Here is a 243,793-nt window from a genome sequence, read left to right as displayed (position 1 = left end):
TGTGAAAGAACTGGTCTTCAACGCTGTCCATCCATAGCATTAAAAAATATCAGGATCCATGGCCTTAAAATTACTACATAGTTTTTTACTTGACTTTTCATTTTTGAGCCCTTGAGTCATGTATGCTTCATGCCACAATTCTCAAGCTTTCACCAGAAGCCTAATAAGGGTTTTTAAAGGAAAGCTAAGATTTTCACTTTCTTTATAATCATAGTAATTATGGCACTAATAAAAATCCAAATATGAACATGAAATCACAAGATCTGGCAACACTCAGTTTCTCTACATTTTTCTGCATTGCCTGTAGAGTTTAATATTGTTTTTAAAACTGAGCCTGCTCCTTCTTTTATTTGGATCTTTATTAACTGCAACAACATCAAGGTCAGGACACACAGAATGGATTGCACCTGTCTTTCTTTTCAAGCATTTGTTGAGAAGAGAGGAAAAGCCATCCATGTTTTCTCACCTATACATAAAACTACAGCATTCCTCAATGTCTACCCTTTTTGTAGCAGTTTCCCTAAGGGAAGAGAATATGTGGAAGGAAAAACAGGTGGTAAAAGTGCAAAAGAAAGACACAGCTTTTCTCTCTTGGCTACTGAAATGTTGTGCTTAGTCATGGACAAGTGGCCACTGATTGCAATGTAACAAGAATCAGAAGCTGGCCAAGGGCACGTTTGTATGTTCATAGAGCATGGTCAAGAGCTCTGGCGATGAGGAGCTGCCTCTGAAACCAAAAACAACTTCGCTAACTCAACATTCTTCTGTTGCCATGCCAATTAGTCCTGCTGAAAGGACTAATTAACCTGGAAGAAGATTAAAAACAGTAACAACTGTGCTGTCTTCACCCAACCAATGTTTTATACAAAGTTAAGAGCATCCAGAAGCTCACAGGTGACAACTCTCTGCCTACAACTCTTTGGTACCAGTGCAATTTCCCTTCATTACTGCCCCATGTGACAAGCCTGGCTACACACGTTTGAACCCAGCGGAGTTTTTCCTGGCAAGGCGTGTCCATCTCGCTCAGTGCTGTTGGCACCTCAGGGAGCCTCAGGCCCAGCACCTGTGCACGCACACCACATCCCTGGCTGTGGCAGGGACAGCTTCAGGCCCTTGCAGGGCAAGGCAGGGCTCCCAAGCCAGCTCCTTCTCCTTGCCCCAGCGGCTCACCCCGGGCATCGCTCCCAGGATGTGCCACAGGGCAGGTGGGCACAGTCCCCTAAAGCAGAGCGGCAGGCCGAGGGGCAGGGCAGGGCAGGGGCACGGCGTCGGGCGGCCCCCTGTCATTCGGCTCCAGGGGAGACCCTGCAAGCTGCCCTGGCCCCGCAGTCCCGCTCCCACCCCGGGAGATGGAGCCGGCTGCGGGGAGCCCCGCGGGATGGCTGCCGGCGGGCACCTCCACCTCCGGGCGAGTGCCGCGGGCAGGTGCCGCGCAGGGCTCGGGCGTGCCCCGAGGCGTGCCCGGGGAGCCACCGCCCCTCGCCGCCGGCCCCGGCCCCGCCAGCCCCGTCTGCCGGCGCCCCACCTCGGGCTCTCCGCCCGGAGGGACGGCGGCGCCCTCCCTCCGTCCCCTCCCCTCCCGGCTGGCGGGAAGGCGGCAGGGCGGGCGGCGGCGGGCGGAGGGCAGCTTCCTCCGGGGCTCGGCGGAGTCCGGCCGCGGGGCGGGCGCAGCCGGGTGCGCGGGCGGCTCCCGCGGGCCGGGCCGTGGTGCTGGGGCAGGGGGTGGGGGGATTGTTTTTTGGGGGGGAGGGCGAGGTGGGGGGAGAACGGGGACTGTCGCCTCCGCCTCTTCCTCAGCGGCAGCCGGGGCAGCCGGATCGCGGCGGCGGCTGCTGCTGCTGCTGCGCGAAGGGAGCGCGGAGCGGAGGGATGTGGGGCTTTGGGGGAGGCAGGATCTTCGGGATCTTCTCTGCTCCCGTCCTGGTGGCCGTGGTCTGCTGCGCCCAGAGGTAGGAGCCAGCGTGCCCCGGCGGCGGCGCGGGATGCGTTTCTCCAGGGGAACAAGCTGATGCGCTCCCCCCGCCCTCCCCCTCCCGCCCCGCTCCTGCTGTCGCCCCTGGCCCCCTGCACCCCGGCTTCTGCCTCTCACGCCCGACACCCCCGTCTCTCTCTCCCCACAGTGTGAACGATCCCGGCAACATGTCCTTCGTGAAAGAAACTGTGGATAAATTGTTGAAGGGCTACGACATCCGCCTCCGGCCGGATTTCGGAGGTGAGTCGCCCTGCTCGGGCTTGCCGCCCGGAGATTGCCCCCCGCCCCCCGCAGCTGTCCCCGGCGCTGCCGCCGCTCCCGCACGGCGCTCCGGCCAGCGCGCCCCGCTGCCGCCGGGTAAAGCTCTGCTCTGCTCTGCTCTGCTCTGCTCGCAGGTCCGCCCGTCTGCGTGGGGATGAACATCGACATCGCCAGCATTGATATGGTTTCCGAAGTCAACATGGTGAGTAGCGGGGGAGCGGGGCTGTCGGCCGGGTCACTGCCGCCCGTTCCCCGTCCCTCCTTCCTCACCAAGTCGCTGCTGCCTCGGCTGGCGGCGGCGGGGCTGCGCGGGGCGCCGAGCGCTGCCCACTTCGCTTGAAAACTTTATTTCCCTGGAGACGCACTTTCCTCCTTCCCCCCTTTTCCCCCCTCACTGCCGGCGGCCGTCTCCACGAGTGCGCCGGGCCGCCGGCGTGCGCCAAGCCTCCTTCTCCTCCCCCTGGCGCCCCGGGCTCGCTGGGGCTGCGCCGGCATCTGCCGCGGCCTCGCAGCCGGTGGGATGCGGGGCTGGCGGCCGGCGGGCATCCCGGGGCCGGTGATGGAGGGCCGCGGCTGGCGGCATCTCCCTGCTTCTTGTAGGGTTCGGGGGGAAAAACCCGAGCAGCCCTGCTTGTCGGTGGGTAAACTCTGACATGTGCGAGTGCTTTAAGGCTTGTTGAGCACCCAGAGCCGGCGCGGTTGTGAATGAACTTGGGAGGAATTGTAGACTTGCTTCGGAAAGTGATGCTGTGCTGGGCTGTCGGGTTCACCGATGGACGGGGAGGTGTTTAGTGCCTTTCTGGGTTTTGGTCCTCTCGTTTGATGATTCGGGGTTAGAAGCTACACTTTCTGTTTCTTGTCCTAATCTTAAATCTGAGGGGGATTTTTCATGTTCCTGAGCAAGTTACTCCTCTCTCTGTGTTTCAGTTTTTTTTTCTGGTATTCTTCCTTTTGCAAACCTCGTGTAGAAAGACCAGCTCACTCTGCAATCCTGTAGTTACATTTGTGGCGTTAAAAATAGTATTTACATGTTTGGAAGCTGAGCTCTCTTACAGTACATGACACTAATACTGCACTACACCTCCTTGAATGCACTGTTGCAGTGTTACAAGCTGGCGTAGCTTGGCTTGATATATGATCCCTGTATTTTCGTTAATCCTGCCACTACTTTCATCCCCTCTACCTGAAATTCTGAGAGAGAAACTTTGGCTCTACTTCTTACCTTTTAAGAAATGTTTTTGACAGAGATAGTTACCTGTTTACAGTTAAAAGTGTCACCAAGGCCAGCCTTTCTACTCATTCAGGAGGGGAAAAAAATGAGATAGTTCTTACTTAGAAGAGTTTGTTTTAGGCTTTATGCAGATTCAGGCAACTGCAGAGACACCTCATGTATTTGACAGACTTTTCTGTACATGTAGGATTGCTTCTCAAGTAAAGAAATGGGAGCTGAATGAAAGCTTCTCTTTGAAGAGTAATTGAAAATTCTGACTTCACTATCCCCGCTGCCACCTTCCCCACCTTTGGATATTGTCCAGTCTTAGGGATGCATTACATGACTCATTAAATTAATATATAACACTGTATATGTGAAGTGCCAGAGAGGCAATAAATATCAGAGAAAGGCATACTGAGATTGGGAAGAGAATGAGGGGATGTATGCTGCTTTTTGTGATTTTTCTTTTTTTTCCCCAGCTGCAGTGAAGCCTGTTAGGTTTAAATAACAGCCCATGCAACTCACTGTAGCAAGGGTAGAAGGAAAAGTAAGTAATTGCACTGCTTGTTATGCTAGGCTGGGTAGTCAGATTCTCAATGATACAGGAGCTCCTCAAGAAGATGGGTGCCATCCCCTTCCCCCCAGAAGTGTGTCAGTGTACCAATTGCTTAAGTTTCTAGCTGCCCCAGGACTCGATGCCCACTCCTTGTCCATTAGTTGCCAGAGCAGCTGTAGAGAAGTGAAGATGTTTTTTCTGTGCCCTCTGATGGGGAAATGCAGTCTGAAAAATACCAATACAGATCTTGCAACTGAAACAATTGTGTTTCTGAAGTTGCTAAGGTACTATAGTTATAGTACTATACTGTACTATAGTTTATAGTTATAAAAACTGTACTGTTTACTTCAGGAAAAATGAGCAGGAAGGGCTTCTGGTTGATGAACACCTTGCTACAACCAGAGTTTCAGCTGAGCTTGTCTTACCTCCCTGTAAAAAAGTCACCTTTGACTAAGCTCAGCTACATTCACGTACTGCCTGAGTTGATTATTTCTACTTGTTTTAAGTAACTTTATGTTGGTCTGCAAGGATTCTTGAGTACATATCAATGAACGGTGAATAAGGATGAGCAGAAGGAGCTTTTCAAGATTACTCAAGTATTTATTCTAACCAGTAATTTGGAGTTAGTTTGAAGTTAGTTTGAAGACCTGAGGCATAGTTGTGGAACTTCATGCTTATTGCCAACTAAACTTTTAAACTTTGACATATTCTTTCATTTAATCCAAAGCAGATATTGTGAGTGCTGACCTTTAGCCTCATCAACTATTGAAATGCTTTACAAGATATTCTCTATGTGTGAACTGTGGTAGTATGGACATTAATTCCTTTGATTTAAATCTAGATACCGGTGTAACCTTTTATAAATTAGCTTGTTAAAATTCATCTCTGTATTAAAAATAAAATAACCAGAGATTTAACATTCTTCAATTTTATGGACATAAATAAAATGTTATTACAGCAAGTTTTATTATGCTACCTTCTAGGCAGCCTTTAATGTGGCTTTCAATGACATGATGACAATTCTTTGCAACAGGAATTACAGCTTCTATCATGCTCTGTTCTATTTATAATCAAACTGTAGGTTTATATATATTTGTCTATGAATCTTCATTTACTAGCTATTTATTAAGTTTTCCAGCATTTAAAAAACTTATTTGTGTAGTTTTAGTCTTTCTGTTGAAGATCACTAGAAGTCCTTTGCCATATACACCCAGGCTACCTGTAGCTATTTTTTAGAATAGATTTACTGCACAGCCATGCACATCTTCCTTGGATTACGTGGAACAATTAACATTTTTCTTCATTTTTGGTGCTGAAATGCTAAGCTGGGTCAGGAGGACAGATGCAAGTATCAGGACTCCAGAGCATCAAATTGTTTTACTGAAAAGTTGTAAATAAGCAGTTTTTGTTTGATTTCATACCATCTTGAAAATATTGAGTAACATTAGTGAAATTGTAAATGTGTATGATATAAAAATCACATGCTTTGATATTTATACTTCTAGTTATGTGTGTTTGGTAGCAAGAGAGAATTAATGAAGTTGAATATAAGAAGTGCATTGCTCTAGGAAGGGCTGCAATCTGTTAATGACCTGCACATATATCTACGTCTGTATCTATAGCTCAGTGTGCTTTACTCCCCTGCATAACCTGTACATCCTTTCCCGTGATTACTTGACTATTTCACTAATTATATGTTTAACTGGATACTTAAGCACCTATTTTTGTGCCTACCTCAAATAATTGCATTTAAAACTGCTGTAAATGGTACAGAAATATAAATCTCCAAACAAAATACTAATCAACAATAACAACAGGTGTAATGCTGAGAAAATATTGTAAACCACCTTACAAATAAAGAGTATGGAAGATTACTGTTGTCAGATTTCAATAATGTAGCTGTAAATTTTATCATTTTTCATTATTCAGGTTGATTGTGTTATTTTCTTGCTGTGTTTTTAGGTGTTTTGCTTAGATGACGTGAATTGAAAAAGAAATAGTTCTCATGCTTTTACTAGTCTGTCAGCCTGTTTCCAATCAGACAGTGTCCACAATTTGCAATTTTTTTTTTAGTCTGATTCTTCTTCAGAGTTTGGTCTGTGAATCAAATGTGTTAGTTCCAGGCATTCAATTTTCAACTACCCAAATACTTCTGTATCTTAGGAAGTTAAATAATCAATGCATTGAAACTCCAAATAACCCCCCCTTTAAATTCATTATTATAGCTGGAAGACTAAAGTACTGTGCTTTCATTTTACTGTAATTTTAGAATGTGTTTTGTAGTTTATGGGAAGTAATTCTATAAAGTAGATGGAGAAAACAAGGGGTTCAGTGCAAAAATGAACCTTTCTTCTTAGAGATAATGTTTCTAGAGAATATGAAATGTGTGCTACTGTGCTCTGAAGTGCTGTCTGCATTCTCTTTGTTTATAGAGAGGACTTCAGAGTTGTTCATCTAGGGTTTCTCAAGGGCTCTAATTTTGATAAAATTAAACCAGCAAAACCCAGGAGGCATCATTTGCTATATAGTTGTCCTGCTGTTTTGAGAATACTGTAGTCAGAAAATTAGTTTGACATAAAGTCAGGCCTTAAAACTGATGAGTTGTTGTTCCTGAAAAAGATGTAATCTATTCTATGCTGTCACTCTGAAAAAGATGTAATCTGTTCTATGCTAACACCGTAATTTTTATTTTTACGTATGTGCCTTTATAAAACTGCAAGTATGCATATGGACTTCAATGGGGTCCTGCTGATTTTCCAAGCAATTTTGACATCTTTCTGACAAGCTGTGTTTTAGTTGCTGCCCTAAGGTTGACTGAAGTTACTACTCACTGAGACTAAATAGTGCCTATTTTCCTTGATAGTGATGCACATGTAATTATTTTAGGTGAATTAATTAAAACTTCACCTGAAGTACTGAGGGTGCAGAGCATCATGCTTCTGTTAATGAATCTGTCGCATCTTACTTTAGATGTTAAAAAATTTGGTGGATTTGGTTTATGTAAATTGAGATTTATAGCATTAGAGGTCTAAGTGAGAGCTGGATTGCCAAACTCTACAGGTGCAGTTAATGAAGATGTAGAACAGAATGTGGATACTTGGGCAAAGGTGTCTGCTGTCATTTTTGTTTCACAATATCAGCATCCCCAGTGCCATCCAGGCACTAGTTTCCAGTCCAGGTTGGTGCAGATCTCCTGCAAGTCCTGTGCCATGTCACTGTGCCCACATTTTAGACACGACACCAGCTCCTGAAATTTAAACAACTGAGTCTTATTCTTGTCAATACAGGTGGTGGAGTCAAGAATGCTTAAAATAAAGAAGAGACGTTAAAATAAAGAAGACTATGTATTAGTGCTCCTTAGATATTTTAGGGTATCTTATTTGGACTCCAGCTGCCTCTCTAGAACTTTATGGAACCGGAATAGATCCTTTGCTGTACCTGCCAGCCCTATGCTGGGGTCCTGCATAATCCAGGCACCCAAACTGGCACCACATACCTTTGCTTAGGTAAGTGAATTGTTCCTTAGATGTACAGCCAAGGCTTATCTTCCAGCTTGCCTCTGGAATCAGAAGAAGGAGACAGTCACTAATTTGTAACAGGTATCTTAGATGTCTGTGTGGCTGTTATTTTTAAAATGGAAGGATTAATCTTTCTGGGAGGTGTCCTTGTTTCCTGAATGGCTGTGGAGAGAGCCAAGGCAACTTTTAGTTTTTGGGTAGGCACACTGAAATGTAACCCATGTTTCCTATGGTAAATGCAGCTTATATTTCCTGCCATAAACAGATAATTTCTAAATACTTTGTGAACAGAATCTTGATGTTACCTCATGCAGGAAATCATAACTGGCTTGTGACACACTTGGCTTTGAAGATTCAGATAGAGAAATTAAAGGAGTTGTACTAATAAAATGGTTACATAATCATATTGCAAACACAAGTTTTCTAGCTGGAAGAAGATTCATGTGTGCAGTGCTTATTACTAGTTCACAAATCACAGGAGTATAAAATAGAATATGTAACTTTATATTCGGATTTGCTTTTATAATTTTATAATTTAATATATTTAAGGTGAATCATGGATCATACTATGGTAGAAAGACCACATACATAATTTTGCATGTATGTGTGTATGTACATTCATGTATGTGTTTGATAGATATTATAGGGGGGAAAAAAAGGAAGAAGAAAGAAATGGTGTCCAAGCAGGGAAGCATCTCCTGAGGCCAGCATAGCCCTGCAAAGGGTGCTGTTGTTGTGCTGGTATTGAGCCAGCATCCATCTACCATGAGATGGGCACAGCAACCAGCAGTGATCCTGGAGGATAGTCTGTCTCACAGGTTACCTGCTCTCTCGTTGCCAGCTGGCCACAAAATCATCCATCCTCTGCCTTGTTTCCATCCGTCACTCTTCCTCAGGACAGTACCCATGAATTCCCCCAGCCTGCCTCACTCGCTCTCTCTTTCTGTCTCTGTCATGTTTCATAGTTCTTACTGATGGAGAGAGAGGAGTGCTTGTAGCAAATGGCGCAATAGGAAAATGACTCCTGCTTGTCCGAGGGAATTGATGACAGGCTTCTGCTTATCCGCGATGGAAAGCAGCTACTCTAAAGGGGAAGGAATACCTGCTTGTGCAGAGACAGGGAGGTAGTTAATGCTGCTGGGAGGTGCCAGCAGACTATTAAAAGCCAACTGCAGCTGCCAACATTGAATCATCCAGACTTGGATGATGAAATAGATACGATCTGTGATGACATCAATATGGAATAATTGCAACTATTCCATGGGCAAAAAGGGATTCAAAATTATGTTTACAAATTAGAGGAATGGCCATATATAAAGAAAGAGCAAGCACAAAGTGTTGTATTATATCAGGAACAAAGAATCCATTATTTAAAATGATAAAGATTAGGTCAAGCAGCAGGACACTAAAAAAGGTCTTACTGGACCAAAATCTAAAGCAAGTGAAAAAGTCACAGGTGCAGTATAATTGAAAAAAGATGCATCTTACCTTGGGCTGCATAAATAAAAGTGTCATTCACAAGACACAGGGTTTTCTGTGTCATTAGTTAAGCTTGAGCAAGAGTGCTGTGTCCAGTGTTTCCTCATTGGCTTTCAGGGAGATGGAAAGGAACAGGAGGTGTAAGGAATGGAAAAAAGTGTTTCTAATTAAAATAATTACAAAACAGAACATGCAGTGATGTTGAAGTAAATGGGTTTGTTTAGCACGGAAAAATAGGATGGGGAGAGGAAATAAAGTTCCCAATATGTAGAATGCTGGTGGTGGGAGAATGATGATCAGTTGTGCTTTAGAACCGATTGAATTAAGACCTGAAGAAATTAAGAAATTGATTTCAAATTGTTTTTCATTTAGCTACATTATTTGTAGCATCTCCTTTGTTGCAGGTTTTCCAGAAGAGATTAAATAAATAGCTCTTCCAGTAGTGTTGCTCTTGCCTTTGGAGAGTCTGGGCCAGCTGATGCTTCCAGATCTTCTCCAGCACTCTATTTCTGTGAATCTCTGCTTTGATTTACTTTTTGTTTCTGTCAGTGCTCACAAATGTGTCTTGGTGTGGTTTCAGATGCTCCTGCTGGTATCATGCTGATGCCACAGAAGATGAGAAGTTTCCCATTTGGTCATTTGTAATAAATGCCAGTGCCATAAGTATATGCCTTGCCATCTGAGATGTCATTAGTCACCAACGCTGTGTATAAATCTTCAATGTGTTCTTGGTACCTTTGCATGGATTGCACCAGGTGTTACATGTATATCCTTTCAAATATACATAGTAGTCATAGAAAACAGTTGTGGAGCTACAAGGTCAGGAATTCTGTGCCTGTAACCATTATATATTTTTACTTCTGCTGAAAGATTTTTATCAGGCCCAGGTAATGAAGAAGTACCGTAATTTAAGTTAACAGGAGTGGAAAATGGACAGAAACATTATGGATTTATACTTACTCTATACCTTGAATTTTTTTTCCATTCCCTTGAAGACAGGAAAAAAAGATAAAGGAAAGAGGGATATTTATATGAAGATCTTTATTAGTGCACTGAATTCTTATTCAGATAATTTAATGTCTGGAGTCATACAGAAAGCTTAGCAATTTAATAAAGGCACGGCAGGCAATGTCACACTTGGCAGAAGACAACATACAAACATAAAAACTTCCGTGACACATCTGACACAGAGGTCCACAGAGCCAAATGTCCTGACTCTGCTACTGGCTGGTAGTGGATGCTTAGAGAGGAAACCAATAAATACGTTACTACTTCTCTAAGGTACTTTTACAATCTCCAGTGATTTAAAACTTGAGGAGAGTACTTTTTGTTTAGGTGTTACCAGAGCATTGGGATGATTTAGTAGCAATGCACTTTTCCCCACAGTTTTCCTTTTAATAAAGATATGATTATATAAAGAATTTAAACTTGGGCAGTATCAAGTGCAATCCATCAATACTGAAGGATAATAAAAACTTTCAGTGGAAGAGGTTGAGTAGTGTTGAGCTACCATTAGGGGTTTTAGCTTATCCAGGACAAACTTAATTTTTTTCTCCCCTGTGACACAGAGTCATAAAAAAATAGCTGGCAGAAGAATAATTTCAAAGTGACAGTTTATTTAATATTTGCAATTGAATGTCACACTTCCTCATAACTACAGATATTGCAAGGAAAAAATCCCCAAGTCTGGGCATGTCTAATTCATTATTCACTATTACGGATTTGAACAGATAATTTTGGCGAAATAGTTTGTTCTCTCAGCAGTTAGGAGCTGGATACAGGTCGCTGTGGTAATGTAATCTGCAATATGAATGTAATATTGCATGCAGCAGAGAGGGAAGGTAAAACAGCTGTGCTGGGAGGTCTGCAGTTACACTGGATAATTGGCAGTTCAATAGCAGTTAATGACTTTTCTCTTTATACTGATATGAAAGTTGAATTTTCATTAGTTCATGGGTATGTCTCCATGGCACAATACAGCACTCTGCAGAGGTGCCTCTGGTGCAGCTAGCAGAATTTCTGGATGCTGTGAAGTTATGTCAACACAGAGCTCTGCACAGGATGGTTGTACTAGTGGGAGTTAGGTGCTTGAATAAGACTTGTCTCACAAGCTTTAAATAGGTTATCTGGTGTATGACCAGCATCCAGCTAGAGCTGATCATCAGAGTGCCCTTCAACAGAGAGAAGGTCTTCTGGAAAAGAGTATTTTTTGTTCTAAAACAGGTATTTAAGGCAGCAAGGATGACTGGCCCTCCTGAAGTACCTGTCTGGAGGTATTAATAGGGTAATGGGAGAAGACAATGAGAGGAGTTGACTGACTTAGGATAGATGCTTAGTTTTCAGTTAATGTTGGAATGAATTCCACCTGTTGCTCCTTCTTAACCTGCCTTTTCAAAGGTAATTAGAAGATAGCCCTGAGCTGGCACACAGTTGAGCTTTAGTTGACTAAGTAGTATTGGAGAGCAGGTGAATGCACTGCCTGTAAATTCTGTATTCAGAATTAAAAAAATTGCAGAGAGTTTTTCACGTAGAATTTGTGAGTCCTGAATCAAAATACATGTAGGACAGAGAAGATAGGTTTTAAAAGCAAGCTCAAATCCATGTGATTAAAAATAGGTCATCCCTTGTTCTTTTAACTGAGATACAAGATAGCCCCACTGTCTTACTCTGCTGGCCTGTTAACCCTAAAGTTACTTGAAAGGAAGAGCTTCATTCCCATAATTGTTCTGTTCACAATGAGGATTTAAAGTTTCCCATTCTGGTTTTTACTGACCCATCATAGCTTTAGCATGGGAGCTCATTGCTTAGTTGCAGTGTCAGTTGATGAGCTGTAAAATCTGTAATCCAATTCAGGTGCCACCTGAGCTCAGCTGTGCAGAGCCCCTCATGCTTTTGTGCTGAGCTGAAGCACAATCACAAAGCTGAGGGCTTTGCCTTCCAGGAGCTGCACTTGGCTCTGCAGGGAAGCTGAGCTCCTGTCATGTTTTTCAGTGGGGAAATAAGTCAGGAAGAGTAAGAAATTAAATCTTCTAGATTTAGAAGGCTAAAATGTAAACTAATTTTTTCCTACTTAATCAAATATTAGTTTGTAAGCAGATGCCCATTTTTCTTGGTGTTTTCTGATGACCGTTTTCCTGGTGGTTTCCTATGCTACTTTGCCTTTTAGAATACACTGATAATTTGAAGTTGAAAGTAACAGATGATACAAAATTGCATTTAAATTCTCAATGTTACTGGGTAATGAATGCAGTAAGTCTTGTTAGTTGCTAAAGACACAAAAGATTAATTTCAGCCTTGTTTTCATAATATAACACATTGATACCTCTTTTTTTCTTTGCATCAGCAATGATTTGCTTTAGCTTCTGACCTTCTAGGCTATGCAGATAGAAATCCTAGGCTATTCACTTGGACTTTTCCAATCATGTAAAACAGGATTCTATTTGGCTAACAAAAATATCTCCCAAACCAACTGGAACTTTACATGGGAAGATGTCTTCAGGACTTGTAGGACAATATATATGACCCTCAATTTTGTTTTTGCGCCATAAACTATGGCTCTGCTAAATTTTAGAGTTGTGGTGCTCCTGATAACCTGTAGAATGTCAAGACTTTGTGCTTGAGTGCAGCAGCTGTGCTCAGGCATACACTTGTCCTGTGTCAGTCATAAGCATGGATTTTTCCCAGCATTTTCCCGGATTTGATACTCCCTGGTTAGCACATGCCAGTTCCATTGCCAGTAGGCAGCTTGGATGCAGCTACTTGTGCTGTGAAAGAAGCTAATCTAGATAGAAACAAATTGTTCTGTGCACCCACACCTGTCCTTCAGACAAGAAAATTCGCTTCATTTGCTAGGTTAGATCTATCCAGAAAGTGCAGCTCACTGAATTCATGTGAGGTTACGTAGCCATTGTTTCTAGTGGGAGAGCTGTGATTCTCCAGAGGGCGATGCAGCTGATCTGCTGGCAGATCTGTATTAGAACAGAGCTCATTGTGGTGCTCAGTGAGTTGTAGATAGTTCATTGAAGCTTGTTTCTTTCCATTGTCTGTACAGTGAGCGTGGCTTGAGCCCATCTGTTACCTTTCTGGCAGTAAGTGAAGTGAATGCCACCTACATGACCTGTGACTCTACCCAGCTGTCAGAGCTCTCTTTTTTGCTCTTTGAGAAAATAGGTGAGCAGATATTCCCTGCATGTTGGGAATCTGCTGTTGCAGACTTGCTTCTGCGGGCTGAACTCTGTCTCTTGGTCTTGCTTGGCTTCATGCCCTTTGACATCAGTTCCACAGAGTTCAAATGCTGTGTGTTTGACCTGCATCACAGCAGAAAGCTGTGGTAGGTGAGTGACAGCCACCGATGAAGAGAAAAAGGAGCTTGAGGTGGAACACAGGACAGCTACACTGGGCAGTTTACATGCGCTTTAATTCAGATATGTTCACTTCAGTTTAGATAGATACGGGTCTCTAGGTGAAGGATTTCCAGAGTACTTACTTTATGAAAACAAACTAAATAAAGTACCAGAGTCCCATAAGCAGCCCTTGTCAGGTACTAGAATGTAGGTGCAAATTAATTGCCTAGATGAGGCAGACTAGACATTTACCTTGTGTGACAGAGAAAGCAGGTTGTCCTTGGCAGTAAGGGCTTATGGAACATGTCGAGAAGCAGTTAGCAGTACCTGTGTGTGTTTGTGTGATGAGCAAGAGCTGATTAAGAGAAATCAATTTTAAGAAGGAAATATCTCATTTCCTTTTAATCAAAAATGGTGTCTCCTTTAGCATTTCGTCCTTTTTTTTCTCCCAGAAAAATGGTTGAGCTAGCTTGGGAATAACTTAGCTATTTTAAAAATGCTGATTATCTGCCTACAGTTCTTTTTATAAACCATCCCCCTTAAATGGACAGGGAAAAAAATGAGGAATAAAAAGATGGGCAGTGAATTAGCAAATGCATTTAAGGTAGTTGATCAGCTTATCTTTCCAGTAGACCACTTTAGTCACATGCTCATATATTATTAACCTGACTGCATCAAGGCTGATAGGGTATGTCTTTCCTGGCATACCCATTTATGTGGCATTGGGTGCCTTTGGAACTGGATGCTGGTGCTGTAATTTGGAAAGGGAAGCCGGAAGTTTATGTAATGTCATCTTGTTTTCCATTACTATAATAGTCTTTATTGGTTTTATAAATATCTGTTTAATATCATCATAAGTTTTCTGGAAGATGGGATAACTTCCAGCCTGATGTTCTGTGATCTCATGCTCTTTACATTAAAAAGAAAAGCTTCTAACCTCCAAAGAAGATCCCTTTTGCTTAGCCTTCCTCAGGAAGTAATCTAACCCTAACCCTTGTGGTGTTATACTTTTCTTTCATTAGTCACATCTATAAGGATCTAATTTGCAATGTTGCATTATATTTCCTCTAAATTACTTAGAGAGACACATGGAGAGTGTCATTTAGTAACCTGCTGGCACAAAGGTATCTATATATGCAAGGTGGTTTAACTGAAAAAAGAATTATTCTACTGAGATGTAAGTCTATCCATTAATTTGACTGCTGGTGCTCTCTGAGCAGCTGTGTTGAAGACAGAAGTCACAGTCATTTACTGCTATTTTTCCCTTAAAGTCCCTGAATGATTTTTGTTAATAGCTCAAGCAAGTGACCAAATCTCATGAGACTCCTGTATGAATCTTTTGCAATTTTTCTTCCTTATCCCTCTTGACTCTTGATTATTCACATCTTTTGTGCTGTAAAGCAGGAGGCTGTATTTTTCTGATTGTTATTTTTATAGTCTTTTTCCTAAGATATGTGGTTTACAAAAAAAAAAAAAGAAAGAAAAAAGAAAAAAAGAAGAACTCTGTTGTGGGAAAACCAGATCCATCCCTCTCCCTGAAAACACTGGTGAATTAAGCTAAGGTAAATAAAAACATAGCTTGCTATTCTCTGGCACATAATTAGCTAGCCCTTCTGAGCTTGACTGTAGCTGAGCTTGATACTGCAGAATATGGTCAGAAATGAGTCCTAAAATTCTTTGCACCTGTATATGCTGTTTGTTTTTAACTTTACAGAGCAATATTGAATGCCATCTGTACCCCACTATGTGTGGCATTGTTGAATCCTACATCTCTTTATATATTCTTGTTATTGTGGCACCCTTTATGATCATAAAACAAAAGCAAACCTGAAATAAAATGTTATGGTGAATCTATATTTAATGGCAGATCACTTTGGAGGAATTCGATTAAAACATGGCAATAATGCAGTAACAGTGCTAAAAATTCAGAAGATGGATTTAGTTAATTGGTTCTAGAGGACACAAAATTAAATAATACCTTTCAAAAATGAGTGATAAATCTCCAGATACATGAAAATGATGGGTGTGAAGAATTGACTAGATGTAATGTTGATGAAGGCAATCAAAGGATGAAAGTGTCAGGGTTACTCTTCAATCTGTCATTGAATTGTGGTCATCTATCACTGCAACTAGATTTTGTCCTAGCTCCTACTGTGGCAGCTAGTATATTTCCATCTTCTTCTCCCTCTTGTCCCTTGCCAAGTCTTCATGTCTGTTACTCTCTGGTCATCTTTTGTTGTCAGAAGTGTGATATTTTTTCATCAGTTCATGCAGCAGAACCAACCCCCTGCCACTTAGGCTGTTTGGTATTCTTCAAGATGCCCTTGCCTACACAGTCAGCACCCTGGCCTGAGTACTCAATGCTCAGCTTCAAGTCCTTTGCCATGTTGCCTCTTCTGCTGGTGTGGCAGAGCTGTCAGTAATTTTTCTAATGGCATGTTTATTTCTTTGGAAACAGAAAGTGCTTATTTTTAATTATACTGTTAAGCAATAATTATTTTGACTTGAATAGCAGATATCTGTGCTGTATAAATAAATGGAAGAAGGGTTAAATTTTTAAAAAGCTTGAGATATCAGACCTTTGCAAAAAAATCCTCCAGTTTACTCCTACCTGTGCTTTTGCTGTATTGAGCCATACCATAACTGTGACTGCTTCTAATGGATGTAGAGAATGCAAGGAAGGAAGGCAGGAGGGAATTGTTCAATTTTTAGATTACTGTATGATCATGGTGGAGTGAAAGTTCGATTTTATTTGGTTCTCATTGCTCAGCGGGGACAGGGTATGCTGATTGTTTTTCACAAAACCAGAAGGAGCTGTAGTCTCCATGACATCAAAATCATGTGTTCAATATTCCTCCAAGACAGTTATTTTATTGATTGACTGAAAAAAGTCCAGAGGAGATTATTTTAGCATATTATGTCATATCAGACTTCTGAGGAACACGCTGTCCTTTCCTTTTCAGGGAAAATACAGTGTCAAATTTGGCTGTTACATGCAGTGGTGCAATTTCAGTGGTCAAAGAGAAGAGGTTTTGGCCCATCTTCTGTTGGTTGTCATAGAGAATGGCAGAAGCAAATCAATCCAGTGCTAATGCTGATATCCTGACCATCAGTTATCCCATTGTGTCATCATAGGATGGAAAAAAGCTACAGACTTGCAGATCTTCACTCCAAGAGTGGAATTTTTAAGTAGTTAGGTATCATCACCTGAATTTTTTACGTGTTTTCAAGGGCAAAAAATGGCCCTATTTTCCATTCTGTGTATATTCGCTGAAAAGCTAGGGCTCCAGCATTGTGAGGATTGGAGTGTCTGTTAAAAGCAACAGCAGAATTGTATGTAATTACAAAACTGAATTCCAAAAATACTTCAAATCTTTATTTCTTTGAAAAACTTTTTTCAGGCATTACCCATATTGATTGTCCCTTGATATGTACAAATTTTATGTCTCATTCTGCCCACTCCTTTTTTAAAAAAAACCTGCAAAATACATATCAGAACTGGGGCTGGTGTTCAGTTCTACATCTTCATACAGATGTGAACAGTTTCACCTAATCCTCAGGTCTGCAAGAATATTGGCTGGAGCTCTCAAATGCAGATGTGTTTCTAAAACCTGCCCTTTTGCATTAATTACTCTCCAGCTTATCTTCAGTGTTGTTAATGGAGGGTTCTCTTTAGTGTCCCACAACAATAATGCAGTTGGCATTTCTGCTGATACACTGTCTAGTGCTGCTGTGTTCTATGTATGAAAAGGGACCTTTTGAATCTAGAGGTCTAGAAAATAGCCAGGTCCTCTTCTGGAAGTCTAGATATTGGTTGTTGTCTCAGTGCAAGAGATTACATAAGAAACTGAGGATTCTTTGGGCATACTGTTGAAAATGCCTCCCTGGAGCTAATACTCTCTTTCTGTCTGGGTGAGATACAGAGAAGAGCTTGTCAGGCTGAGCAGAGTACAGCATTTGTGTGCAGTGGGCTCTGTTTGATACTTAGATTACTTGTCTGTATCTTACTTTTGTAGACCTTACTATGCTGCAGTTCATGCTGAGAGCTGGCTCAGTCTGGCTCATTTGGGATCAGAGAAAGAAGAAGGGGTTTTGAGACAACTTTTCCCATTTTTCCCTTCAGCTGTTCTATTCTATCTGATGGAGATCAAAATGTTTTCTTAACTCTTCTCAAGCAAAACTCCCAGTGAAAAATGTGAAAACTGAATACAAAGTTTTGTTATATCAACCAACAGGTCCAATGCCACTTTTTTCCCTCTGTTTTCCCTTCATGGGAACAGAGAATTAAACAATAATAAAAGGGGAGACAAAAAATATTTTTTTAATTATTCAATAATCTTCAGAGGCATGGTGCCATTTAGAATTAGTGTACTAGAGTATTATCGTTTACTAACATGTAGAGTTAGTTAGTAAAGAAATTATTAAAGACTTTACGGTTCAACAGTTACTGCTGGATCATGAAGAAATATCCCCAAGAACTGGATTTGCCTGACTTGCTTTTATATTTGTGTGTGTCTGTGTTTCTTCTGCTGCCCCACCGTGACTCTCAACATCCAGAACAAGATAGTGTGGGGGGACGTGTGCAGACACTGCTGCCATTAGGTTACTTCAAAACAGTTTTTGGAAAACATTCCTGAGTGCTGTAAGTCCAACCCTACCAATAAATTCTTGGAATGTTTATATGTGGTTTTGGCCCCTGCCAGCTGTTGCTGTCTTTCCAGGCATTCCAGGCACTGGTCAGTAATCTGCAAGGGCCAGAGTTGCTTCTGCTACTCAGCTATCATATGGATAACCCATTTTGGAGGGTGAGATAGTCTAATAGTGAGAACTTGAGATGCTCTTGCCAGGTGGCCTCAGTGCCAGAGTATGTGTTTAATATTCTACTCATGTTTAATCCACTAGTAGAGAGATAGCTATAGAGTCTCTTTGAGAAATTTATCTACTGATCTGCAGGTCTAATAAATTCAGCTTTTTTTTGGTACCAGAAGTACTGGCTGTACTGCATTTAACCTTATTAAGCATCCTCACTAAGCGATACGTGTTGAACTTTTAAATGGAGGTGAATTCTCAGCAGGAATTCAGAGCTGGTGAAAATTCCCCACAGTTTTCTGTCACAAAAGACTCCAGTGATGTTTGCACTTTAGCTTTTCCCAAAGAATTTCTTTCTGGGCAAAGTGCATGGCTCCAGACTTAACAAGCCTCAGACCTATAGCTGATGCTGCTCTGGCAGGTTGTCTCTGTTGGGTGCCACAGGCAGCTGCATGATGCCATCACCTTCTGCTTTTCCCCCCTGGCACCATTAGAGCCTTTTGGTGATGCAAACTTGGTTTCCACTTTCCTTTATGGCACTCCGAAGAAATATTGCAAGTTCAGCGTGTATAAGAGATGAGGGGAAAATGGTCAATAAAGTCACAAGGATAAAAATTTGTTTGATGAATACTGATCAAATTAGGTTTTGGTTGTTTTTTTTTTTTAATGCCATGTAGAATTATTGTGTGGGCTTTATGTTAACAAGTGGGAAATTGTCTATTTTGGAACCCAGTCAGTGGAAAATGAAGCCAACTGACATTGCCATTCATAGCATCAGTCTGTAAGATTTCCATTAAAAATGCCTTCTCAGCACTGAGCTACCTGGATGCTCTGCAGGAGGACCTCACAGGGTCCAGAGAGTCTGTTTCTGCTCAAATGTGTCTTGGCCCTAGTGAGGAGTCTGACAAGTGAGGTGTGGGTGAGGAATAGGTGGTTTATAAATCCAAGGTACAACACAGTATGTCTGTAAGGGGATGGATTATCAGAATATTATGTTAACCATGTATTTGAAATAATGGAAATCACTTTTCATTGATAGTCATCTAAAGTTCCATCTAAAGGAGGTTAAATAGACTTGTGCTGGAGTACCACAGACAAGAGAGGAAGCATGTCCTACATCCTTCAGCTGATCAGTGACAGAGCCTATCTTCCTGAGCTCTGGTCCAATTTTTGGTGACAAAGGCTGGTACTATTCAGCCCAGTAGATGCAGATCTGTGGAATGCAGCTGGGTGGCCAAGGCCCATATTAAATGCTGAGAGTTTCCTTTGTAGAAATACTTCTGGTTTAGTTCAGTGGGTATAATTCATATGTGGAGCTCTAGGTGTGCTTATGGAGAGCACCTCTGGCTTGGGCCCATCCAAGTTGTACAGAAAAGTTACAGATCCCCCATCCCTGAAAGTGTTGAAGCTCATGTTAGATGGGGCTTTGGGCAGCCTGGTCTAGTGAAAGGTGTCCCTGCCCATGGCAGTGGGGTTGGAAATAGCTGATCTTTAAGGTCCCTTCCAACCCAGAACATTTTATTATTCTATGATTCTGTGACATGCTCCAAAACATGTTTGCAGCATGAACCAAGGTACAGAAAGAGAGACCAGCTGGCAGATGCACTTCTAAAGCATATTCCCAATTCGAACTGCAGTGCTAATACAGATAACTCACAGCCATACTGATTCTCATTTTTAGAATGAATTGTCATTTCATTTTGGGACACTGAAGTACGTCTCCATCTGATGTGTTATTTATTCATGACTTAATTAGCAACTAGTTGTGAAGTGATACTTTCCTCTTTATTTTCATTCTTTGACTGTTTGTGAGTGGCAGTAGTAAACAGGTGCAAGAATTGCTGTATCAGCTAATGGCAAATTCGCCTTAGCCCAATATAATATCTCTGACTGGGGCTAGTGTCAGATGTTTAATAAATAGCACTCCAGAAAAAGTGGTATTTCCCTGGAAAAATCTCCCAGTCTCCATGATTTTCACTTCAGGAATATCTGTGGTTGCAACCGGTTTCTTAAGGCTTAAGCTAAAGGATATTAAATTGTGCTTATTTAGCCTATGTGCTCCTACATAAAGGACATATCTATATATAGGTTTTGACCACATTTTTTTTGTACATCGTACTTTTCTACAACATATTGTTGTAATGCACATCATCATCGTTGTTAGCTGCACTTGTTAAATCCCCAGAGCTTCCCAGTGTTAATCACTGACATTGCCATGAGATCTGCCTCTGTGCACATGTGCAGATTTTGGAAGTTGCTTGCTTTCACCAATTGTTTCCTCTGAATGCCACAAAACCTCCAGGTGCAAGCAGTATAAAGCAGTGTGTGTCCATCTGCAGCTGTAAAGGGGAAAAGCTGTAAACTGTCCCTTAAATTTCTGGACTTCCGAGTCCAGAATTTTTAAAGCAGCAGCTCTTTTGCTTTAAATTGCACTAGTCCTCAAAAATCTCTCTGAAGTAATGTTTGAATTATGCTACTGGAGATTCAAGAAGAGAAAATCCAAATGCCTTTGGATATTCAGTCATGGATTAATGGAGACTACTTTTCCTCAATCTCCTTTTGCTTACAATACTGAGTTCCACGCTATAAGGTAGTGTGTAATCCCTGAGATGAGAGTTTTTGATGACTTCAATGAACTTTAAAAAAAGAAACTGTAATACATTCTGAAAGAAGTTAAAATCTGTATTTTTTTAATGCAGAACAGGAGTTGGGAGCAGATGAGGTATTCTTTCCAGAACTCGTGATTCCTCCCTTTCTAAAAAGATAAAGCTTCAGAACTAAGTCATTGTGAAATCTGGGACAGAAAATCTGATAGAGCTCAGGTTTAAGTATTGCTTCTCTGGTAATGGACAATATAATTTGTATTTGCTTCATAAAAAAGTGAAAAACAGGATTATTTTCCTGTGGTGAGGTCATGTTTGAGGTATGGCACCGGAAGACAAACACCCTTAATCAGGGGTTGGTGTGAGTCTCCCGGTGTCTCAGATTAGACATAATTTGTGGTTCCCACTACACACACAGAGACCTTCCACTGACACAGCCTTAATTTTTCAGTGTGTTCTTTCTCAGGTTCTTCACCTCAGCATCTTCTTTGCTGTTATCTACCCTGGAACAGGTATAGAGTTTTTCAGATAAATCAGTCACTGTAGCCTCAAGTGTGCTGAAGAGCAGGAGGAGAACAGAAAGGGCAAAGGGAGAAGCTAAGCCTTGCTGCATGCAGACTGCTCAAATTTTTCCTCCAGTGATTTATTTCAAGTGGTTTATTTCAGTTCAAAGACTTCTTTGGCCAAATGACCAGATGGTGCAAGAGAATTCACAAGTGCCTATACATTCTTCACCCCTTCTTAACGACAGCTATGAGCTGTTAGACTCCAGTGTGGATTCCTGCTGCAATCAGAGGCAGACAGACTCAAGGTGCCTTTTGAGGAATTAAAGCTCTTAGTTTGGCAGGGTATGAAGAAACCCCATAGAAGCCTTCTGAAAGAAGTCTGGAGAGTAGTGGAGGAGGACACCAAGTAGTAGACTTACTATTATTATCATAATGCTGATTTTTTTTCCTGTGTACTGCTAATTTAATATGAAACTGAATACAAAATAATATAATACTGAAACATTTACAGAGATGTTGCAACAAAACATTGATTTACTTCAATGACTTTTTCTAAATTACGTTTTCTCAAAATCAATATATTTTGGCAGACAAAGTATAATTTTGATGCCACTTTATGTGGAAACAACTACACTGCTTTTGGAAGCTACTCATTATGGTGCTAAGCACTCCTAGCAAAGTAAAAGTGTGTGTGTGTGTAACAACTGCTGTCTCTGTGCCTGCTAAATCTACCACAAGTGGGGAAGTAAAGATGTAAAATGGCCTTTATTTATTTACTATCATGTGAGAGCAATGGCACAGCTAACTCCAGGAGTGCAGACGTGTGTTAAAGCCCAAGCTTTAAAGTTCTTTTTTCACTGTTATTTTACACAGCACAGGTAACACCAGTATTCTAGCATGTGATGACCACTCCTGTGTTTTGTAACTATATTACATATCCTGTTCTAGGAAATCTCTGCTGGAAATCAGGCTATTGCATAGATATGATTGGCCATTTGTTTGGCGGGGGGGTTTTCTGTTTGTTTTTTTTTCAGAAAAGCTTCCCTGAAATAATTAATCCTTCACAGTGGGATCCAGTTGCATTAGATACTTTCAGAGAAATAAACCTCACATACTTATTAAATATTTTTCTGAGAGTTTGTAGTTGCATTCAATTCTGACTAACTAGTCTCAAAAGTAGCTTGTGAATACAGCCTTATCAGGCAGATCTTCATGAGCCATTGTGAAGTTAGGTGCATTGAGCAAAGGTCTCCTGCTCTTATTGTTTGCTCTATGCAGTTTGCTGAATGACTGTATGAAGAGTATGGCTGTCACTGTGGACAGGGCAGTGTGAAGGGATGTTAAGCTGTTTTATGTGATGAAGCCTAGGATGAAAGGTGTAGCATTAGGACTGGTTGTACCAGCCAGCAGAGTGTGTACAGATAAAACAGCATATCCTTTGACACTCTGAAAGCAGATTGAACTGAAGCAGACCCTGACTGTGTTCTTCTGCACCAGGACTGTAAAAGTCATTAACTGATGCATGCTTTGATTAGACTTTTAATTCCTTGGTAAAACCACAGGTATCACAAAAATCACAGAAAGCTGGGGCCATACTGGGATAATTATGTGCTCCTTAAGATCCTGCTGTTCTGCTTACAGTCCAAGCTCAGCAAAGTAGGTCCAGGTGTGTGCAGCAATGTGGCATTTTAAAAGCCGTGTCATTGAATTAGAGTGATTGTTACCGGAGCAGCAAGACAGCTTTATAAATTACTTTAAAATAGAGACTGAATCTCCTTGAACCTTATGCTTGATGCATAATTTGCCCATTTATTTCCACAATAGCATTATTTAATTTTTTTTTCACTTTAACCACCACAGAAAGTACAACTTTTATATCCTCAATAACATATATAGTTATGTATATATTAGTGAATTATAGTGAAGAGGAAAGGAAATCTCCAGATGATATTGAAAAGCCTTTCTTGAAGTTGCAGTATTTTCAGGGGTGTCTTCCAGTGAGACTGCTAGTAGCAAGCAACAAGCTGCCTTCTTGTCAGAGCCCTCTGAATTGCTGCAGAAAGCTTTTTTCCTGTTTTTGGTGCTGACACATGATGTGCATGTCTGATGGTGACCTGTGACCACTGTCACACACCCGGTACAGATGACAAACCTGTTTCTTCGCAGAAATCATCCCATGGCTCAAGATGTGTGCCAGTACTGCAATATCTCACTTCTGAAATTGGTGCAGAAAACTGTGACGTTTTGTATCAATTGGGAATGTTTTTTTGTTAAAGGTGCTTTACATCATCTCCCGTATAAAAACAAGATGGTATTCAACTATGCTACATTTCAGTAGTTTCGTTTAGATTCAGTGCACTAGAATAAAGTTATGGATATAACTGATCACGCTCTGTAAAATGCCCAGGTTTTGCTCAGGTTATTTTTTAGGGAGAAATGTTACATTTCCTTCCTTTGCGTGCAAAATAATTTAGTGTGAGGGTGGCATCACTTAACCTTTATTAGTGATATCTATGCATAAAACAATCTGTTCAAATTGATTTGAATGACAATTGCAAAACACATCTAATATTTTAGAAACATGCTGATTTTGGAAACATTTCACAGAGGAATACAATAAAATAGGCAGGCAAAAATCCCATCTTCAAAAATATCTCTGTACTGGGTACTAAGAATACATTAATATAAAAAAATATTTCTTACAATTTTGGGTATATCTTACTGATGCATTAGACTTCTAGTACTATGTGCATGTAAAGATAGTAATAAATGTAAAAAATATTCATTTAATAGTCCATAGACAAGCATGTAATTACCTTGTTGATTGCTTAATAGAACATTACTCATCTGAATTTTCATTTTATTTTCCTTTAAGATACCTCATAATATTAGAAATGAACACAGGCCAACTTTGAATATTTTACATAAATGTGTCCTGGCCTGTTGTCATTTAATTTTTAAAAATGACATTTTACATTTTGTACAGATCATGTTTCTGCTTGAACAGTTCATATGCATTTTTGTAGTGTCTGAACTGCTTCTCCTCGTAAGGTAGGCATTTGCCTCCAAGGTACAGTCCTGTGTTACACTCAGTCTTCTGTAAATCCAGTTAATGTTTTAGAAAGGTAAAATCATGGATAATTCTATATTCTCAAAGAGGAGGAAGTAGGATGAGACAACACTAAATGCTATACTGTTTCACTCAACATGTTTTTTGTTCCCTGTGCATTAAAAAAATAGTGCTTTAAAAGTATCCTTCTTTCAGACCTATACTGTTAGCAAAAATAATTCCTGTTTCATTACCACCTTTAACATTTTTTCCCTAGTACTTACTTGGATAAAATTAGAGCATAAAAAATATTGTTTATTTTGAAATTTATTTTCTTTTGCTAGAGTTGCTGAGTATTTTTTAATAATAAATTGGAGGACTGCAAGCAAAATATAGAAAAACCATACAAAAAATGGCTTCTTCTTTTCTTTCTGCAATTTCATTATTATATTAAAAATTTTCTAAACCAGCTGTAGACCTATACTTACTGACATGTTACTGTTAAAACTCTAAGGTACACTTTTTCATTGTTTTTACTGCAGGGCTTGATAAAGCAGTAGCAATTCTAACATTCTCCCTTTTGGCAGTTCTTTTAAATGGTCTTTTATACTTGGAGAGCTCATCATAAATTTCTAATGCTAGTGCCAATGAAGTTTGTTACAAGTTCTTGTACTGCAGTGACACATAGTGCATTTCATAATGCAGCAGAGTGGCCACTGGAGGAAAACCCTCTGAATAAGCTGAAAGTGACTTCCAAACTCCCAGAGCAACCCAAAAAGTCTCTGGAGGCTCTGGGTAGGTTTTCTGCTATGTTAATTAAAACCAATTTCTTTAATGTAGAGAACCTGCCTTGATTATAGTCATAAATTTCTAATCCCTTTTTTGTCATCTGTTAGAAGCGTGGATGATTTCTGACAAGAATTATTAATTTTGGCTTAAATGTTTTTATCGTGTTCTTGAGTGGAAATGTGAGCAAATGCAGCTTCACCTTTTGGGAATAGAAGCTGTTTTAAAAGATAAAGATGTCTTGCTATTTTTATTATTTTCTATGTCACAAAGAAGCAGAGAAATGAAGAATCAGGGATAAAAAATAAATTATTCTTCCCTCAGTCCTCAATCTACTGCTCCAGCAGAAATCAGATAGAACTTGAAATACTTACTGTCCCCTCAGAGCCACAAGATTTAGTCAAATTGAGAATATGTAATTCTCACGCGTTTGAGCAATCTCAGAAGGAGCTGGTCGTTCCAGTGGTGTGAGTGGCAGTGATGTGGGGCAGTGAGGAGCTGCTCCCTTCTGGGAACCTTCCCTGAGGAATCCCCATGGGGAGACCAGTGCTGCTCACCCCAGGCCATGGAATGTTGCAGCAGCTGTGGTCTTTTAATTCTTCTTCCCTCTTGCTGACAGCACAAACCTCTGTACTCGCTTCAAAGAGAGACTGCCAACTGCAAAGGGAAGGAAAAAATAAACCTCATGTATGCTTTGGGTCAGCTTTGTCAGTGTTCTGTGCTGTGCTGAAACACACTCAGCCTCTGAAGGAGTGCAGCCCCAAGGCCCACAGTTTGTAATCTGGCTGCAGGAATTTCCTTTCGGTTCATCTGTTCAAAACCACCTTGGAAGTGACAGCATTCTGGCCATTCCAGTCAGGCTTCCTCTGCAGTCCTTTCTACTTGGCTTATAATGGCATTGTGGCAGAGTAATGCAGAAAGGATAGAGAACAGGGGGGAAGCCTTGCCAGGGCTGTTCAAACTGGCAATGATGTTTTAAGGCCTGGCTTCAGCATCACTGTGAGGCATACTCTGGTCAGAGTGTGAGTTACAGGCACTCCTGACGTGAAAGGTTTTGCTAAATAAAAGTGAATAAAGGTGCTTTTCTGACTCGGTGTTGTAACTGGGGAAAAATGCTTTTTAAATGATTTTTTTTGGAAAATTTTAGATTATACAGTTTCAAGATTTATGGCCCATTTAAAAATTCAATTTGATAAATGACCTGATACTTCAAGAGTGAAATACTTTATGAGTAAAGGCTTATTTTCCCTTAGATTGCTCTCATACTTGGCTAGTTCAAGTGCAACATCATGTATAGTATTAACTGGCACTTTGTTTTATGCCACATAATCTTTTTTGCATTTCAAATTTTAAAACCAGAATGCACATTCTGTAGGAAGATCAGGAGAGAAAGTCCAAATAATTGTTAACAGTTAGAAGTTGTTTACATCTCAGTGAAGGAATGGCAAATTGGCTTAAGATCTAAGTGGCATCAGATCAAACACAAGAATAGTTGTTCTAACCACCTGATACACTCTAAATTAACACCCTAATCCTGAGATAATCTCTTCTTATAGTGCACAGATATTGAAAAGATTAAGAGCAATCCAGAGTCATTAGAGGAAGCATAACATACACCTACCCATGAATAATCTGTGTGGTGGTGGTTTAGAACAACTGTGAGGAAGAGGTGTTCACTGGGATTTCTTGGGCTGTGGAGGAGATTTACAGTTAACTAGTGGAAATCTCCATCTATAAACTGCAAACCTACATACTTAGGAAGAAGCAATTTCAAATAATTAAGTGACAGGATGACTCACTCATAAAATTTGGATAATATAGTTTTGAGTGTATGTACCTCATTTGTAAAATGTATTTCTTCAATACCACTGTGATCCTTCGCAAGACAAATGATTGAGAATGTAGAAGTGTTAGCCCTCTAATATTTGCCTATGAAGAACTCATTGAACACTTTTTGCCTTCAGTAGATTTTTGAATTGAAGTCTGATTCATATACATGTCATGATCTTAACCTCCAAGAATGAGTGCGGAACTGGAGCAGTGTGAAATCTATATTCCCTGTTAAGTGAGAGAGCCAGCGCTGGAGCGGAGGGATGGGCTGGGATCATCGGGCAGAAGGAAGGCACAGTGCTGAGCAGGAAGGTGGCAGTGCTCTGTTTTATGGCCAGATGTCAGATGTGAAGTCTAATGACGTCTGTCGCATCTTGAAACTGATTACGAAGTGAAATTATATTAGTGCTTCTCAGATATAAAACCAGTTTGTAAGGGGTTTTTTTGTTTTCTGGGTTTTCATCAGTGAGAATTCACTTTTTAAAGGTTTTTTTATGCAACTCCAAGGGCTAGAAACCTCTAAAAAACATGAAGCTACATGTTCTACATGTCTCTAGAACCAGAGCTGGTTTCCTGTGCGTTTCTTTTTTTATGCTGAGCTCCTTTGTAAAGGAGCTATATGCTCATAAAGGACCATATGCCCGTAAGCATATAGATGGGGTCAGAAATCAGAGGGAGGTAGTCAGGATTTGGAAGCAAAATTGAAGGGGGGATCTTGGAAGAGTGCGTCCTGCATCAAAAAAGAAAAAAAGGAAAAAAAAGCATGGGAATTTGGTAGGAATTATTTTTCCTTCTATTTTTAGTGAAGCACACATAATTTTTGATTCTTCTCTCATGAAGTTGGTCCTCCAAAAAGTCTTTATGCAGGGCCCTATGCAGTTCTCCTCGATGTGAATTTGGAGTACTGTGAGTAAATCACAAGTGATTGAAAGAAGCATGTTACATTACAGACTTCGTAAAATAGAGAGTAGCTAAGTTTCTTCAGTCTTCCATTAGGCTTCTGTATGTAATGGAAAGTTGTTTGTTCACTTCTGAAAGGAGGTGGAAAGATTTGATTATAGAAGTGGCTAGCCCTTAATTTTGTAGCTTTTTTACTTGCCAGCTCTGTGCCCAGAGTTCTCAGATGTATTTCTAGTTGTATATATACAATAAGTGTATCTGAAAATGTTGGAGAAGGAAAGAATCCAAATTATCTGAAAGACACCATAATTCATTATTCCTCCTCCAAGTGAGACTTCTCTGGCTTGACAGCTCTGAACCTCAGCCATTTTATTTAAACTTTCAGGTACTTCATAGAGAACGTCAAAAAGACAGGTTTTATTGAAATCCCTTGACCCATATATTATTGAGAAAACACAATAAATAATTCTTCCACTGTTTTAGTATTTTTATAGGGAGTTGTAATGTTTACATGTATCAAGAGCATAGACAGCATAATTTAGTGTTATTATTCCCTGAAATCTGGCTACAACATGGCATACTTCAGTTTTGTTATAATTGAGAATTTTATTTGGGTACGTGCAATGGGCTGCCCTTTTTTTCAGACAATGAAACCAGATTAAGAATTGATAAATGCCTATGTTATGCATAGTTAAGAGTCAGAGTTTAACTTCAGTGTTTGTCCACTGAGTGAACTGCTAGTCATTTAATTAACTAAATATTTATTTATTGAACAGATTTGAAATGATACAGTATGCAGTGAAAGTGGGTTGCAGTCCTGCTATATTTGTTTATCACCAAATTCACTCAATTTATGTTATTTGGATAAGAGCTAAGGCATAATTAAATTGGATCAGGTTTTCAAGGAAAGGATGTATAGGAAAAAATTTACTCTCTAATGAAAATCTTAAGAGGAGGAAGAACTAATTTGGCCTGGGTTGTTTGCAACTTTGAGCTTGTGTATAATTTTACCAGGACTATTTCAAACCATTTATTTGATGTCCATCCCCATTTCTTTGAAAAATAAGGGACGAAATGAAAAAAGCTGTTGGAAATTTGGAAAAGATTGTGCTATGTGTTTGCAGAGCTTTCAGTCTATATGGAAAGCTACTGCCAAATCACTTCACAAGCCTGATAGATCTTAGTGTATTTAATTAAATTAATTGGTTGTATTTGGGACAAATTGTTTGATCTGGAGAATGTAGAAAATTCTATCTTAAACTTCATGAGGTTCTACATATTAAATGGATCAAACTTCTGAAGTTTCTCTCATTAATTGGAGTACAGGACTAAGGCTGCTTGTGCAGTTTAGGGAAGGGAATTTGATCACAGATCTCAACCACAGATGCTCCATTTCTAAAGTCAAATGTGCTACTGCATGCTTGCAAGGGCTGGGTCACAAATCCCACTTCAGGTTTTTACATGCCAAAGTGAACAAACCCACTTAGCAAACATCAGCCTGAATTATTTGTGCTTACAACCATGAAACACTGATGTTCTGTAACACCAGTATCTTGAGGAGAAGCTGCTGGTAAACAAACACATGTAAGTCAACATTTAATACAAAAATATACTGGAAATACAAAGGAAATTGTTTATTTTGGTGATAGTGTATATTTCAGGTGAAGGAAGAAAAATAATGTCCATGCATACAGAGATCAAGAACAGTTAATACAGATAAAAATACTATTTTATTGCTATGAATTCCCTAATGATAATACCTGTCACAAATTATTATTTCAAAAATTTGTAGTTGGACTAAATGTGGCAGATATTTCACCTGGATCTTAAATACAGAACTTCTTCTGCCCTCAACTATCCTGCTAGGGTGTGTAGTAGGCTTTTAGTGAATAGCTGCATGGAAATCACCCTTTGACTTACTCTGTTTATGCAAGGCTGGAATTTTGATTAGTTGGGATGAAAATGTCTTCTTTGCCTACTTTGCCTTTTTAATAGATTATGTAGAATAAAGATTGAGTGCTTTCAGATGTAGAGGTGATTAGATAATGTTTGTACTCCTTTTAGTAATGTTGGGATATGGTGCCACCATTTTGTGTCTTTATAAAATATAATTAGGTATTGAATGTTTGCCTTCAAAAATGTTCAGCCTGAGCTGGTTTTTTTCGAGCTGTGTGGCAGTAGACCGTGAAGTGGAGCATACTCATTTCTCCTGATGCATCACATCCCACAGTATTTTCTTCATGAAATGTTTAGTAATGTTTTAATGTTTATTTAACAGATCTTATTTACTTTGCTGAAAACTGCATCTGAGGGGCAACAAACCACCTATCTGTGTGCTTAAAAATATGTTTAAATGCCTAGCTCTCTTTAGTTTAGGAAGATGTTGGCTGAAGTGATATGCTTGCTGAAATAAAGTAAATATTGTGATAAAACTTGGAAGTACTTTGCTGTCCATAATAAGTGCAAACAACTACCTACCAGTACTAGAAATCTCAGTTTTAAACTTTATTTATAAAAAGGTCCAGTAATTTCCTCTATAGCTGAAATACAGCTACCTAGGTCTATAGAATCTTGTTTCTCATTTTGCACTTGTAATAGCTTTTGCCTTAGTGGACACCCCAAACGAACAATGCAGTAGTAATCTAGATATGAAAGATAAATTTCACAAGAAATCACCTCTATTTCTGGTGCAATGAACAAAAACTGGGTTTAAAAAATGATCCTAGGGCCCCTTGCCCATTTTCTTCATCTTTGTCTTCATCTTTGTCTTCATCTTTGTCTTCATCTCCTTTGCCACCTCTGCCTTGTATCATCCACATTCTTTCACTGGAATATTTGTCTGACATTACTGGCATGCAGTACTTCTAATTTTTTGTTGTTTCTTCAGTTCCCTCTCTAATGGGGGAATATCAGTGTGGTTTTTTGCCTGAATTTTTCAGACTTCATTGTTCTGACTGTCAGTCAGATTACTTTTGTAAGCAGACTTACTCCAGCATCGCTGATAATTTCAATATATAGGAATGCAGTACTTTGCATATAGACACCAAAATACCTAATCAAGCAGATATTGATTTGCTAGATTTTATCTGTCAGCTTTCACTGTTTGTCCACCTGGATGTTAAAGACACAGCCCTGGCACACAATCAGGAGATGAACCTGGGATCATTTTAGTCCTGAAGCTGATCAGGAGCTGCCTACCCAAAATATGTCAAAAGAGTTTGCTTTGTGTCCAAGACCTTTTGGTGTCCACTCCACTCCAACTGGAGTTTTGTTCATTGGCAGCCTCACAGGCTGGTCATTCCATCCCTTGGTAAAAAAATATCAGAAGTGAGGTTCTTGGGATTTTGGAGATACTGTTCACTGTGCTGCACCGTTTACCTGAGCAGGCATTGCTTATGTTTATACTCCTGCTGTGTGTGACTTCTGCAAGCACTGAAGCAATCTAAGTTTTGCTCGTAGAAATGCTCTGGGCATAAGAACATTAAGCTTGCAAACTGGAAGTCACACCTTTTCCATAACAATTAGTAATATGGTAGGAAAAACAAAGTCCACCAGTCTTCATCTCATCAACCTTAATTTAAGAGTCTGCCTCTGCCCTTCTAAGGCTACTGTTTTGTAACTTACTCCTAGTTCTCATAGTGGGTGGAATTCTGACTCCATCAATTCCTGCCATTGCAAGGGAAAACATTCAGTAATTTTGATGGTACTTTCCCGTTCTCTGTTCCTTCCTGTGCTTGGAAATCTGTAGTGGATTTATTTAAATATAAACTTAGAACTCCAAAATGCTGAAAATATCTTCATAGCAAAATGTCAGCAGGCTACATCAGCCTGGACAGACAGTCCAGTAACTGCAGATATAGCCTTGAAGTAATCTTGTAATAACCAGGCTAGGGTTTCTTTAGAGATTATCTGTATATTGTTTATCCTCACACATTATGTTGTGCTACGTAGGGAAACCCCAGGTTTTTAAGGCATTTATCTTATACAAATAATCATTTTCCTTTCCAGAAATATTTCTAAGTTTATTTGGCTTATCAGGCTGATCTGTACAGCTTGGAAAACAAATCTTTAGTAGCAAATACTTCCCGTGAGTTGTTCTTGGCTGATCTACAGATGGAGGAATACTGGGTGAACTGTAAACAATGATGTTTGTGTAGTAATTACTAACATGAGAGGATCCATGTGGCAGTAAATGAGTCAAGCTGATGAGATGCACAGACTCTTTTACATGTTTCTCTGTCATAAACAGTTTTTTCAGAACATTTCATAGGGCATGAGCTGCTGCATCCTTTACTTTGCACATTGTTCCTGCTCAAAAATGTGCTTTTAGCTGGGGAACTTCTCTGGTTACCCAGCAAATAGGTTAAATCTGTAAATCATACTCTTCTGTGATTCAGATATCCCATCCATTCCAGCTGGAGTGATGAGGTTAATGCCAGCTCAGCAGTTGTACAAATGAAGATGGATTTTCAATTTAGAAACACAAGTTTTGACAAGAGTACCTTTCTTTGAGGGTGCTGGAATTTGTGTCAGGTATTTTGCTGATTAGTACTTGGGATGTTAAAGGACTTCTCTAACTCATTTTTTTGTTATTTCTTTTACCTCAGCATTATCACTTTGTAGTTCTGACATTTATAGTGGCTCAAGTTCTAGAGGGCCTTCTGATGTACATGTCAGGTAGCAAAACTTTTGTATCAGAGATCTTGCTTCTCTCAAGCTTCAGTATGCTGTGGAAATCCCAGCTCTCTTATGTCATCTGGTGCATGTTTAAAGCAGCCCAGGAGTGTGGTTAGATACACATTTGCTGTCACCTTCACTCTGCCCTGGCTGGAGTATCTATTACAACTTTTCTGTCTTTTCTTATTTCCCTGTCCCTGACCCTGCCTGCCATTATTATAATGGTCTAATCTGTGTTCTAATATCAACCATCTACTGTAGCTCTCTTCACAACCAAACCTGCACTTGTTAGCAATCAAGAAATCAGACTAGTAGTGACTGAATTATAATGTAGGGTTTCTCTCTGGGCTTCTTTCTCTATTACTTAACAGGACATTTTCAAAAAAAATGGAAAACAAAAAACAAACAAAAACCCCAAAGAAACAAACAAAAAACCAAAACCAAGAAAAAAAAAACCCGAAAAAACGCCACCAAAAAACCCTGAAGAAAAACACTGAAGAGAATTGCTAGTTAACACCTAAACAATTGCAAATAGCTTGAGGATGTGTTTTTCATAAACCAAATTTCCTGGGCATTCCTTATATTTTGTTCTATTATTTTTTTCAATTCAAAGCTATGTTTTAGTAAAACCATCAGATTTCACTTTGAAAAAAGAGAGAGTAGGGTCTGATTCTGATAGTCCTACTCTTATTGCTCAGTTCTGTTAGATTGGGGGTTCGAGTGCCTTGTGATAGGCTTACTGCTGCAGAATGAAGATGAGTCCAGCCTTCTATGCAGTTTTCTTATGTAATATTAGCAAGTTTGTGCCAAATAATATAATCCTTATGTGATACAATTTGCATTGAAAGACTCCCTTCACCCATTTCCACTCACACACGTTCTTTTGCTTGCTTTTCCTGTTCAGAATATAAGGGGTGCTCTGACTGTCATTCTCTGTGAAGAGTTTTTCCAAATTCCATTAGGAAAATCTGTTTTATATAAAATCAAGATAACTTTTGCCCCTATACTTTCATTCCTGCTAAAGAAAACTTCTTTTTCTTTTGGATATTTACCTAAAACTACTGTTTGATAATTATTATTGAAGTGCTGCTTTCTTTATATTCAGTTCTTAATGATCCAGAAAGTACCAATCACTGAAACAGTTATTAAAATTCTTAGTAAGTAGATGTAATTTAAGAGATCCAGACTGTCCAGAGGGCAGTAGACATAGATCTCTATTAAAAATGCAAGACGTGTAAACTAATTTTTGCCAGCAGTTAATCAATAGCGTGAAAAGTAGAAAACTTCTGACACAGTAATATGTTTAATTATTTTTCAGTTCACTCTGGTAGACAAAAGTTTTTATAACTCTGTGCTGAAAACATAAGAGTTTCACATGATGCTGTGAGATTTTTGGGCCTGTCAGAACATGGGTGATCAGATTTTTTGGTTCTGGGCTTTTCCCCACTTTCAGAACTAGAATGTCCTCTCTGTATATGATGCTGTTTAATGCTATAAATCCACTGTGTCCGATTTTCCTTTTGAACATCCTTTTGGTTGCTTAATACATGGAATAGTATATATTATATACTTTAGGAAACATTCTGCAATATTAATGACTTTTTCTTCTATTTCTTGTAACATTCATAGAGTCATGGAATCATAGAATCATTTAGGTTGGAAAATACCTCTAAGATCGAGTCCAGCAGTTAACTGTATCCCCAAGTGCCACATTTACGTGTCTTTTAAATACCTCCAGGGATAGTGACTCAACCACTTCCTCGGGTAGCTGTTTCCAATGCTTGACAGCCCTCTCAGTGAAGAATTTTTTCCTCCCCTGAAGCATCTTGAGGCCATTTCCTCTTGTTATACCACCAAAACCAAGCATGTGCGTGCATTTGACTAACAATTTTTCTTTTTTTTTTTTTTTTTTAATAAAGGATGGATGGGGATTAGCTACATGTGTGAACAAGGGAATTAAGTGGATTGTAAGAACATCCTTTTGGATTTGGCTACAATACTTAACCATCTTGTTGAATTAAGGATTGTAAGGAAGCCAATAGGTTTCCTGTATCCCCACCCTTTAAAATGGGAGGCAAGGAGGCAACATTGACTCTAGAAGATTTGACAGCAAAAATTACTGCTGTCATGATTACTGTGATATGGGAGTGTGTATGTGCTTTAACTTTTCTCAATATTGAACAGAAATATGTAGTCCAGCTAGGTAGTTACACAGAGATTAACTTGCTTCATGACTGAAGTAGGGAATCCAAAACAGAGCAGAATAGCAACTGGCAAAGTTTTTGCATCACAACGGACTAGCAATGTTCTAGAACATACAAATCTTGAAAACCAGGGAGGAAAACAAGCACAAAGCCCCACAGTCTGCCTTTATAGAATCACAGAATATCTTGAGTTGGAAGAGACCCACAAGGATGTAGTTTGCGAAGAAAAAAATACTAGAAAATCCTTCATGATGATCTTTCTGTGACAGCTAAAGACTGACTTCGAGCTTCAAAACACATCTCAGGTAATTGCAGTTTCTGCTGCATACAGATTTGTTTCTTATTTTGTGCTGCTTCAGCAATTTTCAGAATAAAAACATGGTACCTTAAGTGAACATATGTAATACAAGAGATTTAGTTGATGAATTGCTCCAAAATCTTCCTCGTGTATATTCACTGGAATTGTGCCACAGGTGAAATGGGTTCTTTTTTTTTTCCCCTCTACCACTGAATTATACTCTGAGTTATTTTGCATCAAAAGGCAAATCTAATAATAGCAATCATCTTGCTTAGTCCAACATCCTAAGTGTGTAAGTGGCATAATGATTTCAGCTATTGTGCTTTATCAGCAATATGCTTGGGTCTGTGCCAGCTGAAGAGTATATAGTATAAAGTAACACCACTGTCATACTAACATTAAGAATTTTTATTATTCCTTATAAGTACAATGTTTTAAAAACCATTATACATAAAATTGTTCTCATTCAGTCTCTGACTTGCTTTATTAACACTAGCTGTAAGATTTGCTTGGAGAAATTGGCAATAAATAGATTTGCTTTCTCACTGCTGCACTAATCTAAGATTCTACAAATGGCTTAAATTATACGTGATGGAAAAGAGAAGAGAAGAGGATTTAATTAAATTAAATGACCAAGTTGTCTCAGTCCAAACACATTTGGTCAAAAATTGTGCCAGAAATTGCTGTAACAGTGTTCAGGCTGACCCCAGCTGAAATACAGCTGTAATGTACTGTTTGAATTTTTAAAAGAATTAAACAGAAACCCCTGAAATAAAGACCTGGTGTGTAATATTAGCAAACAAGAAAGAATTTACAGCTACTAACTGGATTTTTGTTTGGGTAAGTCACAAGGACACCCACTTCTTGATGGTGTGTCTTGCTCTGAATTCTGCAAAGGACTTGGAGGAAAAGATCCACAAAGATGCATCCTATTTTTCCAGCTTCCTTAATGACCAGCACATTTTCCGTCTACTAGTTCCCCCACTACACATTCAGGCACGCACAGGGCTTGTCTGAATGCTCCATTGCACATAAAAACTGGTTTCCCTATACATGCACGAAATGGTTATTCAGAATTCTCTGGCTCTTGCTGTCTCAGGTGTCTCAGTCAAACTCTTCTGTGTTCCAGAGCTATGTAGCCCTTGTCAAGCTCATCCTTCATCCCAGGTTGATGCCTAAAAATAAGACACTGGCAGCATTACATTTCAGATGTGATAATATATGTGTTTTACGTATTTCATCTGTATCTTATATATTCTTCTAAACACTATTTTGTACAAGGAAAAAAAAAATCCACCAAAACCAACTGCCAACACCTTAGGTTTATTCTTCTCTGTTTATGCATAAATAGACTTATGTTTTTATTCATTCCTGGATTCTTACTTTCTCTTCAAAGTCTTAAAATATCTAAGATATTTTGTTATGTTGTTATTATGCAAGGCAATGTGATGCTTTGGTGCATCATTGACACCAAATTCCTTTGGTAGGAATTTTTATTATGAAACAATGTAATGATAAAAAAAAAACATCTTTCACTCTGTGTTTGATATCAACACCATTGAAAATAATATTATCTTAGTAATCCATTCTATAGAAGACAAAGCCTGATTGCTTAACTTAGACTGCCCTTCTGAGTTTAGGGTTAGTGAAACAATACCAGAATTCACAAAAGATTTAAAAATTAATGACAGAGTATTGACATCTTTCAGGGAAAGGAGGACTCACTGCTACAGGAACTGAGGATGCCAGAGGTTCTCCACTGGCAAATGTAGCTTTGTTGCTTTCTCCTTCATGTGGCCCCAAGTGCTTCTTTTGCCTTTGCCACAGCTGTGCCATGCTGATGCTCATGCCAGTGCAGTGCTTGGTCCACCTGTGTCATTTATTTTTTCAATTAATGTGCTTCACAAAAAAGCTCTATTACTGTGGCATTGGCACAATTGAGAAACTGCATGCAATGATACAGAAATTTGAAACAAGTTTTTATAGGTGTATGGCTTCAGTTACCATTTTTGACACATTTTCAGCTGTCCTTTCTGGAATAGTAACTACCTTGGTTTATGTTTTCCCTCAGATTTTCCTTTAAAGGTATTGCTGTGTTTAAATCCCTTTCTAATTACAGTGTTATGAGAGCAATAGATATAATTTGTTTGTTCATAACTGTCTTGTCCTTGTTTGAGGGAGTTTTCCTTTGTTAGATAAATATGCCTTGGGCATATGTCAGCTGGCTAGCCAGCACTGGTTTTGAGTTTGGGCTGTAAACAAAGTATTTACACTAAATAACCGTTCCTTTTCCCAGGAAATGAGACTGGTAGTGCTGAATTGCATTATTACCTCCAAATGTATGTGAACTAAGTCCATGATTTTCCCAACATACACATGCAGAACTGATCATCATGAAGAAAACATAAATCTGAACAATCATGCTGGCCATCACTATCTCTTGGTACAGGCAAACACAAGTGTGCATGAACAAGCCTGTGATGATTGTGCCCTCAGCTCTGACAACCAACAACTGCTCTCACTGAGGACACAGAGCTGCTCACACTGAGTGAGAAGCTGGATGGTACCTCAGCATCAAGTGACTGTACTCACAGTCCTGCATTCCTGTTCATGAAGTGAACTTCCCTGGTTAGTGTCACTGGCCTGGTGGTCAAGGTGGTTTTACTTCACTAGCAGCTTGGGCTGAGGGCAATCACTTTTGAGCTGCAGAGTTACAGCTGGAATTATGGGACTTTAGTCACCCGTGATCATTTGTCCATCCACCAATTCTCTGCCTAAACTTTTCATATGTAATTTTTTTTCTACTGTTCCCTCTTCTGTTGAGCTCCCTTCCCACTTCTTTTATCATGTTGCCTGTATTTATATGTAGAAAGCACGGCACTCTCTCTCTGTGACACTAACATGACTTCTTTCTGTCTTTCTCTCCTCTCTGCCTTTTTATTCTTCAATGTTTCTTGGTATAGTGATTACTTTGTTTTAGGTACTAGCTCAGAGACTTCTGGTATGGAATCCTGTTTAATTAATCCAGTAGTGCAGTTTCAATACAAAGCAGTGACATAATTAACAGCATCTTCTGAATTCTCATTGTGATGAGCATTATGTATAAGTACCATACATCCAGCAGAAAGAATTTTTAAAAGGGCAAAGAGTAAACTGGGGGGAAAAGTCTTTTATACTATTGTACAGTACTGTTGTAAGAAATTGGTTTACAAGGAAATTACATCAGTGTCTTTAAAAATTACGACTAATATCATGGAAACATCATTGACTTCTATTAAGAGAACATAACAGTGGAGATGGCTTCAAGAAAAACCTTGTATTTAATAATTTTACTAAACAGAAGCTACTTGAATAGAATATTCTACTAAATAATATGTATGTTAAGAGAACTTCACATTTAGGAGATGTATCAGGTAAAGTATCAAATCTGTGCAAAACATGTAAATAGATGATACACACTATGGGACTGATGAGAAGTAATTTTTGAGTATAATAAAAATGATTCTTTCATCTGAAGAAGTCATTTTTCTTGAAAACTAAAAATAGCTTCTTATTCAGATAGATTATCAGGCTATGTTGCATGGAAACCATTTTTCTCTATTACTGTACTTATGTAACACTGGCTTCAGGCTGAAAAGCACAATTGTATTTTTGTTATATTAACAGTTTAAGGTCAGGTTCTTTCTCCCTCTTCTGCTTTATATATATATGTGCAAGTCTTATTTAATGTAACCTCTGTGTCTTTTTGTGACATACTGAACTCCTGTAGCATAATGTAAGCATTCACAGTAAAACATTGTGGAAGGTGGACTTGTGTCTTTTGCCTTTAGTCAAGCTGAGGAGAATTATGCACTAAGTTACAGTTTCTGTCTTGAGCTGTCTGTTGATCCCAGAGGATGGTATTAGTATAAAAATTTAAAAGTTGAATTTAAATAATTCTGTTTTGCTGTATTTCTGATAAAAATTAAGCCCTTTTTTGTTTGTTTGTTTCCTGGTGAAAAAGGGTATCTGAGTTACTGGGGTTTTGTTGTTGTTGTTGTTGGTTTTTGCATTGAATAGCTTTTGGACAGACCCAAGGGTATTTGGATAACACATTTTTCAGTGCTTTTGAATTTTTCTGTTTTAGTTGTATTTAACACTCAATTTCCTCCTCTTTTAATGATTATTTCACTACAGGTGAAATACTTTTGTATTACTGTTCGTTATTAAAGTATGTTCTGAACTATAATTTTAGCTTAATACAGACTTTGTCCTCTAGAAATATATTTTCTGTATATTGTCTCTGCAAGACACGGGGACAAAATATTTGAAGAGGAGTTTTCATGGCTCTGTGGGCTCTCTATTCGACTTCATGATTTTTCCATTTTGCCTGCCTCTCCTCCAGCCTTTGGAAAGCTGTGTCTGTCCACCTTGGCAGTTACTCAGTATTCCTGCCGTCTGCACATATTGATTTCTGCTTTCCCTCCTTGCAAACCTTCAGAGATACAAAGCTGTAACAAATAAGGCTGTGGTCCTCGGTGTTTATTGACGCAGTATCTGTATCTGTAACTGCTGTGATATGCCTTTATTATAGATGAAGAGATACTTCAGACTCAGGGCTTGAGTTGGTAGGAGCATCTGCCCTCTTAGGAAAGGAAAAATGAAATCTTTGTGATAGCCACTCGGAAGTGAACCATTTGACTGAGACAGAGAGTCACATGAAATGGTGCTTCTACCTATGAAACTCCTCTGGGCTGGAGGGTAAGAAGGAGGCAATTGTATAGAGAAACGCCTGCACAGAGACTCTCAAAGAGCCTGGGTTTGTTCAGAGATCATAAATAGGTTCCAATCCTTTATTTTAAGGGGAATTCTAATATGCAGATTTTGAGATTGTATATTTCTATTAGCTGTGGTTTGAAATGCTTTTTTCTGTAAATGCCTGGTTCCATCATTCCTATAAATATACATTAGAAAGGTGTCTGCTACTGATTGTATTTTCCCAAAAAGAAAAAACCCTCACAGGTGCTGTGAGCTCAGTTAAATGTGCCAGTTGTCAGCCATTTCTTTCCACCTACAGCTGACCCTCATCACAGCCTGAGCACAGAAGCACTGCAGTACTTCATCCTCATAGAGAAGACTCCAGCATGTCTTAAACACTGGACCTCAGTGTCCTGTTCAGGGGCCTGGCTGATAAACACTGCAACTGTTTTCTGGTTTTCGTAGCATCCCATGGAGAAGCTCTGGGGTCCATTTCTTTAGACATAAGATGCAAAGGGCCGGATGTGCAATACCCCGAGTGCCATAGTGTGTAAGCCTCAACATGGTAAATCTTCCAGTTTAGTGGGATTATGGTTTTCCACTCCAAATCTGAAGAGAGCTTCTGTAATTCAGGCACTAAAGTCATCCTGAAAATCTCATCTTAATGCACTGCTGGATGTAAAACTTCTTGCTTGTTGCTGTGAAAAATGATTGTCACTTAACAACGTGGTAGACAGCTCAGTTCCACCATTTTATCAATTTCATTATTCTTTGTTTCCTCAAAAATTGTGTTTGCCTGTAGTTAAGCATAATGATTAGGACTCCAAATTGTATTTAGTCATTTTCCATTCTTTAAAAATCTTCAAAGCTCCTAGGATTCTTCTTGTTGTGATTACCAAGAAATAATGTCCCAGAATGCCTTCATGCCTCTTCTAATGACTCTTTTCAGCTACATCTCACTTCAGATGAGCTTTATTTGAAATTTTCAAAACAGACAATTTTTGGAAATGCCACATGTCAAAAAGTGCTAAGGGACTCTTCAAAATATAATTAGCACCTATTTATCTTGAGTATCATATCTTACAAGTGGCTTTACCTAAGCACTGTCAAATTGAGCCAATGGCTAATGAGAAATGTCTGCAATATCTGAAAAATAAATGAGCATTTTCTTGTGTTAGGAGTTTCTTTTGGTTTTGTATTTCAGGGTTGTGGGTTTGGGTTTTTTGCTTTTGGTTGGTGTTTTTTTATGTTGTGGTTTGGTTTTTTTTGTTTGCTTGGCTGTTAGAGTGGGTTTTTTTTCAAGGATCTAAAGACTGGAGGTGGAGTTGCGATTCCTGGAAGCAAAGCAGAGAGCCAAATGCTGAGTGATTAGATCTTCCTCTCAATTTTTCATGTTTTTCATCTATAAGACAACAGGATCTAAGAAATTGAAAATCACTTTATTTCTAATTCTTGGAAGGAATGTGGTATAAGATCAAGAGAACAAATCTGACTGAAATGTTTTCCCTGTAATTAGAAGAAAATCTCAAATGCATGGCTTCTCTCCCCTAAAAAAACAGATTACAAATACCAAATCAGAAAAGCATCTTAATTGTGCAATTTCCTTCAGCTACTGAGCTTTTAGTCCCACTGCATTTTCCATTCACCTATAGGGAGGCAGCCTGACAAGACTGCTGTGCACAGCTATTAGGTTTAATTGCCATGGCTTTACTTTGCTTTTCTTTACCCAGAGCATGTTTGTGGCTAAAAATAGAGCCATTCTTTTCTGATGTAGATATAACATCTCTAGGAGCTTAACGGGTTGCATACTGTTTACCAGCAGAATAGTGATTTATAAAATACTTACAAGGGAGCAGCTCTGTTTGTAGAAAGCTGACATTTCTCAGCTGAGGAATTGTTTCAAATGGTCAAGCCATATTTGTGTTCCTTTAATATTTAATCTGTAGTCCTCCTTCTCTTCAGCCCTCGTTTTCTGTTTCTGTTTTCCATTTAAGATTTTTTTTTTCAAATTACACATTTTGATGTACAGGATAGATCAATATGGACCTCATTGCACATAAATGCTCAGATAAAATTAGAGGATTATTGTTCAGTATTTTATATGCCCTGTGTGCATCATAGAGTAGAGGCAAAGATAACTATGAACAGCCAGCATGATTTTAGGAAGGGCTGGTCCTGCCTGATCAACCTGATCTCCTTTTATGACCAGGTGAGCTGCCTGGTGGATGAGGCCAAGGCCATGGATGTTGTGTACCTGTTGTGTACCTGTCAAAGCAAAACCTTTGACACCATCTCCCATGGCATACTCCTGGAAAAGCTGGCAGCTCATGGCTTGGACAGGTGCCCCCTTCACTGGGTTTAGAACTGCTTGGATGGCTGGGCCTAGAGAGTGGTGATGAATGATTTTGCATCCAGTTTATGTCCAGTCACCAGTGGTGTCCCCCAGGCATCAGGGCTGGGGCCAGTCCTGTTTAATATCTTTATTGATGATCGGGATGAGGAGATTGAGTCCACCATTAGTAGATTTGCAGATAACTTCATGTTGGGTGCTTGGATCTAGGAGGGTCTTCAAAGGGATCTTGACAGGCTGGATGGATGAGCTGGGACCACTGGCATGAAGTTCAACAAGACTGACAAAGTACACTTTGGGCACAGTGCAATGCTACAGGCTGGGGACAGAGTGGCTGGGAAGCTGCCCAGTGGAAAAGGACCTGGGAGAGCTTGTCTACAGCAGCTGAATATGAGCCAGAGTGTGCCCAGGTGGCCAAGAAGGCCAATGGCATCCTGGCCTGGATCAGCAATGGTGTGGCCAGGAAGACTAAGGAAGTCATTCTTCCCCTGTACTGAGCACTGGTGAGGTCAGACCTTGAATCCTGTGTTCAGGTCTGGGTCCCTCAATTCAGGCACTGAGTTTCTGTCCAGAGAAAGCCAACAGAGCTGGTGAAGGGTCTGGAGCACAGGTCCTGTGATGAGCAGCTGAGGGAGCTGGGGGTGCTCAGCCTGGAGAAAAGGAGGGTCAGGGGTGATCTTAATGCTCTCTACAACCACCTGAAAGGAGGCTCTGTAGCCAGCTGGGGGATGGCCTCTTCTCCCAGGAAACCAGTGACAGGACGCGAGGACACAGTCTTAAGATGCACCAAGAGAGTTTTAGGCTGGACATTAGGAAGAAATTCTTCCCAGAAAGGGCAATTAGATACTGGAATTGGCTGCCCAGAGAGGTGGTGGAGTCACAGTCCCTGGAGGTGTTCAAGGAAAGACTGGATGTGACACTTAGTGCTGTGTGTCAAACATGGCGGTGTTTGGTCACAGGTTGCACTCGAGAATCCCAGGGGTCTTTCCAACCTAGTTGATTCTGTGATTCTGTGAATGGTGGTTCCTGTGCTCCCAAACGGATGACAGGCCTTGTCCACTCACCACTTCGAAATGGTGTACTCTAGACCAGCTCCCTAGAGCCAGCTACATCTATTGCAGTTGACAGGCTGTTTCTCCACTGATTTTGGCAAAGTGAACTCAGGGTTACTATGCCGTGAACATGCTCTTACTGAAAGTAAACTGAAATTTGCTAGCAGCTATGCTAAGTCAATCACCACCTGCCAAATGTTTTTTCTTTTTTATTTGTTATGGTAAATTAATTATAATTTCAAACAGCTCGACTTTTTTTTTTTCCTCTGAATTCTTGTTCACATAATGTGCTTGATCTCCTTTTGCAAGCTGGAGTACACTACGAAAAGAATGACTTTTGTTTTCTACTGGAATATAAGTCCAGTAGTATAGTGTGCAGAAAATAATGTGGAAACTCCTTGGGGGACCTCTATAGCCTGGTTCTCAAAGATAATAGAAATATTAATATTTTCATCTTAGATATCAAAGATGTGGGCTGACTTATAGGCTACTCTTCAGTAGCATAAAAAGTGTCTTTTTCTTTGGATATATTGGTGTGTAATTATATAGTTTTAAAATACAATTTTGATTGCTGGTGAAGGGAGCAGAACTAGACTGGTAGCCTTGAGGACTCTGCAGTCTCCTGTTGATACACAGGACAGGTGACAGCAGTTAGTCCTGTGCCAGGACAAGGAGGCAGCTGAAGGAGCTCTGCTCATAGGCACAGAAACAGTTGTTTGTTGATCACCCTATCTTTTGAGTAGGTACACCACAGCAAACAGATTGAAAACAGTGTTCAGAAGAGTGACACTCCTGTCTCAAGGCACAACTCAATAATTTCTTCCTCAGAATTATATCTTTAGCTCTTATGTACTTAGCTGAATAGTATGTGCTTTCCAAAGGTCTTATTAACAGAGGTTATCCTGCTCTTCCAAGAGTTTTTATCCTCCTACATTATTCAAATGCCAGAAAACAGCCCTTCAAATCCAGAATAAAATTCACATTCGGGATTTCATCTGTGGATTTTCAGGTTTTAATTTGAGTCTATGATGCTAGCATCCTGAAAAGCAGCATGATTACACAGGGGGTGGAAAGACAGGCTGAGATCTTCTCAGGAGCTCATTTCAGAAGCCCAGGTCCCCTGGAGTGCTAGCAGGAGTATTGGAGGGGGTTGCGGTATTATTGCTCTCCCTAGTCTGGGTAGGAAATCACACCTGTCTTGTCACCAATTCAAAATTCTCGCCAGCGCCTAAGGAGAATATAATTCTGTTTGTGTCTATAGGAAGAAATATCTGAGGGCAAAATGGTAATTTGTCTATGACTTTGGCCTCCCAGCTGAGCTTCCTCACAAAGGTGTAATTTAGGTCTTACTCAGCAGCTCACTCTGGTGTATCTTCAGCCTGGAGCATGTATGTTTTGCCCCTTGGTTCTGTGTGACATCTGCCCAGATATAAAATTAGGAATGTTCTGGACAATGTGAATTTATTTAGTCAAGCTTAAAAAAAATAAATTCTTAATCAGCTCTCAGCATTTGTGTCTTAACTGTGTTTTTTATATGTTCTTTAAGACTTCATTAAGGGGAATGAAATATTTGATATGAGTTGTAAAGCACACTTGGTATGGAGCTGAATGTCTAGCTCTTGTAACCCATGCTGGGTTTAGCCTCAATAGAGGTGCTCAAGAACTGTGTGGACACAATCCTGTGCAATGTGCTCTAGGATGACGCTACTCGAGCAGGGAGGTTGGACCGCATGACCCCACTGGTGCTCCCTTCCAGCCTTATCCATTCTGTGATGCTGTGGTTCTGGGACTTTTCATGCTCTTTCTAAACTAAACACATTTAAAAGTCTTTGGAAGGGAGCTCTTCAGCCAGTAAGCACATTATATCAACAAGAATGGTAACTATTACTGGTTACTTCATGTGTTCTAGGTTGTGCCTACAGATTTTCATTTTGCAGCTATTACAATTACACTAATTATACAGATAAATACACCCTACACTAGTGTACAGATTTCTTTTTGTTTGAAGAATGCTCATACTAATGGGATCTTTTCAATACAAATTAAGCCATTTTGAACTATTCAAGTTAATTTACATAATAGACCTTGCCTATGAAGCTTAGCATTTTGGTCTTGATTAAACAAGGATAAACAAGGATATCTGAGAGTGCCCTAATTACTCCTCTGAAGCCTCCCTACTGTGCAGTGGAATTTTGTTTGTTTGGATTTTTTTTTTAAGTTTGCAATTAGATTTAAGCCAAAACAAAATATCTGTAGACATATTTGGGTAGAAATGCTCTTCAGATCCCCTTTCTTCTTCTCTCAGATATTAAAGACAGTGAAGAGCAAGTATTTCTAAAGTTTGTTGCACTGATACCCTTGTCTACAAACGGCTAAAGAGAATGGGCACAAGTCACAAGTCCAGGTGACTTCCTCCCTCTCCTCTGCCTTTCAGAAACAGGGGAGCATACCCCACATTGCAAGTAGAGAGGTCAGCTGAGCATGGGGACAAAAAGGACTTCAAAGTGGTCTCCTCTTGCTTCCTTTTATGCTTGGCCTTCAAAATGTCCACCTCTCTGTCCAGAATGGGAGGAGGACACACGTTACAACAGGGAACAGCAAAAGGAGCATGCAAAGATCACAGGGAGGGACTAGACTGAGGCTACAAAGAAGGATGAGCAGATGATTAACAGTCGGCTCTAATTCCAGCAGCTGGTCATCTGAAACAGACTGGCATTTCTCTCCACAGAGCCATGCATTGAATAATTAATAATTATGTTACAGACACAGCAGTTAAAAACACTGAACCACAAACAAAAACAAACATCCCCCTCTCCAAGTTCTAAATGTACTAAATGTGATTAGAAAGGTTTCTTCAGCACTGGCTGTATTAAGACAAGCTACCATGCTTGAATTTCTTTCTTTTTCTAATTGTTACCAAAGAATTTCCTTTGTACATATGTGGTAGTTAAACCCTCTCATGAGTTCTCTAGCCTTGGACTGAGTAAGAGCTAACTATTTTCAATATATTTTTATTTGATCATATTTCCATTTGGATCCAAAATTTTTGGTTTCCTTGATCAAGGTTCAACAATACATGGATAAATAAGTAGCCCCAGGCTTGCCTTTCCATTCATATTCTATGTTTGTTTAAGGCCACAACTAATTTTATCTTTTCCCTTTCTGCTTGTAACTGCTAGTGCATATCTACAGTAATTTTCTAAAATGTGTCCTGGTGTGATCCAAGCTTATTCCATGTCCTTTAGTGACACTGCCTTTCTTTTTCTATTTTATCTTACATACTTCTCCTTTTTCCTTTTTCTTAAGCACAGACACTCAAGCAGGGGTTTTTTGCCAGTAGTCTTGGATTCAGAACTCTCACACTGGGAATCCCTCCACTGCCTCATGTTCTTCCATCACATTCACTTTGTGCTTTTTATCTCCTGGAAGCCACTATATCTTTCCTGTCTGGTTCATTTTTGTATTTTATCAAATTGCTTTATACTCCTCTGCAAAGGGAGCTATCCTCATCTTCCCCACCCTTTTTTAAATGCAGTTCTCCATCATAGGTAAGGTTTCAGGCTGCCCATGACCTGTTTCTGCTGGAATGCCAGAGATAAAAGTCTAAATTTTAGTGCTTTCCAGTACATTGAGAGGATGATGTGATATGAACAACAGATGATTTTAATATGCAAAGAGGTCAGTATATCAGTAGAACTGATCATATTTCTTCCCAAACATCCTTTTACATCTCAATATCTTTGAGAGCATAAACTGTAGAGAATGAAGACTGTATTCATGTCTGTTCTCTGCAGTAGCTACCAAATATAGTCCAATCTAAACCTGTACATTCAAGTGCTGTGTTAGTTTAATAATAAAAGGAAACTTTTTATAACATTAAATACAGTTTCAATTCATCATTACTCATTGCAGTTGTTTTGCCTCCCTGGGTTTTTTTGCCTGTTGCCATTTAAAACAAGGAACACACAGACTGTAGGGATGGATGTTAAAACGCACATTCAAAGGGAAAGTTACTTGCTCTGTTTAACATTATGAATTAATGCTTTAAAAATTATCTGCTTCAGTGCTAATTTTACCTTGTGATGAAAGTTAGGCTTTAAATATGTAAAATGCAATGAGAGGGCAGCAGATACTATCAGCAGCCTGGAAAAGTTGTCATGTTTTCTGCAGAATAATTTCATGACCTGCCTCTCGAAGCCAGATCTGTTTAATTACCAAACAACTTAGAAACACGAGAAAGTGCTTTACAGGCTGTCCAGTGGTTGAACTGAGGAGGAGTTGCAGGAACTCCTGAAGCTAGGAGCGAGCTTAAAGGAAAGGTAGTGACCTTTTAGTTCACAAGTGTTTTTAGGGGTGTAGACATCTAGGAGGAGAGAAACTAGTGTTCCAAGGTTCTGCTGAAATAAGACAGCTGAGTCCAAAAGACTTAGACGACAAAATTGCTATCTGGTGAATAATGTGAGACATAACAGGGAACAATCTGTGGAGGGTTTTACAAGGTATGTGACAACAATAGTAACATTTTTCATGGCCTCCACTATGTATTAATCAATTCATGTTCTATATTGATTAATAATAAAAACACAACTTCTAAATTCTTTAGAGCTGGGTCAGCAGAATATTGACTTGCAGAAAGCCAAACAGGCCCTTCATCCTTCTCACCCTCCACTAATGTTAATGCATAATTGTTCCCTTTAAACAGTCCAAATTTCTTGATTTGGAGAATGAAGCCTCTGTGGACTGTTCCACTGCTGCAAGATAGAGTGTTCAGCATCTATTGAGATAAAGCTGTGGACTTCAGCAAAAAGGCCCTTACTTGAGTCAAAAATAGCAATTGTAGCCCATGCTAATTATATTATGTACACTCCAACAACTGATAGCCATTGACCTGTATGGAACATTTCCAGTTACAAACTGATTAAAACTGCTTCAGGCAATTGTTCTGCTTTACGGGGAAGCACTGATGCCTGCTGTAATGACCTGACCAATGCAAAGCAAACGCAAAGCCCTCTAAGCAGAGTGGTACAAATATAGACAGCCAAAAGGCCATGTACTGTGTGCTTATCGTCTGTGAATGCTGAGAGCAGGTTTCACAGCCATGAAAAATCCTCAGCCAGCTAGTCATCCTCAGCACATTCCCATGGAGCTGAATGTTTAGCAGCTAATTTATTTCTGGGCTAAACTAGATGTGTTTACAAAAATATCTTGATTTCCTCAGTAGTGCAAGAAGTTACATTTAGGTCTTGTGTGAATTTGGTAAGTGGGTGAAAAACATCAGTGAAAACTCATTCTTTGCTCATGCCTGTTCAAGCACTTCACCTCTTCCTCCAGCTCTGTGCTAGTTGTAGGTTAAGAAGAGCTGAAACATTGGGGACCCCACTTCCTGGTGGATGTTTGTGTATACAAAAGGTGTGTCCCCTTGCCTGCCAGTAGTCCTTGAGGAGTTTTATGTAAAATGTAGGTATTTACATAATTAGGATACACATTTAAGGGCCACTAAACATGAGAATGTAACTATGTTTGACGTACTGTAGAGCCCTGAAGGCTTTAGAAACTTAGATTTGCTGTATCTGAATAATGTAGTTGTCATAAATTGATGTTACCCTTCCTGTATCTACATTTGACAATATAAACCAAAAACTACAATATGCTACATGCCATGCACCAAGATGTGAACATTTGTCCAGGTTGCTTTGGTTCTTTATAATCAGTCTTCTATACTGCATCAGGGTGATGTGTGACTTTGCTGTCACCCATGCTCACATGAATGGTTAGAATTAAAGCATTTTTGAAACACCGTTTTAATTCTCTCTGTTGTTTTCAAGATGATGAATATACTAAAATTCAGATTTTTCAGTGCATTTTTCCTGTGAGGCATTGCAAAATAAAATTTCCCCCTATTTTCTTTAAAAAAATAGTAAGGATAACACATCTGGATAGTTTTAGTATTCAAAATAGACCTATAATGATGAATTATCCCTTATTAGTGTTTTATATCAGTAAAATGAAAAATTTTTGCTTGAAATTTCCAGACCCTAACTCTTATTCTTGAGAAAGAGAAAATTGTTAGGAATGGTCAGGTTTTGATGAGTTTTTCAAAACCCAGCAAAGGTAAGTGAGGAGGAGGCAGACAAGCATAGCAGTAAACAATGATGAAGAGCCTGACATTGTTTGCAGTTCAGTAGTTTCTGTGCTTCCAAGTTCAATCCAAGCCAGGTCAACTCCCTCACCTCACTAATCCTTTCAAACCACTTACATTACAAGTTGTTGCTGTTGGTGATCACAAAAGCAGGACAGTGAGGTGAAGGCATGACTGGCAGGAGAGGAAAAGTTAAGGAATTTCAGAGCTTTTATGAAACAGTGTAGTGGGTTGACCTTGGCTGGGTGTTAGGTGCTCACCAGGCAGCTCTATCACTCCTTTTCCCAGCAGAACAGGGGAGAGAGAAAGGTGGAAAACAACTAGTAGGTTGAGATAAGGCAGTTTACTAAAGTGAAAAAAAAAGCAAAATTTGGCGCATGAATAAACAAAAGGAAAAAAGAATTAATCTCTACTTCCCATCGGCAAGCAACGTTCAGCCACTTTGCAGGAAGCAGGGCTTCAGCATGGGTAGTGATTGCTCTGGAAGGGAAACATTGTGAAATAACAAATGCTCCCCTTTCCTCCCCTGACTCTGATCTTTTATATCTGAGCTTACGTCCTACAATATGGACTATGCCTTTGGTTAATTTGGGTCAGCTGGCTTGGCTGTGTCCCCTCCTAGGATCTTGCCCAACCCCACCCTACTGGTTGGGTGCAGAATGTTGAGGACACAGCCTTGTTCTTTGATGCTTTGCCAGTGCTGCTCAGCAGCAGCCAAAACACTGGGGTGTTATCAGCACCTTTCCAGCTACCAGTGCAAAGCACAGCACTGTGAGGCTGCTAAAGGGAAATGAACTCCAGCTCAGCCAGACCCAATACAGACAGGAAAAAAGTTACTTTCTTTATCTATCTTTTATAATATTCTCATATGTTTTCCTCTACTTGGCCAGACCAGCTGGGGTTTTATTTAGGTTAAAGGGGAGATGTGCTTGTTTGATTGTAGAGTCTAATGGATCATAAAGTCCCAAGTGAAAAAAATGGAGAAATTCAAGCCTATACAAAGGTATCAGAATGGGGCAGTGTCCATTCCCCATGCCTGTTCAGTCAAAAGAGATGCACAGTGACCTGTATATGTCACATAAACTCTTTCTTTTTTTTTTTTTTATCCTTCTTTTTTTCTCCCCAGGAGGGTTCTGGCCTGTTGCTATAACAACTCTGTAGCATCATCAAGGTACCAAGCATAAACAACAAACTCAGACTATGAAGCCTTATTTCATCCCTTTTCCCTGTGCCCTGTGTATTCTTTCAGCACTCCTTTTACATAACATGCACTAAGCATTCATTTTACATAACATGCACCAAGCATTCACCAACTGGGTGGTGGGGACCTCCATGCAAATTAAAGTTTCCACCAGAGAGTACTCAGCATAACTGTACACCCTTCACATCTTTTCTGTGTTGCTAATTGATGGTTATTAGAGGAAGGTGTTTGGCATATGTTTTTAAACAAATGAAATAAACAGCATACATTTGCAGTGGAAAATATAATTACTTTATTGAGTAAATAGTTGTACATATTTTTCTCCTGTATCTAAAGTTATCTGGGCCATACCTTATCCGTCTCTAATTAAATGCACAAATAAGGGAGAATGAGCTACAGGATTATGCAAGACTCATGCTTAGGATTTACTATGACTGTCATTGGAAAACAACAAATAAAATACCATTTCCATAGCTGGCATGAAAGTGGTACATGTTTTTCCTTGGAGAATCTATTTCAGATTCCATAAGTACTATATTTTACTGCAGCAGCTGGGAGATGAAGGGGACTTAGCTTTTCAGAATTACAGAAAATGATGTAGCAGTCCCTTTTTGTTTTCCTTCTTTCTTGTACTGAGTAGTTCAAAGTCTGTCTTTCTGCTTTTGTTACTGTGGCTGTATTTAAAGTGTTTGCCATCGATTGAAATATTGACTGTTGTCTCATTAGCATCCTTTCTAATGGTCGGTGTACAGCTGATTTGATTAATCCCGGCTGGAACTTGAAAAGGTGTAACTTGTTGGTGTAGATGCTACCATAGGCTGTCTCCCATATATTTGGGTACTGGAGCAGAGAAAGAGGCAGAGCAAGACCTGTGTGGCTCTTGCTCTCCCACACAAGTATGAGTGGGGAAGAGATTGTGGATGAAGTTCAGTTCCAGCCTTCCCAGGCTTTGTGCTCACAGAGCACAGCAAGAAGCAGCTGTCTGCAATAGATCCCTTGCTGCTGCAGCTCACTGTTCTCCTCACTTGGAGGGGATATGCAGGGATGTTTCCTGACACTGAAACAACTACCTTGGACGTAGACCATGGAAAAAGGCAAAGCGTGGCTCTGAAGTACCATCTTGGCATTTCCAAAATGTTGGTATTTCTTTGTTCTGTTGCAATAAAAATGATAAATTCTGCTGTTGTCTTTTCTTTTTTTCACAAGTGATCCACATCTTCTTACTTTATCTGAACTAAGACATACTGTGTTATGCACTGTGTTATGAAGAAAAAGGAAATAGGAAGAAAGGGCAAAACTATCGCCCATTTAGCATGGCTAATCCAAGCAGAAAAATGTTCATTTAGAATTGTACAGTTCAGTTTTCTTATCATGTCTACAAAGCATTTCTGTGTAAACAAATTTAAGTTTTTACTTAAAAGCATATTGTTTCTGATCATATGCTTTGCAAACTTCTGTCAAAATTGTTCTAAGTCCTGCTTAGCTGTACTAATTTTGCCTTATGTCTCTGCTGGAGTAGCTGACCACAAAGGAATTACAACATTACACTTCTCAGTTAATGCCTAAAACATAGAATGTTCTGCCTCCAGGTTTGTTTGCATTTGCTTATTTGGTTGGTTTGGTTTTCTCTGATACTGTTTATGAGTGGGTCATGGACACTGACATGTATTTGTCTCCGATTTGCCTGAAGACCTCAGTTTGATCTACAGATGCTTGAAAAATTCCATCTGGCATCAGTACAGCAAGCCTACTGATGTTAACCTCTTTTTCCAGGGAGGTAAAATTGCATCCTCAGTCCTAATTTATCTGCTGGTATTAAGGCTAGTCTTGGTTTTCCTTGTGTGTTTGAAAGCAAAGGTGTAATTTAGATTTAGTCTCTCCGGTCACTGTCGCTGTCCATAGATGAGCTGATGCAACCCATGCAAGTGTGTGTTTTACAGCAATTTTCCAGGTTTGTGTTTGTCTGCCAGCCCTTTCTGTGGTCTGCAGACAGCCTGGGAACCCTGTGCAAAGGGAGCAGTTGGGCAGATGTATGGCTTATGTTTGGGGGCTCTTTGAGGACTGCCCTGTACTCTGACACACACATCCAATGTTTAACCATTCATAGTTCCTTTTCAGATGAAACAACTTGCTCTAAGCCCTTGGTGTCTCCGGGGAACCAGTAAAAGCTGCCCTTACCTGTGCCAAACAGAGGTAGTGTTGTCCCAGCAGCAGCTCCACTGTGGCTGCACCAAACTGGGCAGCATTATTTTCAGCTTGTCACCCAAATCAGCCTACATCCATAGGACTTGAACTACTTGCAGCCTTTTAAGCCTTCCCACTGGAATTTCTGATTTCTTTGGCTACAATGGCTTGAATCATACTGAAAGCTCCTGCCTTCCCTCTCTCCTTCCCTCCTTGTGTCTCTCAACCTCTTGTCAGCCCTCAGCAGAAGTCAACTCATTGCCGAACGTGTTCCAAGCCAAAGTCTCTTGGAAGGTCTGTACTGCAGCTTTGCCTGGGGCCTCTTTCATGTTTGTCTACCTCTACACAGAGGTATCTTTCCAGTACATTTATCCTAAGCAAATTTCCCCAGAAAATATACTCGGGAATGGCAGGAATGTCATCTCCTAGTTTCTAAGGGACACTCCCATAGGATGGGCTTATTTTCATTTCTCCCCACTAGATTTCTTCAAGAGAATGCACACAAATGATACAGAATTGGTCCTACTTTGTTCCAGAACTAAATCATATTGCCTTTTTGAAATCCCAAAAGTTTGTTCAGCAGCTCTTAAATAATTATTGTAAACAATTTTAACATACGTAGAATTGCCTTGGTTGAACAATTTGCCTTTGTTTAAAGGCTTGTGTCTTACAGCTCTTCTACTCTTCATCCAAAATTTCTTACCTTGAGTTTTAATGATTGTAAAACAAGTGATGTCTGACAGATACATTTCTGCTATTAATTTGCTTAACTAGTTTGATGTAGAATTAATGAGAATGACTGAATCTTTTTCTGCTTTTCTTGTTGACTCTGCTTTATGAGTTTTCAAAGATTACTTCTGTACACAGGAGTATAAACACTTCTATATTCTCCAGATATACATCTACTTGAATACTCGGACTTATACCTTTTATTGTTTTAGGTCATAAAATAGGTTGGAAGTGTAATATTAGTGTAATTAAGTTATATTTTTATTCTTCTTTGAACATGGAAAAAACTGGAGTGCTTTAACCAGAAGCACAGATGCCAGGCATGTAATTCTGAAGTACAAATTCTATACCAACAAGACTAATTCCTTGAAGATACTACTTCTATATGGTTATTTCCTTACATATAGAGATATTAAGATCTTATTCAAGATAAAAGTCTTGCTCTCTTCTAAGACTTTGGCAATGAGCTATTCAGGAAAGTGAGTGTTTACACGATCAGTGCATATATTGTCAAACATCATTTACCTGGAGATTTTTGCAGCTTTGAGAGTTGAAATTCCCATTCAGGTAACCTACTCTGAGGATGTCTGGGTGGAAAAGTTGGAAATGAACATCACAGACAGGGGCTGAAAAGGAGTTGAATCAGTTAAGTATTTCTCGTCATCTTTTATCTCCTTTCATTTTTGACTCATTTATAAAGAAAAAATGAAACAGCATGGGGCTTCTTCTATGAGTAAGTTAGCAAAATAGAACAGAAAGTGGGAGAATTTACACAGGAGACATAAAACTTGTCAAGCATCAGAATATGTGGGCCATACTTTTGCCTGCTACTTCTATCTTGGTCAGCTATTTCAGTCCAATATCTTTGGAACTATTTTCTTTTTCCTTTTTTTTTTTTTTTTTTTAACCTGTGTTAATTTTGTAGTAGGGAGTTTTAGAGTCCTTGGCTCAATCACAGGTAAGCAGTGTCCCTTGTGTGTTGCAATTATTCCATCTGGCATCCAGGTACAGGAAGAGAGTGGCTCATCTGCAAGTCATGTGTCCCATCTGCAGCCCTGTGCAGAAATTGTAGTTATCCAAGAGGAATGGGTTTGTATGCCTTGGTAACCAAACCCTGCTCACCCAAGGGTACCAAAGGATCATGTGAGTCAGTTTCCAGGCCCACCAAAGGCATTACTACAGGGTGCTGTGGAGCACAGAGCTAAAGAACACAAAGAGCTGCTAGAGCAAAGTGCAGAAATGCAGTAGGCTCCAGGAGGGTGAATTTCAGTGTCAGAGATCCATTCACCTCTCTGTATTTGCACCTATTGTAATAAATTGCTTTGCAGACAGGTTTTTTACCCATGTCATGCTTCTAATATGGAAATACTTGCTTGGGTTTGTGATTAATAAGCCCTCCAGGCCAAGATTTAGTTTCTCCGTGGAAATAAGAATAAGGGTAGATTAGGCTTAGGGTCTGATTATGAGTCAAAATTTGTTTTGTACTGTTAATTATTTTATACCTGGAAAATGGCCCAGTGGAAAAGGACCTGGGAGTGCTGGTCAACAGCAGCTGAACATGTGCCAGAATGTGTCCAGATGGCCAAGAAGACCAATGGCATTCTGGCCTGGATTAGCAATGGTGTTGCCAGCAGGACCAGGGCAGGGATTGTCCCCCTGTACTGAGCACTGGTGAGGCCTCATCTCAAATCCTGTGTCCAGTTCTGGGCCCCTCAATTAAAGAAGGATATTGAGGTGCTGGAAATGTGTCCAGAGAAGGGCAATGGAGTTGGTGAGAGGTCTAGGGGTCTACAGGGTAACTCCTGTGAGGAGTGGCTGAGGGAGCTGTGGGTGTTTAGCCTGGAGAAAAGGGGGCTCAGGGGGGACCTTATCACTTCTACAACTCCTTGAAAGGAGGGTGTAGCCAGTGGGGGCTGGGCTCTTCTTCTAGGCAGGGTGAGATGACAACCTCAGGCTGCAGCAGGGGAGATTCAGATTAGAGGTCAGGAAGAATTTCTTTATGGAAAGAGTGGTCAGGCATTGGACTGGGGTGCCCAAGAGGTGAAGTTGGTATCTCTGGAGGTGTTCAAGAGGTAGCCAGGTAGACTGCTTAGTGCCACGGTCTAGTTAACAAGGTGGTGATTGGTCAAAGGTTGAACTCAACGATCTTGGAGGTCTTTACCAGCCTAAATGATTCTGGGATCCTTCTTTGTTCACTTACCCACTTTTTCCTGTCACTAAATGAAACAAGCAAACAAACAAAAACGCTTTTCTAGTAAATATTAAATTACAGCTTTAGATAGTCTAACAAAATTAGGCAAGGGCTTGTAAATACAAATGATTTATTTATAACTTTGAGATTAGAATTCAAACTGTATTTGCAAGATGACAAACACACACCAATGCTTGTCCAGTAGTCTTTGAGTCTATCTGGCAAGTGTAAGTGCCAGAATCAATTCTAGCGGAAGTGGGTGTGTTATTTCTTGCTTTATTTCTACAACAAAATGTGTGGTGAAATATTTATAGAGACATATGCTGTACTTGAGGAGGTTAGTTATCTGTTTACTTTCTTGAGTGGTAAGTAGACAATCCTTCCTGTAACAGAACATTTAGAGGCATCAGGAAAGTGAAATATAAAGGTTTTTTCTAAGCGTATTACAGACAAATATAAATTCTTGAGCTCTAGAAATATAAGGAGGAGCTAAAACAGGCAATAGTTGCTTGCAATCAGGTGGTGCAAATTGGAATAGCAAATCTAAGACTGCATTTGCAGTAGGCATTTGATTCAGATTCTGCGGTATTTAGTTCAGAGATGGTTTTGTTTCAACCCTAATTAGTCCAGGTTGAGTAACTTCCCTATGAAATCTATATTGGCATTCATAGGAGACATCTAAATTATGAGTGCATTTGTCCTAGGTTGCATATGCAGTCAATGGAAAGGGAAGTGCCCCTCCAGAGGCTGCAGCTTGTCTAACATCTAAATATTCTTCTCCGCTGGCCTGGGGCAATTTGTATCTCATTCATGTAAGTGCTTAAAATACAGCAGTGCGACCCCAGGCCTAAGGACTTGATGCTCTCTGAAGAATTAATAGCTGTTTTCTTTTTCTTGTTCCTGTCATTCATGAAAAGGAAAATGTAGGAAAATTCTAGGCCTGTACCTAGAATCACTGTTCATAAAACAAAATACAAGATTGGCTTCATTTCAGATGTTTATTATAGAATGTAGCATTTCTTTCCTTAGAAGCTTTTGCCTCTTTAATGTCCAGCAATGTGTGGTATTATTGGCTGTGAAGGAGTTTTTCTGTGATTACAAGTGTTCAGAAAATGGAAGCTGTAACTGAAATATGCAATCACATCTTCCTGCTGAGAAATGGTTATGTGCATCTCTGCTCAGGAGGAAACCAGGGCTGGAGAATTAAGAATGTGATAGACTAGCACTAAAATACAGCAAGAGTATCCTGGATGAGCTTAAGGGGTACCATTCCTGTTGTCACCAACATTTACTTGAGTTTCTTTTCATTGCCTTTGCTGCATAGTGGTTCAAATGACGAATGTTGCTAGATTTTGTAAGAAAAAAGGGGAAAAAAAAGAGAAGGGAAGAGATAGAATAAGAAAAGTTAATGTTAGGGAGGGGAAAGGGAGAGAAAAAAGGCAAGAGTAAAGGAAAAAGAAGTCATGGCTTGGAACGGGAAAATTTGAGCTCTTTTATGAAGTAGTCAGCAAGCTACTGGATGGTGTAGAAAATGATGCCTTCCTCTGGTTGTGTGACATTGCCAAACGTTCAGTGTTCTTATGTCAAGTATCCAGTAGAGTGAAAATATTCTTTTTCACAAAAGATATGAGATGGGTTACTGTATTACAAGGTCACAAACTGGTGTTTGGGTGCCAGATTCTGAGCACTCTGAAAAAGCAAAACCTTGAGCACCAGATGAACTGTAAGTAACACACTGAAAGACACTGTACTGTGGATTAGAATAATTTTGTAAAGAGCCACTGAAAAAAAATCTTACGAGATCCTAGAATAAACACTGTTTGGGAAAAAAACCCCAAACTTTCCTAAGTTAATTAATCTCATAATCAGTGTTTACACTCCTAGATTTGAACAGGCATTCTCATATTTGTAATATTTTTATTTCAGAACAAATGGGCTTCCATGACAACTTTACAGATTTCAGGGGGAAAAACTATTACGTTTTTATGTATATATTCTTTCAAGCAATGTCTACACACAAACATCAAAGCAAAACTTCAAGGATTATAAATCTAGCTGAAGTTATGTTAAATTCGTACACAGTATAAGTTAACAGTGTCTGCTGGGTAGAATTTTCTTCTTATTTTCATTTATTATTTTTTGTGCTGTGGCTTCGTTAAGAGTAAAAAGGAATAGAATCTCCTTCTAGTCATTGCCACTGATTTTCCATCCTGTTTGTATATGATGTCATTTGTTTTGTAAAAAACAAAGGAAGAGCTTGTACTGGTGTCAGTAGGAAGTGGTTTACATAATTTACCACTAGTCTCACTGTGCTTATCTGTTGTCACATCAGCATTGTGTACCAGGAAAATACGTTTTGGTTTCACCGTGGTGTTTACTTGATGACCCCAGTTTACCCAAGTTATTTGACATTTAGATACTCTTTTAATCCTTGTCCTGTTTTTTATGAGCTCGTGGTCTTTATATACTGCCATTGAGAGCAACATCAGCAAACCAGCTGCAGTGGACACTGTGAATATTAACATATTTTCTAAGACAATAAAAACATTCTGAATTAGTTTTTCTACAGCTAAAACAGTTTATTTTCTGCAAACTTTATTGAGTCTTTGCTAAGGCCTGGCAGTCCACAGGCTATCAAAGATGGATGTAAACATGTGTGGGAGTACAGAAAGAGAAGTATGAAGCATTTTTGTCATAGGGAAAACTATTTGGCAGGAACAAACTCTTTGAATTAGTGCCAGACAGATTATATTGGTAGAGAGAGGTCACATAATAGTCCAAAGCTACCAGAAGAGGACAGATGTAAGAAAGAAATGTGTTTTTCTCATGTTTATGGAGATGCAAATGATGTGCACTTGCGTAGGTTGAATATCCTCAGAAGCATCAGAGTGGCTGCCCATGAAGTTTGGGATTGCTTCTTCACTAAAGTTGACATAATGGAAATTTGGCAGATGCTCTAGTTTGATTAATGCAATTATTTTGTTTTTCTGAGTAAATAAGATTGCTTTCTGATCAAGTTTTCTTTAATACTTGTATTGACCTGATTTAATTGAACAAGTGTACAAGCAGATACCAGTTAATGAAGTCATTATGTCCCACTGCATACCTTTATTTTGCAGCTGCTAATACTGCAAAATTACGTCGGTGGCAAAGTAAAAATGCTGATAGAAAAGTGAGCTCTTAACAAATGCAAAAGTGTTGTATCTGTAGTGCACAATAAAAATGATGTTACTTCTTTTTAATAAGAAATACAATAAAGTCTGCACAGCAGGCTGACAGCTCTACTGCCCTCAGCTATCACATACATCTCCCTAGCTTTAGCCAACTTTTATCATTGCTTTTATACAGATATTCATTCTGTCAGCTGACATTTTACTGCTTTCTATTTTCTGCAGCCTGAAATGGCAGTCACTGATTCTGAAAAAAAGAGGTGTTTTCACCTGCTACCCCCAGCAAAGGCACTAAGCTGAAGATGTTTGCTATATCTTAAGCAGACAACTTGTTTTTTAAATTATTTTCATTTAGTAAGATAAGAAATTTTCTATGATCGGGAAATCAACAAATCTTGGATTTAACCACATACTCTAGTTGTTGTGGACTGATGTTTTACTGAATTGGAAGCACTGAAATGGTAGCATAGCTCTAGGAATGAGCTGATTCAGCCCTTGAGTTCAATACACAAGTAATTAGGAATTCCTTTGTTTACCTTTTTTATATATGGTGTGTGTAAAGTAAAACTCAGTCTTTGTTCTGCATCCACAAGGTGTCAAATATCTCTACTTCAGCAGTGGCTTAAGTCTTAACATTTGAAGTGAAAAGTAAAGCATTGACTGAAAAATGATTTCAGGCATATTAAAGTATATTAATATATGAACAGCGTTTGAGCATGTTTCCTTTCATCTTTTCCATTCATCTGGTGCTTCATAATGTGTATTCCAGACAGAATCAATTTTGTAAATGCTAAATAATGAAATTGCGTTTGTGGATATTAGTTAATTAATCATTACAACTGTAGTAGTACATTTGTATATTACTGTGTTGGGATTCATGCAGAGTGATGATAGCATACTTTATCTTGTTACCTTTCTGGAGAAAAAGGGCAATGAAAGTGTTTGGTGCTATTTGGTCTAGCAATGGTGTTTATTTACAAGGGAAACACACAGCAGCAAGAATGTTTGAGAAGTCTTGTTTTCCTGTTCACATGGTGTGGATACAAGACAAATCTTCCTTGTGTTCAGAAATAAGGACATCATAAGCACTACACCCAAAACCCCATCTATAGGTCTTGGCTTTGTCCCAGGACTGCACATGCAGAGGTCTCCTCACTGATAGTGCAACTGATAATGCAAGCCTGAAAAAGCATTTGACTTTGTCCCACATGAGCTCTTTGTCTCTAAACTGGTAAGGCATGGATTTGATGGATGGACCACTCAGTGGAATTGTCTGGATTTGTCTGGATGGTCTCACTCAACTGCCCAATGGCCAAGTGACGTTCCTCAGGGGTCAGTGTGGGGAATGGCACATCCTATCGTGGGCTCCATCAAAAGCAGTGTGACCAACAGGTCAAGGGAGGTGATTTTCTCCCTCTACTCTGCCCCTGTGAGATCCCACCTGGAGTGCTGCATCCAGCTCCAAGGTCACCAGTGCAAGAAAGACAGGGACTCTGTTGGAAGGAGTCCAGAGGAAGGCCACAAAAATGGTCAGAGGGATGGATTGCCTCTCTGTGGAGTAAGTTTGGTAAGTTCTCTGTGTTTAACCTGGAGAATGTTTCAGGGAGACCTTATGGCACCTGCCAGTACCTAAAGGGGCCTGCAAGGGAGCTGGAGAAGGACTTTGTACAACTGTATGTAGTGATAGGACAAGGGAGCATGGTTTAAACTGAAAGAGCATAGATTTCTATTAGATATAAGGAAGAAATTCTTTTCGCTGAGGGTGGTGGGGTACTGGAACAGGTTGCCCAGAGAAGGTGTGATGTCACATCCCTGGAAGTGTTCAAGGCTAGGCTGGATGGGGCTTTGAGCAATCTGATCTAGTGGAAGGTGTCTTATTGTGGGGGAAGGTGTTTGGAATTAGATGATCTTTAAGATTCCTTCCAACCTAAACCATTGAGTGATTCTGTGAGCTTTACTTTGGTCCATTCTGCTTTCCATATATATATTTATGAAGATACTAAATCTCCAACATCTGCATTTTCAAATTATTTTGGGCACTGGTATGACACATAACTTTTCTTGCCTAATTGAATCATGCGTAAGGTGCTACTCTCCTAGTGTTTCAGCTATCTCTATTCTTTCATTGGAAGACCAGGTTCTCTAGTAAAAAGCATAACTGCAAAAATACTGTATCTCCATTTGACTGAAATGTTTGCCAGGCTTCTTAAGGAAAGTGCACTGGAGTTTGGGTTTTTCTCCTCCAGCTTCTGTGAAAATATATGACATAAATATTTTTAGGGTCAATATCTATTGCATATGGGTGTCATTCTGTGTTCCTTTCATTTATACTGGTATAAAATCTACCAGCTAGTGACAGTGTGTCATGTGACAGCAATAGATATTTAAAATATTTGTGTCTTGCATTGCCAAACGAAAGAGAGCACAACCCCTCAAGCCAGCCTGTCTGACTTCATTGCAACAGAACATTTGTATTTCCAAACAGTTTCCATCTCTGCTGCATGGATTATTTCTGAACTGTGACTAAATTGTACACGTGCAAACGGGTACAAATCAGTTGTGGTGTTTTCTGCAAAGCTGTTTCCTCTTGTGGAGTGACAGCTACACAAGATGAATGGGATTTCATCATTATGGTTGGAGGCCCTAGTAAAAACTGCACTGCATGTTTAAGCACATGTTTGGGCTGAATTTTTATGGCTTGATGATTGTTCCAGTTTTCTTCGGGACAGAAAACAGCAAAGACTGTTAGAAGTTACTTTGTAGTTTAGAACTTGCTGGACCAAGATTGCTGAAGAATTTCTGATTAAAACTTTCTGGTAACAACTTCACAGTTAAAGTAATCAGTGAATGGAAAGTGTGTATGCTCCAGAATATTTTAGTATGTTTTCAGTAAAAGGTGTCAACTTTTTCCATACATATGAAGAGTAAAAGAATAAAATGTTCAGTAAAGAATGAATTTATCAGTAAGGATGCAACATATGAAGAGTAAAAGAACAAAATGTTCAGTAAGGGTGCTGTATTCAGAATAGAAATACTTATTTTTAGATTGGATTTTTAAAAATTGCTAAGAAATAGTTTGGCTAATCCATCTGCAGGAAGTTTCAGCATCCTGAGAAAGTTGTGATAGATGTTGTTTATGTAGAAAAAAATAAGGAAATGCAGTGGCTGCATCAGATTAGTTTTGTTGCAATTCAGTATAATTCATTCCTTACTAATGAATGTTTTAATTATTCTCAGCAGTTATCCTGAGGTCCTTTGGAGGGCTGATTTGAAATCTATATAATTCAAAGAAAAGTCTCCAAATTACTTAATGCCATCTCCTTAATGCTGTATCCATAAGTATCTAGGTGGTTAGATGTGAATGAACCAGTGAATACTCCTCCTCCTGTAATGCAACATTAAAACACTCAGCACTATCAGCCCATGGAAGCTGCCAGAAAGAGAGGGATCAGTAGCCATTTACCTTTTTACTTGTGTGTAAATCATAGGGCAAAATGCAGAGTGCTTCTGGTTGAACCTCAGATATCTTTTAGCTTTCCTCTTCCTTCTGAACATTGAATTTATGGGCCTTATAAACCTAAGTCTGGGCAGCTCAGATAATATGTAAAAACCGGAGCATATTGATAAAATGGTTAGGTTTTAGGTGGCTTCAATGGTCTGTATTTTTGTCCAACACAGGGAGTTAAATTTACTACCTATGTGTTTCAGAGAGGTTTAGATTAGTGAGATTTAAACTGGTTGCATCTAACTGCATAAACACAGTTGAGGGAGAGAAGAAAGGCAAAAGCCAGGAAACAGATACCAGCAAAGTTCCTAAGACCACCCCTGCAGAATTCCATGACTGCTTGGTATTCACCGCACTTGTAGAAGGAAGAGAAATATTTATTAAAATACATTCACAAAAATACAAGTACTGGCTTCTGGAAAAAGATTGAGCCAAACACCTTAAAATGTCTATTTCAGTTTCTGCACCATTACATCTGTGTGAATTCAGACTAAATCCACAGTGGAGAAATAAGGAGGAATCTATTGCTCTGGTCTGATAACACTGTAACAGAGGTAATCTAAAAAGCACATAGTGGCAGAAACAAGTATGAAGAAATACATTTAGAGGAAGAAATACGATTTCCATGGAAGAAGAAATGCATTTAAAAGCACAGACCAAATTAGATATACTCAGAAACAAAAATATGGCAAAAAGGATAAAGCTCCAGTGACATAGACCATATAATGGATGAGTGTAGGTTGAATACTAAAAAGAAAAGAATCAATAAATTAAGAATTCGCCTGAGCAGAAACACAATTTATAGAAGGAGGAAGAAATACTAGCAGTCAGAAAACAACAGAGAAAGCCAGTGTTTGCCCTGAAAGGAGAGAAGCACACATGTAATTCTGGGTTGTACTTAGTCTTGCATCATAACATTCTACATGAATCATTATTTGATTGTTTACTGGGAGGAATGAACATCTCCTTTACAGGAGTACAACCCCATCAGAACCTGTAGAGTTCTAATAGCATCACATTAGCTGAGTCTGGCCCATTATCTGTAAATTGTCTGTCTGAGCTCAGTCCAGAATCACATGATAGAAATGTTTTAAATGTAACAAATGTGTACATGATAGAAATGTTTTAAAATGTGCAGCTCTTCTGCTATGACTGTGTTCTAGAGAATGCTTATCTGGGCATGGACATACTATAGGTCTGCATTAGAGCTATGAATATGCTTTCATCCAATGTAAGTACAAGACTAACTGTATTTGAGTGTAAGCTGCACACTTACCACGGTTGTTCCAGGATTTTGTCAATACTTTCTCCATGTAATGCTTCCTTTCAGGCAAAAGTGAGCATAACCCTTGAATGCCAGAGTAAGCATACTTGAAATAAAACATAAAGCTAACATGACGATGTAAAAAGAGTCTGAAAGCAGAAACTGCTTATACCTGTGTTGTAACTGGCACCCTGGATTTGCAAGGTGCCAAAGGATGCCAAAGAAGGCTGTTAGCCCTGCTTTGTTTCTTCTTTCTAAATGAGCCTCTCATGAGCTCTTCCCTTTATATCAGTCACAGCTGGATCCTGGTATTGGGGCATCAGTCCACTCCTAGGAAACTCCACAGTTCAAATCACAAGAGCATAGAGGGCTGCAGCTCCTGTTTCCTGACTCATCAGGCTGCTCAAACTGCACCTTCAAAGCAGGCTCTTGTCTCCCTTTCTCATACTCCTGAGCCTTTATGTCCCTTTTTGGTCAGGCAACCTATCAGCCTGATGGCATCAGGCATCTCCACAGGCTGTATAGGTGCAGCTTGCTGCTGTCATCCCTCCAGTACCAGTAGACTTTGTGCACATGGTTTCACTGCCCTTGAGGTCTGTGTTTTGGTTTGCAAATGCAGGTGTGTGTGCAGTGTGAAGTACACACTTGAATAGGATTGCTATATGTGAGTAGCTTTGTGGTTTTAGCCCTAAGTGTGCTTGGACAAGTCCCACAGCTTCTGTTTTAGTTCAGATTTTCTGGTTTTAACACTATAAATCGACTAAAATAAACAACTTGAAACTCTCATTAGTGGCAATCAATGACAGCTGCCAACTAATCAGATCAATATTAATTAGGCAACTGATGCTTCTAAATATAATTAATTTTTTTCCTAATAAATAAGAAAAAATCTGATTAATTTATTCTAATGAATTCCCATTAAAATGTGAACAATTTGTCTGTAGAGAGTTTTGGTAAGGGGTTCAAGATCATAAGTAGTTTAGGAGCCTACATCCTAACTGCACCTTTACCTTTGGGGAAAAAAAAAGACCTGTTCCTTATTTTTTTTATAAAAGTTGGAGGTTTTTTAGGACTTTCTGTGAAAGGTTAATGCTAAATGATGAAGAACTATGTCTGGGTGATTCTTGAGGCAATCAATTCTACACTGTCTCAGATTACATCTGAACATGGAGTATTTTCTTCCTTAGTAAAGTAAACAAAGCATATGCATCCTGACAGTGTGTTTTGCTAAGATGTGGATGCACATGAACTCTCCATCTCCTGTTACTCAGTTTGAAAGAAAACAGTGTATGTGGCAAAGGGATAGAATCACCATACATTGCATTTTTCATGTCACTGAGCTAAACAAGCCAGTGTTTTATTCAGAAGACAAGTTCTCTCTTCCCTTGGGCTTTCATTAGCCCTTTGCTGCACCTTTTCCAGTGGAAGCTTTTGAAGAAAGGTGACCAGAACTTTTCCATGTGTTTTAGAGGAAATTTTAACTGATGCCTTGTGCAGTGGCACTTGGACTTCTGTCGCCTGCTGCATGCTAGGGTTAGTGCAGCATCTTTCACATATGCATTTCACTGCTAACTCCTAGTGCTCTTGCTACTGCCCAAAGTACTCAGCTTCATCATCTATGATTTCTACTGACTGATTATCTAGTGTTGTTGTTTTCAGTCCCTGGGCTCACAGCTGTCCTCGTCTGTGCTCCCCAATTTCAAATAATTTCGTTCCCTTTGACTGAAAGGAGAGCTTAACTTAGTAGAGTAACTGAAGTGTGCCCCAAACAATGACAGTCAAATTCTAGTCTTATGAAAGGCAGGGGCTAGTTTTCCACAGCTCTCAATATAATTTGTTTTTGTCCTTAAAGGAAACCCCAAAATTATGTTACATTTTATAGGGTTTTGAAGACTATTCCTAAAAAAAAAGTCAATCAATTTTGAAAACTCCAAGTATGTAAAATAAATACTTCTCCAAAAAAGCAGTATTGCCTAGTGATATTTTTAAAATAATTTCTAATTAAATTAGCTTTCTAGATTTCATAGCCACAGGTAAAGGTTTTGAAACAATAGCTTCAACCCCTCATGTATTTCAGACGGCTTGTGAATGATCACAAATTAGTATTTTTGAAATGGTAATGTTAACCATAATTCAATACCTTTTTAAAACCTAGATTGGGAGCCATGTTACTGAAAAGATGAGTTAGTGTGACCAGAAGACACTGTGTGTCTCTGTCATACACAATAGCATGGAATCAGGATTTTAAAGACTGCATGCCTGCATGTATAAAAGCATGTATAATCTGTGTTCCTGGTAGGAAAGATAAGTTATTTATATTTGTATTTAGTCATTATATAATCAGGGACCCAATTTATGAATCCATTTGCAATATGTCATGTTATTGTAATAATAATACATGTATCAATAACTCAAGCAAAGACCTTTTTCTAAGGGTAGAATAAATCACTTAGCTGGGGAACAGAATCTGAGTTCAAAGAAAGTCAGTTCTATTTTTAGTGTAAACACATTTGTTACAGTTAGTTGCAAAAGATAATCAATCAACCATGTTTTTCAAATGCATCCATGTTTGTCATTACAGGCAAATTTCTGAGATCTCTTTTCCCACCATCAGATGTTTTAATGTGCTCAGTATCCAGCAGCTTCTACTCTGAAAGTGAGCTGCTGGATTTGGGACCATGTAGAACAGCTGGTCATATAGCTGGAATTGTTGTGAGATAAACTCGGACAAACATGAAAGAACTAATGTAAAACTAGGTTATATCATACATAGGTTTACATTTAGTTTCTGAGTTTGAGATAGGGTCTACTTTATGTTCTTGTTTTATACGATTAATAATTTGGTTATTCTGTTTCTGCTTGTAGCTGGTAATTGCAAGTCTAATTAGGAAAAGATAAGCACTATGGTAGTCACAGAAAGTAGCCAATTGTGGAGAAAAAGTATTTGTTTGCATAAATAGAAACAGAATAGTACACTAAGGTGGAGGAACAATTATGCTTAGCTTCTCCACTGATCTGTATTGGCATGCAGTATGGTTTTAGGTACATCTTTCTCATCTAGCAGAATTTGAACTATTTACAAGTTTTGTACCATGCAGAAAGTTTGATACTTGGTCATAAGCAGAGTCATTTCATCTACATACTGTGGATAAAACCAGATGACATAATAGTGAAACAAACATTCTAAAAAATTAAACTTCTAAAATAATTTTTCTGTGGTTTTAATAGATACATTTCAAAGGCAAATATTTCCTCCTTTACTGGCATGATCTGTGTGTATGAGATGTTGATAACATATCCAGCTTTGCATTTAGTGTGAATAGTGCAACCTCTTGATCTGAGATTACATTGCTCTTGCAACAGTTGTCAGAGTTCAGCTTTTCCGGATTGTATCACCCTAGAAACCCATCACACTCTCTTTCTGACATACATTTCATAACCCCAGAGGTTCCAGAGACTCTCTAGCATGCTGCCATGGAGAGGAGCAGCCTCACCAAGGACTGGGCAGGCAGCAGTCTGCCAGAAACACGATGTAAAGCTGGCATCTACCCTCTTGCACAGCAGCAAGCACCACTGCCTGCCTGCAGGCTTGCAAGGCAGCAGTTGGGTGGCACCAGTTTGTCCCTGGACACAGCAGCAAGTCCAGGACCTGTGCTGTCAACAAGTGGCCCAAAATCCAAGAACACTGATGTATGTGAGGGCAGTGGAGAAGCTGCACAAGCAGCTGTGGGGTTACAGGTTATGCAGGGATTTTTGGTTAAACTTCTGCCTTGTAACGTAGACCAGAAATCTATGTAATTGTTGTGCTGTGTTGTGTTGTGTTGTTGGGTTAAAAAGGGTAAATGCACTGTTTTAACTTGTGTTTTAACCCATTAAAGATCTTCCAATAGGCAAAACCCACTCAAGTAAAATGCAAATGAAAAATAAGGTTAAGGATATTGCCCCTATCAATCAGCTCATCAACAGTTGGACTTCGATGATTCTAGGTCATTTTTGACTCAGGATATTCTATCATTCTGTGATTCTGTGAGCTTAAATTGGAAAGAACAGAGTTCTGATGTCAAACTCCAATCTAATTTAAATTTACATATATCTCTATCATCTTCAAACAATGTTTTCATTGGAATAATGTATTGCTTGTGTTTATTTGCCAACTTCCCAACTATAAAATAGATACTTTAGCTATCTGATTCATTGCCATGTCATTTGCTTCAAAGGCATTTTGCCTCCTCTTCACAAAAATCTGTTTTCTTCATGATCTTACTCATGCTATGCATATACAAGTATCAAAAGGTAATAATTAGACACATCTGCTTACATTTGCCAGGAGCAGATGCTAGACAAATTAAAGTGAATGTGAGTATCACTCAAGATCATTAAAGAAGTGACTTTATAATAATTTCTGAACTTTGACAGGCAGTAAAATATTCTACATTGACATATTTGTGCTATTTGCAAAAATCTCATGTTCAAAATCATCTTCATATGCAGTTGAATCAAAAATTAATTGTGTAAGTGCTTCAGGTCACAACCTGTACTTCCATTCCCCTGGGAAAGATAAGTTGTCAGCCCCGACAGCAATGCTTATTAACACCACAGGACAGTCACACCAGCTCCTGAACAATACTGCAGAGTTCTAAATGACTTCCTAGCATGCTCCGAGAAGATAAAGACATGAGAATGACTTTATGAAGTTAGACCAGAAATCCACCTTTCTTGGTGTTCAGTTTCCTGCTGTGGGCAATGATGAATGCTCTAGCATAAAAGTAGGATGAGACTGTTATGTTATTTCTCTGATGTCCTCCCAGCATCAAACTATGAAACTGCTATGGGGCTTCCTGGGGCATCTGCATGTTTTTGGTCAAGTTTTGGTCAAGGGGTTAAGAACCACTCACTTTAAACATGCACATCCATATACATATGTGTGCAAATAGAGTATCCTTTCATTTGTTTAGAGCCCAACATCTGGTAATTTCTTTTGCTGCTCTCTGTTTCTTACAAGTGACGAGGAGTGAATAGCTGTTGGCCTCCTCCACAACATTATTACAGATATCTGCAATTAATCTCTTAGTTGCTTCTTTTGTGGACAGAAAAGTCTTTGCATGCTTAGTCTGGTTTTGTATGGAGTTTTGTGCCTTTCATTCCCTTTGCTGCAGTTCCTTGTACCTCGTTATGCTCTGCCCTGGTGGGGACAGGGGCTTGAGCTGTACTCAGTATGCAATAGGTAAGTAGAATAAAATGATGCAGTGCAATGAGTTTTTGTTTTTTCTTGAACACTTTCAGAAACCATAGAATGGTTTGAGTTGGAAGGGACCATAAAGGTTGTCTGGTTCCAACCCTGCCACCATGTCTAGGGATGCCACCCAGTAGGTGAGGTTGCTCAGAGCCCCATTCAAACTGGCCTTTCTATCTCTTTTCCAAATAGTTGTAAAGCTTGCTTATTTTGACTTTACAGAATACTGAACTGATTTATTCATAAAAATGCTGGTTGATATCATAGTCTTTTTTCCTGAGAAGCCATAGTTAGCTCAGAACCTACCAATTAGTCCATAGTTGGGACTGTTTCTTGTTTCTTCCCCATGCACATTACTTTTTATCGGCAATGATTGTTTTTTTCTGCATTATTACTCAGGCACACAGAATGCTGCTGTCCTTCTGCACCTCCTCACACTCACACCTCTCATTTTTATTATTCAAAGAAATGTTGTAGCAAATCTAGGCACTGAGGTATCTTTTAATATCATTTTAATATCATTTGATGATTTATAGTAAGTGTTTATGCCTTTAAAAAATTAAAGCTTAGGCAGTTTTGTCTTGATTTTCTATCTTGTTTATCTTCTTGGCTGTTTTCTTCTCCTTTGGATATGACTTCTTATTTTTGAGTACATCCTTTTAATTCTAATAAAGTAATTTACCCAAAATTGTAAACATTCTGGGGTTTGTTTGTTATTCAAGAGTTGCTTTTGATATTTAGATGTTCTTATTATGATGACTATAAACAATCTTTTCTCCAAATTTGAAGCAAGCAGCCTTATTTTTATACCATTTATTTTATGAAATTAAATAATTTTTTAATGTTAAATTAGCATTTTCTCAGTTTTAAAAGAGAATTTCCCAATTCCATCAGGGTTATTGAGGAGTATTTCTGTCACATCATTTTGACCCATGACTTGCACGTTGCTCAGAGCCCAGTCAGGGGTATCTTGGCTTGTTTCAGCTTTTAGCAAAAGCTCCTCCATGAATCAGTCATTTGGTGTCATTTAGTCTCTGCATTACACCCCAACCTGGCATTTACCCAGTCTGTGTGGGGGTGATTGAAGTTTCTGATTACTAATTTGTTTTCTTGTTGTCTTTTAAATCTCTCTTGGTACCTCACTGACACTTCTATCATCCTGATTAGGGAGTGACAGCTTTTTCTAATACTTACGTAGTCCTGGTGTCTCAATCCATAATGTACAACATTCAGAAAAATTATCTATCTGATGCAAAGCATTTTTTAACATACACTGCCTCCTTTTCTCTTGCCTGTGTAGTTTGTGGTTTCCACTGACTTCCTTCCTTCCATCAAGTCTCTGATGCTCCTGTTAGGTCAATATTCTCTCCTAAAACTAAGTGTCCTAGTCCCTTTATCTAATTTAAAACTTGTAGCATTTCAATACTAGCATGTATGTATTTGATCTGGTTGCTAATTTTCCTGTGCTATCTTTAAATGGTATTTTTGGGTGCAGAATGAGCTTAGCTTGTGTCCTACGTGAGTTTTATGAACTTCTGTCCTACGTGAGTTTTATGAACTTCTGTCCTATGTTTCTTCTCAAGGATATAAAATATTTTATAATTTCACCCCTCTATGATACATCCCCAAGCCAGATTATCTTCTACACTTGTTTGGGTTTCCTCTAGTATTTAATTCAGTCTCGTTCTTCGATGACCTTTCTGGTTTTTACTTAAAGCAGCTTTATCTGAATCCCATTTTGCTGTCCAGACTTTGTACAAAGTTTGTTCAGTTCCTGATGAGTCTAAACCCTCTATTCCTACACCATTGTCTGAAGCCAGCATGAAAACCACTGCCAGAATCAGAGCAGAGGTAGAGAGATAGTCAAGGATATAATTTTTGTGGTTGAGGAGGTCACCTGATCCTAACCGAGGGACTCTGCGGAACACTAATTGTTCTGCAGGACACACGTTACAACAACTAATCTCTATCTGAAAGCAATGGTATGTAATATACCTTCCTCATGCTGATTTACTCAGACACATTTTGTCCACCCAAAGGCCTCCTGGGGAAAATGATTTTTTTCCCTCATAAATGCCCTTCCTGCTTCTGAGATATTCGACAATAGTAGATGAATTAAGTAAGTAATTGAGCGGTGGTTATAGGCTGTACCTGTAGTAGAGACAGCTCCGTTTCTTTAAATAACTTGTCTCTGCCTGTGCTTCTGAATTTGAGGAGTCCTTTGAAATGAGTGTGTCCACCTAGCACAGATGTATATGAGTTTTGCTGTCAGTGCACATTACTGGATCATGTCCTGCTTCTCAGCCATTAGCATCCCCAGTCCTTCTCCTTGGGGTTGCTTTCAGTCCATTCTCCATCCAGCTCATATTTGTGCTTGGGATTGCCCTGATGCAGATGCAGGACCTTGCTCTTGGCCTTACTGAACTTCATAAGGTTCACACAAAGGGTAAAGTAACCATTATCCTCTACCGGATTGGTTTTGCTCTGAATATCCTAAGCAGACACAGACCCTGGGCATGCCTGCCTTTATACACCCTACTGTTTGCTGCTTCAGGAGTTAGGCAGCATTGTAGTTTGAAACTCTTCTCCTTTTTCTTTGTGCAATTGCACATTTTCATTCCCTTCCAAAAGCTATTATCAGATCTTTGCAGGGTGTTCAGACTATGTGGATGAGGGGAGACACTCCTTCAGCAGGATATTTCCTATAAAATCACTCACAGCCTGATTTCTGGAGGGCATTGTCAGGAGGGCATTGTCAGAAGGACATGCTCTCTTCCACTTCTGCTGCAGGTCTCTGTACAGCAAGAAGTTTGTATGGATATTGAATATCATGTATGCTTGTAATATTTCCTCTTGGGTGCAGAATTTGGGGGGTTTTGCCCATTTATTTATTTTGTGCTTTGCTGAGTTTTATGAGCATTGCCATGTCATGGGATGAGTTTCTCCTACTCGCAGTAATGAGTTGTTAGTAAATGTATGTTTTCCTTTTGACTTAGCATGCATCCTAATTTTGTTACTGCACGATGTAGAATTGGATTTAGCATTACTGATAGACAGGAAGATGTGAAGGAAGCTGGCAGTGTGAGTGACACGTCTGGAGGGAAGGGAGGACACAGCAGAGGACAGTTCTGGCATCACCTTTGCAACCCTCAGCCACCATGGAGAAATCTCTTCCCTTTAATTTCCTTACTCTGAAATGAGCAGATAAAAGCCTTGTACAAATGAATTACCCCCTTGCACATATAGAGCCACAGTGGCTGGGAGGCACCAGGACAGCTCCCACCTGGGTTATGGGCACCTCCCTGGGGTTGGGGATGAGTACTGAAAATACACAGGTTATGTTTCAAGTTTAGCATAAGCTAAAGTAGTTGATGGGCAATGTGTTCTTACTCTTTCTCAAAGGGAGTTGTGTTCACTGTGTCTGTCTTGAATGAGTTTTCCTGTAAGAATATCTGCTGTTCCAGATAATCACAGACAGCAAGTAGAACTTCGGGTGTCAGCCTTGCTGCTCCAGTGCCAGTGAGACTGGCTGGCTCCCAGACTCAGCAAATGGATAGATTGGGAGATGAGAAAATTTAAAAAGTTCTTCCCACAGTGGAGTAAATACTCCTTTTTTTAGCCAGAAAGTATGGATGTGAACAGACACGTATTTTCATTTTCATTCAAGTGCGTGTATCCCTCAGCTCTCTGTTCCTAAATACAATTTTGATTTTTTTGTGGACTCTGGAGTGATTTTAAAAAGTATCTAAAAATTCTGGATTGCCTTTAGACAGGTGTTTGTATGGTTCTGTGGTGACAAAAAGACTGTAGACTTTTCAGTGTGAAATAAAGGTTTGCTGAAAATTGTTTTTAATGGTTTTCATGTTTAATCACAGCAAATAAGAGGGGCATGGTTGCAGTATTTAAAACACATCTGTGTATGCCCAGCTTTAGAGTATGTGCTGGAACACCTTGCAGACACTAGAAGAGTTCATGGATTCAATAGCGTAAGAAGCAGGAAGGCCTGAAGAAATATGACAAATACTATCAACTTACAGGGTTTTCTTAAAGTTTTGTTTTTCCTCCCAGATTTTTATTGATAATTCAGGAAATGCAAAGGAGAGACATAAGATTATGTATTTGTGGAAAGAACAAAGCAGAAGTGTGAGAAGTCCTTCATTCTCTAAAATGGGTACCTGGGAGATCCCAAATTTTTAACTTCATTTAATATCTCCAAACTGAAAAAAAGTAATCTTACAGCTTTAAGATTTCAGGGCAGTAGCTCATTTCTCCAGCTCACTGGTGGCACATCCTGCTACTGTGTAGGAGGCACAATCCATTAGTTGTCAGTTCCCATCTCTCTAAGGTCAGCTGCCTCAGTTGTGGGAACCAGCTGACAGCTGATAGAGGTTGATTTTTTTCTTCCCTGTATGTTTTAGCAGGATTTCAATTAGTGCAATTAAATATACCTGTTTTCTTGAGGCCTTGTTGGCTCTAAAATAAATTTGTGCTTCATTAAATGAGTTCAATGAGTCACTGAGCCTAGCATTACCTGTCTTTTGTATGTCTCTTTTTTTTTCCTTTTTTTTTAAGGATATTTGATGGTATTTTTTCTGACTTGATCTCTTTCAGAGTTTTCAAGTACAGCATCTATACATTTGACATTTCTATTCCTTTTTTTTTTAGGAGGAACCTATCAGATACTGAATTTTTTGTTCTATCTGTCCATCAGCAAATGGATTTTGATTGTAATTTACCACAAAATCTTTGGACAGCTCTTCAGGGATGTAGTGAAAGACCATACTTTTTTTGCTAGCTTTCTGGTCTGGGTCACAGAGTATTATACCTGGGATATGTAAAGGTGTGTGTCGATTTTCCTTTGATTAGTCCTTTGGGAATAGAAATTCCTTATTACTGAGAAGCTTGTGGTGTTGTAATACCTGTGGTGCTCTGATTCAGAGAAGTTATATTTAAGTATTCTCCCCTCCACACCCACCTGTCAGGCACTAAATAGCCCAGGCTGTCTTCCTATTGTCTAAGGTCCCTGAACTTGAATATTTGCAGGAACGCTCTTTCTCTGTACTCATTTTCCAAAGCTCGGCCCAAGCAATTGCCTTCTTGTCAGTTGGTGTCCTCTGATGTTGGGATGAGAGAGCAGCCCAAGAGCAGGAAGGAATCCTTATCTGTTTGGGGTGGGCAGAGGAACAAAGAGAGAAAAGCCAAAACCCAGATTTTGAAGAATAAGCTCCACTGGCCGTGGCAGGAAGGTGCCATGGGGCAGTACCCCTGAGGGTGCCTGGTTGCTTCCTTCATTCCTGCTGAAAAGCTTCAATTCCACAGCAGTGACCACCACCTGTGCCCGAAAAGCAGTGGAGAAGCTGCTTTGGTTGGTTGCTATGTCAACTGCACTCCCTTTGCCTGCAGAAAGCCAAGCACTGGTTGGTATGGCAACCCTCCTCGGAGCAGCCAAAGATGCTCGATGAGGAACAGGCTCTTTGGGGAAGGCACTGGGATATCTGTGGAGGTGGGAACTCTTGTGCCAAAGGGTATGAGGGGCAGGGAAGACCCATGCAATCATACATTTATTTGGAAAACTGTTCCGTAGAATCAAGTGGGTTCTTGGAAGCTAAATAATTCCTGTTTATAACACCATCCTTTTGTGTTTTAGTAGAATAGGAAAAAAATAATGGTAATTTGGTACAAAGGATACCAAGATAACATGGATGTTCAGAGGGTCACAGTGAAATAAGTGTGATTGAGCTGCTTTAGCATTTTCTTAATGGAAAAGTATTGTGGCCACAAGCTTGGGAAAATACATGCTATGTTTTCAGCCTGTTGGTGTTGTAGAGGTTTTGCATAACATCAGAGAGAAGCCTGAGTCAGGATCCTGTAGGTGAGATGAATCTTTACTGTAACAGCAGGCAGGCCAAGAAAGATTAGAGGAAGATGCTTTGGTGGGCTAGAGGGGATGTGTGTGTCTCTGTGTGCATGCTCAGCTCTCCTTCCCTCAGGATGCCCAGGAACTGCAGCTATTGCCAGAGACATTCTGATCAGGCAGTTTTATTGTAAAACACCTTGCAGTACAACAGACCTTGGTGGCTTTCTCCATTTACTGGAAATTAAGAAGATGTATTATTTAGACATTGGACAAACCAAAATGTCAACACGTAAAATATAGTGTAAAAACACAGGTTTCAGGCATTGGAACAGGCTGCCCTGGGAAGTGGCAGAATCACCATCCCCTGAAGAGTTCAAAATGCATGTAAATATGGCACACAGGGATAAGGTTGGTGCTGAACATGGTGGTTATTGGTTGGACTCGGTTTGCATGAATAATTTATTTTGCTTGGCTACCATGTTAACAGTATTCCATCATAATTATTAATTGGCAGTGTTTGTCTAGCAGTCATTTTGAAGAAACATTTTTACAGCTGGTAGAAAACTTGTAACATTCCTGATACACAATATAGTAAGACAATAAACGGTGATAGTCAAATTTAGAGTATTATTGCTGCTATAATTATGTTAATTTTATTTTGATGAGCAAACTATATTTTAGAATTTTTCTTTCACTGTTATTGAGTGCATGAGAGAAAAGCTAGAGATAACAAGCTCTGTAATAGAAAACAAGTAATTGGTTCCTTTACTATTACGGCATTACAGCATATTAGTATTTTTCATTCATTAGTCTTATAGTCAGTGCATTGGGTACTGTACATTATCTGTCTGAAGTGGCTTTGTAGAAGTGGGTTTAGGTGTGTTTCCTGTATGGTATGTTCAGTATGTGGAGAGACAAATATCATGTAGAGAAGCTTTAAAAATTTATTTTTACATGGTTAACACATAGAATATTTGTGAGCCTCCGTAATTCTTGCTTAAGATGTGTTAAAATCACAAACAATACGCACGAAGAACACTGATGTATTATACACTATTTAAGTTGTGATATCAGCCTCTTTATTGTTGCATCTAAATGTCTTCCAAAGTATTATCTGCTATTTGAGGTTTTTTAATTCTGTTTTCCACTCCCTTTGCCCAGGGAAAACTAGGTTGGAAGAACAACCATCACACTTTTTTGTGTGCCTTTACTTACATTGGTGGAACTGCTGCCATGCTAGAAATCCAAGGATGCCCAGCACTGTCCTTTATCCTTGTGGGATGTTCCAAGGTCATTAAATGCAGAAAAGAAAGATCATGTTGTCTGTGCAGTCGAGCTTTTTCCATTTTTAGGACATTTCTCCTGTACTTGAGAAGGACTGTGTTTGTTTCCTGTCAGGGCTTTGAGTGATTTTGTTACTGTGCTTGACCTGAAGCACCTTATTACTAAGAGGTTCTGGAAAGGTAAATGTTGAATGTTGCATTGTATTTTTGGGGGGAATAAAATATGTTTTATAGAGGTCTTTGCAGCTGAGAAAATTGTCCACTGCTCTTTGCAGTAGTTAGAATTTCCTAGAGCTGGCAGCTCTGTGTAGTCTTTGACATATAATAGCACCCTAATGCAGTAGCTGTAGTGGGATGAATCTCTTGTAGCTTTAGACACCTATCCTCTTGACCTCTATATCAGAACTAGTCATCATAAGCTCCCTGGGGGGAGGTGGCCCTTAATAAACTTCGTAGAGTACTTACTGAGGGGTAAAAGTTCATTTTCTCATTTACCTGAAATACCTAGTACATATTTTCCAGTCTGCACTCAAACCTTTTTTGCATTTTCCACTAGGGTCTAGACTAGGGAAAAAACTTTCTTTATAGATACAAAGTCTTGAAAATTAGTTAATCAAAGGATGATAACTGATATCCTTATGGTTTTTTTTAAGTACAGTTTCTGCAGGTAGTGAGTGACTTGGGTAGAGCCACCCTAAGGAACTGGCCTTTCCTGCTCATTTATCACTCCTTACACAGCCAAGCAGGTTCAATGCAGTTCTGGTGCAGGCTTGCTGCTGGGTTTTTTTGGGTTTTTTTGAGGGAATTGGAAAAAGTGTGAGGGTGGCCAAGCATGGTTCATATTAATTCTTTCTGTCATCATCTGCAGAGCAGGTGGGGCTGGCAGAGCCCAAATGTGCAGTGATCCTTCGAGGTGTGGTGTTTGTTGGGCACTCTGTTTCTGTCATGTCTGCTGTTCAGAGTTGAAGAGTGAGGTTAGGCAGTTGTCAGTGCATTGGGGGAGTACATGACTGTTGCAGAAGATGCTGCGTGAGCAAGTTCATGAATAGATACCAAGTGAAGAACTGAGAATGAGCTGATTTTCCACATGGAATAATTTACTCTTTTTTTAAAAAGTAACTTTTGGGGGTATCATTGCTTTCAGTATATGCAAATATAGTCATATACATTAATAGACATAGAGTGTTGAGGGGCTATTTTAATTAAAAATTAAGATGATATAAGAAGTGAGGAGAGTTAATAGAGAAAGCCAAGTGAAATTTGTACATTAGAGAATGTGTTTTGGAAGTTTGTTTTTCATTCACGACACAGTAAGTTTTGGATGCTTGATGGTTTTTGTGTCTCTGCACGTAATTTGGAAAGTTGTTCCCTGACATAGTAAATGTTATTTAAAAATAAAGTGCCAGACTATTAGTGCTCATATTGTTACATATTTTTATTTAGCTAATTAATTACTCCAGTCATTACATATTAATATATATTTTATCTCAAATCAAAAGAAAAAGAGAGCTAACCTAAAAATTTTTGTTTCTCCAAATGTACTGCATCTCTTATATTTTGGTGCTGGCCAGCTCACTTCTTTAAATGCTGTGCAGTGCCACCCCTTTTCTTAATTTCATTTTTTAGCATTATTTTGTGCATGTACTGTGCATTTACACATAGTGAGCTTTTCGTGTACTGTTCTTGTGTCCACAACTTTTATAACCCCTTTTTACTTGACATTGCAGTACAAACCATTATAGAAGCCAGGCACACAGCAAGTTTTGAATGTTAATGCAAACAAGCTTTAATTAAGGCAGAACAGAGCTGGCACAGGATATTTGTTCTAGTGCATCAGCATTAGAAAACTGGTTGCAGAGAGCATGGAGAGAGGTAGTCTTCTGACATGGTAATGGGAGTCAGGCAGGTGCACCTAGTGCCTTGTGCACCTCATTCACTGCTGAGCAGGGACCATTAGTCCCACAGAAGAAAGCTGCTGACAAAAAGTTTAGAGCTCATTCTCTAGAGCAGTCATGTCAGATTTGAGGTTTAAGGGATGAGATTCCTTCCAGGCAATTCCACGTGGGCTCCTTTCTCCCATCACTGGGCCCTTTTGTTTTCAAAGCTCTCCTCTTAGTTTCTTAAAATGAGAACAGCTTTTCCTTGATTTCTGTAATGATTTATTTTTCTAAGCAATTAAATTTGATTTCTTTAAACTATAGCAGCTCCCTCATTAAAGAGAATGAATCACTGCCTCAAAAATGCAAAGGCTCTGAGTGTGAAAGGCAGGCTCAAGTTTATATGATTTCAAGGAAAGACCGTAGGGCTTGAGGGAAACAGAGCAGGAGCAGTGCTTGAAATTGGATTGTCTCCACATGAAACCCATTACAAGGATGGACCATTCCCAACAGTCGTGCTTAGAAAACTTGAGCATCCTTTTCCCAAACAAGCAGCAAGCCTGAGGGGTTTTGCATCACCAGCTTGTAGAACCAGATGCAAATGCAGGTATCCTGTGGCTTGCACACCTGCTGCTAAATATTTAAATGTGTTTGGAGATCACATAAATTTCTCAGTGTTTTGTGAAGAATCTCATGAAGGGTTTTATTGTTTAGAGCTCTTCTGTAATTTGAAAATCAGAGTTTTAATAGCCTATACTTACAGTCTCATTTTTTTCATGTGATTTATTTTTTCAATTTTGCTGGTTCATAACTTTAAAATGTTCCCAGGCATTTTTTTCAATTTTATAATTAAAAAAAGCTAGTGAAGCTAGTGGATGAGGCCTACCATCTAAGACTTTCAAAGTGTTTCAATATAGCGTTATTATGACATGAAGAAGTCAGGTTAGCCAATCCTGGAATTAAATAAAAAATTTTAAAATGCCTGTTATAGGCTTCTGCATCCATGTTTAGGCTTTTATGTTAGTGATCACATCTCATAGTAGATGCCATAAACCTTAAAACTGATAAAATTATGAAAACCAAACATTGACATTAGTGGGACTTTAATACAATTTACTGTTATTCTAAGTACCATTGTAGCCTGTTGATGAGGAAATATTTATATCACTGCAAAATGCAGTCTCACACAAAGGTACATGTATAATCAACATAATTGCAACTTATTTTTCAGACAGAAATTTTCATGCTGCTTCAAAGTCATTCAAATGTTTTTCCATTTATCTGTCATTTTTAAAAATTGGGAAGATGGCAGTATTGACCCATTATGTCATTTATCATTCCACAAACATGATAATTTTGGGTAGTTGTCAGAGAAACTACATGAAAGAAGAGAAGGAGAAGGACAAATGATACTGGCACCAGCTGAATTTTTTAAGAGTTGAAATGCCTAGCATGATACTCGACTTATATAAACTGTTTGTCGAGTGATACAAATATTTAATTTTTATTAAAAATTAAAAAATATTAAATTTAAATTGAATCAACAGCAGCATAAACTATCAACAGGGAAATTATTCTCTTAGTTACACAAAATATGGTTGACTGTTGTATTTCTCTTCTTTTTTTCCTCCCCAGGATTACACTTTGACTATGTATTTTCAACAGTACTGGAGAGATAAGAGGCTGGCTTACGCTGGCATACCTCTCAACCTCACGCTTGATAACCGAGTGGCAGATCAGCTTTGGGTGCCTGACACTTACTTCTTAAATGACAAGAAATCCTTTGTGCACGGCGTTACCGTGAAGAATCGAATGATTCGCCTTCACCCGGACGGAACGGTGCTTTACGGCCTCAGGTCTGTGCTCCCGTGATGAAGATTTCATCACCACCGTTATGTGCTGTTGGTGTTTGCTTCCTGGTGCAAGGTTATTACAAACATTGGTTATTGTATTATGTAACCTTCCCTGTAACTCTGAGAGATGCCTGTAGAAAACAAATGACACACTCGATGTTTCTTAATTTTGCCAGAAGCGCCTTCAGTCAGGTTTTATCTGTTTCTGTGGAGTCACCATATCTGGAAAGCCCACTGGCTATAGGAAGCAGAAAGGCACGTATTAATTGTAAACCTGAAATTCTGTCCAAAATACAGGCGGCAAGATTGAATGTGGGTGCTTATGTTGTCTCTTGATGTGTTCATAGTCTATTAAAAAAAAAAGCCAGAAGTAGCTCTGGTTGAGTGGAGTCAGCCACAGCTAACATCATGACTGAGTACTTTCAGTGATTTCTTCAAGCAGGAGTCAGCACTGTAATTGTTATATTTCAAATGAGAGGTACAAAGTGACCTTACATTCTCTTATTTTCCACCTATTTTAGGTTTGACTTATGTTTTCTTTCTTTTCTGTCATTAGCTTTTATGGTTGGAAATGCTTAAGCATCCTGCCCTTAATAAAGTTTACTAACCCAGCAAAAATATTAATGGAAGACCCAGTAGTATCAAAGTATTGCTTTCTTCGCACAGGTTGCTCCATTTCCTCCAACAGTTTAAGCCAGCAAAACAAGTTTTTGTCAGTGAAAGGTCCATTTCCATCATTGGAAGCTTTTTTGTATATTTAAGCAGAGATAATGCTCAAGATTGGTGCACATAGGTAGTGAAGGATAAAGAGTCCCTAATATAAAAATGAATGAGGTCTGAAAAGTGGTTGAGATGGATTATATGTCCAGTATCATTATTTTACCTGCTTCTCTTTTTTATCGACAGTTGACCTTTCTACCTGATTTGAGTCTTGGACCTCACCTCTTTAACTCCTACTACATGCCATGTAGGGGGTAGAATTGAATGAATCTTTCTAGACAAAATAGAAATAGACTCAGCCTAATATGAAATTTCAAAGACATTTAGAACGTTATCTCAGTAATTAACCAGTTTTAGTGAAAAGAGGCTTTTGTTTTGCATGGCATTGACCCAGTATGGAACACTACAGGTCTAGGATTCTTTCCACAAGTGGTTAAATGTAAAAAAAAAAGTATCTGAGATATATTTTCTTCCTTTATGTCAGGAAATATCCCCACAAACAACATAATAAAAAAGTAAAGGAGATTAGAACTGTTGTGGTCCTAGTAATGTGTTGAAGCTTTTCTGTCACACCAAAAACATTTGGAGCCATTCAGATGAGGAGTTTCTATAGTGTATTTGAATAAGCTGGCTTCCTCTTCTGCAAAATATAAGTGTCCACAGGCTGACTGCATTTCACATAATAGGATTTGCTTACCAGGGTTTTTACCAGTGGTTCATGTGTGGCATGCTTCTTCCCATTCCTTTTCTCTGGAAGCATGTAATATCCAGAGTCAGATATCCATGAAGTAAAGCAGCTAAGTTACATAGTGAAGAATGACTGTCTTAAATTAAATCTTGGCAAAATCTAGGACATAGTGATCAAAAGGAAGAAAATATCTAAATGTTAGCTCTGCTGATTTAAAGACTTGTGCCTTGTGTAGTTCCATCACTACCCTAGTTCCGTTTTTTATGGCTTCAGAGCCAATGGCATTGGGCTCAAGCTGCAGTCCAGAGGCAATGTGGGTTGAGGCCAGAATTTGGAGTTTTATGTGCCACAAAGCACAGGGTCACTCAGAATAATAGGTGAAATTCTGGAGGGTTACAACCAATTACAGGACATCCACAGAGCAAAGCATTTCCCCAACACATATATAATTGAAAGTGATCCCAAGGCCACACTGGATCTGTGTTCTCTTCTGAACAATGCAGGATTTATCACAGTTTGAAAGACTTGACCTTCAGTCATCGAAGGTTCCTCTCTACTTTAGAGAAAGCGTTTTGCTCCTGCCGCAGAAGTTATTGATAGTGGGGGAATGGAACAGTAGCTTTTTGAAGTTCAGCCCATTTCTGGGGAATTTTTTTCTTTGGGCAACACACTGAATTTGTTCTACCTTCTTCAGAACAATCTACAAGACGATGATAAAACAGCTTTCTTCATAAGAGACTGAAAAAGAATACTTTATAGTCTGGGGATTGAAAAGAAAGTCTGCTTGCATTTGTGTGTTTCTCATGCATAAACCTCTTGTTTTTAAGCAGTACAATGTTAAATGGTAGTAAGTAAAGTAAATGGAGTAGAGGAATTATATGTATTTTGTCTGAAAGGACTCACATAATTATTACCCATATATGAAACACGATGAATGTTTGCAGGGTGAGAAGGTTAGTTGTGATTGGTCAGACAAGGCAACCATGCTTCCTTCTGTTGTTTTTTGGATGTTGAGTTTTTTTGTTGGTTTTTCTGTATCAAGAATGTAAACTGTGAGCACTGTGACCTAATCACATATGAAGTATCTATGTTGCCTAGACTGATTCATACTGTAAACTTTTTGGGGACATAAAATATCCTGCTGTCAGTTATGTATGCAGCACCTCACAGCACATCACAGGTGGGCTTCCTATACAATATAGCAGGATGATCAAAGGCAATAAGCCCAGAAATACAGTACCAGAGAAGGATAAGACAATCTATATCCAGAGGAAAGAAAATCATAGTAGGAAATTATAAACATAAATTAAAAACATTTCCTCTGTGTTTTGCTTTCACCCAAACTTTACGCATCTGTGTTCTGCTTCATCCTAGTCTGGCTCAAAATCATTTCTGTGTCACTGCCATGATGATGAGTTCTTGAAACTTTCTTGTGTTGTGTCAGGCACCATCCCATCCCATAAAAAATAAACCTGCTCTTCTTGGGAGCATGCAAAAGCCTGAGCAATTCATATTTGCTTTTGGTGTGCATTTGTGCAAGTTAAATTTGGTTGCTTGAATGTTCATTCAGGAGGGACCTCTGAGTACTCAACTTACATTGAGAAAATGAGGTAAATCTGCTTCTATTTCTAGCTGTATCTCTTTTTCTAGTGGATACTTATTAAATTAAAACATACATTTTTCTGAAGCGTAAAAAAGTTTTTTGAGCAAGAATGTGCAGTTTCTGGTACTGGAATTTGTGACACAAAACCTGTACAGTTTGTGAGCAGACTAAAATAAAAATACATCCCTTAAAAAGTCATAACACAATTATTAAGTTGAATATAAGTTTTCCAACTGTATAATTTTTTACAATTTTGTAAAATTAATCACTTGTGTTCTGTATGGCTGGCATTTAAAGCTAGTTATACAAGATAATAGTTAAGAGTCTGGTAGCACATTCCCTTTTGTATCAACTTAGCTCCTGTGGATTCTGCTGCAGGATCCCACATGGGACCTAGGTCAGTGTAGGCGAATCTACTGAAGCATGGGAGAGAACCTTCATATGAGCAATTTCCAAGCATGCCTACTTGTTTTGCTTTGAACACAGTTATTATTTGACTCAGGAGCAAGATCCTTTCATTGCACAATCAGTATGGCTTTGTAAAGGTGTTCACTGCTTGTTAATCAATAATCACAGGTTTAAGAATAAGTTTTCTTCTCTAAAACTGTATGCTAATCCTAGTTTTATATGCTTAGCTAGAGCTGCTCTTAGTCATCTTATTGAGGAGACATTCAAAGAATCACAGAAAGCTTTGGATTGGAAAGGACCTTAAAAATCATCTCATTTCAACCCTCCTGCCATGGTCAGGGATACTTCTGATTAGATCCGATTGCTCAAAGCCCTGTCTACACTGGCCTTCAACACTTCCAGGGATGGGGCATGCACAACTTCTCTGGGCAACATGTTCCAGTGCCTCACTACCCTCAAAAAAATTTCTTCCTAACATCTGATCTAAACGGCCGTCTTTCAGTTTAAAGCCATTCCTCCTTGTCCGATCTCTACACACCCTTCTAAAAAGTCCTTCTCCAGCTTTCTAGCCCATCTTTTGCTATGGGAAGGGTCCCCCTGGAACCTTCTCCAGGCTACACAGCCCAGATGATTAATCATCTCCATAGTTAATAGCCCTGTGTCTTAGCACCCTGCTTGTGGTTCCAGAAGGGCATTTGCAGATGTGGGTTGCAGAGAAGACATCTCCCTGAACTGCAGAGCAGCTGAGGAACTGCTGTTTGTACACTGCTCCAGCCCACTGGAATGTGTGTTAACAGAGGAAGCAGAGCAATTCCCAGACACGGCTTGGAGGAAGGCTGACCTAAGTATCCTCTTGTGATACAACACTGAGTACCTGAAAGGCTGTGGGTCTAACATAAGAATATACAGGAGAGTCAGAGGAATCAGCAGGGACAGAGACATGACCATGCTGTAGGGAAGGCTGGAAAGCACAAAAATCAGGTGTGTGCCTTCCTCAATCGCTGCTGGTAGGAACAGGAGCGAGAAGATGTGCTGAGCGACAGATCCTTGAGCTTTTTCCTCTCCTATTTCGTTCACTGCCTTTGTGCTCATGTAACTGTCTCTCCCTGTGCAAAAACATTACAGTATTTCTTTGAGATTGGATAGAATATTCATAATAACAACATGGGGTTATTATTGTGAAAGAGGTGAAGAAAGGCACCTAACTACTTTTCTTCTCTTGAAATATTGCCCTGGAATTTTAAAGTAGTTTATTAGATTAGAAGACTGTAATTTGAGAAAGTTAATGGGTAGAAGAAAGAACTTCAAAACAGAGCAAACACATGAAAAAAGCATTAACATTGAGGGTTCCAGCTTTTAGAGGTACATTTAAGGCTTTTTTCTCTCTTGTATTTATTATCATAAATTATCACTAAAATATTATTTGTTTAGGAACAAACTGTGCAAGGTCCACGTCTTGTTTATGTCAGAAAAGGATCAGTAAGGAACAGAGCAAGTCAGGCTCAGAAGATAATTTAAATGTGAAACTTATATGAAGCCATTATAAAAACAATGATGCATAATAATGTACATACCCTTGATGAAGGCTGTGATTCAGAAAAACATCAAAATATGGTGCAGATTAATTATGAGCATATGGTTATATCTGTCTAAAGTTAGTACCAATATATAAATCCATTAATTAAAGTATAAAGTGCCAGTGCTGTTTGAAGCTGTTAAGACAGTTGTTCTGGTTGATTATGAGTATTGTTGACTCTCCTGATATACAAGAGGTTGATGAATAATGCTGATTCATCAATAGCAAAGTGTTTTGCAAAACCATCCTTAGAGTGCTAAATGGCTAGACAGAGAAGCAAAAGCCTATTGTTATTTGAGGAGAAAACTTAAAATTCAATATGGATCTTAATGATAAAATCCTCTTTAAATTTGAAAACTAGGGAGGTATATTTGCCTTTGAAACAAAACACTTTGCTAGACTTAAAACTTTTTTCAGTATTTCAGGGGTTTTTCTCTAGACCTGCCACAAAACCAAGAAATCAGTTATTCATGCAGCTGTAATTATTTTGACATTTGTAGCAGACTGTTTTCACTTCACGATTTCTGTTATAAAGTCATATATTTTAATCACAGCAAATGTTCATGTAATATTTGCATATGAGGATAGGTCCATTGGACCCCAAAGGGACTGGTTGCATAAGGGTAATTCACAGCAAGTTGTTCCATTGAAAGTCAGTGCAATTGCTGCTCTATTCGGTTTCTGTTCAGTGTAAAAATATGGACCAGTTTCTCAGTTATTGTAAGCTATTCTTCAGAGGGTCTTCATTTTGGGACATAAACCTGGATTACTGGCTGTGCAGTAAAATTATTTGATGCTTGTATTTCAGAATCACAACCACTGCAGCTTGTATGATGGACTTGAGAAGATACCCATTAGATGAACAAAACTGTACTCTGGAGATAGAAAGCTGTATGTACCTAAGAAAATGCATGTGAAATCTAGTTCAGACCTAGCTGGTTTTTTCCCTTTTATAGAACTGTGTAATATTTACACACGTGTCTATAAACACTATTTGAATAATGTAATTATCACTGTCTGGATTTTCTGTTTGTTTATTTGGGTTATTAAAAGATATAAGGAGTCATCCATTTCTAGATAGATGAATATATCCTAGAAAAATTAGTTTAGGACAGAATGAAGTAATTTAGTATTCCTGCCTGACTTGGCAGAGGTAGTGACTGGATGCTTATCTTCAACACAGGAGATGAATATTTGTATTTTTATCAGATTTATTTTCAAGAGAGCAAACACTGTGATATAATTTTCTTTCAGTATGCTTTATTATGCATGGATTATCTTGCTGCAGGAGCTACCCTGGGCTCTCAGACTGACCCCATTTATGATTTGAAATTGTGTTACAAAAAGAACAATATTCTGTTTTTCACCTAGTCATGTCCTAGGACTGCAATATTCAGATGTATATTTGCACTTCAGAAGTACCTGGTCCATTTCTGCTCCAGGCTGGAAATTTTGGGCCATATACAGAAAATACTATCATAGATTCTGTATTCAGCTGTAGTCCTCCACTAGTGGAAGCTAGTGGAAATGGTGCAAGTCACAGTTTACTGTGAGTGGAAAAGGTCTGCCCAAATTAGGTTTCTCTGTGTTCATTGAATAATCAACCTTCTTCTGGTGATTATCAGTGCAGATATACACTTGGTTTCACTGCTAAATGCATTTGATGTCTTAAATCATGGATGGTGTTTTCTTTTCACTGTGACCATTAGTATATATTATGTGAGTGATAAAAAAAAACAAAAAAAAGAAAACAGAGTATTATGCCTAAAATTCTTGGGCAGACTGTAATGGTGTAGCTATTTGGGAGACCTACCCACAGGCAAAATACCATACAGCTCTCCAGCTGTTCCAATTCTTTTTGTTGTCTCAAATGGCAAACTGCATGTTTGAAGCTACATTTGAATTTGCTGTTATTTCTGACTTGCTCTCCTGCTTTGCCTGCAGATGGCTACACAACTGATGACATAGAGTTCTACTGGAGAGGTGGAGATAATGCAGTCACTGGTGTGGAGAGGATTGAACTTCCTCAGTTCTCTATCGTAGAATACAGACTGGTGTCAAAGAATGTTGTCTTTGCCACAGGCAAGTATTGCCATTTGCCCATGTAGTCTTTAATTTTCTTGTGCATGAAAATTACTGTTTTATTAACAATAACTAACTATTATTACCAGTCATCATATGTAGCAAGTGTTGCATGTTTGGACAAAGAAATTACTTGACAAAGCCTGGAGGTAGGAGTCCATGAAATGTCATTCCAGAGCTGCATTCAGCACTGCATTCAGCTCTGGGGCCTCAAGATGGACCTGTTGGATTGAGTCCAGAGGAGGGACACAAAGATGTTCAGGGGGTGAGCACCTCTCTAGTGAAAACAGGCTGAGAGAGTTGGGGTTGTTCAGCCTGGAGAAGAGAACCTTTTAGAAGCCTTCCAGTATTCAATGGGGCCAACAAGAGAGCTGGGAAGGGACTTTTAACAAAAATGTGTAGTGATAGCATGAGGGGGAATGGCTTGATACTGAAAGAGGGTAGATTTAGATTAGATATATGAAGAAATTCTTGTGACAGTGGTGAGACACAGGGTTGCCCAGAGAAGTTGCAGATGCTCCATCTCTGGAAGTGTTGAAAGCCAGGTTGGATGGGGCTTTGGGCAGCTTGGTCTCTAATCAAAAGTGTTCCTGCCCACAGCAGTGGGGTTGGATATATGTAGTCTTTAAGGTCCCTTCCAACCCAAACCATTTTGTCATTCTTTGATTCCTTGTTTATTTTTCTTGTTATTGTGTTTATGTGCTATTTAACTAGACACTTAAATATCTATGATCTAAATAAATATTAAGTCATTCACCTCTGAATCACGAGTTTAAATGTAGCCTACAGCGTAACTGATCGTACACAAATGTGTTTTGGCATACTAGGTCAAAAAGCCACCAATTTTATAAACACCTCCCCACAACTTTTCAGTGCATGTTTGTTTTGTTGTTAAATAGTGAATGTAATGTCTTTTGTATCTTGATTTGCACCAATGGAAATATAGTACTTCATACATACCCAGCCAGTGCATTTGTCATCATTGTTAAGATACTAGAATTAAATCCCTGGTTGTTTCCTTGAAGATACAATAAAAGTTACTAGTAAGTCACAGCACTGGATGTCTTTAGATTACAGAGTGTAAGGTTGATTTACATATCTGGTGTTAGACACCAGCATAGGAATATGTGTGACCATAGTAACCAAAGCAACACAGAGAGCCATCAGCACGTGTGGCGCTATTATTTGGCTCATTATCGGGGGCCTTGAGATTTTCAGTGCTCTTCAGACCACAGGAGTGTGCTGTTCCGTCTGTCTCAGCACACTAGAACAAATGAAGCACAGCTCAATCATGTTTGTAAGCATCACTTCACCCACTCTTTGGACACAGCATCTGTTTCAAAGTACACAGAAACACAAGTTGTATTTCAGAACAAAATGTAAATATTGCTGGGATTGAAATTAGTATGAGGGGGTTTGCCAACTGCTGCTGTTCTTGTTTATCATTGTGAATGGAAGATTTTTTCTATAGAGAATCAGTTGCTCTAATCCTATATCCTTCTGTCCTGCAGCTGGTGTCACCTTTGGCAGCCAGGGCTTACTTGCACCTCCACAGGACTGGATGTGCTTTTGTAGGAAGGCTCTTTTAGACAGCAGAGAGAATACAGGGAACTTATTTGTGAAGTGACTTCTGTGACAGTCCAAGGCCACCTTTTAGTTCAGTATGAAATATTGCATTAAATGCGTGACTTAGTAATTTAGAGATGAGAGATTTGTAAATATCAGGAGAACAAGAAATCCAAAGAGATACGGGCAAAATATAAGAGAGAATAAAAACTAGGAGCACATTTTTCTGTGACTGACCAAATGTTCAGAATATTAATGGTTCTTTCTTAAAAAACTAGTGAAAGGAACAAAAAGTCTCATACTTCAGGGATTAAGACAGCTTGGCATTAGGGAATCACAGAGAACAGCATGTTTCTCGTACCATTTTCTGAAACATTTAATTTTTGTCACTGATAAAGACACAATACCGAATTTACTATTACTTTGATACAGGGCATTATGAAAATGCTTGATCAGTTATAAAATTTAATGACAAGTATTTCCGTGTAGGGAAAACATCACATTTGTTTCTCAAAACCACATGTTTAAATCTAAATCTGAAGTGTGCCAGCAGATCTGATACATAAAGTCAGCAGACTCTTTTCAAGTTTCTTCTCAAGAGTTTCTTACAGTCCTAGTAATTAGGGCCAGTTTCTATATTTTTTTTTTTTGGAAAATAAGTTAGGCATGTTTTTGGCTTTGAGGTTATTGAAGTCTCAAGGGAAAATATTAGTTCTTTGAGCACAGTATCTCAGTGAACATTTCAGAGATTTCAGTCCTAGTGTGCTTTGATTGAATAAAACTAAAAGTAGACTTCAGAGTCATGCCATAAACAGCTTTTGGATTAGTTATTTCTCCTATCTTCCAAGAGAAACAGTGCTGTATAATCTTGTATAACTTAGGGGAAGAGAAAAATCTGTTCCCATAGTTACTGCTGAGAAGCAATGATAAGCATGGGAAAATCCCCATAGATAATGACAGAAAGCTGGGTGGAGCTGCAAGAATACCAGAGGAACTGCAAGTCTGTTGAAGTATAGAAGGGAAGTTAAAATTTATCTTGCCAAATTAGCAAAATGTGTCTGAAAAAAGTATAAAATTCAGTATGGACAAGTGCAAAATACAGCATCTGTGCAAATAAGTATTCCTGTCCAAATTAAGGACAGAGAATGCCAAGTTAGGCCAGGGTTCTGTCTGTAGAAATCTAGGGGTTGCTGTTGATCTCAGACTGAACATGAGCCAATAACATCTTTTTGGGGGAGAAAAAAAGAAACCAACAAAACCAAAAACCTCATCATAAATAGGAGTCTGATTTGCATTGGTAATGGTTGCGCTTAATATTTGTGGTCAGGGGTAGCACTCTTGAAGGCAGAAATGGATCAATAGAAGAGGTTTTACAAAAATAAGCAAATGTGAGTGAAAATCTAGAAAATGGCATACCAGTGATAAGTGGAGAAACAGGTATGATCATTTAAAGACAACACTTCCTTGGAAATTAAATAAAATCTTCAAGTGTATAAAAGATATCTATCTGCAAAGCCATGCACAGTAGCCTATTCCCTTTATTCATGATTTTTAAATTGCTATGAAGAAGAAATATCTGGTTTGACTGCCCTTCTAACACCAGCTGAAAGCCATACAGGATACCATAAGATGTTTAAATGGCACTGGATGCCCATGTGTCAGTAACTGAGTTAAGCCCATATTCAAATATCAAATCAGTGCTGTCAATGGAGCCTAAAGAGCTATTCAGCTCTCAAATACCTCTGTTTTCTCAAGTGAGTATTTTAAGACACTATTCAGTTGCCTAAACATAAGTATCTGGTGCGTCTTGAGCTGCTGTTGAAGATCCTGGTTAGCAGTTAGGCTGCTGTTCTGGCATCTTACAACCTTGTGTCCTATGTTCACCATCTCGTGCTTCAGTATTGATTATTAAACTAGTATTCTGTTTTACTCTTCTTTAGCCTATCACATCTCAAAAGGCATTGGACACCCCTGTGTAGGCAATTAAATCACAGCCTTAGAATCAGCTGGCTCTAAGTTGAGATCCCCATGGTTCACACTGACCATGTTCCATCCATGTGCAAATATCTGCATTCACATGCCTGTAACATAATGCTAATTCTGGTACCTGAATCTGCCTCCTAAATCCCTGTTATTCTGAAATGCTAAGATATTGAACAGGAATGGGCATATGTAAAACACCACCTAAAAGCTTCAAGTCACATAGCAGTCAAAGCCATAACAGCAACCTGTTGGTAAGAGGAGGGAAGTCTTAAAAGATTTGAAAATTAAGTATTTGCTGTATTCTAAAAGATCAGTCTCTAAAGGACATTTCCAATTAGCCAAAGAACCTTCCCAGAATAACATATTAAAATAAGAATTCTGTAACTGACCAACTCTGTTATCATGTTTCATACTTAGATAAAACAGCAAGAGACTAATTTAGCCTTGAAGCCAGATATTTCAGCTTGCTAGCTATTAATGAAATTGGAACAGAAACAAGAAATTTCTTTTTATGAAGTGCCCAGATATGTGAAAAAGGAATATTTAGGGCTCAGTTATTGATTAAGTATTTGTTTTCATACCTTCATTCTCAATACTGTTAGATTTAAATACTTCTGGCAAAATTCTCTTATTCCTATAGTACTTAAAATAGCCCATTGACATCAACATGGTATACGAGATGGGAAGAGGGATAACAAGGCAACAAGGAAAAAACCACCAAATTTCTATGGAAACTAAACCACTAGAATTACCTGATAATTAATCTCTAAATGTACTGAGTCTTAATTGACAAATCATTATCAGATGATAATCAGACAAGTAACAGTGTAATTGTTGAGCTCACCCAGAAATTAACTTCTGTTAAATAAGTTACACAAGATGGGTCCTTCATAGGTAAATAAAGGTCTGGACTTACAGTCCTTGCTGCATGAAGGTTAGGACCATTTTCACTGAACTTTAGCCATTCAGACAAAGAGAAGGAGTTAAGTATGGGAAATATGGAATGGTCCTTCTTTAAATTGGTTTTTTCCACTGATTCCTGTGCCTGTTGGCTGGAAGTGAGATACTGTAGCAGAGATGGCAGGCTGGAGGCAGGGTCAGTAGATAATTATTGAAGACATAGAAGCAATACGGTTGAAATACAAACTTTCATAGTCTCAGGGAGAGCTACCTAAAGGAGAACCCTGGCTAGATAATATGAAAAAAGCCAAGGCTACCAGTTCATGCTTCAGTTTCAACCTGAGCCTAACAAAGACTATACTATACAAGATCATATAGTATAAAAGTATACCATACTATATCACATGCAGTATACAAAGCTTCTCTACTCATGGCAGAGGGGCTGGAGCTATATGATGTTTAAGGTGCCTTTCAACCTATTCTGTGATTCTATGAAATGTTTCTATAAGACCATACTATTCTGAAATTTTCTGAGATACAGACCTGCCAATGAAATTTGGGTTTGTAAAATCACCACCAAACAGGATGGCCATTCCATTTACCACAGTGAAACTGTGCAATGTATCACCTGCAGTAGGCAGCTGTAATGCCAGCAAGACTTTTGTTTATATTGCCCAGGAGACTCACACCATCAACGTCTACCCTGAAACTTGCAGGGCTTGGATTCATCTTGCTCTGATTTATGGTGAAGATAAGTTCAGTGTCTACATTTGAACTAGGTGTCTGAGGTGGTCAGAATTTAGTCCATACAATCTATGGAGTCTGGAGACAAATTCACTGCACCTACACGAGTCAATTTTAGGAAGTAGTGGATAATTCTCTCAGTTTCATTTGCTAGATTGACTGGATGAACTGTAGCTTAGACACCAGCCTCATGTGTAAGCAGGTCAAGTGAGTCGCTCAATCAGCTGCCATTTGAGAGTGCACAAGCAGTCTTCATAGTCTCCACCTGCTGATGAAAAAGATGTAGGGGCTGTGTGATGTCCATCAGCTATGTGCTGGTGTCTGAGATGTCCCAGGGCATCTCAAAAGGATCAGGGCACCATCAGATTCCCAACTGAATCTCTCTGTTACAGTCAACTCCAACTCTAGAGCAGGAAGACAGAAAGCACTGGTAGCCCTGGCCGTAGACATGGTTCCTTGGGTTCTAATTTCAGGGCTAAGAAACCTGCTGCTTGAAGCATATTTGTGTTGATGTTTCTGGCCTTGAGGTCAGCTGTCTGGGGAGTCCACCTTTAAGACCAGATCTCACTAGTTTCAGTAATTACCTTACCTAATTAGACAGAAATGGTGATGAGGTAATGGATGATGGTCACAGGTGAAGCATTCAAGATAAATGTCTGAAGTTTGCTCCGTTACACTGCTGCTCAGTGTGGTATTTCATTACTGAACATTACTGACCTATGTGACACATTATTCTCTCCCCTGCTGACACACACCTCTTTCACCCACACCAGTTTCTGTGCTTTATCAATGGCAAAGCTCTCTTCTTTTTCTCAATTTCCCCACTGCATCCAGGGTCCTTTGCTCTGGAGCAACCCAAGAATTGACTTTGATTCAGTGATTCAGTTCTACCAAACTTTCTTGAATTAATCTTTCCTATTACTTAATCAAAGAATCAGTATTTTATGGGAGATTTTTCAATTGTCACCACTATAAATTGTATTCCACACATATCCAGGTCTGGACAGGACTTTTGGAAGGTTTATACAGTTTTATAGAGAATCCTTTGAGTGCGCAGTGTATTACATGAAATAATTTTTCTCAACAGAGCTTTATAAAGATTTCTGTCTGATGCTCTACTCTTGTTGCAGAAAGGTGATCAGGTCTGCTGCATTTTTAATGTATTTCATGATGGCAGTGTTTATCTGTTTCATTATGGACTCCTGTTTTATTTATATAGTCTGCAGACACAAGGCCACAGAAACATTTTCATCAGAAGCCAAATGAAAAAGTTAAGCTTTGTTAACAAAAAGAAAGCAGGCCTGGTTTCAATGAGAGAAGTTGTCTTTTGAAATGAAACATTGTTCATTGGAAAATGAATATGTTAAACAAGCTGCAGTATAAATGATTCCTTGCCGAAAATTGTGTTGGTTGCTTTAGACAACAGAAACCTTGGTCTGTTTTACAGGATGAAATATATTTTTCTGACTCTACCAATATATCTGTTGTTGAAACTGAAAGGCACTTTGTCCTAAAAAAGAATGCTACTGATTGAAGCAATCACAGCAACCAAATACACCTACCAGATGCTTCTTTTCCCCATGATAGTTGTTCTGAGATTGTTTGATATAACAGTTAAGGATATTTGCACAAGTTTGATACTACCTTGATGCTCCTGCTGCCTGGAAATGGTGTGGCATTTTTTGTGTCATATGACTCAAAGTATAACAAACTATCAGGAAAGTGATGAAGGGAAATCTGCAATTTTCTATTCCTTCTTTCTCTTTCTCTCTTAGGAAATCTATAATTCATGAGTATATGGGCATGTGTAATTTCTTAAGCTCATATGCTAACATATGAATATAATTTAAAGGGAAGTTGTAATTTTCCATTTTTTCTCCAGATGCAATCTTTCATATCTTGCACATATTTGCATTAGACTGGGTGGGAAGTGTTCTAATATGTGGCTGGGTTCTTGGTATGTGCTGAAATGTTTTTTAGGATGTTGACTAACTAGATCGTATAGATGAGCTGTTACAAGTATTATATTTAAGACTGATAGAGCAAACACTGAAATCATGGAGCTAATGTGTGAATTACTACCTTTTTCTTATAGAACTCAGATTTAATCATCTTTGCATTTGGTGAAAAAAGTCACAATTATTTTTAACAATTTGAAATTTCGAAATATATAAAATGTATTCAGTAAGATTTACACCAATTCAGTAAGATTGAATTAAAGTTTTTATTGAGGTTATTAATTGTTTTCATTATTTATTTTCTCCATTTGTAACAGTTCATGAATCCTACACACACACACACACACACACACACACACACACACATATACACACACTCTCTCTCTTCAACTTTTTTTTGTTTAAAATATATTTGGAAGAAAAAATCTTTCTGGCACTAATTGATGTTAGAGGACCTAGTCTGAAGGCTTTTCCTCAAAGGGATTCATTGCAATTTACTTTTGACACCACAGGTAGCATGCTTCTCATAGTTCAGATGTAATTAAGAAGTCTCATTTCTTGAACAACTCTTCATTGTAAATTAAAAAGTATGCACAATATTTATTTGCTCAGTATAAATTCTATACAGAAAACTGTACTTGGATAAGCATTTTACTTGGAGACCTAAGCATTTGTTTTTAAAAACTTATTGATGCTCATCTATCTGTTCAATAGTCCAAAGTAATTTACTGTCTCTTTTTTCTTCCCAAATACGAATTACTTGGCTATCACTGTATTCACTGCAGTATTTCTTTTAATACCAATGAGTAATACAGAGAAGGTGTCTTCCCTACTGTTCTGCAGATGTCATACTACCCCACAAAATGTGCATGCCTTAGTTTCTGTAGAAACTGAAGGCAGCTATCCACAACTGTCTTTTCTGCAGCGTAAATAAAGCTGTTTTCCTCTCTCTTTTTTCAGGTGCCTATCCAAGACTCTCACTGAGCTTCAGGTTGAAGAGAAATATCGGCTACTTTATTCTTCAGACCTACATGCCCTCCATACTAATTACCATTTTATCATGGGTGTCATTCTGGATCAATTATGATGCATCAGCAGCAAGAGTTGCCCTTGGTATGTGCTAAGAATGAGTGGGACATTAAAATGTCAGACTGAACGTAGCCTTCAGAGGTTGTTAAAAACTACAACGTGATGTCAGTGTTTTGATATTCCAAAATAATTTGCGTCAAAATCATGTCATCCAGTATTGCCTCAAAAGTGATAAGTTTTCCCCTGCATGCAAGAATGAAGCTACCACTAAATCTCTGACATGAGCTGCTCATGCAGGTCCCAGACTTGTTCTCATCAAAGTTAATGTTGCTGTCAGTAAGTTCATCTAGACCAGCTCCACAATCATAGCTGAGTGTGGGCTTTTAGTCCAGCTCAGTGTGGGAGGACAAATGTGGCTCCAAGTCTCCTCCTGAGGTTGTGGGAGCTTTAACTGAGGCTGGCAGGAGCAGACTTTAGGAACCATAGCTAGTTCAGCACACAGGGGCACATCAGCTAGGGACCACAACATGCCTCCTAACCCTCAGAGTACATGGGATGTTAAATGCATGTTTATGACAGCCTAAAGTGTCATTTACCTGATGACAGAAAAATGTGGATTTGGCACAGGTGTGTGATTCCTGCCCAAGAACTTTTCAGATCAAGGTGTCCTTTAAATAAGGGAAGGTGACTAGAAAATTGTGTGCTTGACACACTGCAGGGAAGGGATGCCATCCAGAAGGACCTTGACAAGCCTGAGAGGTGAATCCACATGAATCTCATGAAGTTCAACAAGGCCAAGTGCAACATCCTTCCTGTGGGTTAGGCAATCCCAAGCACAAGTACAGGCTGGGTAGAGAATGAATTGAGAACAGCCCTAAGGAGGTCTTGGGATGTTGGTTTACAAGAAACTCAACATGACAAGGCAATATGTGCTTGCAGCCCAGAAAGCCAACTGTATTCTGGGCTGCATCAAAATCAGCATGGCCAGCAGGCTGAGGGAGGTCATTCTTCCCCTCTACTCTGCTCTCATGACACCCCAGCTGGAATACTGGGTGCATCTGGGCATCTGAGCATCTGGGTTTGGGGTGCCCACCATAAGAAGGTCATGGACCTGTTGGAGCGAGGCCAGAGAAGGGCCATAAAGATGGTAGATCAGGGGCTGGAGTACCTCTCCTGTGAAGGCAGGACAAGAGACTTGGGTTTGTTCATTCTGGAGAAGAGAAGGCTCTGGGGTAAACTTATAGCACCTTCCAGTATCCAAAGGGGGCCTATAAGAGAGCTGGAGAGAGACTTCATACAAGGACACATAGTGACAGGACAAGGGGGAATGGCTTAAAAACTGACAGAGAGTAGATTTAGATTAGAAAGCGGTTCTTGATTGTAAGGGTGGTGAGGCACTGGAACAGGTTGCCCATAGAAGTTGTGGATGCCCCATCCCTTGAAGTGTTGAAGGTTAGATGTATCTTGGAGCAACTTGGTCTGGTGGAAGGTGTCCCTGCCCATGGCAGCAAACTTAGAATTAGATGGTGTTTAAGGTCCCTTCCAAGCCAAACCATTCTGTGATTCTGCTGTGGTTCAGCAATGGTATTCTCCAATTTAGTGCTCCCACTAAAACCACACTGCTGCTTGCTTCTCCCCTCTCCCCCTGCCCGCTGTGGGTGGCTGGAGAGATTTGGAGGCACAAAGGCAAGGATTGCAGGTTGAGGTAAGAACAGTTTACTGGTAACAGCAGTGAGACAAGAAAATTAACATTATCAGCAACATACTAATAACAAAACCGTACTAAAGAGAGAGTGATTCACAAGCAAAAATGCTCTTTGTGGAACTCAAGATGGAGCATGGCCACAGTGCTCCAACCTGAAGAGAACCCTTCTGTCTGGAAAAAAGGCTCCCCTCCCGCAACCTCCAGCAATGATGTGAGGTGGTATAGAATAACCTTGGGGTCCTAGCCATGCCCCCTGCTGGCTACTGCAAAAACTAACTCTGCCCTGGCCAGAACCAGGACAGATTCTATGACAATATCTCACAGCAAATATTTCATCTTTTACAGAAGCATACTTAGGGATAGCTATAGCTAAGGAAGATTAAATAGATCTATAAATCCTTATAAATACTTCTGCCTCTCATCTTGTCCCAAATTCTGTCTTCAACCCTATGCTTCCCAGTTACATGTACTTTCCTACCCAAAACTAGCCAGTTATCTTCCTGCTGTGCTCTCTAATTTTCTTAAAACAGGAATATATTCCTTAGTTCCCTTATTTTTCTGTAATGTACCACAGCAAACCCAGAATCCAACCCATGTCCCTGTGATTTCCCATTTCTTTACCCCATACCTCCCAGGGTCCCACATACCAAAGCAGGCAGGATAGCCACCTTCATACAACATCATTATATCCCAGCATCTGAACTTGGGTAGCTGGAGATACTGCAGTTACTGTGCAGTAATTCTGCAGATGCTGTGGATTAGCTGGTGTGTATCACTCAGCAGCCAGTGTTTGTTTAGCAGCTTGAAGCTAAGTAGTAGCCTAATAGGAAGTGGGGCATAGAGTCCAAACATCTCTGATGTATTCATAAATTAACTACTGGATACCAGAAATCTACCAGCGTGGGGAGTACTTCAACCACATCAGTCAGCATCTCGATACATATTGGCCAGGACTGCAGAGAGCAGATGGTTGGACAGAATTTACCATGCCCAGTGATATTCCATGCCCTTCTATTACAGGTTCATGAGATTTTTCCCTGTTTAAGGAACACGACTGTCTCATGTGGCTTATTTCTTTGTAACACAAGTTCATCAAGTACTGTAAGACAAATATTAGAAGAAAAGTCAGAGAGTACATGGCAAGCTCAGGAGACCAGATGTTCTATTTCCAGTTGATAGAAAGTCCTTTTGAGAGGACAAAAATCCATCTAATAGTTTCTTCTGAGAAAACAATTAGTGTTGTGGTGATTATGTCTGTGATGTTTGTATAATAAAGTTCAATGTCATGGGTCTAATCCCATGTTCCTATGTATAGCCCCTCTTAAGCTGATACCACAGAATCACTGAAAATGGTGAGTTGGAAGGAACCCACAAGGATCATCAAGTCCAGCTCCTGGTCCTGCACAGAACCATCCCCAAGAGTCACACCATGTGCCCAAGAGGATTGTCCAAATGCTTCTTGAACTCTGTCAGGCTGGTGCTATGACCACTTGCCTGGGAAGCCTGTTCCAGTGTCCAACCACCCCCTGGGTGAAGAACCTTTTTCTAATATCCAATGTAAACCTCCCCTGACACAACTTCAGGCCATTCCCTCAGGTCCTATTACTGGGCACCACAGAGAAGAGATCAGTGCCTGCCCCTCCTCCTCATGAGGAGGTTTTAACTGCAATGAGGTTCTCAGTCTTCTCCTGTCTGAACAGACGAAGTGACTTTAGCTGCTTGTCACACAGCTTCTCCTCAAGGCCCTTCACCATCCTCGTTGCCCTCCACTGGACACTAATAGTTCAATACCTTTTCTATATTGTAGTGCCCAAAGCTGCACACAATATCCAAGGTGAGGCTGCCCCAGTGCAAAGCAGAGCAGGACAATCCCTTCCCTTGCCTGGCTGGCCATGCTGTGCCTGATGCCCCCCAGGACAGGGTTGGCCCTGCTGGCTGCCAGGGCACTGCTGACTCAAGTTCAACTTGCCATTGACCAGGACCCCCAGCTCCCTTTCCATGGCACTGCTCTCCAGTCTTTTGTTCCCCAGTCTGTCTGTACATCCAGATTTGCTCCATCCCAGGTGCAGAATCCGGTACTTCCCCTTGTTGAACTTCATACTGTTGGTGATTTCCCAGGTCCTCTAATTTGTCAAGGTCTCTCAGCAGGGCCTTCCTGCCTCCAGGGGAGGCAACACCCACTCCCAGTTTTGTATAATCTGTGAACTTACATGGTATCCTAACATGAAATGGTATAAAAGTTCAAAGGCAATATAGCACCTTTGGTCATATGTAACTGGGTCTGAAAAGTACAGTACAGAAAAAACATACCTGATTTCCCAAGTATTTGTTGGAGGAAACATTCCTTGTGCAATTCTTGGGACACAGAGACAAACTTTTACCCAATCCCTGCAAGACGCCTGTTTTCTCTGCAAGACCCTGATTCTGTTAATTCGCTTCCATGTTTTGCCCCTGTGCCTGATCCCTGGCTGCACTGAACCAAATAGCTGCCTCCAGAATGAAGCCAAGGTACGAAGCAAAGGCCAGCTCATTCCAGAGACTATGTGTTATGGACACTGCTGATAAAGGGCTGATCTCAAGAGAAACACTCAAACCTATCAATTCTGCTCTTGACTTTTTGCTAGTTAGCCCTAGAAGTTCCTAAATTCAGTACTTTGAGGAGAAAAATAGTCTCTAAAGTCCTTCCTTGTGGGAACGACTAGAATCACAAGATTATTTTATTTTTTTGTCTTAGGGGAGTGTCAGCTTCTTCTCCTCCAGCTGTGCTTTAAAACAAATTATTGATCTTCAGAAGGACATTTGGCTGCAGGGTTTCAGGATCTCCCAGGGAATGTATTTCCCTTTGGTTAGTTATAGCCACCTCTTTTTTTGGTGTGCTTAATCTTCTGGATCACCAGACATCTGACATCAATGCACACTTGTTTCACAGTTTAGAGGAAAAGCACTGAAATCCACATGACACTAACCTACTAAATATACAAAATATCTGTTACACAATCTCATAGGGTATTACTACAGTTCCCTGGAGTGACACTGCTTACACTGACAGCTTGATTTTGAGTTAGACTGTCTTTATTTCTGTCTCTTCAGGTAAAAGAAGCTGTGCTTTATTACATGGCAGCAATTTTATTTTGTCCTTTGTTTTTGTTCTGCCTGTATTTTAGTGACTGCTTATAAACTGATGTTATAATTATGGAATCAAAGAAAATAGTAATGGAGGGGACCTAATAGAATGGCTTGCCTTGAGATGTCGACTTATTCCACAAATCAGTGTTTTCAGCAACCTGTGATTTGCAATTCCCATGAAATTTCCAGCAGTGACACAGATCCTGCAGTTTATTGTGAATTCAGGCAGACTGACAATAAATTTGCTTTTCTTTCCAGATTTTCAAAACGGTTCTCTGTAATATATTTTCAGGTTCTATGTCCATCCTTAGATAAATAACTTACAAGGTTGATATAGATATAAGGTTGATATAGATATTTTGATTTGATAAGGTTGATGTAGATATTTTATTAGTGTCCAGTTTGTTGCTATAAAAATGCTGCTTTCCCTCCTTTTTCTGTCCAAAAATTCACATACCTGTCTGTCTCTCATTGCTCATCTCACTTCTTTCTATGTAACTAGCCTACTGCTCCAAACTAGTAATCTCAGATTCTTCTTACATATTGTCCTTTCCTGAAATAGATATCTAAAATAGATGGGATTAACTGCTCTAGAAATGTGCCTGTCTCTCTCTGTCTGCTACAGGGAAGCCCTACAGGATTAACATCAACCAACTGCCTAATTCTAAGAAATTTAAAACTGCGGGAGAAGTCTTTCACCATCTGTATGAACATTGTTCCTCTTGCACGTCAGTTTGGTTTTCGTGGAAGAGATTTTCAGTACAGCTACACCGGTTTCCAAATAGCTACATTAACTCACAGCAGTGGTGCCAGACCCCCTTGTTAGCTGTTCCCCCACTCATATGAAGGAAATAATTGTAGCAGAATAATAATGCATCAGCTTTTAATTTCACTTTCATTTGCAGTGATGTTGCCTGCAAGGTATCTTTTACAAATTTTTAAACTTCTTCCCACTGACAAGGCATATTTGCCAAGAAAGAAAATATAATTGAATGCTTGGAGTAGTAAGACATGTGATCTTTTTCTTTGTGTAGGAATTACAACTGTGCTGACTATGACAACAATCAACACTCACCTGCGAGAAACTTTGCCTAAAATTCCATATGTCAAAGCCATTGACATGTATCTCATGGGCTGCTTTGTGTTTGTCTTCTTGGCCTTACTGGAATACGCCTTTGTCAACTATATATTCTTTGGAAAAGGCCCTCAAAGGCAGAAGAAACTTGCAGAAAAAACAACAAAGGCAAACAATGATCGCTCAAGGTTTGAAGGCAACCGGGTAGGTTTCTTTAATCTATATATATTCTCTCTATTTTTACATTGCAAAGACTATCGGTATGAAATAAACCAAAGAGGCTTGCGTAAAAACATCACCATCTGGTGACAACCAGCCACATCTTTTCATGGACAAACTTGGGCATTTTCATTTTCAAGAACTGACGTAGAAGAATATATGTAGGCATACAGACATGGAAGTAAGTATGATCTGTGTGACAAGTAAGAAGAAGACAGTGGGAGTGCAGCTAGCTTGAAAATAAAGGCTTAGATCTACAAAGGCATTTATTTGTCTAAATCAAATATAGTCTAACTGTGATTTTAAGTACCTATGTACATTTCCTATGTCAGCAAATCAAGGCTCTAAGCACACTTCTCCTCACTTCACTTAGAGCAGATGCATTTACCATGGGAGAGAACAGTTAAAGGATTAGTTCTGCCATGCTAATTAACTGGCCAGCATAGTTCAACGCTGTGTGTGGCATTGTCATCTCCTGCTGTTCAAGACCAGCAGAAAAGTAAGTCCTAGAGAAACTTTTAGATTGATTTTTGAAGCATAGTATTGGCAAGGTCTGTGCTGATTATATTCCAGCCTATTTCCTTGCCTGGAGTATTACTTTATCCAGTGAATATCCCTTTTTTTTATCTTTGGAAGAAAAAATCAAGGTATTCAGCAGTATCTGACATTAACAAGCCATGTCAGTTTGAATAGAACATCTTTCTTTTTTTACTAAAATGCTCCCAGTGAAGTTTTCTTCATTCAGTTTTGTTGAATAAGACTGGTTCTTTTTTTCTATCATCAGCTATAAATTAGAAGAGTTAACAGTGACAAAACTACTATCTTTTTATCAAAACCAGTATCGTAAAAGTAGTTCAAGCTGTATTTTTTTATCCTAATGATTCTATCTGCTTTTTATCCTAATGATTCTGTAATGCAGAACTACATCTAATTATCAGCACTCGTATCTGTGAAATAATTCTGAACGAATAAACACATTTTGTCCACTGTATTGTGAGACCATATTCTCATCACAGTTGGCAGCACTACTTAAAACCTAGATTTCAGGACGAATAATTCCCTTTACTGGGAAAAAAATAGTCATAATAATAAGAAATACAGATGGGGAAATAAAACAGTATCAGAGTTGAAAGTCATGGAGAAGATTTTAGCTGCAAGCAGGTAATGCAGATGTATGCACTAAGGTTTAGTTCTCCTGCTGGAAACCGTCTGGTGAATCTGATCCATTTAAATGATTTACATAATTCAGTACAAGACTTGTTAATGGGTCCAATACCACCCCATGACTGACAGTTCTTCTATCTTGAGATCAATTTGTCTACGTTGTCAAAAGAATCATGAGTACCTTAACTAATGAAAATGTAGATTTTCATACCCAGTTCATGCCATTTTTATACCCTGGATCTGCTTAAACCATATAGCAATCCGTTTTCCTAGTTTTTGACTTACAGCATTTTCTTTTGTTTCTGAAGCATGCCAAGCAAATATCATGAACTGTTCTGATTTTTCTGCTGGTTTAATATCAACCGTGCATGAATGAAAAATTTCTTCACAGCAAGGGTTGTCAAACATTGGAACAGGCTGCCCAGGGAAGTGGTTGAATCACTATCCCTGGAGATATTTAAAAGACGTGCAGATGTGGCACTTAGAGACATGGTTGTAGTGAGGTGGGGGTTGGTCTTTTCTCCCATGTAGCAAGTGACAGGATGAAAGGAAGTGGCCTCAAGTTGCACTAGGGGAGGATTAGATTCTATATTAGGAAGCATTTTTTCACAGAAAAGGAAGTCAGGCATTGGAACAGGCTGCCCAGGGAAGTGGTGGAATCACCATCGCTGGAAGTGTTCAAAAGGCATGTGGATGTGGCATGAGAGGACATACGTGAGTGGTGAACATGGGGCTGGGTTAACAGTTGGACTCAGTGACCTTAGGGAACTTCTTAACCTAAGAGCTTCTATGATTTTATCAAATAAGGATACAAATTCAGCATACCAGAGTTGAAAGAAGAGTGTGTTACTTTGTCCCTTGGAGTCCCAGCTGTGAAAGGGAAGTCTGTATGCTTTGTAGAATCATATATACTCCTATTGACTGTGAATATTTGCTCTTCAAATGACACAGGATAAATGATATGGTATGGTCTCTTTCTGTGTAGAAAACATTTTGTCCCCAGGCCTTAGCTGGTGAAGCAAGCAGAGTTTTGTTGCAGTTTCTGGGTTCAGTGCCTTCAGAGAAGCAGTGCCAGCATGCAACAGAAACAGACAGAAACATTAGGTAGAGCTAATTGGAAATCTTCCATTGAAACAAAACATAGACAGAAGATTCAGTGGATGTAGGATGTTGAATTTGAATTGCTCATTTGAGAAACACTGGCAAATGTGAAGCAGAGGGAATTGATCAGAACAGGCAAGAGGTCCCATGGATTTCAGGATGCACATCTCAGGAAAATACATCTAGCAGATCTACTTCGGACAAAGTTTACCATGGCTTCGAGACACCACAGCCTTGAAGCAGGAAAATTAAAACAGTTTCTATCTTCTGGATCATATCCATCATTTACCACACTATACAGATATCCATGGATGTAGCAGGACTGGGGTCATGCTAGAGTTTTTAACATACTTTCTATGGAAGACAGTACATGAAAGCTCTGCAACCTTGATTCTGACCTCTTCAGGGATAGTGAGTGATTAACTTCTGATCTCTCCTTTGGTGGCTCTTGAAAGTCATTGAATCTGATTGAAATAACAGTTGCTTGCTTCTTGATTTAGAGCTGGAGCTCAGGTGCTGGATGTTCTGAGAGAGGCTCACATAGCAGATGCCAATACTGCACAGTAAGGGAGGCTCAGAGAATGAAATTATCAGGTTTGTGGTTTTCCTGAGGCTTCAGTCTTCCATGGAGTGTAATTCCTTTCAGAAAGGGAAGGTTTCTAATACTGGGAAATAACTTCCAATGTCACGTGATCTGGAGTGACAAATCTGAGTGACATTTTTAAAGAAAGGGAGAATGCCAAAAGCAGGCAGCCCACTTTGCACTTATCACTACTATTTCATGACTGTCAAATGTATGCTGTGCTGGAAAGGAGACTGAAGAGTGTTCAAATGTAAAACTGGAAGAATACGTTATTATTAGTTTATTTCTGCCTACTATTTTGGGTTGCTCTGTTGCTGTTTTGTTTTAGTAATTGAATTTGCTTGTTTATGAACCATGTGCATGAGCTCCCTGTGACTGATTAAGAATGCTAGCTCAGGGCGGTAGAAAAACAAAGCAAAACCAAAAACCAATACAAAACATAAACCAAACTGAACCAAACAAAAAAAAAAAAAATTATTCCATTTATTGTCCACATCAGATGCTGTAACTTGTGGGTGTAGTGACAGAACAACGTGGTGCTGCATCACGTCCAGCCAGAGTCAGGAGGGCTCTGATGCTGTGGAACTCGTTTGTGTTGGGAGGAAGCTCTAGCAGAGCAGGGGCAGCTCAACACATTGCCTGGTGCACAGACCCTGAGTTCAAGCTCTGCTTTTATGGCTCCCGAGACTGGCAGTGCTGCTGAGACACTGTCTCTCTCAGGCAGAGGGAACAAGAGAAGGCAGTAGGAAAATGGCATGTTATTTTCACTCAGAAGTGGTTTAGCCCATGGAAACCAGTAGAACCAGCATGGGTACTACTATTGTAGTCGATTTTTTACACATCAGAGAACTGAAGTCTGGAGTGCAAGCTAGCAGGCTTGGTTATAAACACTCCTCTTAGAGTGGCAAAAGATCTTTTCGTGCTTTCCTAGTCTTATTGGACTGTAGAGCAGGGGAGTTCTAATAACAAAAATGTTCTAGACCACAAAATCCACAGATGTGGGTATGTTTGTTTTTTATTTGCTAATTGCTTTGCAAAGCAGTCACTCTTCATGCTCATTAACTCTTCTTCATAATGAATGCATTTGCATTGTCCTGCATCAGAGGTTACAGGTTTGAGAAGCCAAAACTGGCACAGCCACCCCGATGTTGCTGCTGCTGCTATGGATGTGCCTCCCCAGTGCCAGGCTTTTAGGTACTCCTCTCTGAGTTTTTCCTGATATGCTACCACTGAGCTTGCTGTGCTGAGGAGGGCTCCACCAGCTGCTGCTGCTGAGCTGTTTGTTGGCTTCAATGCTTCCAGTATGGCTTGCTGTCCAGCTCTGTCCATGTGTTGAAGCCAGTGAGCCAAATAGCTCCAGGTGTAAGGGAAAGAAGAGCTCTTGCAGCATGGAAGTGGCACAGCCAGTGTCCTCATGCTGCAGAGGTGACAAAGAAAAGCAGTGGGGAGAGAAAAATTCTGCGCTGTATTCTCCTGTGTAACACTGCTGAAGGTGGCACGATGGCTGAAGCACGTCTGACTAAATTCAATCTCTGGAAAAGGTTTCAGAAGATTCGGAGCTGGTGATGAGATGAAACCTGAGCGAGCCTTTATGAGTGACTCATCTGTGGATCAGCGGCTGACTACAAAGAAAATTTCACACTTAGCCGTCTCTTCTTTTGAGTGCTTTTGCATCACATTTTATTTCAGATAATGCACTGTAAATAGTATTCCTCACTGAACTGTTCCAGCATATCACAGCAAACCATAGTTCCTGAGATAAACATAGGATGCTGCTTTTTGTGTATGACCAATTTTCAGACACATACCAGTCTGAGATTGAAAACTCGCTTTTGAAAACCTTGACACTCTGCTTCATATATGAGGGCAAGCCCTAGGATAAAAGAAGAAATTAATTTTGATTATTCATAAAATATTTCTTCTGATATGGTATCAATGCCTAAAGTCCTCTGATTGCAGACAAACTGTGAGAAAAGAATACGTGGTCTCTAAAAATGTTTTCCTTTGAAAATTGATCACCATTGTAACAAATCAATTCTATTTCTTCTGTTTGTGTTGGCAAATCCAGGCTTCATTTGGAGCTCTGAAACCTTTCAGTTTTGCTACATAAATTGTTTCTTTTAAATAAAGATCAGATACAGACTAATTTACAACTAAAGCAGCATGAGAGAGCTTTAAGGCAATCCTGTTCTCACTTGTTGTTCACTGGTAGAAGCTACTTGAATAATCAGATGGTTAATATGTGTTTTGGACATTGCTCCTTCTGGGCCAATCCACATATGCTACATTACAGCCCCCTGTTAAAAACATTGCTTTTTGGTTCAGACTGTGTCAGTGTATGTTTTCAGTTTGGTGATTGATACTCAGCCCCAGAGTATCAACCAGGAGAGGAACTATCACACAAGCTCATTCAAGCTTTAAACCCTCAATGGCTGTGAGACACGTGGGAAGAGCTTCCTCTGACAAGAATAATGCATAACTCTTTATAAAAAGGCCCTTCCCATCAAGCAGTGTCTGCATGTATTTTTAATTCTGGAGATTCCTGGCTCAAACCCCCGCTGTCGGCCAAGGCAGCAGCTTCCCACCAGGCATTGCTGAGAATAGAGGCTCAGGCCACTTACATCTACTTAGCAGTTTTGTTAATTGTAGCAACCCTTCTCATAAGTGGGATTTTATTCTGAAAATTAATATCTTGGCTTCTGTGGCAGAATTATCACTCAGTTTAAATTGAGAAGTACAAAAATAGCAAAACTGGCAGTATTCTCTTGTGCATCTTCATCTTTCTTGGATACTTTTTTCAGTGCTGTTTTGAACAGTGGGATATTTTTGAAATATGAGTGTGATGAGTAGGTACCAAATTTTGAAATATATCTGTCAAGGGTGATAAGCACAGTTCTTGTGGGAAGAACTCTCATCCTGTAGCTCATGATGGGGACATTCATTGTGCACTGGGAGACTCATACATGTATTAATTTTGTTTTGCAGCCACTTTCCACAAATGTGAATTGTGCAAATCCCAAGACAGTAAGAAGGATTGTATAATTGTATGTACAATTCATAGTGCAGCTCTTATTACAGAGACTGTAATAATCCAGACATTGTGAAATACAGGACAAAGGAGGACCATGCATTTATTTCCTTTTCTTCCTCCATTCAAATACTTCAAGGTTAATTGTCAAATTTCATTATTACTTGATGGACAGTGATAACAATATGGAAGTTCCTAATTAGTTTGCTTCTTCATACTTTACTTGTTTTTCAAGGTCTTTCCATCTTCCCAGTGCTGCTGGGTATCCTGGGCTCATTTGCTAAGGTGATATAACATAATTACCTCTTTCAGTTTTTTGGTGCTTATTATTTAATATAAACATATTTAAATAGCAGTGAGAGAAGTATCAACTTCCAGACTCAGGGAGAACACTCAACACTATAATTTTTGTTTTGTCTGCAGTTTTAAATTATTTTGAAAATATCCAAGGCGTAATGGGGTTGGTGAATTTAGTTTTGAGCACGTATGAAACTTAAGGCCTGATTGCATGTTGTAGAACCACTTATGCATAAGTAAAGAAGGTGAAAGAGGGCAGACATTGACCTCTAAGGTGACCAAAGACAGGACACAAGGGAATGGCCTGAACCTGTGTCAGGGGAGGTTGAGGTTGGATATTAGAAAAAGGCTCTTCACTCAGAGAGTGTTTGGGCACTGGAACAGCTCCCCAGGGAAGTGGTCACAGCACCAAGCCTGACAGAGTTCAGGAAGCATTTGAACAATGCTCTCAGGGACATGGTGTGATTCCTGGGGATGGCCCTGTGCAAAGCTAGGAGTCAGACCAGATGATCCTGATGGGTCCCTTCCAACTCAAAATATTCTGTGATTCAGTACATACTTAAATACTAGTTTTGATGTAAAATAATGCAAGACTATTCATTGTGTTATTTAAACCCCCTATTTGCATTTATATTGCTTCACATGATGGCAAGTGTTTACATGGTATTTAAAAATTTGGTATTGATGAACAACTAAAAATACCTATGGGGTTTATGCAAAATGCTTGCTCTTTTTCTTTTTGTGTAGTAGAGTGAAAGACTTACGAGGAAAAAGAAATTTCATTGTAACATACTCCTTAAAATTTATGGAATATTAAACAGAAGACTAAATGAACTTGAATTAATTCAGACTCTACCTAATAATAAATCAAGTCTTATGGTAGTTTCCTGGCCCTAGTAAAGTGCTTTCAAACTGGCATTAAAGTTGAAATTTTTTTAAAAAATATTGGAGAAAGATATTCAACAGCAGCTGCTATATTTTGTTTCTTAAAAATAGAATATCCAACATCTAAATGAGCCTGGATCCTGGGTAGAATTAAGAAGTAGATTCAGGACATACCAGATGTAATAGGACATTGAAGTTTTGGACCTAGAACATACAATCCAAGCTGAGTCCATTGGTGACATGGTGTTCCTCCAAGAGCAAGGACCAGGTTCTTTGTGAATGTTATCTTAATTTTCTTCTTCTAGCTTTGGTTAGGTGAGTCATGGTCATTTTTGTGTAATGCTTTAGGCTGCTGGAGTATTTGAATTTTTCACTGGTGCTGTAATGTGTGTAGTTCAGTAATGGTGAACCTTCAGAAGTGAATCTACTTCTCAGCCTGCAGATGGAATTATGTGAGATTCAGTCACTTCACTCTGGTGCAGGAGTTGTAGTTATTCAGAGGAGGAAGGGATAGAGTTTGATAAAAATGGATTCTGAAATAAGAGCACTAGTTTTGCATATTTGTGTCCATGATGATTCAGCAGGGAAATAATTGATGATTTGGTACTCAGCTGTTTTCATCTGTTTTGATGAGTTTGCTGGGAAACATTCCAAGGAAACAACCAACCCTTGCTTGGGTTGGGGAGATGTGAGAACCATGGAGACCACAGTGGAGAAATGGGAAGGAGTAGCTTCAGGTGGAACCACAGTGGCCAGAAAAGAGGCTGCAAAAAGAATGGAAGCACAGGGTTGGCAGAGAAGTAAAAAAAGATAAATATTTTGATTAAAGAAGGATAGTAAGAAGTGAAGGGAAATTTGCCAAATCTACAGTGTCATCTCTGATTTATAACAACATTTGAGAATAAAACCTGGTGCTAATATTTTGGGGAGAATTTCCAGTGCACAGGTGATAAAATTATATTCTAAGAGAGAATTTTTGAGACAGGTGATAAAATTATATTCTAAGAGTCATAAGGAGTAAAACTAAAGTTTTATAAAAGACATTTGCCTTGCTTGTCATACTTAGCCATGACTGTCTGTAATCCAGTCAGCTACTTTTCCTAACCTGTACCTGGGGCAACATTTTCCCTGGAGCCACTGAGCAACACTCATGTTCACTCATGGAGGATTTTGCCTTCCCTGTATATTCAGGCAAACATGAGTCGACTTGCACAGGATACCCTGCCATTATTGGTTTGCTTCTTTATTCGTTGAGAGAGCTTGTGTACCTTTGTCAAAGTAATTTAAATCATTGCTTAAATGATTCAGAAGTCATGTTTATGTGCAAATACTTTTTAACACGCTGCATGCATTAAGTATTCATACTTTAAGACATCACCTTAAGATTGTCACAAAGTATTAGCATATAGTGCTCTAATGTTGTCAAGGGCTTAGGTGGTTTATTCAAAACCTCTGAATGAATCAATTGAGGAAATTAATCTCAGAAGTATCTGTGGACCTTAGTCTGATTTAGTTTCTGCAGACCCCTTCTTCTCTTAATCTGCTCCTTCCTTATATTTGACATGCAAGCCTGTTGCTCTGTCAAAAAAGAGAAGCATTTCAAAAATATGTTTCCAAATATGTTTCATTTGACATTTTAAGAAAAATATATACTGTCATGTAGCTTCATAGGTCAGAGTGGTATCTTCAGAAAAAGAATTTACACAAAAGTTGCAACTTTCTTGACCACCTTTCTGGTTTGATTGCTAGGTGCCGTGACAAACAGTGAAAAGTTGGCACATCAAAGGCAGAAGCTATGTTAAGGTGGCCTGTGAAGTTGGCAGATAAGGTGAAGAAGGCTATGCCATGCAAGGAAATAATAGGAATAAAATTAATTCCCTGATCAGGAGAAGCCTGAATGCAGAAGTGTACCCTCCATAACACAAGCTTTCTGCTAACAGCTCACAACAGTCCAGGCTCAGTGTAGAAGGACCAAGTATCCAGGATGAGCTGATATCTGTGTATATATAGGTGGCAGACAGAATCAGGAGAGATCAGGAACTCCTGAGGGGAAGAGCCATTGACATCTGTAGTGGTGGACGGAGAAGGAGTAGAGACCTGCAAGGGCTTGGCTGGGCTCTCAGGGTGAAGCCCACCAAAATGGTCTCTGCTACAGCAGTATTAGTAAGCTGAAGGACATTTCTCAAAGCCTAGGAGGATATGGGAAAGGAGATGACATTTGATACCATGGGAGTCTGAGAAAGATTTAGTTTTAAGCCTCATAAGGAAAAAACAGATTGTGGAGATATTTTATACATTGCATATAAAAATATCCTGATCATAATTTGTACTCTTAGTGGAAAGAAAAAAAAACAGAAGAAACTGAATTAATTCTTTTCAAAGACCACCATAAGTAGTGATGATATTCATGACTGTATTTTACACTTGTGTTTATTTCCTGTTTTCAGAGACTTCTCAACAGCATGAACTTCTTTCTACAAACCTCAAGCTCTTACTTTTGTACCCAAAGGGTTTCTGCCATGGAGAAAACAAATTCTTCTTAATCATCACTGAAGCTTCTCCATGCCATTATTTTGGTTCATGTTGTTTATTTTTATTTATGGGCACTCATCAGTATAATGTGCCATTGTCTACAGCAGCAGGACTTGTTGGATACCTTAGGATTTTTTTCCTACTTGTCTGTATATCATTCATAGCATTTTATACTCTTTTTTTTTTCCATTTGCAAGCAGCTTGGCAAAGCATTACTGATAGACTATCATAATTGTCTTCCCTGAGAAGAGATAAGCTGAAGCATCAATAATTGATGAAAGAAATATCCATTTCACAAAATCCTAATAAGAATGAAAAAAGTTAAATGCATATGGACGGACACGTAGCAGTGCATACTTTTAATGCATCACACAGAGCTTGCAAAGGATGTGGTATCAGATGACTGTGCAAACTTCAGAAGGCTGTGACAATTGCTGTTTTTACAACCACTTTTAAATTGATGCTTCTAGAATGAGATGTTCAACTGCTACACAGTTCACACAGCAAGATCATGTGGCAGGTTAGAAAAATGTATTAATTGCAGGATGAATTATGCATTAATAAATTGCATATGTAAAACTGGAAATTATTCTGTGTTCCATGATTCACTATCTATTTCTGACATGGAGAACTAAATTCTCTTCTGTTCTCTTGAACAGAATCACACGTGTGTTAACTTTCTGCAAATACTCAGCATAGAGCATTTATTTTACCTTCAGCCATCATTTTCCTTGCCCCAAAACTGGCAGAAAATTTGGAGCTGATCCCTGCATTACCTGTATTGACTGCACATCCTCCTGCATGTAGGGCATGGGGCACAGGGGATGTGGTGCCCCACCAATGAAACTACCAAATACTGACTCACAGCATTGCTTGGAACTTCTCATCAGTGCCACTCACAGGAACTGGAAGATTTTCTGGATTGAAGGAGCCATACAGCAGCTCTGTGCTGCTCCTCTTTTGCCACCCAGGAGGACTGGAGAGTCTGGCTCAGCTTTTGTTAAAGACTCGAAATGATCAGGACCTTTTTCTTAATCACTGAAAAGGGCATTGCATTGCTCTGTACTTGGAAATTTATATGAGGTTTTGATGATTTTTGTATGGAAAATCTCTGTCATATGGCTGACCAGGGACCTGTTTTTTTGTCTAGCAGGGTGATGCCTAGTCCTTGACTGACTGTGGTTTGCTGCTAACACAAACATAGACCTTGCTTTAGTTGCAGTTGCTATTAAATTAGGCAAAGTATTATTAATACTAAGCCAAAATATCTATGTAGAAATCACTGTCCAGTTTCTCTCAACTGAAGTATTGACTTTGTTAGTATGATAAATATACTTTGTGCTAAACACTGGTCACTGCCTCTGGAGCAGGGTGGTGGAAGGGAAGAATGCCATCTATTTCCTCCATTCAGCAGCTTTTTTTCTATGCCTTAAGTTCATTGGTTTTTAAGATCAATCACCCAGACAGAAAATCCCTGCAGTTAAGCATTGCTCTGATTGGAAAACTGTGAAAATGACTTTGGAAGAAAAGGTTTAAGACATAAGTTGTAAATAAGCTCTGTGATTCTAAAATGCAGAATTCGGTGCATCAGAACCATTCTTGTGATTTTAGCAAACTTCACAGGCACTTTTATTACCTAGTTTTAGATCCCAGATTAAAAAAAAAAAGAAAAAAGTGACTCCATTGTAATTTAATTTCCTACTGTAGCAGAGAGAAGATCCATCCCTTACTCTCTCCCTCCATTGCCAGCAATGCAGAGGTTTCACTGAACTACACCATCCTTTAAAACGTGGCTGGTTTAGAGGGAGAGGAAAATGGTTGAGTTTGCCAGCTACAGTTTTGTACTAGATGTTTGGTAGTATGATGATAACCCTGTTTGTGAAAGTATTTAAGTACTTGCCTAATTTTAAGCAGCTGAGTAGTGCCATTTCTTTTTTTAAGATTATCACATGCTTAAAATTAATACATTATTTTTTTAGATATGTATGGGTTTGGAGATTTACATACACCCACATTCTGCTCATCGATGTCAAGTCTTTTGAAAGAATTTATGTTTCTATTTTTGCCATCTAGGTGGACACCCATGGAAACATTCTGCTAACATCGCTTGAAATTCACAACGAGGTGGCAAGCAACGAGGTCACCACCAGCGTTACAGAAGCCCGAAATTCAACTATATCCTTTGACAACTCAGGAATCCAGTACAGAAAACAAAGCTCACATCGTGAAAGCCTTGGAAGGCGTCCATCAGAAAGAACAGGCTCCCATAGCAAGAGGGGCCATTTACGAAGAAGGTCTTCGCAACTGAAAATAAAAATCCCCGATCTAACGGATGTGAATGCCATCGACAGATGGTCAAGAATGGTGTTTCCATTCACATTTTCTCTTTTCAACTTAATTTACTGGCTATACTATGTTAACTGAGTGACTGAGTTTTTTTAAAGGACTTCAATTATAACAAGTGAAGTACTATTTGCCTGCAGAGTTTATATATATATTTATATATATATTTATATATAAAAAAATATATATATGAACTTTTACTATGTAGACCATACTCATGTATGTGTGAATACATGTAGCAAAGAACTGTGCGTACTTTGAAGCACATACTGCAAAGCAAAAGTATATGTATGCACACACACATGAACACATTCATTCTGAGGTTATGGACACTTTAACATAGAATGCACTTCAGAGGAACTTTTTAAATTAAAAGGCAGGTGTCATCAAAGCAGCAAGCCTTGAGAAAGTAAGTGTTGTATATTATCACTACAAAACTTTGATTGTCATAGAAATTTTTGAACAGCTGTAATCATATGTAAAGTCAGTATTTAGTAATATCATTTGTAAATGCTGCCATACACATGAATCATAAAGCAGTAGAGTTACATTGGTAAGTTTAAAATAAGTTATTTATATTGCGGATCCATCAACTATGATTTCATCAAGCCAAATTTATTTTTCCTTGCTAAAATTTCTTGGGTTTATATTTATCATAATCCATCTTTTCCCAGTCCTGAATGGGCATCGTTTTTAATGATCTCTTGCTTTCTCTTCTGCAGTAAGCAAGCTGATCATGGGAGTGTTGTAGGTCTTTGGAGACATATACAGGTTTACGATATTTCAAACAAGCATTTTAAGTGTCCATCAACAGTGAAATGAATCTTTTGTAAGTACTGTAAATGTACAGCACATTTTCCTTCCCTTGGACTGATTCCAGCTGCCATGTCATTTTGAAAGAGAACAGCACATTTTTAGTATAATTTAGCTGAGAATTCAACTACTGTCAATGTGTTCTACATCTGCTGTAGATTTAAAGATTGTTATTCCAGTGAAATCATAGGAGATGTCTCAGGTTATTTGTTAGTTCAACATGAAATCACCTAGCTGTAGCCTTTTTTAATCATGCATTCATATTATTTAACATTCTTATAACATTGTATGTTAATGTAAAATATATTTGCATAATATGCATATAAGTATATTTTCTCAATATTTTTCTTCCCTGTGCTTGCTATTGTGACCGCATGTTATGTCATATTTTTGTTTCTGTGATGTTATAACTTTTTATTCTCTAGAGTTGAGCAAATAGAGCACTTCCAATACTTTGATTCAGTAATGGAGCATTTTCATATTTTATTTATATACTGAAAGTATATATGCCTACACTTACCAAGGTAGCGTGCTGCCGTCACAGATCACAGCAGTATGTTTTGTTTCAGCATTAACTGTGTTCTAACATACCCTTCATGCAAATATGGTTTTGGTTTTCATCCCAGTTCATTCCTTCACTGGGATTCCAACTTTTTTCAGTCTAGTAGATTGTAGTTGTCCAGGTATGCCAACTTCAGATCTGTAAACTTGATTTGTTATTTATCAGAACTAAATCTTTCTAAAGAAAAGAAGATATATTTTTTGTAAACACTGTTTCTATCATGTACATTCTCAAATAACAACAAATACAGTAGCATAAATAGATCTAAAAAAACAGAATTCAGGCTTAGCCCTGACAGTTCTCTGCATGTGAAATTCCTCTGGACATCAATGGGATTTTTTTGACAGATAGAGAGCTTTGGATGCTAGTTGGAGACTTCTATGGGCGAAAATATGTATGGATATGCATTTGGCAAAACCACCAAACATGGGTGAAGCTGAAAAGGCTGCCTTGGATCTGTAAGATCTTTGATCTTGATCCCCTGTTCTCACTAGTACTTGACTGACCTGTGAGTAGAGCCCTGATACTTGGGTTGCTGCCGTGTACAGCCCATTACTGTTCCCACCCCTATTTGCAGCTGAACTGTGAAACTTTGCCCTGGACTAAAATTCAGCACAGACAACCCAGGGTTGCAAATGTTTCAGTCCCATCCTCAGGGCTGCTCTTGAGTGTGAATGGGCTCAGAACAGTTGCATTGCAGCATCGCTGCAGTGGATCCCAGCTGGGAATGTTCACCAGAACCCCAGCCTGGCTGCTGGCGTGGGCAGGATCAGCGCCGCAGTCCTGCTGCATCCTTGGCAGTGGTGCAGAGTGGCTGGAACTGCAGTTTTTAAGCACTGTATCTGCAGACAACTACACAGCATGAAGAGCCTCAGAGGAACCCATATAGCTGGAGCAGAAAAATTTGGTGTTTATAAGCTCCTCAGTATTAAGTCCCATTGGTAAAATGCAATGTATTGTGAGCTTTCTAATATGTCTTCAAACTGTGAACGGATTATAGAGCACATTGTCATCTTTATAATCAAAGTAACTAACAATTAACACCCTCCCAAACTATATATTAGCTAGAATTGTTGAAAACCTCTCCCAGGTTTTTATCTTAATAGCAAAATATGTTTAAACAAAACCATCTGATTTTAATAAAAATTATAATGGTAGGCTTTGCTTTAGAAAAATTTCCCTCTCGAAATGATCTCCAAGCAAGTCTTCCTGTAAGTGCCCTAAAGAACTACCCTAAAAAATGGGATTTGAGAGTGGTCTTGTCCTCATGATTTTATCACAGCGCTCTCTTTTCTTCAGGCCTCGCCTCCTAGAAATCATGTGGTCAGGCAGAAACCTGCAACAAGAAGTGACTTTTTAGTCGTGATAGAAATGTATACTCCAAATCCCACTGAAATAAATTCTTCAGTGGCTTCCACGAGAACTTCCAAGAAGACACAAAATTATTCTCTCTACAGAGCAAAGAGGCAATGTGGATTTTTCAGGGCCCTGAATGTGCAAGAGGACAGAGTCTCTGAGGACTCTCTCCCTGTCATACCCTTTACAAAACTGGAGGGCAGCATGTCACTGCAGCCTCCTTCAGGGAGCTGTACTCCCCATCTTGCCTGTCCTCTCAAAAAGTAGGCAGTTGCACCTTTCAGCTTTTTCACGAGATTTCACATTCATTGGTCTAGTCACAAGCAGCTTTAACCTTGAACAGATCCAAGTCTTGCTTTGACTTGAAAAAAGCCGGGAAAATTTCACTTAAGGTTAGCACTTCATCTTACACACACATTTTTGTGCCTTTTTTTGCCAATTCCGTTCCTACAGTCCTAGCACAACTTCTTACACACAAACACACACGTATATACAACCATGTGTTAAGAACAGTGTTTGCCTTGACCTCCCATTTTCTGGCTCTTGTCCCCATGCACTAGCTGCAGTATTTTATTTTAACCATAGATGGCTTTAAGACTAAAAATGGTAATTTCAATTAAATCACACCAGAGTAATGTATTTCATAGCTAATTAACTTCTTTGTAACTCAACACTACTATAAATAACATTTACACATAATTTGTTTGTAAAAGGCATTAAAAAAAAGGAAAACTGGAACTATCTTCTGTTATAGCCCAAAGGGTCAATAAACAGTAGAAATATTATGGTGGTTTAACTCTAAGTTGATTTCATCCCATTGTAAAGATAAACTAAAACCCAGTCCTTTATGCTTAAGGCACATCTATGTATTTTTGGTATTCTTCAGCAGTGAAAAAAAAAAGAATAGTAAAATGGAAAGATGAAGAGATGCTTTATGAAAATATTGATGAATGAATATTAATTTATTAAAAAGTATTTAAAAATTATTTGGGTTTTTTTTTTTTTCCTGGGGATGGAGGGAGCATGATGACTCTGTTTAGGTAAATTTAATGTTAAATATCATGTAATGATTCACTGTACACATTTTATAGAAAAAGACCAAATATGAAAGCATTTTTTATTCGACACACAGGTAGCAGAAGAGATTCTTAAGCATTAAACAACTATATTTCCTAGTGTTTTATATAGTAGATCAAGGCAGAGGGGAAAACTACCTCCACTGACTTAGCGAGATTCTTTAATAGCAAACCAATCTGTCTTCAAACTGTGGCTTTGCCAGTTAAGAGCAAAAAGTTTGTTTTCTGCTTTATATGAAAAAGGCCTTCTTTTGCCTGTTTCTACCCAGGAGGAAAAAGAGGTTTTGATATCAAAACAAGACAGTGTTTATTTATTTGTTTCAGTAATCAAGTAACAAATATTTAAAACCCAAGCATAATGCTTTCTCCTGCTATGCTAGCTGTATCAGGAATGTTAACTGTGTTCATTAAATGTTTTATTCCTAAATATTAGCAAGCTATTTTAGAGGAGTCAGGATACAGAGAGTTTTGCCAAATGGGGTTTTAAAGACACCTTGACGTTAGTGCTACAACTCCTTCTGCCAAAACCAAAGGATACCTTAAAAATTTGAAAAGCAGGAACAAGCTGTCACATGCTTGCTTAAATCTCATAGTAGCGAATGATAGATGTCACAATTTTTAGAAGTAGATAAAATATTCAGCACTGTAGTTGCTTTTGGCCTTTTACATCAGCAGGAAGGCTCCCTCTTATTCCAGCACATTTCTGCTTGCTTTTAGCAATGCTTCCCAGATTGTAAATTACATCTATGATCTATTTGTTTCTAATCCAGCCTGCATTGTAGAGTAGGAAAGATGAACCATGTAGCAAGCTTAGTGTTGTGGTCGGGAAAATCTGGTAAAGACGCATTTAATTGTCTATTTTGGAGATGATGTATGGATAAATATTATTTAATTGTTTAAGTACAACTCATTATATCAAAGGAGTTCAGGTTCTAGAAAAAATGATGGGTTCTTTTCTCCAAATAGTTAATGGTCCTGTTAGTATCAAGATGACTTCCACAGATGTTAGTTTTATAGTCACAACTGTCACAACAGCAGGTGCCACCTGCTAAAAGAGGTACAGCAGTAGCTGAAAACTGAACTAAAAACAGTGGGAATCCCAAGGTTTCTCTGAACGGGTTTCGAACAAAGAACCCCTCATAAGTGCCCTCAAACTCCTCCAAATACAGGGTCTGAGCTTTACAAAAATTATTTCAGATTTTGGGTGTTTAATTTATGTGGTTCTTATAGCCTGAGAGAGCTGACTTGTGGACTCTGACGTACACCTTCAGAAAGTCAAACCCTTTGACCACTTAACCAACATACAGTACCAGTTGTACTTGAAAACTAGAGCCATGTGGATAGGATATGCTATAGTACCAAATGAAAAAAACAACTGCCCCTAAAATTAGCCAGAGCTTAAATCACTAATTAAACTAAACTTTAGGTAATGCCTAAGAAAGCACAATATTTCTTTGGACATCTCTTACCTTTGCAACATTCAGTGTGGTATGTCTTTGTCTCAGCACTGCAGCCTAATTTAGGCTGGCAAGTTTTCTTCTCCCCTGGTAACAAGGAAAAACCTTGAGTGTGGCCCCTGCACAGGCATACCTCCAGCAAAGTGAAGGAAGAGCACCCTTCTCGGTTTTCCTGACATAGAGCTCTCCAAAACAGCTCTGATCCCAGTTCTGAATCTCTCCAAGGAATCCCTCCTTGGAGGCACTGATCTTTCTCCTTTAACTCCAGAGGGAGCCTTAGGCTAACTCTGAATTATCCCCCAGTTTACCACCAGCAGTTGGGTTGTTTCAGCTGTTACTGCTCTGGCTGCAAAAACCTGGAGATAAAGTAGCTCTTACCCCAGCTGTCAGGAGGCACACTGGCAAACAGCATGTGGACTCGGGGCCATGATACAGCATGATGATCCTTAGATTATCCATTCTAAAATTGTATTTAAATATATTTCAGGTTATGTTCTAGCCTTCACGGGTTGGCACACAGGCCTCCAGATGCTGGTGTTTTTTATATGAATGTACGTGGGACAGAGCATGAGGAGTTTTTCTAAACACTTAAAATCTGCCCATCACTACTCTCCTGGGCCTTTCCTCCATCCCTCATCCATATCACAGGTGAGAATTTGCATTTCCCCTGCACTAGGTCAACCCCCCACCTGCTGAGAGCCCAAACCTGCAGGTGTGTGCTGCCAAGTGCTGACTTGCTCATCTGTACCATTAGATCTTCTGCTTGTTAGAAAGTCTCTCTCAGATCAGATGCTATAATTAGTCTAACAACGAGCTGCTGCTTCACACCTCCTCCTAAAATGCCAGCACTGCCACTCGGGACCCTGTTTTCCCATCCTTTGAAAACTACGAAAAAAAAAAAAGGGGGGGAATTAGCAGGCTGTCAGACAATTAAGAACCTCTCTCCATTCACCCAGGCTCAAATTTTGCTTCAGGTTATACATTTAATCTACAGGGACAGAAGTAATTTGGCACTAAATTTCCTGCCTAGGGCTACTCTTAAGAGTTTGCAGTCCAAAACACAAGTAATGTAGGTAAATGCTGAAGTATTTAAAATTTCTAACAACAGCCTTTACATCTTTTTTCCTTTGGAGATATTTAATGTGAAAGGCACAAACAACTGCAGGAGCAGGAACCAGTGCACAGTAAATCTCCCTATGCAAGCTGGCCAAGAGCTAGGCTGGAGTCAGGCACTTGTGCTCTTCTTGCTTTCAAAGGTCTTTCTTCTTGGCTGAGCAGCTGGAGAGTTTTGATGGAAATTCCAGCTCAGCTGAGAACAATCCCAGGACACAACCCAGAACAGTCTTAGGGCGAGTGCTCTAGGCAGCTGCCCCTGATGTAAAGAGCTGACAAAAGTACTACATGTAGCTGCATCCTAGATGGAGGGGAGACTCCTGTCATGAAAAGGCTTTGGGTGCCAAACACGTCTCTGTGAGTGCCTCCAAGGCATGGATTCTCTCTACACTCTGTATTTCTTGCCACTGCTCTTGAACAGTTGCACACTGGACATGCTGCTTTGCCCTGCAGAGATGTACAATTCTCCTGCCACAGCAGAGGACTCATGGACTGAATTCATTCCATCTCACATGGCACATTCATCTGAGGTATCCAGTTAGTCCTTCCATCACTTTTAACAAACAAAAGTACATACTATCATCCTGATGGCTATTTAAAGCACACATTTGGAGTTCCAAGGCAACATTTTTAGCTTTATTTCTTCAAGTAGCTGCAAAACCATCTCCAAAGAAAGATCTGAGCAGAGAAAGTTGTGCACAGAAATGCTGTTGCACACTCCTCTGCAGCTGGAGTTGCTGTGCTTGAATTTTGCGTGTGATAAGGGAGCATGAGAAAGAACTAATGCCAGAGAAATGGAAATAATTCCTACACTTGTCTATATTTATAATGTTTTGGATGAAACAGTTTCAGTGCAGATGACAGAAGACATCTTGCAATATGAATGATCCCATATAATGACCAAGTGTCCCACTTGGCTCCCTTTCGTATCAGTGAGAGCTGAGCATGGGTTTCCAGCTTTGGCTGAAAACTCAGAACTGCATTGGCTATTGGAAAATAACTTCTGATTGTTTTGGGAGTGGAAAACTCTGACATGATTTCATTTGCAAATGTGAACGATTTCAAGACGTTTTCCCCTGAATTTTACAGTCCTGATTTTGCCTTATTATTAGCTGGAAGCTACTGCATCATTAATTCATTTTTTAATTACCATTTCATTTTCCATTATTTAATGTGAAGCATAGAGAGGTTTTGTTGGTTTCTCTAAAAATACAATGCCCATTTGCAGCAGGAAAATAATTAATTGGTGTAATAAATGCATATACAACTGCACATAGTGCAACATATTACAAGTGAAAATCTAAAGTGAAATTACAAGTGAAACAATCTAAAGGACACCCATTACCTGCAACTACTGCTTGGGCATTATTTAAAATACTGCTGACAGTTATATTTGAAGAATATGCTTAGTTTATAACAACACTGATTAGGTATTCAATATGGGCACTTAATATAGCACGCTTCTGTGTATCTCATTTGCTTTGACAAGGCAGTTTTTGGTGAAGCCAATGCTGGAACAATTTCCTAATGACCTCACTGATGTTAAATTTCTCTTGATCATGATTTCTTGCAGACCTGTAACATTCTGAATGCAGATGACAGTTTTGACATTCACAAAGATGTAGGTTTAATTATCATCTTGATTACTTGAGCTGGAAAGCCAGATGCCTAAATATCATGAAAGGTCGAGTAGAACAAATCCTTCGGTATCTTTCGGTGTTAGAAACGTTGCTTGGATTGGAAGGTGACTTAGAGAATAACAAGTAATTCCTTTGCATAACTCTCTTGCACAAAGGAACAATCCTTTAACAATGTTTAAACAAGGATTTGGTCCCCAAAAAAGGGGGAAATTTGAGCTAGAATACAAAAGGCATGTAAATCATCTCAAATAAAAGAGAACAGAAAGGAGAAGTACCCAAGACACCAAGATCTGATAGTTTTTCCCAGTGCCCCCTGGCAGGTAACACTTTATTGTTGAGAGACTCTCATAAAGCACAGCAAGCCACCTCTTTAATAGCAGAGAATTTGTCAATATCCGTTGCCTTTATGTGCATGATTTATAAATCTATTTTCTAAAGCAATTTGAGGGTTGTAAAATCATACCATTATTTAGTACACAGCTCCTCATGGATTCTGGTTTATCAAGTGTTAGGTAAAGAAGGGGAAAAGCATCTGCTAATCACTCATTAGCTAGAATAGACTCAAGCAAATTACTGCTATTATGAGTTCTGATCCAGAGCCCATTATAGTTGAAAGAAAAGCTCTCATAGGTTTCACAGGCTTTTCATACCACCTGAAATTAATATTAACCAGAGTGCTGGAAAATTTACATCTAATTGACTATATGAAGACCAAGAAACAAAAATTGCCAGAATATAAGACCTCTATAGGAAAGATCAAAATACAGTAGTGGACTGAAACCAGAAATTGCAATAGACACAAGGGAGAGAAATTTTTCTGATTTTATTTTAATAAAGTACATTGTTGCTATTGAGGTGAAAAACAACCAGGCTGAGTTTTTGTTTGTCCCCGGATGTCCACAAAAACCAGGCCTACCCATTAGCAGCAAAATGCTAAACCAGATGAGAAAAAAAGACTTCCAAACCACCACCAAAAAATGGAAGCAGAGCATGTCTGGCAGTCAGAAAACTCTCCCCATCTCCAGAGTCAGGCTGACATCCTACTGCAACAGATAGGTATTTTAATTATTCTTTATTAATAAAAATGTTGTTATAATATTTAAAGTATTATTGACTAATCAGACATATCACATGCTTTGTTGGAAAGGAAGCCTTATTGAGACCTGATGGTATTGGACCATGCTGAAGTTATAGGACAATTCTGATTTAGGAAGTGAAGAATTTTTGGGCAGAAACTCTCCTGTATACAAAAGTAAAAGCATTGCCTGAGTCCCATGCTGCTTCCTGCCAATTGACACTAGTCCAGCACTCTGAGGGTGAGTTACTACAGGTTTGAATGAGGACAGAGAAATCACTACAACCAGAAGGAAGGAGAACCTCCAAGATGGGAATGCAAGAGGGGCTACCCTCATGCTGCCAATAATTTAGCAGTTTTGGAAGAATTTCTATCTAATATTTAGGTGCCTCATTTGGGGTTCAGTGCAGGCTGGCATATCAAAGGATCTTGAAAAGCATATTTAGTAGCTTCAGCTGTAATAAGCAAAGGTTATCTTTGCTGATAACCTCTGAAGCACTGTCTTTATGGATATACATCCTTTTCCATGGTAAAGTGATTGTAAAACATGAAGGTAAGAGCTTCAGGGGACTGGCTTGGTGAAGGTCTGACAGCCAGCTGTGAAAATTTTCAGTACACTCAGTCTTATTGATAACTTCTAGCTAACAAAAAGGCTGCAGCAAATACTCCATTCATTTTCACTGGCTTTTCCAAAAGCCCTGAACATTAGGATCATCCTGCCTTGTCAAAGCCAGGCAGTCCTGTCACTGACTTATCCATGCAGTGATCAGGCTCTACTTTTAAATCCCAGAGATTGCCCCAGTGGCTCAAATCAAGAGGACAGTGCACACCCTTGCTGCTCAGATGCGTAGAAAGCTCTCCAGGCTGAAAGTATTTATGGCTGATTTTCCCCCTTTTGTTCTTTTGCCAAAATTGCCCTCTAGCTCAAATAGCCCTTCTCCCTCTGGCATTTACTCCTCTTTCTAGAAAGAAATCACATCCTTCTAAACCTTCCCTTTACTAAGCTGAAAAAAGTTCAGCTATTTTAAGTCACATTGTGCTCTTTTCTCCCCGACCACTATCTTAGTCTTTCTCTCACCTCTTGCAGAAAAAATATATAATAACCCTCTTTATGGTTCATAAACGACAAAATTATTATATATTGTTCCTACTGTTTTCATTCCTCCTGATCATGTCCTCTCTTGTGTCGTTTCAACACATGCTCCCAGTAACAATCATCAATCTCTTCCCCTGCCCAGTCCTTAGTTTGTCATTTAGCTTCATTCGCCTTTTGTGTGTGTAATTCACTTTTCCCTGTGCTGTCCACTTGCCTTTTCATGTAGGCAATGGATATTTTCCAAGATGCCACGTTTCCTTTACGATGTCTCGGGGCTCAGACCCAGCACACCTCTGTTACAACATCAGCATTAATTCTGGCAGGAAGAGACATTAAACACAGGATATATTGGGGTTTAAAACTGAAGTCATTGTCCATATGTGAAGCGAGGTGCTCAGGACAGGGCTGTGTCAAACCTCAGCACCTACTTTTGTCATTCCAGCTAAGCATAAAAAATGCTCACAAATGTCACCCTTAATGAACACCAGGGAAAATCATTGACAATGGCAACGACCAGCCAAAGTGCAGAGCAGTGCACTGCACACCTAACAAATTGCTGGTGTCTTTGTCTGCCCAGTGTGTATCATGCTCCACTTCCTGTGAGGATATGTACTCCTAGCTCCAGGGGAGCTGATGGATGTCTATCCCCATAAACCTTCATCTCCCCTTCAGCTGAATAATGATGGAGCTGATGGGATGCCATATCATCCTGTGTGCCAGGAAAAGCCTCTCTGTGGCTCTGGGGATGCTCTACAGCTCATCCTAAAAGCCTGAGAACGTGTTCTGTAAAAGCTCATGTGCAATACCAAGAGCAATTTGTAGAATTAAATACATATCTTGTTTGGATGCCAATTCTTTTAGGTTTACCATTCATACTGTATCAAGCATGAAAACAACCTTGAAGAGGCAATTGTTGAGCGCTGAGCTAAAATTCATTGCCATCAGAGCTGTTACTGGAGGACAAGAGGATTATTTATGTGCTTTTTTTTCACATAACAGAGTACTTGTCACAGCTGCAGTTATAGGCTTTTTTTAATCTAATTGCAGACTTGAAATGCAAATGACTGTAAAATTTCACAGACATATTTTAAAAATACAGATTTTAGCATACTACTTTTCATTGCTTGTGAGGCACATTTTTTTTTTTGTCTGGGGGTATTTATTTTGAAATTTCCCAGGCAGTCAAAATGCCAAGCTTACACTGTAGAGATGCATTTGTATTTGTAGTGATAAATACAAATACATGGAATGTTAGGGACATACTTCGCATGTACTGAAGAACAAGTACATTGCAGACAAGCATGCTCTCTGCAACCTTAATTCCCATTACTGTGTATTAATTAATGCAGTAAAATGCAAGTCCTTATCTGCATAATAATTATCCTGCAGTATTTACATGCCAGGGTGGGCCAAAATTTCAACAATTGTCTGGTTAAAACGTCTGAATATTTGAAACTGGTGGGGATGCCTGGATGCTCAAATACCTCAGTCAGAAGTCTGAAAATGTAAATTTGCCCTCAGGAGCAGTGATCTGTGTTGGTGGGGTCAGGTATGGGTGTGCAGTTTGAACCAGGCAGCTACTTCATGGATCCTGAAGCTATTGGCTTGGATGCTGGTGGTTCCTGCCTTTCTATTTTTAAAGATCTTGGCCTTTAATATTTGTACTAGAGTGTAGCTGTATACTCCCTAAAAAAAGCAGGATGAGTCCCAGTTGTTGGAACAAATTGCTTTCACTGCGAACAAAACCAATTGGTTATTAACATAACATGCCAGTAGGAGCCTTGCCAGAGCTGCTTTAGGCCTCCAGGCAATAACGCTGTGCAAATAACATTAGATTGCAACTAAAAGCCTGCAACTGAGGAACAGAAGAGTTTCAGAGCAGGTGTATAGCAAGCAGAAAACTAATAGAAGAGGAAGACGTAAGAAAGATCTCTAACAACACAGAAAGTTTTGGCTTATGCGAAAAAACACCCTGAAAATTGAGCTCGCATGTCAGTGCCATGATTTTCTTTTGTGCACATGCATAGAATCATAAAATTTATAAAATGATCAAGGTTCTAAAATACTCCAAGGTCATCAAGTCCAACTATTACCCTAATTCTGCCAGGTCCACCACTAAACCCTATCTCTAAGCTCTACATCTACAAATTTTTTTAATACTTCCAGGGACAGTGACCACTTCCCTGGGCAGCCTGTTCCAATGCTTGACTACCCTTGCAGGGAAGAAACATTTCCCAATATCTAATCTAAACTTCGCCTTACACAACTTGAGGCCATTTCCTTTCATCCTATTGCTTGCTACTTTCAAGAATAGGACAACCCCAAACTCACTACAAGCTCCTTTCAGTTGGTTGTGGAGAGTGATAAGGTCTCACCTGAGCCTCCCTTTCTCCAGGCTAAACAGCTGTTCCTCATAAGACTTGTGCTCCAAACCCTTCATCAGTTCCATTGCCCTTCTCTGGACATTCTCCAGCCCCAAAATTTAGGGGCTCAGAACTGAAAACAGGATTTGAAGTGCAGCCTCAGCAATGCTGAAAACAGGTGAATAGTCACTGCCCTGGTCCATTGGCCCTCTTGGCCACCTGGGCACACTCTGGCTCATGTTTAAATCCTGTCAACCAGCATTCCCAGGTACTTTCTGCTGGACACCTTTCCAGCCACTCTTCCACAAGCTTGTAGTGCTGCATGGGTTTGTTGTGACCCAAGTGCAGGACTTGTTACTTTGCCTGGTTGACCCTCACACCATTGGCCTTGGCTCATCAGTCCAGCCTGTACACATCCCTCTGCAGAGCCTTCCTTCCCTCCAGCAGATCAACACTTCCACCCAACATGCTGTTATCTTAAAGTGACTGAGGGTGCCCTCTATCCCCTCATCCAGATCTTTGATAAAGATACAGGACTGGCCCTTTATCTTTTAACACTAACACCACTGGTAACCAGCCACCATCTGGATGTAGCTTCATTCACTACCACTCTCCACTCTCTGGGCCCTGCCATCCAGCCAGTTTTTTACCCAGTTAAGAGTACACCTGTCCAAGCCACCCACATCTAATGTACCTGAAGGACTAACTTATTTTCAGAGATAGCTGCTCTGCAATTTCTCCAGAAATCAATTACTGATGTTTGTCTCAGGTTGGGATATCCAATAATAGGCACCTAAAATTGCTTCCTACCTTAGCTATGATCATCAAAGGAAAATCAGAAATCATATGCTGGCAAATGTAAACTCAAGGTGGATCAAGCTTCAGTCTTGTTATTGGCATGTTATCATGGAAGCTCAAAATTTCTCTTCCTCCTGATGTGATTGGCACTGCAGAGATTTTTTTGGAGGCGGGTTGCTCAATAGATTCTTTAATGCACATCAGTGCTTAGTCAGTGGATGTAGGTTATTTTAAAGATATGTTTAGGAGGCTTACAGAAGGATTTAGCTGAAATCTGATATCTGATGTTTATACAGGCATCGCATACAGGGAGGATCACTCAAAGGGAGTTGCTGAGAAACACCTGCACTGAGCTGCCTGTAATTTTTTCACCAACTGGAAACAGCATGAGCTTAATTGAAAGCAGAAAACCATGATTCCACAGCTCTTCATAGAGTGTAGCAAATCCTTCTGAGGCAGAGCTTATGAGCTTGATCTGGCTTTCTTGTAGCTCTGAAATGAGAATTTCTAGTGCTGTACATCTCTGTGCTGTGCCAGCACATGGCTTGGGTCACCACTAGTTCAGACATATCTCCACAATACTCCATTGCATCACGTAAACTTGCCCTTCATGTCCCACCTCTTACTCTCTGAATGGTGCAAATGTACAGAATAATCAGTTGCATGAAGGCAGAGGTATAAATAACAATAAGTGATTAGGAGAACATTGCAATTAATCACAAGAATTCAGGCTCAATGAACTCTTGTTGTCATTTTTAATGAACAATACATTATAATTAGAGACACCCAAGGGCAATTGTAAGCACTTGCCAGTGCAGAGATGTCAACTATGAGAGTACCTCATCAAGAGCTTGTTCTCACCATTAGTTAGGCTGTTTGAGATTTCTTCATGAACCATGTGCTGTGTCTCAGTGGTGGCTAGAAAACATGGAAGAAAAGAAAGTGAAAAAAGAAAGGAAGAGAATTAAGTCCAAACTATTTATATTTCTTTGGAACTGTGTGTTGTTCCATAGGGTCTGCAAGAACTATGAGTGTAAAGCAGAGGGAATCCCACTGTGACTTGCAAATTACAGACACATCTCGATGGAGGCATACCAAACCAAACACCAGACAGAAATTTATTTCCCTTTAAAATGACTAATCTAACACAGACTTACCAAGGTTTACAGAAGGGGATATCAGAATGCACAATTCTGCACACCAAACTTGGATGAAAAGCATTGTCTGCACAACTCATCTCTGTGTGATGGAGTCTGATATACACAACCTTAGACATTAGTTATGGTCAACTTTGATGATTCTTTGTGTGATTAATTTATGTGACCCACATACAAGGTTAACAGGTTTTCCCACAGATGTTTCCTGTTTTCATTAATTTGATAAGCCATCCATTCTGTACACCATTCATCAATGTATAGTTTTTCAGACAATTTATTCTTCTGTGAATAATTTTCCTCAATAATTTGCTTGTCTGTGGACTATCCACCAAATGGTATTTCACTTCAGGTGCAGATTAACAATATTTTAAGACACAGAAACTTACTGTTATTTTTCCAGATATTATTTTGGTTAGATTTAATATATTCTTGTTCACACACAGATTTTTCCTTTAGAGTTCCCAGATTTCTCAGGCTTCTTAGACTTGCATAACTATAGGAAATCAGGCACAGTCAACATGGGTTCCCAGAGGGAAAGTCCTCTTTAACTAGATATCCCTCTTCAATAAGGTCACCTGTCTTGTGGAAGCAAGAAAGACAGTGAATGTAGTTTTTCTGGATTTTAGTAAGGCTTTTGTTTTTTTTCCTCACAGCATCCCTCTGGACATTAATAATGCACTTTATGTTATGATCAGCCCTCAAGTGGTCAGGCAGCTGGACTAAATGATCCTTATAAGTTCTTTGCAACAAAAATAGTATATTCTGACAATACGTATGCTATTAGATTATATTGCTATACTATTTGTATACATATTTGCAATGTACATAATATAAAAATATAACTGTATATCTATTACTTCACAAATTTATATTTTTTTTCTAACTTATTATTGCTAAAAATTATATAATTAGGACAAAGTTACGAAACTTGTTTCCCAAGATTTGAATATGTGTTTGTTTTCAAGCTACTACACCTTGGATGGCATTTCTAGCAGACTTTCAATAATATTTAAAAGACATCCTGACATTTTGAAGAGCAGGGAAGCAAAGCTATCTCCAGAGTTTCCATGAGATAGCTGGTGATTTGATTTGTTTAGTCAGACAATATATATAAGTCTCATACATATACACTAGTGTTCAGAGGAAGGAGAAAATTGTTGAGAGCCTGAACTAAGAGTCTGACAGCATGCTTAAGTGCTTTTTTCCCCTTGGAGATTACAACTTGCATGAAATGTGACACCAAATACTCTAAGCTAAGAGAGACATTTAAGAAGGCTGGAGAATAGAAAGACAACACTTTCAAGAGCCTTCCTGAATATTTATTTTGTTTGGGATGTATCTCAGATTATCCTCAGGGTCAAAGACTCTTGCACATCTAATTCAAAAAGTTAAGCCTGGTTAAGTGCTTTCTTCCTCAGAGATTCCCTTTCTTCAATTATGTATCAGAGAAGAGCCATCAGGCATTGCCCAAAGAGTTTTGTAACCAGATGTAAGGAACAGGAACAACATGGTAGTGAGTTTTTTGGGGATTGAAAGGTAAATAAAGATCATAGGTGCACACAGCACTGCTTGAGAAACATGATAGAGATGACCACCTACCATTAATCATCCTCTCTGAATTTTAAGAACTTCAGGCACATTCATTTTCACTTTTATGAACAGCCCAAAATATTTTTAAGCAGTAGGATTACAAAGCTCCTACCTTTACCTGTTAGCATCCAGAAATACTCCAACTTGTAGAGTATTACAAGTAGAGAGAAAAAAAATCTAAAAGAGAGAAAGCAGGAAGACAGGATGTGCTATAAAAAGTTGGATACAAGTAATCCTCTTGGTCACAGGCAGTCATCATGGCTATCTGCACAGTGTCAGGAGGCACTGCCAGGCTATACTTACCTCAAGAGAGGTTTTGGAGCAGGCTCCCAGTGCAGGTCATGCTAATGAAACAGAGCCAGTAGCAGGGTGACTGAATGGATAATGAAAAACAGGATTTTTTAAAAAACAAAGAAAAATGTTGCTTAAAATTCTTGCCACAATTCCACTTTCAGATAAATTTTGTACTCCTAAATACCTATTTTTAGACCAAAGGGAAAAGAAAACATTTGATACCACTGAGGCAAAATAGCATTTTTTGGGGTTTCTTGTTAATGCATTTTTTTTACTAAGACACTGAACAGAATTTTCCTTCTGTGTATGTCTCTTTCCCTTTTGCACATATTCACTTATATAACCTGACAATTATAAACATCCCAACAAATGGAAGATCCCAACAATACCATGGGAATGGTAGGAATCTGTGCCCACCCAGCTGAAGTGAGTGTTGCTGTTGCTATTGTTGTTTCCTGTCCCCAAAGTGCTCTTCATCTGTGGTGGCCCTCGGGAGGAAACATGCAAATATATACAGACCCTTAGGACCAAGAGACAAATGACCATATGGCTACATTTTGTAACTAGATACTAAAATTGCTGGTTCAGAAAATCACTAGCTTCCACAGCTCCTGCATGACTGCAGAGGAGTGTATGATATTAGGAAGCAAAGCACAAAGACTTTTTCACTGAGAAAAGACTGTCTCTGTGTCAGCACAGCACCACTGACTCCATTACACTTGTTGATGATTTACACCCCTGAAGCTCAAAGCTAGTAGGGGAAGAATTTGGTAGTAAAAAAATGAAAACAACAAACAAAAAACAGATGAAAAATCACAGAGGAGAACAAAATGTTCATGATGTAAGAGAAACATCTGTTGTCCAGGTTATCCTTAAAGTACAGATGGTCTGAGCTTCCTCTTCATCTGAATTTGAAAAATTGCAGAAAAAAAATAATCCAGTGCACATATAACACTGTGAATTCCTTGCACTCTTTTCCAACATTTTAAAAATTGCTCAGTTGTGTAATGTCTTTGTTACGCTGTTCAAAAGAAAGCAGTGATTCTTTTTTTGGGATCAGAGTGGTCAGACTGAGCATCTGATGCCCTCATTCACAATGACATCAAAGGAAACTACAGACTGAAGCTGGGTTAGAGCTGAAGTTGGGCCATTGGGGATGCAAGCCTCAATACAGAACACTTGTGCTTTCAGTAATTTGCCCCTCTGGAATAAATAGTTTTGTTTCATAGCAAAACCTGTGCCCAAACAAGAGGCTGCAAAAGATGTCCCTCATGAGGGTTTTCTGCTCTCTGAGGAGTGGGACTTTGTAAAGGTGGATACCAATCATCTCCACCTTTCATTTTTATGCTATTGCTGTTATTGTCAGGGAGGAAGGTAATTTATTTATTATTTTTATTCTCTTCAACAGTCTGGAGAATAAATATTTAACTGCAACAGGTTAACCAAGATTTATAAAACATAATGTTCCCCTTCTCAGTTCATATGTGTTATCTCACCAGTCTGAGTCAGGGGGAAGGAATCACTTTTCTGCCTTCATTGACTCACAAAGGAGCTCAGGTGAGCAACTTATAGCAGGTAACTAACTTATAGCTGGAAAGGTGACCACCTCACCTTCCTCACATCCCAGTGTTTGGCACAGATTGGGAAAATGGCTGAAAAACAGCCTGGCTCTGCCTCATTTTCAGCCACAAGAATCTTCCTGTAGATAGATTTTCAGAAGTCTACTAAAATATGGATTTCTAGTTAAACCATAGAATCAGTAGGTAATACAATATCTCTGAGAGCAAGAGGCTGAACTTGTGCTTGTGTGCTCCTCATCTAACTTAGCTGGAGGAGATACCCAGGCTCCCCCTAAGGCTCAAGACATTTTCTAACCAAGCTACTTGTCAAGATACTCTCTCTTCTGATGCGAGCTATTCTCCTTGGAAGAACAAGGGGAAGGTTCAGCCAGGGACTATATTTTTATTTAGACTCTATTTAGGTGCTCATGCTGTTTTCCTAGGCACTATATCCCATCTTCAGAGGTACACTTCCTTGCAAAGAACAATTTAAAGCACCTTAGTGATTCTCCTTTTTTTTTTTTCCCTCCAGAAATTCCTTATCTAGTCTGTTTTTTTATAGAAATCTAGGCTCGGACACCTAATGGTAGCTATTTATGTCTCTGAAGGTCACTTCAGGAGCCCACTGATTAAAGATGATCTATCAGTTTCATAAATACACTCCAGTCCCCTCTGTATCTAGAGAATATCTGTGCCTGCAGTCACAGATGGAAATCCAGTAATTATTTATCTACTAAGTTGTGAGGCCATAAAGGCTAGAATATATCTTATTGCAGAGGAGACAAAAGTTTTTCTTGAATAAAAGCAATTGCAAGATTTGACTGTGTGCAATATTAAAAATGTAAAGAAGCCATCTGTTTTTCCTTCATGGAGAATGATTTTGTGTGCTATGCAGTCATTAATGATGCATACTGGAAGAACTTGCTATATTTATTTGAAGTGAAGCTAGCACTGTGGCTAATGGAACACCAATTAGGGTTCCTAGAAGTCAAAATGCTGTGGAAATAGATAAATGAGTTACCTAGCTATAAAAAATAGGTTACCACGTTCATGCATTCTGAATATAGAGAAACACAGACAGCAGGATGCGAAAGCAATATTTTTTGAGAAAATCTTCTGTGCCCCTCTCTTTTCATATGTCTGTTTTTAGCATAGGTACACAGATGCCATTCACATATATTCTACAAACCAGTATGCAGTAATCTATTTATAGTTTACTTGAGGAAGCTGATGAAATAATGCTTTGTTATACCTATCTATATGAGCTTACTTACATACAACGCAAAATCCTGTGTACAGACTTCGTAGAGGTTGAATTCAAACATGTGAAAGACTGAGCTATAAACCCCAGCTAAAGCAAAATCTATAAACTGTTTAAAGGGCATTAGTGCTCCAAAGTTATACAGTAAAAATAGATGGCATTATGCAGCTCAGTATATACTGCCTCTCATTAACTTCAGCACTGGCTTCCATGGAACTCGTGAAGCTAAAATAACACTACTATCATTGCCAAAAAAAGCACTCATGAGCTGGGAAAACTCAAATTTTGCTTGCATAATCAAATGTCACACCTCTCCTCTACTGTGTATGCCATATCAGAGCATCTTTACATGTTCTGACACTACTTTTCCATATGACACTGGCAGCATTTAATATATGTGTCATCAAAGACTGATTCACACCTGATTCTGACACTGCTTATCTTTGAAATCATTATGTGTGCAAACATCATTATTTAATTTTTTATAGCAGTTTTACATGAAGTCTTCATAGTTTGAAAAATAAAAAATAAACCCACAAACAAAACCAAACCACAAAAAGAAGAGAAATCCAAGGCTCCTTTAGTCACACCATCCTTTTGGACACAGCTTTATGACCCCTCAGCAACAGAGGTGCCATGTCCCCACCAGGTGTGGCCCCATCAGACCCAGTAAGTCATGCACTCTGCTGAAATGTTAATTTTACAGCTGAATATTGAAAACTGAATAAGACCAACACTCAGAGTTTGGGGATATAATTCTCCATCTCCTCCCATATGTCAGCCCAAAATATAAAACTGTCAAGTATGTTTTAGCCTCAAGCATGCTCTTTACTCAGTGACCTCTTCATCTTTACCCACTCTACCTCATCCCTACCTCCTATTCCCTGTCCCTACAGCAGACACAGGTCATCCAGCAACCAAATCACCACATTGGTCTCCATTTTTGTGAGATCCCCATCCCCTTTCCCACCTCCTTACCCTGAGACACCCTGTTTCCTGCTTGGGGCAGTTGGTCTTCTCTGCCCCAGACCTTCTTTCTAGCTCTGGGAACTCCTAGGCTTCCAACCTCAGCCTTCTTATCAGTCTTAATATCCCTGACTGACACTAATTGAGTTTATATATGCACCTGGAGGGCTCTAAGGCTTGTGCATTCTGGAGAAAAGTTAAGAAGACCACAGTGTAAAATTTTTCTTCATAAAACCAGCTTACAAATGATGTAATAAAGTCATTAGGGTTCCATGAGAGCATGGAATACTATACATTGCTGAAGGTCTCTGAAAGTCACTGATACTTGGTAAAACAGACCACACTGAAGAGTTTTGTGAGGTAGCAAATACACTCCCTCACCATCATAGGAAATAATTTGCCTTGCAGACAGGACAGCAAGATCTTCACTTGCCCCTTGGGCTGAGTTCTGGAGATCATCTAACCAACCAGCTGAGGCAAAGAAGAAGAAAGAAATTGGTTTAAGAAGAAGAGAAGATCTACAATAACTCTAGAGGACTCAGTATGATGTGAGGAAGGGCTCACATTTGATTTCTTGTTTCTAGTGGCATTTGCAGAGCTTAAGCAGAGCCTGTGGTATCACCAGCAGCTATTCATCCCAGTGATGAAGAGCTGGGCTCTCGTTCTTTTGGAGCACATAAAGTCTTAAAAAATAGAGCTATAACTCCTTAATCCATTGCTTGTTTCTTCATTACTTTCTGAGGAAGAAAAGGGTTTCCAGGTCAATTTATTATAAGGATGAAAGAAAACAAAAAAAAAAAAAGGAAGATAATAATAGGAAATAAAGTCCCTTCATTTCAGAAGGAGCTGTGGGCTAAGTGGAACAAGGTTCATGAAATTCCCCTGCTTCTTTCTTTAAAAAATCTGTCCTGATGCCCTGATGATGAACAGCTGTTGAATTACTGCTTTGTCATTGGTGGTGTTGAGAGGGACTGGCAGGAGAGCAGGAAAGAAGAGGAGGCAAGGAGTAAGTGGGGCTGACACCAGCAGAGGCTCAGACAAGAGCCTAACTGATGAGCCAAGGAGAAATAGCCACCCAGAAATGGGCCTAGCTTCTTTTGTTTGCCTGAAAATTTTGGAAGCATGACAGAAATCATATCTCTCAGACATAAGGCGAGACAGATTTCAAATTTCAGGGCAGACAGAGTGTGTGTTCAGGACTAACCTAGTTCCTATTAGAGTCCATGAAGGACACAGGAGTCCTAGGACCAAACAGGGAGAGGCAGCAAGGGAGGTGGTGTCTATCCTTTTGACATGGAAGCTATCCTTGGGTTTTTAAACCTCTTTAACCTGTGACAATTGGAGGTCAGCTCTTTTTCTTGCATACTCCCTCAGGTTTTTCCAAGAAAAACACAATCTCCTCCTTAACCTGGAGAAATAAACCTTGTCTGGCACATGTATCCAAATTCAGTGATTTTGTCTAGCAACTGTTTCTTGTGAATGGTGCAACACTGAACTTCATGCTTATCTCAGCTCTCCAATGTGGTTGTGTCCCACTGTCCAGTGCCATCATTTATTTGAGAGTATCCAGACATGCTGCACTTCTTATTGCCAACAATACCAGAGCAACAATGGCTTGAAGGTCACATTAAAGCTGAACAAATATACTGGAGACTGCCACCTTGGGCTATCACTCTCCAGCCCAAGAAGGACTAATGTGGTAAAGGCAGAACTGTTTGGAGGACCTTGGGGGTGAGACATAGAGGACACACCTGGACTCCTAAGTGTGTGTCACTCTGGTGGTGATGTGCAATGCTTTGGGAATTAGTTTTGTCTTTTTCTCAAATATTTACATTCTCCTCAAACATGATAGAGTCTTTTCTTTTTTCTTTTCTTTTCTTTTCTTTTCTTTTCTTTTCTTTTCTTTTCTTTTCTTCTCTTCTCTTCTCTTCTCTTCTCTTCTCTTCTCTTCTCTTCTTTTCTTTTCGCTTTGTTTCATCACTCTTCTAGTTTGTTGCTCCTTTTCTCATGTCATTGAGACCATGGTAGTCATTTCAGCTCTGAGTCACAACAAGAGTAGCCTTCAACTTCTGTCACTTTGATGTATGGCTTTTCAGGGAGATTCAATTTAGATTTTCCAAGGACTTTGAAGAAATTAATGCTCAAATCTTATAGATGTAGGAGAAGTTTAATGCATCTCCATATTACAGTCTCCCTGCTCCTAACTTATGGTCATTGAAAGAGTATATTTCAAGATTTTTCCTCTTTCATGCTACATCTTTCAGTGTACTTCTACTTTAGTTCAAATGCTTTCTGTTAATATGAAATAAGGCTAATTTGTTTTCAGCTTGTGGTGTACCTCATTTGGTGAAACCTTATCAGCATAACTGTAGATGAGTTTCCACTGAATGCCCAGAAATGGATGATCAATCCAAAGTATCAGACTCAGTCCTCAGCATAAAACACCTGACAGTCCTTGGACCCAGACAATAAAATGTGGTTTCATCTGAAATCTGATTAATAAGCTTGATGTCCCTATGAGCTGAAGGCTTGCACTTAACAATGACTTGGAGAGGCAGATAGAAGTGAAGTGAAGCAAAGCATGGTCTGACCCTGAAGGGCAATATTAAGTATTTTGGTTTGCTTCCATGAACATCAGAATGACAGGATGAAATATTTTAATTAACCTAGCTTTTGGCTTTGCAAGCTTAGTCCAAACTTTTTCTCTCTTTTAGAAGCAGACTTGTTCTCCATCTCTGCTCTTCCACCAGATGTCTCTCCCCTGGCCTTTCCCAGGCTAAAGTAACTTTAGCAAAGGTACAAAAATCTACCTTGGCAAACAACTTGCACTGCTAAAAATAATCTCCCCTATGCACTTAGCAGACAGGCGAAGATTATACAGAACGTGCACATATTGATCCTATCATTCACATGCCAGAACTAATTGCTCCCTCTGAGCATGTTTATAGATCTATACTAACTCCTGGTTTCCTCACAGCATATCAGGACTTAACAAAATCTTCCATAAATCCGTGTGGCTTCTGGAGCATGTAGAGGACCACAGAAGTTCCTGTGTCAGGTCTGGCAGAAGATGGTCACATGGGACAATGATAATCAGATAATCAGTGTTGACACAAAGCTTCACAAGCAGCTGGAGGTGCAGGAGAGACCCTGTGCAGGTGTTTCTCTGGGCTCTCCCAGGACCACTGACATGCTAAGCCCAGCAGTTTACCCTACAGTTTGTTTCAACCAAGTTTTCATGCCCTGCACTTTTTTCTTCAGGAAACTGTGAGCCTAGCCTCTCTTCCCTCAGTTATGCTTCAGGTTCAGCTATGGTTTCCTGTGAGGTTTAGTAATAGCTGGAAATCCGAAAACTTTTTTTCTTTTTTCAGATTCTGTGGAGACTTGATGAACTTTAGTCTCATCCCGCCTGACTTATGTGAAAGGCAAAAAGTCACCTGGTCTCTCCATTCCCCACAGTGGACAGAAACATATTTTTTGGTGTTTCTCACTGTGGCTGACAAGATCTGTTGCAATTCACTGGTAGTGTTACAGTGCATAAGGACCCAGCTGTTCTCATCTCTGCAATGTGAGGTGCTGTTTCCCAGTGATGATAGCTCTGAAACCTCCTCCATTTCTTCTCCAGTGTCTCCACAAGTTCAGAACCACCCAAGCCTGTTACTGGTGGAAATGTGCAGCAATAAGGATCAAAGCCCAGCTCACACTGACTATGTCTGTACAGCTAGATAAAACCTGGACAAAGACTGACTCCTGGTACCACAGCCAAATGGGAAGTTTATAGTGCCCCTACAGGAAACTTGTATTGAAGACAGACAGCCTGAGGACATCAGAATGGAGTTAAGGAATGAGCTAATACTTAAACAAAAAGAATCAGAAGATATTATTGTAAATTGATCCCTACTCCCTGTATCCATGTCCTCATGTTCAAGCACCAGTGACCAAAAGAATCATGTTCTCCAGCTCCTCCCTCCCCCCAAATGCCTAAATCCAGAGCAAAAAAGCCATTTTTGGAATGAACTGAAAACTTGTCCCTTGGCATGTTTGTTCTAACCCACTGAATCAGCCTTTCTCATGGGACATGGTACCTGACACATTGATGTGACAGGCAGCAATTAGACAGCACCAGGACACTGCCTAAATTGCTGCCTACAACTGTGTGGCCACTGAGGATACTCATTGTTTAATCAGCAATCACAAAGCAGGAGCACCCTAAATGTTCGAAATCTTCATAGGTGTCCCTTTACTACCACAAATGCTTATATGCCATAATCTAACTTCAAGTCTCAGTTGAGGTCCTGAGAGAAGTTTGGCAGCTCCTTATAATATAGGCTTGAGAATAAAGAATTTACTTGGTTTTGAAACACAAAACATTTACTATTGAATTCATAGCTGCCATGGCTGACTGGGAGCACTGACATGTGTGGAGCCCCAGGACACGAGGAGGTGACAGGTGACACTTTGGGTCGGTAGCAGCTTGTCCACTTTCATGGAATCACAGAATTGTTAGGGTTGGAAGGGACTTCTGGAGATCATCTGGTCCAACCCCCCTGTCAAGGCAGGATCACACAGAACAGGTTACACAGGAGCACATCTGGGTGGGACTTTCTGCCATTGCTTTTAAGAAGCTGTCTGTAGGAAAGCCAAAGAGCCAGGAAGACACAAAATAAAAATCAAGAGAGCAAGAGAGTCAGGTTCAGGGGCAGGTAACCCAGGAAATTACCTGTGGCAGGGGCTGTTGAAGAGCTAATTAACCTTAAGCAATTCTAGTCAGAGTGTGGGAGCAAGGAGGGGTTTAGCACTTTAGTCTATGCCTGAGGCTCTGTAATTGTAAAATGAATGTAAGTGAAAAGGTCAAAGTATTAACACAAATTTAGATGGGAGAGATGTAGAGAGGTTTCCACCATTGCTGTTCCAAGACCTAAAGAGGTCCTGGCATTTGTCTAAAAACAAGAACTTGCTTACCCCAAACCCAGCAAACTTCCCCCTTATCCAAAGGATCAGTGATAAAATATTCTCACCTCAAAAATGCAGCATTGATGTGATTAATTAGCATCTTGCAGTAAGGGAGGGGTTTTTTGCTAAAATTATGTATGAAGAATTAAAAAAAATTAATTATTTCCAAACATAGAAGAAAAAAAAAAGAACTAAAAGATTTCATATTTATATTTATATATATATATATATTAAATTACCTTCCTCTGTTTTCTTAAGGGTTTGTTGTGCTAACAGGATGATAAGGATGAATGTGGCTCTTCTGACAGAAAGCTTAAAGGGACAGACAGATGGAGAAAATGCAGAAAGAGAGGCCGAAGTGTATAGTAGTTCAGGTATGCCTGTCATCACTGGAGGTGCTCAGGTATCCTCCAGTTCCAATCACAGTGTCAACACAAGCCAGAACAGCTCCTAACATGGCAAGCATGTCCATGTGAGGTGCATGGTCAGGAGATGAACTGGTGAGAGTGTGTGTGTGCCAAGTACATAACTGCTTTGAAACTCCTTAGTAAGTGTGTAAAGCAGTGGGACAGAGTTTGCATTTTATGTGAAGGAAGCAGGGCTGGGAGCCTGGCAACTGCCTGCTAAGGTTTTAATGGTAATTCCTGGGGCAGCCATCTGCCAAATGTGCTTGTTGGCTGTTCACTACATTTCCCAAAAAAAGTGTATATGACTGGCAGTTTTGGTATTGCTTTTGTGGCAGAGGGCCTTAGACAGACATAGAAGGAGAGGACAAAGTTTTGGCGTAGAAAAGCACTGAAGTGCTGAATGGATGCCCATGTACAGCAACATGTGCTGTGCTGAGGACGAGACAGCTTGGGGACTGAAAATGGTTTATTCACAATATCAATGAAAACACAGCCTAAGTACAGAAGGAATAGTAGCCATCATGGCTCAGATTTAAGTCCAACAAGCCCAGGAATTTTTCTCAGCAGGTATTCAAGAGCAGAAGAAAAAGGCATGCAGATGGGTATTTCCCAGAAGTGTCTTCCAGCTCCAACAACATGAGACAGGTTGAAACCTCTCTAAACAAGATAATGCCTGTATGAGCAGAAGACTTTAAGGATTTTTATAGCACTATTTCTTTCCAGATGCTTTTAGGGTCAAAGTAATATTCAAGGATTTATTGTAAAATCATAAAATAATTTTCATCATAAGGGACTTTTAAGGGTCATCTACTGCAGCCCCTTCCTAATGATCAGGGACATCTTCAAACAGATCAGGTTACTCAGAGACCATACCAATCTGAACTTGAATGTTTCCAGGGATGGGGCATCTCGGAGCAATCTGTGCATGTTTTACCACCCTTATGGTAAAAATTTTCTTCATTAGATTTAATCCGAATCTACCCTCTTTCACTTTAAAACTGTCACTCCTTGTTCTATCACTACAGGCCCTACTAAAAAGTCTGTCCCTGTCTTTTTTATAAGCTCACCAAAAATACGGAAAGGTGGCAATAAGGTCTCCCTGGAGCCTTCTCTTCTCCAGGCCAAACAACCTCAACTCTCTCAGTCTGTCTTCATTTGAGAGCTGCTCCAGCCCTCTGATCATCTTTGTGGCCCTCCTCTGGGCTTGCTCCTTCTTATCTTGGGATCTGTATCCTTCTTATCTTGGGGACCCAGAGCTGGATGCAGCACTACAAGCGGAGCCTCATGAGAGCACAGTGGAGGGCAGAATTACCTCCCCGAACTTGCTGGCCACACCTCTTTGGGTGCAGCCCAGGGTGTGATTGGCTTTCTGGGCTGCAAGCACACATTGCCAGGTCTTGACCAGCTTTTCATCCATGAAAAAGGTACCATGTCCTTCTCTACAGAGCTGATCTCAATCCATTCATCTCCCAGTCAGTAGTGACCCTAGGGATTGCCTGAATGCAGATGCAGGACATTACACTCAGATTTAGGGATATATTCAGTTTGCCCTGCATTTATTTTTTCAGGATTTTTGTAAATAACCTGCTTGCAGCACAAGAGGAAGAGCCAACTGAAACCCCATTGTGTGCCATAGAGTCCTTGTGACGATTTCAGGCTGTATTAAAACTGTTACCACATTCGAAGAGGTTGAACTTTGAGGATCAGTACATCCTGAAGCACTGCACACTTGGATTTATTTATAACTTCTGCAAATTGGTATTATGATAAATGTGTGACTGCTGGAAAAGAGCTGAGGTAGGCAGAGGTATTTTTCTATATCTGTCTCCCAAAGAAAGTCTTTGTAGATGATTAATTGTTATTGCCTGAGTTCTTGTAGAAAACCTGTGACTGAAGAACTGTGAGGTTATTGTATATTTATTTCATTCCACCTCGAATTAAATAAATAATAAATTCTACCCTACACTTCCATAGAAAATAGCACACAACGTCTCTGAAGCTCCACAAGTCTAGATTTCTTTTGGTTTGCTTACTGTCTGATGAGTATAAATTTGAAACTTAAAAATAGTAAGTGCGTTTGAGCAGTTTGGGGGAATAGAGAATAGAGAAACAGAAATAAATAAAGAATGGTATTTATGTCTTTACAGAGCACAGAAAGGGTTGCTTTGTTTTATAGTTCACATATGAGCTTGTTCTGCCCCAATGCTGCTGAGGACCAGCAGGGTAATTTGTGAATCAATTGTGTCTTTATTACACTGATAAGTCCTATCTTCCCAGGCCAGCAAATACACCAAATTTTCACACTAATTGTCTAGAGCAACTGCAAGTCCATTTCTCAAGTCTGACCACAAGATAATATTCAATATTTATGGTCACAAGGTAAGCCAGCTGGTTTCTGATGTTAGTCCTCTACATTCTCACTTGTCAGACCAACTCTGCTCATTCATCTCAGGGAACCACTTGTGCTATTACAGAATCACAGAATCTTCAAGGTTGATAGAGACCTTCAAGATCATCTAATCCAACAATTACATATTGGTGATATATGTCAATTCCAGGCATTTTCCTCTTCCTCTGGCCTTTTTCAATCTCTTATTAGGAGCTAGAAACTCGTTTTTCTTAACTTCTGGATAATATGCTCCAGCATTTCCTCAGATAGAAAGCAGTATCCTAAACTTGAGAGGCAGGAACAGACCTGTTGTGGAAGCAGGTGCTGTGAAAAATACACCAAGGCTGACACTGAGCAGCTGCTTCACTGAAAATTTAGATTGATGTGCTCCCACTCAAGACCAGAAAAATCCCCTTCCTACACATGGTATGAAGACCCCCATCCATGCATCCCTCCCTAAGGAAGGAAGTTACTGGGTTGAAAATGTGCTTTTAGTCAGTTTTGGCCCACAGGTTTCATCATGTCTCAAGATTTCAATCATCTAAGGCAGGAATTTATTTACTATTTTACTTGCAGATATTCGTCCTCTCCATGTCTGTTATCCTGGAGGAAAACTAGGAAACCATGTTGGTACAACAATCCTGAGTCTTTCTCTGTATCTCCATAAAATTTGTCAATCAACTTACATTGTAGTAAAATCGAGATCTGCAGTGGTAAATGGAGTACAGAGAGTACTCTTGGGCAAATGCACATCTGTGTGTCTGATCACTTAAACTCCTCTCTCCTTCTGCAGATATGAGATAGTTTCTCTTTGCTAAGGGAAATACAAACACCAAATAGCATTGGCACTTGACTTGTGTGCTGGAGGGATTTTTACAAATCCCTTTGGTTTGATGGGGAGTAGGAAAGAAGGAGATCCTTCTGTTTATTTTTAACTGCCATGGATTTAAGAGTGAAATAAATGCTCTGATATGCTATTATGATTGTTTTTATGCCATATGCTTGAACTAGATATGTAAAAGGGACTGCCTGTATGGGGAAGGAGGACAGGTTCAGTAACTAGTATTCTGGTAGAGCTTATGCTGTCCCATTCTCTACAGTGAATTGGTCCTGAAAGGCTTATTTCTGGAATTCAATGCCCACTTGAAATAGTAATTTATTTCATAGACCACTCTTCAGGGTTTTGACTTTTGTTTGAGTTCTGTGGTGTTATTTTTAATGCAGATTTACTTCCAGAAAGCATACAATATTCAAATGCCCAAAACAAGAATCACTCAGACTGGGACTAGTAACAGGTCTGTGACTAGGTTTTCTAGGGTATCTACACCCAGGAAAATTTTCCAAATGTATTTACTAACCAATGTATTTACTTACTTTGAAGATAAAAATAATTTAAAATAAACTAAGAGTAATTTAAAGAGAATGCAAAAGCAGATGACATCACCCTCTGCTTCTGGGAAGTTAAAACCAGATGTTTTACCTACTCATAAAATATTTCACATTGAACTCAACTATACCATATGATAATCAACTCCGTAATTAGTGTTGGCTGGCTTAAGAGAATGAAGTTTGTTAAAATGGCATGATTATATTAGGAAAAATATTTTTGGATGAGCTACTAGTTTATTCGGATGTTTGTAAAAATGTACATATCCTGAAGGTCAGACTGTGTTACATGTGTTCCAAACAGGCTGAATCCACCCTGGCAATATCACAATCCGGAGAGTTCACTGAATTAAGCTTGTAGATATTGCTAGATTCCAAATTTAAATTAGGAAAAGTTACTACAGAAATAAAAATGCAAACTTTTTGGAATTAGAGCTACTTGTGAAACATTTTTTTTGCATCTAACAGAGCAAGTGAAAAGTCACTGTGATATATAGAACATATAGTCCTTACGAAATCCAAATGGTCCTTATTAGCTCTATATCATTAACATTTCCTCCTCATAGGCTATTTCTTAAGCACTGTGGGCTCTCATCTTCTGATCAGTGAAGCTGACTACATTTAGTGAAATACCATCGTGCTCATACTTGGGATAAATTCTCCTCAGGTCATGAATAAAACGTATTAGGCTGCTACTGTACTGATTCCCCAGAGAATGCTCATGGCAAAGCCAGCATCTAATTCACCACTTTAAACTTCTTACTGCAGCTTGTAGGGTTTTTCCTAGTTAGGTCTTAACTTTTATTTTTCAGTCATTTGGGGGTTAGGTTCTGTCCCCAGATTATTCTTACAAGAGAAGATTCAAATAGGGACAGGACCATTGTTATTCCAGCTTTTGATACCATAGCTCCAGCATCACTGTGCCCCTTAACACAGTCCTACAGGATGGTCCAGCCAACTGCATGTAGACGTCAATCCATTTAGGATGATAGTTGTAAGTAGGCAGGGGTGGGAATGGGATTTAGTGACACATACATTGGAATTATGTTTCTGCAAAGACTGATGGCAGGATGTTTATTTGCCCCCAAAGTCCACTCACTAGTCAGAGTTTATTTATAGAAATACAGTATTCCAGGGACAAGGATAGTAATGCCCTACATAACCAAGGGAACTCTGTAGGCTTGACTGGGTAGCATGTGATTGACATGACCTCAGAAAACCTGCTTAATTCACATGGGCAGTAAATTCTTGACACTGAAGGCAGCCCAAAGCAATCATCCAACCTGCTGTCTTGGTGAGTCTTGAAAGATGAACTTGCCCACGTGCTCTTTTCTGATTTCCTACAGAGACATCAGTTAAACTATTGGGAGGTGGAAAAGACTTGAGCCAGCATTTTATTTGATTCAGGTCTCCCTCCTTTTGGATAGCTGCAAACAGCCTCTAATCCTTCTTATCTTTTGGTCTCACTGATAAAGCCAGAACCACACTCTATTCTAGCTATTAGCTGCAAAGGCAGGGCTGAAGTAATCTTGCTGATATGTACAGATCCTCTTCCAGTCAGCAGAGCCTCAGGCTCACAAAAGATGGTCCAGCAGTTTCTGGGAGCTCCAGTTCCATTGGAAGGCCTTTGGACAGTGTTGGAGGAGAACAGAAGGAGATGATGCCATCAAATAGGGATGCAACTGTAGTGGCAAATTAATTTTTGGGTGTTTTCAGGTTGATTGCAGACTTTTTTTAACAGACTGCAAATAGCACACTTTTTTTAACAGAAGCAGTTTCCCATGCTACAGTGCCCTAAATGCCACTATATTGAAAATACGATATTTCACAGTCCTACAAATATTGTTTCAGAAGGACAGAAACAGTTTGTGAATCACCAAACTATTTGCAGTCAGATCATTGTTTTAATGTAAATGGCATTCTCTTAACATTTATCAGTTTGGTTAAAGCTAAGAGAAAATTTTCTTGCCAAGCTTTCTCAGCATGTCCTCTCCCCGCTTACCTCACTTGTCTGCCTCATGCTCCCCTTTATCAGAGCTCCTGATTCATTGTGTAAACTGGAGGGAAAATTACAGAGCCTCAGCCACAAGCTTGCTCAGCTGAAGTGACATTTCTTGTGAATGACCATAATGCAAGTGGCATTTATACGACAGCATTTTGAAAAGGCAACAAATGATGTAGTGCTGTCAAACAACCTTTTTTTTCCTGCATTAAAGAAGAATGGACAGTTGCCATTCACTTCATGACTACCAGATACTTCTATTTAGAGTCAAAACATCTGCTGCTTTTATATGGCTTGATTTTGTGATCTACTTAGCCCTGTCTGATTAAGTGCTTGTAAGGAACTGATGTTCAAAGTGGTGTGTTTTTGTCACATCATTGTTCACTCTGAGATTCAGAGAGACAATTTTCTTATTTTCTGATAGGAAGAGGGAATGAAGCATGTTGATCTGAGCTGGGTTCAGAACTGTACCCAACCCAGATGTATTTGATCTCTTGCTCTCATAGACAACACTCAAGACCAGGCTGCAATGGCTCCTGTGGCTCAGACCACAGACCAAGCAAATACACATTGCCTGTACTTTTCCACTCAGAGGGATGGCTACATTAATCAGCTGAGGAAAAACATGAATTCTTGCATTAAAGTGTGCATTTTAGCAGGGTCCTGGATTCACCACAGGTGGGACTTGGGCTACATCAACCCTTGTGCCCAACTTTTGTCAGCTGCCTATGGAAAAGAAATACAAATGCTCACTCAGGCTGGAAAAAAAATAAAAAAGAAAGGAAAGGCAAAAAAAAAGGCAGCCATGCTCCAAAACATATCTTGATGTAAAGGTTTGGGATTGAGGACTAGTCTGCCTCAAACCATGTGTATCTGGGAGAAAAAATGGCATTCTAGTATCTAACCTCTGGACCCACCTCTGTAGGCTTAATTCTTTCTCCTGTGATTTAGCCAAGTATTATACTAACATGTCACTATTAGACCTGAAGTAATTAGAAGGCTTGGATCTGCTGCTGTAAATAGAATTTTGTTCCAATCGTTGTTCCCCATTCCACTAACCCCTGTAGAAGGTCTTATCAATCATTTCCTATGACAGTCTCTAATTCTCAGCTTCCTTGACCACTGCTGTATGTCATTTCTTGTCATGTAATTAGAACATGACATGAGCAAGACAGAGGCCTATCGTTTGAACACTTGTTTAGCAGAACAGAGTATTTGCTCAATTAGGGCCTTAGCTTCTTGATTGCTTTATGTAATCTAGAGGGACTATTGCCCCAACTATATTTCCAGGGAGGGACATGTGGTGGGACCTCTCCCTGTTAAAATGAAGACTCACAAGATCAGCCACATCTAAACTCTTTCTAAATTTTGTTGATGCATCAGTTCAGTTCCCCAGGATGACATCTGGTAAAGGGGTTTATTTTCAGCTGTATCAAGTCTTCACTCTTTTCAGCTGGAGCATTTGGAAGAGATCAAAATGCTATACCTCCTACTGCTAACTTGCTGGTTGCAACTCCTAATCCAGCTTTTTAAACAGATTTGAGTGTCTGGGTTATTCCATTTTACTAAACTTAAGGGATGGGCATATGATCAAATAAACTTAGTTAATTCATGGCAGGCTAAACCTACTGTACCTGTGAGATAAAAAGTCTTAGCATTTCATCATCACGGCAAGGAAGGTGTGAGAACCTGTAATGTTGCTTTAAGGAATTGGTGTTGGGAATGCTACTTTGGAAAACAATCCAATGGGACAGGGAAGAGGTGAAGAACAATTAGAAGCCTGAATAATAGTTAAAACATAAAAGAAGATAAGGTTATATCTCTATTTTTTTTTTGCAATAAGTATAATTTTCTGAAGGTACCTATCCCTGCATGTGCTGGGGAACTGGGGAGGAGGATTTGATAGAGGTGAAAACTGACAAAGATGAATGAGGATGTGGTCACTAAAGATCTTGTCACCCCCCTGAAAAATATTCTTAGTCCTGCCAGGTGATTTGACATCTGTGTTTCTTGTATAAACTTTTATACCAAATATCTACTTATGTATTTTCTAGCCCTTGCTGCCATAATATTGATGCCCCTCACAGCAGCATATTCCCATCTCCACTCTCACAGTGTCTCAGTGTTGAGTCAGAGAGACATACAAGTTTTCTAAATAAGGATGTTTTGCAGCTTTGACTATGTAACTGTAATAAAAGATTCAATTGCGTCTGTCCCAAGTACTTATCCCAGCATTGTTTATACCTTCCAAGGAAGTAAATAGAAATACCAAGTGTTGTATTCTCATTTGGGCTTGTGTCAGCATATCTATATGCTGATTTGAAAGAGTCCCACAGCTGTCTGGCAGCAATCCCCAGTGGTTAGAAAGTCCAGTCAGGGAAGAGGACTATGTCTACCAGGACTGGGAAATATAAGCACAAAACAAAAACCTTAATCCTTTTTCCAGTGTTCACACTACCTGCAGAGAAACAGCAAACATAGCAGGTAAATGAGAGAGCTGTACTGCAAAGGCACTGGATGTATTGGCTCCAGCACATCAGCAGGCTAGATATTGCCAAGGTCTTTGCTATCTTCACAGAGAAAGAGGAGGGACTCAAGGACAACCTTGATGTAACTTTGCAAAGGTTTAGAGGACTTTGTGAAAAAGGCAGGTGATGCCATAGACTGAAGAGTTGCAAGAAATAATTTTGATAGTGAACAGAACTGAAATGAAAAGTCAAAGATGTTAAGGTCCTTGAATGAGATCACAAGTGGCCTGTGTCTGATAGAACTGAACAGAAAGAAAGACTGAAAAGTTTCCAAATCAAGAATATTATGATCAAAATTAATGACTCATGGAACAGCACTTTGCAGCAGCAGCCTGAATGGATATGCAAAGAGAGGGATCTGTTAAAGCAGAAGAAAACAATTTTGTACTATTAAAGATATAAGATAGTGAAAGGCTGGATGAGTCATATCGTGCAAAGGAATTTTAGCAGAAGGACTCAACAATATCGTGCCATGGCCAGAATGTGAAAAACTAGAAACTGAAAACACTACAACTGAACAATGAACTGGCGAGATAGTAGCAGTGGCCACAATAGATCAGAGGAGCATTGTTGTGGAGGAAAGAGGTGTGGATCCACAGACTGGTTTTCACCCTAATAAACAGCCAAATAGCTGGAGGTTCCAGTTACAAGCTTCAGTCTACAAATAATGTACTAACCACATGCGATCATACAGTTCCATCCACAGAGCAAGAGGCCAGCTGTGTACTTATGGATGAGCAGTAAAGCATTTATTCCGGGTGTTGTGTAAGAGAAAACAGCACAAGAAAGATCATATTTTGATAAATTGTATGCATATTCCTATGACTGTATTTGTGCCTGGGATATCATCAGGATGTGGACATAGTCTTTTAGACCTTGTTCACAAAGAAGCAGGCTATCTAATTATCCTAATGTTTGGCAAAGGGTACATTTGTACGTCCCTGCGCAGAAATACAGCAAACAGGCCAACTTCAGAAATTAAAGGGAAATTGAAAGCAGAATAATTGCTTCAGATGGAGTGGATACTATTGCGATAATAGTATGGATGGAGTGAGATAGAAGAAGGGTAATTAGTAGAGCAAGAAGTAATTCAGCATGTGGTTGAGTCACTGCAGATTATTGGCCTCAGCTGAGGCACTCCCATTGCTCACCAATGGAAAGTTTACTGCCAGGAGCAAACTGCCCAGCTGGACTGGGGAATGTACTAGTAAGCAAAACTGCAGGAAGAGCAAAGTGAGTGCAAGAGATATCAAGAGGAAGAGAACAATGGGAGCTTGGGCATACCTGCCTCCTCTAAACAGCAGTAACACCCAGAGCATGATCTAAGGAGCAGCCTGAAAGACATAGCTGGGAAAAATATCGACCTCACAGAGCTGTAAGTCTGAACATGTCATGCTCACCAGATATGTTAGTGGAAGGAAAGTCTGCAAATGCATGTAATCTTTTTCCTTTGGGTTGAGCCCAAATGTCCTGATTTCCCTTAGCACCTAGGCAATTACTCAATTTATTGAGTCATGAGCAACTATATGCAACACAGGCTTGTGCATAGGGCTGGACTTTAAATCAGATCACTGTCCTACAGGCACTATTGACTCAAATGCACACTGAACTGTGGCTAACAGAGACCATACAGATACAACTACAGTGCCCTTGCTGGGTCCTGAAAAGGAACTGCAGTATCTCTTGTTAAATGGCAGTGATATATCTAAAGAGATCATGGGGTCACCAGGACAGTCTCTGCCACCAAAGTGGCCTCAGGACATGCAGCTCTTCAGCCTTGAAACTTCCCTAACTCATCTAAGGTAGTAAACAGCAGGTGGAGGGACAAAATTCACATTTACAGATTACACCTGGATGAGAACAAGAACTGCTATGCTCAGATGAGTACGAATTGATGAGATTCTCGGTTCTGCTATCACTCCAAAGAAGTGGAAATAGCTATTTTCATTCAATTTTACCTTTATTTTGATAGAACAGCCTTTCATTAGATTGCACTGAGCCTCCAAAATCTTTTCTGAGGGATGATGCTGAATTCAATGGCTAGGTTTTTCCTTACCATTTAGCTCTAAGGTATTTCTATAAAAAAGCAAAAAGCAAAAGAAATAGTCTAAAAGTACGTATTAAACATTGATGGGAATCAAAACACTCAAATTTTAATTTAATCAAATTGTAGACTAGAGTTTAAGAAAATATCTTATCTCAGTTTTATTTTCCTGATAGACTTGTCAAGTAAAAACCTGTAATTTAGTTAATACTAAACAACTAATGAATGCTAAAATTTAGTGCAACAAATTTATTTAAAATATCAATCATGCTAAGCCTGAACATACATACATAAACTCATCATTAACACAATTACAGTTGTGCAAACTGTAAACATTGCCATTTAACATTAAATTCCTAACAGTCAAGAGATGGAAATATAAAAATTAGCTTCCAAGCTGTCACCCACAGAGCTACCTTTGATTTCAAGAGTTTTGTGGATATGTTAAATCATATTTCATTACTGATTGCAAAAGACATATACCCTTATTGGGACAATCTTCTATGCATTTCTTTTTAATGTGTATATAAACTACTTCAAGTCTAAGCCATCTTTTGATTCCTGTAGCAGAGGTTCTAAGGTCTTCTTGCAGGTGTAATTGTAAACAAATCAGAGATCTGTTAAATACTGCGTCATCTCCAAGCTGCAGAAAGTCATTATGCAGTAACCACTTCCTCCTAGTTTCTCCTACAGTCTGTTCTCTGGAGTACAGAATCTGTCTTTCACTGGAGGATACAGACACTCAACTTTTGTACACCCTTGCAGTTTGCTCCCTCAGCATGGTCTCTGAAGGGAGCAAAAATTGCAGGGAGGATCTGGCCCCTTCTGCACAGCTGTGGAGAGTTCCCAGAGCAGCAGAACCCTCTGCAAAGGGAAGCTGATTTGGAGATATTGAAATATGGGAATCTGCCTCTTCAGTCTCAAAAGGATATCCTTACAGTGGGTACACAGTGGGGCTAAAGACTGAGTGAAACCTGATATGTGACTCTGCAAAGGCTTGCTCTGAAAACCATTTCTTGTCTAGTTCCTGTGATGTGGATTTACTGTTAAATCAATGTGTCATGGCAGCAGTCTCTCTGCTGAGTCTCTGTAATTTGGCATGGGATTCTTACTGAATGAGACTTTGTCACTTCAGTGATGGTCTCTGTGTTTATGTCATTTCAAAGCAGTAACAACCTGTAGAAAATTTTTGAGCCAAAACACTATGACATTTTTCTTCTAATAGATTCATTGATTTAGACACTTGACTGAGAGAGTTACAGCTTCCTTTTTATTTACAATAGATTTTTTTTGTAAACAAAGCAGACTCTAGGAACATGAATACCTCATACAATCTGTATTGTAACTGAGAAAAGTAAAAAAAAATACTTCTGTGAACTCTCCACATAATTGTCTGTATACTGCTGTACTCCCCTGGTGTATAGCTTACAGTGTGGAGTCTCCCACTGCTTTTGCAGTCTTTCTGCTGAAAAACTAAAGTGGCAAATCTGCTCCTTGTGGTAATAGGAAGCTAATAAATGCAGCTTTTTAAAATGACTCAAGTTATAAGTTTTCTGCTCTCTGGCCTGTTTAAAGGCTATAATCCCCAGAGCTGAAGTAGTGTAAGAGCTACTTTTCATCAGGATTAGCAAAGCAAGAATAAAGCATCTCTTGTGGATGAATGAGGTGCACACTGGGCAGTGACTACCTCTTCTTTCACAGGCATACATTTTGTTTTTCTGGATGTGGTAAAGGCAAGGAAGAGACATTACAGAAACTTTGTTCTAGGATCTTAGAAAGATGAATGAAATAGAAAATTTATGACTGTTCAATGATAAAAACTATTTATGCAAATTAGTTCCCTGTCACTGTTGAGCCGCTAGCAGACAAAGAAGATCTAGGTTCAAAGTGTTGCATCCAGAAGAAGATTTTATTATTTAATTCCATCTTATATAGACTTTTCAAAGGTCACCCAGATTGGTCAGTTCGAAACCTCCCCCTAGGCAGATTGGCCAGGCCTGAACTGTCCACATCCCGAGAAACTGTTTTTAATAACATCCAAACTTTATCTTTGTTTATAAAACACAGGAAGAAGAGAGAAAAGAATTCTCACAGGAAAGGTCTGTGCTAGCCACAGTTGCCCACTTCAAATCCCATTGTCAACACGAACACTTCTGTAGGGAGGCTTAGATAAGACATCCCTTGGTCCTCCTCTGGGTGTAGTCAGGCACAACCTTTCCTTCACTACCAATACGAAGCAGAAAACCAGAAGGTCTGAAGACCTATGATAGGGGCAGCTGAATCCACCACTTGTTTGTAGCCTTGGGCAACCTGAGGAAAAAAAGAGCCCCTGACACCTGGGTCAGATGCCAGTGGGGCATGAGTTTCCAGCCTCCTTCCTCCCAGCTGTGCATCCAGCATGGGGCTGCCTTTCCCCTTAGCATTGTGTACATTTATACATTGCACAGCAAGGAAACACACCATGCTAACTCTCCAAAACTTCAGGGAGGTCTTTTTGGAAACAGGCCCCCAGAAGGCTGAGGTGTCCTCAAGGGCTGGGACACAGCTAATGAGGACTGCAGAAATGTCTGCACAATAGCCATTGTTAAAAGGAAACAACATTTTGTACTAATTGTATTGTACTCTCTTTTATTTTTAAAAAATAGTCCTTGAAAAAAAGAGTCCACTCAGAAGAAGACAAGTTGTCTATCCATGGTTCTGTTTTAGAACTTGCATAAAGTTAACATATGGCTTATTTTCACTACTGTTTCATGGTTAACTTTTAGCATGAATGCTAAAAGGACAATTGAAACATAACAAAAATAGTGCTCAAACAATTACGGCTATTTTAGGAAATATTTGAAATTAGGATTAACATTGTTGACAGCTGTGAATGAGCCTGGAAAACAAGGCAGATCCAGCAAGCATCACTGGTCAGAGATGAGTAACACCCTCTGATTAAGCATCTAGCAAATAATAATAACTAGCTAAAATGAAAATTTAATTTAACTGAAGACTTTTTCATGCCTGGGTTGTAGATAACAACAGCTCTCCTTTCAAATAATTCTCTGAAAATCCATGTAATTACCTTTTTTTACAGTGGTCCAAGAGACTGAAGAAACATCAGCTAGTCCATCTTGTACTTAGTCAAAGTATGGGGAAAGCATTCCACCTGAAACAGCCAACTGCATCATACAGTGTAGGGAATATCTATATGTATGGAACTAGATGATCTTTAAGGTTCCTTTAAACCCAAGCCATTCTATGATTCTATTAACAGCTTCAAGAAATATAAAGGTAGAAAAAATGCTCAGTAATGAGCAAAGGTAAACAGATGTGTAGACAACCTGTTGTATGAGGAATGAATCCAGGAATGGCATTTTTTAGTTCAGAAAAATAGTATTCTCAAACACAAAAAGCAATGCTTGCAAAAAAAAAAGAAAAAAAAAGAAAAAAAAAAGGGAATTGAGCAGTCCTGCATGCTCAGGTGGTTGAATAAGAGAAGGATGAAAAATCAGATACTAGATGCAAAATTATGTGAAGCATTAGGAGAAATTTTGTCATCAGGTAAAGTTATGCCCTGGAACTATGCCAACTGCAGATTGGAAATCTTGTCTAGAACTGGATGGCTTCTTGGAAACAGAAAAATGGAAAGCTTTTCAATGCCTTGGCTCTTTATCTTCCCTAAAGATATTCTGATAAATGCTTTCACCTGGATTTGGTCTCCACTGGTATTGGAATTTTTCCTTGTTTCAATAACTTTAAGACTGGAGATTTGACATCCTTTTTGGAAATTCCTGGTTGAAATCTCTTCAGAAAATCATATTTTTAGATACAAATCCCACTGGGGGAATGGAAGGAACATTTCCTTCTTAATGGAGACATCTTGTACTATAAGCATTTTGAGTCCAAATGTACTTGTGACATAGTTATTCCTGTATGTCGTAATCCAGCACCCAACAGTGCAAGGATCAATAGCTGCCTTCATCTGCTGTTTGTCTGACAACACAGAACACGTCCCTTAGGGCCCTTTGCTTAAAGCAAATGTCGTTGCTAAGAAACCTATTAAAGTGTGTTGTTAATTGACGATGAATGGCCTTCTAGTTCTTGGGAACATTTCTTACCAGCTCTGTTTCTTCTTGTGTACAAATGAGACATCATGTACTGGGAGCTGCTGATGTCAATGACACTGGTTTTTTAAGAAGCACGCACAGCAGGGGATGAGAAAGGCCACAATTATCACATAAGGGAATTGCCTTTATTTACTTTGATGGTGGTTATTTTATTTGGGTGGCATCACAGAACTCTGTGTGACTGAAGGGAAGCAAGAAAGACAACAGAAACAGATGGGTTTCTCAGCCATGTGAATGAGACCATGTAAAGAATTCACGTTTGCACACATTTTCCCTATGCCTGAAACACTTCTGCATTTCACAAGCTTCCTCCTAGAGTCCAGTTTTGTTGTAAGAACTAATCATATGTAGTAAAATATGTAGTTTTAACATTTTCACTCATGCAGCTACCTCATTCTCCTGACCTTTCATCTGCTGAGCATTCAACAAGCCCTAGGTTTGTCCCCCAAATCTTTCTAGGTTGTAAATTGTTACACTTAATACAAACTTTATCAAACAAATTGTGTTCTTAATCACTAATTGTTGCTTTGGTTTCCAAACATTTACAACAGTTACACAAACTAGAAGCGGAAAAGAGTATAGGATTTAAAGGAAACATAGCATAAATCATATATACACCTGTAGCAATGTTACCACACATAGACTGACATAAATCATATATACACCTGTACCACACATAGACTGACATAAATCATATATACACCTGTAGCAGTTACCACACATAGACTTCTCTGACAGAATACTGTATGTCTATCTCAGGATGTGCTGGCCAGTGATTTGTAAACAAAAATGAGACATGTTTTAAGAATTTAGCAACTATTTTATTTCATTTATTTCTTCATGTCCATACCCCTAGTTTTAATTACATAAATTGCTTATTCCAAATTAATTTTATGCGTAGGAAAGTGCAATGAAAAGGCCTAATAATATAACAAAAAATATTTTATGTGAATCTTTTCAGACAGCAAATACCATGTGGAGGAGCATAGGAGAGAATTTATTTCTGAAAAAAAAAAAAAAGGAAGCATGTTGATGCAATTTACAGCAATTTTTTTTGAAAGGAACTTCATTTTTTTAGACATTCCTATAAGTTTACAAAAGATCAATAAATTAATTGATCTAATCTTAATAAAGGACTTTTAATCATTCTTCTTTCAGAAATCATAGACATTTTTTAGATTAGTTTCATTTTAGTCTCGGAAAAATTTGGGTATTTGGGAAGGATTGATTCTGCATGCTTAGGTGGCTCACTTAAATGTTGACTTATGGAAGCCAAATCAGCATAGAATGGAGAGCCATCAAACCTTAATGCTAAGCAGATAGGATTTTGGAGGGCTGTTAAAATCCTACTGGTCACTCATAAAATCATAGAATCACTGAAAGTTGAAAGAGACCTTAAAAACCATCTAGTTCCAACCACCTGCTATGGGAAGGGACTCCTTCCACTGGACCAAGTTGCTCAATGCCTCAATGCTCAATTTCTAACAAAGTGGACACATTTTGTAGCATTCTTTCAGTTCCCCTCCATAGTGCAAAGAAAAAGGGTACAACTGCAATAAACTCTGTATTTCTAAATAAAAAATAATAATTGCTCAAGAATTTCTCAAGAAGAGCCTTTCTAGCTCTTTGCTGTGACAAATTTATTGGATGTGTGTGTTTGACAGGCCAACATGGTCTATTTATCCAAAATAGATGTTTCTGCGTTCAGTAACCTCTAACACAGCGATGGCAAAATCAGAGTCACTAGGATCTCTGTACTCTTCAGTTACTATGAATTTTCAGGGTAAGCTGTGGGGAATAGATGGCATTACTACTGTTGAGTTTTTGCACAGTTCCCTGCTTAGTATATCAGATGTGTTGGGATGTTTTTGTACATATAGGGAAGTAAAATGATCCAAGTTACTAATTTTTTTTACCATCTGAAGGACATTTTTCAGATTGAGAACTCGTCAAGAATTTTTCTTCAGAACAAATTGCCTTTGTTTCAACTTCATACAGAGCAGAAGTCACATCACTTTCAAATTTAGCACCTGGAAATCTCAAAAGAGAGACTGTACACAGAAGACAATGGTCCTCTTGCCATGTAACTTTTTGAAGTTTCTTATATTATGTTGTACTAACTCCAGAAAACTACTGAAATTTACTTAGGAGGATTAACTGTAATTTAGTTCTTTGACAAAACAGTTTATTTATTAAACTTGGTCCCAAAGTTAACACTCAGTTTAGAATAAGAGCCTGTGGTAACCACTTACCACAATGAGAAATTTGTTTCAACAGCAATATATACAGAAAGACTTCATAAATGAAAGATAGTCCATCCTTTCCCATGGCCTCTTCCCTTGAAACAGCTCTTGTAACATGTATATCAGCCCAAGTATGTCATTGTCATGTCTAATCAAAGATTAAAAGAAAAATTAATTTCATCATCCATCTCTCCTCAAAGATATCTCTGGGTCAACAGTGCAGAAAACTAAAGTTATTAACTAGATGATGAAGGAATTCTGCCAAGAACAGTACATGACTGCTCCCACAAGATCTCTAAGTAGCACTGATACTTTCTTCAGTAAAATTAATCCCCATTCAGTAATGCAAAACACTGGGCAAAATCTGTAAGCTTTAACTTGACAGCAGAGCCAGTTCTGGCCACACAGCATTCACTGCAGCCAGGCTTGGAACTTTGAGGGTGAGGAAATTCATCTCCTTATAACGGTTTTTGCATTCCTCCCAGTTGCTGCTTCCTGGAACACTTTTTATAAGTTGTGGAGGTGTAGACAGTTGCAGACATACAGCTACAGTCTGGAGAGTGGTTGTACATTTGAAGAGAAGCTGAGAAAAAGGCTTTCTTCATAAGAGACAAAACTATTCAATGTTATTAGCCAGCAAGATGCAATATGAAAGGTTTGGACTGCCAACCCATATTTCTGGATTTCCTTCATTCCCTCTTAGGGCTGCTTGCTATAAATTCCCTTCCCTTCCCTTCCCTTCCCTTCCCTTCCCTTCCCTTCCCTTCCCTTCCCTTCCCCTGACCATTTGATGCCTATTAAAATTAACTCTGGCACTTAAAATGAAACTGTACCTAAGTGGACATAGTGAAGAGATGTACTAAAGGTACTTCTTTGCAATGAAAACTTTATTTTTTTCTGGACCTGGCAATATCAACTTGCCTGTAAGTCAGTGAGGAGACATTAAATGCCTGAGTTCACCATGAGCATTCAACTATAGCTGTTAGGAACTCATAAAAAGATCAAATGACTGCCATTGCAATGTTAAAAAAAATTAAAAATAATATAACAACTGCTGCAAGTAACTTTTCATGGCTATTTTTCTCTATAGGGAAGCAAAACATAAAATAGTACAAGTGAGACAGTAAAAAGTGACAATCCATTGACACTTGTGTTTCTGATTTGATTTTTGACCTGTGATGGCTTGACCAATTCTGTTGACATCACCAAACACATTTGATGGGAACATTTTCAAGGACACCTAAACAAGTTAGGCTCCTAAGTCTTAACTTAAAACTTTTAATAATCTATTGGGGTCCTAAATACCTGTTTTAATCAATTACACTTAAACTCCCAAGGTCTGACCCTGAAAAAGGGATTTATATGCCACAGTAAAAGCTAACATGCAATTATGTGTATGTGACTTAGGTACATCACCCTTGAGATTGAAAATAATCTACATATTAAGAGAAGCAGCTCCTTCACCAAGCATAGCTAGTGCTGAGCCCACAGCTCAGCAGCGCAATGGCTATACAGCACTGTGGTGGTGGGTGGTACCACCTCAGGAACTGCTGGGGAGCCAAGTGGTTCCAGTACAGCAGGGTTTCACTGGTGGCAAAACATCCCAGTCAAAGTAACACGATAAGTCCCTCCCCAAATTATGTAAATCCCCCTGGCTGTAACCTAACCCCTGACTCCATCCCTCCCCTCTCCCCACTGGCTGTAGTGTTCCCCCCGCCTCCTCTCCCCTGACCCCAGGTGATCCCTATATCTAGGGACACCTGGGGTCTCCTGTTCCTCTTTCACGCTGGAACCCTTCGGAATAAACATCTGGAACATCCAGCTGATTGAGCCTCTGGATTCTTTGTCTCTGGCAATGCGTGAGCTATCCAGCTCTCTGGGTGAGTGAGAATCTGTGCCTTACACTGGCTCGGGTGTGAGAAGGGTCTTTCTGTACAGCACCAGAGCAGTGCTGGCTGGAGTGATCTCTCAATAGCCTCAGAGATACTTTCGGTAAATGCAGAGGCCTGTTCCACTCCTCCTCCCCCCACTGTGTTACAGCACCTTATCCAGGCTGGAGAAAAATGTCCATTTGGAAAAAACTTCTTTGAGATCCATCAGTGGTAATAAGTTTGCTTTTTAAAGTTGTGCCACTGCAAAGCAGAAATTCAGTATAAACCTGGGTAGGACAGGCCAAGCTGAGCCTTTCTCCAGTAGAATGATGGGATGACAGAAGGCAGGAGACCAGCAGAGCATTCAGTCCCACTCACTTCAGCTGCTCACTGGCTAACCATCAATGAGCACTCAAAGTGTATGGAACAACTTCTGATGCCTTACTTAGACGCTGGAAAAATTTTAGGAAAGGGGAGAAGTTAGCACAGCAGTATATGTGATCTTTTCTTGCTTGAGAATGTCCAGTGAATGAGGACCATGCCAAAAAGATAAAACTTGTAGTAATTAAAATGTGTGTGCCATTTGCCATTGGCATTTCTTCCCCCTCTGGTATCTGGTCTAAGACAGCCAAGGCAGTGCAATGTGCTCTATACACGGAGGTTGGGAGGCTCATACTGAGAAACTGGCTGCTTTCTTTGTATATTACTATTTTTTCCCCTTTTGTTAGTACCAGAGCTTTCATGCCACTGGTACTTTTCTTCCAATTGTTTTCTTCACAGCTGCTATGATGGTTCCTGTGGGGCTGAGGTCTCTGTACAAGCAAGACACCCACTGACATTTCCATTTCAATCTTCCATTCTCATGTCCTTTACCTCACTGTCTGACACATTGCAAGCTCTTACTTTCCATCTGTACCTCAGCAGCACCAGTGACAGTCAGACATGTAACTTAACACTGCTGTGGCCCTGCATCAGTGCAGTGCACATAGCCCTTGCTGGCATGTGACTTGAATGGAAGGGTAAAACTTGTTCTTAAATCAGCTAATCCACTCTTAGTGTGGGGAAGGAGTCCATACTTAAAAATGCAGTGACCTACTTCTTCCATGGCTAGGGTTTAACGGTTGAAAGCATGCAGTTATATTCTGCTCCATCCAAGAAAGTTTGTATGTGCAGTTTATATGTGTTCTACCATGCAGGGATCTCCTGAAGCATCCCTTTGCACCTACATCAGCCCTCACAGTGGGCTTTGCTCCTTGTATGAACCAACATCATGAGCCAAGTAGGCATACCTATGCCTGATTCTGTCCTGTCACCCAGCTGGATGACCCTATTCTAGACCAGGAAACAGTGATAGCAATCCTACTACTATGGATGTAGTGTAAGAAATGTGATCCATAAAGGTCCACTAGGCACTGTTAATGAGAAGGTTTAATTTCCACTATAGAATCCCTTATCCTTAATTATTCTTCCTTTCTGTTTGAGAATCCTGTCTCAGAAAATGGACTTTGGAATTCTGGGGGGTAATGGTGCTGAAATGAGTACATAGATACAAAGAATACATAAACAGTCTTTTTCCAGCTCCCATATTTGTGTTTGGTTTTGGGCTTTTTTTCCTACATAATATTTGCCATGGGTATCACTTCAATAGCTACTACATGGCAAAATTTGTCAGAAAAATGTACCTATTGCTTGATGAGCTTTTTATCCTTGTCCTATTATTTCTCTTTTCTTAATAATGAGAAATGGAGAAAAACAGGGCTGAAATTAAATGCAAAAAAAGATAAACTGTAAACTTTTGAATCTGGTAATAAGACAGGAGTCAGGCCCCACTGTTAGTTACAGCAACACAAAGCAATGAATTTTTCATTAGCCACAAGGCTAAATAATTCACTAGGAGGAAAAGGAACCAGGAGAACAACTTTGGCTCAGCTGAAACTTCAGCCCCACCACACAAATCTTCCTTTCTCCTGAGCTCACACTCTGGGAAAAGAGCCTTATCCTCAGACAACTTGGTACATGGAATGTAGTATGCTCTTCACTTCTGCTGAAACCCTTCAGCTATGTGCAAATTGTGTAACTCTTCAGGGGGACTGAGACTGAAACCCAGGTGGTCTCTGTCCCCAGTGTCCCCTGCCCTAAGCAGCCAGCTGAAAATCTGCTGTAGTGCGAGTAGGTGGTCCTGGCCATATTCAGGTACTTTGAACAGAGTGGAAAGGCTGCAGTCAGAGGGGGAGAGGAGCAGTGGAAAATTGCCCCATGATGTTGAGCCTGCTTGCCCGAGGGGTCAGCAGGGAGAATCTGACACACTCAGCGGGGATTTGCGGGACTCTGAGGGCAGTGGAAAAGCATCCTCGAGTCAAACAGCAGAATCCAGATTAAATGGTTTGGAAAAAGCATCACCAACCTGACATTAGATTGGTAAAATAATATTTGTTTTGACAAAAATACCCTTCATGCTAAGAAAAAGAAAAATATTTCACTGTAAACCTGTGGGGAAGTATCTCAGTAATCTCTTGCCTCCATTTAAGTCAGTGCTGGAATACCTCTCAGACCACAGGGAGCTTCATGGAAGTAAGGAAAATTAGCAGAGACTTCTATTTTACAGAACTTTTAGTAGATACTCAGACCTCATTCTAAGGAACTTAAAATCATGTCTCAAGGTGAAACTTTTGCAAGCATTTTTGGACAGCCACTGTGATAATTGAGGCAGTGCTGTGACTCCTCTCATGTATCAGCCATTACATTCTTTTTCTCGCTCCAGATGCAGCTATTTTACCCTACAGACTTACAGAATGTTATTTATTTAGAACCTTTACTGGAGGCCACAAGGAGGTAATCATATTAAACTCATATTAATTCAAAATAATGTTGTCATAGAGATTTTTAAAAATTCTTGCTTTCTAGGCATGCATTTGTCAAACAGAAACTGGCAAAAATACAACAAATTGTAATGGAAATTAATTGCCCTGAAGAAATTATCAAATCTTCCTCCTCCCTTTTCTCCCCCCATTTCCACCTCCCTCTTACTTCATGGGCTCCAGTACTGAAGCTTTTAATTGTCTGGGTTGTCAGGTTTTGACATCCTAATCTCCCACTTCGGGGAGACTTGCATCTTAGTAACTCAGCATCTGAATGCTAAACATCTCTTGGTTCACAATGCTCCTGCAGCTAAGCCCCAGTTAGCATCAGTGCTCTAGTTTGCATGTCTTAGCCCCTTTCCTGCTCTCCATGGTGTAGATGAGTAGCTCAACAGCCTTCCCCAAAGTCATTCTCTTCTCCCTAATTTGAAAGCCAGCATTTCCTCATCTGCAAAATTTACCAGTAACAGAAAACCCAGTCACAAAAGAAAATATTGCTACAAATTGTGCAGTGTATTTCTGATGAATCAGTTTGCACCACTGATACCAACAGAGTTTGCTGATTTCCATCAGAACTGAAGCTGGTATGCTTGTACAGACCATGCTGCCCAGACCTGGAAACGTCCTCTTCCCACTGGGAGCCCCTAGAATCAAAGCCATAAATTTTTACTCTGGATAATAGCAATCAAACCCAGATAACATAGGTAACCTTGTGTTGTAATGAAACCTAGGCTGACTGAAATGAGCCTGGGAATCTGCAGGACTAGGGACATTGGGAACAGCATGTATGAAAGGAGGCAGGCAGCCATGCTCTTGCAACTACTTCAATGGAAATACTTACAGGAGAAGAATGAAGTGACATGCTCAGAACAGAGGAACAAGCCACTGCTCAAACTTGGTTGACTAAATCAGTAAATCAGGAATCAGTTACTAATTACTGTGCTTGTTTGGTAGGTATTGTCTAGGCAGGGACTATGAGCCAGCTACTCTGCTCTGAAAGACTGGAGTTTTCTTTCAAGTCTGCACTTGAAGAGGAACATCCACAAGAGGCTGTTGTACTCTTTGTCTCTAAGGAAGTCTCTTTTAACAGCTCTTGCATAGTTTTGGAGGTTAGATTTGTCAGAATAGTGCCAGACAGACACAAAGCTTTCCCTCTGAAAATCATAGTTATATAGTACTGAGCTTCTTCTCTGCTGTAATTTTCCTGTATTTCCACATATATATATATACACTTATTCCATTAGTGATAGCATACCTTTTTCCCTAGAAAAGACTGTTAGCAGTTAATGTATCTGTGAGATGCTGAAGTAGCTGCTGGCTGTGCACTTATGTCCATTATAGAGATGCCCGGAGGACCAGGTGGGTTCTACTGTCATTAATTTTTCTTTCAAAATCTATTACTGTCACAAAAGAAATGGAAAAAAAGGAAAATGTGAAAAAATATAAGTATAGTGTTAAAGCACTGGCAGTTAATGGTGCTCTACTGAAAGTGAGAGAAATTCTGCTTACAATTTATTCAGTCCAGGAGAAAGATGCAACTGTACAGAAGCACCACAAATGTTCTGTGCCTGGGTCTTCCCTGTCCCAAATGCTCATGAGTCCTCCAAACCAGGCTCTTCCTGTATAGCAAAAACTGTTGTCAACTGCTTTCAGTTACTTTTGTGCATAATTTTGATGACAAGGTCACAATTTGTGCAGCCATAATGGCTCTGTGGTAGCAGACCGGGCTTGGTGGAAGGGGTCATTCAAGGCGGCATCATTCAAGTGTCTGGGGAAATACTTCCTGTAGTCCTTGGGAATCTGGGCAATGCTTGGTTGTACTAAATGATCCCTGGCAAACTAACAGAGAAGCACAGGGCAGAAAGATAGATTAGAGTTACCTTCCTCCAGTCATTTGTAAATATGCCCTTGCATGCTTACACTTTCAGGAGCTGCAGCCCACTGTCTTTCTCTGTGGACAGCATCAAATACAGGGTTGGCAAGCTTGCAAATCTAATGAGTTTTTGGCTTTTGGTTTGTTTGTTAGTTTTTTTAAGGACCTCATGCACTGTGAAGCTGACTTTTATTTTGAAACAGCTCACAAAAACACTGTAAGAATGGCAGTACAGACTGAAATGTTTTCTTGCAGACCTTCCTTGCTGCCACAACGAAAAACTGTGAACACCATTTCTCATGGTTTGAATTAGTTCAGCATTGAAACCATTTATTGATTTATTAATGACAGATCATAGACTCAAAATCCATGAACCATTTATGCAGAATCAATATTGGTCATGTAACAGATAAACAAAAATACTACACAGTTGCAAAATATAATGAAATACAACCTACAAGTTTCTAAAATTGCCCTTCTACAGCCGATCCCAAGAAGTTCTGATCTCACACATGCACGCACACGAGATGTGGCTGCTCTGGCTACATGTCACCCTCACTACTCCCAACACTCCACGGTGAGGAAGCCTCCACAGCTCCCCCAGTACATCCTGAGGTGTGGGTTCCTCAGCACTCCACCCAAACAGACACCCCCTCTGGGTGCTATCTGCATCCCCATCCCCTGTGCCCAGGGAACCTGCCTTGGCAGGGGCTGTGGAGCCACAGGGCCACCAACGTTTCTGCTTGGGTTCTGTTCCCACCCCATGCACTCTCTCCTAAGATACAAGTAATTTATACTTCCTTTCTGCTAATTTTCAAGCAAGTTTCAAAAGTGTCTGTGGAACTCCCTGCTGTCATTGAATCCAACAGTCCTTTTCCTCTTCAGCACTACTCCCTCTGCACAGCCAGGGTGTTAGTCCCACACACATGCATGCACACATGCAACATTTACTGCCACATTTCTCTTACCTGCTGATGTTGTCCAGGCCGTTTGACATGGGAAACAGGGCCCATGTGAGCAGGATCGTTCCTGATGACATAACTTACTTTTCCTTCTGAGTAATACAAGTGTTTGAAGATTCAATGAATATGCAATAATAAATGCTGCAATGTGCTCTTTTCACTGATATCTATTGTTTTACAGAAGTTTTTTGCCTAGGACTAAACTGAATAATTCACGCTTGAATAGTCTGTTTTAGCTGGGTTGCTGCCTTCTGAATTATTTCAGGGACATTTTGGATATATATAAAAGTCATCTTGCAATGATAGAGAATTTGGATTTAAATTGTTAACATTTATAAATCAGTGGAAATTGTTTTTTTTTTGTTCTGAACAGAAAACCAGCCCACAGTTTTACCTGAATCAAAACATGCATCTGAAAATGTTGCCTCTAAATTGAAACTGAAAACTGAGCATCCTTTGATTTCAGCAGCTGAGGGGACTTTCTCTATGACTTTCAGTAGTTTTCATTTTCCTCTGAGAATGCATTAGTACTGTTTTGTTTTGACCCACTGCCACATTTAGTTAGTATTTCAAAGCAAAGCAGCCTCTTTGTGTTTTTCTTCCTGCCATGCCCATTATCACCGAGGGCAGAGGACTGGCAGCCAGCACCAATTAGAGTCAGACATGCTGTGTGGGGCTCACCTGACCAGATGTCCAGATTTACGCTGTAGACTTTCATGTCCTGGACTTGCCATCCACAGAGAGAGGCAGGCTTTTCAGTGCGCAATTTAATTTGCCTTAACACGCATGTTTAAAGGAAGTCAGAGCAAGCAGGTTCCAGTGACTCCAAACTGAGCCTGGGAAGACATGGTCACGTGTGGGCATCACACAGCCAGCTTTAAACAGCGAGGCGAGGCGACTCCAGCCCACAGTGTCAACCCACTGCAGCTCACATAAATTAGCACCACGGCAGAAAGAATGAACGGAGGATTTAACAGATAACAAGGAAGTCTCAGTGGTGGTGCTCCAGAGGTGAGCAAGGTCAATTTGAACACCAGAGGAATGTAAGCAATGTTCAGATTAATCCACCCACTGCTGTCCCTTGATAGCACATAAATAAGTCACAGATATCTAAGTGACTTTGCCAGGAAAGATGCAGTGTGTTCTCCTAGCACTAAATTTACTACTGTGGCTTTCTTTATCTCTGTCCTTTAGAGGATGTGTGTTATATACCAATCATTAGGCTAAACACTGAAAGAATTTTTACCTTTTAAAACAAAGCCAGTTATTTTTGTTACTTACATTGGGATGTGGAGCTTGTAAATAGCTAGGCTCTTGTTTCACAGTAGGAGTGTACTGGAGCACAGCAAATATGCCATATAAACCAGAGATGAGATTGAGTGTCCCTTTGTAATGTATGGAAAGAAATTATATTAATTTTATCAGAAACTTCAATTTGGAGATGAATGCCAAAAATTGTACATAGCCCCAAGTTCATATCAATTTCTGAAAGACAAGGATTATATGTCATGTCCAAAATATATTGCACACAACATAAGGTAGCTCTTCCAGACCTTCTTTTGAAGAGTAAAGGTAAATTCACTGCTTCACTAGGGATTGGTACTGTTGTACTACTTGATACTCTTGTATATGACCTGATGACATTTGGTAGGAATGGAGGATGGTTCCATCACACACTCGAATTTTCATGCTTCATCTGGAAGTAAATATAATACCACTGCCAATGCATTCTGTGGATGTTGCAGACTGTTGAGGGAATGAGTATAATTTTACATGTTTATTATATATACTATATACTGTAGCAAGTAAATGTTCTCAGATGTTATGAGTGAAGAATTGATGTGATCTTCATACTGAGACATATAAAGCAATAAAGAAGAGTATGGAGACAGTCTTCTTAGCATTAAATGTCGGACAAAAAAAATCTCCTCTTCTGGTGTCAAATACAATGAGGAAATGGAGAAGGCTGAACACATAAATATTCAAGACACTGAAAAAAAGGCCTATTTGGGTGAGATTTTAGAAAGAAAAAAGTACAAAGTAATGACACAGAAAAAAAAAGCCATAAAGGAGATCAAAAGTTGACTCGATAGTAATATTTAAGACCTGCCCCAGGAAGAAAAATGTTATGTATTGAAATGTTCTTGAATCTAATGGGAAGTAGCAAGCTCTAGTATCCAAAAGCTGGTGTCAGACATTTAAGAAGTCATGTGCAAACCTTTTAATAGAAAGATGAAATTACCAAAAGAAATGGACTTGAAGATCAAGGTCTTTCTGTTTGGAAGAAATAGTTTAGTTAAATACAGACTGTAGTATTTAATTTGGGGACACAAGAATGGGATACAAGAGCCTTGTCTCCAAGACAGAGGGAGCCTAGTGGCTCTAGATCCAAAAATGTCTGAAGACACTTGGAGAAACAAATTATATTAATTTACAGTTTTCAGCTTCTTTTGGGATGGCTGAGGGGAGAAAACAAGATTTTTTGAGTATAAAAACATCACTCTTTGCAAAGAATTACTAGAGTTCACCTACACATCTGCAAGAGAGAAAGAAGCAGGGAAATGTGTATACAGACTGCAGATGATGACATCCAGCAGGAAAATGCTTCATGGCTAAAAATTTTACTCTTGAATTTCCATTTTGATGGTGTATTATGCAAAGGAATATTGAGAAGACAATGATCATTTAGAAAGATAAAGATATTCATGGTAATGGCTTTGCAAGCTATAATTTCAGGAACAAAAAAGGCTCCAGGTTTTCTATGTCACATCTTTTTTTTGAGCCGTATTGAAATGTGAAATTAAAGGACCCCTCATTTTTTTAGATTGTTCTGCTCTTCAATATAAAATTATCATTCCTTTTCTGGGAATGAGAACACACTCTGTTTTTCAGTCTGCTTTTGTGGGTGCCATTCAGAACTTAAAGCTGTAATAATACCTGTGTTCCTTCTCATTTGCCTTATCTCTCTATACATAAGCTGTTCTTTGCTAGGTCCATTTGCCACTTTGCAGCTTATTTGGGTTCTTAAGATGTTGGGTGAGAGGGGTCTACTACTTAAAGTCGTACCTTGGTAAACATGTTTGTTTTTATGGAAGTGCAAAAATAAATGCACACAAAGAAAAAGAGATAAAGCAAAGTGAAAACAAAGGAAATTAATGCTAGAAGCTCAGAGGCACTGAGACCTCCAGAGATGTGCAACAAAGATGGTGAAATGCCTCAAGGGCAAGTCTTTGGAGAAGTAGCTGAGGTCACTTGGTTTGTTAAACTTAAAAGAGAAGACTGAGGGGTGACCTCATCACAGTCTGCAGCCTCCTGGAGGTGGTCAGCGGAGAGGGAGATGCTGATCTCCTCTCTTTGGTGACCAGTGACAGGACACATGGAAATGGTGTGAAGCTGCACCAGGGCAAGTTCAGACTGGACATTAGGAAAAGGTACTTCACACCTTTTGGTGTGGTTGCTCACTGGAACAGGCTCTCAAGGGAAGTGGTCACAGCAACAAAACTGTCAGGGTTCAAGGACCAAATGGGCCTTAATCATATGATTTTAGTTTTAGGGGGTCCTGCAAGGACCAAGGAGTTGGACTATTTTTTTTTAGAGTGTTGTTTTGATTTCAAAAGTGTCTGTCTGTTCTTAGTTATTACAGCTTGGTTCTCTGAATTCACTGTAGTTACTTCTTGCCAATCCGTCTTCCAAAACTTTGAGAAAAGCAAGGAATGGTCGGAGATGTTCATTCCACGTTAAAGAAGGTGACATTTTGGGGACATGTGCAAAAAAAAAAAAAAAAAAATCTGAAGATTCAACATTAAAAGCAGTGCACAAGATGTTTTACACATGAAATATTCTAAAAATCAAATGGGAAAAAAAAACCTGGGGATAACTGTAGACTTCTCCATCTTTTTTTATCTTAAAAAATATCAGTCACAAAATTTCTGGCAGCCATGGGAGAGCAAGAAAAAGCTTCTTTTTTGTCCTCAGAGACCATCTCATTCTCTTCATTTCTCTTAGCAGCATATAAACTCACTGGTGTTTTAACATCAAGGTACATAAAGGCAAATACCTTTCTGAGTAAAATCCTTTCATTATTTTTCTCTGTGTAAGTGATTCATGTTCTCCTATAAAACATGACTGTAGAACTTTGGTTCTTTCAAAACTTTTTTATAGACTTAACTCCAAGGCATGGAGACTGGCTTAGGGAGATTCATAACTAGCACTAGCATGTTTGTCAGCATGATTTGTCACTGCATCAGGTGAAAACTTTGAAGTTAATTGGTTCATATTTAAGCCATGCTTTGAAAACGCAAAGCTCAATGCAGCTTTTTTCCATAATGAGGTCCATTTCTTATACTGACTGATAAGCAGTCAGTATAAAATGATGGGCTCTTAAATCTATGGGAATTGTACTTAATGATAATTACTTTGATTCTCATTTTATTGATTTCAGTGGGAAAACTTCCATTCATTTTAATAGGTACAAGACCAACCCTTGCTGAGGATTTGGCGTCAGTCCAGTAAAGATCATAAGTATATGAAAGGGAGGTACAACTGCACATTGCCTTCTCTGCCTGGGCTCTGTTATCAGCCTATGCTCTCAGCAAAACCATCCTGCCTGAGTTCATGAGACAAGCTCAGTACTTGAGGCTGCAAAACATCTGGAGACCCTCTGAGCACATATACTTGCCTAACCTTCACATTTTGGACCCTAGATAAGGATTATTAAACTCTGTTCACATAGAGTTAAGAGCCTGAATTTCTTCCTATGATCAGGATGCTACAAGAAGTTTTCTAATGAATTGAGCAAGACACAGTGCTTCAAGTCACAGGGGCTACATATCCCCTTTCTTACCACAGCTTCGTCGTTAGAGCAATTCATTATGAATCAGAAAACCCAAGTTCAATGCCTTGCTTAAGCATGTTCTGTCCACTGGGCCCCAGGCTAAAATATACAATGAGATTTCTCAAATATTCCATGGATTATTTGTAAATATGAAGGGAATAGTACAAAATTAATAAGGAACGGATGGCAAAAGAAAACAAATCATTATAAGACAGCCTTTATTAATGTTGTTTTTCTGTTCCCCAACGTTTTAAAATAAAACCTGTTTTCAGTTAAGAAGATAAGATTAATAGGACAAAACAACATGTTCTTAAAAGTCATTTCCCGGATTTATGATAATGACAGAAGTACAAAATGGCAAGATAAAAAGTGCACCCTAATGGTGCTTTTATTTCTCCAATTTTTCTGCTAGTTCTGAGATCCATTTCAAAGCAAGTCGCTAATTCTGAAGTCCTCTGACACTTTGGGACAGATTCCAAGATCCAGTCCTTGATCTTTAATGCCACTTAGGTGCCATGGAATAACCCCCTTGTCCTCTAGCTGCCACTCTAAGGGCAAAGCATCTCCTGTGTTCGATTTGCCAGTCCTGCACAGATGCCACAACCACAGTGGGGCATCTGAAGTGGCCTGCTGGAGGCCAGACCTGCCAAGGCAGGTAGGAAACTAAATTCCACCCTCTCTTGCTGCCAGTTTGTCTGAACTTGTTCAAAGCTCCATCAGGAATCATAGCTGTGGCTGTGTGGAAAGCTATCAAAGCTGTGTTTCTGCATGTCCTCATAAGCTCCTCAGCCTTCCCAAGGACAGGAGAATGTATGGCACAGAGCTGTGCAGAGGTGTCAATGCGAGTCCCAAACCCAGTGTGGCTGCACTTGCATGTCACTGTGCTCCAAAGCCAGCTAGTGGGGCTTTGTCAAGCCACATGTATCCAGATGGATTTTCCTGGGCTTCCCTCAAATCTTCCTTCACATAACCTGTCACTTAGCTGCAAATTTGACTACTTACAATGCTTGCAAGGTAGTATAAAATCATTGTTTTGAAGTGCATTCCAGTGCATTATTTCCATCATAGTAATTTGCTGCTCAGACTACCATTTCATTTCCACCAAGAGAAAAAAAAGAGATGCAAAGAGAACATGCACATTGTACATGATTCAATGATCCTTCTGCTTTAAATGAAATATCCAAATAAGCTTTGAGAAAGCTTGGTTTGGATGCAGGTCTGAGTTATCTCTCCCCTACTCAGCATCTAGCCTTCATTTCTCTGAAGACTGAGTTCCTTTTTATGGTTTTCCTTCTCTTGTATAATTGCACTTACCTGGAACATCTGTCCTTTTCAAGAGAGAATGGTTTTAAGTGAGCATAGATTTTCAGCAGCAGGTATCTGGGATGGGTAAGAACATGATCTATTCACAAGATGCAGCCTTTTTCCCTCAGGTGATTGTAATTAGTCAATATAGCTGTGTCATCATTTATTTAAGGTGCTAATTCACATTTGCTGATACATGTTCATTTGTAATATTTTTTTTGCTGGTAGGTCTCATGGGTTCTATATTTATGCAATGAGAATACATGAAGATATACTTGCTGCCCTACTCTAAGCACCCATAATAACTGAGTCAAAAGAAGTTAAATGCTTGTATATATTTTGGTTAAAAGACCTCTAAAGAAAAAAGTGGCCTGCATTTTTTCTTATCATCCTGGGACTCTGTCTTTGCTGGAGCCTCTAGAAATACAGTCAACAGTGGAGCACCCTAATTTCAGTGCTTGTAAGTAACTTGATAATTCCAAGCATGCTGGTGTGTCATTTGAATGGGGCTTTTTGATCCTCCATGACAACATTGGAATAAGTTACTAGGAATCAGTTTTAAAGAGTATTTCTTTAGTTCCATATTCTTTCTTTAATAAGTGTGAAATACAAGGAAAAGTTCTTTCTCAGACATGTCCATAATTTTCAAATATGGAACCTCTGAGTATAAACACTGAAGTGTGACTAAATCAGCCTGCACAAAGTCTTTAAATAACCCTGTTTAAGGAGACCAGGGGGACAGCCAAGTTTGTTGGTAATGAAGTCTCACTGTTGCAAATATATTTGGTTTTGCCTTTATGTCATACAGGTTATGTGTGGTGAGGATATCGCACTTGATTTGGTCACATCCAGTTGTAGATCACAGTAATCATTCCCCATCCAAACAGCAGTCTGATGATCTTTTCAAGACCTAGAGTTGCTGGTGCTTAACTTTCTCATTAATCCAATAGTCAAGCTGACTCAGACTGAAAAAGCCATAAGTCAAGCACTAGGAAATCTGACAAATATGGGTTAGATGACTTATCGCTGAGGGAATTTTTTTCTTCCTTAATCACCTTCAGTTAAAAATGAAAACACAAAGGTACACCTGTAGTGCCAGTAAACGAGAGCAGTTGCAGTTTAAATTATGAAGAATAGTGTGTTGCCAAAAATTCATGCAGAGAAATGAATCTCTTCCTGATGGGCATCATTTTCCAAATGGGCTCTTGCATTCTGTTGTGGTTTGAATTATGAGTTTCATGCAGACAAATCTGCAGTTCAAGTGCACAGGCTGGTGAACAATAGCTGCTTGTCTAGAAAAATGAAAACAAGTGATAGCCTAGCAAATGAGTATGGTAAATTTAAATTAACAGAGAGGTTGTCTGTTTTAATCTCTGAGTGAAGGGCACATTGCTTTCCAAAATATCTCAGTGAAAGAAACAATTCCAGCAGAATTAAGTTTTTGACTTGTATGATCTGTAAATGTAACTTTGATAAATCAAGGAACTAAATCCTGCTTGTTGTTGATGTATCATCTGCAAGGAAACTCTCCTGAATGTCTTATTATTCACAGACTGTGTAAAATAATGTCTAGTCCCTAGCTCCTATGTATGCTGTTCAAACTGTTGCATTGGTTAGCTAAGGCCTGATGCTGCATTTCCATGCAGGAGAAAGTAAATCAGCCATTCAGAAGAGAATTAATTTGAAATTTATTTTCCACGAATTAGACCTCACTAACAATCCTCAATCTTTTCCAAAGAAAACACTCTTCCTGCAATGCCTAAATAAACAGTTTTCTGCACTGTAGTCTCATGTCTGTTGCAATGGGCAATTACCAATATGTGTATGTGGGACTTCCAGACCTACCAGAGCCCAGTGGCCTCAGCAGGCACAGAGGAGCAGTAGAATGTCCTCATGTCAAAGCTAATCCTTCATGCAGCTCTTCCCTGTGATCTGCAACATGGCAAACCTTCCTCTGCTTCCTTGCATATGGCTTTTCTCCCCTGGGTAATTTACACTTTGCTCTTTTTATTTCCTGGCTTATTAGTCCTGGAATATTCCAGTGGACAGGCTTTGAAAAATTATCAATGAAGCATTTTCTGTACAGTTAGAAAAGATAGTCTAACTTTATTCTTCATCACCATAGCCTCCTAAGTACTTCACAGATGTTCTCCTCATCTTCACTATTTCCCTTGAACAGGGAGATCAAATTCACCATTCACCTGAGGAATGGAGGCTACCTAAACCAGACTCTGACAACACGTAGATGTCTGAGCTTAAACCTATGGCCTGTAAAGTCTCACCCAACGTCTCTGACATCTGCAGAGGCTGAGGTGCTCACTGGTGAAGTTTGTTCTTGGTGTAACACTCGTCTTCCGTGGGTATATCTATATTAGCATATTAGCTCGGTCAGGAGTGTGCTTTGGAAGCTGATCTCCTGGCCGTCCTTCTTGCTGTGTTCCATGGATAAATCTCACAAGACTCAAGGCAGATTCCTCTCACATGAGTTAAATCGGAGATGTACTCCCAAAATGTACCAAATGCTTTTCATCTGGTAATGGGTACTAAGTTCAGGCTGAGGCTAGAGCCACTCTATGGAGGAAAGTATATAGTATGGATATCAGAAAAATAGTGCTACAATATGACAGAAGTCAGGACAGTAAAAAAATGAAAAATGGTGCTACAATAAAATTTTTTTAAATATGTGATCTTTTTAACCTTAACCAGGTTAAGTTTTGGTGTCTGCAGAGAAGATGTGAATGCCTCATCCCTGGAAGTGTTCAAGGCTAGGTTGGATGGGCCTCTGAGCAACCTGGTCTAGTGAAAGGTAGAGGGGATGGAACTAGATAATTTCTAAAGGCCCTTCCAAACCAAACCACTGTATGATTCTATGATTTGCAGAATTTGCAGGAAAATTATTGGTCATCAATCAGCCACCTGGGGAGGTCTGAATTTGGTTTCTGAAATCTCAAGTTATACCAAGCAAATATTACCTTTAGAAGATAAGTTGCTTTCACAATACTCATCTACTCTGCAGCCTAATGGTGCAACTATGATTGATTTAATTTTATTAAGTCATTCAAGAGCCTATTTCCTTTTCAAATAGCTACAAAAAATGCATAAAGTCTTAATGTGTTGGGATACTAAAAAAGCAGATCAAATGAAGAACAGTTCCTGAGATTTATGAAGCTGTGGTACTACTTCAATGTTAATAAAATATAGCCAATGACAAAAAAGAAATATAAAATGATCTAATTATAATTATAGAAAATGTAACTGTGCACATTATATAAATGTAAAATTGTATAAAAAATTGATGGCTAAGCTAGCCACATAATCACATCTCTATTGAAATTGGTGAGTAAAATGCAGTTGGCATTCCAGACGGTTGTCAAATGGAGAGGCATATGCATTTTCCACCAGAATTGTTGATTTCAAGTATTTTTTTATATTTTGATTCCTTCATCCTATTTTTATTATATAACTCTATCAACCCATGCATTTCTTCTTTATTTTCATTTCCTCCTAACCTGATTAGGTACAATGTAAATGCCCACATGTGAGCAATTGGCCTAACTCCACCCTAGTCAATAGCAAACTATCAATGGCGAGAGCAACTCACTGCAGTCTGAAACAGCCACTCTATAAAACATCCTGTATATAATGTAAACACTGCTTGTTTACTAGATCTCTGTCAGCACTAGTAGGAACTCAGAGAGATCAAAATTAAACAACAAAGTTAAGGCAGATGAATCCTATCCCAGACATCTATTCTCTTGGTCCTTTACATTCACCAGCATTTACATGCATATGTTGTTGTGACATCCCTTTCTGGAACAAGTTTTTTCTTCTTCTTACCAGTGCAATTCCTCAGTTCTGTGTTAGCAATACTTTTGAAGTGATTGTGTGGTCATATGTTCTATGTGACTTCATTTCACAGCTTACCATAAACCATACGATGTGACATTTATATAAATGAGTGCATTATAATGATTTGGTAATTCCTTACGCCAATAATCACATTTAAGTCTAGGCATATCTTCCAAGACACTTAAGACTTAAATGCTTATACAGACACTCAATTTGCTGTATTGAGAAAAAGGTCAATGACTTCAGATTGCTAAGATGCATATCCATTTTTGTAAATATTTGCAGGCTGTGTTTCTGGCTTTTTTCCAGTGTGGGTCCTGTTTGGGAAATATTTATATTCTGTAGCGACATGCAGGAAACTATCCTCAGAAACTTGATTTTTAGTTTCCTCCCACAGCGGTTCTTTATTCGCCTCTTCTTTTAGTACTTATCAACCCCACCCTATTGTCAATCTCATGTTTTTGCTCTGGAGAGCAATCCAGCTTCTTCAACTCTAGAAAAACAGAACAAAACTATGCTCCCCCCACCCCAAAAAAAAACCCAAACCAATCCCAGACTGAAAAATACAAAATAATATTTGTCCATCAATAAAAGCATAGGCTTCAAATTACACCATCAGAATATTGCATTCACTTCAGCTTGCTAAGTTAGGCAATTTATCCTCAGGTTATTCAAGGTTTCTGGTCTTCATTGAGGGAAAATCTGGCATCTTAGTCTGCCTCCAGGAAATACACTGAAACTTCACTCTGCCCATTATAGTTCAGACTGTGTATGTGCCTTATGGGCAAGAGTATGATTTTTAACCATACTGATGCTAAAAGGTGGAGATGTACTACTTATTTTCTAGCAAGGAAGAAGTTAGCCAGCTTCTGATGCATGTGTCATATAGGCAGAGAAACTGGAGTAACAAAACAGGCATAAAACCCAAAGTCTATTCCACTGGAGTAAACAACAAAGTAATAAAAACTGCTACCTCATTGACAGGAGGAAATCACATTAGACAGCAGATAACAGAGCAGAGGCTTGTAGCCCAGAGAGGGATTTGGGTTGTCCTAACTTATAAAAGAGAGTTTCTTTCTTTCTTGGTTTTTTGTTTGTTTGGTAGGTTGGTTGGTTTGGTTTTTTGGGGTTTTTTTTGTTTTGTTTTTGTGTGTTTTTTTTTTTAATTGCCTGTTCGTGCTAATTTTCAGGAGTGGAATGCCCCAGGGCAAAACCTGCATGACAGGGCACTTAACGCTAGACCAGATGGATCTCTCCTGCAGCTTACACCACCTTTCATCCTTAGATTGCTATTGTTGTCTTCCCTCTTGCTTTACCCTGCTGCACTTAACTCCTTAGCACCTTTTTTAGCCCTTTTCCTCTGAAATCCCTCCAGTCCGACAACACTTTTCTGGCAATTTTTTATATTTGGTAAGAAAGCAGTCAAGGTACCATAGATGAAAGTCCTCTTCTTTCCTGTTTCACTAGTTCTCTGGGTACCTATCTACAAAATGATGCTGGATTTTTATCCCATCATATTGCATTAGAGACATGAGTGTAAATCTCTGCTCAGTATTGCCTTCCATCTCTCAGCATCAACGCACTCCAGCACCTTTTCTCACTCAGAGAATGTTTATGATGAAACTCATTGTTATACTACTCACTGTATTTCATCATCACATTTTAAAGTGTGAGTGAATAAGAAAACATGAGGGGGGGAAAGTGATCAAATGCCATTAGGTATATTGTTAATAGTGTAAAACTGTTAATTTGTACATGGAAGTTTTATAAATGTAGAAATCCTGAGAAAAACACAAAGTCTTAGATTCCTGTTCTCTTATATAGAGAAAAAATAATGTTTCCACTTTTTCTTGGAGTGATCTCACTTCTTTTTAGCTATCCAACATATATGTTTCCATTTTAAACCTGGTTTGGGGGTCATAGTTTTAGCATATGGGGGGAAAAAAAAGCACTTTTGTAAGTTGTGGGGTGAATTACCTTCTGGAGATGCCTGTTTTTCTTCATTGACTAGAAATAGGATGTTGAGATGAATCATCATCTAATTCAAGCATCTGAAGCCGGATCTACATCTGATCTCTCTGTCCTTTTATGGTCACTAGAGAAGCAGAACTCCTCCAAACTGCAGTTCATCTCACCACTCTCCTCAAATGTTTTTTACTTTCAACTTATAAGAGTCATTTATTGTGAAATAGACCTCTCAACTTTAGATGTCTCAAATCTGGTGTGATGAATTTTGTTTGGGTTAGAGAACCTCAGACTCTTCCCCAGTACTTACAAGCTGAAATGACATCAGTGTTCAGAGCAGTCAGAGACATCTGTGCCCACTGTTACACATAGAAATGGCACCTTGCTGTCCCTCAAATGAGTGGGCTTCAGAATTCAAGCACACAGCACTGCTGGGAAGCTGGATTAATTATTTAAGCAGGTTAGCATTGCCTTAACTGTAAGCATAAACACACTGCTTCCAGCCAGCATCTGACTGGCATTGTGGCAGATGAACAACACAGGCACACCAGCTCCTGTAGCAGCTCAGGTATCTCCATCACGGAGCAAGGCTAGGGATGAAGATGACTTCTAAATCTGCTGCTAGAAGTGAGATGTGTATGTGGGGTAATAGGTAAACAAGTAAATGCATTTCACTGAAAAAGGACTTCACATCTATTCAGGCTTTCAGATTGTAGTCACTATTATGTTACCCCTTTCAGGAGAGGGCAAGAAGCAATCCATGAGATGAACTGTGTAAGAATATCTTACTGTGAAACTCCACACCCTATAGTGCTAACATTCTAAGATCAAGCACACCAAAGACCTCTAAATTATTTTGAAAATTTTTCCATGTGGCTACAGAAGTTCTTTAAAGTACAGTTCATTTCTATCCTCTCTGTGGTCATCTTCTTGGAAAGAGCAACTAAGACATCCTTTTCAAGAAACTCTTTTCATCTTCAGTCTTTTCTGATTCAGTTCTGTTGCAATTCTGCTCCACCATACAATTTTTCCTAGTATTTTTCTTTTTTTAAAGAGATCTCTCTTTTCTTTTTTCTTAACTGCATGATGTCCTACTCTTTCCAGTTTTGCTCTATCTGATTAAAATTACACAGCTTGTTTCAGAGGCTGGATCCAGGAATTTGTCTTCTCATGTCATCAGATTCCTTCCCTGCTCTTCCATACCGTCTAACCCTCCTGCAGAATGGGTGTCTCTGTTTCATTGCATCTCTTTCATTGTCTCTCCCCTGTAATGGTTCAATCTGACTTTCATCTTTGAGCATGTTCTGAGACTGTAAAACAACTGTTGCCTTAAATATTATATTGCTCTTCACGATGGGAACTTTGCAAGCTTATCTTCGTGGTGAAAACAGACATCTAGCTGCTGCTTTCCAGGTTTTGGCAAAGATGGGGAATGGGATGCAACTGAAGTCCTGCTAATAATTCCTCTAGGCCTCAGCAGTGTAACAAAGATGGAGTACTGCTGCCCCAGGGCTGAGGAGCTGTGCTACCTGTGACCAAGGGCAGAGACAGCTGGGCCCACAAGGTGTGATGGGAAGAGACATTGACAGCCCACCAAGAAGAGCCTCAGGAGTCTTGGTACTGCAGGAAAGAGATGAGCTGCCATACATTTATTCTATGTCTACATGAAATTTTATGTCAAAATGTTCCTGCTTATTATTCTGAGCAAACCAAAGAAATGGCACAAATAAAAGCAGTAATATCTGTTCAAATAATCTATCTTCTTTTTTTCCACAAGAGCAAAGCCAAATTTTAAGTCCTGCAATAGGCTTGAAATCTTGGTTACTCTAAAGGGAAAAAAATAACCAGAAAGCACTGAATTGACTCCTTCATGTCTTGGAGTATGTCAGAACAAAGTTCTACCCAATGAAAGATGCAAACCATATACATACCAGCTATACATAATTTAATAATTTCAAGCATTAATTCCCCACAGTGGAAACAAAAGCTGTCACATAATACTGTCTCAGTATCAAGAGTGAATGTTTTTTTAGGTTTTTGTTACTCTGTGTGATACTGAACTCATTAACCTTTGAAAGCTGTTTTCTTTGGGTCTCCTTATCTGCCTGATGGTTTTATTGTAGCATTATTAATTAGCAGACAAAAATACCGTAAGTCATCTTTTACAACACTTTAGTCTTAGTAAGAGTAGCTGTAATTTTTGACAATTAAAAGCTCTGCTGGATGTCTGTTTTCCCTTTACAGGGCTTTTGATTTCAATGTGTTGTTGGTAGCTCTGCCTATCCTCCCTCCTCCAGTTTGTCTTTGCTCCGTCCTCACGTTCTGCTACATCTACCTGATGCCATGTTTTCCAGTGCAACTCTTTGGAACAGCTTGCATCTGCCAACAGCAGGGGCAAGGCACATGAGTGTGGTATGATCTGACTTTAGAAACCCCTTGGATTTCAAACATCTTTTGAGGGAGGTGGTAAAATCCTTGTCCCCTTGGAACTGCCCACATGAACTTACTCATTCCGTAATAATCTGGTATTAGAAAATTAATTCGGCAGGAACATTTTGTACACCATTTATTATGACAAGGAGCCAGCAGCTGATGAGAGAAAACCATCTTCTACTTCTGTAAATCAACTCTCTGATCATTCCAATGGAGGCTGTGCCCCAGAAGATGCTGTGCCCCTATATCCTTGTTTAGAGTTTACTCTATGACTTGCCCTCTGCATTACCTGGGCAGCCCATTTCCGCAGGGCAGAAGAAGTTAGGAGTCTGTGTGGTATCCCATTTTTTTTTCTTCCCACTGCTTTTCAAGACCTACAGATAAAAGACCAAGTTGATTTTAACATCTTTACACAGTTCTTGCTATTGAAAAGAGATTACTTTTTTTTACATATTTAGTTGCTGCTATTGGATCACGTTTTTACTCTTACACGTGCCTGCTTGCCTTCCTCATATGAGATGAAAACTACCAACTGGATAAATGAACCATTTTGCTTTTCCTGAATGAAAAAATTATTGACAGGCCCCCATGGCATTTCTGAAAAGCAGAGTTACAAATGAATTTTTAAAATGTAAAGCATACAGTTCAATGAAATAATGATTTTGGCCTTTTACACTTCTAAAGTCACTCTCAATGGTTATGCATTTCTACAGTCTTCTCTTAATATAGCAACACTGTGGTAAACAGAATAAACTTGTCTCACATAAACCCTATAGTTCCTGTTAATGTATCTTCTTTTTTAGGGAATGGAGGAGGGTGTCACAATGTTACAGTGTCACAACTCCATCAGAAGCGCAGGAATTAGTTACAAATACCTTCTAATTTTCCAGTAGTCATCTGTTCCATTTTTGAGTCCCTCAGCAGTCATGATGTTCATAAGGGAGCCATATGGCATCACAAGAAAAAGAGAGATAAACATGCGTCATCTGTGTACAAATAAGTTGAACTTCTTTCTGGATAGAGAGTTTAGTAATAAAAAAGGTCCAAATCTTTAAACCAAAATACTAGTATCCCATTTGTTATCCACTTTTCCTATTTTGCTAATTCTAAACAGGGATTTTTGGTCCTTTGCTCAGGGGAAGAGTCTCTTATTTTCGAGCAGAGATGGAAATTTAAATTTAATTTTAAGCTTTAAAAAAATATTTTAATAATGGAAATGTAACATTTATCTAGTTGCAGAGAAAAATGGACACTTTGAATTTACACATAGAATGTTCATTAGGCCTCTTTGAAACCTTGTTTTATGGTATGTGAGAATTCAGCTCTGTTACTTTTAAGGTGAGAGAACAGCATATTGTATGTACCTCCATAACGATTAATGGTCTATTTCATCCACCATGATTAATGATGGAGGAAAGTGATTCTATTTAGTGAAGTGTGATTATTATATTTAAATATGCTTAAAATCAGAAATACATAAACTAGTCACCCTTCTTCTTGGTCTCTTATGACCAAACTCAAGGGAAAAAACCCAATCCAGCTGATGAAATTCCAAGTGCAGCTTTTATTTTGGATGGAGGTGAAAAAGGTCTTGTGGCACTGATTATATCTCAGTGCTGCTGCTTGTGCCTTTGTTCACAGGAATGGAAAGAACATCAAGCACACTTGGTTTCTGGCTGATCCTGGTACTTAAATGAGGTTCTGCTGCAGTTTCTTTGGTTGAATAAAATGAAACAGAGCTTTTTTTCCCAACTAAGTACTGTGCTGTACTGCCAAGAGGACTCTATCATAATAACAGAACATTACTGGTATAACTCTAGGATACATTTTATAGATGAAATGTTAGGTTGAAATCCAATCCGCTTTAACCATTTTGTATATAATTGACCTTCTGTTGATCTGATTTGTAACTTATAAGAGCATTTTCCAGCATGACACCATAATTTTGAAGTGGCATATTGGAGCTATGTACACTTGTGTCTAGTAATGAGTCCTGACCCAAACATGTACAAGGCTTTTCATAATTTTCACATATTTCTTATTAAATACAGTCAAAAATTTTATAAAATAAAGACATTAAGAAAGATTTTATATAAAAGCTCTTTTTCCCAATACAGACTATGCAAGCCTGACAGAAATGTATGGGGAAGAGGAAGGAAAAAAGCTAAGGTTCAGTAGATGCTTGGAAGCTGTTGCTCACTGTCTATCACTCCTCTTACTTACACTGATGTAACTAAAGGAGGAAATGCAGATTTGCAAAGAAACTGGGTCAAATCCATAATACAACATTGCAATCCATTTGTTAATGCAGGCACACTGGTTTTTCTATGGGATTCTGCAGATATCAGCATATGTTTGTGTCAACAGCAGGACTAGTCCAGCTGGGCACTAGCTAAATGCAATTAAAATTTGCTATGTATGCATTTATATTGTAGCATGTCTTAATTTTAGAAAACTTCATGTTACAGTAGGTGTGAAAAAAATTTCCTAAAAAGGGTGACAGATTTCCTGAAGGTACTGATTCCTTGTTTTTGAATAACTATTAATCCCAAGTGCACAGGGAAGCTGGAGGCAAGAAGAGGAAGAGGAGTGATAGCCAGAGCAGTGGAAAGAGAGAGAGAAGCAACTTCCATGGACTAAAGAAGCTGTCTCATGGATTTACCTTCACTGGAGTCATGCGTTCATGAGAACCATTGCTGGATACATACTCTAGGTTTACAAGTTCAAATTTCCACATATTTGTGTATGGTGCAGTGGAAAACTTCCAGAAAAAAATGAAGCCAGAACAAAACCCAAATCCAGACTGAAGGCTTTGGTGGATTTGGGTGGTGAAGTTCAGGTGCAGCAAGGGGCTCTAGAAATACATTGAAATCTTTAGGCAGTCATAATGCTCAACATGTAGAGCATGAGGGGGTTGGGTGTTACATGCTAATTTAAAGCCTTTGTGAAAATAATGTCTTCCAGCTACAGGCACAGCACAGTGTAGAAATTTCTGGGAAGGACATAGACTTATTACATCCAAATATTTGGACCATATTAAGAATAAAAAAATCTGTCCTGCAAGAAGTATTAAAAAAAAATTTGTTCACTAATGTTCTCATCTAGGACAAAAGGGTATGCAGTATTATGTGTAGAATCTTTGTGTTGCCTTTAGAGTTCCTTTGAGCTTTTCTGCTCGACCAAGATTGATTGTCTGTTTACAAGAGAGTTATAAGACAAGTAAATATACTGCAGACCACATCTGGGTTAAGATTATGGAGGTGGCTACCTAGAGCTGATAAATTATTTTTGGACTGGAGAGCAATACATGATGCCATCCAGAAGCATAATTCATCATGTATTAATATGTAAGTCTTAAAAGTAAACTAACAAGAGATTTACAGGCTGAAGCCACTCTTCTGCTACAGCATGAGACAGCTTCCAGAGCATCTTTTGTAAACACAATAAATGGTAAAGGAGTCAATATTGACTGATGGGGCTCAACATAATCAGTTTTAAATGGATGTGGAATACTGAAAAAATTGACTTAACAAATAAGTGGTGGAAGCTTTTCTAGACTTACAGCAAATAAAAGAATTTAACTGCCTACCTGGTTGCATATATATGGAGTGCTATGCTTTAAATTTATCCAGTATTGCTCCAGTATCATGCCTAGCTTTTAAAAGGCACATAATGTTCTAGCTTTCACTATTTTTATTTCGATTCTGAGGAGATCTAACATTGCTTGATTTAATTCTTGAACAGAGTGTTCATTTTTTCAGAGGTAATATGATGTGCTACATAGGAGCATTTTAATACAAACAGTAATAATTAAAATACCAATTTAATCAATAGTTTAATACTGGGTCACATTAATATGCAGGGGCTGAAAAAAGTTTTAATAAGAAAATTAAGAGTGAAAAGTCCTTTATTTTAACATGTCACTGTTCCCTTTACCAGCCTCACTGAAATCAAAGAGGATCTTCCAGTGAGTAATTTCTCAGTATTAGGAGAGATGACTTTACAATCCAGTTTTTTTCAGGTCTCATTTTAAAATAATATGGTATCAGGAATCTCTGGATCAGTTTATGGTCTAAGAAGAGAATGATTTGGACAATTATTCTGATAATATGCTAAGGAAAATTTATATAAAAGAATTAGGTAAGCTGCCTAGAAATCAATAGTGCAAAAACAAGTTGTGAGCTCTTACTCAATTTTCATTAACTTATTAAAGAGAGGGGCTAATGAAAAGGAACTGTTGCTATTTAATTCATTGATTACATCTCTTTTGGACTATGCATATACTGGTGAATAAATATGCTAAGGACCACCCTCAGGCAGTGAGGTCAAACAGCACAGAAGAGCCCAAGTGTGCACTATTATTGCTCTTACTCCCCAAAATATGGTGGCTGCATGCAAACTGCCCTTCAGGAATAATTACTTGTCCATGCTGTGATCTGAGCTGTGCTTGGGAATTTGGCCCACACTGTGTCAATAAAAGGAGACTCATTCCAGAGCCTGGAAGTGCTCTCTGGCACTGATTAATTTGATGATTTAGAAGTAGACCAAAGACAGTAAAGAATGAAGTATACTGTTTGGAAGGCTCTTGTCTCTGGTCCCATCTCTGTCCATCCACCACCAATGGTGAGGATCTCCAGTTTCAGCCCATCACTAAATTAGGCACCAGGAAGCCTTTTCCTCACCCTATATCCAGAGAGCTCATTTTTCTGGAGTTGCAGTGGGTGGAAGCCTGCCTAGAAATAGACCTAAATGTCTTGGAAGGACAGAACCAAATTCAATAATGTGATTAGTCTCCCAACAAAACTAGTCAAGCAGGATGATTTTGATGGACAGAACTCCTGAGCAATGCAGAAATCAAAATAAACATTTTAAGGCCAGACAAGATCATGAGCTGGTCATCCTGAAATGGGTTTGCCTGTGATGCTCTTTGCTGAAGGCTTTGAGCAAGTGCCATGTGCAGCTCTAACAGTGCTCACAGGTTGCAAAGTTATCAAGTAACTAATTCACACACAGAGAGTTTGGTGTGAGTACTGCAGTGAGGTTTTCCAGGTTTCCTATATTGTGCTTACACATATTTTTTGAAACAAGAAGAGAAAAAAAAAGAGGTTTCAACTGTGAGTTTTATAATAAAGTGAAGAGCCTCTTCTGGTTTCACTCAGGTGTATAATGAAATGATTCTGTGTCTATCCACACAAGAAGAAAGAATGAAATGTACCTATGTACTGTTATATAAGATGCTTTATGGCTGATCAGATATGTGAAAACAGCAAAATATGCTTTCATCTGCCAGAATAAGCCATTGCTCATATATGTTTGAATAGATTTCTCAGTATTTTGTACAATGATGAATCTTTAATTATTAGGCAGATGTGCTCTGCTTTTGTATGAAATCATCCTTAAGGGCTACAAAATGTTTTTGCTTCAGCTTTTGCTAATTTTTTCTACAAGCTTTTCAAATAATTCCATGAAGACTGACAGATACTTTGAGTAATAAGTGGCCTTACTCATGAATTCAAGCTTATTTTCTGTGTATACATATTATAGACCTTATAATTTTCTCAATTATATAGGAACCAACTCATAAAGTTCAATAAAATTACACCCATGAAGCCAAAGAAATGTTTCTGTAAGTATACTCATACAATTAAATGCTCCCAAAAACTGCATCAAATTAGTGATTCTCAACTATCCCCCAGTAGATTATGGAAAAAACAGATACTTAAACAGAAATACATTATTAAGTAAAAAAAAAAAAAATTTTTTTTTCTAAACTTATTGTGAACAAAAAACCTTTCAAAGATAAAAAAGGTGAGTCCTGAAACAGCAGGCAATGTTATTAAGCTAATGTCATTAAGTGCAGGTGCTGGTGAGACACAATGTGAGAGCTACAGTAGTCAGAGCATAAATCACTATTTAACAGTATGAAACTAGTTATAAACTGACAACGTCACTGTCACGAGTGGAAACAGAGGGTATATGGATTTTACCAGTTGCCTAGGCCTATGACAACTAGTGACCAAACCTATTCAGAGTGACCAGCACCCCAAAACCCAGTCTCACTCGTAAGTTCTTATAAAGACAGCCGATTTATGTCTAATGTAAAATAGATTATGGTTTATTAGACACAAGTGAGAACGGAACAAAGAACTAGACAAATTTTACTACACAACACATGAAAAGCTATTCATAGCTAAAACAAACATATATATATGTGTGCCCAAAATAGGGAGATTAAAACAATACAGCGCTAAAAATGAAAAGGTACCTATTAATATTATTTAGCTAGCAAAGAGAAATACAATTCAGGAAACTGAATGCTTCTTACCAAATCCAATTTTTGGGGTTGGGGATGCACCAGATCCGCTCTCAATCCCACGGGAAGTAACCGCACAGCTCGCGTCCAAGCTGGGGGAGAAACTTTTCTCACGCTCCAGTATCCATGTACAAAGCTTCTGCTTTTACTGAGTTTTGCGTGGTGTTTTATAGGGAAAAGAGTGTGTATTTTGCGGTCACTTGAAAATTACTCACATTCTCTCAGTGTCTCGCTCTGAGTTCTAGACGCCAGCATTGATAGTCAGGATTAAGCCATTGACTTAATCTGAGCCATCGATCTCGGCTAGCAATCAGGGAGAGAGAGAAGGGGGGGGGGGGGGGTGTCTGTCCTGCCACAGTCACCTAATGTGCTTTTGCACATGTAATGTTTTTGCAGATTGATCACATAAATGAGTGAAAATAATAATAACAAATGGAATTCATATTCACTTAAGACTTTATGGTTTTGACAGAAAGTCAAGACAAACATTTCATTTTCTGTATCTTTAAAAATTGCATTCTAGGCAAAGTAATTCAACAGCTGTGAACAAAATCATTATCCTCATAATTATTGGTTTGCTGGATGACAGCATGAGATCCTATGACATTTTACAGAGGTTTTAAGATGTGGCACACACTGCCCTGAATTATGTCCTATCTAAACATAGTTTTAAGGAAATACACCAAAGAAAGGCAAAGGAATGGAGTAGATGCAACATTTATAATAGCTGTGGCCAGTATACCTAGAAAGGTTTGAAAGGAGGTGACATAAAGATGGACTTCATGTTACTGGAATAAAATGGAACCTCACTGCTGGTATGCAGCAAAATAAAGGGATGAGGAAAGAGGACCCAAAACCCCCCAAGATTTCAAGAATTGCTAGACACAAGGACAAAAAGGCAGCTGGCTTGAAGCTCCTTGATCCTGTAAATAACTGCTGCCTGCAGTACCTTTGCTAATGTGGAAACCAGCACTGTTCCGAATGGAGGCTGGACCTGATGGCCTTAGAAAATCTCTTCCAGCCTAAATTTTCCTGTGATTTTGGTAACCTGCCTGGTAAGGTCTGCCAGCCTGGTCTGTCACAATGCAAAGCTTTGGGCAGGTGATGTGGGCTAGAGGTAGAGCCCTTCTTCATTTGACAGATGTGGTGTAGTTGACCCTCGCCATGATGTAATTTTGATGTTTCTGAAAAGCTTTCCAACACCTCATAACAACTAAACATAGATGATCTGGTCTGAGAACAAGTGGACCTTTAAAATGTTGGCAGTTTGACATGATTTTTACACTTCCCTAGAAATGCAATTGGATGCTGTCATGAGTAGAGGAAAGAATATTTTTCCTTTAATTGACATATGTCTGGAAGAAAAGAGAAGGAGAAAAGAGGGAGAAAAGAAGAGAGCAAGCCCATCTTTACCAGTTTTGTGAAAGAGGAGTAATGTAGAAGGCTATATAAATGATTCCTAATTGTTAATTATCTCAGACTCCCAAATAATATGCAAAAGCCTCATGCATAACTGAAGAGTACAAATCTGGCATAGAAATCTCCTTTGATCATTTCTGCACTGCAATGTATCTATAGGCCTGTGAGGTTTTTAGGAGCTCTGTCTTATAACAAAGCAAATTAATCTCCATTTTGCAGCTAAACAGAGTAGAATTTCAGCAACAACTTGCTCATTAGTTCTGCACTGCAGCCTGCATCTGCCGCTGCCCTCCCTATGAATTTTTATAGTTGTGGTATTTATTTGGTCATAATTATCTCATCTCTACCTACACCAACCTGTCAGAGAGAGTGCTAGTTTTTCTTTACTGGTTTGTAATTCTATTACACAGCCCATCAGCAGCTTGTTTCTGATTATTGCAAGCACAACACTCTTCTGTTAGCAGCTGTTAATATTTGCCCCTGCTTTATTACGCAACAAGTGCATGTTGCTTGCCTGTAATAGTGTGGAGCTAACAATGATGTCCCAGCCTGCCTCCTGGAAAATTATGCTCTCCCTCCTCCCTTTCTTTATTTGTAGAATACCAACCAGGTATTTAACCAGCTATTCAATATATCCATCATCTTGAAAAGTCACAGGAACAGAGAAGGCCCAGCAGATACGGCAGGAAGAAAAGATTGCATTGAAAACTCTCTGGCTGAGCTCACAGCCCAGAGCCAGCAGTGAGATCAGAATATGTGGGGGAAGTCAAGGCTTGTGCTAATGGAGGGATATTGTCATCATGGTGCAGTCAAGACCAGGGCTGTGCAAGGCACCTTTTAGACTAGTTTATCCCAAGAGCTATTTAACAGAGAGGATTTTTTTTTTGACAGGGACAGTGCCAGGCAAAACAATTTGTCATTTTCTTTTAAGACTGCAAAAGACTGAGATGGAAAGTTTTACGGAGATTTATCAAATATGGGCCAGCTACCAGTTCCTTTTTAAGACTTGGGTTTGGTTTTTTCCTCTTTCTTGATCAATGCCGTTCTTTGCACTTTTGGAGGATCTCACCCCCCAGTCGCAGAGAAAAACTATTTTTCTTTGAGGTACTAGTAACTGTTAAAGGAATAGTGCTAGCAGCTGCAGACAGGATTTCATCTCTACATATTCATTCACAGTTGCTGTTCTCACCTTTGAAGAGTATTTTTAGCAGAAGTTTCAAATTCCTGACTTTTTAAAAATATCTCTTCACACTCCAGATGTCTGCAGATGAGGGATTTTGAGCTAAGCTACTGAAATTGTTTCTAAACATCTTTATTCCTGGGATGCAGAAGCCTTTCAAGTTACACTCTGCAAAACTATTTTTTAAAGTTATGCTTTGATAGCATTCAAGCCAGTGGAACTGAGGTAAGTGTTGATTTTAAAATACTCAATGCTGGGAACTTCACAGCTGTCTTCTTTCTGAGTGTCCCTGTTTTTTCTCACCCTGTCTGCCCCTCAGTCCAAGAAGGGCTTGTTCAGATTTACACAGAGGATAAAATCTGTTCGTACTAAGATTTATCTTTTAATTTTACACATATTTTTAAACATTTTTAAACTCCTAGGTGTTCACATGTCAAGATTGTAAAGAAGAAAAAATTGTTTTCTTGACATTATGACCTCTTTCATTCACAAAGGACGTAGGATATGGATAAATCCATTATATTAATCTTAGTGTATATTTATGAAGTTGCTTAAGCACCTCTCATGCCACGAGTATTGTTCTGACTCTCCCTTTCAGACTGTGGCAGAAAATTCCCAAGAGTAGAAGGGACATCCCCAAAAGTTAGACTGAAGTTCATCAGAACTTGAAAATTGAAAAATTCATGAAATGTGGCCTTTTGTTCTTTCCTTCTTGCTATGAAGAAAAGTACCAGTTCTGGAAACAAATGAGCAACCAGGTCAAGAGAATTTTTACCATATGTAATTAACTTATCATTTCAAATTGACTTGTGCTCTTCCATAGGGACCTAAAAGTTTGGGATGCAGGGAGAAACTCAAGAAAGTGAGGGCAGTGTCCTCACCCTCTGTTTTCCATGGTAGGAGATCTGCCTTTGATGTCCACTTTTGTAATGTCAGTCCCTAGAGGTGCGATTGAGGGAAAGCTGAAAGTGTTGTAGGTGCCTAAAAATAATTCATAGCCAAAGGCTGACCGATGAGTTTATTGAAGTGGTGAGATCCAAGCAACGCCTGCAGTCATTCTCAGCACTTAGGAGAATTCCAGCTTCCTGTCTCAAAATCCCATCTTAGCTTACTCCATTCAGAAAATTTTGTTTTAAATATACGTAGCTTTGAAGGAGTAGAAATCAACACTTTGTATTTTGAGCTGGGGAGGCATAAAGACAATAAGTCTGAAGAGAGTTTCTGTAAAGCTGTGGAGATTCATAGCCAGAGGCAATAGGATGAAATTAGAGTGAGAAAAACTAAGCTGCACATCACAGAAGTATTAGACTGAGACATGGGTGCCTGTGTGAAATGGTGGAAGGTCTGCTCTCTGTGATCCTTGCTACTGTAGTGAGCTAAACTTGAATCATCTAGGAAATGCTTTTTATTGTATGGAATGCAGGATCAGCAAGGCTTTGGACAAGATGACTGAATAAGCTTTTGCAATATCTAATTGCAATACTTATATGAAATAGAAATTTCTTTCTATGGAAGAAATGAGGAGAGGAAAGAAAAGAAGAAATTGCACGTTTGGAAAATGGAATCTCTCATCTAATATTTCCAGACTTGGTGCAAAGATGTGTCAGTAGGATATTTACCTTTTTTTTAGCTAGATTTAAAAGTTTTTCCTCATCAGAAGTTAGCAAAGGACAGGTCCCTCCAAATCAGTTCTCTTTCTCTCTTACAAGGAAACTCAGAATTTAATATTTTGCTGCTCCGCTTCCTTTTGTTGTACTACACAGTCTCCAGGATTGCAACATACCTGGAGGTACTTTTGCACTTGCTAATAAGAGTTCTTAAAATAGGGTCTAGAGCCAGAACTTTCCTCACATTAGTTCAAGTGTCACACTAAATATTCACTAAATAATTAATTCAGCAGTTGGCATCATGTCACAATTGGTTGTGAATATGCAAAAAAATGTTGGCAAAGTGATAATTTGGATTTTAAAATCTCACTGTAAACATTTCTGAAAAAAAGTCTTTATGCGGTAAATAGGAGTAGAAAAGAAATGGAAGGTTTGTAATTGTGAATGTGTGTCTATTACACCACTGTGAAAGAGGCAGGTGACATTCAAAATATTCTCAATGTTCTAAAATTGCAGGAAAGGTTGTTGGCATATTTTTGTGTTGTAGTCACCTATGGAATCTACTGACCAGGCATCTATCTAAAACAGGCATTTGTTAACAACACTGGTAAAGTTTTCCTTGGAGTGTTTGGTAGAAGGAGATTCACAGAAAATCTACAACCAGAACCCCAAAATATTTGATCCTCATATTATGCTGGATCTTATTTCAGGGCCTAAGACCTAATCCTTTGTTCACATGCCTTATGAAACAGACAGACTTTGAAATGTATCTGTATCACTTGAGCTCTGGGTAGTGCAACTTCTAGAGAGAGAGAGAGATAAGGGAGATAAAAGGCTCATAGAGGCCTTGTCAGAAAAACAACTGGTTCAAAGAGAGGAACTGCCATCTCCACAGTATAACTCCATAGTCCCTGAACCCATTTGTAAGAGCAGCTTTTTACAAAAACCTCATGTGTTTTTGAATTTTTTTTTCTGCATCAACATTTGATAAAGTTTTTGTCCTCCAGCTCTTTGGCTCAGATTCCTCAGCCCACTTATTTTTGGGCATCTAATTTGTCTCAGTGAGGAGCCAAGGCTCCCAATATTGCCAATTAAAAGAAATGAGCTCCTTCAGAAGCTATTCAGCACTTGGGAGCTGATTCACCCCCCATGAACCTGGGTGAATGCCCATCTTACTCTGGCCATGCCAAAAGCCAAGGGAAATTAACTCAAATTAATTAATTCTTCTCTCTCCCTGTGTTCTTGCCCTGTGTGTGCCATGTGAGAGTTGGAGTGCCTTTAGAATTACAGAATTGTTAAGGTGGGAAAGACGTCTAATATTATCAAGTCCAACTGTTAACCCAGCACTGCCAAGTTCACCACTAAACCATGACCTCAAGTGCCACATCTGCATGTCATCTTCAGTGATGGTGACACCACCACTTCCCTGGGCAGCCCATTCCAGTGCTTGACAACCCCTTCAGTGAATTACTTTTTCCTAATATCCAATCTAAGCCTCCTCTGGTGCAATTTGAGGCTATTTCCTCTTGCCCTGTTGTTTGTTTCTTGGGAGAAGAGACGTCATCCACCTCACTAATTTGTCCTCTTAACTAAGAACAGAAAGACTGTGAAGGCAATTTATAGGAGGCTGAATTTCCCCTGGAAATGTCCTCATGTCACAGTGGAGTGTCTGAGAGGTGAAGCCTGAACTAAAACAAAATCCTTCAGAGATCTGAGCCACCATTCCTATGTTGCAAAACATATACTTGGTTCATTCTAGGTAAGTATTTTTATGACACTCAGGCAATGTGTTGGAAGGTGATGTAAGAAGCATCCAGAGAAAGACACAGCAGGTGCCTCAGGTGGAGAGGAACCACACTGGTGACAGAGCTTGCAAACAGGTCCTCAAAAATCTACAAGTCCTGTTTAACCAGCTAAGAAGTGGTACAATCTGGTGCTGGAAAGCTAACAAAGATTTCTCAGGAGATGAGTGCAATAAAGAGAACTAGGTATTTCAAATTAGCTAAAAATCTTGCAGTACTCTTGCCTATTAGCTGACCAAAGCAGATTCACAGAAACCCTTTTCCTTGCCTTTTTTCCTCCATATTCAGCTGCAATCATGAGGTTGGAAAATAAAGGAGACAATGCACTAGTGGGATTTCATGACAGTCCAGACAAGAGACAGAAGTCCACCCTCCTCCATTTCAGATTTCAAGCAAAGACAAAGTCTACAGATTGCAGAAAATAAAGCAAAGCCTCTAAACTTCATGAGCTAATGGACTCTGCCCTCGCCTTTTGCATCATTTTGCAATTTAATTCATGGTATCTTCTCCTGGGCTACCTGCAAAATAGGTTGTCCATAATCCTTTACAAACAGATTAATCTATGAGAGACAATTAAGATAGTTTGGACTGATGATGATCACATCCTGGATTGCTGTTTTTATCCCAAACACTTAGCCCATCTAATAGCAGCTATGCTCCTGATCCTTCAGTGGATGGCAGATGGGCTTCACAGGTGTTCTGCTTGCATAGGGTTGTTGGTAGCCTTCAAATACCCTGTTGTGATGAGTGTTTATGGTGCTCAGAGGCACCATGATAATGGCTTTAGATAGAGTCTGCTGAAGTGTCCTGAGCCTCCCTCCTCCTCTTCCAGGAGATCTGGGCTTCAGTTGTCACCAAGCAGAGTCTGGGGAAGAAGGAAACAGTGGGAGATTGAAGCAGCAGTTATTTCTGAAGAACAGAACACACTAATAATTATGTTTGGAAGGAACCTGTGGCTGCAAATAGCAATAATCAAATGAAATTGTCTGTGATAGTCAATGGTTTTATCTCAGGGAGGAAATGCAGGAGGGCAGCAAGGTGAGAAGGTGCCCCAGCCCTTTTAGAACAAGGTAGCCCACACAGGGGCTTGCACAGCTGGCTTAAGTCAGTTTTCAGATAACATAACACTGTGGCAGAAAGGGAGGACCCCTCTCAGCACTAATACCCACTCTAGTCACCAGCTCACTGACACACGCAGCAGCACTACTGAGTCCATACTCTTCCTGTGGCTTCCCCCCCTTTCTAGACCTATGTCTAGAGAAGAAAGTAATATATATGAACCTTAGTTCTCTATTTATTTTCTTAATACTATAACAATGACAGAACGCCTATGGAGAAACAATGTGAGAAGGAAAACAGAGTGATAAATAAATTAGACCTACATTTCTCTCGTTCCATCTCCTTCTCACTATTGAAATAGGCGTTAGTTGTTTTGAAAAGTCAGATGAACGGTGCAGCACTTTATCTTTTTTTTAATCCACTCTTCAAGCTAGCTATGAAATAGATGTAGGATGTTTAGCTATATATAGACCAGGTGTGAATGCTTATTCTAAAATTACTCTCTCCCTCCTCTTTTGGTTTGTAGCAGTCAGAAACAAATGATACATTTTACCAAATATGAAATTCTAATTAAAGCAAGTAGGAAAAGGGTCAGTTAACAAATACATCAAAATGCTTCATGCAAATTTGTTTTCGCTCCCTGACAAGAGTGTTAGCCATTAATTTATGTCTGTGGGAAATGATTTGTATAAAAATCTTTCTTCATCCATTATGGACAAATAAAATGCGCTATTAAGGGTTTTTTGGTTTTTTTTGTTTTTTTTTTTTAATTCATCCTATTTCAAAGAAATTTCCATGACATACAGTGTTTGTAACATGACAATGCTTAAATCCAAGCCACAGACCACAACCCATCATGCTGGGTGCTGTCAGACAAAGTTAAGATTGTTCCTGACCCACTGCTCTATGTTTTGCAATTTGAACAGGCAGATTCTCCCCTTGGCTGTTTAGATAGAGGAGAATGGAAATTCTGTGGGCAAAAATGCCTCTGTTTTGATCAGCACAATAGATTGATGTCTTGATTCATACCTATTTTCTGTCACTGAGGAAAGGCTGCAAGAAGTGTAAGCCAGAAAAATTATGGAGGACAGGAGCAGAAGCACTTCCTTGCTATTTCCAGAAGAAAGCCATAGAGCATTTTCCAGCAGAACTGAGAATGATTCCACTGACCTGAGTCTGTAGAATGAACCCTTGAAAGGCAAAAATCCAGCTCTGTAGAACCCACTTATGTTTTCAAACACAGAAGCCTTCATTTCATGCTGCAACAAGAATCTCCTCCAGGCCACAAGGGAGCAGAGCACATCAATGCATTCATTAATCCTGCTGCACTAGCACTCACAGATTTGCTCAATAAAAATGGACTGCTAAATCCAAGGCCCAAGCATCTTCACTACTTCCCTTTGTACCTTTTAATGTTTTTCAGTTTCTTTTCATTCTGTGTTGAGACAGAGAGATCTCTACATTTCAGGCAAGATTTCAGGGCCACCACCATGCTGGATATCAAGAGGCAGAACTTCTGTCAGTCCCTGGCATGTCCAGGACCTCCCTGGATTTAGGGTAGTATTAATGTGACAGGTTGTAATCAGTGCCACTACTGAGCTCAGACAGATAGGAAAGCCATGCATTTTGGTAGTAATTGACAAGTTTTGAATATGAACTCTGAATATGAGCTCCATCCTGGCTAATGACAACATTGTCAGTGGTTTGACACTGGCCATCATTTCACATCCAGTATTTTTATCCAGCACCTGAAAAAGAGAATGTTAACTCTTCCTTGGGAACATAGGAAGCTCTGGAGAGTAGTTTTCCTTCTGCTGCTACTTAACTGCCCTAGAGCAAACCTTTGCACAGCACCCAGCATTATAACCCAAAGAAAGTTCCACTCTGACACCTTTTCTAGTTGTCTTTAATATACAAAAGTGTTGTGGCTTCTTCCGTTATAACTTCAAGGCTCCTACAAAGAATTAGAAGCTACAAACTCTACCAGTTTACCTAAACCACTATTTCAAAGCTCTGTGATTTTTAGATCATGGGCGCTTGATGGGAGCACCCATACTTTTGCAGATTGTGTAGGTTTCACAGTAAAAATAGATAGTTAAATTATATTGTGGTTGTTTGGAAGAAGTATAGTCACAAAACACCTACTTCACCTTGTTTCCAGATAGTTTAGCAGATGTCTGAAGCGTATACAGAAAAAAACAAGGAAATGGCTCTATCTTGGAATTAAACAAAACAAAACAAACAAACAAACAAAAACGAACAACCCCCCCCCCCCAAAAAAAAAGAAGCAAACCAATAAAAAGAGAACTATTACTTCCCATCTTTCCACCAGCAAATTCAATTAAAATTCTTTCTACAGAAATGTGACACGCTGGGCAAAAATATGTCACACAACATTCCTAGGTCCAGCATGAACAAATGCTAGATGATTTTTGAAAAAAGTAGAATTCTCAATGCAGAAACTGCAAGATTTTTTTCCATAACCTAATGTTGCATAAAAAGTTCAATATAATAACTCAATATATAACCTGTTTCCAGTGAGAGCACTAATGACAAGACTGTTTACAATTGTCTGTACCCACCAAAAAATTCTGGAACAAAAATCCATGTCAGACTTTTGGTGTATTACATTAAAAAAAGTAAAGGTTTTTTCTCCAGTGGGATGTTAGCTATCTTGGAAGGAGGACTGGTTTTGATGCCTTTGGACAAGACAGGAAAGAAAAGTGTCCATAAAGGATTGCAGTCAAGAGAGGAGCTGGAAATACTTAGGAAATACTAGAAAGGTTCCTAACTTCATTGTACTTAAAACAAGTCTAAAGAAAACAAAAACTATTACTACCAACTAAAATAAAATTCATAATAATAGTAATAATTCATCTAACACATCTAACACATACCATTTGTCACAGTGTAAGCTACAAGACTGCAATGTAAAATTCAGATTTCTTGATTTGCCATTTGGTACCCAGAAACTGGACCTGAACTCTCAAGCAGCTCGGATTAATTTTCTAAGTAACCAATCTACTAGCCAATTCTTTACATATCTTCAGAAAGGGTATGAATTTCTCCAACATTTTTCTGCTGGCCTTATGCCTTTCTTTCCTATGAATAGTGACATTTTACAGTCTCACTAGCCAAATTACGTGCCACATAGAGTTTCTCATTCATTTCCACCTGACATTTCCATAGTCACTCAGACTAAACTCAAAGCAGTTTTTCTGGGAGCTTCCTACCTCCAGGTTTTGTGGATGAAGATTCTTCAACATTTCTCTCTCTCTCTCTTTTTTTTTCCATCTAATAAAATTACTACAGCAGTGTTTCATAATAGAGACAGGATTGTATTTGAGAGCTATGATGGAAAACACTCTTGTTAGAGGTTGTCCATACCACATATGATTGAAAATCCAGGACAATTAAATGAAGCAGAGATAAACAAAATTCTTTTAATGGAAGATTGTTCAAATGATAAGTAACAATGACTTATGCTCATGCCTCAAGTAAATATTTTTACAGAAATGTGAAGACTTCTGAAACAAGCATTGCATAAAATTCCAGGACACTGAAAGTGCAGTGTAATAGAAATTTGATTTGATAACACTGGTTCTATTTAATAACTGCATGTTCTTTGGATCAGTCCTGCATCTTGTGAAGACCAGCTGAAAAAAGAAACACAGCTATTAATGGAATAACAGTTTTAAGAAACTGCAGTCATCTGGTTTCTGCAGCATTATCTTTTTAATTATGTTTAATCTACATGGCAAGCAGAGAGAGGAGACCTTGAAAGGCTGATTAAGAGAGAAGCTGTGCTGCAGATACAATGATTGATTGTTGAGATCCACAGTGGAATGAAAATATTGATGCCCTGGTATGGTACCTTTGCATAAGCACAAACAATTGAATTAGTATTTCTGAAAAAGTTGCTTTCCTTGCAAGGAGTTTGTTCTTCCTCAGCTGGAGTGTAGTAACCAGCTATCTTCCTTGGGTGTAACACAGTGAAGTAAAATGGTTTGCCATTCATTATCTTGTGTCACAACATCTATTTCACTTACCACACCATTTTCATGTGATTCAAAATGCAAAATGTTGCATGTCACAGATGGCTGAAATCTGATATTCCACTAACAGTTCCATTAAGACTCTTGTTGATTTAAATAATTGATTGTACTGCATGTTTCAATGGGCTTTGAAAGCCAACATGGTCAGTTGCTACATCTCAGCTAGAGAACAGTGCCTTCCAGCCACGGGGTTGTAACGTCATTACTTTTGAGCATTTCCCAATACACTGAGACTTCAGTTAGTCTTCCGTAAGCAAAAGAAAGCTCAACTAGTGACACAGTGAGACTGCAGAACTAATCCCTGACAGAAACCCCCCTGGAATCAATCCAAAGGCTAACCTCAGAGAGGTTTGGTCTTTCAGTTTGGTCCTAACTAAACACAGAAACCTGTCCATCACTCAAAAAAAGAAAAAAAAGAAAGAAAAAGAAAAGGCAGGAAGGAACCCCACTCTACTGCAATTTAAGTAATTCTTCCCCTTGCACAATGATTCAGCACTATCTTCCCAGTCTGCAAAGACAGAAATAAGCAGCAGGAAAAATATCATCTCAGGAAGATGTGAAGGCTTTCTTCAAAAATTAAAATATTTTCTAATATTTCTAATTAGTCCTACGTATTTTGTGTATTATTATTTGGTTAGTTCCACTGAACATCACTGTTAATTAACTGAGGAAATGCCCTTCTGCAGCTTGATACAATGCTTCATAATTTTGTGTATTACTGGCTAATTAGAATAAAGATATCATGAGTCTCAAAACCTGTAGACAAAATTATTTGCAGAAAATAAATGAACAAACTGTACTGTATAAGCCCAGTGCCCTTTTTTTTTGATGTTACTGACCCTTTGCTTCATGAAAACATACTGAAAAATGTCGGCTTATAAGCCCCTGAACTGGAATTGTTATTATCATGCAACTCCCCAAAATAAAAGTGACTGAAAACCCTTAAACAAAGCTACTGCTGAATTAAGTTCTCCTTACTTTGGGGACTCTTTTTTTTTTTTTTCCCCATGTAATTTATGTGTCTACTTCCACTGCATTTGCTAAAGCCATTAAATATTTAATTTGTATTTGATTCTTCTTTCATGGTTGGAGTTCATCAGCTACCCTCACTTGGAGTAGGATACTAATGCTGACACACGACATGTGCTTAAAGTAACACTCTAGGTTTGTTACTGGAATGTGAGTAATTATTAACAAACCATAAGGCCAGTTTTCTTTCTGCTTAAAAGTCATTTGGGCTCAATTACATGATACTAAGATGAACAGGTCATTAAATTCTCTACTCTATTGATTCTAGTTTTAGCTGAGCTCTGTTCATTTCTTATTTGAGCTCATTTTCTTTCGTTTGAACTTTGACTGTGTTATTTGATTGAGAATTATCTTCCATGGAAATTCTTGAGAGGATGAGGCTTTATACCCCGGCATACAGCCCTGTATTCAAGTTGCTGTTAACTTTTCCAGGGCATTTTTCCTCTTTTAGGATATTGTGCTGTGGTAGCAGTGCTCAGAAAGCCCAATGAGCCTCTAGGACCCTACTCTTCCATATTTGTACTTATGGCCTGAAAAGGGGCTGCAGTGAGGAGGAAAGACTCAGAGAGCTGTCACACAGGATGATGGGAATGGGGAGAATGAGCCCTTTTTCAGACAGGGGGGCCCATGTAGGCAAAATCCTGTGGGCTTACAGCTGGTGGAGCAGCAGCAGTGGGAGCTGAGGCTGGCATGGAGCAGCCAGCTGCTCATGGATAATTCAGCTGAGGGCAACTTACCTGATGTGGGGCTTTGTCCCAGAGCTTCAAAGATTATGAGGCTTCTTTGGTTCTGTGTGACTGTGAGAAGAACCACTGCAACTTCCAGTACAGCTCCAAAGGTTTCGGGAGGTGTAGAGAGACAAGAGTTAATTGGGGAGGAAAAGCCTTGGTGTTGTGCCCATCCCCAGCCTGCTAGACCTAACTTGCTAGAAAGGTTCCTGAAGTCACCAAGTCCAGTCTCCAGATCCATGTGTGATATTGCTGAGAAGTTAAATTGAATGGATAAAAACATTTGGCAAAGAAAGCATTTCTATCAAGGTACAAAAATATATGTGATATGATATGATACGATACGATATACAATAATATAATGTATACTCTATTATATATTATATAGTATAATATAGGAATAGAATAGAATAGAATATTACACTCTATTCTATTATTATATTACCTGGAACTGCCACCGTTGCATGAACAGTATTTAGCAATTGAAAAGAAATCATGGTCAAAATGCATTTTTCAGCTAGCTTTCTCAACTAGGAAGATTCTTACATGAACTACATCCATTTTTACAATGGGAAGGAGTAGTGCTTCTGGGAAGGAGAACCTGCCCTGTTTCAGAATTCTTGATCTTTTCTCTACATAGAGGAAATGACTGCCTCTGAGATAATTACACAGAGTGTCTTTCCCATTACCATGAAATATGATTGTTGATGACGTATGTGCCAGATAAGAATTTATAAATAAACACTTCTCAAATAAATCACTCAGAGGCCATCCTAAGTTCCCTCTTCATCACTGCAATGGCAGGGTGGGTATGAACCTGCAAACCAAAAGGGAATAGTCTGAAACCTTTCAATGCTTTTCAGTCAACTTACCATACCCTTGGACCTATGCAGGTAGTGTCAGCATCCTCTGACAGAGACCAGAAGATCTAGGCTTACTCAATCATCTTTGTTTGTCTAACCCAAAAAATACTAGAATTCAACCAAACTTTAGCCTTCAAATGTCACAGTGACACAGTAATTGCAAGAGGAGGGAAGGACTACATGGATTTTACTAGGATGGTACTAGAGGGAGAGACAGAATGAAAAGCCAATCCACATCTGCTGTACCAACATTCATGCCACTTGCAAGAAAATAATCATGACTAGGGAAAGAAGGGACATGCAGGAATGTGATACTGTCACTGTTGACTGGCCATGCTGCGGCAGCATGAAGCAGAATTCTTTCAGGCAAGGGGAAAAAAGGGAATTGATTGCTCCCAATTTCTTGCTGAGCACTCTATTAGTCTGTTTCATAGATTGTTAGTTCAATTATCATGCTGGTATATGAAACGAGATTCTTTCCTTTTTAAACCATGAAAAGACACACACTCTCATCTCATTTAATACTTTGAACAAAAGAATACAGCTGCTGCTTTTTGGGGTCCATGCTTTCATCCAGGGCTGGCAAAGATACCTTAATCCCAGAAGGGACCAGGATTTCACCTTTTTCCTCTGCCATCTCTGTCTCTCCCCTTGCATGGCACAGACTTCTGTGGTGTGCCATCCAGGGAGCTGGCCTGGACTTCAATGTGTGAGCTTTGTCACTTCCCTCTTTCAAGACTGCAGGTGTTTTTGTGTCTTAACTCTGAGCTCCATAGCAGGAGGCAATATTTACCAGAAATATCCAGCAGTCCTGTATAAAAGTGATGCTTATGTTTGTATCACCAAAGATAATGGGGTTGCATGGAGACTCGCCTTTGTAGAGAAAAGTTGGATTTTGTGTGTTTTGTAGAGGGAGAGACAATAAAGGGAAAGTAAGTGCTGACAACAACAGCCAAAAAAAAGGACATTCCAGTCAAGAGGCATACCTGAGAAAGTCAGATAAAGAAAGGAACCTCTCCCAGTTTTCTATCCCTGTTTCAGGGATATCACTTCAGGGGACCCACTGGAGCAAGCCAAAAGCACCTGCCTTCTTTTCAGGGCCCCATAGTTTCCAAGTCCCTTTTCCCTCATCCTACTGCACATTTTTTCTCTTTGCTTGGAGAACTAGAGCAGCATGTAATGAGCCATGTTTCTCATCTACTCCTAGCCCTAGGAACCCTATTGATCTCATCAGTGTTAAATTAGCCTTGATAGCGATATGGTATTTTGGACACTACTAAGCTGCAGTGCTGCCACCTCCTAAACAAGCCACGGGCTTTGTTTCAAATGAACACAGCAACTGATTAATCAATACTGAAAGGTTATCAAAAACTGCCTCCTGATAGCAGGCTTTCATGATGCCCAAGGACTTTTTGCTTCCTCCCAGTTATATGACAAGACATGGGGGTTTTTTTAGTGCTTTTACTGCCTTCTTCTGGAGCCTCGTTTTCTCCCTCAGGCAGTCCACCCTCTTCCCATACATTCTCCCAACTCTGATGGAATTTCCCCTACCCCTCTGCCCAGAGAGATTCCAACCTGGTCCTGCTCTCCAAAGGAAACCCTAGTGGCCTGGCTGCTTCCAAAGGTCTAACTCAAACATCTACACATGACTGGCATGAACAAAGTGTTCCCCACACCTTGAAGGGTTTCAATCTCCAGGCTGCTGACTGCCTGCTTCCAGAAGCAAAACATTGAGGCATAAAACTCCTTGAGGCCAGCCAAAATAAACATGGCCATGGAATCCTTCTACCCTCTGTTGTGTACACTCAAAAGTTTGTTGGGTTGTGTGACAAAGAAAAGGCTTGCAAAAGGAGCAGGGAGGCCCACGGTTGGGGTGGGGGGTGAGCCCAATTAAGTCCACTGGGGCCAGTGGATTGCCCTGCCCTGTCCCCTCACTGGGTGTCACTGGGAGCAACCACCCCATGGGCTGGGTGAGACCCCTCAAGATGAGTCCATGGGAGAGACTCTGCCTAGGTCTCTTGAAAGATGGGGAGGAACTGCCTGCAGGAAAAAGATACTGTATTGCAGAAGAGCATTTTGGATGTGATGTTTAGAGAAGGGAACAAAGGTGGCGAAAGGGAGGGATCAAGTAGCACTGGGGAGAAACAAGCACAGGAAAACAGAGGGAAAATGGAACAAAAGGGGCTGGTGCTTTTTGAGTCCTCTGGTGCTCAGAGCTGGTGCTCTGTCCATGTGTCCAGCCAGCACAGCCTCACCTGCCTTCCCTTTAAACTCAGTTTCTGATGATTTTCTCAGGTAAGAGCTCCCCATCCCCTGTGCCCAAGTGCCAGAAGCGCCAGAACTCTGCCAGCTAGTGGCTGTGTGTGGTGGAGTGAGTGTGCTGCCCTGCCTGGTGCAATTCCCTCTCTATCCTGCAGTATGAATCACTGTCATGCTCAAGGGAGAACGGGGGGATGCCTCTGCAGGCTAATTGTTAAAGTAATCTGATATGGGGGAAGACTCGTGTTCTGGGCTTCACTCTAATGAGTGTTTAAGTACATGATATAAATCAAAGAAGCTTGAGGAAAAAAAACCTCCTTAGCCTACGCAGCACTGGTAGATAGAAGCTGGGGTATTGCTTGAAACATCCAGCTCCCTTCTTTTTGAGTAAGTAAATGTGGATTTCAAGAGGCATTGGTAAAAATGAAATCTTACCTTTAAAAGGCTCTGAATGAAATATTAACATTCTTCAGCATTGTCAGGGCTTTTAAATAAAGGTCTGACTGCTCTAATATTGTATATGGAAAGGCATTAAGAACCAAACTGCACAAGAGGTTTGATATTCTGCACAAAGATGCATTCCCATAGCTCAGAAGGGTCTGACATGGATTTCTTCCCACTTCTCAGCATCCTGGACACTCTCTCTGCCTTGAATTTTCTACAGATTTGCTGTTTTAGTATCTCACCTTCCCTCTGTGTTGATCCACAGTACCAAAGGGGCATTTGTGAACCACTAGGGAAGCACCTGTCTGTGAAGGTGCCTTTGCTTTGAGCTGCACATGGGTTCAGTCCTCTCCAGAGAGGACAAACAGGCTTGTTCCTCAGAACAATTTGCATCACCTATATCCACAGGATCTTAGAACCTTGTTTGTACTCTACAAGATTGCTAATCCTTTCTGAAAGGTTTGCTTTAAGAATAAAATCAGCTTTTTATAGCATTTGTCACTTAAAGGAAATATTAGAGAAAAAGCTTTCAGCTCCTCCTGTTTGCACATTGGGCTGAATTTTGGTTGATTCTTCCCTTGTTGAGTCTGGTCCTAAAATGTGCTGAAGGATTCCTTCCAGAATGTAGAAATGTAACGTATAGTACATGTTATGTACTATTAATATAATATACAATATCTGATATATATTAATACATTCAATACATTTTAAGAGGTATGATACATGATAAATTATATATTCATACATCATGTAACAGAATACATAATATAGATTTTACATTTTATGTTGTATATCATGCTATATTTTATATTATTTAATATATATTGTGTATTTATGTATACTTATATTTCTAGAACTGCAAGTTGTGGAGATTTCTACTTTGATATTTCCTTTAATTTTTTGCTGTTTGAGAAAGTAACCTCTTTATTAGAATAAATTTTGTTAAGGTGAAGAGAGAATTGATCTATTAAGCCATCCTGTGTCTGTTTCTGCTCAGCTGTCACCTTACACAAGTTACATCCTTCGTTCCACCACCTTCATCTGGCCTTCCCTGTTTACACAAGCACCTGTCCCTCTGTCTGTCAGTCATACCCTGTCTCTACCTGTTGACTACAGTTTTAAGGTAAAAACACACATTTCTGGAGAAGTTTTAAGCACTCTTCTGCCAATGAGCCCTCTGCAATGTTGACCTGAGGAACCAGAAAATGCATGTGGCAGACAGAGTCCTCTGTCTATCATACTCTCAGGGTTCTAAAGTGAAATTTTGCTCCATTAGATCCTGTCCTCTCTGCTAGCTAGTAGTATTCCCCACTAGTTACTGCCCAAAAATAGTGTCTGAGATGAAGGTGAAGGTGGATTTTTGTTCAAGAGAAAACAGCTGGAAATTCCAAACATTGTGCCAACTTCGGACTCTTTCATGCTTTACCATGAAATTTTATTTCTAACATTGGAGGGAAATCTTGGTAGGAAGTTTTCTGAGAGAGAAGAAAATGCCACTCTCCATCAATACGTGCACCTCTGGCCCCCTGAAGAACAAAAAAAAGCTTAGCTGGATTTTCTTATTTTGACTTAATTATAGCTTTTGGAAGCACTTTTTTGTGTAGTTATACAAAAGTTTAAGCTTAGCATTATCTTGTTACAAAATTGAGGGAATTGTAAAGCTGAATCAATATGACTTTGAATGCTGCTATTTAATTAGTTTCAGTTGATTAGACAGACATTTGATTTTGTAGCAGTGCAGCCTGCTGGGATTAAAGAGCAATAATATCTAGATATATTTTCTGGTAACAGTTTTGTCCATGTCTGTGTTATAAGCACATCTGCAGATGGCAGCAAAAGAAATTAATCTATGGAAGGTGAATTTACCTTTTAAAATGACATATGACACAGCATTCCTCCACCCTATCTAATAAGAGGTTTGACTGTTTTGTGTTCCTGTCCTCTTTGTCCAGAGACTTCTAGAACAAGAGGTCTTGGTCTCAGCAGCGCAGTGAGTTGAGGCATTAAGGGGATAACTCTGATATTCTCTGTATTACAGCCTTGTGACCCATGAAAGACACTCAACTTCTACCATTATGCCAATGCAGCTTTTTACAGTGAACGCTACTTATAAATAGTGGTGAGATTATCAAACATATTATGTTTGAAAAGACCTCCAAGATCCTTAGACATGTCTGTGATGTTCAGCATGACCCAATGGCCGAACACAAAAGAGATTTAACTTTGAATAAATGAGAGGGTGAAAAGATCCTTTAGCGTATTTTCCTTAAATACAAACTTTAGTTTTGCCTACTTTATGCTCTCAGAAAGAAAAACACAGTGTTTTCATTTGTGCCAGAGGATTTCCAAATTTAATACATGGTAGCAGCTGGGAAAATCAAAAAATGCAGCTGCTACAATTTATAAATTAGTGCAGTCCCCAGTGAAACAGAAGTCAAATGATTCAATAAAAAACTGCTGTTCGATGAGTTACCTTACAAAAAAGCTAGAACATTGTGAGAATATTATGGAGCACAGCCTTCTTGCATCCCACATGTGAGAGGAAATGTGGGGCTTGGCTGCTTGATCTTTAATTCCTGTCCAGACAGTTCACCTTTTTAAACCAGCAGCCTAACAATAGTGCCAGAGCCTGAGCATACACTGTAGTCCTTCCACATGTGAAACTCCCTTTCATTTCAGCAGGAGTTTTACCTGAATCTGAAAGACAGTGTCATCTTTGGCCTTGCTTTAGGAGATGAGCAATTTTTAAAGGCTACTAAATCCCTTTCTAGGTTAAAATAACTAGATTATAATTTGGATAAATGCTTGATTAGGGAGGCTGAAAATTTATCATCCATGCCAAGCAGACAAAATGGAACTAAATTTGCAAAGAATAAATGCTTTCAACATTAAAGTTACGTTTTAAGTCAGAAGCTGTGTTTTAGGAAATCTAGGTTATCATTGACACATAGTAAGTGCCTGGCAGGTGGAATTATTCCTAGTATACCCTTACCATGAGGCTATCCAAAGTATAATTTAGAGTGCTATTCCTGACATCAAGGTTCTCTCCAACAGGTCTTGGAGAAGGGAATTTTTCATTCATTTGGCAATCAGGGGACAAAATCAGTAACAAACATGAGGACCACATACTTGCAATTCCAAAGTGCAAAGTCAAGCCTGGGACCTCACTCTCAAATCCTCCTTTTCTCTGAGAGTTCATTGCACTAACTTTACTCCTCTCCCATTTTTTAAATAAATATTGGGGACCAAAAGTCCTTCACGGCAGTTTCCACAGTTGCCAAAGGCAAAGAAGAAGCAGCATGCAATTCACACAGCAGTCTCAATACCTGCTCAAGAGAATGCTAAAGGGATACAGGAGAAAGTTCTGTCTTAGGAAATGGACAGGACAGATAATAGAACCCTAGAATGGTTTGGGTTGGAAAGGAAATTAAAGATCATCTAGTTTCAAATCCCTCACTGAAAACAGGGACAGCTTCCACTAGACCAGATTGCTCAGATCCCAAATCCAGCCTGGCCTTGAACACTGGGAGGGCTGGGGAGTCCACAACTTCTCCAGGCAACCTGCAGTGCCTGACCACTCTCACAGTGAAGATTTTTCTTCCTTATATCTAATCTAAACTTTCTCTCTTTCAATTTGAAACCATTCCCTCTTGCCTTGTCAATACACACTCCTTGTGCCCGGCACAACAGCTGTGGCTACTGAAGTGACATTGCCAATAAAAAGCTGAATAATGTGTGGGAATAAAAATAACTGTTTCAAGAGTTAAGATGGTGGTATTGTAGTGGGGTTTGATTTCCCATGGCCTTAGCTTTAAAACTGTGGAAGAGGCAACCAAGATAAAACTTCAATAATACTTGAAGAGTGTCTGATACTCATACAAAAATGTTGGTCCATTTTCTAATTTTTGCTGGTGGAACTGTAAGGCCAAGACAGGGTGTTGCAAATTCACTTCTGTTGCAAAGCTTTGGCATCTGAGCTCCCCATCTTCAGTTGTGCAAACACCTAGAAGAATTTATATGAAGGAAGAAATGTAAGTAGTTTCTGAGATCCCAGCTCAGGTAATAGAGCAGGTTCAAGGTGAGACAGAACCTTTCTTCGATCCTCTGCCTTACAGCAGTTTCACATTTCTCCAGTAAGTATTTCAGCAGTGCAGATTTATTACGCACATGGTAGGGAGTAAGAGGCTTTGCATAATGGAGGACTACAGATACTGCAAGGCTGCTGTTATTCTGGAAACCCTAGCACTGCCTGTGGCAAAATGACAATGTGCCTGCTTGACTACCTTCTATCATCCAGCACTGACAGAGGGTTTGCTTGAACCAGATAGCAATGATCACCTGTTTGGTTTTTTCACTGATAGAGGTACTTGTTTTCCTGCCCTGGAAACAGAGGGAGAGAACTGAATTGCAGAAGATACCCTTTCTCATCAAGTATACCTGCAGTCACAGCTGGCTATTTCAGCTCCAGATGGCAGTGCAGACCCAATACACAACACTGAGAGTTGAGCCTTCTCTGAGTCTATGTGAGATTCTGAGCTGCAGAGACATTTACATCTTAGACCTATATCTGCATGACCTCCTTAGTGGAGCAGATAAGAGAATATCCTTTTGAGATGCTCTTCACCATATATCCAGTAGGGCTATGGCTACAAGGTGTGACAAGAATCAATTCGTACTTAGGTGCCCACATTCAACACAGTCTTAGTGACAATAACTAATAACAAATGTGATGAATTTCCACAGGATTTAGGCAGCAAGTGGCTAAACTGAGTGAAAACCCCAGACAGAAAGAGTAAACTGAGAAGAGAGTCAACAACTTAAGGAGATCATTCATCTGAAATGTCAATAATATAAGGAGTCTCTGACACTTGAACACGTGTGCTGTGTGATCAAAAAAAACCCAAAACAATAAGCATATTGTTAATGTGACAATACAGGTGCAATGATCCACTTCCTTAGCTGTTAGTTCTGCCCTGACAATAGAAACATTGTACATAAACAGTAAGTCAAGCCCTCCGTTGCCACTGCAGGCAATGGTGAGGAGTGGAAAGCCTTTTCCTCTAGGACCAGAGACATTTCTGCACATCAGTGTACAAAGTGATGTTCGTAAGTTAGGTAAACCCAAACCTGTTTTTCTGCTGAAAAACTGCTCTGACACTACAACAGCACAGAGCCTCTTGTGTGGTGGAGCCTGAGAAGTGCTGAGATGCCCATGCCACAGCTGCAAGAATGAGGCAGAACAAAGATCTGGTGCATCCTTAGGGGTCTGCAATGCTGGTGTGCGAGACCCTTGTGGATCCTCATTTTATGTGGCTATGTTTTTATAGCTGGGGGAGTAGTTTCCAGATGAGGTATGTTGTGAGGTGTCAGAAAGTAAGATGCATCTAACCACCCTCCCACCCCCTTGTTCACCCACGGGGATTTCTGTAGAGAGGACTATCATTCAGGACATATTTGCATTCAACCTAATAATCAGTAGCTACAATTTTACTTTTGTTGTGTCCTTGAGAAGTAATGCAATAAACTGCAAACAAAGTAAACACCCTTCCCTTAGAAAATGCAATTTGGACATCATATCCAAATGAATAAATCATTCCTGAAAGGCAGAAGCAATATTACTGTTGAATTAGTGCTGGATGTTCTTTTGTTAAATTGTATACAATCAAAGCAAGGTGCCAAATTACCAACTAACTGTCTGGAGGTCGATTTTTAAATTCATGGATGAGCTAATGCATTTGTGGCAGTGATCATAAAGGGAGGAGTTCACCTTGCATTAGCCTTGATTCATAACTATAAATCCACAATGTTACCAGAAATAGATGTCCTATTTCTTGTCATTGATCTGTAAGCCATAATTTAAACATTTACATGTCCTAATGTTGAGCCTTCCAATTGCCTGAAACATCTCTCTCCAGGGAATTCTCACCACGAGTAGAAGGACTGTAAAAATAAGAGTGTCTTTGGTAAAAACTGGGGACCTTTGACATCCTGAAGTTTATCAAAAGTCTCACAAGTCAAGGAGAGTCAAAACTGAAAGATAAAAGGATATTTTTAAGGGTTAAATGAGGACATAACAGAAGTAAAATAAGCATACATTAGACTCTAGTATTGCTGGGCAAAAAAAAATTAGAAGTGAAAGAATTCTGCATGACTATTAAGCAATAAAGCTGTAGGAATTGCTACAAAATTACCTCATGTGTTGTCTTATTTTTCAGCAGAGCTAATATCATTACAATAGAGTCATTCATTAATAGAAAAAACAGAGAATTGTTGTTTCACTTGAAATAATGCTATGTGTTTCCCTGACACTGATATTTTAAAAACAATACATATGGGAAATGAATGAGTCACCAGTTATGAAAAGATGTATCATTCAGGAGAAGTGAAGCACATGGCAAATTTAAAGGAAATGGTTTTGAGGCTGTAGCATGAGCAGACATCATTTCTAGAGAAGATGGGAAAGTGCACAGATTAATTTCCAGGCATATTTGGATATTTCATAAATGCACAAGCAAACTTCTTGACAGTTTTTTGTGAAGTACTCCCTTTCCTAAAGTGTAGAGATTGCTGTTAGATAGCTAATTAAACCAGTGTGATATGTATGTCCAAACAGCAGAGCAAAGTATCTGAATACCAATGTGAGTCTCGAGGGCTTTGGAATTCTATGATTTTTAATTTAACTGGGTTTGTCCAGACCACAGTTCAGAGAGCTGATGGTACGATGACTGAGAAGCCCTGCAAGAAGTTCATTGCAGTGTTATAGTGAATTTTAAACCTTATCGTTTTTATATCAATTTGAATATTTACTGCTCCTTAAAATTACATTCTTTATATAATCTGCAGTTGCTGAGTTCTGCTGAGGCCCTTAAATGAGTCTCATAAATAGATAATGATAGAATTTTTGAAAGTGTTGTGAAATTCAGCAAGTCTGTGTGGTCTTTCATCATGACTCCGCTTATGAACATCAGTGCTGCATGCCTAATGCCTACCTGACTTCATTTATTCAGTTTGCCTTTTGTAGTAGTGAAAAGTCAGTAGAACAAAACTCTCTGTCTTCTTGCTCAGAGATATATTTAGATATAAAATAGTCTGTAATTTTTAATAAAATTACTTTTTAATTACCTTTGAATTCTGGTTTGCTACATCCTTTCATACAGTTCTATGCAAACAAAACAAAACCAAAACAAACCAACCAACCAATAAAAAAAAAAAGAAGAAATGTGCATGTATTCAATGATGCTTCAATTGTCCAGGTTTCCCTAGTCTACATTTAAATGCCTCTCATGATATCTTCAGATGTATATGAATATATAAATTTGGTGTGTTTAAATTCTCTGCTAAACTTGGCAACAATTGCACCATTTTTTATTGGCGGAAGGAATAAACTACAATGGCTGCTCCTACCTTCTGAAGTGAGCTCCAGAGGCACTCCCTCAGTGCTGCTCTTGGGGAATCCTGCAGGCTGAGGAACCTGCAGGATCATGCCCTTGTCCTTCCTCATCCCCACACCCGAGCTCCACCTGGTGAAAAGTCACCCTCAAGCAGTTTGGGAGCTTTGAGGACTCAGATTTCATCCACCTGTCCTGGGGCCAGGAAACCCCACCCAGGGTGAGGAAGCACTCCTGAGCCCCAGAGCTCCAGTACAGTCAGCAGAAGCATTTCTTAGAGGAGAAGGCACTCAGTTCACACCAGGAAAGGTAAAGCTTTTTCAAACATCACTGCTGGCCATGTTTGCAAGTAGTACATGACATTTTGATGCAATTTGGCATCACCTGTGCTCATACTTCCTAGTAAAGTTTTATTATCCTAGCATAGCTTTAAGGGAAACAGAGAGGTTTCAGTCCTTTTGGATTGATCAATTATTTAATGAATAATACAAATATTCTCACCTTGGCTGTTAACTGTAAAGAAAGGAAATTTTTTTGACTCTTAACTGATGCCTCTGTTAATATTTTTTGGGTCTTATACATCATATAAAATTGAATATCATGTCTTTCTGCAGGAAAACGATGATCACATTTGATAAAAACTTGTGTGCATTTTTCTATTGGTTCGGAAGGAATTGTTTTGGGTTTTCTAAAGCATAAATTCTTGTCTGGGACTGCTGAAGACATTCTGCAGCAGAGAGATGAGGCCTAAGCTGTCCTGACAGAGACTTCATAAGAGTTTCAGATGTCTAGAACTTCTTTAAAACCAAAATGTGGAGTTCTGTCTCTCTTCTTATCTGCCTTTTCTGACACTAACAAATAAAGTTTTTCTTATTCTACTTATCCCTGTAATTTTCCAGACACCTGTATCAATCTTTTAAAACTGTAACTTCAATATTTTATCCAATATTTGATAATACAAGAAAAAAATTTGGTGTTCTTACTTTTGAGTTCACCACCCCTTATTTCATTGGCAATCCTTGTTCTAGCTGTGAGACCAAGAGGAGAAAAGCCCCTTACCCATTTTCCTTTGATTATCATAATTTTGAATACACTTATAATTTCTTTCTTTGGCTGGCATCAAACTTAGGTGTGGTGGCTCCATGCCTTCTCCCACCAGATGCTGAATGTTTCCAAACTGTTCCATGATGTCCTGAGACAACCTTGTAAATCACACTTATGAGAAAAACTTTTCCCCCTCATATCCATGTGAAGTTTCCTTTACCAAGCTTACAACCACTACCTCTTGTCCTTGTGCCTTTGGAAAGCATCCATCTCTCTTTTCCTACAAGGTCCCTTGGAAAGCAGTTAACTTCCTCTTTTTGCCTTCTCTTTTGCAGGCTGAGCAAGTCAAGGCCTCCCCTCAGTGCCCCTTCACTCATCATGTGTTTCCCAGAAAAGCAGAGGTCCTCCCCACACTCTCTTCTGCTTATTGATGTCCTTCCCGAATGAGGAAGAAAAAAGCTGGACACAGAATCCCCCACACACCCTTGCAAATGCCAGGTAAGAGGGAATAAACACTTCCTGGCTCTATTCTTGCTAATACAGCCCAGTCTGTGTTATTCTTCATCATGACACTGACTCATCTTCAGCCTGCTGGATACCAGGTTCTCCTGGTCTTTTTGGGCAAAGCAGCTCCTCAGTACCTTGCTCACTGCCTGCACACTTGAATGGAGTATTCCCATCCCAGGTGCAGGAATTTGGATTTTAATGTGTTGAATTTCACTGCTTCTTTCAGCTGATTCTTCTGTTGTGGTTCTTGTGAATGGCAGCTCTACCCACCAGCATATCAAGGTCTCCTTCCAGCCTGGTGTCATCTGCTAACTCAGTGAGTGTTCAGTCCTTTTGAGAGCACAGATTTTTTACAGAGACCATCAGCACTCAGTCTCAATACCAACTGCCATTAACTGGTGCATAATATCTTCCAGTTCCTGCCAGAAATATCTTTCAGGTTTTATATCAGACTTCTAATATTGAGACAATTCCTTCTTTGAAAACTAGCAGCGTGCACATATGAAAAATATCTTGACTGCTTATTCAAGTACATTTGTAACACCATGGCATTGACATATGCAGGTTCAGACTGGCTTTGGATGCTTCCAGCAGCGTGTTCATCTCCTCAGGTTTATTTAGGAGAAAATTCCGTGATTTAGGAGAAGTCACTGTTGAAAATATTGATTTTCTTGCCTCTTCTTTTGCTTAAAACTTGTTAGTTTCACCTTGTATTATCCTGAACATTTAATTTTTCCTTTTGTTTGCACCCTCTGGTTTCCATTCAGCTACGTAGATACTCAAAGCCTAATGCATTCAAAATACATCTCTGTGCCCAGGGAATGCAAGAATACACTAGAGAAAGAGAATGGCACTTTCAATAGTTGCTGAGATATTTTTTGTCTCATTGCAGACAAGGTCTGCAGCAAAGTTCAAGGATCTTTCAAATGTGCTAGCTGAGTACTCAAAGTTCTGGTATAACCACACAGTAGCTCTTATGGTGTAAGAGTTTTATTTCTCAAACAATTTCCACTTTTAGCCAGAATTTAATTTAAATAATATTTCTTAAATTAACACTTAATTAGCTATAGAATTTATGCTCCACTTTGGAAACAGAAGGCTCCTTTCCTTAAAGGCTATCACTATCTCATATTTAATGCTCACTATATTGCTTATTTACACAAAGACATAATACACCCTGCTTGTACACATTTAGCTAAACTTCATCAGCTTTGAGGTTTATTTTGAAAATCACAATGTCTTGTGATTCCACTGTGGCCAGTTTGAGTAATAATCACCAGCTTGGCTTTGTCATGCAATAAGAATCTGATGTTGAAGTGTTCCCAGGCATAAATATCCTCTGAAACTAACCATGGCCAGGAGTACTATATTTATATTATAGTGTCCAAACTCACCAAGATTAATTATATTTGGACAAACAATGCAGAAGGAGAATTTCCGGTTTTGCACTTTCCAGGTATGGTAGGTTTTTGACTATAACAACTACAACTCTCTGAAGTGATATAAGGACTACCTGCCCCCTGACAATTAAATCCCATTCCATAAAGGGAATACAAAAAATTCGAAGCAGGCTCCTTTCTAAAAGAATACAATATTCATGCAAAAACAACAATGAGGTTCCCAAGGCACTCACTTCTGTGGATCTGCCAGCAAAACACAGGTATGCTAATACATGGCTATCCATGAAAGATCAAGAATTGATAGAAAGGTCTGAGGATAATGCTATGTCTGGGGCAAATATATGTCTGGGTTATATAGCTGTTCCTGCTAAAATTTCATACTTGTTTCCAGCAGAGAATGCTGACACAGGAAGCCAAACATGGAATCAGGGTCAAGAGCAATGCTGAATCCAAAGAACACCCAGCAATAAATGTGGCCAAGAAATCAAGATAGCACAAATTATAAACAAGATCATTACAGCAGCATTTTACCTCAGACAAAAACACCTGGGCCAAGTGAATGCCTTACATGTGCTTGTGTCAACTTCACAAACGCTGCTGCAAGGGAAAAAACAGCAGCAAATGATCCTTCAAGCATTGAATGTGTTGTTGCAGGGGGTTGTTTCCTCCTAAAGAGTTTAAAAAGGAATTTTCAGGAGATGGCTGAAGTCAGCTGCTTCCCTATTCTCCAGAAACTCCTATCTGGAAAGGGAGATGTCAATCAGACCATTTTGGCTTGTTAGGTTTTCCTTCAAATCCAGTGGTTCATGCTCCTGTCCTGTGATATGTGGATACACCAAGTTCAGAGATGGGGAAACATTATATTACTCTATCCCTTTTTCTATAGCTGATGGATGAACCTGAGAAGTGCTGGAGCAAAACCGAATTGCCTAAAGCAGGAGCCCTTAGCAGCTGCTAAGGAAATTTCAAGAAACTGTTCCAAAAGGGCAATACTGCAGCACATGCATGCTTGATACTCTGTTCTTCTGTCTCTGTTTTCCCTTCCATGTCTTCAAGCAGAAATGGATAGAATTGCACTGTTTATTTCCAGGGCAGGTTTACCAGATAGGCAGGGGGAAAAAAATGATCAAAATGAATCTTGCCAATAGTTCAGTTCATCACTCCTGGCTGCCCACAGAAGGTTCTGCTTCATCTGAGGATGTTAATCGTACTACTCCTGCACTCTCAACACATCCATTTTAGAAGAGAGAAAAAACTAATCTATAATATTTTTTGCTACCTGGCAATAAATTCTCTCTCCTTTTACTGTTATGCCGCTGAACCCTTTCCTAGTTTATGATATGACTTGATTTACAGTATTCATAATGTCACTAAGTAGATCTGCAGCTCTGACCTATAAATAGTGAGGTATGTGGCTTTTTCATTTATAAACGGGGTTGGTGATGGAGCAAATTGGATAAAGTGTTGTGGGCTGCAGGAGGTGTGAACTGAAACCCTATCACTCTGCCTTCCTAATCTAATCTTAATATTTATCACTTCACTAGAGAGAAGTCTCCTCCTTTCATGGTATCTGCATTGCAAAGCTTTTAAACTGTTAATGTTTCCCCTGAACAGCCATACTGTCCCCTTATTTACTATGAGAGGTGGTGAGGGGGAGTGATGATTGTAAAAATTGACCAATGTTGATAGTCTTCATATTCATTTGAATGGAGAGAAGAAAGCCACACATAAAAAGGTACTTTCCATGACTTATTTCAGACTTTGTACAGGAAGAGAGTCCTTATTTTTAGTCAAGATTTACTTATGTTAGAGTCTATATTCCTATCAAGAGCATGAGGAACGTCTTTATTTCCCTGAAAATGGCCATTGCATTCATCATTTTCAGAAGTAACTTCATATTATGGTGCTGGCCATCTCTTGCCTGGTATTAGTACTAAATATTTAAGAAATGAATGACAGAAAAAAAATTACAAAAATTCTGGCCTTACTGGATTTTTATGCCTGTTTTAAAAACCTGTGGGGACAGGTATTATGTGACAATGTAAAGGGCTGTAAAAGTTTTCCTGCTACTAGCCTAAGAAATGTCACTAATAACTAACACAGCCATCTCAGACTTGTAATAAATTTTTTATAGTAACCTATAACATTATTGGTTCTTTTTGGATACGTATTACCTGTTGTACTTCAACCATCTGCTAACACTGAGGCTTTAAAAAAAGTGGTCTTATAGAAATTAGGTAGCATTTAGCAATCTTATGCCAGCAGCTACTTATTGAAAAAAATATTGTGCTCAGTGGGGAGGCAACTTGGCAAAATTCTGCTTTGATATATGCTTTGCTCTCTTAAAAAACACTGGAACATTAGAAATTTGATTCAAATCACCACCATCCCTGGCAGAACTCTTAACCTCTATTTTCTCTGGCTCTGCCATGCAGGAAGAGTAACAGGATCATTAGATGCCAAATGCAAGTCACTGCTCTATTGAAATGGAACCTGCTGCAGAGAAAGTTCATCTTTCATTCAGATTGGAAAGCACTCTTAAGGGCACTTTTCAACACAGAATTAACAGAGCCCGTGAGTGTCAAATAGCCCTCAGGGCATTTGCTGTGGAACAGCCGCAAGTCAGGAGAGAGCTAAGAAATATGTGGATGAGAACAGAACATAACATGCTATCTAAGTAATCTGGAAACAAACCTTCTGTGTCTCCTTTCCATAGTTTCTTTTTGTTTGTTTGGGTTTGTTTGTTTATTTTTTGAGGATCCATTAAAACTTCAGAGGAAGAGGAAGAAACAAGATGTAACAAACATCTTTGAATTGTCTTGGGCTGCCCTCCTGTCAAAATTAAGTTAAACAAATGTGTGGAAAGCAACTCTTATGACTGATTCTCCAAAGCTTTTCAGTAGATACTGTTCTTCCTTTGAAAGACACTTCAGAACCTACACTATTCTCTGGATTTTGAGTGCTATATCTTTCAAGTTCTGTATTTTCTGACTACATGATGATCGAGAGCTGCTCAGAATTTGCAGGCTGTGTTTGGGACTCTCCCTGACCTAGTCTTTTTTATCTCCTACTTTTTCTGGAACTCAGTTGTTGACTGAGAGCAACTTATTATTTTTATAAAAGTTTAAGGGATACAGTGAAATAAAAAGAGGCTTTTAGAGTTTGAGAGAGGGGGGAACAAGTAAACTGAGATGAAGCACAATCAGGGAGAATGTTATCAATTATTGTTTACAATACAGCTATTAAATGGAAGCTCATCAGCTAATCAGCCAAGGCTAGAGAAGTGCTCTCTCAACTCAAATACTTGAAGCCAGAGTGCACCAATCCATCGGATTTTCTTTTCTGTTAAACAAGACCAATGTATAGATAGCAGCAGTCAGAGGCATCACTGAAGGGAAAACACTCCAGGGCTTTTCTGCTTCTTCCTATCTGGGGTTACTGATCTTGGATTTGAACCAAGCACATCTCCCTGAATTGCCAAGAAATACAGAAGTGACACTGTTGATCTCCCTCCCTCTGCCTTTGTGTAAATAATTCATTGCTTCAAAATAAGTGGTTTCAGCTTCCCATGATGAGAACTTAGACCTGTCTAGCCCATGGGGGTAAAGCAGATGAGTGAAGATTCCAGTAGTAGTGAAGTTTCCCCTCAAGAGACAGAAATAACAAGATCTGCCACAAAATAGTGTGCCTGGATTGAAAGGGTCGGAGTCATAATTCAGGCTTTTCCTACCTCTTTGAAATGTCCCCATCTTAAATAATATTTTCAAGTATGTCTGGTTGTCTATGACACCAATCCTTGTCTAAAGAGATGTTATTTTTTAGTAAATGAAATAATATCCATAAATAAGGGAGTGATTGGTATACCTCATTCAAATACACAAAGTTTGTCCAAAATGAGCACTGTGATATTTCAAATCTGGGAAAAACTTTGAATGGATTAATGAAATTCAAGTAAGATATTTGAACTGTTTTGAGATTCAATTACTTCAGTATTGCTTAAATATCTCTTAAGCAGGTTAATAAGGAAAGGGAAATCGCCATTAAATTGAAAGATGATGCACACATTCACATTACTTAAATCAGACCAAATTTACGTGTATAGATGGAGATTTAGTAATTTAGATTTCTGACACATTTTAATATTTAACTCTGGGAAAAGCCACTGCTATGCTCATTACCTTCATTGCATTTTTACAGTTAGCTACTGTGCAGAGGTAACAGTGGTGTCTGCGTCTGCAAACGCTCTGTTTTCCCTTCTGGCAAGAAAGATGAGATAGAGTTTATCCCCATTTTGTACATGTGTGTGGTGACCCTACTCAAGCACCTTGTGAAGAAAAGCATTATTTAAAATGGATGTTTTCTCTGCTGTTTTTACAGAAATCCATGTCCTCTCAATCCTCTGTTAATCTCCACACCTTGTTTATGTCTGCATAAGTGGTCAGCCTTTTACAGCACTCCATAGGAATACAACTCCTTGGCTTGTAAACGGATGAAATCAACCAAAAAATTTGTCTTTCCAGGTTTAAAAAAAAAAAAAACAACAAATGGAGAACCTCACGCCTTGTGGAATACAATTAATGTGTCAGAAGACTCCTGCCATGTTGATGTTTATTACAGAACATCACTACTTAAAAAACAAGGGACTGGCTCTGCCAGTGAAGAGATGTGTGGAAACATGTTGTATGGCATGTAGACGTAAAGAAATGTGAGTGCATTTATAGCAATAAAAACAAATTAAGATGAAAGGAAGGGAGAAGGGGCAGAAGTCTGTCAAGCCACAAAACCAAATTATTTTGTGGGGCACCTCTTACTGTCTACAGTTTTCCATTCATCTCCCTGTGAAAGCTTGAACACTGCTGGGCAAGGAATGAACATGGCTATGGACATCCCTTAAGCAAGGACCTGAAGGGTTTTGTCAGGAGGTACCGAGCCCCACTTGAGCTGGCAGTTTTAGGCCACCTGCCTTCCCCAGGCAAGATATTTTGGTACACCTGAAATCTGTCCCAGGGGCTGCCAGAACAAGAATAGCATTATAGGAACAGGGCCTGCTCATCTCGCATAAGAATTAGAGCTGACACTGGGGCAGGGTTACAGCTGAGACTCCTTGTTGGCTGCACCCACACTACAAAATTTTATTTCCTGTCGGAAATTGAGGTTACTTACTCTGGGGAGGCGGCAGGACCCCCGAAACCTCACAAAAAAGGGGTCCCTGCTGTGATGCGAACCCCCACGCAAGTCTGGGCTGGTTGGAGCTGGGGCGCTGCGATCCCGTGGGAGCGTGCAGCGTGGCATGAAGCTTGAGCGACAGAAATTCTGCAGGAAACAGGAGTGAGGTGAAAGAACATACTGGAGACTGTTTCTGTTCTCCCAGGGAGGTTTATTCGGGTCTTCGGGGGGGTTGCAGGGAAGGGGAAAGGGGGTAGAATGTAGGGGAAGGGTGAAGGGGCTGTGAGCCCAAAAACAGTCATGCCTGGGCTGACGCTGGCATGTGCTTATAAGGGAAGGGAAGGGGGGAGGGATTGGCTCTGGGGAGCCAATCCTGGAAGGTCTGAGGGGAAGAAAGGTGGGGGAACACACCAATAGACTACTGATAAGGCGGGATGCATATTTCAAAAACAGCCAATAACATACAGAGCAGGAGGACAAAGGAAAAACCTCGTGGAGCTTTGCAGCCACACTGCAACTGGAAATGGTCTTCAGCTCCTCTCTAAGTGGTGTGGAGTGACTGAGATCAGAGTGCCTTGGAGCCTCCTCCAGAGCGGAACAGCTGGGTCCACATTGCAAAGCACACAGCCAGGGTGCATGGGGGATCTATTTAGCCATCAGGAACCAGTGCGACTTTTGTGCAGTTTATGGCAGATGCAAATTTCTCAAGTGATGTGGGCTGTGTTTCGGCATGAAAACCTGGGTATGCAATGTTTGTCCTGGAAGGTGGTGTGGGGGCAGCTGCATACTGGGAGGGGCAAAAATTGCTATGATAGCATTGAAGTAGGTTGGGCAGACAGACTGAATCCTCCATGCTGCCCATTTGGAATAGTTCCTGAACTGAACTTCCCTCAGAAGAAAACCTATGTTTTTGTTTTCATTTGTTTTTATTAATGGGAGCATATAATCTCATTCCAAAAGAGAGTTGCCATAAGAAAATTAACATTTCTGCAGTGTAAGCAATTATAGGATCAGTTCATTGAGGGATGAAATGGGAAACTAAATTATTAGAGAGTGTAGAAGTACCAGCAATTCTGATCTGGCTTCAATAATATATTTACTACATCTTTCAGTTACTTTCATAAATGTAAAAACATTGTCAGTTAACTTTTTTGCCCAGCAGTATTGTTGGAGAAGGAGACCAAGGCTTTGCACACACATGTGTAGACTCTCTTTAAGAAGCTCAATAAGAAAAGACACTTGTAAAATCAGATGATGACCAGCTGTACCCTCCCTGTCGGGGCTAGCCAGTGACTTTCTGATTGTTCAGACCAGGACACAACTCAGATCTAATCCAAAAAAACCCTTCACTGTTTAATTAAGATTTTTTAATAAGGATTCAGGATAGAACAGTTGTGAAGATTGAGACTGGAGAAGGATGACTCTATGGCAGTAACAATGGCATTTTCTACCAGAGGGAAATGTTTTGAAACTGTTTTCCATTAACCAAGTCATGCAATCCCTCCTGTGATATTCATGATAAGAATATTTCCCATCTTACTGTATTTCTGGCAAAACCAATCTTTGCTAGTATCTGTTTTTTAAACCCAAATATTTGTTACTCTGAAGCCAAGAAATATTGGGTCACACCATGAAGCAGAAAAGTTTTACTCCTTTCCCTCTGGTGTTACTACCAGTTTGGTTCACTGTCCTAATCACTTAAACCAAATACAGATTTTTCTGTTGTTGAATGATAATATAATTAACCTGCATTAATTTTCAGGATAAATGAGTTAATAAAGACAGGGAAAAAAACCTAATAACCAAGTTAATAAAAAGAGATGAGATAACTTTGTAAAGAAAAATCTTCCTAATCTATCTGTCTAAGAAGGGGGAAAAGTGGTACTGTGATATCTAGACTGAGAGTTGTGCCAGCCATTTGATGGTTTCCAGGCTGCTCTGTCTGCGTTATACACTTTGTTAAAAAAGCTGCACTGAAAGTGGGGGAAGAACAATATACGAAAGAAGAGGGTATTTAGGAGAAACATGGAACCATACCTGTCCCCCAGAGGAGTCTATGTATAACAATTGCTGTACAGCAGCCTCCTGAGAAATGTTCAAAGATACTCCACACAAAACCCTCCTGCTTGTCTGTGGCATAGGCAACATCTTCAGCTAGATAATTAGAGAGCAACATGCTGGCAAGTAGTCTGTGTAATCTATATAACAATAATATCAAGAAAAAAGTCAACATTCTGGGGACTATGCCAGCGATCAGGGCATGATAATTCCTATAATTAAAAGCAAAGCAAATATTGCAGGAAAAGTAGGTCACTCTTCAGGCTGTGTATCCCTGATGCAAATGAAAACGAAATAAAGAAGATTGTGTAATGTGATCTAAAGCAGACAAAAGTGCTGCTCCTCCAAGGTTGCTGCAGACCCTTCATTAAATGCCTTTGTTTTCATACACCCCACCAGCAGGAAATGTTTCTGTAAACACAGTGACACTGCTGCAGTCTGGTACAAGGACTACTGGAGGAGTCCATCATAAAATCCAGTGAAAGGAGCATAATTAAGAGCTATTATGTACAAGGATGGTTTAAGGAGGCTGTGATACTGCATATTTGAGAGCTGGTGAACTTAAGCATTGGCGTTTTTCTGACAGTAGCTCCAGCACTAAATTTTAACACATGTGGCTTTGCACTTTCAGGGACATTGAAGCTCCAGTCAGCATGTAACATCTGTTTGAGCCACCTGAGAACTGGTTTCTGAGGAAAGGACAAGGCACAAGAACAAGAAAACAGAAGGACATTTCCTTGCATCATCTCTAGAAGAACCTGAGCAGCACACTGGGGATGATTCTGTCTCGCTGGGAATGTCACTTTCTGCCCTTCTCTGCTCACCTCCCTCCCACTAGATGTTTCCCTTGAACAGGAGTTGCCTAATTTTTACAAAGAGATTGCTGTGTCCCCACATCTCAGCCCATGTAATTTCCATCTTCTTTTGCCCTTCCTATCTTCCCCAAAACTGTCTCACTGACTTCTCCCCCATGCATTTACTTCTGGTCTGACCCCTACAGGTAAGTAATGTCCCCACATGTGCTAATCCTGAAGTTTATAAAAACTGAAGTTTATAAATACATTCTCACTGTGAAGTCCATTGTGCCACGTGCCTCACCTCTTCCTCCATGCTTTTGGGGTTCCCCTGTTCCCTGCTCCTCAACCTGGGCTGAGGGTTTTAACCTTTCAGTATAAAGATCTCAACTTTCTAAAAATCCTTATATTCATCTGCTATCCCTTGCCCCAGTAAAATTAATTCTTCATGGAATGCAGTGTTACAAGAATTTTGCTTTAAAAGGGGGGCTATACTTAAGTCTATTCATTTGAAGGAGTTAACTAACTGTGAGCTTTATTCCTCTTAATTGTAAAGATTTACTGATATCCATGGACTCTTTCACTGTGTATCCAACTTTAAATATTTTGTATGTTTATAATTTACCTAACAAAGTGATAGGAGTCACAATCAAGTTTCAAAGTGTACATATGTTTTTACCTTAATAATTAGGACAGCAAAGTCATTTCTTTGTCAATGGGCTTGATTTAGTTAGCATCCTGTAATGAAACTATTTAGGTAATCAATTCAAATTAGGGTTTGGAGCTTCTTTGGTAAACTACTGTGTTATTAACCTTAACGATGTCAGTGTTTGAGATTTTCTCTTTACCACTATCTAACTCAATTTATTAGTGTCTAAGGTAAAAGTCACAAGTGTGTTTCATACCAAGAAATGTATTAATGCTGGTAATTAAACACAGCAACTGTGTAGCACAATGTGTGGGAATTGGGAAGTTGACTAAAATTTAGAGATAGACTGCAAGGACAAATTCATCCGTCCAAACTTTTTCCTAAAGGTTTCCTTGTTGTGATTTGGCTTAATGCACTGAACTAACATTAATTTTACAAGGTATGAAAAGAATTAATAATTGCAATTATTTTCACTACACTTGTGTAAATTATATATGTTGCAATACCCTACAGAAGAAGGCATCAGTATGAAGAAGCTGAAAGTGGTAGATCAATGTTTTGGGTTACCCTTGGCTGGCTGCTGGATGCCCACACGGCCTCTCTTTCCCTCCCCCTGCTCAAGAGCACAGGGCTGAGATGCAGGGTGCACACACACACATCTGGTGCAGCTGGGGTCCTCCAGAGGCTGCTCTGTGTCTATCTGCTCCAGCATGGCTTTCCATGGGCTGCAAAGGAATTTGCATCACTGCCTGAGGGTTCCTATCCCCTCCTGCTCTCACCTTGCTGTCTGCAGGGCTGTTTTATTCCTGTCCTACATTCCTGTTAGCTGCTGTGCAGTGGCTGACATGATCATCCATGTTTCCTCTGGCAGTCATACACCACCTGTCTATCTTCTCTTTATGACTCAGAAAAGGTCTGAAATACACTTTCTTCTGCTGTTTTTCATAATTATTCCTGACTCTGCTGAGCATTTAGGACAAATTGGTTTCACTGTGGGAATAGTTGTCCTTGTAACTCATCTCCCCTATTAAATCTCATAAATCTTGGAGTGAAATGGACACTGATAGGATGATAGTATCTGCAAGAATGAATTTTCAGAAGTGTTTCTACCCTAGACCTGAAAAATTAATTATTCTCACTGCTTAGAGTTGTACCAAAAGACTAAAGCCAGGAAAAATTGAAGACAAATTAATTAATATTGGACCACTGAAGAGAACTGTTTCAGGACGCTAAACCTGATGTCCCTCATTGCTCTGCCAAAAGAATCTCATAGGTCCCATGCAGAGCCTGAGAACCCGTGTTGGAATTAGAAACTGCCTCCAAAAGTCTGATCATATGCCTACATCCCTTGGCAAATCATTTCGTGGTCATGTACCCCACCTCTCTACTTACATCCATTAGAATTCCATGACCTGTGACAAGCGTTTTTTTCTCCTCAGTATGGCTTTTCCATTAGTGTATTATGTTTCAGCACAGGTATTTACAGCAGATGATTAAGTTGCCACGTATTGTCCTTCTTACTGTCTAACAGCACATCATTTGCTCCTATTTTGATTCATTCTTGTAGCCTACCTCTGAATGCTACACCACTTATTCAGTGTCTTGGTCAACTCAGAGACACAAAGAATGACAAGAAAAAATTATTTGGTTTAGGGTCTGCCAAATCTGTTGCAGAGGACTGCTGTTCTGAATCCAAGTCATATCTTGTACTCCACTTCTCACTGGTCCTCTTCTACAACATCCCAAGCTTGCTTTAATGTGGTTCTGCTCCTTCTCAATGGAAAAGTAACATGCTGGAAGAATAGGCCAGGGAACTTCTGTATTTTTGAAGGCAAAATTCCCGCATGTCCCATTTGCTGTCAGCTCCATATTCAGTAAAAGCTGCATCTATCACAATATTTTCAGTGCATAGCATGATGTGTGACAAACTGATTAATAGTGTATACAAGTTGTTGTGTCTGTCAGTGATTGAAGCATAATCATGATTATCTTATGTCCTCTTTAAGCTGATTATCTTGGTGGCAGCAGCCGCAGCAAGGTAAAAATCCACCTTGGTGAGCAGTCTTCTGCCTTCCCAGCAGAAGATGCTGCTCTTCGCCACCACATTCCAGCACACCACTTCGTGAAGGATGTGGGCAGTTTTCCCTGCATCAGTGTTTAATGGGGTAGTGTAAGGCCCCAATCAACTCGCTCAGTGAGACTTTTGAAAGGGCTTACAATGGTTCACGTTCTGTTTTTCAAGTTTTTGCCTGAAGGAAGCAAAAACCCCAAGAAAAATCTCCAGTAAACAAAGAAGATCCTTTAATTCTAACAGCTGAAGATTTTTTGCTCCACTTTAGGCAGGATTTACTGTGGAAAAAGAACAGTATGGAGGCCTCCAGAGAGCTGCAATTCAAAACAAGCAAAAATGTACAAGCAAAAACCTTCTTCACATAGATGGAGCATGAGAAGCTGTACCTTCAGTGGTTTTTGGGCATACAAAAAAAATCTTTCAATGATTTCTTGTCCAGTTACAAATCATTTCCAGCATATATTGGCAGCACATTGTTTCTTTTCTGTGCTCTGACACTAAGGCCTATTCCTCAAAATGGAATTATTCAGAAAATTGATTAATTCTTTCCCTGATCTCTGATTTGGAAAGTTGAAGAAACGAAAGTAAACTTCATTGCAAGAGACACACCTGCTGAAGTTGAAGTGTCACTATTGCTTCCTCTTTTCTTTCTCTTCTTTCAAAACACAAGTCAGACCTACTCTAATTTAGCATCTTCTAATTTGAGTTGGAGGGGTTTTTTTTAAAGTCAAAATAAATGTTCTCTCTTCTACAATTAGCAGAGTGCGCTGGCCGGCTGCCCAAGTAACTAATCATCATTAAACTTTTATCAAGACATACTGCAAAGGATACACACTACTGAGTGCCAGATTCTATCACTGTCTTTGAAATTCTATCACTACTGAATGAAATTTCTGCCACAAATCAGTTTCTTGCTGTTAAACTTTGTCTCATGTGAGATGATGATAACTAACATCAAATATTTTGAGACTCCTGCAAGGAAATGTTTTTCAAGTGCTAAAGTCCTCATGGAAGTAATGCTGTATGGTTATCTTCACTTATTGCTACCCGATCCTTCAGATGAGCAGAAAAGAGTTCTAGTTTAATTGCACAGCAACACAGCCAAAAATAGACACAGACAGTGACATCTGCACCAGAATTTCTCAGCTAGTCTGAAAATTTCTAACAAGTGCTTAGTACTGTAAGTGGTTCCCTGCTTTGTAGCTAAATGCTAGACTGCTTTTGCCTGAAGAAAATTTCAGGTGCTTAAGAACAACTAATTCATCTCCTTTGCTCTATTTTGTGTTTCCTTAGCAATCCTGGCTATTAAGGATGTTTGTATTACTCTCCAGAGAAGCATTCCGGTCTTTGATGTACTTCCAGGTTATGGAGAAAAGGGAATGCCTTTTTTTTTTTCTTTTTTTTTCTTTTTCTTTTTTTTTTCTTTTTTTGTATTTTTGTTTGGTTGGTTGGTTTGTTTTGGTTGGTTGGTTTTTGCAGGTTTTTTTGTTTTGTCTCTGTGTGTGGAGATGTCTCAACTGAGAACCATATGACTTTCTTATCACTCCCTCAAAACTGGGTGCATTTGCGAAATGCACATGGTAAGTAGCCTGAACATGCCCCATTCTAGACCACAGATTTAATTTTTATCTTTGTATCTTACTCAAGAAAAAAGTTTTCAACAGGTTCTTCTTGGTTTCTTCTTTTGTTTGATGGTCCTCATGAGAAAGGGAATTCATTAATACCATTAGCGATTAGGCTCACTGACAAGCTAATAAGGACACAGCCCAAAGATGCACAGTTATGTAGTCCTCAGAAAGGATGCCAGGTGCTCCCTTGAGCTTTGGGTGTCTTCTCAGTTCTCCATCTGCTCCAAAACAATCACTGTATCTGAGAGGCACACTGAGGGCTTAGATGTTTGAGAAGTCTGTTGGCTCATTGAATTTATAACAAGCTTTGCAGTGTTATTGCACATAACCTGTTGCTATTTTCTTCCCAAAAGGAAGTTGTTAGGATTTTTTAGCAGGCAATACTCTTCATCAGAGCACAGTGGCATAGCTGCATTGATATGTGATGCTAAAAAAAATTCAAAGAATAATATCTGAACACTTAATTCCCTTCTGCAAATCTTCTTGTGGAGCTCTGCAGTCGGATTCTGCTTCTCCTGCTCTACTCCCTGATGAGTAATCACATTTTGTTTGGATAGCAGACCTTTTTCCTCCAGGTGCTCCAAGTCACTGACTTGCACTTCAGTAGCTGGTGACAGCAGTGTGCCCATGGCTCCTGAGGATTGCAGCTGTTTGTACTCTTCACTGCTCAGACTTGAATGTGCCTACGGGACTTCAAGGAAAAATGTGCATCTGAATATCTGCGGCTGTGTTGTACAATATGTTGTCTAATTTCAGCACCGTGGCACGCTGGTTTCCCGAGGAGGTTTCCTTAATGCAGTCTTGCTGCTCGATATACTCTGGTGGCTGCACTGCTCAGAGCTCGCTGGGGAGGTGGCAAAGCAAAGCCTCTTGAAAACAAACACTGCTCAGGGTTGATGGGGAGGAAGAAGAGAGTAAACACAGACCATGCTGGCAATGTGACAGGAGGGATCAGTCATCCTCTTCTCATTCAGAGGCGTTGGCAGCCCCCACTGGCCAGGCTGCAAATGCTACCTGGTCCCTCCAGCTGTGTCTACACCATCTAGTTACCCTCTGTGGAGACAACATCCAACATCTTCTGTGCACCAGTTGAAGGGGACAGCTGGTCCAAGTGTGACTCTCGTAGAAATGAGGATCATTTCTTTTTGAGGAGGTCAGCAATGGCATAATGGCATCACCCCAAATGTTTTAATCTCATGGACACAGAAAAAAGAGAAAGCATTAAGGTACACAGGGTTATTCCATGATGCTGCTGCTGGTTAAGACCATGTTTTGAATCAATGTTTCACTGCAGGATATTGCCTCCAAAATATAGTGCATCAATACATCAACGGAGTGTAAGTCTGATACTTCACTGTCCCATAAATCATCCTCCCATCCCCAGCTGTAGAATTTATTGATTATCAGGATGATATCTGGGAGCAGAAACATACAACTCTCAGGATGTTTTTGCCTAGTGTTTACAGAATATGCAGAAAACAGATTTCTTTTTTACTTTTAGAGGAGCATGTGCTGTGTCTAGGAAAGAGGAGCAGCCCCAGATCTTTCTTCCCCCAGTCCCCCTTGTGCTGCTGTCTCTGCAGAGGCCTATTTTCAATCCCAATGGAAATGGGACAAGGAACACAAATTGCCTCTCTGTGGAGGACCCTCTCAGTAGAGCTGCCTAGAGGTTTTGGCTTCTCATAACCCAAACAGTGACACCAGGGCTCTGCTTGGGATCTGAACTGCCCTTGGACACCTGGATCAGCTTCTCCCAGCAGTTTTCCCTCCCAGAACCCCACTTTTTTCTCTTCCAGAAGTTCCACTGCAGTATAGAAAGCAGGTAATATTTTTCCTACAAAGCAATGAGGATACCTGTCTGCAGCCTCTGCTACCAGTCTACCTAATAACATTTTCTCCCTGGATATTTTTGTCTAATCCAGGGCTTGGGAGGGGCAATGTTTTCCATCAGGTCTGAAGGAAATAGCATAAAACTGTAAAACTTGGATGGTACTCTCTAAAAATGTCTCAGAATAAATTAAATTAAACAAACTGGATTATTGAAATCCTATTTGAGGATTTCATTGTTCAGGAGATGATGGATCCAATGGTCAGTACCTGGCATTTGGGAATGATAAAATCAGCTCTGTGGGAGAAAAAGCAATTTGTGGTGCAGGACGAAATAAGGTGATGCAGATTTCAGGCCCCTGCTACGCTACAGGGAGATGGACTTTCTTGGTGGATATGCTGGACTTCAACATTGCAACATTGTCCCATTTAAACATACGAGTAAATTTAAAAAAAAAAAATCCCAAGGAAGAAGTCCTTACTATTACCTGGTAATCAGCATTTTATTCAGAGATTTTCCTAACTTTTCCTGTGACCACAGATCATTTTAGTACAAAGTACTGCCTTTCTGGACTTCCAGTGTCTACACAACTGTTCACAGAAACGCTGTGTTCTTTCCTTCAAGAAGAGATGATTGTCAAGGTTTGAGATAGGACATTGCCAGGAGGACGCATGAAAAGAGGGCAACCAGGCTCCAAGCTTAAAGTTGCAAAAAAGTGATTTAATTACCTAACAGAGTTGGAGGATAAATGCAAGGCAAAAATAAACTTTTCATACCGTTTTTGTTCACTCCCCGCCTCCTTACAAACCTATAGTAGTCACCCCCTTTCCTCCTTTATAATCAACAAGCCGGGTAGGGAGGCAGGGTGTGTGGTCTTTTCTCAGTCCACAGAGCAGTTTCTTAAATCTATTCATCACCACAATTCTTCTATTACAAATACTCTTTATCTCCACTTCTCTCTCCCTCTCTCTCTCCCTCTCTCTCTCTCTCTCTCTCTCTCTCTCTCTCTCTCTGTCCAGACAGTTTTTCTGCTCTCACCCCCACCCTCTTAAGAAGCAGTCTCTGCAGTCACCCCCCTTCCCTCTTTCCAAACCAACAACATAGACAAGGGGCAGGGTAGGGGCTTTCTGGTCAGTCCAATCAGGGAGAGAGGTTCTCTACTTAGCCATGGGGTCCCTCCCACGAGAGACAGTCCTTTGGCCTGGGTCTAATCTCACGAGCAACATCCCGCCCGAAATTCTGCTGCAACATGAGTCCTTCTGTCCATGGGTTGCTGTGCAGACTCTCCCAAGCCGAGGCCAGGCTGCTCCCATGCCAGGAGCAAGGAAAAGGCCTTTCTCTCCCTTCCAAGGCCTTTGCAGTTTTAACTCTTAGATGAGACTCCTACTGGTTCACAGTCTTTTCTAGGCATCCACCTGCTCCTCTGGAGTGGGCTGTGGGTGGATTTCTGCATCCTTGTGGACTCCATGGGCTGCAGGGGACCTCCTGCCCCTCCATGGCCTTCACCACAGCTAGCAGAGAGTTTTCAGCTCCGGCACTGGGAGCACCTCCTCCCCCACCTTCTTCACTGACCTTGACATCTCCATGCTGTTCTCCCTTCACATATTTTTCCCTCCACCTTCTCCTCCTCCAACTACAAAAAAGTGAAAGAAGTGCGTGCCTGCCTTGTTCAGGTTTCTTCTTAAATATGTTTTCACAGAGGTGTATCCAGCACCTCCAACTGGCCCAAACTCGGCCGGCAGCATGTCCATCACCTTCAGAGCTATCAGAGATTGGCTCTGCTGGACTTGATGTAAAAACTTCCAGAACTTTCACTCAGCATGCGCAGGAGCCATCTTTGTGCAACTCCCTACCCCTCAGACACCTCCCCAGGCCTACCACAACAGCTTCTGAGGGGTCCAAATTTCTCCTAGATGTTAAAAATACTTTACTGATGTTTTGGGCCAATCAAAACTACCACAATGATATATGCCAGCTATCAGGTTTCTCATCCTGATACCTGAGGCCAAACAGCTCACAATTAAAATCTTTCAGAAACATGAGTTCTGTGTAAAGAAGAGTCAGCTGTGATTGCTTCAAAAATCCACTTTCCTCTAGGTGAAGTCAGGTGTTAAGATTATTTACTAGAAGATTGGAATTGGATGTCTTTTCAGATTGGTAAACCAACAACTATGTGGATTAAGAGAATTAATAAGAGGAGGTTATTAGTGCGGAATAAAAAGATAGTTAAGGGAAATTTATAAAAGATATCTAATATTAAATAGTTTTGGATGCAGGGAACCCTTTAATATAAATGAAAAGAGCACAATGTGAATAATTCTAAAGAGTCCATATATATAAGACAAATAAAAAGTTTAGTCAAAAGTCAAATAAAAAGCAGTCAAATTCCAGACAAGTTTTTGATTATTATGGCATTGGTAACTAACAAACAGCAAAATTAATTAAGTTATTAGATGAAATGCTTTCATTGAAATAACTGAAAGTAGCATCCTACTACTTACTAATTTTCAAAATATTTCATGCTTCCATATTTAAATTCAAAAGCATAAATTTCGGGCCTTTATGTAGTTTGACATTTTTAATATTTAATGTTCATAATATTTTAATTGACCAAAATTTACTGGAGAAGACATAACTTAGTAAGATAGGAAAATTTCCAGCTGCTTTAGTAACACTTGGTATCCTTTCAGTTTTTTTCAGCAAAACATTTGGTTGCATTATGTCCTCTTGAAATATAAATCTAATTTGAAACAGCACAAATTTAATATAGTTTATGGTGCATTTTTATGTATTTTACTTGTTTCAATTATTAACTTTGCTAAATGGCCATGCAGAAAGTACCTTTTCATGTGCTGTTAATTCCCTGATTTTGTACCATACTATATGTTCTCAACAAAGAAGAAGTTACATCAGCTGTTATCATCGTGCTGCTTTGTTCTTATTCAACCATTTTCATTGCAGAGACACAGAATCCATCAGCTGGTGTAACTGGAAATGCTTTGAGGGTCTTGGTGATCATCCAACCCAAATTCCTCTTTGTGTGTCTTTGCAGACCACAGAGAAAGAGCAATAAATAAGTGTAGCCCATGTCTCATCCTCAAACCCCGAGACAGGTCTGTGGCTCCAACACAACCTGTGCAGCAGCAGGTCAGTTGAACCTGATCTTCATCAACAACATCCCTCAGGGAAAAGCAAAGGCTTTTAAAAATATTCTTCTGCCTGTTTAATCCTCACATAAACTTCTAAGGAAATGGATGCAGCACTGTGTATGATGGTCACACTTGAAGTTAGTTTTGGTTCATGAGTTCTGTCCACTTTCCAATTCCATTCCAAATATACTGGTGCAACATAAACCACACTTTTCAGTTCATTCAATTCATGCCTGATTAATTTCTTGAAGAACAGAGCCGTGAATTTTTAATAACTCTGCAAATATAAAGGAAAATAATGTATATACATTTTACTCTTTTCTATGCAATTTGACAAAGAGCGTTGCCCCTGTGCTCCCAACAGAGGAATCTTACATCAGCTCAGATGCTTGCTCTGTGTGCCAAGGCAGTATTTCATGCTCCTGTCCTAGTCAATGCCTCACAGAGAACAGAAGAAAGGTTGATGTCTGCTCTCTGTTCCAGATCCTTTTTTCCTTTCTGACTGTTTGCCAGAGGAGAAAGGAACATTATGACTTTTCTAACTACTCCAGACTACCTGGACTCCTTGTTGCTTTGAGAGCAAAGATCCTTGAAAAACAAAACTTCAGCTGAACTGCTGCTGCTGAGGGGCTCACAAGTTGCAGTGTTAGTCAAGTCCCATCTTGCTCATTTTTCTCTCTCTCCTCTCTCGAGCTATACCTGCAGCTTCCCACTATACCTCAGATGGCAAATGCACTGCATCAGATTTTATCAGAATGTGCACAACTGAGTGTGAGGGCAAGAGGAATCTGACATAGTTCTGTTGCTTTATATATGTTCTCTGGGTTTTGTTTAATGTCATCCTATTTTGGAGTTCCATGGGTTAAAAATAAGCTAAACCATCATCTGTTGTGCACATCTGAAAGCAGCTTTATCATACTCAAGGTCAGGGCTATTATATATAAATATCCTGTGATATTTAACTTATTTTTCAATCTGCATCCTCATAGTTTGAGAAGAATAAATAAAAAGACATTTTAAGTGTTTTTCTGGCTGTAACCACTGCTGCTTTTTCTTTTCATTAAAGCTGCATATTTATGTATTTTCTTCCCAGCAACAGTGTCTGAACAGGACTTACATTTTACCTTCACTTTTCTACAGCACAGAAAGCACTGTCACTGCTTAAGAGCTAAAAATGACAGTGCTATAACAGCCTCCAGCCATTATTACTTGCAGTGGAATGTGGTTTTCATTTTTGCTGCCTTCTAATACATGAGCCATTTCTCTGAATATATGTGCTTGCACACATTGTCTCAGAGGAAGGAAAAAAACCAACCAAGTGCTCAGATCCAACAGCTTAACTGAAAGGTGATGATTAATAACAACCAGTTTGTGTGGCTCCAGTCCCATGCATTGCTCACCCTCACGTTCCCACCTGAGCTGCTGTGTTTTTTCCTGGCCATCTAGAGACCATGGTGTGATGGGAGTGGCACTGTGAAGGCTACTTACCCTGAGCACAGCAGGGAGCTGCAGGAGCTGAGGACTCAGGACATGCTGGTTTCTGCAGTTCCTCCCATGGGGCAGTAATTCCTGGCAAGGAGCAAGGCCACAGGAGAGTGGCAGCTTCACCCATGAATCCCCAGAACTTGGCCACAGACACAATAGCCTTTTGAGGGATGCTTAAATCCTGGCTTCTGAGAAGAAACTTTCATCAAAACAGTGCTTGAGGTGCACTGAGAATTTACTAGAGTTAACTTTCCTTTTATCTCAGCAATGTTTTGCCATGACCCCCAGGGAATGAGGTAAGTAGAGCAATTGAAAGACAGAGCAACATTTTGGATAATGCTGCAAATTACAGTTTGTAGCAACCTAGGCTCTGATTAGTAGGTGCCTAATCTCTAGCACAGGAGAAATTCCAGTAAAAAACAATCTCTATGCTCAAGTATCCTGCTGAATTTGATCCTTGGTGATTATTTTCTTCCTATTGATTGATATGTATCCTGAAATTTGCTCGTCATGCTCACTGCAGGACACCAACACAGAACCTAATGCAGCTCACAGAACACTCACGTCTCCTTTCTAATCATCAGTGTGTATAATGGCCATTGCAGCGATTTTATCTGAAAACTTAGTTTATCAATTAATTTCCAGATTTATAGGTCTGTAAAAAAAGCTCTCAGTATAAATTACTGTCAATATTTTAAAGCTGTTTGTCAAAGTGAAAACATGGTAATTGATCTCATGCACTCCCTATACACTACTCCTATACACTACAGATTGGGGAACCCCAATTGCTGCTGTATCAGTTATTTCCAGTCATTCATGGTAATTAATCTCATCAAACTCTGGTCAGCTAGAAGCTATTCTGAACATAATGTTTCATGAGTTGGGCTCACTAGTTAATAGTGGAAAGGAAACAGTGTGGAAGTGTGTCTCCCTCCAATGACAGTGGAAAGAGTGATACTTTATGTTTAAATATCTGAAACAAATAAGACTATGAAGACTTAGAACCACAGTCCCCCAGATTTTATTATCAGTGAGATATATTTCTAAATCACTAAGTTGCTGTATTTCTAAATCAGGCATTCTGTCTTCCCCCTTCTGAAAATAGTAGAAATTTTATTTTGAGTTCAATTGAGCTAATGAAAAATTAATTAAAAACAAAAAGATCCAAACACTTGTCTGTCTTTGTTTTGTTTGCTGTTAGGGTTATGGCTGGAAAATAGTGATCAAGTACAAAATTCATGACCCATTTTTAGACAATACAGTGTCTACAATATAGGCATCTACATGTGAGCTGGTGTTTAAATTTTGTTACAGTTAGACTTCAGATTAATACAGATTAAGCAAAACAAGGATAACACTGGTGCCAGCTGAATATCAAAGCTATGTAATTGTCCAGCCTAAATAACAGGAAGGTTCAATTGCCTAAATATTCGTGCCACATCATGTATATCCAGTCTCCGCTTAAAAAATGATAGGACCTCCCAGAAGGCCTTGATGTCTTTGACACCCCAAAACATCTCATATGGCAACAGATGACATATGGACACCAATATGCAAACATCTGAACTTCAGTGTCTGCAAACTGGAACAGAACTGCTTCTGTTTGTATGAGCACAGTAATATGCTGCATCATTAAAACCTGAATTCACCTTTATTTCACTGCTGCCTTCAGCTTCCCAGGGTTTCATTTCTGTGTTTGCTTCTTATTCCATGCCTCCCATAACTCTCAAGGAGGAGGGTGTGAGTCAAGGCTCTCCTCCCAAGGACATGACCTCTGGCAGGCTAATTTGTAAGGGGGGATGGTGGAGTCACTCAAGCAAATCCAGCCCAATAATTTGTAAATTCAGGAGGCTGGTGAAACAGATTCATAGACTTCAAACTTCAACCTAGTACAGACCAGAGAGAAGTTAATCAGGCAGCATTATAGAAGTTAAGTCTCCAGGCAAGGATGTTGAAACAAACAAGTAAAGGAACTCACAGAAACTTTTTTTTTCTCTCCCACAAGCCCGTTTCAGGATATAGAATGCTTCAGATGTTAAAAATGTAGTTTCTTTCTTGTCACTGTGATAACATTAGGTTTAGGTTGATTCCTGCTGCTGTGTGACAGCTGTTGCAGACATCAGTTGGAATGCATAGAACATAAGTTTGTCATATAAATTTAAGCTAACCAATCTCTCATCTTGCTATAAAACCTAACCTGGTCATCTCCTGCATAGTGTCTGGTGATTGGAATGATAAAGTTGCTACAACGGCATCTTGACTAATTGCATCCATCAATAAAGATGGATTCTACACAAAAAAAAGCTTCAATTAAAACTATCCAATCCACAAGAAAGCAGTCACTTTTAATGCATCATTTATCACAACAACCTGGTATTCTTCTCTCACAATTTTTAGAAATCTTGTTGCCATAACAACTGGATGTAGCCTTTACACAGAGCGGGCCAAATCCTGTCCATGGTGACACAGATGCAAATTCAGAATAACTTTGCTAAAATGCCTGAAAAAACAGTGGTGTAAATACAGTGTAATGGGGCAGAAAGGGACCCACTATCTCTTTGGTTTACCATTTTTTTCTGCTGCTTTGCCTTGTCAGGAAGACAAGATGTTTTTCTCTTCTACTCTGAATAAGCTCATAATGTAGTGGAATAATCAGACATAATGACAGGCTAAACAACAAAGTAGTGTTACATCTTAAATACCATATTAACTAAATTTTAAATTTGTATATTAACAATTTTTTTAAGCCAAAGAAAAGACTAAATATTACATAGGAATATACTCTCTCTGTTCACAGGCTACATCTAAATAATATAATTAATAACTTGTGTAATAAGAAAAAATAATGAAGGTAAATTCACAGTTGTTTCGCTAAACAGAAGATGCACTGTCACAGAAAAAAATGCATTCGAGGGTCCTGGGTCTTATTACATAGAGCAGGGACCCATGCAGACAAACTCTGTTTTATTTACATGGAACTCACTTCAAAGACATCATTGTAAAATATTGTCAGACTTGTCCCTCTCTTCCAGGAAAGCCATAGGAATTTGTTGGCACATCACAGTCTATGTGTGCATCTCTACACCCAAACAAAGCAGAGTTCAGGAAGAAAGTGTGGATCTATTCTATCTGGATTGTTCTGTAGAAGCATTTTCCAGGCTACCAACCAAATAGCATTTAAATTAATTATAATAGCAATCAGAAACCCAGTTGAACAAGTGCTTTGGAACTTGGTAGAGATAAATCTGGTAGACACATACCCTAATGATCATTTTAACACCCATTCCTGTTACAAAACCAAATTAAGCCACCAGACAAATTCTGTAGGTAAGTTGGAGAGATGCATATGCAGAATTTAAAAGGCAAAGAATTCTTTATATGCAGTCCACAGAACTAGCCAACCTGCAAAATTCTATATAGTAGAGATACATTTTCCCTTATTAAATTCAAAAACTGTACCCAAATACCTGCCATCCTTGACAATAAATAGCTCGTCACACTTTAAGGCTTTCTCTGGGTGCAAGGATAGCCCAAGATCTGAAAAAACTAGCAGCAGGAAGGGAGGTTACTTGTTACATTCAGAGCAATCGTAGAATAATGTCATTTTGGAATGTAATTTTGCAAGCAAACCTAATAGCACTCATTACTAGTGCTTGGATGTCACTCTGAAGATTGATGTATCAACATTGCACTGAGGCAATACAAGAGTCTCAGAAAAACAGATTAGCAAGGTTTACTACCCAATGGAAATGTAAGATTATAAAGTTAAAACATGCACCTGGCCAGGATATCAAGAGGTCAGTTACTTTGTCTATTTGCCTAAAGGCAAGACCATCTCTCACTACATCATTCCAGATAGCTTTTTACTCAGATTGCATTTAAAGACCTTCAACAAAGGCGTTTCACAATTTCCAGCCACTTCATTTCATTGGTTCATTATCTTTATCATTAGAAACCTCTCTGGTGCACTTGAGGGTGTGATTTCAGCATGGATAGGTATTGCTGAAACATCTGTACTGGAGGCTCAGGCATTAAGAGCAGTGAAACCATCTCAACACAGCTGCATTGGCCAAGCTTTGACTGGACGTCCATTAGTAACAACAGAAGCCCACAACAGTTTTGCTGGTATTGATCAAAACAAGCTGATATGCCATATTTTATTTCCATCACCTCCCTTGCAGTATTGGTTTCATTTTATTTTCTTTGAGGCCATGACGTTTCATAGTTCTCTCTTTCAACTGCTGTGGCAAAAGGAGAGCACTGTGGTTTCCAAGCATTTATCCAGAATTTTTTAAGGTTCATTTAGAATCAACTACAGCAGACCAGTGCTGTAGTGCTCAGTGTGTGTAGTAGTGTGCTGGTTTCAGCTGGGGTAGGATTAATTTTCTTCACAGTGGCTAATACAGGACTTCTTTCCCCCAGACCACACCTCCAAATGGAGACCAGAAACAATTAGTAAGAAGCTGGCAATATAATAAGATGAAATAGATTCTCTCATGTTTCATGGCAAACTGATTTCTGTGAGTCTGTGCAGTGAGTGTCACTACATTGCACCACAAGAGGAAAATTGTACAGTTTCAGAAAAAAAAGTGAACCTAGACTGGGAATCCTACTTCAAGACATTGGATGTTAAAAGGAAACATTCAAGTCCAGAAACAAGTTTGATAGAGGTACTTGGCTAGAAGTGAAATGTCTTTCACAGTGAGACCAGTCCTTAAAAGCAAACTCTGAATATCAAAACAAAAGTGAAAGGCCAGCACAGTTTTTAAAGTCTGAGCAAATGCCTAAATGATGGCACATGGCTGGCATTAACATGGGTATAAGGCCCCACTGGCAGCAAAATCTCTTCTTGGCATCTTAAAAGTGCATGGTGGTAGAATGTCCATGCTCCTGTCTGCAGGGTAATTTTGACCAGACCCAAAAGGGATGTACAGAGTGAAGGTAAAGGGCAGTGAGTGGAAATATTACAATTCAAAATAGTTGCTGCAGAAACATTTGTTGGTAGGACCTTCATGTCAAATATGGTAAAAACAAGGTCTGCACTTGACATTGTTTGTAGAAGTTTGAGAATAGAAACACCAGCTGTGAAGAAAGAAGCCACTGAATCTGTTGAAAATAATAGAGACAGCATCCTACTGAGGAAACATTTAGACTAAATTAATCTAAAAACCTTCAGCGAGGTTGCAATTCCTAGGTTAGTGGTTTTGACATCTGCATTTCCCTATGTACTTAGTGTGGTCAGGGGGAGGAGAATCATTGCTGAAAGGCAAGACTGACATCACAGCCTGGAAGGTACCTCCCCCTTTCATCTTATTTAGAGGAGAGGTAAGGAACCTCTCAACACAGGCATCTCAGTTCCAGTGGGATATGCACAGGGAACACAGTCAAATCTGCATCACTGACCAGAAGAATGATTTTATTTCAGTGTAAGTACTTGCAGAGGAAGAAAATAGGAAGTGCAACAGAGTTCTCCAAATGGAGCAGAATGACATCACATAGTCTATAAGGCATGAGGGTGATTCACCACTTGCACAAAGTAGCAAAAGGTTTTTAGCCCCAAAGCCTCAGAGGTTCTGGCCCTCTAATGCTTGCTGAGTACAACACTTAGAGCAGTGGCACCATTCTTTGCTGGTCATTAGGAACTGCTGTAATAAATGTGATGAAGGGAATCTTTATTTTACAACGCTCTTTAAACCAAACCAGATGCCAAATAGGAGCCTTTACATTCTGTAAAGAAGCAGTGAGTAAAATTATGAGAGCTATAAATTAGAAGAAATCATCACTTTGAGAAAATAAAAACAGAAATGAAAGAAAATGTGCATGGAAGGGTTTCAAGAAGTTCTCTAGCTTACCTTCCCTTCCCATGTCAGAATCTGCTACTTTTTTTTGACATTCCAGAAAAAAAGTTTATCTAACACCTACTCTCAAAGACTGCTACTAACATAGATTTCACAACCTCTGGAGACAAACTGTTTCCCAATTTAACCTGAAATTCCCCTAAAGCAATCTTAAATGGTTCCTTCTAGCCCTAAGATCTGCACATATTTTCCCTCTTTTTATTCCCCTTCTTTTGAACCCAGCTCCCTATTTCAAGGAACACAAATCTGAGTAAGTCAGTAATATACTAATTTATACTCTTCACAGCCCTGCTGAAATTAGTTGCTTCCAACAGTGCAAATCTCAGCATGTAATTAAACCTGTAAAATTCTATCTTAATACTGAAATAAAGATTTCAAAGATTTCATTCATACAGACCTGTTCTTCATGCCCATCTTGATATCCCTAATGTAATTCTCTTACCATTTTCCAATATTTTATAATGTCAAATGATTTATCACCTTCTATCTCTTCAATCCAAGTCTTCAGTAATTTTCTATTACAATGGAATTTCTCTTCCATATAAAAAAAAAATAAGACTTTCAGCTGAACTTCTTTATATGGCCATCTGCGTGATTACTATGACTGTTACTGAACCAGCAGCTTGCAGATCATTAAGTGGATTCTGCTCCTCCCAGTGTCATTGGGAGTTCTGCCATTGACTTCAATAAAAGCAGGACTAGACCCCCTGAAAGAACCATATTATTGGATAACTCAAAGCTCCAGTGAGAATTGACATTGGTATATTGACAGCAGCTTGGCTTTTCAGTTTAGAATCTCTTAATTGGATTAACCAGTCACTTTTATATGTGTAATAATTTTATATCTCTGAATGTAATTTGCTGTGATTAAATAAGAAATATTTCCTTCTTCCATCAACATACAAGAAGAACGGTAAAAAGCTTTTGATCAAAAGTACAAATTCCAACTTTCATCTGTTTGTGAACAAGGAATCTCTGGGTGAAACAGGCAACAGGGTTAGTGTGATGAAGAAGGGACTCGGTCTGGCAACTGGGAGTGCAAGAAAAATTAACCCAGTCTATTTCTCTTTCAGGTTTGTGTCTCAGGCAGAAAAAGAAGTATTCCAAAGGCTGGGCAGATGCCAGGTTCACAGGTGTGTTCTCTTGAATCTTGTGTGATTCAATGCAATGCTGTTGATTTATACCAGCCAGGGGTGGACAAAGGAAGTCTGGTGAACAGAGGATACCATGCAGCTGAGGTGGGGGACGTTTAGGGTAGACGATAGGAAAACGTTTTTCACCCAGAGGGTGGTTGAGCAGGAACAGGCTCCTCAGGAAAGTGGTCACAGCACCAGCCTGACAGAGCTCCAGAAGCATGTGGACATCACTCTCAGGCACATGGTGTGACACCTTGGGGGTGTCCTGCACAGGGCCAGGAGTCAGATTTGATAATCCTCGTGGGTCCCTTCCAGCTCAGAATGTACTGATTCTATGACATTTGTCACCTGAGCTGAAGTTCAGGTCCTTTACAGGCAGCAGGTGAGACACCCACTCACAGTTTCTGGGATAGCCCTTGGCTCAGCTCCCACCTCCCTTGAGCAGCTGTAGTTGATCTCCTGATTAAATTAATCAGATTTAGGTGCACTGCCCTAAAATACAAGCCAGCCTTCACCCCTTTCATGAGAGCAGAGATCAGGCAGGAGAGTGCCCTTGCTGTGATATAACTGCAGCTTCCTAAGGAGGAAGTGTCTCCCTTGGAAAGAAAGGATCCAGAGTGGCTCCACAGGAGGAGGCTGTTAATGCCCAGATGAAATTCAGAAGCAAGTGCTAATGTTTAATCTGTCTTTCAAAATCCAAAGAAACTTCTTTCGACTGGGCTCAGGTTTTCCCCTAGCATTGAACTACATTAGCAAGGGAAATTCTACTTGTTGACCTAAAGATTCTAGGGTGTCCAGTCAACTGTATTTTATTTAAAATGACTTTATTTTGACTTGATTTTGCCAGGGAAAAACATGCTCCAGAGCAACGTAAGATCAGTTTGCATTGTCTTAAATGAGTTACATACTGGCCAAATAATTTCTAAATCATCAATGTGCTATCTCGCTTTTCATCCATAATTTTTTATGACCAGAATACTTGACCCAGTCATTTCCCAGGCGGTGATCTGGCAAGTGATTAAAATGCCTTCTTGGTCATCATTTATTCAGATTACAAAAAAAAAACCAAAAAAACACCAATTTAACATTTGCTCAGATTTGGGAATTCTTCAGACCAGCTTGCTTATTTTGTTTGCTCTTATTTTGTTTTCCGTTGAAATAGATCCATTCTGGTATTCGTGACATAGAAAAATAATTATCCCACCAGTCTTGCAACACATAAAAAAACTGGAATTCTACATCCCCCTGCTGGAAAGATATTTTGAGTATGTGTAAGGTATTACACCACCACCCGATCCTTACTAACCTGGCAGTTTGGAAAGAAAAAACAGCTGATACCTATTGAATTCCTCCACTTTCTCACCTTGGTTACTGCAGAGTCCACCCACAGGAATCTCTTTTGAAGAAATTTGCCATTTTTACTTACAAAATATACTTGTGAAACAACAGAGCACAGGATTTCTGCAGATTTTTTTTCTTTTTGTAGATTCTGACAAATTTGTGTCTTTACAGAGCTACCAAATTAAGGGGATAAAATTGCCTTCAAAATCATTATGACGGAAGAAAAATCCTGTCAAATGACTCCTGTATGCTAAAATAAATTTTACAAAGAAGTATTTTTAAATGGCTGCCTGTTAAAAGAATAAGAAAGCTGCATAGCTGTTCTGGGCTTTTTCTTCCTCCTCAAAGATACTGCTGCTGTATGAAATTGTGTTACTGGTTGTGTAAAGCAAGTTGTGACATCCATCAAGATGAATGTGTTTACGTGCATACCTGGTCACATAGTTTGAAGTGGTATATTGTAGGGATAAAACCCTGATCAAACTTAACATACAAGAAATTTTTGTGTGGGAATTGTATTTCTTTGTTCCTTACTAAAATCAGAGCTGCTGCCTGGAAGCATGCAAGTATTCAATTTTGTCACATAATTCCCTCAATTTCAGGCCATGGTAAGTAACACTTTTGGTACATGTCAGCTGTCAATTCCTGTTAGAACATCCAGCTATTACGTGGTTTAGATGTAGCTGCCTGATGATTACTGCTGTATGTTGTGAATTCATCACTCCAAAAATGGCAGAATAAATTGAACAGTAAGGATTCTGTAGGAATTACCTCAAACTGTGAAATGATAATTTCTGAAAGCTTTATCACTTTATCAGCTTTTGCTGGAGAGGACTTGCAGAGCATGTGCTCTAGACAAGAGCCTTGGTGGAAGGGAGATAAATCTCCTCTGACCAAGTGAAGAGAGACCTCTACAGGTGTTTGGTTTTCTCAGTCCAAAGAACTTTGGAAATCATTCCCTGGAAGTCTTAAGCAAAAGATGTGCCCAGTTTTCAGCTGCTGAGTCAGAGGAGATGGGAGAAGATCCTGACCATAGTTCTGAGGGGAAGTGTGCTGTCCTTGATGTTGCCTACAGTGCAGCCTTCCTGTGCTCCTCTGGGGAGCTCAGCCACATCACGGAGAATGTACAGGGGGATGTGCAAGCAAGCAGCCCCCAGAGCAGCAGCCAGAGTGGTGGGAAGCTGTGTGGTCCAAACATGTACAGGACTGTTCCTTCCTGCACAGTGCAGGGTGTGCTTGGCTCTGCAAAGGAGCTAATTAAAGGCCAGACAAGCTTTTAAACAACCAGCTTCATTATGCTTCTCTACGAGGCATACTGGGATTCAAGTTACTTATTATTATAACTGCTCTGTAGTATGCACTAAGGCCCAAGAGACAGCATAAATAGAAGGAAGCACACAATCCTACAGCTTTGCGGAACATAATTTCTGATGCTTCTAAAGAGCTCAATCCATTTGCATAGGTAGCAGTCCCTACTGACAATACTTTGCTGCTTGAACAGCATGGTAGGGTGTAACCTTAAAGCAGATTTTTTGTGTATTTTGGAAAGCATACTATCTTTCTCCATTACTGAGGCTGATTGACAGAACTAAAAGCAACCTGATGGAAAGTATGAACATCATTTACAACCATACTTTCTGCACCAGTATTCATATAATTTTCCTCTCGCATGTATCAACAAGACTTGCATAACTAAAAATGCTAGGAAATAAATGAGACTTAAGAGAAATGCTAAATGGTATTTCTATGACAGACACAGCAATGGAAAAGTACAGCTAAAAGTTGCTAATTCTATACAGTGCTTCAGCCTTTGGAATTGTATAAGCCTCTTGTCTAAATTTCCCCAAGATCATTATGTTCTAGTCTATAAATGTCAATATTTTTCCAGAAAATGTAACTGGGCACAGATGCTGCAAAAAGTAAGGCCAAATTAGCAGCAGCATTTACTTTTCATAATAACTACTTGTGTCCTGAAAGATCAGGATTCTGAAGTTTCTCATGTGCAAATAGGATCAACAGGTTGATATTAGACATTTTTCAGTTACTGAGTATAAAAACATTTATTGATGGAACTGCATGCTGGGTACTTCTGAAAACTGAATGTTCTGTTGCAAAGATAAAAGATTGAAAGAGTACTCCAGGGAAAACATAAACTAAAAAACAAACAAACAAACAAACAAATAAAACCTGAGCAAACAAAAAGCAAAGAATTGTCTTTTCTCTAAATTTGGTTTTCTCGTCGGTATCTCCACAGGCTCCATAGTGTTGCTATTCCTGTGCTGCACACTCTGCCCCGGGTGATATTTAGAATTGCTGTATATATTTGTACATTATTTCTGACTGTCTAGGATGTGGCTGCATTGGAAAGGATTTCATAAGACCTCTATTACAAAAACTCACAGACATAGCATTGGTGTCTGGCCTTCAGCAAGCTGCTGAATCAATCCTCCCCTCACTTGCTCAGCTGTAAAATAGATGGAATAATTCTGCGCTAGTGATAGTTTCTCTTTTCTTACCTCATCTGAAGCTTTTAGGAAGGCTATTATGAGCACTTAGACAAAGGTCTTGGCAAACTTCCCACAAATTTAAATACCAATCAGTAAACAAGGAAAAAATTTTACAATAACCAGATAATTACATTAATATACTCCTTGGTCATGGTCCATATTTACAGGTATGCTATACTATGTATTACCATGTTCTCACAGGCTGTTTTATTTTTTAATGAGTTTGGCTAAGTAAATCACTCTCTCCCACACCATCATTAATTTCAGAATCAGCTGGAGAAAGCCAGATCTGCTATTGTATAGAGCCAGATCTAGACAGAAGATGGGGGCTCATGCATGTGGACCCGAAGCACCAACCTCAGGCACCTGCAGGCATCCCTGGAGCATCCCGTGGAGCAACCCTGCTAAACTACTCGGGGAGGTACACCACAGAGCAGTACTCTGTGGGCTGTCTGGAACTCCATGCCATGTGTCACTGGGAAATGTGTAAGAGGATCTTTTCTTTTCATATCCTTCAGAAAAAGCCAGTTTCCGGTCTGCTTAGTCTTGCTGTTTCTTTGTGGTGCTGCACCTGGATTTCCAACCTCTCTCTCTCAGGCCTTTTTTCAAGTGAGAGCCTGCACTAAGCCAGTGTCAGTGAGAAGTGCAGGAATCTGCTGTTTCCCTGCTCATGAAATTTGCATGGCTGTTGCACTGCCAGACGCTGCCTGTGTTTTCAGGGCTGTGAAAGCTAAATCAAAATAGTCACTGTAGCTCACCGTGCTAAGCGCAGATATAGCACATTTCACGGTAACAGTTTACCTGGCTGCCTTCTTTCTAAAGAGGGCTGAAATTGTCATTTTTAGCAAGTAACTGCTCATTTGGGTCTGCTTAGCTGCACCTGAGCACTAACAAACAACTGTGCTGGCCCACAGGGCTGCTTCAGAGATGCTTGGGGTCAGGCATCACATTGAGGATGGGTGCTGCAAGGAGGGGGACGAAGGAGCTGGGCACCCAGTTACTGCTGTGCCTTTTTCAGCACAGTACAAGAGCCAGGTGTCTCTCAAGTTTTTGTTCCCACCAGTATAATGATAGGCTGCTGGAAGGGTTGAAACTGCTCCATGATGACAAAGAAAAACATATTTTGTCCCCATCTCTCTCTGCATGATGTCTCTGCAAGCAGCAGGGTTTCTATCGGCTTGTATATTTCAATATGCAGCACTTCTCCAAGCCAATGCATTGGCCGGTGGTATTAATAATGATATTACTACTCGTCATCCAGAGAGCTCAGTAATTAATTGTACACTTGAAATTCTGTTACTCCATATTCCTGTGGGTCCACTCATTCCAGCCCACCCTCTTCACTACTTTCAATGAAAAGCTTGAATTCAATGCCTTGTACTTCCTGTACTTGTTTGATTTAGATGCTAAAGGTCAGCAACAAAGTTTTAGCATTCACAGTGATCTAAATCTATGCCCCTAAATTTAAGTGTCATTTACAAAAAACCTACTTAAGTGTTCAGGTACTTGAAAGGTGAGGGACATGGCTTGAGACATTGTTGTGGTAGAACTGAGCATCAGTCTCAAGACCTGCATGAAACTGAAGCCTATGTGGGATACATGCTTTAACCTCCTAGTGCCTGAGATCCAGTCCAGCAGATACCATTTTGATAATGTGACACTCAGGCACTTACATTAACTGGTGAACTCTCCAGCTAACAAGCCAGGAGTTACCCTGAATCTGTTTCTCTCTAATTCAAATATATCATCAGTCAGCTATCAGCTAGCTGACTGATTATTTAAATTAATTATACTGTGACATCCTAGTATTTATGCATGCACCTAAAATCTTCTCCTTCAGAAGAGCTCAGCAGTGACATGAAAGCTGTCGTAATCAACCAAGGAAGTCAATAGCTAATATAATATGCCACAGCATATCCTGTCCCAGAAAGCCATTTCACACAAAGTACCCAATCCTGTCCAAACATACTCAGTAGCCATTGTTTATATTTCCTGAAGGGATTTAGTAATGAGCTGCATTTATAGATATCCCTTATATGGTTGTATAAGGGATATAATTTGCAAAATCTATGCTTTTCAAAGGTTTTACAGTTTAAACCGCTCTAGTGAGTTTTCTGAGAAAATGTCATCTACAGTGGCTAAATGATATGTTTAAAATCCAATTAAATAACAGCCTGGCCATACCTGCTTGTCCAAACCACAGTGAAGAACAGAATTAACACTCAAGCAGATTTCATACTATTATGTAGGGGCTCAGAGGTCTGTACCTGCTAAAGCTCATGGTATAAAAGTATCTATAGCCCTTAAAATTTCGAGTATTTACATTCTAAGGAATGACCTAAAACATCTTCGGCTGCAGGGTGCTAAACCTCTGTTATTCTATTACACAAGCATATGGGAGTGCTGTGCCATCCAAAAACCCATACTCATATCTGTCATCCCTTAGATTTACTGTCATATGTAGAGTCATGACTATAGCAAAAAAGTGTAATATTTCTTGTACATTTCATATGTAATGACTAAACAGGTTGATCTATCTATGGATTGCTTTAAGGGCCCAGTAAACAGAACAGAACAGGTTGATACCTAAAGCCAAGTCTCTGTTACTTCTAATTAAAATGCAAATGGAAATGGGAATCAGCACTGAAGCCCTCAGAAAAGGGGATAACATGGAATCAGGATTATGGCTGGTCACAAGAAAAGAAAAAAAAAATCAAAGAGAAATTGTATTCTAGCCTGACTTTTCAGCCTTGGCTGGGAGCAGGAAAGACACAGTTCTGGGAGCTTCCCAGCACCTAACAAGTCCAGGGCAGGGTGCAGAGGCCAGTTTGGGCTGACCTGGAAAGCCATGTGTTAGAGTAGCACAGAAATTTTCTTATATTAAGCATGAACTCAATAATTTTGCTATATTTTTTAAACTTTTTTTCATAGTAGCAAATTTTTGTTTTCTTACTAGCAAGTCATTTTATCTCTCAATCTTGCTTAATCTGTGAGTAGTATAACACTGGCTTGACACAGCACTTTCACCCCACTGTTGGAATCATCATTCCAAAGTGGAAAACATTGTCCCTGGCCCACCAAACTGCAAGATTCTCAAAAATGTGTGGTGTTGCCAAACACTGAAACGCAGATGTTAGTAAATTTGGGAAAAGTGTCTTTCTCAGCAGAAGTCAGCTTGAGTATTTTAAGAAAAAGGCAAGGTACTGAAAGAATGAAACATGAGTCACTGTAAGATGAATCTGTGAAGCTCTGCAGCCTCACAGCTCTTACTGTCCCAGGTATAGATTGTTTATAAAACTCACAAAATCACAGAAAGAGGCAGGTTGGAAGGGACCTCGATGGGGCACCTGGTCCAACCTCCTGCTCAAGCAGGGTCATCCCAGAGTTCATGGCATAGGGTTGCATTCAGACAGTTCTTGAATATCTCTGGTGAGGGAGACTCCACAGCCTCTCTGGACAATCTGTTCCAGTGCATGGTCACCTGCATAGTAAAGAAGTTCTTCCTCATATTTAGGCAGAACTTCCTGTGCGTCAATTTTTGCCCACTGCCCCTTGTCCTATTGCTCAGCACCACTGAGAAGAGCCTGGCTCCCTCCTTTTGGTACTCCATTGTTGTATATTTATATACATTGATAAGGTTCCTTCTCAGTCATCCCTTTTTGAGACTGAATAGGACCAACTCTCTCAGCCTCTGCTCGTAAGAGGAGCTAGTAAGCTCCAGCCCACTAATCAACTCATTGAAACATAGATATGTTTGAGACTCAGATCCCTCCCTCGAATGAAGAAGATGTGCATGGACAGACAGATCTGCATAAATTCTGTTTCCTGGGAAAACAGGGTTGCCAAGCACAGAAGGAAATCTTAAAAAAAAAAAAAAAAAAAAAAAGAAACT

The 243,793-nt window shown here is 39.5% G+C and overlaps 1 protein-coding gene and 2 long non-coding RNA genes across 3 annotated transcripts; 2 read left to right on the top strand and 1 right to left on the bottom strand.

The window, feature by feature from the left end:
* Positions 1-1,770: 1,770 nt before the first annotated feature.
* Positions 1,771-116,661, top strand: GABRB3 (gamma-aminobutyric acid type A receptor subunit beta3). The gene is made up of 9 exons (XM_085055558.1): positions 1,771-1,949; positions 2,121-2,212; positions 2,368-2,435; positions 79,412-79,632; positions 85,433-85,515; positions 86,569-86,706; positions 94,818-94,970; positions 100,752-100,996; positions 112,675-116,661. The coding sequence occupies exons 1-9, from the start codon at positions 1,870-1,872 to the stop codon at positions 113,023-113,025; spliced, it is 1,431 nt and encodes a 476-aa protein (XP_084911684.1). The 5' UTR covers positions 1,771-1,869; the 3' UTR covers positions 113,026-116,661.
* An 86,119-nt stretch (positions 116,662-202,780) lies between these two features.
* LOC146444468 (uncharacterized) lies at positions 202,781-207,342 on the bottom strand. Its single transcript, XR_014849618.1, has 3 exons — positions 207,297-207,342; positions 205,761-205,922; positions 202,781-203,895 (listed from the first exon to the last, which is right to left on the bottom strand). It is a non-coding gene; the product is annotated as an uncharacterized LOC146444468 (long non-coding RNA).
* A 7,558-nt stretch (positions 207,343-214,900) lies between these two features.
* Positions 214,901-218,517, top strand: LOC146444467 (uncharacterized). The gene is made up of 2 exons (XR_014849586.1): positions 214,901-214,936; positions 218,087-218,517. It is a non-coding gene; the product is annotated as an uncharacterized LOC146444467 (long non-coding RNA).
* Positions 218,518-243,793: the final 25,276 nt, after the last annotated feature.

Source organism: Lichenostomus cassidix, chromosome 1, assembly GCF_008360975.1.
Source record: "Lichenostomus cassidix isolate B80296 chromosome 1, HeHo_3.0, whole genome shotgun sequence".
NCBI classification, from domain to species: domain Eukaryota; kingdom Metazoa; phylum Chordata; class Aves; order Passeriformes; family Meliphagidae; genus Lichenostomus; species Lichenostomus cassidix.
The sequence above is the reverse complement of the archived record's forward strand: the minus strand, read 5'-3'. Positions and strand labels throughout refer to the sequence as shown.

Excerpts from the sequence above, each read along its gene's own strand:
- GABRB3 (XM_085055558.1), top strand. The coding sequence starts at position 1,870 with ATGTGGGGCTTTGGGGGAGGCAGGATCTTCGGGATCTTCTCTGCTCCC. Across the intron at positions 94,971-100,751 it reads AGCAGCAAGAGTTGCCCTTG|GAATTACAACTGTGCTGACT; the intron begins GTATGTGCTAAG and ends TTCTTTGTGTAG. Across the intron at positions 100,997-112,674 it reads CAAGGTTTGAAGGCAACCGG|GTGGACACCCATGGAAACAT; the intron begins GTAGGTTTCTTT and ends TTTGCCATCTAG.